The following is a 288,358-nucleotide window of genomic DNA, read 5'->3' on the forward strand; positions in this document are numbered from 1 at the left end:
TTAAAAACACTTTCTGATCCCTGTAACCCTGATGAAAATGCCACACGCTATGAGGCTTCAGCATGATCACCATGCTTCTTTGATGTGTTTTGGGCCTGCAGTAAGGTTGAAATATATTAAGAGAAAAACCCCAACAAACATTCCTTTTTCTTGTAGGGATGGTATATAAGTGCACTTCTTTAAATTTTCAAAGGAGTTTTGGAAATTACTTTTAAATCCTGCATATGGAAGACAATGTCTATACTGAGAAAGATACAGAAACTCCCTGACACAACACAAGTAATATAATTTTGTGAGTTCCTTTAGGCAGTTTATGTCCTAAACCTGCAAAGGCATGCACAAGTTCAAGTAATCTACATACCTGTTTGGAGCTTGCAACAGAATGACAAGAAAAAAGCTCCATCTAATACAAGTATGAGATTTATATTATATTAATTGATTTTTCTCACATACCTATATTTACTTTTATCAACCATAAACCCAAAACTATTATAAGAATACATCCCAATGTGCAGAACGTATCACAGGGGAAAACAGAAATGTAGTAAACTAGTAAAAAACTCCACTCCTCAACCTCAAACGAAAAATTTTTGAGGGGAGACAAAAAATTATGTGATTTTTATTTATCTCAGTCAACAATGAGAAACTCCACACTCTAAAAGTACTGCAGTATGGAGTAAGAGTATTGTTATAGCTACATCTCTGAATTTCCTGGCATTATGGGTTTAAGAGAGGTGCTTTATCTTAGCTTTACTTGCCTGCCAATTTAATGATTCATGGAGTTTTTTTATCTAATTTAGAAAAGAGGAATAGATCAGAGGAAAAGGGAAAAAAGCCAAACAAATCTTATCTGTACAACACTATTTTTTTCTGGCTACAGAGGTCTTAATTAACTCTTGCTGATTTCATTTCTTATGCTTAACTTCCATGGTTTACCATAAGAATTCTGGTTCCTTTTTTAAAACAAAAAAGTAAACCAATAAGCAAAAATAAACAAACAAACCTCCTCAACATTTTGTATGGTTCCCATCTAAAACCATCAGATCTCCTAACTTTTTTTCTAAAATGGTTATTTTTGCTTGTCTTCACAGCAAAACTCAAATGGATAGGGATATATGCATAGGGAAAGAAACAGTAATAAGGAAAGGAACAATTTTGGCTTAGGTAGCAAGGTGGATTTTCTAATATTGACAGAATTTATGGTCATTTTACTGTTGTCTTACAATTATTAAATTTTTGTTTTGCTAATTGTAATACTGTCCTAGAGTTTTAGCTGGACACCCTTTTAAATTAGAGTTTCCTTCTAAAGGAAGATCTCTATTTGTATATGTATGCTTTTATAGTTATTTATACACACCACATCTTTGAGAGGGATTCTTGAGCCTTTTCCAAGTGCTTGTATTTCCCTGTAATTTGACAGAGCATCATGAACTTCATCAGAACCACATAAAGGTGGGAGGCAGATAAACATGTAGTACCTACAAAGATCAAAGTTTTTGACATTTTCAAAGCAGGTTGAGATAGTTCTGGTACTTTGACCCTGCAACTTGAACCTTATTCTCAAGAAACTCCATGAACCACATCTGTTAATGGATCCACAGTTGTTTTCTTCCTAGGACCAGCTGGTCTTGCAACATTTTTAAAGGCCACTACTTATGCTGTCAAGGACATCTCATACAATTACTCCTAACTAGTTTCACAGAGAGCTGTGGGCCCTTTCTGCTGTCCTGGTGGACCATTCTGAGGGTATGGCTTCATAAAAAAGGCACTGCCAGGGCTTGGGGGCTTGAACATGAAAGGCGCTGAGAAGTGGTTGAACAGTGAATTAACATCAAGCTGAGTGAAGCACAATAAATAAACAAATTTAGGTTTTACTGTAGATCTAATATTGCATAGATCTAAAAGCCTTTTACATGTATTTATTTTAAAATACCTTCTAGTAATCCAAGATATTTTTACTAAAACAGACATCAGCTTTAGGAATTACTAAGCATGTGCAGCTCTCACTGAATCCAGTCAGAACTGAAGGTAACAAAATTGTCAATGATTGGACTGCTGTCACAAACAAAATATTTTTCTATCTTTTAATCCACTTCTCTTGTAAAACAAACTGCCTTTACTTCTGCCTAACATGTTGTAGCCTGAAGATAACCCACAGCAGTATTGTTACTAGAAGTACCTGTGACATGATATAGTCAAGCTCTGCTAGCTCAAGACAAGGCTGCCATGTTGTCCAGTTGGCAAGAGGGAACTTAGAGGAAAACCCTATTGATCTTTTCTACTGGTACATAATAGAAATATAGTTTGTGTTACAAAAACTTAGTTAATTTTCCTAATTTTTATGAGTTGACAAGCAACATTTTTAATTATTTTTAAAACTTTGTTTCTACTTACCTAAATATATGTCATTCTATTATTACCTAACAATAGAAACAACACTCAAGGCAAGACTTTCTTCTTTTGACTGCCCATAGTCTACATTTAAACATAGTAAATATACTTGATTTTATATATACACAAATATAAACATTTTTTAAAATACTATTGCTATAATTTATACTACTGTGGAGCGTGATTTCTTTTGAAGCTTTCATACTGGATATTTTATAGCCATACCTTTTCAAAGATATCCAAATTTTGACCTTGACAATCTTCAGATCTGTATTTGTAATCTGCAAAAGATTACTCCTGAATAAGTCTTGCAAGGCTGAGCCCAGAGGTTTAAACTATTTAAAAATGCATGTGAAGTAGGTCATTAGTAATATTCTTCAAAAGCAATTTTAGGTAGGTGGGATAATTTCCTTAGCGTCTTGAAACCAGACAAGATGATTTAGAGCTGTATGTGATCAACAAAGTAAACAAATAATGTATTCGGCTATGTCCTGGTAGTCACTTATTACTTGAATGATAAATTCTTGACTAAGGTAGTATAAATAAGGTAGTGCATCTCTTCTGAAAGAAATGCAGAATGGGAACTGTTACCTCTAATGACTCTTAAATGCTTCAAACCCATCTTGAAAAATTGCCAGGGGGCAGAATTGCTAATGTTTGCTGAAGGAGCCTAAAACTTAACGGAACCATTTTCTTATCCAAAGGACTTAGAACTAGCATTGCTAAGAGACCATTTTTTTTTTTTCTTAAGAAAATTACCCAGCACTGATGAGATCAAGGAGGGTCTACTCTTATTCTTTGTAAGACAAATTTTAGTGAGTCAGGAGTGTGACTCAGGTCAGTAATGTTGATCAGAGAGCGATAGTTTGGTTACTCCTATTGCTTCTTATCTTGAGGAGACAAAGAAAAAAATAAGTCCATTGTCACTTGATCACAGAGGAGAGGAACATAAGATTACAATTTACAAACAAGATAGTCAGTCAGGATGAACTGGAATAGGTCACAAAAAGGAGTGATATCAATGAAGCTTTACAAAGTATCATCAGCTGAAAAGAGGCTCTCAAAGACAAGGCCACAGCTTCATCAGACGAGTTAGTAGGTTTAAAAAGCATCATATCTACAAACACCCACAGCATCATCAACCTAATGAACTAACATTTTTATTTCAATCCAGAATTGTACATACCACAAACCCCCAAAAGGACTTTTGTAGTTTGGTAAGTATAATGGGCAATCCTATCATTTTGAGTCTTGGGGTGATAGGTGAGCTGCAAGAGCAATGTGTGTCCATAACAAGGACAGGTACTGTGAGTTGATGCCTAAAAGCAGTTCCTGGGAAATTAAGACAGTAGCTTATTTTTAAAAAACCCTTCTAGTCAACTGGACAAAACTGCTTCCAGTTTCTGCAAGGACAGCCTTGCTTGAAACTTTGGCCATCCTTTAGGAATTCAAGAATGAATTTGCCATGGGGGAGAAAGTATTAACTTCAAACTGGGGAAGTATTACATAGGAAAAGACACTTTTGTGGAGGTAGCTGGATGCTCACTGGATGCATTTTTAGTAGTTATTTTCTGAGTGATAGCATACATCCATTCACCTGTCATTTCTCACTTTCACATGGAGGCAGCCGTGGTCATACTATGTCATCACCATCCATACTTGGTTCTAATGATTTATGTCTTATCAAGAAAGTCTTCACCAATATTTCTTTTTTTTTTCCTCCTCTTTATAGAGGTGTCAATTATTGCTATCCCACCCAGCTCTATTTCCCCCTTCTCTCTCATGTCTGTTTGAATTCCTTTAACTGATCAAATTCTCCATCAGTTCCATGATTTATGCTTTGTTGTTTTGTTTGGCTGGTTTTTGGAGTTTTGTTGTGAGTTTTTTGGGTTTTTTTTTTTTGTTGTTGTTGTTTTTTTGGTTGTTGTTGTTTTTCTTAATTGGCATGTAGACATCCTGCCCTTGCTCAGGAAATATCTTTCCAGTCTTTCATCTGCTTTGGGACTGTAATGTTGCTGAGCTGCAGAGGTGCTTGAAAAGAACAGGTATTAACATATTAGGTCCAGTGTATCTTTTTCTGATATATTTAATATACAATATACATGAAAAACGATTTGTGTAATAACTATTACTCCTCACATTTCTTTGTTTATTCTTTGAATCTTTCAGCCTCCTGATCCTGCAGTATCACAGTAAAACATAAAACTGAATGAAAAAAAAAACAAAAAACCAAAAGCAAAATGATCCAACATTGTTGAGAGGAAAATTGAATAGAGAAAATAAAATCAACTATTTGAAATTATCATATGCATTCTGGAAGGGAAGCACATTATGCACAAATCCTGAGTTCCCGTGCAGTCAAGAGGAAGAATTTTGAGCTGATAAAAATGCAAATGTTTACAGATAGGCCTCTTTCCTAAGGGTGGGGTGGAGGATTTCAAGATGAAATGGAAATACTGTTTTGACACAAGGTCATTGTTAGGCTGCATGGGTGAATGACAGAGCGGTTTGGTCATTGTGCCACCTAAAGATGAGTGAGTGGTCTATTGTTTGCCTATCAAGGTGGCTTTTTAGTGTTTTAGGCAACAGATTGATCTTTTAGCCTGCAGAATACTAGAACAATCACGAGATATAGCCTCCAGGGCCTGACAGGAACGAGCTCAGCCCATCAGCCAGGAGCATGGAAAACAGGAATCTTCTCCGTGGTGGACTGAAGAGATTGGTCAAACAGTAGTACTGAACTAAGAATGTCAACTTGGAGACCTGTACCTGGTACAGAACATTTGGTTCTGCAAAACCCCTGGAAGCTTAAGACACTCATATCTTCTTGCTCGCACAAATATTCCCCTAATTTCTCACGCTTTGTCTGTGCTCTCCACTTCCATCCAATCTAATAAACTGAGTTTGAACAGGATCTAGCACTAGCAAAACAGTCAAGAAAACAGTTTCAATAAAGTTAAGATCTATACACAAACTATGAAAAGCCTGTTTTTTCTCTTCTCAGATCAAGCCCATAATGGGATTTTACCAAAAGCCCCCCAGTTAATACAGGATGGTGAGGTGAGCATTTAGATCTTGGTCATCTTAATAATTTTTGACCAAATACTGTAATGATCCAAATACTCTAATTCTTACTCTTATGTTAAAAGTCTCATAGTAAGTAGATTAGATACAGGCAATCTACTTATATTTGCTGTGACACATTTTCTGTGTCTATTAAAATGTTGGATGCTTGTGTTGTTAGTATGTTGGTCATAGAATGGGCTGAAGTACTGACACTGATTCATCAAATCTGGCCTTTCCAAATGGTCTGCAAACCACTCTGAATTTTTCTGAAATGGTACTGCTTCTTCAAAAGTTAAATGAAAGATCTCCAGAAATATTCCTTCCTGCATCTTGGTTTTGCTCGCTTTATACTGTTGGTGACCTACATTATAGGGAATGTTTTCTGTTCGTCAATTATATGTCCTAGTCTTTAGAAACAGAAGGAGAACCTCTTTTTCACAAAAAGAAAATAAAAATTAAAAAAATCATGAAGCATGCTGGCTACTGAGGATTAATTTGGAAATTTTTTAAATCCTCAGGGAGAAGATTCTGTGGAGACATAAGAAAATACTCCTTATTTTCAGTCAATGTGTTGCATGTTTTTATGCTATCCCTGTGTATCAATGAAGAGGAACATTAAATGACTATTGTGTGCCTTGAAAAATGCATCCACTTAGAGAATTCTATCATAAAAGATAATGATGAAATGTACCCCTCCCACCTTTGCTTCCTTCCTGTGAAGAAAATAGGACATTATTCCCATTTCATAGAAGAAGCACTGAAGCACAACCTACCCACCTTCCCTCAAGACAAACGGAAGCAGGTACAGACATGTACCCAAACTGCAGTGCTTTAAACACATCATCTCCTTCTTAGCTGTACCAAAGCTAATTTTATCTGCCCGAGAGCCAGGAGATATGACAGAACTGTGCAGAACACATCTGCCAGTCTTATAAAGCTGTATTGAGAAATGTAATTTCCAAGTGCCTGGGGAAGGAAGCCTCACTGAGCTACAGCCATAAGTGCAGAGGAGGGTGCTGAACTGGAAACAGAATGCAAGAGAATTTGTTTTATGTATGTTCAGATAGTTTTATATTCTCCTTCTGGGAAGAAATGCAAGAAATCTCCTCAAGAGAACAGTCTGCAGGATTGCTTACCTCATTATTTTGATTTTTCAATTGACCTCTAGATATGGAGAGGTAAGGTAGTATTTTTAGCAACATTCAAAATGGGCAGGAGCCATTTACTGCTCACAGTCCCTTTTGATTGCTTCTCTTGAGCAAGGAGAAAAATGTAACAGACATTCAGGTGAAAAAGAAAGAGACAATGAACCTCAGGCAAGCCATAATAATAGTGTAGTTAGGATGATTTATTTATTTGCCAGTCCTTGTGGGCTGCTTTGTGCTGACTTCATCCTGTTGCTTTAACCCTCTAGGCTCTGCATCATCTCCGGTCTGCGACTGTAGAGCTGCATAAGCTTCTCCATTCATTTCCTTTGCAGCACTAGGATTTGAACGATAATGAAGGTGAAGCAAGGTATTTATGGCAGGCTCAAAGAACCTGACAGCCTGTGATGCAGCTGGCCAGTCACTCGGGCGAGATGTCCAACAGAGGAGAGTGGAGGATGTCAAAACACAGCTCAAACCCTCACACAAATGGCTTATAGAATGACATAGTTTATGGATGGGTATTTTTCGTTGGGGGGAGGGGGCGGTGGGAGGTCTACTGCATTGGAAGAGAACTGAAATCGGGGTTTTCATTTCCAGTGTAATTCCCAATCCTGTTATTCACTTCCAGCGTCTCCCCGGAGAGCTCACTCGGGCTCAAACCTTGATAACCCCATTTGTTTTCCTTTCTCCAATCAAAGAGCCTTCGGCTGGAGACTGGGAAGCGCTGAACACCTGCGGCCCCCACACGTTCCCCGTTCTCCCGAGGGAGCTGCCAGGGTTCCCCGAGAGGCGGACACGCCTGACGGGAGGCTGGATCCAGAGCTCTCTAATCCCCACCGTCGGCAGCGAGCGGCACGCTGGTTCCTGCCCCTCCGGACCCGCCGGCGGCCCCGCGCAACAGGGACCTCCTGCTGCAGCGCGCCCCGGCAGACACAGCGGAGCCTCGCCCAGACTCCGCCGTGCTCCCCGCGCCCGCCGCTCAGGAGCCGCCAACGCGGCTCCCACCGGCTGCTCTCGGGAGGGGGAGGCCGTGGGGCGACACCGCCCCTGGCCCCGCGGGCACGGCACCCCCGCGCCCCCTGGGGCAGGGGAGGACCGCGCCCCGGGCGCCCGGCGGTCCCTTAGGGCGCCTCCCCCGACGGCACCGGCACCGCCCCCGGGACGGCTCCGGCACCGGGCACGGCCCCCGCCCACCGGGGCAATAGACGCGCCCCAGTCCGGACGGTGACCGCCCCTCCCTCGTGGGACCGCGGCCTCTCCCGCCGGCGGGGCATCCCCGCCCCATCGAGGCGGCCCGCGTCCCCGCTGGCTGGCGGCGGCCCGCGACCCACGGGCGGAGGGACGCGACGCGACACCCGCCTCGCCCCGCCCCCGCCCCGCCCCGCCCCGCGGGAGCCGCTCGTGGCAAAGTCATCGACCCCCGAAGCCCGCCGGGCTCCATCAAACGCCGCGGCCCCGCCCGCCGACGTCATGGAAACAAGCGCGTCAGCCTCCCGCCCGCCAGTGGCGGCGGCGGCGGCGGCGGGCGGGCAGCGGCGCGGGGCTCCGCCTCCGCGGGCGCCGTGCCTACCGGGGCCCCGCCTCCACCTCCCCCATTGAAGGCTCCGCACGTCGAGACCCCCCTTCCTGGGCCGAGAGAGGGGCCCCGTCACGTGGCCCGCACTCCGCAGGCGGCGAGGGAGGCGGCGGGGACCGGCGGCCGTGGCGCCGGGAGAGGACGGGGCGCGGGCAAGTGAGTGACCGCGGCGGGCGGGCGGGCGGGCGGAGGCGGGAGGCGGGAGGCGGGCGGATCGCTGCGCTCCGCCCCGCCCCGCCCCGCCCTGCCCGGTGGCGCCCGGCTCCTGTAGCGGTTGCTCTGCGGCGCAGGGGCTCGGCGGCGCGCTCGGCGCTGCCCGGTGTGTGCGGGGGAAAGGAGGCGGGCGGGCCCCGGGGAGCGGCGGCGGCCACGGTGGGAGCGTCCGAGAGGAGGGCGAATCGCTGATTCCTGCCGGTGAGGCGACGGGGGCGGGGCGGGCGGTCCGCGCCCCCCTCCCTCCTTCCCTCCCTCCCTCCTTCCTTCTCCTCCCCCGGCTCTCCCCGCGCCGGTGCCCCCTCCCTCCCTCCTTCCCTCCCCAATTCGGTCGCCGCTTCACCCCCCCGCCCCCTCTCCCGCCCTCCTCGCGCGGCCGCAGGGCGGGGGCGGCGCGGCGGGGCCGGCCGGCCGTGGGCAGGGCGGGGAGCGCGGGGACCTTGTGCGCTCGGCGAGCGAACGAGCGGGCGGCGTCAGGTTTACGGGCGCCTCGTCCTGGCCCCCGACCGGCGGCTGTGTCGGCCCCACGGCGCAGAGGTAAGCGCGGCGGCGGCTCGGGGCGGCTCTGCTCCCGGCTGGCCGACCGGGGCGGGCAACAGCGTGGCGGCAGGTGCAGCGTCGCTCCGCTCCCGCCGCGGGGCTGTGAGCCGTGGCTGGACTCGCTCGGCGGGCCGGAGGGCCGGGTGCCGCGCTCCTGGGCTTTCGCCGGTTCTCCCCGCAGGTAACCGGAGCGTGCACCTGGCCGCCACCGTGCAGTCGGGGCACGGCGTGACCTTGAGGGCAGCGGATGCGGGGCTGAGCCGCCGCGGGAGCGCACCGCCGCACCGTCGGGGACCGCGGCTGGACACGGCCGGCACGCCACGGCCCTGCAAGCTCCTGGCGGGCGGGCGCGCTCACGCCGTGGATTAAGGTGGTGCTCAGCCCCTGCCGCCCGCCGGGTTAAGTAGCCGGGATTAGCCCGCTGCGGCAGCACGACACCGACATCCCGGGCACTTCGCCGCCCCGCGGGGGCTGGGAGCCCGGCACCCGCGCAGCCTCGCCCGCCCGCCGCGCCCCCAGGGCTGTGTTTTTGGCCGCGGCTGAGTCGTACGCAGCTTTCCGTCGGAGCGGACGGGCTGGTTTGATTTATCGATGCCTAGCCGGGCTGCTCATCGACCGGCGCGCACGAGGAAGGGATGCGGCACTACTTCGGGTGCCGGGAGAGCGAAGCCCTCGCGGGCGTTTCGCCGCGGGTGAGCCCGACCCCGCGCGGGGCCGCTCCGCGGTGGGAAGCGCCTCTAACGGCGGTGTCATCCTCGACCCGGCGGTGCGTGTAACCTTTGGCTGTTGCACCACGTGAGTTTGGGAGCGGGCTGGAGCCTCCGCCGGGGATGGCTGGCCGGTGCCGAGCGCGGGAGGCAGCGCTCGCAGTGGGGAGAGTGGGGTGGGTGTCCGCGCCGCCGTCTGCCCTGGCTTCCTGCCGAGCCCTTCGGTCAGTCGGTAAAGGCTGAAGTCGGAAGGACTTAGGATTTCGAGAGGAAGATCTCATGAAAAGCGGTTTGTTGTCCCCGGGAGCGTTTCCTTTAGAGCGGCCGTGCGAGTGTTGCTCGCCAGGGGCAGGAAGGGGTTCAGCCTGAGCCCGGGGAAGCGTTTAGGAGCGGAGAGCTGTGGTTGAGTCTGTCCCAGGGTTCGCAGCCTGTGGGGCAGTGTATTAGTTCAGCTGTAATAGGCGGTTATGTAGTGCTGTGCGGGATCCACAAAAATCTTTTTTACCTTTGACTGTTTAAACTGTAAGGGCTGGTGACGAGAACAGTAACAAAATTTCGGGGGCTTTTTTTCGTGTCATTTTAAGATCCGCATTACAGAAATCCTTCAATACTTGTTACGCATGGCATTTGTGCATTTATAACTTTAGTTGCTGAGGCTTTCTTCTCAAGGTCTGTTCAGAAGGAGCTGGTGACACCTATGCTGTGTCTGAAGCTGTCATTCTGAGAATGTTTGCTGGTATCTCACCTCACAGTGCTTGAGAGGTGACTGGTTAGGTGATTATTCAAATCATGTCCCTTCTTAAAAGTCAAGTTCCAAGCCCACAGTCCTGGTGAAATGTCTTCATCATTAGTGGCTGGCAATCCTTCCTGGAGAATGAAGTGAGCTTGCCTTTGGAAAACTACCGCCGTAGGAAAGCTGCTGCATCCCTTAAACATTCCTGGGTCCTAATGAATTTGGGTTAAAATAATGTGTTTTGGTACTTGGAAGAGTGTTGGTTAGATAACTTGCCAATTCCTTGGTTCATGATTCTGTGTGTTCAGAAGGTGGTAGCTGTAGCTATAGCCAGGGCCATTTTTTTTTCAGCTGTTTGTTGGTGATTTTCAAGGATTTCTTCCAAACACCACAAACTGTGAATTCCAATAGAAGTAAACTTGTGTATCTTTAAACTGTTGGCTCTTCTGGCAGGAACAGCTTCCAATGTACTAGGGCTTTAATACTTATGGCATAATGAATGGAAACTCTTGGTGTCAGTGGAAAAAGTGGTCACTGAATTCAGTGAGGAAAAAAAACTCATACACTTCAGTGTGAAATTTTCAGTCTGGAAGAGCATCATTGTGTGGTTCGGTTTATTGCTGCTCCTACTGATGATTATGGTGACCGACCCAGGCTGAGTTAGCTGAAGGAAATGTGAATCCTGTGTTGTGTACAGATACTTGCAGGTTTTCCTAATCCATGTTCCTATGTCAGTGCTGAATTGCAAAATTATTACTTCTATCCGCTCATAGAAAAACGCATGGAAAGCCATGTGGATCACTCAAATAATATAAGCCAAAACTGATTTTAAAGGGAATTGTGAGTGTACTATTTGTAAGCATACATACTGTTACTTATGTATATGAAGCAAATGTTTTTGGGAATTTAAAGCAGAAAACAAGACTTCTGTCACATTAGCATTGGGTAAACTGTATCGGTTTCTTACACAAAGTTGCATTACGTACAGATTATGATGCAAGGAAAGGATCCCCATTCCCCAGAGTATGTATGTAATACATATTCTGCTAATAATCTGGGGTTAATCCTGCAAATTGAAATCCACTGTAGTCTAAAGGAAGAGTCTCATTCAGAAAGTCACTCTTTTGTGGACCACAAATATAGAGAACTTATGTCACCTGTTAAAATTGCAAACATCTGAACTGTTTTGTAGAAAGCTTCAAAGGAAATTCAGGCTTGAAAGTGTCCTGTAGCAAAAGCACAAAGGTCTAGCAATTGCTTCTATTAGCTTTATTTTTAGCTGTTTGAATTTATTTGTAAAGAAGGATGTGATAAATGGGAGGTAATCATGAGATGATACTAAGAAGGAAGAGACATAGGCTGGATCTGCTAAAGCCACCTCAAAAACAGATGCTTTGGAAGAATTGACTTCACCAACATTTAAGATTTTAAAGCTGGAAACTTACTATTAACTGGCAAGTTCAAAATAAATGTGGCAAAACAATCAATAACATGCCATAGCAAGAAAGTCTCCCTTGACATGAGGGTGGACACGATAACCTAAAGTATCTTCTAACTCGAATTTCTTCCATTAAGGTAGACTAAATATTAATGGCATTCTTTACCACTGAAATGTGACCTCACTAATGTCTTTCAGTGTTTGAAGTCTTTATTTTTATATATGTTTTCTTATGTTTTTAAAGAGAAGATAGTACAAGTGCCAAAAGGGATTCACATTTTATTTAAAGGTGAAGTCAGATTTCAGTTAGCCAAATTTAATGCAGAATGGCGAACAGCTATGATTTTAGTCCTGGGCATCTAAAAGTAAATATCTTCTGAGAAATAAGAAAGACTGCTTGAATCTACAAGAGATCTCTATTATAGAAATACATGCTTACCTTATTACAAAAGGATCAATAAAATTGCAGTAATAGTCTTAAATTTGTATTCTCTAGTATTCTCTACTTGTCTTAAGTAATAATAATAATAAGACTTGTTAAAAGTTGCAGTTCAGCAGATAAGGATCTTTCTCTATACAGTATTTTAATTAAAAACTAGATAAAATCTAGGAGTTGCAGAATTGTGTCTAAAAAGCTAGGATTAGCTCTGCCTACTGGCTTTCTGGAGTGTGTGCAACGGTCTCAAGCAGGGTTTTTTTGGCTTTTTTATTCAAACCTGTTAAATTTTCTCAGAAGACAGTTTTATTTCTTGCAAAGTGTAACAGGTCGAAGAACAAGGAAGGCAGGAAAGATAAGGTGATACTGTTGCTGGTTTGAAAAAAAAATGAACCTACGATACTTTGTGTAGACGATGGATATTTCTCACGAATATTAAGATTTATTAATTTATTCAAAATAGCTTGCCTTTATAAAGACTGGATTCCTCCTCTTTTCAATACCTAATGTTAGTGTTCTCCTAACTTAAGTTCAGTTAGCTGAAAAGACTATGTTCATTAATTGAACAGCAGAGGGATAAAAAAGTAAGATTTTTTTTTTTGTTCATGAAGCCCTCCAAACATATCTTAATGCATGTGAAAAATAAAAATGTGTTCAGTAGTTTCACACAGAAGATGTAAGCAGTGATAATGAGCAGTATAGAAGGAGGATTTCCAGGAGGTGACACGTACAATGAAATCAACAGGCAAAACATTAGACTAACCTGTCTTGAAACAGTTGCACCTACTCAGACAGAATGTCATTTCTACACAGACACATGGTATTGTCCAGTTTGTCTTTTATTTTTAAATTATTAGGCTTTCAAATACTCTTAATTAAAATGAATTTCTAGTTTTCATGACAGATTTCACTTGATATGAGCAGTATCTTTGAAGGAGCTGTCTGTTCAAGCTATTGGTATTCAAGTAAACATTATGAAAATTATTTCTGCTGCCATTTATAAATCTTACTCTAACTGACAGATGACAGCAGGAGGTGTTATTAGTTTAATTTTGGTGAATTGCAAAGTAGGTATGAGGCTTTCTCCATTGGTATTTCAAAGGTCTTGTGGGAGAAGAAATCTAAGGAAAATGTAGGAGACATTTAAAAAAGAAATCAGAAGTAGCTTTGAAAATAAATATAACTTATTTTTTCGTCCAGTAAGAGATAATATGTAATTGCTGTTACAAAGCAGACAAATAACATCTGCCCTCCCTTTGAAGGGGAATGGAATGAGAAAGAGAATATATTCCTCCTTTCTGGTGTTGGCAAGTGCACTGTGCATTTAAAGAGTGCATAGATCCATATTGAGGATGACATTTGATGATCATCCTCCATAGTGCTGGCCATTAAGTCTGGCTGGTTTTGCCACTTACAGCATGACCAGCCTCAGCACTAGGGGTAGGTAGCCCTGGCTTCTTGCTGGCTATAACCTGATGCTGCTTTGTAGATGAGAGTTAGGTAATTTTCTGCATGGCTTCCTATTTGCAGTGGACTTCAGTGGTTTGCATGTCTTTTTTTCTTAATATTGTGTTTGAGCTGGATGTTGCCTTCATTCCCAGTGAGCACAGGAAACACCATGTTCTTAAAACACACTTCTTGGAGCCTATCGCTTGTAATCTGCTACCCTTACTTGTGCCCTTATATTCACAGAAAGATAAGGTAGCAGCAGGGAAAACAACACTATTGGTTTCTCACCACTTGGTGTACAGTGTCTGGTCCTGTAGAGAGGAGGCCCAGGATGTACCATGCTCTGCACAGTTGATAGCAGCAAACCCCAGCTCAAGGCAGGAAAGATGATTCAGCCCGCTCTGCTTTAAGCAGCTATCTAACTTCTGGGACATACCCCTAGGGTTATAGTGGTGTTCTCTTCCTGCTTACATGGTCATTAAAACTTAAACTTTCATATTAATTTTAAGATTTTGAATCAAAGATGAACTTAGAAACCCAAGTGCTCTTCAGTGGAGTGTTACAGATGTGCCCTTACGTGGATATCGCATAACTTTTTCTGCACTTGTTATTTGACCAGTGACTGGTGGCTTGTCTGCACGGCTCTTTCAGGATTGCCCCTGTGTCTCTGCAAATACAAGGATGTGTTCTTGTGGTGTGTATTTTGGCTTCTGTCTAGATTTTAAATAAAACAACTGGTGACTCCATATGGGGATGGGAGGAAGAGTCACTAGCTGTGTTTGGTGGAGTTTTCCACTGTAGAAAGAAAAAACCATAGTGCTATGGTCTTTATTGAAATAAGGAACTTGGGCCACTAGCAATAAAGAAGTCTTGTAGCTGCAGCACACTTCTTAAAAGAATATTGTAGAGTGTTCTAAAAAGTTTAAGGTGATCACTCTGACTCTCCAAAAGCTTGGAAAACATTTGGTTTTGTATGGTAGGTGTTTCAAGAGAGGAGTCTTTTAAGTCCCCATTGAAAGATTTGTTAGTCACTTCTGTTAATACGTTTGATACTTTTATGATGGCCTTCTGAAGGTCCTGGTTGATCAGCATAATCCAAGAAGCTGGGGACAGAGAGAGCATAATTTGTAATTGCCTATTTGTCTTGTCACTGTGAGTGCAAAGTTTCACTGGCTGGCTGAGGTGACCTTATGGCTACTTTCATTTCCATCTTAGCCTAACTGCAATAATTCCCCCCTCTTTTGTGCCATCTCTGCCACTTTGAATCTACTCAAAGTGCACCACTAGATGGTTTGTTACACAATCTTTGTGCACAAACTGGTCTCTCCAAGGTGAGAAGTGAGGCTCACATGAGGAAAGCGACACAAATCTTTGGATTGATGGTTGGGAATGTTCCTCCTTGTGCAGTAGTCATGTGAAACCATTCCCTGGAGAGTACTAACCTTTTCACATGGGAGAACTTGAACTTATTGTTTTGATGGGAGAGTTGTTTGAGTACCAGTTTTCAACTAATGGTGTTCCATAAAAGTATATTTGGGTTTAAACACAAGAACTATATGCCTAGGTGGTTTCTGATACTGCAGTGGAGTAAAAGAAATTTTGCTTGTGTTGAGCATCCAGACTTGCTTTCTGATGTTTTTACATAGAGAAGACTGAGTAGATAGTAACAATAAATGGCTAGAAAAGGTGGCAGGTATGGTTAGCCCTTAAACTGTTTAAGAAAGGGTGGTATTTTTGAATCTCTTCTGGTTGTTTAGATCCAATAGATGGTAGATCAGGATCTCAATATGCATATTGAACAGGAATTTTTTCGCTTCCATCCAGGTGCTACTGCTATCAGTATTGATATTGCACTTCAAATGGCTTTATATTGCTTGGATCTGCCAATTTTTCTTTACTTGGGAATGAAGCTGGTGCAGAACTTCATGAAGCCTATGGAACATAGTGCAAATCAATACTTAAATTAGAGCAGTGTCTACCAGCCTCACTCAGTTGAGGTTGTATGAAACATGGAATGATTTAAACTGGCTGTCAGGGTCTGTGCCAGATGGCTTTCAAATATGCATAGTTGAGACTGACAGCTGGAGAGAGTAGGGAAGGTGCTTTACCACTGCTAGCACAACTGCTTTACTTCTGCTTTATTAATAATACAAATCATTACAGTTTGTGTTCGCCTACTTCTGCTCTGCAATCCAAATAGTTAACATTGACAGTGATTTTTCTTATTCTGCAAAGAGCTTGCTTTGCATAGTGAAACATCTTGACATCTTCATAAAGTCTGCTTTCAGATGCATTTTGATAATAGGTAGATCTTGTTGTAGTGACTGCAGATCTAAGGATTTGTTCCTAAACTAGAGCTGTATTTCTCAAGTGAGTTAAAAGAGATTTGGAAATAAAGGACTAAATTCTCTGGGATTTGAGAAAGGCATGGTCTCTTTCTCTGGATTTGTGTGTATGTGTGTTGTTTACTGGTAGTGGAGGCACTTACAGTGGAGTTATCCTTCATGTAGAGTTATTCCTTCTGCAATGCATACCAGGTTATGGGAACCTTTTGAAAGAACTTTGGTGCAAACACACACATGCGAAATTAGATGCCAGCATATAAAGCAGTGGTCCATGCTAAGTCTTGCTTGTGAGTTAGTAATTCGTGTATGGCTTTCTGTTTTTCTTATTGATCCTGGTGTTGCCGGGCACTGGACAGTAGCTCCTCAAACCATATTAGCAAAATGGATTAGAAAAGTTGTCTTGGTTGTGAGAAGTCTGATACCCTAAAGCTGTGTTGTGCTACCTTCTAACACTGGAAATTGGTTTACCAGATGGAAAAATACAAGGGGTGTATGCTTGAGGGGAGTACTTCATATTTTTTGGGAAGATAGTTGAACATTCTTGACAGATTAACCTCTCATTCCAAAACTGCAGAGTTGAATTTGCATAAGCTCAAAGCTTTATATTTACCGTCTACTGATAGTCAAATCTAAGGCTACAGAAATTGTTACAGAGAATAAGGTTGTATATATAACCCTGGGCAAAATGCTTTGAACTGGACAAAGTTAATACATGTTACTTTAGGGCAGCCATTGTAAAACAGGCCAATTTCAAGCTCCTGATGGGGAGCTGCCCAAGGCCACTCCTGAGCATTACTGAGCTGACACAGTACAAACACTTCTGACAGGCTTTCCTCTGCACTGTCACAGCTGGCAGTAGCTGAAAATGGTGACGTGGTTGTAGGGCTACTGCATGGCCTAGATTCCTGGAGTGAGGGTGAGCAGGAGAGCCGAGGCTGGCTGGCACCTGTACCCGACCGTGGGGACGAGGATGCCTGTAGGAAAGGTCTTGGCCACCCTGCAGGACAGGGAGCCTGAGCCAGCTGCTGGGCTCTCCTGGGCTGGCAAGGACTGGCCCATGCTGGGCAGCACGAGCAAGAGCGTGACCAGTGGGTTTTGCCTTCAGTCGTTCTTGTGAGGCCACATCCAAAAATGGTGCTTTGTTTGGCAGTCGATGAGGGGCTGTCCTGTGGTGTGTGGAGAGAATTAGAGTGAGGTGGCTTTGCTTGACCTGGAAGGGGGAAGGCTAAAGAGGGGCCCTGGTGATGGTCTGTAGTGGCGCCTTGCAGGAAAGGTGCAGCCAGGCCCGTCTTTTTCCCAGGATGACTGTGGGGGTGTGGAGAAGAGCTTCCATGATTGACTTGAGCTGGTGAGGCCTGTGCTGGCTGGAAGGGGCAGTCCCTGTCACCGTGTGACCTTCAGGAGGAACCGCTGGTGTTGCTGCTGTCTTGCTTGTCACCGGTTCTCATCTCGGGCTGTCCCCTGCCCTTGAGGTCAGGTGAGCGGCAGTGCTGGCGCAGGGCTGTACCTTCTGGCAGTAGCACAGCCTTGGGTATTCCTAAACTAACTGTGAAGCCACATCCTTCCTCTTGCTCTGACATGGTAGTGCAGCTGCTTGATATGCGAGTTCAGCCCAGCCGACTGTGCTTAACTTTGGCAGAGCAATCCTGGCCACTTACATAAGCGTCTTAAAAAACTGAAACCAGTCACTCTGGGCCGCTTCTGTTGCTGAAGCGACGCAAGCGCATCTACGATGAGATGCATGTGACTATTTTAGATCATGTCCTAGGTGGCTAAATATAATATTTTGATAGATATGTTTTAATTTTTCCATTGCCTATTTACAAAAAGCGCCTGAAGTTCCTACCTTAGAGGCAGGTGTTCCCATTTGGGCAGGTGAATCTTGCATATGATGGAAGGAATGTAAAGTTTTAACCCACAAAATGCACACAGGCTTCAGAACTTGAGACAGACCCTTCAGGTGGTGAAAACAGGTCATGGGAAAGAGCACAATTTCAAGACTGGCTTTTAAAAAAGCTCTTGCATCTGTTGCATGCTGTCTATTACCAGTTATTGAAGTACTAAATCATGGGGAGTGATTAATGCTAGAATCAGTAGTTGTTCAGCTGTGTACTAAATGGGAAGGTTTCAGGTTAAAAACTGAGATAACAACAAGCCTCTGTAGATCCTTAAAGGCAGCAGAAGTAATTCTAAAGTATAAAATTCTGTGGAATTTGCTGTAGAAACTTCACCAAGAGGAAGGATGCTCATGTTTCAAGGGGCTTTTCAGCCCTTTCCCTCGCACCCTACCTACTTTATATAAACGGATCATGTGTCTTAACTTGCTCATTAGAACCCTAATGTCAGCCTCTCAAATGTGAAGTGTGTTATAAACATAGTTAGTTGGGAGCTTAGCAAGGCTCTAGTTGCTGGATGAATTAGAATTTGTCGTCTATTTCCTGTGAGTATGGTTTCATATTTGCTTCACTCAAGCAGGTTCAGTGTAGTTCTGTGCCATGTTTTGAGTTGGCACTGGCATTGGATTATCTGTGTGGTGAGTCTGGTTAATATAATATAACCATTCTGCCTGAAAAAAAAAAAGCATTTTTACTATCTGTATATGACTCTGTGTACCTGCAGGAACATCACTGTTGTCACAAGAGACTGCAATAACTTGGGGAAGTAAGGGATGATCAGAGTGGTTGGTATGCATCCTGACACTTGATCATCACCATGTTTGTGATGGAAGAAGCATGGCTTTCCTTGCTGTGGTTGCTCTGCATAAAACATATTGAGCAGCCTAGCTGGAGTCCTGGGAACCACCCAGGCACAGCACACAAATAGAGAACACTGCAGGAGCTCTGAGTTTCAACAGCAAAACTCTGAGGTGGCTTGGTTTGCATGATAGGGGTAAAACTTTTTAGTCAGCTATAAAATATCGTGTAAGCTCTGTAAGATGGGAACCAGCTCAGCCCACACTGAATTACTAATTTTGTGAATCTGCCATGTGAAAACGAATCTGAGAAGTGAATCCCACTTTCTTGTAGATGGGGAGAAGAAACAGCCATCTAATTTGCTGAAGGGTAGTTATTCTATTTTTACAACCTGAAACAAGTGAAGGCTAAATTATGTAGCTACAGGCACATTCTTCTTCGGTAGGTAGTAATCAAAATCTAATGATTAAAGCTGTCAAAGCTTTTTAAAGTTCATGTGAAGTTTAAGATGATGGAAATTTATCTTTTCTTTGGGAGGAGGTGTGTTTTGCTGCTCTTCTAAAGGAAACTTTAAGACAAAGGCATTCATTGCACTTGTATGACTTTCTCATATACAGATTTCTAAATAGTGAAACTTAGAAATAGTCCGCAAAAAAAATTATTTGATGAATGCTTAAGATTGGAAAGAATTTTATATGAGCTTAGCCTTGTACCAACAAGTTAAGAAATGTGAACTTTATTCAAGAAAAAAAAATCCAGTCAATTTTGTAGACTAAAAAATGTGGGTGTCTGTTTGTGGAGTTTTTGCCAGGAAGGTATGTTGTCTCATGTTGGCCTATAGTTTTGGGTTCACCTCCATGAGGTGATGGCAACAAGCTATCAATCTGTCTGCTCAAAGCCTATTTCTCTTTCCAAAACTGTTTCCACCGCCGCCACTGTGTCAACACCGTTCAGTCATAATTGTCAACTCCAAAGCAGGCTGATCAATGGAAATGCTAAATAAAGCAGCAGGGCTCTTGCCTCAGAGGCTGTGTGAAACCAGATTTGCCAGGAGGTGTGTGCCTCTGAATATCAGCAGAAAGGCTCACTGTTTGTTACCCTCTAGTCCAACACTGTTGTGTGCCTTCAGGGCTCCTTTGCTTGAGGTTGTCTTGAACTCTGAGTTTTTCACCTTGTCTTCCAAGTGAAGTTGTTTTCTAAGAAATGGACAACCAAAAGGGTTTAGTTTTTCAGAAACTGAGAGACAGTGGAATCCATAGGAATAAAAACTTGAATTGCAGCTATGTGATTGTTTTGGTTGTTGAGTTTTTGGTTTGGTTTTTTTTTTATTTGATTTTTTTAAAATGTATTTGAAGCATCAGACCTTATGGTACTTGTTAGTACTGTTAGAATTGCTCCTGCTATTCATCAGATATGAGACTTTTAAGATGTGACAGCTGGTTGAGGATCAGAAACGAAATACCAACTCTACTGCCCATTGACATACATGTCTATGAAAGACCAAGGAAGTTCTTGGCATGCTTTAAACTAAGTGCATTAGATTTGCAGGCACAGCTCTTTTAGTGCTTTCTTACAAGGTATCTTTTTCACAGCTGATAAGTAAAATGATGTCTGTACTCCCTCTGCTGGCTCTGCAAAAGTAGCTTTCATGAGCTTAAATAGCTGAGTAGCGCCTCTTAGAAATATGCCTGCGTGTAATTCTGAGTTAAGAACAGTTTAATGAATAGAAGTGGGATTTTCCTGAAAAATGGGTCAACAAATAGTTCCTGAAAGCCAATCAGGTGTCTCAGATGCTATCTCCTCCTAAAATGGTAAACACTGGTGTTGTATATACCTTTGTAATTGTAGTCTGATCTGTTTTTGTGTATCAACAATTGGATGGGGTTATCAATTAAAATACTTGTACATCTAGTTATACATCTAAGCTCCGCTCTTATAGGTATTGTGTTCCATATGTATATGAAAAGCTATGATTAGAAGCCTCACATGGGGAAAGAAAACTTATCTACTTCCATAAATTCGAGTGCCATATACCTTTATTTGCTTATTCTGAGACTACTTGTTTTTTTCTATGTGAAGAGATGTTCAATATAAAAATTCTCAGCCAGAATGGAAAAAGTTTGGGCTTGAATGAAGTCTTGGTGTATATATAGGTTTTATGAACATAATCAAAACAATTGCACTTGGAATTCAGTAGGCATCTTTACATGCCAATGTAGTTAATTCCGTTATCTTGTTTTCTGGTATGATTATTCTATTATACTACTGCTCTGGTTATTTTTAGTTTGTGGAATTCAGTGACAGTTTTATAGTTTCAGAGAACTAAAAGGGTAACGCACCCTAATATACTGGTCAGTAACCAGATAGGTGGAATAATAACCCAAACTGCCTTTTTACCATTTGCCAGTTCAAAACATCTCTGAACAAGAATCTTTGAGCCTTGTGATGTGGAGTCTGCTTTCTGGTTGTGAAGTCCGAGGAGATTTTCTGGATTTTTGACCCTACAAGATGCATTTCCGGTCTTTGTCCTGGCACTTTACTTTACTGTCATATTCCAGAACAGTAAAAAATTGAGCAAATTCAATTAAGAATTCGGTGCGGCCACTGTAGTTCCTCCTGTTGAATTTCTCTTTGGGTGTTCCTGTGGCTGTCTGCAGGTGTCTTCAGGCATTGCTGTACTGAGAAGGGGCTTTTTGGCTGCAAAAAACCAGACAGTTGCCCAGGCCTTCACAATGAGGTTAGAACAAGTAATCTTCTCAAAACAAGTGAATTCCTCCTACCAGATACGCTCTTCCTCCCCCTGCTATGGTGGATTAAGTTTCTGAAGTTTATCCCTGTGACTTGACTTATGATCAGAATTCAGAGTTTTACTACCATGCTCAATATTATTTTTAATGTCCAAAGTTTCATTTTAAAAATCATGTAAATTGACAAGTAAACCAAAAATTGTGGACCTCCATAATGTAGGCCATTAAATTTAGCTCAGCAATGTCTGCCTTCAACCCTGGTCTTGTCAAACAAGAACAATGGAGGATTCTCCATGCACAGGAAAATGCATAAATTTTTTAGGAACCTAATAGTACATTTCAGAATCTCCAAATTAAAGAGTCAGAGAATCCTGATCTTAAAATATCTTAAAATAATAAAATAGCGTGGTTTAGGCTTCCAGTGGGCAATTTTGCCATGATGCAATTGTTTAAATACTTGAAAATATTTGCTCTGTGAAAAATATACTTGTGACAGCTGATGGCTTATTTTAATAATAATTGCTCAACAACAAGGTAAAGTTTTAGTAACTACCTACTTTTTCAGTTTTAAGAAAGAAAGCTGTCTTGAAAACTGTTTAGCTTAATTATGTGCCTGAAGCATCACACATCAAACTAGATTGTGACTTTGACAGACAGCCCTGTAACTGCCTAAAATTGTTCTTTTACACTTAGTTTGATTCTGGATTCTGACTGTATACTCTTTGATCACATTGCTGGCTTCCTTTATTGGATAACTGTTTAAACACCAACAAAATTAGCTATTCCATCAGCCCCCTAAACAAAACCCCAAACAAACCAACCTTTACCCTAATTTCGTGCTGTATTGGTTAGAGCAGAAGATTTCAAAGGCAATGGATACCTGTGCAAAAATCTGACTCCTGTGGCAGGGTTATGATGCACTAAGTAGTAACTTGCTACTAGTAACCTAGAGCAAGCTACTAGATACTGGTAACAAGTCTGAGTGCAACATACAAAGCTACTTATAAAGGTTCAGTATAATGCATGGCTTTCGTCTGAAGGTGAACTGGGAACATTTTTCACAAGCTGTGCTGCTATGTCTGAATAAACACGAAGGAGATTTAGGAGTCCATTGGTATAAATTTTTGTCTCTCTTAAAGCATCTCCCTTTCCTTGAGAAAAGGAGGAGAAATGGAAAACAAAAATTTAGTTTGATTTTACAACAAGAAGTTGTAAAATCAAACTAAAAAGTTAATAGGTTAGAGACCATGGTAGAACTGGGCTGTCAATCTGCTTGTCATGGTGTACAGATTTGAATTCGTGTATAACTTAAATGACACAAATTCATAACGACTTTGAAATGAGGCGTATGGTTGGTTTTCACTGTGTAGGACTTATTCATTAGCTTTCTCTTCATCTTCCTTACCAGTGTTTTCCTTACCTCAGGTCTGAAAGTGTGAATAACAAGTCTGCTACTTGTTACTAGCGGATTACATACTTGGCCCAGTTTTTTCTAAGTCTTGTCTACATCAGGTAGGATTTTTTTTGAAAGGCTACTGAAATAATGCTTAATTATAGAGGTTTTCAGATGGCTTATTTCTATATTTCCCTTGATAAACTAATTGAAATAAATCATCCTTAATGGAACTGAAAGGAGGTTTTTGGAGAACAGTCCTAGCACAGCTGCTTCCTAGTAGGCTGCTTTCTCTTCTGCAAATGCTATGTGTCCTTCAAGCTTAAGGGTCTATTGAAAGTGCTGAGAAACCAGCTGATGGCATCCTTTGAGGAAAACAGGGATGCAGGATTTTGCTTAGGAAAGTGGAGCAATAGGACCAGAGAAGAAATCTCCTAAAATTGCCTTCAGAAAAACTGAGTCCCTAACTGTGAGAGTTTGGGTAATTGGTGCTATATTTTACTTCATGGTGCCATGTCAGTTTTTGTTTTTGTTTTTTTTTTTCATGATACTTTATCTTCTCAGTCACTTCCTTCCACTGGGGAAACAGACATTTCACAGAGTATTACTAGCCTCAGGCTAGAGGAGGCTCTTGTGTTCCTTACTCTGCTTTACCTGCATGCTGCATAAGATAAATTTGTGAGTTGCAGGGTTTAGATTAAAAATATAGTTGGTTTCTGACTTAACAAGGTCTGTGAGCCCCTACTCAGCTGTATAGTGAAAGAATCTCCTGCTGAGCCAAGGTGTGATACAGTCAGACGTGCAATCGTGCTGGTCCTTTTGAGGGAGTCTGTTGGAAGCCATGAGCTGAACATACAGATCTTGGTTTTTAAAAGAGTTTGTGCCATCAGCAGTTATAACATGCTGAATTTCAGCAGGATGCTTGAAGCTTGCCACTTGAGAAGCTGATACTGCCTTTCCCAATCCCCTTTCTTCAGAGATACTGTATGATTTTGGTATCATTAGAAACAACATGATTGTAGCAGTGTGCAACTTGAGCAATGTGCCACTGCAAAATAAACACTTGTGGGAAGTAGCTTTCTGTAGAAGGAACAAAATAGGTCTGACTTTGATGAGACAGAATGATGATCTGTAGTCTTCATGGGTGGGTTATCTCTTGGTCCTGAGGGTCAGCTGTGGCTGAGCTATGAGCATTTAGCTGTGCTAAATGCATTAGGCTTTCAATCCAGATACCATCCTTTGGAAGGACAGATATTAAGCTTGTTAAACTAGCAATTGCTACTGAGGATTCAGAGCTACCTTATCAGAAGACTGACACCTCACTGTATTCCTAAGGTGGTTATGCTGCAGGCATCTTGAGTGCCTGCTGGTTTACCACTTTAGTTCTGCTGGCCTTGTGCTTTGGTAGGGCAGGGGAGTGATGGAGTCTGGTAGCTGATCCTCAGCACAGAGTAGGTTCAGCTGGTTGTGATGAAGTTCTTCAAAGCATAGCCTTTCTCCACCTAGGGGAGGTGTGCCAGAGCTAAATTAGACACCTAGCACACCTCAGAATTTGAATGATTATTAGCCTGGAAGCAGAGCTGTGTACAAAAAGTGCATTAGGATCCACTGATGCTAGTGAAGACTTAAGGCCTTTGGCTTATGGGATTTCCTTTATTGTGTGGCATAGGACTTATAAATATTATCATGGAGCATGGTTTTATTTGCACTTTTCCTGAATTGCTTTCTTTTTTATAATTAATTAATCAAGCACTAATGTCTTTGTAATCTCAGAAACCTAAAGAGTTATACACAATGAAGTACTTCACAACTGAAGACTTCAGAAATGAAGCTGTGATTATTAATTGCATGTGGCCAATTTGTATAGCAATTTTATATAGCCTACCATGAGAAATAAATTAAATTTAGTAAATCTGCTTGAGCCATTGTCTGACAGCCATGTCAATTTGCTGTGCAGTCCAAACAGTGTCTGCCCTTCACTGAAAAGTTATGTACCATGCTATTTTTTTAGTGGCAAGCCAGTTGACTTGTGTCCTGGGTTTGCTCAACCCACTTTAACTTGAAATAGCAGAGGGAAGAGAAACCTTCCCTTGAAGGGAGATTCAATGTTATCTTTAAGGTGGCAGCCATATAGTTCTGTGATAAAGATGCTTCTAGCATTAGCTGAATGTGTCTTTGTCCCTTAAGCTGGCATATCCACATTGCTTGTGTGACTTCTACAAATAAATCAGCCCCTTCTGGTGTCCTGTGGGAAAACTTGTTTAGACAGTAGAAATGCTGCAATTTAAATTTTTCCACTGAGTTGGGGGAGATCTTTTTTGGATGACAGCTTTCTGAACCACCCAGCTACAAGTAGCCCACTCACAGGTGTGGAACCATGAAATGCATGGCTACCATCACAGCTAGTGGGAGGGAAGGTGGAGGCTTGGAAAAAAGCACCGTGGCATGGTGCTTTCTTGCTCCTTGGATCCTGGAGGGGGGCAGATTTCATGGCTAGGAAAAAAAAAAATTATTTGTTTTTAAAAGTCATAGAAATACATGGAGAAAGAAAGAGAAAAAAAAACCATTAGTAAAGGAAGAAAAACCGTTTGGAGTGCTGTATATCCCATGAGAGATGGACTTAGAGCAGGACCCGAAATGAAATACCTTCTCTCAGAGGCTGAGGTGCTGTAAAGAAGAGTAGGGAAGCACACAAGAAGTGTGTTGCAGGCCCGAGGTTGCCTGTGTGCCTGTTGCAACAGCAGAGCTCCCATACTCTGTTACTTCATTAATGCAGCTGGCAGAGTCCATGGCTTTTCCCAATGCAAAAGGATAAGGGTGGCAGGTGTAAGTTGCAGTGTTGTTAGTGTCAAATAATGAGAGCTGCTTCAGGACCTCTGTGAGTGGGAGTGTTACACCATGTCACTGTAGCACAGCCATACCTTTGGTCACCTGAGGATGTGGCAGTCTTGCTGCTTTGTTAGAGTTACAAAGTGCTGCGATGGGAATCTCAGCTTTGTGCATTCTGTCTACTAACACTGCTTATATATTCCCTGTCTGTGTTAAAGAAACAAACTCGTGAGAGAAGTATTTATTATCTTATATTGGACGGTGGAGATGGGATTGTCATGTGTGTACTGATCACAGAGCAGTTAATTTACCATCATTCTACACACAGTTGCCAATATTGCAGTAATGCTTCAATGTGTGTAAAACATTGCAGTAAAGCTATATTGCAGTAATGCTTCAATGTGTGTAAAACTATTCCAGACCAGCAACCAACCCTGCATAAATGAGAAACTTTGGAGTAGCTAGAAGTGTGTGACAATGCAGGGAGCATGACAACTTAACCTTTAAGTGGGTGTCAGACATCAGAGAGATGGAAAAGTATTATCATGAGGAAAGACTAGTTTTGAAACTGGATAGTCCCTGAAGGATAAAGAATATGTAGGCTTAAAAAATCGTAAAATATGTCAGATAATACCATGAGTTGAAGCCTACTGAACATGCTTCTTACACTGTACCAGAAAGAGAAGGCCCAGTGGAATGGATCAGTGAGCTAAGCTCTCAAAACTATCAAAGAGAGCTAAAGGGATGACCAGTATAATCATAATAAAGAATTTTGTGAGAGATTTCACTCTTGTGTTTCTGCGAAGCCATACACTGGATTCTCAAATTCAAATATTGAGGTAAAAAAGCCCTTACAAACAAAAGAAAACACAAACCAAAAGGACCCCTGAACCTCTTTACATAACCAGCAGGAGCAGCAAAGTTGTGAAGTATTTCTCAAAGTGCTGCTCAAGTGTGGACTAGTTATGATATTTGAATTTTAAAACCCTCTGTCTCCTTAGGAAGAGAAAATAGCAAGCATAATTGCAGTTTTTGAAAGGGATTTTCTCAGAATGACTCTTTTAGCCAGTTTATTTGGTGTATTTCTGGCAGGCAGGAATTAATGACCTTCAGGGGAAGCTAGCATAGCTTTCAAACTATAGGTTTCTGAAGAAATAAGGCTCTTTAAATGTTTGAGGATAAGGATATACTGTAGTATGGTATTTCCAAAAGGCTTGTGAAAAATCTGAAGCTGAAGGTTCTCAGACTGGCTTTTTACAGGCCAAAAGGGAAGCTTCTTAAACTTTAAACACAAGAGGACAAAACAGACATCCAATTTAGCATCATAGTGTGGGCTCACTGAGATGGGTGACCATACCTGAGATTTTTGTTTTATTTTTCTTACATTCCAGACACTTGCTTGGTTGGAATGGTGATTTTGAGGATCATAAATGGATCCTGTACCACATTAATATCACGATTTGTATATTACCTGTTTACGGTTCAATGAGCATATAGAGTATTTTGTGGTATTGTTTGTACTTAGCATAAGCTAGTCCAAAGTAGCCAGAAAAGCCTTAAAATTTTGTCTAAGTTACTTTTATTGCTCTAATTGAAAGGAATTGGTTATGTGCAGAGTGTCTTTATGGAAGTAATTTGGCTCAATCTCATAGGCATAAATATTTCCTAGTAGTTTTAAGACTAATTTTAAATCTCTTTAGAAGTTTTCTGAATACAAGAAGAATCAGGTAAGAATGGAATTTTTGCCTTTTGCCTGAAGGCTCATAAATCTAAAGAGCATTTTGCATCTCTATGATGTCATGAAACATGATCATAGTCAAAAGCCTACTGCTCTGCCTAAGTGGATACTAGCATAAAAGAATACTTTCTGAAAGAAAAAAATGGGGAGTGTTCAAATCAGGATGAAATGGTAAACATAAGTTCTGTGAAAAAGAGGTGAAAAAATTTCTCAAGACAAGTCATACCTGTAGGAATAACTGATGAAGTTCAGCTGCTGGTTTGCTGACATTATCAGAAGTGACCAGCTGGATGCATTGCACTGAGCTCTAAATACAACAAGTCGCTGAAATCCTGGAATCCAACTCCATCTCTGTTGGATGAAATTTGGTACCATCTCACTTTACCTTTCCTTGAAACTTAGTTGCATATAGTGATGTCACATGCCTCATTTAACACACACCTGTCAGGTTTGTGACCTGAACACATTTTCCACTTAAAGGATGCCAGTAAACTCTGTTGTAGTCTTATGATGCATAATTTTAGTGAGCTGGTTGCCATGCTACCACCCTATCTCTTTTTGGAAAAGCTCAGCTTTGTCTTGTCATTTTTGTCAATATGGTTTTGACAAATGTTGGTGGGAAAAATGTGGTAAGTTGTTCATGAACCTAGTAATGTGAATATTTGTTAATGGATGACTTTACTACTTTTTTTTTTTTTAAACCCACTTTTAGGTTTATATATTTAGCTATTAATATGTCAGATCTGTTTAAAGAACTTAGTTTACAGCATAATTATCCTATACTGTGCAGGATTAAGAGACTTGAAATCCTCAGTCATCTTATTTTGAACTCAGTGGGTCTGAAGGAAAGGAAAATATTGATGGACTTTGGGCAAACTTCTTTTCTTGCATTTTAAACACCAGCAGGTTGGCCTTCAGTCATCAGTTGCCTTCATCCAAATTTTGGCAGCTTCACTCACCTCAAGTTAGATGAGGAAGCTGACACACACAGTAAATACATTTTAGGTGCTTGAACACACTCAAAATGATTCTGGATGGGACAGAGTCCCATCTAGAGGTTAAAACTTTTTTTTTCACTAGGATTATAGTCTTAAACTGGAGTAACCTTTCATTGCAAAGAGTCCTCTTGAATGTAGCCTTTAGTTTATATTGTCATCACAGAGCAGAAAGCAGATGAGCCTAGGAAAAAGAAGTACAGAGAAGGAAGCTTCAGAGCCTGTGGGTGGAGAAGAGAGAAGCTGCCTGAGTGTTGATCAGAGCTGTGGGCTGCAGAAAAGTCTTTTAAGTGGTTACAAACTTGACACTTTTGCATGGTTTTGTCTTAAGTGTTTGTCATCTTGTGGACAGGCCAGCAATGTGATATGAAATAGGTGACTATGAAACCTTAGTACTTCAGACACACAGAACACTTGTTGCTTTCTTTAATGATGATCACATTGGTTTTGTCCTCTGGGATTTTCCAGTATGTCTGAAAGTCTGATGTTCCTTGAAAGTGGTCATAGATTTTCTGAAACCCTTCTTGTTGCATCAGTCTGTCTATTTTTGGATCAGTAATATCTATTTGGTTACTTCAGAAAGGTAATGATTAGTTTAAACTCTTGATAGAATAGTTTCCTACAGCACTTTCTGATCTTGTTTCTTAATCCAGATGTCACTGCAGCTGGAGCTGAGTTGTTTAGTGAGTGGGGAGAAGCCCTGGCTTGGACAAGGCAGGGCAATACAGGCCTGTGCAGATGGTTCATGGCATAACAAAATGTCTGCCTGCTTACTGGGCTCCTGGCAGAGGCTGTGGACCAAGCTGCTTTGTAAGAGAAGCTTATGTCCTTTGTGCCATAATAACTCACCTTCAAGACTTGTACAATTTTTCCTTGCTACTACCAAAACAAGAGGAAAATTATGCAGAACCTATGTGTGAACACTGCTGATTTGTATTACTACTAAACAGACTTCAGACTACTGAAATACTAATTTGTTTGCTATAATTTCAATAAGAAATAAATTCGGGGTCTTAAAGGAAAGAAACTACCAATGGATGAAATGGTTTCTACAGGTGTCAATCTCAGTAGGCAGCAGAAATCCCTTAGATTAAGTGCCATAAATCACAGAATCACAGAATAATTTGAGTTGAAAAAGACCTTTAAATGTTTTCTTGTCTAACCTCCCTGCAATGAGCAGGGACAATACCGGTGTTTAGATCCAATGCAGAATCTAGGCCAGTTTTTATTTCAGATAGGTAAGTACATCTGCTTCCCAGGAGATTAGGCTTCAGAATTAAATCAGATTTCTCTTTGAAAACTAAGCAAAAGTCATGACCTTTGATGAGTTTACTGTTTATAGCACATAAGCTGTAATAACTGAAACGTGTCATTGCAACATTGTTTGACATAGGCTGAAGATGGTATGCTAAAAAATTTGTTTGTGCCCTTTGTCTCTTAGTTCTTCAGTCTACTTGTACATGTCTCTTCATAAACCAGGCTAAGATGTTTGCTCTGAAACAATAGCACGGCACTGAAGTTATTTAACTCCTGTTTGTTCAGTTAGGCACATTTTAGCTTACAGAATAATGACTTGTAAAAGGATACTGTTCTGTATTTATGTTTTGCCTCATTAGAATTCATTCATATTCCTTGTGAAACAGCTGGTGAGTTTCTGTAGCCTGTCAAGTAGGAGGATCTGTCTCTTACAGCAAGAAGTTTGACCCTTCAGAGCACAAAACCTCAGTCAATTTCAGTTTGATTTGCAGGTTACTTTCTCAGTTACAGTTACTTTACATTGTAATAATATTCCATTATAATAATATTGCAGACAGCTTCCCTTCTTTCTTTCCCCCACCCCTGCAATGTTATGTGATGGCTTAAAGCTGTGGATCACACCCAAACTGAAGTATGAAAAAGCATATGATATGTTTTCAATATCTTTTAACATGCCTTTGTAGACAGGTTAAAAGGCATGACAACTGAAACATATGGGGATGGTTTTATCACAACAGCTTCTTGATATGCAGATCTGTCTGCTATTCATTGTACTAATTAGATTAAACAAAGGCTTTCCTGAGATAATCACTTTGCAAGCCCTTTCCTATATTACAGGGCCCAGTTTTAGTGTGTTGCTGAAGGTCAAATGCTACCAGCTAATGCTCAATATCTGAATGCATACTGTTCAAGCAGATGTATAAATTAAATTAAATGACACAAGATTTATAATTGCTGGAGCTTTGACTCTTGAGGTATGAGTGTGCTTAAGTGTTTTAATATTAATTAAGAAAATTGTTTTTCCTTGTAGGTTAGTGAAGCAAGTATTAAATGTAATCATAGGAAAAGCTTGGATAGGAGTCGAAGGCATGCTAGGTCCTGTGCGTCTGGGCAATAGTAATTGTGCCACTACAGTAACACTTCAAAAAACATGTTGCAGCTTCCAATTTGGTCAGTGCAGAATGTTCTGGTAGCACTAAATAGATAAGTAATCTATAGTCTCTTCATGCTTTGGTAAGCATCTCTTCATGTAGACTTCTGTTTAGAGCTTTTCCTTTCTCCAGTCCAACTACAGAAGCTTATCATGATGAACTTCCAACACTGGCAAAGTTGTCTAACCTTTATTTAATGGGTTATGGGTTTGAATTAGTGTCTTTGTCTGGTAACAATACACAGTCCCTTAGCAATAAATAATGATTTGATTTGGGTAAGGAAGTTATTCCTCATAAGCAGCTACAATGATATGATGTGTCAGTGAAGTTACTACAACCAAAGAGCAGCAAGGCCTTCTCAGAGGGATTTACATAAGTTCCTGAATCCTACCTATGAGAGTATGTGCTGCTACTGAAATATGCCTCTGCAGTTCGAGTTTTTTAGTCACTTTTGTGTGACAGAGAATAGCTTTTAAAGTTATTCCTAGTCTCAGTGATATAAAGGGATAAATCAAGTGTCGGTGATAAAGTATTATTCAAAAGTTGATGTGTCAAATGAAATGTAGACATCTTAATAATTTTGTATGCAGCTTGTTTAAGCTGGAAACCAACACAAAACTTTACTGAATTAAACTTTAAATAGGCTGGAATGTCAGCATTGGTCTATAAATGAGTTTTAGCTTGGTAACTGTTTCCTGAATTTGAAATTTGAGATATTAACAGATTGGAAGTTTGAGGTGAGTTGCTTTAAACTATAGTGCTTCAGAGCTCATGTCATTCAGTTATCTCAAATGACTGATGCAATAACTGAGAACTGAAACACTGGTCAAAACAAATAAAATATTTCATTAGTCGAGAAGCTAAATACCATTAGATGATCTTTGTAGCTTTAAAATGTGCTTCCTTTTATGCCGCTAAATTTCAGTCATAATAGTTTCATTATGCATCACCACTAATGTTACAAAAGTGGACTCTTGGAACTTGCTGTAACAGGAACTGATTGAATGTTGCAAGATTTTACATCAAAACTGCATTAAGGATATTTCTTAAAGAAAGTTTCTTTGCTGATTCTTACAGAAAAATCTCTGTTGGACTAAGTCCGTCCTGTACCTGAATGACAAGAAGCTATTGTGCTCTCTGTTGAAATGGCTGGTAAAAATGGATTACTGAAGCAGATCCTGGTCTGATTTTGTGTAAAAATTGATAATGTTTAATCAAATTTTTATAATCTGGAACAATACTGCATTTGTTCAGTATTCAGAATTTGACATCTTCGCACTGTTCCTTTCAATTTTCCACATAAAAGAAACATCCCTTCTTGCTATCAGGGATGTACCAAATAATTTGTATCACTACTAGAGCTGATCTGTAGAACTGCACTGTTTTTGTAGTTAATGAATGCTTATTGAATTTGCCTGTGAACCCTAGGAGTCCATTGATATGTTAGGATGTCATTTACAGCATAGGAGGACCCTCTCCAGTATAAACTTATTGACTAATATGGATTATTACTTATTAGTAAAAATTTATATAATGCATAGAGAGGTTTGAACTGGAATGCAAGCACACTGAGTTATGACTAAGTAGAGTTACTGCTCTTCAGTTTAGTTGCATGTGAAAGCAAGTTTGGCCCACTCTATGCATATATATGGAGAGAGAAAGTCCTAGAACTTTGATGACAAGTGAACAGTGACTAGAGCTGTAGCTTTTTCTATCCTTTTCTCTTGGATTTGGGTGTATTTGGGCATCAAGTACAGGGCTCCTGCTAGAGGCTTGAACAGAGCTTTTCTTAATTAAAATTGAATCAAGTTTGATGTAATTGGTTGTGGGGCCTTCTGCTTGGTCTATTTTTGCTTAATTAGCAGCTGCAGCATCTTCTCCATAGCTATACAAACTCATTTGCCTGATCTGCTTCTTGTTATACTGTCATAGCTTATGATCAGATGCCAGCTGATAAATCCTCCTAGGCTACCAGCTGGACAGCAACATCCAGCTTTTTGGCATTGGATAACAATGTGGCATGTCTTTAAAGAAAACTCTTTCATACATGGTTTGCATGAAATTCTTCACTTGCAGGATCACTTGTTCTCTAATAGAACTCATTAGAGTCTTAATCAAAACTATATCCTAGCATGCAGGTTAACACTATCATCGTGGACTCTTCAACTGTTGCAACATTTTCTTGCGAGTAACAGAGAAAACAATGAAGATTTAAAATTATTTTAAAATTAAGAACTTTTTTGATGTTATAGAATGTTGGAAGTTTTATGCATGTGAATATTGATTGCTTTATGCTTTTTGTCACTCTCTGGAAAACAGCCATGGACAGTGGTTTTCGCAGAACCTCCTGTGACAGGAAGAGAGGAGCAGTTGCAGTTGTAGAAGTTGTAGTTCTGCCAGAGATGGGTCTGTCACTTGTGGTCAGGTGGTATCAGCTCAGGGGTTTACAGTGTCAGTGGTTGCTCTCAGGGCATACCAAGTACTGTGCCATGGTGCTTTAAATGGTAGATAGATTTAGTATAGCTGCAACTGATTATTTCCAAAACAGAAATCTGAGTCTTTCCTGGAACCAAGACCTTAAATTTCTGGTAATTGGGTGCTCATACCTTTACTTCAGCATAGACTCAGCAGTTCAGCCAAACAGTCTTCTAACCTGGCAGGGAAGTAGCTAGAGATCTTTTGTTTGCTGATACTTTGCCTTTATATTTTTGCCTTTGCTAGGCATATGACACCTGAGGGTCTTGTTGACCTGGAAGTGTCCAAGTTGTTGTTCATCTGAGCCTGACAGTCATGTTTTGTGGGGGAATATGTTGTTACACATGCTCATTGCACTTCATTATGCCAATAAAGCCGATTTATGTGATCAGAAGTCTGGTTTTGGCACACAGCAAATCTTCACGCACAAACTCCTCACAGGCGTGAAGAGTTTGTGTGTGCACTGCACTGTTGTGTAGCTACATGTGTACGTGCAAGATATGTCTGCTGAGCAGGGATTAGATATAGAACGCCTGTGCAAGTTCAGATCCTGTGTCTAGATGATAATTTCTCAGCTACAATAAATACACTGATCATCAGACAGAAGAACTGCTCTCAGTCTGCTCATCCCTTCTGCAGAAAGGTGGTGTTGTGCAATTTTTCCCTCTCTTCAAAGAATTAAATGGAGATACTGTGCAAGGCTTGAGTTGTGATGAAGTGGGCTGGAGCAGGGCTAAAACTGTATGGACATGAAAAATTTATTAAGAGCTAGGTCTGCCTGAAGATATAATCCTACTTAGAATACAAAAGTACTTCACGTGTGGGCTAGCTTAGTGTGGAAGTTTTTTATTGAGGTTTGCATAAACCAATTAATGGGAACAAAAAATCTTGCTCTTCCCAAACTCTGAGGTGAGGGCATCATTGGAAAGTGGGAATTTTTAACTTGAGCATATTCTTTCCCCATGTGGCATCACTTGTGGATGCTGCAAGCTCCAGTTCCCTGGAAACAGATTTAATTTTAGGTATTTTTAAAGGTTGCTGCTTGATGATGAACCATATGGACATTTGAAGGAAAATGCCAGTGTTAAAGGCAACAGTTGTTACAAAGTTAATGATTTAAGGAAATCCAATAATGCAAGGTTGTTTTGGGGGGGGGGAATATCCATTTTCTTCCTTGTCGCTCTTGTCCGCGGAATGCAAACTAAAAATATTATAGGAAATTAAAAAAGAAATTTGTTCTGTAACCTTAGTACAAAGAGTAGGGACTGTCTTACAATGCATTTCAGTATAGCTGTTATGTAACTGAATGTGTATCTATTCTCTCCCTAGACTGTACATGCCTTTTGGCTTTGGGGAACAGAACGCACCATGGGACAACCTCAAAGATATCTCTCCAGACGGGCTCTCTTGCTTGGGTGATGTGTCTGCTCTCCTGACTGTCTTCATACCCAAAGGATTTATTTTCCTTTTGGAAATACTTTGAGTTGAAATTTTGTTCCTTGCTGGAAACTGTCTACGCTAAAGACTGCATGCATCATGGGTGACATGGCAAACAACTCGGTTGCATATAGCAGCGTAAAAAACGCTGTAAAAGAATCTAATCATGGAGATTTTGGAGTTACTCTTGCAGAGCTCCGTTCTCTTATGGAACTTCGAGCTGCAGATGCACTGCATAAAATACAGGAATGCTATGGTGATGTACATGGCATCTGTACAAAGTTGAAAACTTCACCAAATGAAGGTAAGTAAATTCTAACACTTCCTGAGGAAACTCCATTTAGGAAAAGGCTTAGTAAGCAAACTGCTTTCTTTAATAGAACAAAGTTTGTAAAAGGATTTTAGTTACCATAACAAAATATTGCTTCTTGTTCATTTAAGACAGAAGTATTCCATGGTAATAAGTAAGCAAGAATTTTTTTTTCAGTTGGTCTAGCTGCATGTGAGATGTTATATTAATGAAGTTGCACTTGGAACAAAGTTCATTGATGTAGACATCCACATATGAAACAGCAATGCAACATAGCAGTGTTCAACTCACTGTGAAAGCACCAGTTTTCTGAATAGTTCATATGACCTATAGTTCCCAATTCAGATCATGCTGTTGTAGAGCCCGGGGTTTTAATATTCTAATGCAGGGCTTATTAATGCTTCTGTGTGGCTACCTAGTTATTTGATTTGCTAATGCAGCAATTTTTAAAACTGATTATGTGTTTGTGTTCTATTGGATTCTTAATAGCAGGATCTAGTTTTTAAATCTGCAGTATTTCTGTAGTATCAGAATTCTGTAGATTTCATTTGAACTGTTCAAAATAACTATTAATACAACTTGAAGCATTGATGTTTACTCTTAGTGGAAGGTTTGCAAAGTGATTACACAATCTTATTCCCTAGAAATAAACATCTCTGATGGAGTCTCTACCATGTTTGACTTAGTGGCATTCTGTAAAATGTGGCTACACCATGCTTTTGCTATCTAAAGTTATTACTCCAAGATAGACTGTACAAATGTGAAGAGATAAGTAAATAAATTTATTAAGTCTCCTTCTTGAGAACCTTCCAGAAGGCTTTCTTCCAATATTAATAAAAAATAAATAATATTAATGTATTTGTGAAAGATGGAAATCATACTGCATAAGATACTGTAGTATCTACATACTGTAGTAGTTGCAGTAAACTGCACTTAAATTAAAATATGTATAAACATTAACTGAAACTTACTGTGAAGTCCTGCTGTTGAGAGCAATTGAGAATTACCAAAATCAAGATTTTGGCAAATTGTAGTGTCTCTGCATTTAAGGACTCACATAGATTTTAACCAATGTGGTGTCATGTTGGTAGCAGCAAAATACCTGCTGTCTTAATCCTGGCGAGCCGTTGCTTACTGTTCTTCAGAAATGCTATGGAAAGATTTACCTTCTTGGACCAAGAGCAGCCTACTAATGCCGTAAGGTACCTCTGGGTACATCTGCATTTAGCATGTTTTGGCTTGATCCACTTTTGAAGCCAGACTTCAGACTCCTGAAATCATCAGTAGATGAGTTGGGTTCCTCTTACCAAACTGTAACTGTTCAGCCAGCTGACATGGCTGAACTACCAGTGAATGGGAGTAGACCAATTTCAGGATGAAGAAGTTTGTAAAACACAAGGAGTACAAACTTCTGTTCCTTGGCAGTTGTAAAGTACAGTGCATGTGTGTGAAGCACTGTAGTGTATAAGCAGTGTAACACATCTCAGGAGTAACAGGCTCTGGTTACACTGAGAGATACATTTTATACCTGCTGCATAGTATTGGAAGGCAGTTTCCTTTCTCTGAAAAGGGATATGGTTGTTTTCTACAACTGGGAATTGAATTGAGAGTTGAATTCTGTTGCACAGTGATCTGCAAGGCTAAAGGGTCCATTATTGCTGCAAGCTAGGTGGAAATACAATTTTACATAGCCACGAGGCACTAAGCACCAAATAAATACCTTGTGTACTGCAGTATTCACTTTGTCTCTTAATGTAACAAACGTGCAGGTTATTAAACATGTCACATGTCAGGGAACTAAAACTCAAGGGTTGGATGCCCTTTCCTGCAGATTGATTGTACTGTACTGAGGGCTGTGTGATCAAGGCCTTTCAGTTTCAAAAGGATTTGACATTTAGATGTACACTGCAATCAGTGTACAGTCACTGACTTAATAAAAGGGTGCCATCCTTTTTAAAGTGTGAGAGAAGCTCATAAATGCACCAAAGACTCAACAGCTGAACATGTTCACAGGCTCAGAAAAGGTTAATTGAGTTAGAACAGCGTCCAACAGAGGTGTCATTTTGACTCAAAACCACAACATGAAATTTTAGAGAATCAGCCACCCTGACAAGTAACCTGCTGTAAACTTTCTGGAGGTAGTACTGGAGAGCTCTTGTAAAGGTAGAACTAGGTCTCTGCTTTTGTCAAATTCTAACTGTAAGTGTAGAAAGGGAGACAATACTAACAGAAAAAAGTCTAGGGAAGATCTTGCAGAAAACTGTTACACGTTACAGTAATACCGGCTCTCTGAAACCTCCTGTGTATACCTGCAAAGCCCTAGGACACTTTTTCCTAATCAGATGCTTTCTCTATGACATGACACTCTTACCACTATGTAATTGCCAGGGGCTTCACAGGAAAAGTACAGGTAGTTCTGACGTGGTACACAGTGGATGAGTTCAGCTTGTTCTGTTTCTTGCTGTGAAGTTGTTGACAGTGTAAGACAACATCTATTTTCAGGCAAAATTTGGATCAAACTTATCTGATTTGAAATGAGAAATTGGAACAATCCTTTACCAGTATTACTTAAAAAAAGGACACTGAGCAGACTTTACTGCTTACATATACGCAAGTGTGCAAAATGAATGTTTGACATATCTTTAGTAGCAAAAGTCTGTCTAATATTCTGGACAGATATAGATATTTCTAATAAAATTTGAATATGAAGCATTAACTAGTCCCTTGGCTAATATTTTTCAAACTTAACGCCAATAACATAAATTTCCCTTGTTAAGACACATAGTTAAGAATACAATGGCAGTAGTTTTGATCTCAGGATTGTAGGTTGTGAACTGTGAAATTACCAGCTGTCTGGTAAATGTAGCAAGTTCAGTAATGATGCATGGTGTATTATAGTGTATACTAAAAATACAAATGCTTTTTATCTTTGCTAGGCTCATTTCCTAATCTTCACTAAGTGGTTCTGATAGTAGCTTGACTTTATATAGCCTCATTTGGAAGCACTTTTCATTTTTCAAGGACCTTTGCTGTATACTTCTGATGTTCTGCACTGTGGTACCCTGGAAAGGGAGGAAGAGGTTGATGTTGCCAATATTATGTAAATAAATTTTCAAACTCTGCCATGTTAAAGGAATAGAGAAGTAGTACCTTTTGCAAAATAGCAATATGGCCCAGCTTTTTGGAATGACCACACTGTCCTGAGTTTCTGTAGATTCTGTAATGTATAGCTTGATTTTGAAAATTGTCTTGCAGTGCTCTTTGAGTTGAGAGTGAAAGTAAGCACCTTAAAGCTTGAGCTGCAAGAAGTGTAAGGTTATGGCTAATGAGTACAATTGTAATGAGTACAATTTCTCTTTTCTATTAAACCTTCAAAGACATGAATTCAGGGTGAATTGAAGACTGTTAGAATAAATGTAATATATACACAGAGTATGTTTAATTAATTTCTCTTCTGAAGAGATCTGCATATAGTTTGCTTTTCAGTTAAGTGATTCCATAGCAGTTGTTAGCATTCAAAATTGAGCTTTGCAGTTCAGTAACCTTTTCAAAGTGTCTTGAAATACGTGATGATTCGCGGAAATGTCTGTTAGAGGTGTTAAAACCCTCCCTTACCATGAAAGCCAGCTGCAGTGGCTACTGTTCTTATTTATTACCTAGCATGTTTGCAATGCATTTATCACTAAGCAGCTGGATTAGCTACTAAAAAAATTGCTACTAAGAAAATAATTGTCTTTGAGCTGGTGCTAATCATAACCTTAGGGTCAATATGATTGAAGTACCCAGACCTTTGCTCTGAAGTTTGGCAATTTTGATTTGGAAAATGAGCTTAATTCTGAATGGTGGGTTAGTCAGCTGAAAATTTTTAGAGGAGTAACCAGGAGATGTGCTCACAGAAGACCTTGAGTGCATGACCTTGCACTGAAAATACTTGGTATTCCTTTATTTTTAAGATCTTGGCAAGTTCTTGAAACATGCTGTAGCTTTCATGTAGGCCCCTCACTCTTGTCTGCTAGTGTCCCTTAAGGATGGTACCAGAATTGAGACAGAAGGACTCAAATATGAAAGAAGATAGGTACAAAACTGAGGTGACAGACCCGGCATAGTGCTAAACGTGGGCTCTCTGTGTGAGAGGAGATAGAAAGTGAAGCTTCAGAAGAACAAATAACTACCACCATTCCAGGTGGAAGCAGCATCATAAAAGTGGTTGCATCTTTCCACATGGTGCCTGCAGAGAGCTTCAACCATTTTAAATAGTATTTTATATAACAAACATTATGGAAATATAATAATTATAATAGTTACCTTTTTAATTATAATAAACATCTCATTATAAATGTTACATTACTTTTAGGATCCTAGGATGTTGTGTCTGAATACAGAATCCCTACACTGGGAACCAGAGCTGCCTTCACGGGCTGTGGTCTTGCTAAAGCTTTATGGTGCTACTCAGTCTCAATAGTAGTAACTCTACTAATGATCTTGTCTTGCAAACTTGTTTACTTTGAACAAAGGTATGTCTGTTATTATTACTCTGTTCCTATGTCATATTAAGTGACATATTAAGCAGGTAGACCATCAACTTTATTTTGGCAAGGTGAGAATTGTAAAATATAGCTGGCTTTCTATAGTGACTCTGATTTAATGGTATTACTTCCATAATTATGTTTGAGATGTGGCTTTTTTGGTTTTGTTATTGAAATATGGAGTGGGACTTGATTCCATGAGTGGGAAACTTCAGTCACTTCTAATGTGAGGGTGAAATGTGTGTAAGTGTCACTAACTTTGTCTTATTGTTAAATAGGTTTAAGTGGAAATCCAGCAGATATAGAAAGGAGAGAAGCAGTTTTTGGGAAGAACTTTATACCTCCTAAAAAGCCAAAAACATTTCTTCAGTTAGTATGGGAAGCACTACAGGACGTTACACTAATTATATTAGAAATTGCAGCCGTAGTATCCTTGGGCCTTTCTTTTTACCAGCCTCCAGGAGGAAATGAATCATGTAAGTAAACTTCTTGAAAAGTAGATATCTACTATTATTATACTACTGACTTTCCTGGTTCAACATGCCTATACTGTAAATCTGATGGGAGACAGTAAGTCAGTGGAAAAGCAGCTTATTGTTCCTTATTGAGAGCACATTGCTAAAACTCTAGCTTGCCTTAAAAGGGCAACATGAGATTTCCTTGGTCATGATCTGGTATTATTCTGACCAAAGGTAAATTGCAAGCAGCAGGAACAAGAACTTGTTTGAAATCCAGTCTCTGTGCAAGTGGGGTTTTTTTTAGCTTTGCCTCAAATATTTAAGCAATTTATAATTTGCAGTCATGGGCTTTCTTTGGGGAGTCAGCAAGTCTAAAATTTTCCTTTATTTGTGATATGACACTGGTAACTTTATAATTAAGAAATGAAGCTATATTTATACTTCTAAACAGAAAATAAAGGGATTGTGACTTCATTTAACTGAATTTTTGCAGTGATATCTGGTTTGTTAAGACAAATGTAAAGTTGGATATGTTGACAAAGCAGAATGTTGTTTACCAGTCTGGCATTCTTATGCCATCATTTAACAAAATAAGGACAGGAAACTTTCTCTATATCAACTTCTCTTGTGTTCAGATAAGCCATGTGGTTTAACTTCCTCAAGTTGCTCTAGCTTTCAGGTTCTTTATCTTTTTTGTGTGTTACCCTTATGGAGATAAATGTGAAATTGCAAAGAAGGCTAGCATGGAAAATGTTTAGCAGCTATAAGTTTTTTGTGTGCCAAAACTTTCATTGTTGAAATATCTTTGTGAACTTTCTTAAATCTAAAACCTGTTTTCTGCAGTATGTGGATCAGTAAATGTTGGTGAAGAAGAGGAGGAATCTGAAGCAGGTTGGATTGAAGGAGCAGCAATCCTCCTATCTGTAGTTTGTGTGGTATTAGTAACAGCTTTCAATGACTGGAGTAAAGAGAAACAATTTCGGGGATTGCAGAGCCGTATTGAACAAGAACAGAAATTCACAGTCATCAGAGGTGGCCAAGTCATCCAAATACCAGTAGCTGACATAATTGTTGGAGATATTGCACAAGTGAAATATGGTAAACATATTTTTAAATTTGAACTTTCTTTTATTTTTAAAAAAGGAACTGCTGTCAACAAACCCAGTGATCTCTCGTAGGTGACCTTTTACCGGCTGATGGTGTGCTCATTCAAGGAAATGACCTCAAAATTGACGAAAGCTCGCTGACTGGGGAATCTGATCATGTTAAGAAATCTCTGGATAGAGATCCTATGCTGCTGTCAGGTGTGTAATTTGGCAATTTTTGAATAAAGTAGCTTGTTTCTGCGGTATGGTGGTTATTTCAAATTTTGTGGTTAAAACTAGCAAATTGTTTTTTTATCCAGGTTGTCTCCTAGAACTATCCCAAACCAGTCCACAAAGTACAGAACTTTGTTGGAATGATCAGACCTATAAAACTGACAAACATTTTGTGTAGTTCTTATAGGTTTACTTTCCAGATAGCTTTGGCAACTAAAGGTTTAGGGGAGCATAGTGGTGCATATACACAGCTCAGAGTTTCATCAAAGTCAAGTTTGAAAGCTCATTTCCTCAAAGTACTTGTGTGCCCTGTGCCCTGCCATATAACTGCTCATGTCTCAGTGGAAATCCTGATTCAATCTTTCAGGTACACATGTGATGGAAGGCTCTGGAAGAATGGTGGTTACTGCTGTAGGTGTGAACTCTCAGACTGGAATCATCTTTACCTTACTTGGAGCTGGAGGAGATGAAGAGGAAAAGGAGAAGGAAAAAGAAAAGAAGGAAAAGAAAAGTAGGCATATTAATCTTAAATACCTTGGCAGGGGAGTGGGACTGGAGATGATGGTGAACTTTTGAATATTACTGGATAAAAACATGTTCCAGTCATCCAAAGCTGGAAAGCTTTTTAAAAAACTCATACCTTCTGTAGGTTTCACAGGAAAAACACCTTGGGTCCAGTGACCTGAGAGTACTAACTCTTGTCACATGGAATGTAGTTAAACTTCAGATCCCATTGATGAGTCAGAGTTTGGAAAGTTTACAGTTGCTAACCGGCCATACATACCATGTATAAATAGTTAAACTCTCATCTTGTGTAACTTCAAGGTGCATTGATGTCTAATTGCAAATACTTGTTTATGGAAAACAAGTTATTATGAAGTTCAACCTAATAAGTATCTAGTCATACTTATAAGTGATCTTTTTATCAGAGGGATACAAGACAATAATGGAAAATTCACGCAGAAATGTGTTTAAGATTCTCAGAGACTTTCAAACTCAATAGGCAATTGCTAAAATGTGTGCTCTGTGCAAGAATTGAGATTGAAGGTTTTTTGTCTTGTCCTAACCCACAAATACTTTACAATTCTGACCCTTCTTGAAACTTGAAAAAAACCTAGTGAGTTCCTTTACAAGTTAGAAAAATTATTACAAGAAGAATTGAAAGTTCTAAGTTAGTTTCAAGCTCAAGCATGACAGCAAAAAGTAAAAGCTGACCTGCAACACTTGCAGGCATTAGTGTCTAGCAGTTGCCATCCTGTGCCTTCCCCTTACAGAGGAAGGAGAAGGAAACAAATAACAGTACCAGCTGCTACAGGAGATATGGAGTGGATTATAGCTTTTATTAATATTCTGCCAGTGTTTATTATTCTAAAAGCAGAAGTCTCTTGACAAGCAGTGTTTTGGTGTATCCTGGGACCCAAACACTAGTGGGGTTTTTTTGTCTCCCAAGATAGATAGGTTCCTCTTTCCCTTAAGTTAGGTGCCTAATAAGATTCTCCTTGATAAAACTCAGGTTAAACTAAATTAACTTCTCTGTGAATGTTAAGGAGATTAAAGGGACTATATTTAGCTGGCTGTGAATGGCACAGTTCAGACTGAAAGCAAATGTATGTACAAGCAGTTGCAAGTAATTCAAATGTAGAACTTTGCTCCTGAAAGAGGAAGAGAGGAACCAGGGAAGAAGTGCAAAGTCAGGAAACAATGACGAGTTCTTAAGAAGTCTAAAGTGGCATCTTCCAGAGAAAGTGAACATGCTTTTTTTTTTTTCCTGTTAAGCTGTTGTGAGAACGCTGGGAGAAATCTTATGTATAGAAATCAGAGTGTGTCTACAGTAATGGTGTGGTGGAGATGTTAAATGTCATGCCAGACAGGCTGGTTGATAATTTGATTTTCTTCTACTTGAGTACTCTTGTAAATTTTGGTCTACATAAGCTAAGGCCAAAGACTTGGTGAATTACCAGTAATCCTGAAAATGTTTGGCTTTTGTTCTAAATTGCTCAATTTTGTGCTTTCATTTCAGTTTATCACAAACAGTAATTATAACCCTTGCTTTCTCTACTTAGAAATAAAGTTTGTCACTTTCTAAGCCCCCAAAAACAACACATGATGTGTTAGTCTTCCAACCTTTAATATTTCACTTGTTAAATTCTTTCATTATTTCACTCTCCTTCTTTACGATCTCTTGTTATGCCCCATTTCTGAACACAGGTAGGAGTGATTTTTATTATGAACTTGAGCTATTCTCACTGTGATGTATGATATATTACCTAAAGATTTATGCTTATGTTTGTGTAAATAGTAATCCAGTGCTGTACCTCCACTAAGCTTCGCTATGGATTTATGAATATTTTATACCACATTAGCTTCTGCAATATTGTACAAAAGCACTGATTCTCAAGGGGAGACCTTGCAGTTTATTTACAGAGGTAGTCAGATTCTGGTGGCAAGTATTGGAAGAATACAGTAAGATGGAGGCCACCAAAATCACTGAATTGTCACAAGTATCTTTTCTAGAAAAACGTGTCAGGATGTCTTTTGTGAAGCTTTCCTCACAAGCCATAAGTGTCAGTATCAGTAATTTGTGCAAACTTAACCATGGTAGATTAACACTGCAGCAGTCTTGTATGTGAAAAGTTAAGTCCAAAAAGTGCCATGAGCTGTTTCTGTGAACTGACTTACATGTTTTACATTTTTTTTTAATGCGGTTTGCTGTTTTAGCAGAGTAATGTAGTTATTATATAAAAACATAAATAAAATAATGAATTCTGCACAGCCAGCTTAAAACACTTGTTTCTCTCTCTGACAGGTAAAAAGCAAGACGGGGCTGTTGAAAACCGTAACAAAGGTAAATGCAGGTTCTCTGATTCTTTCTTGCAAGTCTCTGTTTTCTAAGAGTGTAGATGAATACAGACTTCCCTATAAAAATGCATATTGAATGCTTATATCCAAAGTGCTTATGGTAAAGATGGCATAAGTGAATCTGCCCAAAACAAATGCTTCACTGAACCTGGTATTCACAATACACTAAACATTATACACAATACACTTATTAATAAGCTATACACAATACACTTATTTAAACATTCATGTATGGCCTCTCTGGATACAGGATAATTCTCAGTGCTATTATATTTAGTGGAGCTGGGCATTAAGCTTTTTAGGTATCCTTGATTTGAGAGACTTACCAATGGCTAAACTTTTTTGTGATCCTAACTTCTAGCTAAAGCTCAGGATGGTGCAGCCATGGAAATGCAGCCACTGAAGAGTGAGGATGGTGGAGATGGAGACGAGAAAGACAAGAAGAAAGCAAACTTGCCAAAGAAGGAAAAGTCAGTTCTCCAAGGCAAACTCACAAAGCTTGCAGTTCAGATTGGCAAAGCAGGTACAATGTCTCAGTACTCTCCTCATGTGGATGTCATGTTAAAAAAAGTTGGAACATGCATAGTTTGTGAGGAGATAAAATAATCAAACTACTCAAGGCTGGCTACTTAAGTGCAAAATTCTAATGCAAGTATGCTGCTGTGCCTGAGTATGCTGATGGCCTCTCAGGCTCTGTCATGTGGATGGCTTTTATTTTTCCTTAGTTTAAATAGTCAGGCTTTCAAGTGCCAGCTTCATAACATTGGACAACTGTTACGAAAAATCTTTTTAGGTTAGATATAGCATTTAGCAATGTACCAAGAGAACTGTGAGTTGAGTTTTGTTCAACTGGAGACTGTAAGTTGAGTTTTGTACAGCTGCAGCCTGGAAAATGTGGTACAGTCAACAAGATTCTCTAGTACTTTCAGAGGCTTAGAATTTTCCACTTAACATATGCCTTGTTGATACATAACATTTTTATTGACTTCCTACTTTTCTATCAGCTAGTATTCAGATGCCTTGTCAAAATCTTTGATTGATTGTTGCTGCTTGAAAGTAGGCTAAAACAGCAGTGAAGTTCAGTATAAAATTTAGGCTATGTTATCTAGTGTATAGTGGTTTAATTCAAATATTTTAGGATTTATTTTGGTCCATGTAGAATTGTTGAAAGGTTCAAGAAGAAATTAAAGGAATTTCAAGAAGGAGTTTCAAGAAGAGTTCTAGACCAGCTCATGGCTCAAGAAGGGCTGACTTTAGCATCTGGGTCATTAGACACTTACAGCTTGAAATGGAGCAATGAAACTTTTAGCTGTAGCACTCTGCAGTTGTGTATGGTGATATTAATTTTTTAGTGAGATAAACAAATTCCATTATGTGTACTGTAAACTACTGCCCTCATCAAAGATTTTTTTTCATATCTTCCAAGAGGTGTTGTGTTCCTTTATGTACCTTTTGACCCATTGTAGTTCCCCACACAGCCTTAATACTCATCTACTTCATGCATGGATTTGCCTGTCCTCCTGCTTTGAGACTGCACTGAAGCACTCTACTGAATCAGTCAGCATAAAATTGGTGAAGGCCTCCTGAATTTTTTCACTTCTTGTTCTGCTTAGTCGATTGACTTTACATATTGGTCTGTCCTGTTACTAATTAGCTCCATGCTTTCAATTAAATTGGAGAAAAAAAGATTTCTAGGCACTTCTGGTGAAATGCATGAGGAAATACTTGCATTGGAAGCGGGAACACCTCTGAGAACTGCCTCCATGTTTTGACTTGCCTCTTTGAAACCTTAGTTCTAATCTAGCTTGTATAAGGGCAGAAGTATTTGCATATATCTACAGTCTGTATTGCCAAATATTTGAGACAATTTCTTAAAACTGTTTATTCTCTTTTTAACAAGGTTTGTTGATGTCTGCAATCACAGTCATTATCCTTGTGTTGTATTTTGTAATTGATACCTTCTGGGTTCAGAAGAGACCTTGGCTTGCTGAATGTACCCCAATTTATATTCAGTATTTTGTGAAGTTCTTCATTATTGGAGTTACAGTCTTGGTGGTGGCAGTACCAGAAGGTCTTCCACTTGCAGTCACTATATCTCTGGCTTACTCTGTTAAGGTAAGTAGGTGGAGGGCAAATAGATTTTTTTAAGGTAGGTGGGCATATTCATCAGCTGTTAAATATATGTGTCTATATATATATATATATGTTAGACTGGGAAGAACTTTTTCTTATTTTCTGAACTGCATAAGAATTCTCCTGCAGTACTCTTCATCTTTGAATGAATACACACTGACAAGAACAGTGAGCATTGCCAGCCTGTTGTCACCAGCTAAAGATAAATGGGTTCAGTATGTAGCATTGTAGCATTTGCTTACAAGAAACAGATGTCTTAGAGTTTGTAAATAACAAACTTTTCTGTAAATGTGAATTTCTACCTAGCTGTTGTGTTAAACAATTGCTATGAAAGCTTCTGGATTGATTTTTTTTTGAAGACTGAATAGTGTAATGCATTTTGTTTTCTGCTTACTATACAGCATGTTTTTTAACTTAAGCTCTTTGTGTTCTTAATTTTCTTACTGCATCAGCATGCTGAGACTCATTATTTATCTATAATCTAATTGTAAAGATGCTGGGTGCTTAGGCTGTGTTCTAAATTCATAACTTACAGCACTTAGTAGTAGTGGTCTTATTGTATAATTTGTAATTCATCTTCCGCTTAGAGATAAAATCACTTAAAGCCTGTTAAGGAAAGAATTTAAAGTGATATTTAATCTATGAAACTCATGTAACCCTCACTATTTTAGTTGAAACATGAAGTTCCCACTTTGATTATAAGTCTGAATCTAGGATCTTTGAAATCTATATTATCTGATCTTCAGATAGATCAAATAAGCTGCATTAGACTTTTCTTGTGAGCAGAAACGTTTTTTAATCATTGTATCTGGTAAAGTTCAAACTTTACCTCTTCTCAATTTCTAAATATTGTTATAAACTGTTTTCTCCTAACAATCTGAATAGTATCAATAGTCAGTGTGACATGCAGGTAGAGGAGATTAAGATTGTATTTATGTACCTCGTTCAAAATGACGTTTACTGTGACATAATGGACTTTAGGGAGATCTATACAGAAAGAGGCAGCTGCAAGTTCTTCCTCTGAAATGTGCCTGATGATTTAATGACTGAGTGTTTTCTGAAAGTGCTGTGTAAGGCTGGATCCCATAAATGAGAATTTCTGAAGTCAAGTAATGGTCATGGATTGCTGTTAACTGCTTTTATTTCCTTAGAAAATGATGAAAGATAATAACTTGGTGAGACATCTGGATGCATGTGAAACTATGGGCAATGCCACAGCTATTTGCTCAGATAAAACGGGAACATTGACTATGAACAGAATGACAGTGGTCCAAGCCTACATCAATGAAAAACATTATAAAAAAATTCCAGAACCAGAAGCTATTCCAGAGAAAACTATGGCTTATCTTGTGACAGGAATTTCTGTTAATTGTGCTTATACTTCCAAAATACTGGTAAGTGGATTTCTTAATTCCAATCAAGATAACTGAGTAACTTCCTCAAAAGATGCAAATTGTCTGATGGCCACAGGCAGTTTTGGTGTAAATGTGTGGCACAATGCAGGGTAATGTATTTTGTACCTGCTGTAAACTGCTCAACCATTCATTTGAAACTTAATGGAAAAAATAGCTTATTTCAGTTAGAACTCATAATTCAAAGATAACATCTCAAAGATAATTTCCTTTCAAGTTCACAGTTGTTTGTTTTTATAAGTGGGGCTGTTTATGCCACTTAAAGAGTCTCTTGCCTGGATTTGAGCACTACTTGAAAATAAATATTAAAGTATTAATATTTAAGAGTAGTACATTAAATAAAATATAATAAAAAAATGTAACTACAGGTAAGGATTTTGATGGATTTTTATTCCAGATACTGCTGTATAAGTTTGTAAGCTTTAGAGTTTAACATATTTGCTAAAATCTTGTTTGAAACTTGCAAAATGTTTAGAAAATAATGCACATAAAATGTGAAATAATCCACTATATAACATGTGTAACAGTCCATTAGTCTTTAATTTCAAAAACTCTTAAGCATAGCTTCCTTGCTGTAGTTATTCCAACATGTTGTATAACTTACATTCCTCAGGCAGTAAAAATAATAAGTAAGATTTAGTAAATGAATTAGCATTTCAAGATTTTGCAGAAGCCTCCACTATGGATACTTTGTACACAAATAGCAGTGAAAACTGAGTTCAAAAGCTACTTATCAGCCAATAAAAACGGTATGTCTGCAAGAATTTCCACAATAGCAGTACTTGAGGTAGCACATAAAGTTTCACAGCCCTGATTTCTCTGAAACAAATGGAAATTCTGTAATGAGTTACAGCACATGAGGAGTTTCACAGTCTGTTTTCTAAAGCTCTTTCTATACCAAGAACAAGGTAGCTGTATGTAAGCTGACCTAGTCCCTTATTACTACAATTTTAACTGAATTACATCCACTGCAGTAGAGTTAGGCTGCTTTGCAGAATCATAGAGGGCTGAAAGGGACCTCTTGAGAGAACCTCTGATCCACTCCTCCCAATAAAGTGAAGTCAACTAGAGTACATTGCTCTCAGGGCACTCTCTCAGGGTTTAACAATCTCAAAGAATGGAGACTTTGCAACCTTTTGGGCAGCCTGATCAAGTATTTTAACACCTCTAGAGTAAAAGGGTGTTTCCTTACCTTGAAATGGAGTTAAAAAATCTTCAGTTTGTATCCATTGCCTGTTCTTTCACTGGGCACCACTAGGAAGGTCTGGCTAGACAGTCCTTAGCATTGTTCCAGCCATGTGCCTTATTCAGGCATTCAATACACACCAAAAAGTTTCTCTCCCAGAGTGTTGTCTTCTCCTGACTGAACACCCTTTCAGCTCATCCTCATATGTGAGGTGCTTGAGTGTCTGTGTTATCTTTGTGTGCCATGGATGCACATACTCTTGGATGTTGATATCTCTCATACTGGGGCACCCAGAACTGGATGTCTTAAACTGCGCATTAAAGTGAATGTTTTCAAAGTGTGAGTATTCAGTACAGCCAAATCCAAAATCTTGCAGCTCTGAACAATGAAAATGGACCACTGACTTATGATTAATGTAGTTCAGCTCTAGCCACCTGAGACATGTCAGATGAAATAAGTGCTTCTCCATATTTTGCTTCAAAAATACTGTGGTGTTATGCATATACAAACTCAAATATTTTGAGATAAATACTTCTTTACTTATAGGACTAGCATGTGGAGAACCCACATTGTTGAGATAAGAAACTTTTTCTGGTATTAAAGGATTGGAAACCTGTTTCTCAACTCTTTCCAGTTAAATAGGCCATGGCCTGGAAAGCAGAACTTGTAGTGAGACTTAAGAAGCTTAAAGATTTAGTTTGTTCAGAAGAAGGCTAACAGGTGATGTGGTCATAGTCTAAGTCATTGAAGAATTATTACAGGAGAGAACACTTTAATTTAGCAGAAATAATGCCATTTAGCTTGCTGAAGTCAGTATATGTGAACTTATCTGTACTTTTAAAATCCGAAACAATTGTTCAGGGTCTCCACTCAATTGATCAGATAAATATTTAAAGTAATGGAAAATGTCCTTTAGAAAGGTCATGTTGGGATTGATACAAACTTAATGGGTGATTTCTGAAGGATTGAAAGATCCTAAATAGGTACAGAAGTTACTTTTAAAAAGCAGCATATGACTTTAGATTATGACTCATAGGAATTTATTAAGTAATTACTGAAAAAGAAAACCTCCCCATCCCAGAACTAAGCTTGTCCTTCCTTGTGTTCTAAGTGCTGTGTTTCAGTGGTTTGTAAGTTAACCTAATCAGTGATGGTTCTTGTTTTCTTGCAGCCTCCTGAAAAGGAAGGTGGCTTACCACGTCATGTTGGAAATAAAACTGAATGTGCCTTGCTGGGATTGCTCTTGGATTTAAAACGTGATTATCAGGATGTAAGAAATGAGATACCAGAAGAGGATTTGTACAAAGTGTACACCTTCAACTCTGTTAGAAAATCGATGAGTACCGTGTTGAAAAACTCTGATGGCAGTTTCCGGATATTCAGTAAAGGTGCCTCTGAGATAGTTCTTAAAAAGTAAGAACGACTATTACTGTGATTCAGCACTTAACTTTTGCTTTTGCTTTATGTTGTGATACATGGAGAGACTGACATACTAAACAACACAGTCTGTGGAATCCTTGTGTCTCTAGTCACAGATAAGGGCAGCAGTCCTATACCCTTATGAGTGCAGCATCAGGGCTTGTCTCTTCACGTTGTTTGACTTTCTACAGTAAAATTGGCCATTAGCACTTAAATTACTTTACTTCAAACACCCCAGCCCTACTCCTCAAAACAAAAGAAAAGAGAAAGAGATGGTCATCATGCTTTAGTTAAACTATTTTACTTTTAGGTGTGGTTGATCAAAATGCTCACCTGCCTTATAGTAAAGTCCCATCAATTGATATGCCTAAATTCCAGGAAGGGCTTGTACCTTTGAAAAGTGATTACTTTTAGCATATTACTGCTTAGACTGTGCAACTTTCTGTTGAAGTTGATCATTTTAACAGGAGCTTGAACTTGAATGTTTCGAGCAACTTGAGGGGTTTTAATGTGATAAAGCAATTGCTTCCTTATCCATCTGCCCACCTAGAAAGGATTTATTAGGATGAGTTTAGACCTAGTGAGCGATTAGGTACCACTGGGACAAACCTTTATAGGTGTGAAGTCAGCTGTGGTAACTCCTAACTAGGTGAGGAGAGATGTCACACGTGCATGCATCATGTTCTTTAGGAACAGCAGTTGGTAGCCAGGCCTGTTTTGGTTCTGATGTCAAAGTGTTTCTAGTCTGAGTAGCACATAGATTAGATTCATCAGTTAAATTTACTTTTTTGCTTGTTAATTGCTCCCTCAAATCATTACCTAGGAAGGTACTAATATATTAAAGAAAAAATATGAGCTCTTCCTTCTCCTCAGCTTTTTGCTGAGAACAAAATGTCAATCTTTAAAGGACTCTTGTTCTTGATATGAAACTTAAAATCTTTTTTTTGCGAAGCTACATTTTAAGCCAAATCTTATCAATTAATAGATGTGCCTATATTCACATTACTTACACCTTCTGAAGTATTTTGTAACTTATAATATTGGACAACTGAACTGTAGAAGTTGCTAGAACTCAGTCATCCCAGACTCATGTGGTCCACTTGACTTAGTAACTGAAATAAGAAAATAGATAATAAGAGCATTTGGCAAAGAACAAGAAAACCTAGACTGATTTGGATATTATAGGAATAGTGTTCAAATAGCAAACTACTTCAGGGTATGCATTGAATTGGACAAAGATTTAGCCATCATAATCTGCTTCCTATGCAGTACCTGTAATCTCGTTTGTCAGTTGTGCTGCTCCTTCTCTATTTCAACATGTATAACTACACTAAAATACTGAAACTTAAACGTGAACATTTATAAGGCACAAATGAATCACTAGGAAGTGTAGAAGAAATGCAGAAACTTTTGCAGGTAAAGCACTTTATTTTTTCTTTCCTTATCACTAAGTCAAATATTTGAAGTGAGTTCCAGTGCGGTTTTGCATAGAATTTATTTATGTGTATTTAGTCATATTGGAATGTTTGAATTTGTCACCAGCCTTATGATTACAGCTAACACTAGATATCCTTAATGATTGCTGACATTTGAACTGATAAGTAAAATCAGAAATTTCACATAGACTTCGAATTTCAGTTATGATATGAATTTTGAAGCTCTAAGGGACTGCTTCATTTTAATTTTCTGTATGAGTACAAGGTGGAAACTTTTAGGGGAATTCCCTAAATCTTTGGACCATACAATTAACTGTAACACTGGTCATCTTTGCAGATCTGCAAGGTCTGAACTTGATATTTAATGAAAGTATTGAATTCTTTTTTTTGTTTGTTTGTTTTCTTTTGTAAAACTAATGGATAATAGCGTTACTTTATGGCAAAACTTTGCAAAGTGCCCATGACCAAGATTTAATTTCTTGTTCAAATCATTGGTAGTGTTATATTCATGGCATCAATATTCATAAAGTATATATGCTTTCCGTGAAAGCAGTGGCATCTTTGGCATGAAGAAACATATTTAGGAGAGCAAGTATTGAAATGCTAGAGTGCATAGTAGTGAATCCAGTCTCCTATACAAACATTTAAATCAGTTTCAATATTTGTTTTTAATATTTCACATTGCCTCACATACCAGATGTTCTCTGAATTCTCTGCACTTAGATTGGGGGGGAAGGGGAAAGGCTGCACACTTTTTTGTTCTTAAGGGTAGCAGTACCTCAGTTTGCTTATAGTGCTGTAAATTTAATGCTTGCAACTGTTCAAGCAGCTCATGAGTGTTCTGAAAGTGTGTTTACTTCTGAGACTGTATTGCTGTTAACAAGGTGGGATTATTTTGCTGAGCATGAAACTGGATTGCCTCAACCAGTGCAGACACCAGTCAGTTCACATACAATGGAGAAATGGATACTTCTGGGAGGTAACTGATGTTTGTATGTGAAATTTGTCGGGCATTACTGTCATCCTAGGATGATTGGCTCCGTTTAACTGTACAGAAAGTATGTTTTGCAACTGAAGAAAGTGCATTTGGAGAAGATTACCTTAGAGAGATACCACTACTGGATTTTTGTGCCTGTGTGTTAGGGTCTAGCAAAAACACAGCTTATAGAAACTTATTGAACTTGACTGATAAGCTAAAGAGTGAGTTGAACTTCTGGTTAAAATTTGATAACTCTTTAAACCTTTCTTTCCAGGTGCTTCAAAATACTGAGTGCTAATGGAGAACCAAAGGTATTTAGACCTAGGGACCGCGATGATATTGTGAAAACTGTAATTGAGCCAATGGCCTCTGAAGGTCTCAGAACCATCTGCCTGGCATTCAGAGACTTCCCAGCAGGGGAGCCTGAGCCAGAGTGGGACAATGAAAATGATATCGTTACTGGTCTGACATGCATTGCTGTTGTTGGGATTGAAGATCCTGTGAGACCTGAGGTAGGGTCACCAGCTAAACTGCAGTAATTCTGTTACACGGGATTCATGTTTTTCATCATGCAGAGTGCAAGGAACTGAACTGCTATTGTATGCCTTAAGCATAGTTAATAAATGAAAATCTAATTTCTTAAAGGGAAAGTTAATGGAGCTATAAAAGCAGATTAAAACTACTTAATGTCACTTATGCTGTGTTACTGAAGCTCTGTACAAACTAATAACTTAAGGTACTTACTGTGCAGGATCTCAGTAAATGAAACAACTTGTTATTTTTTTACCACTTGGAGTATTAGGGTTTTTGATTTGGATAAGATTAGCCATTGTGCTTGTTACCAACTTCTCATGGGGAATGGTGGAGAGCGGTGAGCTTGTCCCCTGAGAACTGAGGGCAAGGAGCATGCCTTGTGGTTGAGGTGTAAGGTTTTTCAATAGTGAAAGCTTTTATGCCACATGCATGTGGAAATTGGGGCTGATCTGCACTATTGTCATTTCACAGTAAAAGTTACTGATGAAGTAGTGGCATATAAGCTGTAGTTTATTCCACATAATCATAAATAAAATGCCAGTACTCAGTACAGCCTAATATGTCATGAGGATTTTTGTGGTATTTTGAATACTGTAGTATTTGAAAAATTGCAGGAGGGAGGGGAAAGGGGAACAGATATATAGCAGTGGCACAAAGCCCCTTGCCAGAATTGCAACTTGTGTGGTTTTTAGGAAAAGAATTGTGGTATGCTACTTAATTTTTTTTTTTAATGTTCCATAACTACAGTCTTCATTTTAAAATAACAGTTATCCTGTACTGAGCCATAAACATTCCTTTTACTCTCATGTCTAGATTTATTTAACTAATGCACAGTCTCTGAGCCTGTGGGTTTTTTTTTCTTGCTTACAGGTACCTGATGCAATAAAAAAGTGCCAACGTGCAGGCATAACTGTACGTATGGTCACTGGTGATAACATTAACACTGCTCGTGCTATTGCACTGAAATGTGGTATTCTGAATCCTGGTGAAGACTTCCTGTGTTTAGAGGGCAAAGACTTTAACAGGAGAATACGCAATGAAAAAGGAGAGGTAAGCATACTGACTCTCTCAGCAAGTAGATAAACAGATATTCTGAGTCTCCTACGTGTGGAAAATGTAACCAATGCTCTTTCTGCAGATTGAGCAAGAGCGAATAGATAAAATTTGGCCAAAGCTTCGTGTTCTTGCAAGATCTTCTCCCACTGACAAACACACTCTAGTGAAAGGTAGGTAAAAATTCTCTGAACTTCTAAGTAAAGTTGGATTTTTCGCCCCCCCGTGCTTCTAAGAAAAAAAAATAGGACTGAACAATGGGAAATGTTTGTGAAGTTGTTTCCAACTGATTTTTTTTATTTTCTGCTTGAGAGGTGGAGTGAATGAGAACTTTTTTTGTTGACTGTTTTTTTGGTTTTTTGGGGGGTTTTTTGGGGTTTTTTTGTTTGGTTGGTTTTTGGGTTTTTTTTTGGGTTTTTTTTGTTTGTTTGTTTGTTTTATGACTGATAAAGACAAAAAAAAAAAACCTTGAGTTTCTCTTTTAGGCTAAGTCTTTCCTGTGTTGTCAATTTAGAACTGTAACACTTGTATGTCATTTTATTTTAGGTATAATTGACAGCACTGTCTTTGACCAGAGGCAAGTTGTAGCAGTAACTGGTGATGGTACCAATGATGGTCCAGCTTTGAAGAAGGCAGATGTTGGATTTGCTATGGTAGGATTTTATTTTTTACATCTTCAGTATTTTATCAATGACTTATCAATCACTTCAGATTAAAGAACCTTGTTTCGTGAGCAGGAAAACCATAATGAAAGAGACTGCCAGTTGATGTTCAAAATGGCTTTGGAGGCCATATCTTGTACATCTGAAGTACAATTGAAGCACCAGCATTTTATGATGGTGTAGGATCTGCACTTATCTGGATGATTTGTTAGATTACATGGCTTTCTCAACTACCCTTTCATGTGGCTGCCAAACAGTGTCTTGGCTTTTAAGTGCCTATACTGCATAGACTCATGCTTTAAGTATGCAGGTTTCAGCTTTCTTTCAAGACACAGTAAGACAGATTCCTCAAGCTTCCTTTTGCCACAGGATTCCTCCTCAATCTTAAATGTAAGAGGTATACTTTGGTCATGGCAGCTCACTGTAGTCTTAAAGCAATTGAAAGGAAAGAAAAAATGAAGACCACACTCTCCTATACCACATGCAGAAAAAGAAGGACAGACTCAGAATCTACTCCTGAGAAAAAATGGAAAGAGATTTCACATCATTCTCAAGGAACTTTTTTCAAAAACATAACTTAAAAATTTGACAGCTACATATGAAATGTTCTCTAGACTGTAACAGTCTTGTTGTAACAAGTATCTTTGTATAGCTGCTGTAGTTGCCACTGTCAGGGGCAGATTTGTTTATCTGTTTTGAATGTTTCCTGCAGTTGCTGTCTGTGTTCATCAGTGTGAGGAACTATCTTCTCTAACTGCTTACCTAAATAGCACTTAAAATATACCATATGATATCTAAAGGTACCTTTTAAGGTGAACACATAGCTGTGCAGGTGACTCATTTCCTTGACCAAATAATATATCAAGAGTAGGGATCTTTAAATTTGCTATTGACTTAGTGGATTTGGAATGCCAAAAGAAAAATTAAGATTTTCTGAAGTAGGTGTCTCCAGGCATCATTACACAGAACACAGCTGTTTGGGTACTGTAGGAGACTAGAGGTGCTTAAAATTTAACAATGTCATGTTGCTTTGCAATGCATATGCAATGACATTGCATAGTCTAGTGTTCAATGCTAATCCCCTTCTGCAAAAGGCTTTTGGTAATGTTTATGATCCTACTGTGTTGCAAGCACGTGTGTTGCCTGCTGCTGGAATCCATACAACAAAATAATTAGGGCAGAGCTTGAACTGTAGCACTGCACCATCTGGTGGCCTTCAGCTTGAACAGGGTTCAGTAACATTTCTTTGGGAGAACTTAATGTGTCTTTACTGTCAACTCTCAAATTTATATTAAGGTCTTTATTTTAAAGAGAGCATTACTTTGTTTTTATTTTTCCAAGACTTTCAAGTAGAACTTGTTTCAATAGGCCGTTATGTGCTTACGTTAAAGGAGTCCTTCAGAAGTTGTGCATCCAAGTGAAGGCAGACCAAGGACATAAGAGCTTTTGTCATAAAATGTCAGTGCATCCTGTTATATTTCATGTTTTTCTTTTTCTATCAGGGTATTGCTGGAACAGACGTAGCTAAAGAAGCTTCTGATATTATCCTTACAGACGACAACTTCACCAGTATTGTTAAAGCAGTTATGTGGGGACGAAATGTCTATGACAGCATCTCCAAATTTCTTCAGTTCCAACTTACTGTCAATGTAGTAGCAGTAATTGTTGCTTTTACTGGAGCATGCATAACACAAGTACGTACCAGTGGGGAATTGTTTCAGCTAATAAAGGTCATGATTTATTAATTCTTGGGTTCAAACTTTCACTTAAAACAGTAGTCCAAAGACCATAATGCTATTCAGAGCATGCCAATATTGTGTGATAGATGCCTTTAATAGCTGCAATTTCTGCACTTCTATTGGAGGGTTTATGTATCTATTTTTATAGGATTCTCCACTTAAAGCCGTGCAGATGCTGTGGGTAAATCTCATCATGGACACGTTAGCTTCTCTTGCCCTGGCAACAGAGCCACCCACTGAAGCTCTTCTGCTGCGGAAGCCTTATGGTAGAAACAAACCTTTGATTTCTCGTACAATGATGAAGAACATTTTGGGTCATGCATTCTACCAGCTTGTAGTGGTCTTCACACTCCTGTTTGCTGGTAAGAATACTGAGGCTTTACAGACTTATTCTGAATGTTGTAGAGAGGTGTTTCTTTAAAACTATATTTTTGCTGTAGTGTGTATGTAAAGACACTAATCAAACTGTTCATAAATACCTTTTATATACAGGTGAGAAAATTTTTGACATTGATAGTGGAAGAAATGCACCTCTGCATGCTCCTCCTTCAGAGCATTATACTATAGTATTTAATACATTTGTGATGATGCAGCTTTTTAATGAAATTAATGCCCGAAAGATTCATGGTGAAAGAAATGTTTTTGAAGGAATCTTTAACAACGCTATCTTCTGTTCTATTGTGCTGGGGACATTTGTTGTGCAGGTAAGCAGATTCTTGGAGGGTGGGGGGAAAATGCATTTAGTGCACTGATGTACTTGCTTACCTTGGAAATGCCTATCAACTAGTGCCAGAGATCTAATTTCTGCAATATGGAAAACCTCCAGGGTCAAGCACACAATAATTAAGTTGTAAGTGCAGCTTGATGGAGTTTTCAAACCTCTTTGAAGTTAGCAATACTGGAATGTTGTATTGTAGTTAGCTTTTGAATTTTCAGCTTCTTCAATTTTATCTTAGTATTCTAATCTTTTGGCAAAATATGAAGAAGTTGTGTGTCATCTGTTCATTCACCCCTTGTCCCTAAATCTTTCTTATAATATCTACCTGTGTATCTGAATGAGAGTCCATTTAAACAATTATAGAAAAAGAACAACTTCTTTTATTTTGTTAGTGAGATTAGGACATGAATAAGCTTTAGAAATTTGAGTACCAGTTTTTACCTTTCTGGTGCAGGAACCAGTGATGCCTACTGGTATATATTGTAGAGGTACTGTTTTAAGTGAAAAAACCCTGATGTCTAGGGATCTTCTGTTCCAGCACATAGGGGAACTCATAAAAGCTAGTTAGTTAACTCAGTACATGTTAACAAAGGAAATTAAATGATCTTCAGTTGATTGGGTTCATATGCTGGTGTTGAGAAACACCAATTTAAAACAATCTACAGTAAATAGTTTACAAGAACTATTTTCACCCTCTAAATAGCTTTCACTTTAGTTAGTCAGAAGAAATAACAAACAAATCAGTATACCACTTAATTTCAGAACCCATTTTCATTTTGGATTAAGTTATTTGGGAAATATAACCCACATATAACCTAAGCTTCTCCTTAGACTTGATAATAAGTGAAGCTGATGGAAATTACATCAGTTCAAGCATTGGAAATGTATGCACTGCTGCTTCACATTAAGTCAGGGAACTTACTCTCTCAGGTTTAGATTTTTATAGATGACACTTCTTCAGAAACTGCTCTTATTTTTGGGGTTACGAATGAGCAGATTGACTGTTGTTGTGCAACCAAGCCAAACATTTAGAAATTACTCCTGACTGCCACTGTGTTTCTTCCCTTTATAAATTTGGCAGACTGAATACCTTCCCAGCTCCTGATTTGTTGTCTCAGTGTTTAATTTGGACTTAAAACAGAAGATACTCTTTGCTTTTTCAGCTGTCAGGTGTCCTACTTAATGGTCAATACTGTCTCCTTTTCATGCCTGCCCTGCTGCTTTGAATTGTTGATTCTCCAGGGCAGACTTTCATGCATATAATTCCTATGCAGAGGGATACCTTGCTCATTAGGGCCCATACAGCTTGTTGTAATAGCTAAGGCAGTCAGAGTTCATTTAATTTAGCTTTTGAGCTCTCTGCCCTCTTCCCCCAAGATTTACTACATGTGGTGATTTAAAGTGTGATATTTAACACTGATGTGATACATAGTAATATCCTGTAGAATTACTTCTGAGATATTTCATGTCATATGGATCTATGAATTCTATTAATACAAATTTGTGGATCTTGGACTTAGTTCCAAGAGGGGTGTTCACAGCATAAGTAATCACTGTACATTTGTAGCATCAAATGCACACTGTAATCATGAAATGAAGGGAAAAAAACTTCAAGCAAAATTGAGGAGTCAGCAAGTTTTCATGAGTGTGACATTTGAAGAATGAATGGGTAGGTCTTGAAATACTGCAAAGTGGAAGAATATGGCATAGGTTTGGAAACTTGTGCAAACTGCTAAGACAATAGGATGGGAAATCCCATGTTCTCTTGCAGAGCTGTCTCTTGTGATCTTAAAGCGTTAGGGAATTTTCTAGCAACAGGTCACTGATATATGTTTAATTATGTTTTTATTCACAGATAATTATTGTGCAGTTTGGTGGAAAGCCTTTCAGTTGCTCAGAACTCTCAATTGAACAGTGGCTGTGGTCCATTTTCCTGGGCATGGGCACACTACTTTGGGGCCAGGTAAACTAAGATTTTTCAAAATGCCAAATATCTACTTGCAACAGTATACTTTAAATGGAAAAAAAAAACCCAACTGTATTTAGCATTCATATGTTTCAAGTGGACTATATGAATATATGAAGACTAACAGTTAATATTAATTACAATTGACTTGTTCAATAGATATAAAAAGTCTTTAGTTGAATATTCCTCAGAATGGGTCAATTGTTAACATTTCATAACTAGATCCTGTGGCTGGTTTGTTTAGCAATTTTTAACTAGAAGCAACTGTAGTTACCTTTTAAATATGAAATTATATCAGCCAGATATGAGTACCAGAAAATATGGTAAGAATACAAGATGCAATGAACATGCTAATGTTAAAATAATTAACTTGGTGCTTAGAAGTTTTCTTGAAAAATGAGAATTGCTAAATTTGTCAGTATTTTCTTGATTTAAAAACCTCCTGGAGTAGCAAGAAATGCAGCAAAACTTAAACCAACTTTCTTTTAATCATTATTTGCATAATTGTGGCATAATTGAAGAGTCTTCCCACTTAGTAAGCCATTACATTTGGACTTTTATTTCCTTTCCCCCCCGCCAGAGTGTCATTACTATTGCATGCAGAACAGTGCTTGTAAGCAGCAAGCTTCTTTACGTGAAACTTTAGAGCTACAGAGTTTTCTATTATTTAATGACATAGTTGTCTAAACTTTTCATACCACATGAAGAGTTTTCCATTACAGTTTCTTTCCTTCCACTAAGTAAAAGACACTTCATGTTTCACCATAAAATTGGTAGTATGAATTTTAGTTGTAAATACATACGTAGACATGTTCTAAAAGTGACTAAGCTTTTTAACAAGGTTCTCTGGAAAATTAATTATTTAAAAAAAAAATCAAATAGAGTCACTCTGAGGTGACTCCTAGGAGAGAATCGAGATGGCTTGAAATACCTTTGACCCAAAGTATCTTGCAAGGTCAAAGCTTCCCTACTGCCATTCATGCTGTTCTAGCATCTCATTAAATTCAAAGAGCTTGAATTTTCTGAGAATAATAGAAACTGAAGTGTGAGCTGGGAGCATTCATAGTAGCAGTTTCAGCATAAAGGGCTGTTTATCTTGCTTTTGGTGCAGACTTTTTTCCTCTGCAGCTGCAAAAATGGTCTTCTAGGTTTGTAATGATCAAAGAAAGCAGTCTTGGAATGTATCTGAATCTGCCAGATATAATGTACCAAAAAATGACTCCCCTTAACCACTGTAGTTTTTGTTTAAAATATATAAATTGCTATACACCAAGTAGCAAAGTAACAGTTTGAGATACATAAAATTTCAGAAACATCACTCGCCTTGCAAATGGATTGATATCTCCCAGGTCACAAATGAATGAATGTCTCTTCTGTATTTCTGAATTAATTGTGGTTACTTTAGGTGATGGAGGTTTCACTTGAGGTGACAAGTCATGCTCATCAAACTGATGAAACTGTAAAAGCTCTAGATAAAAGTACAATTTACAGGATTAATGGCTTTTGTAGCTTTCGTACTGCTCCTTCCTGGCATTGTCAAGTAATGTTAATGTGGAATTCTTTGTCCCTGGCAAGGCTGTTTTGTAGTCCAAGCTTAATTTCACACCTTGGTTGAGGTAGTAAGTATATTCACATCTTTGCAGCTATTCAGCTGGAGTGATTGTTCTATGTTGATGCACTCATCCTGTCTATGTAACTTAGTTTTTTCAACTTTGCTAATTGTATGCAGGATATCTGTTAAGCCTTAAGATTGGTATTACTCTTTTTTTGTTGTTGTTGTTAAACAAAGAATAATCCTGGTTTATGTATTTCATCCACTGTTAGTTGATTTCAACAATTCCAACCAGCCGACTGAAATTCCTTAAAGAAGCTGGTCATGGAACACAAAAGGAAGAGATTCCTGAAGAAGAACTAGCAGAAGATGTAGAGGAGATTGATCATGCTGAGAGAGAATTGCGTCGTGGTCAGATCTTGTGGTTTAGGGGCCTAAACAGGATACAAACTCAGGTATGGTCTTGAAAAAGGTAGGATGCCATGGGTGTTATGAGGGAAATTTCTCCATTTTTGATTAAGGTGGCTGTTCTAACTGGTGTGACTGAGACTGTCAAAAGGGGGTATGGATGGATGTGTAATCCCTCAGGGTCCTCTGTTTTCTTCAGCTTTAAATGCAACTCTTGCCTGTTTATCTGCTCTGTTTTTAAAAAGTGCCTTTTTTTCTTTACTTTTTGTGTGTTATAGATGGGATGGTCCTTTCTCTTGTTCTCTCTCTCTCTTGCTGAGCAAGCTGTCACAATCTCTGATTCCTTGCAGATGGATGTAGTGAATGCTTTCCAGAGTGGAAGTACCATTCAGGGGGCTCTAAGGCGGCAACCCTCCATCGCCAGCCAGCACCATGATGTAACAAATATTTCTACCCCTACACATGTAGTGTTTTCCTCTACTACTGCTTCTACTACTGTGGGGTGTGAGTGTGTGTTCCTAAAGTGCATGAAATTAACATTTCCTAATTCACGTACCTAACGTTTCTCATTTTCTCCTTAGTACTTAAAATCATCGTTCAGGCTTTTATAGAGCTATTCCACAAAGTGGAGTCCTCAAGACTTTTTTTTCTTAGAGGGCTGAGAACAGGTGGAACAGTTTCAACAAAAGACTTTATTGCGAAAGCTGTGAGCCTGCACATCCTGTGCCTTCATCCATTCGTGTACAGAGGGAGTTTAAAGATAAAAAGGGAAAACTGTTGTAAATTTTCGAGTATATGCCTCTTAGGGTGACTTGCATTGAATAAGTGAATTAACTGTATAATCATGGACCCAGGTCAACAAAAACAGATCTCTTGCACTGTAGCACAAGCAATACTCAAGTAAGCAAGCTGATTTGGAAGCAAACGGTATGTTGAAGATATGAATGAATGTAGTTAGAACATGGAGCACTAAATGCCTTTTCTTTGTAGCCTGTAAGGAACTTTATGAATCTCTGCTTTCATTGGACCTTATTTACTGAATAACAACTTTTTCAACATCAGGATTCAGGTGGCGAAACAAGGCTTCTAAAATGCATACAAGTCAGAAGAAATGCGAGTTAGCTAATATAAAAAGGAAAAAGAAATTAAGCATTAAATGGCAAAACTTTCATTCGAATCTGAAGGGTTCTTTTTCCTCTCTAGGTTCTTCTGGGAGCAGTTCATAAGCCATCAGTGACAGCGAAGTTTGTCTCACCTCAATTCTACCATCTCTATCTTGTGCTCTAAGTGGCATTTCAGTTTCAGCCTTCCTCTCTGTAGAGGCTGGAGATTTATTTACTCTTGGATGTAGGCCTAAACTCTGGAGCCAGAAGATGCATAGTAGTTGTAGTTGAATACTGATAGCCAATATCTTTGTTCAGAATTTTCCATCTTAATACATGTTTAACTTTCTTCTCTAACTTCCTAGAGACGGGTTAAATAATTGGTTTTTTAAAATAACTCTGAGAGGGCTTCTTCTCCCCCTTCCCCTCCCTGCTTAAACTTTCAGATTACCAGATGGATGAAGACCCTTAATTTCAGGAGCTGTCTTAAGTGAAATGGTGAAATCTTCAGACTTTATTTATTTATTTGCTTTTATTATTATTTTTGGGCTCAGCCAGAATTCGTTTGTGAGCTTGCACAAGCATTTACCTCTGTATTTGTTCTCTGGTGGCGAGACAGGTATTTCCCTACCTTGCAGTAGTACTGAGAAGCTCAGCTCACAAATTTGCATGCCTCAAGAACACAAAATGAAAAGTAGATTTAACACTTAAGGATGCACAGGATTGCATCTCCTAGTTAAAATGCTAATTAGTAACCTGTATCCCTAACTACACTCCAGAACATTAATTAGACATTCAGAATTCTCTAGAGAGCAATGTCATTCCATGCTGCTATTTGAGCAGAATCTACTGGGCACTGCAGCATCTCATTGCATCAAATGACCAATGCAGTTACAGAGCTACCATAGCAGAGAACTAGTTTTTTATCCTCACTATTACAGTCTTCTGCTACACCCTCCAGAAGAGCAGCTTTTGAGAACTAATATAGATTAATGGGAAGCAGATGTGTTATTGTCTCTTTTTTGGAGCTGCTTGTTGGAAAATAGTTCCTATAAAGTAAGGTTGCAACTCTTAAGCAGCCATCTGGTTAGGAGGATTTGGAGTGCCAACTGCATTCCTTGCTATTCTGGTACTAATATGAGGAAGGCCTGATGACAGTATGAATTACACTTAACAAATTGTCTTGTTTGCACCTCACTTACATGATTTATTTATAGTTATCCCTCTAGTTTAATTATCTTGAGTGGTTGAAAATAGAGCCTTCAAAACACTAGATTTTCCCTTTCAAAGTGCTGAAAATTTGATTTCTGCCTTTGTGGCTGGACTCTTAGGGTCCTGGGCTTGCTGTAGTGTCTGGTCCACTTGTGTAGTATGCATTCTGCATGGGCACCAAGCTTTATTGTGGGTATGCATATATTCTATGATAATTACAGCTGTCCTCTTAAGCCAGAATTGTTTTTCATTGCTGCTGATGTTTTAAATTCTCATCTGTAAGCAATGAACAAACAGTCCCATGAGACATTCATATTTCATTTTGCCACATAAATGGCACAGTGGGATGCAACATGCCAAATAAAGTCATTGCAAGCTTTCAGTCTGGTATTGTCACTGCTAATTTTCTTGGTAAGTGCCAATCCAGTTTAGGCAGCTGGCTGGACTTACTTAAACCTTGTATAATGCGTCAACTCCTTGACAGTGTGCTCAATTCTTTTCATGCAATGAACAGTAAAGTATTAGCTGCTGTTATAATCTTTTTTCCAGCACATTCTCTCTCTTTCTGTCTTCCCCTTACTGGTAGTTATGTCCTCCCCCTTGATCGTGTGCCCCATCCCTGTTTCCCCTTATTCCCTGTGCCTTCTTCCCTTGCCTCCATGGTTAATTGGGCTCAGCATGTACCTGTATTATAAAAATGGGGACATGATCACTTTGGAGTAAAATTCTTTGTGCAAGTCGTCTGAGGGAGCATCTGGGGAAATGATGCTACTTCTAGAACACAGTTGAGATGTGAGACTCATGTGCAGTGGTTATTTATCATGTGCAGTGGTTCCATTTAACCAATTTGATTTAATACATTGCTTTTGGGGAGCCTTTCTCTGTTTACAGGGAACTTCCCAGGTGTATCTTAGCTGTTTTGAAGTCTCTGCTCTTGATCTGCTTGACCTTCCAGCTTCATTCCCTCATCTGGAAGTCACTTTATTTTTCCTGTTGAGGAACTCTGGAAGCACTAGTCATGATATGTTTCTCAGCTTGAAACATCTTGGATGCTCTAAGAAAAGCTTTAAATTTGACTTGCTGTTTGTAACAGCAAGTTCTTGTTTACTACAGAGTTGCTCTGCTGCTTACTATTTAACACCATTTCACACTGCTTTGCTGGAGACTTGCTCAGGGTAGGGATGTTGAGAATTGAATAAGGAGTCAACAGGAGGGGGAAACTGTCTTTGGGAAAAGTGTTGGATAAACGAGAGAATGTCTTCTGCCTCAGCTTACTTGTTTTATCAGTTCAAGAATGGATCCTCAGTTTCTCCAGTTGATCAGGGAAACACGAGGCATGGGAGAAGGGGGGGTGTGGGCAGCTGGTTTCATCATTCAAATAATAGTTAGAAAAGCTTAAATTCAAGTCAGCCTGGACATGCACAATTTGCAGAATAAAGGTGTGCTTTCTTTTGTATCTAATCTAACTATGAAAGGTTTATGTATGAAATCTGCTAGCTTGGCTTTCTGATTCAAGAAATATTAAACAACTAAAAGACACAAAACAGTCCTCAGCCTGGAAAGTATGTCCATGAATTCAATGTAAATCGAAGACTCAGCAAAGGCTGATCATCCTGCTTTTCTCATACCTGGCACTACTTAAGTAGTCCCTTCAAAGTTACAACCTGTCCTGGCTACTAAACAGTACAACACAGTATTCAGTTTCCTACTTCTGGTCTTAAGTTTCCAAAGCACTGTTCACTAAGGAGCTTTCTCTAGAGTGGTAAATGGCTATATACTCGAATATTTACAGCTGTTACAGCGGTATCCTTTTTTGCATGACTTTGTAAATGTTCGTTCATTGTGACATTGGCTTACACTTGCTTGGCTTTTTCATAGTCAGTTGACATCCTAATTCCTAGCATGAGAATTAGTGACCCTTTTATCCCCTAACTTATTTTCAGCCTCTCCCCTCCTTCCCTCCCTCCAGCCTCACCCAAATATTCAATAGAACACTCATTGAGATTTAATTTTTGAATAAGTAAATATTTGTTGGCCTCACTTCTGAAAAATGCTTAGCCCATGTTAAATAATTAAACAACTCTAGTGCCATGTCTGAATTTTAGGGCCCTTCAGCTTTTTGCAGTGCTTTCACAATTTTTATTCCTACTGTGTAGACTGGCAGTGCTGTACTGAAATGCTCTTCATTTTTTACAGTTTATTGCAAGTTCCACTGCATCATACAAATTTGATTCACTCATGTCTAGCTGTTTGTGGATTCAAACTCATAAGAACCATGCCATTATCAGTAAATATGCAGCATTTTAACAATACTCTTTCTTTGTTTACAGATCCGAGTGGTGAATGCATTTCGTAGCTCCTTGTACGAGGGGCTAGAGAAACCTGAGACACGAAGTTCAATTCACAATTTTATGACGCATCCTGAGTTTAGAATAGAAGACTCCGAGCCTCATATTCCCCTTATTGATGATACTGATGCTGAAGATGATGCTCCAACAAAACGCAACTCTAGTCCCCCTCCCTCTCCCAATAGAAATAACAATGCGGTTGACAGTGGAATTCACCTTACAACAGACAAGAACAAGTCTGCTACCTCTTCATCCCCAGGGAGCCCACTACATAGTTTGGAAACATCACTCTGATTGTAAGCTGAATGTTAACACACTAGCTGCATTGTAAAGAAATTGAAACTGGGTCTCTTCACACATTATGATGGACAAGATGATATTCTTGTCTTGGACTTCAACAGAAGAAACACTTGTACGAATGTAGATTTATTTTTTTAAAAAAAAGCTTTCTGCCAGACTGGAGGGTGCTTTTCTGTGGGTGGGAGTAATAATGAACTCTGACAGATAAACAGTAACTCAGCATAAGTGACCTGTGGATCATCTGTTGTACTAAGAATGGTCCTGAAGAGTGTGTTAGCAGAGCTTTAGTTTATCATGATCCTTTTCTGAGGGGAAAGCTGGGAAGGGCAAGGAGGCCCTGGATCATTGAATTGATACTTTAATTTCTGCTGTTGGCTGTTAATAATTTGGATTATTTATGTTTATAAATGATACAGATCTGTTTACAAGGTTTGTAGATACTTTTTTGTTCCTGTTCATAGATGGGAAGCTTCCTTATAAATGATGCAGAGAAGATGAAAAACAAAACAAAAAACCAAAAAAACTAGTCCTTCAAATACTGCTGTATTTTCAGGAAAAGGGTGTTTCTATTGAAACTGTACTAAATTTTGCCTGCAATTTACCTTGTTAAATATTGTAGATAAATTGCTACTACTAATAGCCAAATAGATAACACTAATGCTTTGTAAAAACATGAGCAGTGGTGTTCTAATGAAGTTATGGCCTCTGTCCTAATTAGTTTCTTAAATACATTTACTACTTAATGGTTTTGAAACAACTGTTTAATTTTTAAAAATTTTGAGAAACTTAATGAATAACTTTTGTTCAGAACTTAGTAGGATTGTTTAATGCAGGACATCAATACGTGATGGAACTTGCTTGAAATATTTCTGTTATCTCGGGCAAAATGGATTAAATCAAAATACATCAGAATCTTAGTCCTTTGTTTTTGTCTAATCATGTTAGTTTAGTGCTGTCTTGGTGAACTGTGAGTGGAACTGTGATTTTTTTCTAATCTATAGAATCCTTCATGCAGCATGAGGGCTGTTGGCATTTTGAAAGGTTGTTAGTGGGTAGCATACATGTTCTCCTTTTTGTTTTTGAAACTTGTTTGTAAACATGAATAAATCTGCCCTTTTGTTAAAATAAAATTGCAGCAATGGTTTCTTACAGATTTTTTTTTCTCAGCTCCTTCACTGGAAATAACAGAAGGTACTCTTTTGTGTTACTGGTTACCTTTAAACTGCAATTTCAAGATGGTAACAGCCCCACTCCAAATAGCTCTCTGGGTAAATGGAATCATGATGGCTGCCTCCAGAATGAATGTAAGTTAAGGTACTCAAAAGTCTTCACTGAGCCAAAAGGATACTCCTGGGGAATTAATAGGTCTGCCTGAAATTCCAAGACTTACATTTATTACATGGTACTCACAGTATCTCTGACTGCTTAAGTGAGGAAGACTGAGAACTGACATAAAGCACAGGTGAAATGCACCAGAACTGATCGGCTAGAGATTGACTGAAGAAATTATGGTCTGCCTCTGCTGTATTGTTCAGACAGCGAAGGATGATGAAACAGTACTTGGTCTGGCACTTCCTCATGTTTTCTTGGTCCAATACTGCTTAATAGCGCAACAGAAGACATGAGTTGTAAGATTTTCTTTTTCCAGCTCTGTATTCTTAAAAATACCAAATGAATTTTTTTGTTAAATAATCCAGAATTATGGACATTTTTTAAGGTGGTCCCTTCAAAGGACTGCAAGAATTAAGTTGGCAATGAGGAAGGAGATAATAGTGGAGCTAACTGCAGAAATGAGCAGGTTGGGAAGCTCAAGCACATCTTTCCCTTGTGGTGGGGTACATGCATGCTTGGGGCTGTCCTTTAGTGGATATTGTTCAACCTGTGGCACTGTATCCCACTGTCAACCACTCCTGAATTCCATCTTTTCTATTGTACTTCAGTAAATACACTGAATTCTAGGCAAGGGGGTCGAGGGTGGGGGGTTGCACTTGACACTTTGTATAGTGATTTCTCCCACATGTTTCTAGCACTTTTCTTACATCATAGTTCTTATCTAGAGCGCTTGGTTGGGGGGTCAGTTTTTATGTAAGCTATTTTCTCTTTACTACAAAAGTCAGATAAGCACTGGCTTAAAATAAAGGGAGTTTTCTTTACCTGTGAAGTACACTGCCATGTGGAAAACTATCTTCGTTTAACTTCGTTAATGAGTAATGATTTGACTTCATTTCAAAACAAACTTTAATTTTCCCCTCTTCTCTAGGTGTGATCATGACTGCATGTTAATCTTTTTTGGAATAATATCTACACTTAAACCTTTTGTGGGGGGTGGGATGGTGAATGTAGGCTTTGTACATCGCTGGTCCCTCTTGATTCTGTTAACATCAATGTGCTGTTCTTGCAGGAAACATCCTTACAGAAATAAGGAAAAGTTGTTTAAGAGGGGGGTATGCTTTCTTTGTGATCTCAAGAAATCATAACATTGCCTAGATTATGAAATGGTTTTCACTAAGCTCATGAGGCCTTCATTGCCTTTCTGGTTGTAAGGTTTACTTGTCTTTCTTCTTGTAATTGAAATAAATAAAAGTGCTGTTCATCTCAGTCTGTATGGGGACTGAAATTCTTGAATATCAGTACAGTACTGATTTAATCTGGAAATGCATGCCAGTTATATAAAACAGCTCTTGCTACAATTTTGCACTCATTTGCTTTGAAGAGGTCATGGTATATAGTGTACATTGTTGAGTGATAGTGACTTGGAACATAAACTCAGTTCTACACTGAGCGGCTTAAAATGTGGTTTGGAGTGGCTTAAAATGGGGTTTCCTGGGTGGGATGTCTGCTATAGGTGTGTACATCTTAGGACACCTCATCTTGGCTCTGAAGGAGGGCTGAAAACAGTAACTAATATAAGAGGACTCTTTTTTTTTTTCCATATTGGCCTTAATAGGAAGAGGAAAATGCTGCATCACGGAGTAGTCTGGAACCAAATGCCTTAATGCTAAATAAGTGGGTAAATGCAGAGGTCTATAGCAAGTACAAGCAGCCAAAATATATGAAGTAACATACTCAAAGGCTTTCTTAGAATAACAGCAAATTTTCCAATGTGCTTTAAGTAAGCAAGCAAATGTAATATTCATGGACGTGTAACTTGTGTATATTGAGTATTGGAAAGTGATTCCAAAGGCCTGATAAGTTCAATTTCTACTGCCAGTAGTTCTACCCTCTGCAGAGCTCTAGAATAATCCAGATCATAGTTAGCATTACATAGATTAAAGTAGAATATCTTAATGTCTGTACTACTCTTCTAATGCAAATACTTGGTTTTAAAGAGTTGCTGCTTTTTTCCACCTGCACCCTCTCCCCCAGCAGTGCATTTCTTCTGATCTTACAGATTTCAAGCCCTCACTGAAGTACCTTAACTTTGATGGATGAGCCTGGCCAGCATAAAGGGTCCAGCTCCAATTTATCTCCTCACTGATTAGGCCTGCTTATTCAGGACCATGTCATGAGAAATTCTGGGCCAGAATAAAGAGCCTTATAGTTGTTCCTGCCAATCTTCTCCTCTGAACTGTGTCCAGAAATACCTAGCCACCTTCCTCAGGAGGTTGCAGCATCCATCAAGGAGATATGACTTAGTTTCTTAAACAGAAGCCTCCTACAGGTAGTACTTGTCCTTTGTGCTCAAAGATGAGGGCTTGCTAAGAAAATGATGGGATGGGTTTAGACAACTGAGAAAAGACAGCATGTAAAAGGTAGCACACTAGATAGTGACCCTTTACTACTGTTATGAACACCTAATGTAGAGTTTTTTTACAAAATTTATACAATTAGCAGTTTGAGAAGGGTACCTTGGCTTGCCCCAAAGAGAAGACAGTGGGAATTTAAACTTGGAAAAATAACTAACAGGAGTATTTCAGGGAATTAACAGCTTTTGGAGGAAGTGAACATTCTGGAATACTGGAACATCATCTCACATTCTGGTGTAATGACAAGTGTCAATCCAAACCTGAAGCAGCAGTTGCTCACTAAAATGGAAGTGTGCATTCTGGATCCCTTTGAGCCCTTGCACATGTAGCAGTATCTAACTATTCTGAGCATCTTCACTAACTTTCCTAGGCTGCCTCTCTTGCAGGGCACAAAGCTCAATTATGCTGAAAGACTCTAAGTATGATCATACAGAAAACTTTTCAATGTCTTCCTCCTTGGCAAAGGAGGCCTCCTTGGCCTTGGTTTCACTCCATGGCAACTGCTCAGGCACAGAATGAATACTGGCTTTTCCTGTTTTAAAGCTCGCAGTCTCTTGTAGAGAATTAGGGTGTACTGTTCAAATGCCTTGTGTGAAAAGCCTCCCAAAGCTTTTGATTTAAGATATAATAAAAACCACAAACCCAGTCTACAAATAAACCCTGGAAGATCTGTTTGTTATCTTTGACAATTTCAGTATTACAAATACAGGATTTAACTTGACTTCCTCAGTTTTCCACAAGCTGGTTGCTCTGATGGCTGCTAGGTACAAAGCCTCTTCAATTATGACCTAAGGTTGTTGCAAGATCTGAAGGTAAGTCTGTATTTGGCAGATATTTGTGGGGAAATACATAGCTTATTTTGAATACTGTGCTGGCAGCTTCTGCATAGTGTTTTGTGCTATGTATTTTAGGAGAGAATCTGCAAAATGAACAATTTACAAAATTCAGAGCCATGCAATGGGACCTGTAAAAGGATAGATAAGTGGCACCGAATGCTTGAAATAGGAAATTCTTCAAACTGATATTTTGGTATAAAGCAGGATTTTGCTTTGGACAACACTGCATTAGAGATGAGAAGATTTCTCTTTAATCACTTGCCATGTATTGGCCATTAATGTTCTGATCAGTGCATCAATTTAATTCATTGAGGACCATCATTCAAAAAGCATTCTAATAAACAAGTGTTTTTAAATAAAAAGAAAACTCTGGAGAAGGTACTTTTTTGTCATATTTTAATTTCCCTAAAAGATGAGTCATTCTTAGCTTCTTTCCTTTTGCCAAATCAACTAGGCTCTGCTCTAATAAATCTAGCAGTATATAGACATAAATTACGACTTGGTAACTCCTTCCTGTCTTCCCCCTTCCAGTCTGCCAAGGATGATTATAGGGAATCAGTGAAGGACAGATGGGGTAGGATGTGCAGGTGTGGATTTGTCTCTTTTATCATATTTCTATCTTGCCTTTTGATCCTCTCTTCTGCTTTCTTCAAGTTCTCACCCATTCTCAGTAAATTTGGGGAGTACTTTTTATATGGTAGCATCCTTTGGTGCTGTAGCCCAGAGCAACTCATAGGAGAGCTCTTTCAACATCATCTATGAAAAGAACTGGCTTTGGAAAAATAAAGAATGAAAGAGAGACAGACAGCTTTTTTTTCCTAATTAGTAAAAAAGACATTATGAGTTTCATTATGAAATTTTTAAGCCCAAAGATATTTGCAGGCCAAATATCACCAGAATGGCTTGGCTGGTTACTTAGCCCATAAAGATTCAGAACACAGCTAAATTGATGCCATTATAAGAAATTAGTTTCTGATTTTCCCAGCCAGTTAAAAGTGACAGCACATGAATCTGCGTGAACACAAGAAAACACACAGAGAGGTTAGGGAGTCTTCATCCTTGGAGACATTCAGAACTCAGCTAGACACAGCCCTGAGCAGCCTGCTGTAGCTGATGCTGTTTTTAGCAGAGGTTTGGAAAAGATAACCTGCAGAGGCCCTTGCCAACCTCAGTAATTCTCTGATCCTGAAATTCTTGAGCTGGAGGTGTAATTCTGTTGGGTTTCTTCATTATCCTCATGGATATTATTTCCATACATAGATGGAATTCAACAAAGACGCCGGTCACTGGAACAATCAAACCTAAAGCAAAGCAAGGAAACAACTGATTATTTTCTTTCTCTTATCTTAAACTGACCTGACCAAAAAGCTTGCTGATATTTGCCTGCTGTAATGCTTACTGTGGTAGGAGAGCTTGGATCACTTCTGCTCTAGTAAACCTTCTTGAATCATGACTGGCAGTCTGTAGTTCATAGGAAAGCCCACAGATTTTAACATGACCTATGGAAAGCTGCAGACCTGTGGAAACCAGCTTCTCTTTAAGGAGAGGATTTCTTAATTTGTTATTTGCCTCTTTCAGGCGTAGAAAGAAAAAAAAATTAGCTGTTTCTAAGGGAAATTAAACTCCAGCTTATTTGAAGATTTGTGTGGTTTCATTGCCTTGCTCACTGCTTGGGACTTTCTTGAAAGAACCTGGTCCTTTTTTTCAAAGTTACTATTTTTTTTTTCTGCTTTCAAGTGTTTAAGATCAGCTTTTAAAAAAGATTCTCTTGCAGGCATATAAAGTTAGTGAAATTTATATTATTCTAATGGATCAACACAAAGAGCACTGAAAAGTATGTTTTTAGTCATAGAAGGCTATAATTTACCTGGAATTGAGAAGCTAACTTTTCTCCTTATCTTAGTTCATGGAGTGGTGGTGTTACAGGCTTTTATCTAATTGAGCTAAGTATAGGTGAAATTAAATGAAATGCCATATCAGTTCTGATCTTGCATACAAATGCTGCCTTCTTCTGCCTGCAGTTGCAGAAATGTTTTGCTGCACTTAAAAAATTTAGTGTTGTATCAGAGTTGGATTCTCTTTTTATTGCCTCTCACATGATTGTCTATAAAACTTTAATGCTGATGTAAGAAGACATTATGAAACTGCCATTCTGATCTTAAAAATGTTGCAATATGAAAAGTTTCAAAGAGTCCATGCATAACCTGCATAGTAAAACTGGCTGGCTGGATGATCAAATGTCATAGTAATGAGACGATTCAACCCAAAGTTTGACATTCTAACTTTTGAAAAAATAGCTGAGTTTCTGCAAAACAGAAACATGGTCTTTTTTTGTTAGAAATAACACATTCCTTTTGAAACTAAAACACATTTAAAACAAGTATGTTTAGAGGATGTGGGGGAGTGCCTACAACATTAACTTCCAATATGCTATATAATGGCTCTCTACCTTAAAGGTGCAGAAATCTTTATAATTTTCATCTGTGGAGTCAATATATTGAAGCACATTTCATTTCAAAAGTCTTAATGATTCAATAAAAGATAACTCTACAGCAGGAGGTTAAAAGTATTCTGAACTGCCATTTTCAAGGAGCTTGGGATGATGCCCAGCCAATTCTGTAGGCATGTCAGTACTTAATAACAATAGTTATTATGGCTTTAAATCTTACTGACTTCAGTCTTTTTCAAAAGGGCCATAAACAGTCCAAGTCTGAATATCAACTAAATGATCAAGTGTCAGCTTGATACTAATCAACACAATCAGCATTTTACATATTTGAATGAAGAAGTGCTACAGGCTTTTTGATCACTGGACAAGGAGTGTGAGCTGATAAAATAGCACTTGAGTAAATTATTTCCCATTGGTTTTCTTTATTACTGTTCCCAAAGGCAATCAGCACAACCAATAGACCCCTCAGTGTTTGTTTTCCAAGGTCATGCTTCATCTCTGACAATCATTGTCAAAAAGACTGAAATACTGGGACACACTTGTATATGCTATCATATGCCCAGTCTGGAACATTGCACTTGGAATCAATCCAAGTCCAACAGTTAAGCCATAGATAGCTATTTCCAAACTGACTACATCTGAAATATTGCCAAAAAAACCAGAAGTGCTCCCATGGCTTTCTTGCTTTGTTTTAGTCTAGCAAATCTTGATGATTTTGCTGTAACTCAGAAATCAGGCTTCAGTGGAAACTTCATGGAAGAATTTATTTATGTACTAAGCACCCTAATAAAATTATACAGCTTGAGTGGTTTGCTTTGGTGTTATGAAATGAAAGGGCTTAGCCACTTCTAAGAAGGAAATTTGTTATTTTTCTGTTCACGCCTGTTGGTCTACCATCTCCAAGCTTTTGAACAAGCTTTGCCACCTGCCAAGGAGGATCTGGTGTTGGGGATTTCTTTTGCTCTCCCAGCAGGGAGTGTCGACAAGTTCAACTTATCTGTATCTGTACAGTCAGCCTTGTCAGCTTTCCAGCAAAACTGTAGCTTTTATAAGCAAACTGCTCCACCTCATTGCAGGGATGTGATTGGGTTAAACTGATCCTTTCACAGAGTGGAGATGCAGTATGTGATGCTGGCCCAGGTTACCACTCCTCTCTTCCTGCAGCATTCCCTCTGTTTCATTTCAACAGCGCCTGTGACAGTGTGGTCAACCACACCGGAACCATTTCTGGGCAAACTGCTGCTGCAGGCTGCTGGGGTGGGGTGGGGCTCTCTGCACAGCAGCAACTCCAGCACAGACCTGCTCCCCCCGTGACTCCTGCTGCCCAGCTCAGGAAATAACAACCAAGGCACTGTAGATGAAGGAAGTAGGAACTGAAAGGGGTGAGTGGAAGAAAACATATGAGCAACATGTGTTTGAAAACTTTTGGGGAAGAAAAGCAGGGTAACAGGATAGGAGTAAGAAGAGCAGAAAACATGAATATACAAGTTGAAAAGCTTGTGTTTTAAAGCAGATTTATCCAGCTAAAGGCAGTAATGTCAGGAGCATTACAAATTATGCCCTCTACTTATGCTAGAGTATTTCAGTCACTTTTTGATAAAAACAGTTAATGTTCTGTGATACAATAGAAAGCTGTTAACTCCTCAGGAAGCTGAGGGGTTTTTCTGAAAACTTGTTCTAATGAGAAAATTGTGGGCATTCTTCCTTGCTTCATTTTGTACTACTAAGCAGATGCCTCCTTCTGCTTCACCTCGCTCTGATACTACCACCACTCCCTTCATTTTTCTCTCTGCATCAGGCACACAAGTAATAGTCAAGAGAAAATCTATATGATAGCAGCAGGAAGCATCTGTGGCAGTCCGTCATGTTGTGGGTTTGCCAACTGTCACGCTGGGAAGTTCTTCCTGCCCAAGCACCCAGTGCTGCAACAGAAAAAAAAAAAGGAAGCAAACAAAAGAAGAGTACAGATGAATGTTCTTCTTGTCCAGAACAAGTCCCTGCCCTACTCTGGTAAAGTAGTGATGAACGCAGATGTGATTGGTAATGTTGTCTTCTCATATCTCCTCTACAACTATCCTGAAATGAAGCAGCTGCCACTGCTGCCTGAGTCCTGTCCCACTGGATGGGTAGCTAACCTAAGAGAATCAAAGTTTCCTAGTTCTTCTGAACATACTAACAGAAGTCTGGTTCAGCCCTGGTAAAATAAACTGGCTCCTTAGACAGATGCCACAAAGCAGCAGCAGAGGAGAGAGCAGTGACATTTCTAAATCAGCACCCAAGTGGTCATTTCAAAGTGGTCACTTCTGGAGCACTCATGAGATACAGAGTCAAGGATCCAATCCTTTTAGAGGATGCATGGGGGGTGTGGAGCTGGGAGCCTTGCACTATGACATTACAAAAGAAATGCATAGAGAACAGCCCCTGCTAAGCACCTGGAGTCTCTGGTGGGTCAGACCTCACCCTTCAGAAAGCAATTAGCAGAAGAAATTAACATCAAGGATGTTGTAGCTGCGGTTGTTCAAGAACCATTAGGTTCCTTATTTTTCAGTAATTTCTGTTTTTGTAATTACAATTGTTATCATTTGTCTTACTTTTTACCTGGCAGTTGCAGATATTGGTTTCAAGCACTTATTTTAGCTTTACTGCTATTGGAAGACTGCTGTTGAAAACATGCACTCTAAAGAAACTAATTTTATGGAGGATTATAGAAAAATCAGAAACAGGATTAATGTCTAGTTCACAATGCTTATTTCAGCACTCCAAGAAATTGCTAGTGTGCTTCCAGGGAATACTTACCCCTGAAAATTATATATAAATAAAATTCTGAGTTATAAGAGTTGGTTTTTTTTAAAAGGCCACTTGCTAAAATTACCTATAAACATGCTTAATATAGTTCCACTTGGACAATTACATTTTTTTCCTGAAAATTTAGGCGAGTTCTGATATCAAGAGCTCATTTTTCTAGTTAGATTTCTTATTCTGGATTCCTTGTTCATGTTTGTTCTATTCCCTAGATCATCCTCCTTTAGGTGAAATGCTCCCTTCTAGTACATACCTAAAGAGATACTTTACCAAACTAGGCATCTCTATACAATTCCCCAGTTTTCATTGATTCACCTTTGCAGCTAGCATCCATGTTATAGCAGATGAATGATCCTGTTAGATGACGTACTAAGTGAAGATGCCCTAAATCATTCTGTATAGTATCTTCTGAAGCATTAATAAATTTGTACTAACCTTTGCTATGTTGTATTAAATTCTTCTAAAATTGATCTAGCTCTCACAGATTCAGTAAGACACAAGAATAGTAATTGATTTTTAAGTGAACATTACCAAACAATTTGCTAAAGTAACTTTATTCCAATACATTGAATTTTGCAACACGACAATTTCAGGTATTGTATGGCAAAGAGACAGCAAACTACATATCTATTTAGGAAAAAAACTGCTTTACTTATTTTTAGAAAAGCTGGATGAAAGTGCATTGAAATAAAAATGTTTTTACCGACACACCCATGTTAATGGCAACACAGGAAACCTTACTGGTATTGATCATCCATTAAAACATGCGGGGGAAAAAAAGGAAGATGTTCTTTAAATTTAGAATTGCATATGGATATTCATCCACATAGCAATGCTACTGATATAAAACACCGTAATAAGATTATCCCAGAAAATTTCATAGTAAAACCTGTTCAATTATCCAAAACCAATTAGTGTCTGCAAATTTTCTGAGATTCAAATAATGCACATACATTATAGAGGGCAAGAGTTATAGTCTGGCATTTAAGGTAACACTAAGAGATTTAAATGCAGCTCAACACATGCTGCATATTAGTCTGTCAATGTTTTTATTGTGCTGTTTGGGTACTAAGGGAGGAACATTAAAGGATTTAATCCCTATAGTCATTATGAAGATATGTATCTTATACACAAAAGTATCTAAGGAAAAAACAAAAAAGGACTTCTGGATAACACACTCACTTTTATACAAATTCTAATGACTTTAGGGTCTTTGGCAGAGTAATTGTCACTCTCAACTTCTAATCCAGATGGTTATTTGTTCTAAAGTGCTGGTCTTAAATTATGCAGTTTTCTTTCACACGTGTTTCCCTTCAGGCATCAGTAATAAGAGATAAATTCTCTTTTTCATCCTTCCGTTCAAATACAATCCCTACACTGAAAAAAGAAAAATCTCAAACATCTATCTGCATCAATAGACTACTCAGCATTTTTGTGGCTCTCCTCTGGACCTGCTACAACAGGTCCATGTCCTAGAGTTGGAGACAGAACTCCAGGAGGGATCTCATGAGAGCAGAGCAGAGGGGGAGAGTCACCCCTCTCAATCCAGTAGTCACGTTACCTTTGATGCAGCCCAGGATGCATTTGGCTTTCTGGGCTGGAAGTGCACATTGCTGGGTGATGTCCAGCTTCTCATCCATTGGTATTCCCAGTACCTTTTCCACTGCTTTCAGTCCATTCATCCCTCAGTGTATATTGACACTGTGCATTGCCTCAAGCCAGGTGCAGAACAATTTTAAACTTCATGATGTTTGTACATGCCAATTCCTCACGCCTGTCAAGGTCCTCTGGATGGCATCCCTTCCCCTGTGTCAACTGAACCACTCAGCTTGGTGTCACCCATTAACTTCCTGAAGGTGCACTCAATCCCACTATCTATGTCATTAATATATTAAATACTATAGGCCCCAAAACAGACCCCTGGGGGGATACTACTCAGCACTGGTAGCTCTTTGGTTGCAGTCATACAATTCCTTGCCATCTAATAGTCCATCCATCAAATCCACATCAATTTAGAAGCAAAAGCATTGGAAGGGACAGTATTAAAGGCTTTACAGAAGTGACATCACTTTCCTTTGTCCCCTGATGCAGTCTCTCTGTCATAGGCAGCCATGAGATGAGTTGGGCATGATTTGCTCTTGGCAAAGCCACGTCGGCTGTCTCTAATCACCTTCATACAATCACCCCTCATATGCTTTGACATAACTTCCAGCAGGACTTGCTCCATGATCTTGTTGGGCATAAAGGTGAGGCTGCTTGGTCAGCAGTTCCCAGAGTCTGGGTGTGATAATCCCTTCCCTGAGATAGTTGCAGGTAGTCACTGTCACTCCAGTCACTGAATGGCAGTGACTTTTCAAACATGATGGAGACATGGCTCTGCCATTACAACTGCCAATTCCCTCAGAACCCCAGGATGTTTCTTAGACTAAAAGTAACATTATATGTATTCCAAATCATCCTTGTATTTCAAATCGTTATGTACCTACTTGATATTCTTTTCTTTTCCATTCTCTTACTGCCATTGGCAAAAAGACTTTAATGGGATTTTGATAAGAAAATTTCAACAGAAGCAAAAACCCAACACTACTCCACAAGTTATTTCATAGATTTAATATTTATTTTCATAACTATTTTGCTGGAGGAGAAAAAATGTAGGATCAGAGGATGGAAAGAAAGATCATAAGGTATAATGGTTCTACGACAGCAAGACAGCCTGCAATTAAATCTTCGTGCCCTTGAACTACATTCTCTTCCTGCATGTAGGTGGATGAACACCCACGTGGTGGAATAACACCACGCTGGCAAAGCAGATCTCACACTCCCCTCTAGTGACAGAGCATGACCTCCTGAGGCCTCTCGGCAGCCTGGACTGCTCTGCTGCTAACACAGCTGCTCCCAATAGGAGCACACATAATTACAGCTGGGGCTCTTAGTTTTATTTTAAAGTAGGATTAACACTAAGTTAAAATACCTCATTTTACATGAAAGAATTTTTGGTGGGCTACTATATTGCTAGCATATTTGCCCCTTATGCTCATGTATTGTTTTACATCAATTATTACTATGAAACCATATGTAATTAGTGTAATTAATGTGTGCATTGCAGCATTCATGCACCGAGGTTATCATGTCTGTCCACGTGTCCTTGAATTCTACACATCCTTTTACTAATTCTTTTCCTGCAGTGACCATGCAGTCAGCACAAGCTGGAATTACCATCCTAAAGTGTTCTTCTCTAGATACAATTCTTGTTTGGACATATACTACCTTAACACAGCACCTGAGAAAAAACCAACTCCATAGCTGCTGAAACAGCAGCCTGCTGACACATGATGCTTGGAACACATTTTCTGAGGCACCATTTATCATTGTCATCACAGTGCACAACAACTTATTACAGTAAGTTGCTCCTGCATATCACAACCTTCAAAAGACAATGCCAACTCATAATTGTGTTATTAGGAGATTACAATAATCTTTAAATAATTTTAAAAATAAAATCTATACATACTAATGAGGGAACATAATCATCATAAAAACTATTACCTGCCAGCTTTGTAACTACAGTCACTCTAGCTAATGACATGTGTGCAGTAAAGGAATACTTTGCTTCCTACGTGCATTTGGGAATCCTCAAAGCACTCTCAGGTGAGGAGAAACAGCAAGAAATAGATTAACTTTGTAAGCCCCATAATTTGAGAAACACTCAACTGTCAATTTGTAGAAAGAGAGATGCCACCCTCCTTCTCTCCAAAATCACAGCCATTCCTTTGCTTTATGCCTATCACCTGGCAATTTATAGTCCAGGAGTTTTGTGGGCAGGTAGAGATTCCAGTTTATTGTGAGCATACCAAAATCAGTAAAATATACTGACCTGCTGAAAACATAGCAGCTCTAAAGAAGGCAAATGGAAAAGGATTCAGCAGGACTGGAAATTGTCATTTAGCTCAGTTTCTAACAAAAGTAACATGTTTCTGACCACTGGGTTTTAAGCAGCTTCCAGAACAGATCCAAACCTGAAAACACAAAGTACAAGAAATACTGAAAGCACGCAGCACACAATTAAAGCAGCAGAGATGGTACTTTCTCCCATTCAGGAGATGAGAAGACACAGAATAAATTAAGATAACACAAAGTTTAGTAGTAGCCCAGAGGGATAGAATCTAAATGCTGTCTCCCTGATGAGATACATCACTCACAGCTGAAAAAAAACCTGGCAGAAAAAAGATAGTTGGAAAAAAAGTTGAGAAAGGCTGGAAGACTTTAATAATGGTGAAGAGATCAATTTAAGTTTAACTAGTTAACTTACTATTCCTGCAGTGGGGTAGAGTGCAGAGCATTTAAGTCTTATCATGACTAACTTTTTTAAATGCTACATTTACTTTGTGATCTAAAAAATAGGGACTAAAACAAAAGGATGGGAGGGTGAGCTGTGTAGAAGGAAAAAAAATCCAAAACAAAACAAAACTCCACCAATAAGCCAAACCAAAACCAAATAATGGCAAAAGAGCTGTAGCTTTTGCTAGGTCCAAGTTAAAGTCAATGTGTCTTGTCCCACCACTTATATTTATGAAAAGTGTTCATATTGTGAAGTCAAAATGGCAAATAATCAGCCTACATGACCTCAATGTAAGGACTGCTAGTAGATTTTCATGGAAACTTCCTTATATACTTGTGATAATCCTACTTTTTTCACCACTTCCAAAGTTATTATTTTAAATGTGCATTTCATGGTTAAACACAATTAATTTGGAACTGTCCTATAAGTAACAATTCTTATACGTTGGCCTAATTACTGACCTGATTCTGTAAAAGTTTAATGTCAGAACAACCAGTAACAGAGTGGATTTAAAACAGAAAGGAAGGGTAATTGCAGTATGAGTTACTCCTTCAGGAACACTGGCCACGGGCGTATCGAATGACAGCTTTGACATCACAGCCATTCTTTTGCTAATTGCTGTCAACCATGGTTTTACTAGAGGAGCTATGGGAGCGGTACTTTTCCGGCGAGGTTGGTTTCCTCGCCTAGGTAATAAACATTCACAGCACTACTATCACCAACGCTGTAGCATTGCGGTTTTCTTAATTTTTGTTTAAGGTCGGTGTAGTTTGTTAGAGCATTAAAGGTCTGTTAAAACACCACTCTGTATGATACAGATGCGAGTGCCAATTTGGAAATCTAGAAAGTCCGACCAAAATAACAAACAACGGAAGAAAAAGAAGACAAGAGGCCAAACTACCTAAGGCAGCTTAATACAAAATCAGTCCGAGGTTTTAAACACAACTGTCCTGCATGAATTTGTAAGTCACAAAGTCGAGGTAACATGGGCCAGACCTTCCGCCAGCCAAGCGTTCCACCTATGTCTGTGGCTCCGCTGAACCGTGCCCCACACTGAGAGCTCCGAGAGCCCCCACAACCCCTACGCCGCCGTGTCCCGACCACGGACCGACTCGGAAGGTTTAACTTTGCCCATTCCCTCCCCGCGGAGCCGGGGCAAGCGGGGGCGCTGCGGCTTTAAGGGCGCCCCGCGCCCGCGGTGCGGCCCCGCCCCGCGCAGCGCGCCCGCGCATGGGCGGATGGGGCTCCGCGCTCTTGGCGCGGCGCATGAATCCGGGGCTCGGCAGGCCGCGCCCGGAGCGCGGGGCTCTCACGGGCCGCTCCCCCCGCTCCGCCCATGGCCTCCCCGCTGGTAAGGGCTCGGCCCCAGCCCCGGCAGCCAGGACGGCGGGCAGGCGAGCCGCGGCCGGCAGGTATCACCCGGCGCCGAGAGCTGCCCGGCCGCGGCTGCCGCCCCCGCTGGTGGAAACGCTCCGGACGCCGGGACTGCGGCTCCTGCCGCGCGCGGGGCGTTAGCGGCCCCTGAGGGGCGGGGGAGGGCGAGCGCGGCCGCCCCCGCCCGCAGGCTGACGCTGCGCACCCTCTCCCCAGGAGGACCCCGTCCTGATCCGGCCTTTCCGCGGCCACACGGCGGCGGTGACGGGCGTCGCCTTCGACGCGAACGCGGCGGAGCTGGGTGAGTGCGGGGCCGGGCGCCGTTTGCTTTCCGGGCGGGGCAGCCCGCTCCCTCCTCCCTCTTTCCCTCCCCGGAGCCGCCGGGCGGTTCCGAGCGCAGGTCCGGGCGCGGAGGCGGGGCGGGCTCCCGCGCCTTCGGGCGGGCTAAGGAGTCTCTTCCCCTTCCTTAAGCGACAACTTTTTGAGCAAACCACAAGGCTGGAGGAGGGGTTTGTCCCGCGGAGAGAGAGGAGGAGGAGGAGGAAGTAAGTGAGGGGAGCGCCGAGGCCGGAGGGGCAGGGGCTGCTCCGTGCCTCCGCTGCCGCCCCTCTCCCCCGCGCTCCCCCTGGAATCTACCGGGCCCACCACGGAGGGCTGGCTGCAAACTCTGCCGGCGTCCCGAGCCCGAGGCTGGGAGTGCCTGCAGCCCCATCCTCCCTGGGGGCGTGGGGAGAGCCGGCAGGAGTTCACGGACCCCTCTCTGCCAAGGAGCTGCTTTTAACTATTTAAGATGAGGATTCGTCTGGCGAGAAGATGGACGTGGATCCGCAAAAGCTGCGTGTTCCTCGGCTTCTTGATGATCGCTTACTTTGTGGTCGAGCTGTCCGTTTCTTCCTTCGGTGCCTCCCTCGCCGGCAAGAGCATCACTAAAGGGAAATGGGAGAGGCGCTTTTCTGACGGAGCAGAAAAAGCTGTCGATTTGGCTCGTCCAGTTTATGACAAACCCCCACCCGATCCTTATGCTCCAGGAGAATGGGGTAAACCCTTTCGCCCCCAGCTGAGTCCTGAGGAGCAGAAACAGGAAGAAGAGCTGATTGAGAAGTATGCAATAAATATTTATTTAAGTGATAAAATTTCTCTCCACCGGCACATTGAAGATAATCGACTGAGTGGTTGTAAAACTAAATCTTACAACTACAGAAGACTGCCCACAACATCTGTTATAATTGCTTTCTACAATGAAGCCTGGTCAACACTGCTGCGGACGATACATAGTGTTCTTGAAACATCACCTTCAGTGCTTCTGAAAGAAATTATACTGGTGGATGACCTGAGTGATAAAATGTATTTGAAGGCTGAACTCGAAAAATACATAAGCAGTCTGAAAAGAGTTCGCCTGATAAGAACCAACAAACGAGAAGGATTGGTTCGTGCACGCTTGATTGGCGCTACCTTTGCTACAGGTGATGTTCTCACATTCCTAGATTGTCACTGTGAATGTGTTTCCGGCTGGCTGGAACCACTGCTCGAGAGGATTGCTGAGAATGAGACTGTTATTGTTTGTCCTGTCATTGACACCATTGACTGGAAAACATTTGAATACTACATGCAAACGGCAGAGCCCATGATTGGGGGCTTTGACTGGCGGCTGACATTCCAGTGGCACTCGGTGCCTAAACACGAACGTCTCAGGCGCAAGTCGGAAACCGACCCTATCAGATCCCCAACTATGGCTGGTGGCTTGTTTGCTGTCAGCAAGAAGTATTTTGAGTACCTGGGAACCTATGATACAGGAATGGATGTTTGGGGAGGGGAGAACTTAGAATTATCATTTAGGGTTTGGCAGTGTGGAGGCATGTTGGAAATTCATCCGTGCTCCCATGTGGGCCACGTGTTTCCAAAGCGTGCACCCTATGCTAGACCAAATTTCCTTCAGAACACGGCACGTGCTGCTGAGGTGTGGATGGATGAGTTCAAAGATCACTTTTACAACAGAAATCCTTCAGCAAGGAAAGAAAACTATGGAGACATTTCTGAAAGAAAGATTCTTAGGGAGCGTTTGAAATGCAAGAGTTTTCACTGGTATTTAAGAAATATATTTGCTGAGTTGCATGTACCAGAAGATCGTCCTGGCTGGCATGGCGCTATCCGCAGCACAGGAATACCTTCAGAGTGCCTTGACTATGTCTTACAGGAGCATAATCCTACAGGGTCTCACCTGTCTCTCTTTGGCTGCCATGGTCAGGGAGGCAACCAATTTTTTGAATATACATCAAATCAGGAGATTAGATTTAACTCTGTAACTGAGCTATGTGCTGAAGTCCCTGAGCATGAAGACTTCATAGGTATGAGGAGCTGCCCAAAAGATGGATCTCCTGTCCCAGAAATTATTATCTGGCACTTCAAAGAAGATGGGACTATTTATCATCCTCATTCGGGGAAGTGCCTTACTGCTTATCGCACGACTGAGGGGCACGCTGATGTGCAAATGAGAACTTGTAGTGCTGGAGATAAAAATCAGATTTGGAAATTTGAGAAATAATCACTACTGGTAGTTTGAATTTGATGGACTGTGATCTTCAAGCTTTTTACACATGTGAGCAGAGAGCAGTGTTTGATTGAATACCTTGAAATGTTTTCACATCTGTCTGTAGTGGTGTAGAAACTGTCTACTATGATGAACTGTATGGAAAGCAAAAGTAAATAGTGGGGTTCGGTGGATTAGAACATCTAATGCCTTTTATTTTTGTAAAATTTTGGTCCATTATTACTTTCCTCAGTCTTGATTATAAAACAAAGGCTTCTGAGGGGATTGAAGCAGCATTTTTTTAATCTTAAAATTATGCAATAATCCTGCAAGATAATGTTCCATGTAAACAAAAAATTTTTACTTACAGAAGTAAAAGTTAAGGTTCTTGCAGTGGTATTAGCTGACTGTGTTACAGATACATTATAAAATATGTATCTAACACCGTAAGTAATGCTACAGTAGCATGTGATTGAATGGACATTAATGTGGAAAGTTGAATCCAAGCCTTGTAATGGTCTGCATTTTTCTGGGAATGTACATGCTGTTAAAGGTACTATATTATACAGAAGAATAGGAAGTTTATTTACTAGAAGGGCTTTGGCACTGCTTTGCAGTCTTGTACCTATTGTAAAAATCTTACCCCATGGGGCTTAGTCAGGAGCTCTCATGCATTTACAGGAGAGCTTGGTAGCAGTGGAACCAAGGACATGCTGGTGATACCAGAAATGGAAGAAATAGGAATGGCTGCAAGTAAGAATTTTGTTTAAAGGCAGTGGAGAAGGAAAGGAATCACAAAATTGCCTTAGCTACTGCTGTTTCTCAGCTATATATTTAATGTATACATTGCTTCTGTGTAAGCTTTTCCATGTTCAACTCCACATCTTAGGGACACAAAAGTTATGTGATCTAGACCATATTTGGGTTTTTTGTTGTTGTTGGTTTTTTTTTCATTTGGTCTGTCAGCAGGGTAGAGAAAGGTAACAGAGGAACATTTGGGCTGTTTCGTTTTGCTTTTTGTGTTTTGGCAACAGCTGGCATGGGTCAGCCCTAGGAAGAGTTTTGAAATAATACAGCATAAGTTGCCTGTTTCTAGTCAAAATAATACCACTGGAGACCCTGGGTAAGACTGGGAAGCTGAAGCTTCTGACATGAAGGGAGTTGAGAAGACAAAGGAGAACACTAAGATTTGTTGGTGATACAAATAATTACTTGTTTAGAATGTTTTATCTTTTCTGTTATGCTGAGTTTTTGAAGAATACTCATTCTTGAATAGTGTCTCTTAGTGTCCCTAATCTGTTTTGATAGTGATTATAGATGGTAGATGTGATAGATATATTGTGTACTTGAAAAAAAATCTTGCGTTAGTATCTGTATTTTAGTTTTGTAAGATTTAAGTTGAACACTTTTCTTAGTGTGTTGGGCATTCCAGCTGTTTTTATTACTCTCACTGAAGTGATAAATGTTCTTCAGTAGCCATAGTGTAGTAAGTCTTTACATGGGGCTGGTAGGTAGAAACTTAAGCTAGTGAGCATTAGTTATCTGGATACTTGAGGAATGTAGTGGATGTACATTTGCTACAGGTGTTAGTAGGTGGAAGGGTTGAAAAGGGACAAGTGAGACTTGATATAGTTGAAGTTTTGCCAAAAATAAAGTAAGTTATAACATATTCTTAAATTGTAGTGACTTGAAAGCTTGGAGAGGTTTGGGTGGAAGCAGGTTAACATAGAAGATGAACTGAAGAAAATTTGGAGCTTGGAATGCAGCATTGAGTCATGCTAAAAATGCTTGCCACTGTGTGGCGTGGATTCTTTTAAGACTTTAATTTATTTTTAGGCAGTTACTTGCAATTTGATTTTTTTCCCTTTTTTATCTTCCTTTTTCCCCTAAGTTGAATTTTTGTTGTTGGTGTTTTTTTTGTTAAAAAAAAAGAAAGGGAAGTTTTTACTACATAAAGGAAGCATTCCTGAAAAATTGCATTCTACTTTGCAGCAGGAATTCTTTTGTGTACCTGCAAGTTATGAACCATTTATCAAATTTTAAAAGGCAGCCAGTCATTACGTACTGGGGCAATAAATTATATAAAGTATGTGCTTTTGTGAAAACTGTAGGCTGCTTTTCTGTAGGCTGTTACATTCAATAGAAATGACAGGGAAAACGCCTAGGTTCTCTTATGTGGCAGGTCATAAATAGTGTGTGCAATGCATGTTTCTTCAGGTGAAAGTAATTAAATGATATGAATACAGACTATGCAAATTTTATACAGTTATTTTTTTAACACTTGGCAAAAACTACTTTTTGTATAAAGAGGTACCTTCAAGTTAAACCTGACATTCAAAGTGTTCCTTATCTATTTAAGCAATAATTGTAAGTGAATCTGCCTCTGAGTTTGAAAAGTTATTCTCCCTATGTATCTGAACCCTTCCTCCTCCCCATGGCTTCCCTTTCTATTTTTGGAGTTATTTAGAAACAAACTGGGGAGAACAAAAAAAATACCGAATTAAATTAGCTGTTGCTAAAAAAAAGAAAAAAAAATTAAAACCTTCCCAATGGGAATAAAAAATGTGAATAAAAGGAGGAGGGACTAGAGTGAGAGAAAGAAAGAAGGAAAAAACAAACAACACCTTACCATTTCAATACTCCTATCCAATTATTTTTCAGTATGTACAGATTTCTGGAAAATCTGAATAGTTTTCTATTCTGATAGACTTTGAAAATTTGGTGAATGCTTGTACATATTTTAAACTACTGATTCTAAGTGACTTAAAAAAAATTGAATGTAAACTTTACACTGAATAAATGTGGAGGGCTTTGGGATTTCTTTTGAAAAAATAAAATCCAGAAAATTAAATGTTGGCTAGTGTGCTGATTCCTCTCAGTTCTTTTCCTCTTTTGTACATGCATACAGAATGCAACAAAAACTGCCAATAACGTGAATTTATGGGAGTTATTAAAAGTTCTTCATATTTTATCCAATGTGCTTAGAATTCCAGATTGGCTTTTTTGACAGAGATTAAATTAATAATATTTTTTCTCCAAGTAGGAAATGTTGCAATTCATTGCAAAATGTGTTTGCATTGTGAGGTTGTACTGTATCATTGAGAGCTGCAGGGTTCCTGTAAAGTGTGAGGGTTTGTTGGCAGTGGTAGGGTTAGAATATTCACACACCCATTGTTTGCACTGTATTCCATCTGCCCTGTAATTCTTGCACTGAGTGATTAATTATATTGGAGATGTTTCAGTATTTTGGGAGATGTACATCGAGCTGTTAAGGCCTGAGTTTGTCTCTTTTGATCTTTGCTCAACTTTCTTAGTCACCACTTTGCTATTGTGGGAAATGAGAGTGAAATGGTAATTCTGTATTACAGCAACTTGTGTTCATATATTTGTGTGCGTATATATAAAAATGTATGCTATCAATAGTCACAGTTCATAAATTGAACTTTGTTTCTTTGCAAATACCATAAAATCTGTTTTATGGCATATGTGAAGCTTAGGTATCTGCTTACACACCACTTTGCTGTAGATCTCTCAACTTGGCCTTTGCATAAGGCCAAGTCTCTATTTTTTGGTGTTCAGTTCTGTAATGACTCATCAACAGAAAAGCAAATTATCCAGTGATGTGTCTGCTGTATGTGGGTGTGTACAGAAGCATTGATGTTTAAAGAAGAAAAGGCACTCAGGTTATAAACTGGAGTAAGTTGTATGTTGAAGTCAGCTCATTGTGAATTTTCAGTTTTCTAAATTTTAGTTATATTTTTCAGTTTATCATAGCAAGGGCAAATTGTCTTTCACCTCTAAACATGGTTCTAGTTATGTTATGTATTCTCTGAGGAGTAACAGGCCTATTTGTGCTATGGCACATCCTGAAAAATTTCTTCTGGACTTTCTGTGCTTTTTTTGTTGTTTCTGATCCAATATTTAAGTATTGCATATGTGGCAGGGAGTCCAGAGGAAAAATAAGGACGATGGTCACGGATGTCCCACAGGAAGGAGATCTTCAGATCACTGCTTGTGCCTCATTTACCTTGGGACAGCCCATCTATGAGACAGCAAGCTACAAGAAACCATGCTCTGAATGAATGGTGCTGTCATCTTTCTAAGAATATTTCCCTCAGTTTTTAGAACTGAAAGCTGATACTGCACAGCCTTCATGCAGTTCATAAGATGCTACAGGTATTTGGTAGTTCATCAGTGATTTGTTTTAGAAGCCATCAGTCTTGTCTGTTTCACATTTCCAGCCCTATGCCTTCAAATTCTATTTTAGCTTATGTTTCATTTTTTCCTTTTAGTTTTACTCCACTGTAGATCACTTTTCAGAATCAAAGGGAAAAAGAAATTCTTTCAAGTATAATTAGAAAAACCCTGCTGTAAAACAGGGTTTTGAAAAGTTGAAGTGGGGGGAAAATAACCTGTATTTCTTTGTCAAATATAGGTTGTTGGGGAAGATGAAACAGGAAAGCCTTATAAATATGATTGTCTGGCAAAAGATTTTGAGAATATGGAAACTATAAGTGAGATTGAAATGAAAGCAAGCTTTGAGATCCCTTAGTTACTGAACAATGGGAAAGCAATGGTGTGGCTGGCTAAAGGTAATCCCCTTTTGATGAAACAAGATCCTCTGCTTGCAGGCAGGTCCAAGGGTCCGAGCAAACCCTGCCAGCTTGGCAGAAGGGGTCCAAAGAGTAGTTTTTAGGGTTTAAAATTGTGGTGGTTTGACGGGAAATGTGTTTTTTGGGATGCTGTGTTTTGGATATTCAGGCTTTAATATTGGCATTTAAGCTGGCCATTAGGACATTGGACACGCCTCTGAGAACACGGGGTTAAAAGCAGAGCTCTCCCCTGGGAGGGTCCTCTTAAAGTTTCCGGCAAAAAAGAGTTCAAGTCTCTCCCCCGGCCCAGCTGCTAGCTAGGCAAGGGGAGGGGAAAAGCCACATGGCCGGGAGAGACAGGCCTGACCCCAAGAGTAGAAAGGTAGAAGAAAGAAAGAAAAACACCCGAAGCCATCAGGCAGCCCCCCCCTGAGAAACACAGAAAAAGAGAGAAAGAGAGCTGCTGCCTAAAACTGTAACCTTAAAACTGGATAAACAAGCCTGTGCTGGCAGCACAGCTGAGAAAGAGAAGAAAGTGCAGCCAGCCGCTTGTAAAAGCTTTTAACCCCTTTTCAAAGAATGAAAACTTTACAGAATATAGACCTTTCCTAGAAAATAAAGTAGAAGATGAAGAAAGAATGTGCAAGTGTGAGAGAAGTCTAAACAAGTGAGAAATAGTAGAAGAGTAAAGAAGAATCCTAGTAAGAAAAGATGATAGAGTAGCTTTTGCTAAACTCTTTTTGTACAGCCATAGACAGAACCATGTTCCTTGGGATACAGAGACTGCATTCTAGGGGGAGGCAATGGCCACAGAACCAAGAAAGTTCAGTGTTAGTCCCCCTCAGCCCCAGGAGGTGAAAAAATATAAGAAAGACAAGTGTCCCAAGAGATTGTGAAGACAAGTGCCCCAAAAAAGAGACGGTGCCTTTTTTAGATCGAGACAGAGCATCCTTAAAAAAAGACAACCCTAAAAGCAGTTCTAGTCTGTGTTCAGTAGTAAAAGCACTAAACATGAAAAGAAGTCACAACAGCAGATGTACTCCAAGCAGTGCCACGAGTGACACAGAAGCACACGAAGCTTCAGCTGTGTTTCCAAGAGAAGCCCATAGTACAAGAAAGACTTCTCTCCTCTTGATGAACTAAAAATTGATTGTTTAAAAAGCAGTTCTAGACTAAAAGTTAGTAATTTAAAAAATAGATGTATTGTGTTAGAAATTTAGTAAAGAGAAGAAATGTATTTGTAAAGTTTTAATTTTCCCTGTGTGTGTTCCTTTTTATCCATAGTTGTAATATAGTTAATAAAGTTTTGTTTTCTTTCTTCCCTAAGTAAGAGCCTAGTTTACTTATTCCTAGTCACATCTCACAGCAAAAACCAGAAAAAAAGTATCTTCATAGAAGCACTAGCATTGTGCCAGTGTCAAACCATGACAAAAATGTAGCACAGTATGGTAATGTAGTGATTCTTATAGGATGTATGGAAATGCTATAGGATTTATATATTGTACTAGATTGGTTAGTGAGAATTAGAATATTCAACACAGAAGATGATTCATTGTATTGTAACGGGAACTTCACTTACTTTCTTTCTATGCTCTTACCTCTTGTCTCTTAGCTCTCCCCTTTTACTCTCTTACCCCCTTTTATTACTCTCATCCTCTCTACCCCTCTCTTCTCTCGGGCCTGCTCCGAGCTGCAGCTGGCAGCTCCCAGCAGGGCCCTGCACCCAGGCCCTTTGCAATAAACCGCAAGTTCCACGACCTGGCTGCAGAGATCTCTCGTCTCCGTCCATCTTGAGCGTGCTACCCCCGTCAATCCTACAACAGGCCTGTTGATATGGGCATAGGGGTAGTCTGGTCACGCATCTTTTAGCAGCAGCTAGTCATTTAGGAATAAAAATAGCATCTTTGTAGCAAATTTATAAAGGGAATTTATTAGTTAATATTTACTAGTCTAATATGCTAATATTTTGTTTGAGGCTTGCCTTGACATGTGTTAATAAGGAAACTCAATTTCTTTGTGCTATGTTGGTGCTTGAAAGAAACTGGGATGAGAAAAGCCATCTTCATATACTCTTCCAGCTTCCAGGAGGCCCCTGTTCTTCCTCTCCTTTTCTCTACTAGGGAATTTGACAACTGAGGGATGGGAGTGTGAATACCTTGTTTTTATTTATGTCTATATACTGACATTTAGCAGAGATGAAGATGATAGGGATGTAAGAAAATCACATGTACCAGTTTAATTCAACTGCTCATTATCTTTGTTTCTTATAGTTTCCTGAAAATGATCAAGCTCAGGTGAAAGATTTGCCTTTTTGACTGCAGATAGTATAGTTCACCTGTAAAGTGACTGCAAAAAAGCCCACCCTCAAGCATGCTCTATTTTCAGACTGACAACTTTATGTTCTCTTTTGAACTAGACAAACGTTAGTATTATAAAATTGATACTTAAATAGGATTATAGAATTATCATACATCAATATCATCACTCAAGTGTTAGAAGTCATGTCTTCAGTTTAAGTTGGCATTTTTTTTTGGAGGTGAACACTTGATACTTGAAACAAATTCTATCTCAGAGATCAAAATGAGATTACTGAAGAATTTGCCTGTTTTTCTTAGGATTTGGTAAAACCAAATCTGGATTCATACTCATGTGCATGATGTTTGGCTTTGAACGTTTTGCTCTGTGTCATCAAAGTACTTGTAAGCCAGTTGGCTTAGTATGTGAGAGAGCTACCTGTTAAGAATTATCCTTTACTTCTCCCAGTCTTGTGACATCTTTCTGAAAGCCTGGTGTTGCCATTACTTGCTACCAGGCTTCTGCTTAGGCTAAGTATCCCTTCAAGCCTAATAACTCCTCCCTCTCCCTCCTGTAATATCCATTAAGTTCTCTGGTAAATCCAAATCCATAGTCGTTAGCTCTGACTTTCATAAAAACAGTGAGCAGGCTCCTAATGTCTTTCACTTCTTGCAGTTACCTGCTCTGTGGACAGGCTACTCATATTGTGGAAGCTGAGGACACAGTGCAGCGCCTACAGATTTTCAGGGCATGCGGAAGCGGTGACAAGTGTAGAGTTCTCACCAGATGGGCGGGTGCTGGCTTCAGCTTCTCAGGATCACACTGTCAGGCTATGGATTCCTTGCATGTGAGTATGACTGAGCAATGCTGGATATGTGTTTCATTATTGTGCAGTGTGAATATGCGAGGCTTTACTCAAAAAAGTTTCTTTTTCCTTCCCACATGCCTGGGCTTTGACAGAAACAGAGACTGGGGACCACAAGCAACACAGTTCTTTACTGTATTACTTTGTTCTTTTCTGAATATTCTGTAGTTTCAAAAGAAAAATATAACAACTGAGAGGTCACAATTTCATGTGTGTAGAACTATGCTTTGTAATATTTCTCTGGCTTAAAGATGATATTTTAATAAGGATTGCATGGCTGCACTTCATTTTGGGGAGACAAGTGATGAAGAGAACAATAGTTTTTTTTGAGAAAAAAAATAATTGACTTGCTTTATCAGACTGTTCTTGAGTAGTAGTAATTATGAGTAATTCAGTATGATCTTAGACTGATGTTACTTGAACTTTCAAGCGTTTTATAAATTACTATATAAAAAAATTCTCTTTCCAATACTAATGCTAATGAGACTAAAGGCCAATGATGCTATTTAATTTCACTGTTCTGTAAAATTGGTCATGTTAAACGCAACTTAAGGAATGTTATTCTAATAATATTTAAATAAGTAAAATATAATGGTGCCATTAAGATTTGGCCTCTGCTTTTTCATTTGAGTAAGATTATAAAAATGCCAACACTGAGTTTTATGGGGATTTAAGCTCTTTAATATAACTGTGATTTGTGACTTGGTATTTGGGGTTTTGTTTCCTTTTCTTTGCTCCCCCCCTTAGTCATGGAGAATCATCAATACTGAAAGGTCATACAGCATCTGTTCGGAGTGTGAGCTTCTCCCACGATGGCTACTCTGTAGTTTCAGCATCCAATGATAAATTAATAAAAATATGGAGTGTTTGCTATCAGCGCCTTTTGTTTACCCTATTCCAACACACTGGTTGGGTTTGCTGTGCCAAGTAAGTGTTGTTTTTATTCTCTTGGTAAAGTAGAATTCCTAACAAAGGGGATTTTATATCCCAGGGTAGAAATAAGAGAAGAAACATCTGTGAATGACAAGCAATGATCTCTCACCAGTAATTAAATTTTAATAAATGAATCTTATGTGCACAAGTTTTGTGTAGACCTAGCTGAAGTATGAAAGTTTGCTCTGTGTTAATATGTGTACATACTAAATCAGTTGCTGTCTTCATTCTACTACATTAAAGGACAAATGGGGTCTTCTGTATTTATTTTTAGTCAGTGTGCTGTCTTTCTCCAGTTTTGTTTGGTTTTTTGTTGTATTAACTTATTTCCTGGCACTCATGTCTAGATTTATCTATGCGTTGTAGGGGTTTTCTCAACTATTCTTGGAATCATAGTGGCATTAAAGAATGGTCATGAATCCAGATGAGTTAAGCTTACATAATTGAAAAAGGTAAAAGAAATGGCCTTGGACTGCAAGTTAGGATTCATACTCTTTAAAAGACAGGACAGCTTCTCAAAGGCAAGAAAATATTGTTTGCTTTCTTTTTAAAAAATTTTTCCTTTGCTCCATATTAATGGAAAATCTGCATCTAAGAGAGGCCTGATATAAGAAAAAGGAAAGTTCTAGGAAACCACATGTGAAAGTTCTTGAACAGTTTTTCAGTGTCATTGTGCAGTTGCTCAATAAGTGAAATAATAATGCTTGAGGAAGTTATGGACAAGTCAGTTTTCCTCTTTAAAAACCTGGTCTGCTAGTCTAGGAATAATTGTGAATGCTTTGCCCACTATTTGTAAGTTTAGAAAGAACTCAGAGAACAAAAATATAGGTTAACATTGAACACAAGATTCTACTGTGTCCTCTGTGTCTTTTTACCTACAGTTTTCTTTACTAATCTCTTTGTCATCTGTAGTGACATCCTTAGGTTGCTGATACCTTCCCCTCAACCCCCTCTCTTCCTCTTGCTTATGGCTCTGTTTTTAATTGTAGTTTTTTATGAAGTGGGCCAGAGTGGAATAGGGAAGAAGCTTTTCTTTTCAGTTTTATTAGTCCATGAGAAATACTGGAAATTCAAATGTCCTTTAAATGCTATGCATCCTTATTTCAAGCAGGCTTCCTTGGTTCTCATGTTTCGTTACTTATGTCTCTAATGCTAATATAGGCAGAATCAATTCTTAAGTAATGTGTACACTTGTGTATTCCAGATTTTCGCCTGATGGAAGAATAATAGCATCTTGTGGTGAGGACAAATCTATTAAAATCTGGGATACAAGAAATAAAATTTGCATTAATACCTTCTCAGATTATGAAGGGTAAGTTTTACTAGAAAAAAAGGAGAAATGTAATAGTGTAATTTTACTGGCATTAATTTAATGTTCTGTATTAACATTAATGTTAATACATTAACATTAATGTATTAATATCTATATATGTTAAATCTGAAAACAGACCAGACTTCTACAACCCATGTCAACTAAAATAATTCATATAATGTTTTTCTAAAGAGGTTGACTGGCTGCACTTATACAGCTGTTTTCCAGCAATCAAGAGATAATGCAAACAGAAGTAAGATTATTCTTGGATTTTGGAATGTTTCCAGGTTTTCCCTCAATTTTGGAAATGCTATTTGATATTGGATGCTTCAACAAGAAGAAAGCTTGCAGACTTTTCCACCTGTTGATGAAAACAGTATTTTGTTACTTTCAGTAACACTTTCAGTGATCTGCCTAATTTAAGTTTAAAAATACTTGCTTTTACTTATATGCAGTTTTCTTAAACATCTTGGATCCAGAGTTTTAGTTAACAACTCAGTGGAATATTTATCTTGTATATATGCTTTGCTGATTTCATGGCTGCCTTCATCCTTTTTGAAGTCCAAAGTGTTGTCAGTTCTTAGACAAAATTATTTTATTTGTTATAAACTCTTTGCAGCACTATCTTCCAGGAACTTTGTATTCTAGCACAAATTATGAAGGTTTGACTTGGATCAATTATACTGTGTTTTCAACAAAAGTGAGATTATGATTTATCATGTACATCTTGTTTTCTTATGCTTATTTCAGTTCCTTGAAATGCCTTATTTGAGTTTCCATACATGTAGATACCACACAAGTTTGTAGCAGCTTAGTGTTAATATAGTGGGCTTTATATATATACACGCACCTAAATATTTCTGTGGGAACACATTATAAATGTGTTTTCATTAATTGTATTTAGATTTCCAACTTTTGTTGATTTCAACCCAAGTGGAACATGTATAGCTTCTGCAGGTTCCAATAACACAGTGAAACTATGGGATATTCGAACGAACAAGCTACTGCAGCATTTCAAAGGTAAAAACAATGTAGTTTGTTTTATTTTCTTTACAATGGGACTCTTTGCAATTAAATGTGGTTTATTAAGAGTAGTATTGGGGAAAGTTGGCAAACAAGTCATATTGACATGTTGTAAGTATTTTTTTGTAGTCTAGCAACACCAAGAATCTAGTCTGAATACTTTTTATTTCTTTGCTTCCCTTAATTTTTAGACCTGAGCTAAGCAAATGCTCTGACAAGTCTTCTGTGCCTCAGCACTTCTGTTGTTTTTTCCTTAAATGAAGTAGTTCTTTGGGAAGTAGAAAAGAGCAAAGAAATAAAGTGTACATATCTTCTTAGTAGATATCTACAGCTTTTGAATATTGTCTTCTGTAAATCAGTTCACAGAGCAGGGGTTAATTGTATATCATTCCATCCTTCTGGTAACTACCTCATCACTGCTTCTTCTGACGGTACCCTTAAGATTCTGGACCTCTTAGGAGAAAGACTTATTTACACTCTTCATGGACACAAGGTATACACAATAACCCTCTTTAAATGGAGATCTTAATAGGCTGTTCAGTAACTTTACAGAGGGAAAGTAACATTTATGCCATTGTGTCTTTTATCTTGCAACTTGCAGATGAAATTTAGTGGACAGCAAGGTGTTGTGTTAATGCACCTTGTCACAAGTGGTTAAGGAAATGCATCAGTTTTTACCTGTTACCATGCTTTTTATCTGTCAATATGACACATTTGATGTTAAGTAAAAGCTCATGTTCTAAATTCATTAATAATTCACTTGATTTTCAAAATCATGTTATTTGGCACTTCAGTCCTATTGTTTATTGAAAAACTGTTTTCTAAGGAGGGGGAAGCTTACAGAAGATAACTTTTGTGAAGAATGGCAGGCATTTCCTCCTTTTCCTGTTAATGCCAAACAAACCCTATTTTTGATAATAAATCATTCAAACATATTGCCTTGAGTAATGTAACATGTATTTTGTGATTTTTCATTGCAAAGATGAAGAATAAAATCTAAGGATAATGCCACTATTTTCCTAGTATAGATTGTTGTAGTTGTAATGTAGCATCTTATGAAAATGTGCAATATTAACTTTTCAATCAAGTTTTGCAGAAATTTCAATACAGTAAAAATTGTTCCTTATTTTATTAAAATTGAAAAATCTATTACATTAGGTAATGGCATTGGTGTTTTTCTCGGGACTAAAATATGATGATTACAGTAATAGCCTAATTTTACTGTATGCTATTTTTTTTTCCAGGGACCTGTACTTTGTGTGGCTTTTTCAAAAGGTGGTGAAAATTTTGCCTCAGGTGGAGTGGATGCTCAGGTTTGTGGTATTGTCTCCTTAAATGAAATGTCTTAGTTTGTTACAGTGGATGGGAGTTAAATATAGTATGTCACAATAACTTGCTAATTACTCACATGCATTCTGGCTACTTGTGTGTTATATAGACTTTACGTTGGATGTTACGATGAGGAGAAGACTAACCATGTCTATTTTACATATTTTAATAATATGGCTAAAAATATTTAGTGGTTTTTGACTAAGAATATTTAAAGTGTTGCAATTCGGTGTCAATGAAGTAGTTATGTTGCAATTACTATTAAGTGGCACCTGCTTTGTTAGGTTTTCACTGCTTTTAAAGTCCTGACTCTGTAATTGTAGGTATTAAGTAGTATTACTGGGAAAACTTTGGCTAGAATTGGGGAAAAAAACCTCTTGTGTTACCTTTACTAATTTACTTTGGTGAAACAGTAAAGTACTGGATTTTATAAAGGGAAGAAGAGTCATTTGAGCATTTAAAAAAAAAAAGTTAAACAGTAAGTCTTATAATTAATCTCTATGTTCTGTAATAAATTTCATAATTAAGAACACATACTATCAACCTTGGAATCATCTCTATCAGGTCTATAAAGTTTCCAAAAAGAAAGAAATTTTGTAGCACAATATTTAAATTTTCAGTCTGAAATGTTTCTTAGTTGTCTTTTTCATGTTTTCCTGTTGCAAAAAGCTAAAAGCTCAATGTAGATAAAAAAAGCTATGCTGTTGAAATTAAGATTTTTTGAGTTTACCATAATTCATGGCTATATTCTGTTTTGTGGGGTTTGAAATAAATTTCAGCTAGTAGCAGAGATGGTCTTGGGAGATAAAAAAAATTGCTTTCTATCAGAAAATATTAAGTAAAATGTACTGCCAAGACTTGAAGTTATTGGAAAAGTGAAAATGTTATCAAACATCCAATATTAATTTTACAAGCAGGGAAAAAAACCCACAAACCAACTGAGAATGGGGGAAAAATATTTATTTCTTGACTCACTAGTATGATCTTTGATTTTCCATACTGAAGTTCTAAATAAGATTTTAAGTCCCAAAATGCAGCTTAGTCCTATGTAATTCTGAATTGTTGAGCTTACCTTCCATGAGTATTCTGAGTTTTATGACTGTTGGTACATTATACTTGAGAGGAGCAAAAGTGCCTGTGTTCACATGACAGAAGATTAATCTGAGAAGCTCTGATGAAGGCAAAGACTTAGAGTATTAAGCCTAACACAGCCTCCCACACCCTGGTAATGCTTGTCTTACTTCAAAGTTCTTTGAACTTGGGGCCCCCTGAATGGCATGTGTGTTCAGTCCAGTCATATCATTGCCTTTTTCCTGCCCTGATTTTCTGTTGTAAAGCTGGGGCATGAGAGCATGGAAAAAGTAGGTAAAAATCCATGTCTTCTAGTCCTCAGCAGTTTGATATAGTGGGTTCATGGTGAATATATGAGAGGGAAGATCCAGTTTCATCAGGAACCACTGATGAAATGTTGAATTAAATGTTGAATTAAAAAGTAGTCATAGCAGATCTAATAACTTTCAATACCTTAAAAACGGGCCTTCCTGTGTTTGTTGAAGTTTTTCCCTTTGTTTTATGAAAATTTCGGTGGGAGAGGAGTACTTACTTTGCTGCAGCTTTCACTTTTCTAAGTTTTAAAATGTGCTAACCACTGTTGGGTAACTACCAAGGTGTATATCTTTATCTATAGTAAACATAAGAACTTTATTCTGTGTCTATTTTCTTTTGGTGTATACACACATACTTCTTAAACATCCCATTTTGCTGACCTGTCCACAGCCTTCTTCCAGGTGTGCCAGGAGGAGTTCTCAATTCACTGTGATTATTGGTTTACTGTAATTGTAGGGTGCATTTGTTGGGAAAGTTCTGCTGGCAATGTCATGCTTATGAGCAGAGGTTAGCCATAGAAGCATCATCTTCATGCACCCCTCATGCAGTACCCAAAGTATATGGTCTGTTCACAGCATGCACTGGAGGCAGCTGATACACTCTTAAGTTTATGGAAGACTGCTTCCTTCGTACATATATTATTTCAAGATGTTTTCAATCAACAAATCCTTCCATACCTTTCCATCAAAGAAGGAAAACCAGTATCTCTGCTTCTTGTATCAAGTTTCTGGTTGGTGCAGAACTAGCTGACAGGGTTGTTCAGATGCAGGTTAAATATTTGAAACAAACACTGGATACTTTTGTTTCTTTCTATTTGCTTCTTTACTCAAACAAAGAAGATCTCAAAGTGTAGTGTTCTGTCATGTTCCTCACATTTTTGGCTGTATGTGCATATTGCAATTTATTTCATTAACCTGTTGCCATGGAAAACATAAGACCTTTTATGTGAGAGAGCAAAGTTATACCTATTTGTTTGAAAAGTAGTAGCCTATGTGGAATATTCATAAGACTGGATAGAATACCTTTGGACTACCTCTGTGTCCCATGACCTTCTGCATTTGGTCATATATGTGTGACTTCATATATGGTTTCTAACTAGAACATAATGAGACAAAGTTCAGAAAATATATTCCTGTTGCTAAAACACTGGAAACCAGGTGTTTTAGAGTTCTGTGGAGTTTCCCTCATTTCTCTTCCTTCAAACTTCCTTCTCTATTCCTTCAAACTTTCTTGTTAGACCTGCAAGCCTTTATAGGGGGCAGAATTCAACAGTATATGATCCCTTAATCTGGCAGAAAAGTAACTTGGGACAGTTCAGTGGGACAGTTTGTGATTATAGATGTGTTTTAGAGGTTACTTTTTGAATAGATTGAACCACATCTTTTAGATTTGAAGTAAAGATACTCTGGGGAAGTGTCTGTGTTGCAATAGAGATCAGACTAAGACATCACTGCAGTATTGTTATGATGCAGTTATCTACTAGTAATAGCAGACTTTACTGAATAGTTAGGTTTTGAGCACTGAATAGCCTTCAAGTAGTTACTGATATGAAGATTTCCTATAGGTGTTATTATGGAAAACCAACTTTGACACTTTGGATTATGAAGAATTTCTTGAACACAATTTTAGAAGAACACATATTGATGATCCTCCTCATCTTCTTGATGTTTACCCAAGGTCATGTCATTTCCATGATGAAAAAATTACATCAATTGAGGTGAGTGCAATAAATTGTCTAATATAGGAAACAAGAAGCTTCTGTTAACACTGACATTTATAGTTATATATGTTTTATGTGTATCAGGGAGCTTTTTATTGTTATGTGTAATACTTTTGAAGCAACCATAATTTATGAATCCTCATTAGGGCTATTAGGCAAGCTAATGCTGGCAGGTTTAAGCTGAAATTACTTTCATGCTGCTTCTGTGTCTATACTCTACATCTCATTCAAGCAAAACATACCTGATAATCTGGTTTCTGAAATAACTCTGTAAGTGTTGCAGTAGGTATCTTGAGCTTTACAATACTTATCAAAATACATCATTTTAAGGAGGACAATGTGCTGATATTACTGAAAGTCAAGTACTTGCTTGTCACAAGCTGTCCCTCTTTCCAAGACTTTTAGGTGTTGTGAGAAGATATCTTGATATCTACCTAAAAGACTTTCTAGGCTAGCAGTGTGTTTTACAGCACTATGAAGTCCGATTTCCTGATATTTCATTCTTGAACAGTAGTTACTGTCAAACTATCTACTGGCATCCACTGAAAGTGTTGGAAATCAGGGAATAAAAGTGCAATGCCAAATGTTCTGTGTCAGTATTAGGAAAAATCTTGTGTTTGTCAAATCGTCTGAAAGTTATGCCCAATAGGTAAACAGTGCTATGCCTTCAATGAGGCCATTGTTTACACTTTATTTGTCACAGTCCCTCATAGAGCTGGCTGGCTTCTGCATGGTGATTACCTATATTTTCTTCTCTTTTTTGATAGTCTCCAGGTTCCTCTAGTGTTGAAAAACTTACCTGAGATAAATCTAGAACAGCAATCAGAACTTTCTGGATATGCTATCAGAGTACTATAGAAATTCACCATTGCCTGGTTGCCTACATAGAAAATGTAGATACTGCTGCCATGGCATTTGTTTCCTGCTCAGAGTTTTAAAACATTGACATTTGGGGATATTGAGCTTTTTTTTGGGTGGGTGGGTGTGTTTGCAGTATGAATACATGCAAATGAGTGGTGTAAAGATTGAGAACATTTCCTGGAGGAAGAGAATTCTGACAAAATAAGATTTCTTCTGTGCCTGGTTCTATTGCCAAGTTGGATGTGTAGCTTTCTAATGCTTAGCATTTTGGTCAGAACAGGATGACGGCATCCTGTTCTGACCAAAAGCTTCATTAATGAACAAACTTCATAAACAAACTTCCGTGCTGGACTTTCATATTTGTTGTAAGGTAAATGAATGAAGTTCATTCAGTTTACTGGTACCAGCCTTCAGTATAGCTGGTCAGTGCCAGAACAAACTCAATCACAGCATTAGCCAGCAGATTCAAGCCAGTCTTGCTGGAGCAACATTTTGCTTTGAGACCATTCAAATTGCACTCAGTTATAACATGTACTAAACAAACACAATGGCTTATAGCTGCAGGGGTCCATTGTCTTCTTTTCAGGTCAACATTTCCAGACCTCTCTGATGTTTACATGCCTGGTAAAGATGTGAATATACTATAAATGAATTTTTCAATTTTTTTTTCTTGTTCTGGGTCCTGGGTAATTAAGAAGCTCTGGAAAAGCATTAATGAGTTCAGGCTGAAGTTAAACTAAGGCTAGGAAGCCTCATTATCAGTACTGAAAAGGCTCATCAAGGAAATTCAGTAGCTGAATGTCAAGAAATTAATTATTAGTTAGCTTTGACAGAGTTAACTTAGCTTTATGTTTGCATTTATTAATGGCTGCAGCATTTGTAACAGCTGATAGGCTCCTGGGCTGCTCCATAGTAGTGAAAGAGCTCTGTGGCTTTGTCATAGCAAAGTTTTGGACTCTGTGTTATATTTTCTGGCCTGATTTCAGGATTTTAATGAGAGTCGCTGTATTTAGTTTTCTATTAACATTATATTGTCACTAGAATATCTTTCTCTCAGGTAAATATCAAGTATGTTATATTCTTTGAGACAGTGTCGGGCAGTTTCAACAAAACTCATTATTATAATAGAATATATTTTCATATTGTAAATTAAATAATAGAGTGATAGTGATTAGAATCGCTTTTCAGCTAATTTTTGAAATTAATGTAATGGTATAATAATTGAGATGGTGTTAAGGTGAAATTACCACATTTTCTCACTCCATTTGTCTTTTCTTGTTTTTATGGTTCCTCCTATCTGTCTCAACAAAAATTGTGGGATTTTTGTTGTGATCAGGAAGAATAGACTTCACCAACTGGACAAAACCATGATTTATACAGACAAAACTGATATCAGGTTACTACCAGCAGTAACATGCTTTCATTAGCATGCACTAATTCTTAGGTAGCACTGTGCTTGAAATTTTCCAGTGCTCCATCTTCTTAACTATTTCCTCTTCTAACTGAGAAAAAGCGAAATGTCTAGGCCCACTGCACTGTAATCTGGAAAAAAAAGAAAAAGAAAAAAAGTACAAAAAAAAAAGGACAAAAAAGTATTTTTGTCCTTCTTCAGTTAAAATATTTTTTTTTACACGCCAACCTCTTTCTAAGCCAGAGGCAATACAGAGAATTCTAGCATTAGGCTGTTCCACTGCAATCCTACCCTCATCTTTCAATGGTTCATCATGTTTCTAATATATAAGGGAAAGGAATCACAGGCATGTCAGAGGGAGCTTCTGGAGAAGATCTGTTCTTCCTACCAGTGGTACATCAGTTCAGCTGTGTCTGGTTAGGGGGTCTTGAAGAGGTTTGGAGATTCCTCTATCTCTCTGTGTGATCTATTCCACTAGAGCATAGCAGTCGTAATGACAATTTTTTCCTATTATCTCATCTACACCTCAGATCATATGCAGAACTGCTTTCTTTCTTCCTTTCTTGCTTATTTTCTTCCTTTCTCATCCTATTTCTATGTGAACAGAGTAAGATAATTCATCTTAACTACACAGAAGTAACAAGTAAGAGATCTGGTAACATAAACAAGAGTTACAGGCAGGCAGAGGAGGCAGTTTGGAGATGGGATTTTTCAAACTATCAATGACTGCTTAAGGTTTGCTACAAGCCACTACAATGTCATCTAAATGCTTGAGATGTGGTGTAATACATTGCCTTGAGTTATGCTCAGCTGGTTTAGTCACCTCTACAACAGGACTGAAGAGGGATTGCCGTAGGATAAAATTAAAGGTGTTGGAACACAAAAAGTTAAACAGATGTGCAGGCAGAACTCAAGAGGAAAGTAATTTGCCCCCTATTTTTAAAAATTCCTAATGTTTCACACCTTTCCTTTTTTCTTTTTTCTTTTTTCTTTTTTTTTTTTTTTTACTGCTTTTGGTTAGCTATTGCTTCTTTATCCCTGCTTGTCTTAGTGTTACAAAGTCCCTGTAATTCCAGAACTATATTCTGGGGGAATAGTATACACAAAAATGGAGCTGGTTTAGAATTTATTCAGCTGGGATCAGAGGCACACTTGCAATATTTTCACACATCACCTGTTGGAAATGCTGTTTTGAATAAAGCAGCTGGCACAAGGGCATTAGGAATTGCAGGTATCATCTGGTGTTTTGCCTTCAGTAAAACTTCAGGATAGTAACAGAAAGATGAAGCTTGAGTGTATTTTGCCTTTTCTGATTACTTTTTCTTATTCACTCTTCAAAGCTAAACATTGAACCAGTAAAATTTCAGATACCTTCCCTATTTTATTTTCTCTCTACCTACCTATTTTTGAGGCATAATTAACTTTTACAAGAAAATCATTAGTTGTGTCTTCTCAGCCCAGCAGTAGCCTGAATTTCAAAGCAGTGTTGAATTTCATGTTCTTGAGTTGTAAAACTTTATAATTGTCCCCCAACTGCACTCATCAATGTGATTCTTGAATATTCAAGTAAGTAGAGTTTTAATGCTTATGATAATTTCAGTTTTTCAGACAACTTGGAAATGTAAATAAATTATTTGTTCTTTAAAGGCACCTATTTTTTTCTGTTGGTCACAGAGATAATCTTAGGTGATTACCAGCTCAAATTCAGGTATCTAGCAGTATGTCTAAATTTAGCTGAGATAAATCCCTGTTGTTCTCTCTGTTTAACATAAGGACCTTGTGGAGTTATTTGAAAATAATAGTTTAATCAGTTATGCAATTTTAGTGAAGTATACTAAAAACTACATTCCACTTGGTGAGAATTGTATTTCTGAATTTGCCTTGTTTGTATGTAATTGACTTTTCATGTGCTAAAGACTTCTTTAAAATAAATTAATTTCTTTCAAAACAGCTTTGAGGTTTGAACACATTAAGGTGCATAGAGTTTATCTCTTGTGCACAAAGAGCTTTTATTGATTTAATTTAATCCTAAAATTTTCAGTGTATTTTCAGTTGTAAATATTTTCTCAGATGAAGGAAATTCAAATATACACTAGATGGCAGTAGAAAAAAGATTATATGGCTTGCTTGAGGGCCCCAGTCTAGAACGAAGAACAGTGTTTAGTCAAATTGAAAGCTAATTTTCTCTTAATGTGTTTGGAGAGACTATTTCACAAATCACTTTCCTAAGAAATACTTTGTGAGTAATTTAAAACTTCCTCTTTGAATTTTTCTAATTCATGAGAGATTCTGTAGAAACCTTCCTTTCAAATATATTTTATTTTATTATGGATAAAAATGTGATAACTGCATCATGTTAAAAGATTATATTGAAAATATGTATATATCAGTTTATTATATATCAGGTAATTAAAGCAAGGCTTTGAAAAGAGTGTTTTTGAAAACCTGTAACATGTGACAGTACTCCCTACCTTGCATTTTAGTGCTCTGGTTTTTCTGTCTTGTTTCTTAAAGTTAAGTCTTTTCAAAGACTTACCTTGAAGATTTCCCTAGGTAAGATTATTTTACAGCTAACCACCTTTTCAGGAAATGTCAAGTAATTTGAAACTATTACTTTTAGCTTCATTCCATTACCTCATTCATTTTTAGTGCAATATTAAACACTAGTATTTGTATGAAGGACTTTGATACAGCCTTTATATTTTTGTGCATTTTTAAACACCTTTTAGATGCTATTTCAAACTAGTTGCTTAATAATTTTATATTGATTATTTTAGTATGGCTTATGACAGTTCCTCCACCTCCAGTCAGTGTTTACAGTGGTCTTCATCCTCCCCTTATCACTGGTAAAGCAATAAGCAGAAGCATAATCAGAGGAACTTTGATTCTAGCTTCAGGATGTAACACTTCTACAAAAAGAGCATTTTTTAAAACTTAATAATACCATATATTTATTTACCAACCAGTATCAAGAATTTAACTCATTCTGCAATATCTCCATGTATGCAACAAAGAGATACTATCTCAAAGAAGATGTTTCAAGAGCTATTAGTGATAATACTGCAGTAGTTCCTCCACATTAGAGTACTGATAGGTAGTAGGCATCTACTGTCCCCCTTCTGCAGAATCCTGCAGATGCATTGTCCTCTCTTCAGTGCCCAAATTATGCATGTCAGAAAATTACTTTTGTCTTACCTGTCCCTAGTATGATTGGCACTTGAATAATGCATTAATTATATCTATTGTAGGGCTGACAATGTCAGAAGCAACTGACCCTGATTATCCTGGGCATTGAACAAATGGAAACTCTGTGGACAGTTGGCTGTGTAATCTCAATAGATATGATATGTACAGAGGCAAAACAGTAAAATTTGCACTTCCTCTCCTGCTCACCTTAACACTGAAAAAGTGATAAGCAATACTGTATGCAGAGGAGGTTTTGATTAATCATGTTTCTGCAGAGAAGATTCTAAAGGAGAAGTCCAGTTAAAATGGTAGAATTTTCAGCTAAATAGAGGTTATTACATAGACCATGTTACCTGGCTTTGGTTCTCCTCTTTCCCTTTCTTTCCTCCAATTCTGTTTGACAAAACTGAAAGAAAACAAGGCTTGATCCTAATATCTACAAATGAGAGAGAATTTTAAGTGTTCAGCTGTGATGACCATGTAGCTGAATGGGTTTTCTTGATTGTCCCTGAGTCCCTGCTCATTCTTGACTGATGCACCTGTAATCAGAAGACAGAAAAAAAAGATCACAGATGATGAATGGCTTGTTGAAACTGAATAAAAGAAGGAGCTAAGCACTGCTACTCAGAGAAGTGAACAAGCTTAAAAACAGTGTTAAGATCTCACCTTAAGAATGGTTCGTCATCTCTGATTTGTAAGTGCTGCAAAGTGTAAGAATCATTTTCACTTTGAATAATCAGGTAATATCTGTTTTTGAATGTTTCTTTACCTTCTAACTTGCTAGTAAACTTTGTCCATCTTCTTTAACTTGTATTTACTGAGGGAGATCTTACTTCTATTAATTTTAACCTAAATTTCTGCATTTAAGTTATGTAAATCTAAATAAACTGAATGAAAAGTCTTCAGGCAGTACAAGGTGTTGCTACCCTCCTTCCCTGACTATTAATTCCAGATTGTATTCTAGCTACTTAACAAACATGTCTCTGACCTAAAGGTCTTTATATCAATGTATGGACATCAGGGATTTTTCCTTTTGGAAATAACACTGAAGCAGTTACTGAGAGAGCAGCTCTGGCTGAGCCAGAGTTTTGACAGTCTTCAGGTGAAATAGTAGGATCTTCCTCTTGAGAAGTCAAAGTAAAATGACCCTGGTAGCTAAGAAACTTCCAGTGACCAAACTTAATCTTGTCACTAGGCAAGTGTGAGCTTTGGGGGTTCTGGAATTTTTTTTCTGCTTTCAATAAGGTGGTTGGGATTAATACTGTCTCTGGATTACTGATGATATTACATCAGACTTCTTGGTGATTTGAAAGTCTTCTAGTCTTTCTGTAAATTTTGCCAGTTCATAAAATATTAAGAATAGTACTTCCATGCATCATTCTGAGAAGGCAAACATCTTAGGCTGTGATACACCTGGGTAATATAGTGATAGGGATAATATGCACACAGATTTCTTATAGGGATGTTATTCTGATCCCTTAGGTGAAACCATAAGATAAAAGCAGCTTTCTCAAATTTCGTATTCTCTGATTTCCTAATGCTTCACTCTCAGGAAAGGACATTAGCAAAATATTGCTAAAGTTATAGATTAACTCCTATGGCCAAAAAAAGCAAGTAGTAACTGTGATATTAAGAGCAAAATTGCAGGTACTGTGATGACATTTCTGTCATCTATCATTCTTTCTGATCAATCAGCCTCTGAATTTGTGCCAGTATAAAGCACTTTTTCCTGTGGTTTCAGGAGCAACATCTTTTGTCTTTGATCTGTTACTTTATCACAGATTTCAGTGTTACCTACTACCTGTTTTCCACAGAAGTGCTTTCAAAGTTATTTTGGCAATCAGAGTTGGTACAGAAGAAGTAAGCATATTAACAGTCTGTTAGTAATGGATGACTTAAGGAACTTGAATAGGGATTGGGAACCAATTGATCTAGTCTGCTGAGTGTGTTCTCACTTTTTATTTCAGTCTTATTTCCTTTTCTCTGTTGGTGCTGAAATAATGATATAATTTATTTTCAACAGGTTGACCCTGCCTTTGATGTGCCTGATATACAAACACCTGACCCAGTTATCATCGATATTAGAAAATCTTCATATATCACTACTCCTGTAAGTTACTTTAAAAAAAAAAAAAAAAGAAAGAGGGTAAGGTATAGCTAACATGTTCTGGAAATGTGCTTTTACTGTCCATATGAATGAAATTGATTTTTTAGCAATTGTCGAGTGCTCAGAGCTCAATATCCTAAATTCTCAACTTAAACTTTGTCACAGTTCCCAAGTCTAACCAGAAGATGGTGTAATAGCAAAGCTTTCATTTTATACCTACAGTTTTACCACTATACTAAGCACAAATTCTATTTATAAGCCAATGCTAAGTACATCTAAATATTCCTGTTAAAATTCGTGGCTTATTCTCAAACACTTTTTGTTATCTTCAAATAATGGTAGCACTAAAGAATCATTGTCTCACCAATACTATGCTAAAACTGATGTTTTATTATTTCTCCTTTTAAGGCATTTAATAGTTCCCTAGAAGGAAAAAAAAAAAAGGTAATACATTTTAAGACAGAGTGATGGGATTAGAGTCTTCTAGTGTTAGCTTTACATATGACATTGGTATGGCGTGTGGGAGGAGAGGAAGGCAATGTTTTAGCGGCAGTTTCGTGGGAGGAGAAATATGCTCTCCTGGTATGAAATCTAAAAGACATGCTGTTCTAGAATTAGGTTAAAATGAGAATTTTTCTTTTAGCTCTGAATCTGTTCCTGTGAATGCAAAATTGTATCTTGAGCAATTTTAGTTACCATAAAAAGTTTGTGTGGTTGAAGGGTTAATACTTATGAAAAGGCAGCAGGTGTGGTTTCTGCTGTTCTATTTTGTCCTGAATGCTTTATGAAAGCTATGTTGTGAAGGTACTATGTAAAATTCCTTAAGATCATTTTTGAAGATCATGATGCACAGGTTGATGAGAAACCTTTACTTCAAAACAAATAATCATAGAAGAACTTATATTTGAGAGGTGATAATGTTATCTATTTTAAGGTTTATCAGTTGTCATGTTTTCATAATGGAAATATGGTTCTTTGTAGACTTACAGGCATCTGTTTAGTAGGCTTCACAGACAGTGCATTGTGGTGGATATAATTTATTGACTACCTATCACTTTTAAGTACTCTCTGTTCATTACTTACTCTGCTCATCACAGAGTTCAAGTGTGTGCTTGCACTGTAATTCTTTATTCCATACCTAAAAATCACTTAGTCTCCCTTAATTCTTTTCCTATGAAAGCACCTTATAAAACTTTATGCCCAGAACTCAAAGGCATACATTGACCCAAGAAGTACAGCATTTTTTTGACTGCTGTCTTTCTGGCTTTACAATCTTAAATATAAAAATGTTGCTTCAGAATTTATGCTTTTTGACTGTGTCAGTAATCACAAATTTTTTTTTCCCCCAGCATCTCAATCTACCAGTTATCATTGGTTCTCTCCACTGTTGTATTTCAGCATTTCCCATCTGCCTCTTTTTCCATCTAGAAACATTTCTATAACCTTGTTACTCAGATTGTAGCATTAAGGGCAACTGTCCTTTTCAACACAGGTTAACCCTAACCCTGCCACTGTTCACACAAATTCAGGAATCATTTGCATGTTTTCTTTGCCACTAATATCCTTCCTCTGCCACAGTCAATAACATTCTTCAACTTTGCTAACCAATCTGGTCCTCTGTGCTTTCTGATGTCAGCTCATCCTTTAGTATCATCTTCTTGTCCATTGTCTGTCTGCCACATTACCAGCTTCTGTCATTTGTGGAATTATCATCTGTTTCTTAATCAGGCCAGCCACCTAGACTCTTTGTGTCTTGTTTCTAGAGGGTTCTGGATCTCAGTGACTTGGACCTTTTTATCTGAAGCTTTCTCAGTTTCCTTAATGTATGGAAACTGTCTAATAGAGGCTTGATGTGTTCTTCATAAGAAACAAGGAGAAAAGAGCAGACACTGCCTTTATTTCTATCACACCTTCACGGACAGATTTCCTTTTGATACAGTTTGTCCTCAATTGAATGATACTACTATTGTGTATTATTTGTATTTTTTTTTAGTCCTTTTTCAAGTTGAGGTCGCCATCCTCTAGTCCTAGTCTAATTCATCATCTTATCTCATACATATCCCCGATTCCAGCCCCAATGAGTTGCTCTTTTTCTACTGGTTGTCAAAGACATTATCACTGTGCAATTTTTTCCCCTGAAAACATTTCAAGACCCATTTTAAATCTGCTTATGGCTTTTTGGCACTGCTTCTACTGAAAGAATGCTGTTTAAATAACAAAAATCTTGGATCAGATTGCCAGGTTAATTTATGCGTGTCCTATCTATACCTACTTATTATTTTAAGGCTCTGCCTTGAGGAGTTCTTCTGCCCTTCTGACATGTGCAGAGAGAAAAATGCAGTCTGCATTTAGGTATCTTTATGCATTCTTGTTCAATACATTTATCACACATGTAACACAGCAGGATCTTAAGGGTTATTTACAAAACATATTGGCAAGTCCCTAGACCACTGGAAGTAGTTAATTATCATATTTACTTCAATTTTTCTGCTGAAGGGGAGAGATACTTGAGACAGTGATCCACAAAAATGCGAGTCTTTAAATACAGCCTTTCTCTGGGGTGAGTAACAACACTGAAACTTCTGTAGGATTTCTGGTGAGTTTCTTAAAGCTCCCTGAAACCCCTTCAGGAAGATTGAAAGTCTATGCAAAACCTTGTAATGTTTTGTTGAATAGCTACCAAAATTCCTGACAGTAAGTGGTCAAAAACTTCTATAGGTCTCAGTCTAGTCCAGGAGAAAGGACAATAGAAGAAAGTGCTCTTCTTATTGAGAATCTTTTCTTCAACTTGAATTGTCCATTCTTCTACTCCTTTATGGGAAATGCGTTATTACTGCCCCTAAGATGATTTGTGACAAAGCAAAAGGGTTTTTCCTTTTCCTTCCTTCTTTGAAGATTTGTTAATGAAAGTGATATAGTATAAGTTGAGAGGGATGTCTGGAGTAATTTAATCTAACCTTCCCCTTAAAGCAAGGCCAGCTTGGATCAGGTTCTTATAAGCCTTGTCCAGTTCATTTGTTCATAATGTGTAAGGATAGAGATTCCACCACCTTTCTGGGCAGCTTGCTCTAATGTTTGGTTGATGAAAATATTTTTTTTAATAATATGTAACTAGAATATCCTATGTTCCAACATGTTTATTACCTTGAATTCGCAGTGGTCTTCTAATATGTGTGTGTCTGTCTTCTTACCCGTTAGGTATCTGAGATGGCAGCAAGATCTCCCTGTACCTTTTCTTCCAGAGAGCAAACCTGGTTCTCTGCCTTTCCTCGATATCATGTTCCAGCCCCTTTGTTATCTTGTTCACTCTCAACTTGATTTGCTTCAGGATGTCAGTGTCTATCTGGGACCAAGAAGCCCAAAAGAGGACACTACTCTAGAGAATTTGGGTGCAGCAAAGTGTCACCATCATCTATTCTTTACAACAGTCTGCCTAGAGAAGATTTTAAAAACAAATATTTAAAAATATAACACTCTTGATTCTTTATTGTGAATTTAAAATATATATTTAGATATTTTCTTAGCAGTTCATTTATTTTGAGCTGTAGCTGTCTAAGAAAATACTAGTATTATCTCTTCCTCCTACTTCTCCTCTTTTCAAGGAATTTTAATTTCTTGCTTCATCAAAAGGACCAATCCATTACAGCTTCCACACTTAAAATGCCTGCTTTTGTGTTTTGTTGTTTTTTAATTTAGTTCTATTTTCTTGCTTCAGAGGTTAAACTAAGGTAGGCAAATATGAATGTTCTTACAGGGATTTTACTAAAAACACTTACATTATTAAACTGCCCGAATTGTAAACACCTTATCTTTTCAGCTTCTTTTCTAGCTTAGTACTAAAGCCAGTTGTTTTGAACATGGTGAATGAAAAATCTTTTTTCTTCTGAGGTTCATACTAATGCAACTTTTTTTGTAAACTCAGTGAAGGGAGTATGATCCTTGTGTCAGTGGAAAAATTTCAGTAAAATCTTCAGTATGGAGTTGCTTTCTTTTGGACTACAATTACAAAGCCATTAAGAATTCCTGTGTATTATTATGGTTAGGAAATAGCTTTGGATTTGATGATTCATTTATTCAGTTCTCATGTGTATTATTGAAAGCACTGTAAAAATTAGCTGTGAATGCCTAACAAACTGGTACTTGTGTAATGTCCTGACTTTTTCAATGATAAGAGTCCTCATATGTTGCAGTTACCAGAAATTAGGTGTGTTCTAGCCTTTTGCACTCTGAAAATATTCACTAAATTGGGGTCAAATATGGGGACTGGGGGTGGTGCTTCTTTCTCCTTTCTATTTCATTGAAGACTCTTTGGAAAGCTTTAATGCCTCTCTACCACTCCTCCATGTGTCAAGCAACTTAACATTGCCTTTGTTTTCTGAACTATTGAAAAGGAAAAATTGGAAGTTTTGTTTCTCTTTGGGACTACTTCCTTCTGTTTCATCCTTCAATTTTAGTTTTAATCATGAGAGAGGTTGGGTCTTTTCAATTCTGCAAGGCACTACACTGGTAACCTCTGGTCCCTGATAAGCTGTTGGAAACAAGGGAAAGTTGATGGTGTCTCTGTAGTTTTTACTGACAGAAGCAGGAAATCACTGTAGAGGCTCTCTAATGTTTCATCCCCTGACCTTGCTCATGTAAACAGGATTTGGAGGAAGCAAAGCAATGTACTGTAATCTGGAAATCAGAATGTCTGCACTAGCTGGGAGATGTTTGCTGTTCTTTCTCTCCCAGTGCCATTTAACACTAAAAACAAGACATTCTTATTGTTCATTTACAGTACAACTCCTGCAAAGTTAAGACTGGGTTAATTACTGAGTAAGGAAAGATAAGGATTGTTTCTGTTTGGAGCAAAAAGAACATACTAAGTTTTAAAATAGAAAGTTTATCTGTACTGCATTTGTAGTATGTGTCTTGAGGCAAAAAGTAGAAGTATCTGTGCTCTCAATTTGTTCTGTACACATCGCTTTCGCAGTTTGTGTTTCAGGGTTTAGGTATTTTTGATACACTTTTCTCTGCCTTTGTTTTGAATTTTAAAAAAGCCCCAAAAAACCAACCAAGCTCCACAAGCAAAAAACACCCCATGTATTTGGAAAGGCAGCAATTATGAATGAAAAATTTGCATGTATTTTTCTATTTCTGCATACATTAAGGCTTAGTCAGCTCTTCTTCCTCATAGAAATTTGCTTTGAAAAATTCTTGCAGTAATGTCTCTTCCTTGTTCCTTAACATAACTCCAGAATACAGTAGGAGAGGATGACAATAGAAGTTGTATGTTAAAAACTAATTTTTAAAAGACTTCATATTTTCCTTACCATGCAACTTCAGATTTACTCTGATTTGCATCCTTTCCTAGCTTCAGCCTTACAAGGAAATAAAGACAAACTGTCTTCAGTGAGGTTAAGGGGAGGGTAAAAGGAAGAAAGGAAGTAATGGCAATTTTGTACATAGATCATCTCCTCTGGGGCCTAAGTCCAATTCAGAAGGGAACAGCTGGTAGAACAAAACTTACATGTCACTTCATTGTGCAGAGTAGTTACCTTTGCTGGTTTTTATAGATCATTTGAAAGCACAATAGCTTTCTGTAATTCAATGATATCAACTTTCCTAAATGTCCTCAGACAAAAACTCTGGTCATTACATGGTATGTATACATTTTTCTTTACCAAAGAAAAGTTCCAGCAGTATTCCCTTTGAAAGAAAGACTGAAATCACTGCCCCACTTGTGTTCCTTGTCCAAAACTCAGTTTCCAATTAGACTGAGCTCTGCAGTGGGGAGTGATCCCATGGGTAAAAGGGCTTTGATAAGAATTGACAGTTCCCAGCCTCTTCCATCACCTTACCTTCTTTGTTCTCAGACAGGGAAATAAGAAAGGCCACTCCCTGAATAGCTATGAACTTTTTTTCATTTACTGCCATTCTTCTGATTACCAGTAAATGCTTATTTGAATTGAACTCCCTGAACTCCCAATGACAAGCAGAATTAAATTAGAAAATAGTGTGAAGAGATACTGTGTCCCCAAAGTCTTGAGGTAAAGCCATCTGCACCTTTTTCATAGATAAGCATACCAAAAAACTGTCAAACAGGCTCTGAATGGCTCATGCTAAGTCTTATGCAAACACAGAATAAATACTGTAAATAGAGGAAGTTTGAAGAGTTCAGTGCAGCAGAATAAAAATAAGAATTGTGCTTTTCTGTCTTTGCAAATGAATCCCTCTCTCTGTCCAATCTTGCTTTTAGACAGGCAATTTTTAGTGTCATCTTGGCTTTAAAGTACACTTTAGACAGACCTTTCTACTCTTTGCATGCTAGGCAGGTAGAATGTTTGGGGCTGGTGCAAGAGGATAGGCTGCCTTCTCCCCAAAACTCTGCAGTTAAACACGTTCAGCTGCTCTCAGAGAAGGAATGTCTCCCATTCCCCCAAAGGCTACTCCTAATCCATCTGGAATAGGCATGAAACAGTACAGACAGCTTTTTCTGTTGCCCGCTAAGAGCCTTCTAGGGAGGGTATGGTGTATATGAACAAAATGACTCATCACAAGTGCAGCAAAGATGAAGTGTTTCGCATATTGAACAGGGAATTTCTAAACTTGCATTTTGAGCTGCTGTAGATGTCTAGGCATGTTTAGAAAGATTTGTGTACATAATCTTAAAATTAGTATGCTTTGATACCACTAAGATCAACTAGAACTTAAGGATCAAATACTTGAATGTGAACCCAATGCTTGCAATAAAAGAGGAATATGATCCAAATGCTCCTTGCATTTTGTGGTGATGCTATCCTAACACAGCATGTAACTTCTGGTTTACAAGGAGAGAATAGGAAGTATGTTGTGCCTCTACATAATTAAGTAATAATACATGTCCTGATTTTCCTTAATGGTCTTGATTATATTCTCTGAGTGAACTGGAGCTGGAGAGAAAGTCAGGTTTTTATCGGAGACTGACTTCTGAATTTGGGCACTAGAGAGTGCAAGAATATAATATTTCTTATGCTATTTTTAGCCTGCTTTCCAGAGGAAATGTACTTTATGAGATTGTGCTGTTTTGTCTGTCACTGTTCTGTCTCCCTAATAATTTCATAATCAGATAATTGGTGGGGTTTTTTTTTAATGAAATTTGGAAATAAGCAGTTAGAATAAGGAAACATATTAGTGCTATCACTTAAGAAAAAGTCAGTGGATGTGATACTGGAATAGGCATGGAGTAGCTACCGGTGACCCACCCTGTAACAGTGTCTCAACACATATGGAGGGAGCTTGAGTTCCTATAGAACAGGAAGCCTAGGAGAGGGACCTAACAGGAAAAAATTGTACACGTGCACACATACACAAATATTTTCTAAGAAGACAGGCCTTCTAAAACTGGCAAAATTTTACTTTGTGTAGGGCCTTACTCAGGGCAGCTGTGTTTCAGGAATGTTTTTCAAGTTGATCCATGTGTGTATATTGTTCCTTTAGCACATTAGCACATTTCTGGGCACTGGAGGGATGGAAGTTCCAGGTATTATTTCTCACTCAGTTTCCTGAGATACTGTACATGTACACTCTGACCTTGTCTGCTCAAGCAGTGTTTTCCTCTGCTTTGACTGGAAATCTAAGCTGTATTCACAGTTCTCACAGCTGATTCTGCGGCATGCAGAAAATGCCCGACAGCTATCAGCCCACACATCCAATAACAACTGGTTCCTTCCTCTTCCTGGGGAAGAGTAACATCCTCTGAGAAGAAGTGTCCCCTGAGGAATGCAGCAACAGCAGCAAGCCTTTCACACAGGAAATTACTACTATAGCACTTGTAGAAAAGCGTTTCTGTCACTTGGATTGTCAGTCTGTAATGAGCTTCCTGCTGACCTAGATGATGATTTACTACTGATCTAAATGCCATTTGTGAGTCATTTAGCTTAATGGAAGTTAATGAAGTTATCATTCAGTGGTTCTGTTACCCTATAAGCACCTAGTTTAACTTTTTTAATGCAGTAGTACAAATAAAGTTTTCAACTTCTTAGTATTCACAGGACTTTAATAATTCTGAGATTGCACATTTTGTGGGACTAAAAAGCAAGGGAATGCAAAGTTTAGCTAATAATGTGTGTTTCTTAGAGGAGGCTGCAAGATTTTCTTTTTGTGTAAGTTGCACAGTAAAGCTGAGCTACAGATCAGGTATGTCAGAAAGCAAGATTGTAAAGCTAAATACTGCCCTTGAATTACTCTTAGTTCTTAAATATAACTGGAGTATAAGTTTAGCACAGCATGCTTGCAACTGTGGGGTAGAAACTTGACTGAAATTTATATATATTATATTATGACTGAACTTAACTGAAATTTATATATAATATAAATTTATGTATATACTTGAATGAAACTTGTTTATATATAAAACTCATATGTTATTCAAAGTTGTTAAAGCAAGTTTGTTATAAAAGCAAACACTTTAATACTGCTTAAAAATTTTATTTTTTTCCTAAATGACAGTGCTTAAACAAGTGCTAGCAAATTCTATTTATCACTTAGATTAGGGTGATATCTAACCCCAGAGGATGCTTTCTGACTAAAAGCTTGTTTGAGTGTTTTCCAAATATGTTAGTTGTTGCAATACAGTACATCTCTCCTTGAAACCATGCTGCATTACTGTCGAGTTTGCAGTAAGAGATGTAGTTACTTGCTTAATGTGAGATAATGGAGACACTGAGTCACATGAAAAGATTACCTAGGTTACTTAAAACAAGACTGAAAAAACGAGACTTTTCAAATAAAATTCAGCAACTAAGGAAGAAAGATTTTCTTCAGCAGATAGGTGTTTGATGTAGAAAAACATCTTGGCTTGCATCTTCCACCAAAACAGTGTGGGGGTTAGAAATTAGGTAGAACAATGCTAAAGGATGATTTCACAATCATTTCAACTTAATGGCTGTTTTTATCTGGTTAATTTCATCCACGTCAATTCCCCGATCTGTTCAGCTGTCCAAACACTAATAGGAGCACAAAGGAGTAATGAGAAAAAATGATTTAGAGATGAAGGAGTAGATCAGAGCTGGCTGTAACCTAACTGTATTGACTGATGTCTGTGGAGCCATGTATCCAGTGTGATTCTGCTGTAATACAAACAGGTGTGTTACATGCATGCAACAGCTGAGTATCTTTCTTAAGTTGTAATGGAAAAAATAGGAGGAAAGGAGGTGGTAGTAATGGTTTCCTTTTGTTCAGGAAGTACATACGTTGGATTCTTTTTTTTTTTTTTCAGCCTGAGAGGATTCAGATTTTTTCTGTCTGCATGGCTGTAATGTAAACAGCAGGTAACTGAGCCTGAATGGAGACAGCTCCATCCTTTTTGCTTGAATTTGGAGCATTGTAAAGCAAAAGCTCTGAGAGTATATGAAGTCAGAGGAAAGCAACTGAGAAACAGTCTATGGTTAGTGATTCTGGAAGAGGAACACTGGATTCTGTTGCATTTTGCAATAAAAATATTTGGGGGAAAAAATTAGTAGCTGTGTGTGACAGCTGTGTGCTGATGGGTGACACCATCAGCATTACTGCTCTGAAGAGCTGGTTGGTTGGGTTTGGGCTTATTCTTTTTTTCTCTGTATCCCCTGACATATGATACTCTGGTTGTAGCAGTTTGGGTTGTTTGAAGGAGGGAGGTGGGGAGGGGAGAGGTGGTGTCCTCTGGCATGTTCTTACTGCATAGATATTTCCTGTACACCAAAGTGTGAGTTCCACTCTGCATGTTAGATCCTGAAGTGAAGACATTGCAATGCAACTCTGAGTTAAATACTGCAGTATTTTTATTGTAAAGGAAGACTCCTTACTTGTAACAGGGATTTAAAAGAATTGCTTTATCCTTAAGCTGTTCTTAGATTAACCAGTATCAAATATTCCTCACTGAAAAGGTTGCTTTTCCAAGATGTTTCTTCCTTCCTTATGTCTCTTGGGAAAGGAATTCAGCGTCCATACTTCCAATTTTTGCTAGTGTAGTGAAATAGTACAATGCTAGTTGCTTAGCAGTTTCAGTTAGTTGCATGTAAGATAGAGTAATTCTTCACTCACTAACCTTATCATAAAGGTTTATCATTTTGTCCAGTTATGTGTCATAGTAGATATTTTCAACACCTCTGCTTTCTGTAGTTTATTACTCCGTAGTGTATTCTTCTCTGATGCCTTGCATGTGTACATCAAGTTGCATTTTGACAGTTGAAGGAAGTCAGAATGCCAAGTCACCCTGACTGTTTTAGTAGTTTACAGGATGCCTTTTTGTCACCTGTACGTTTGATTTTGCAGATAGCTGGTTATGTTTTGTGTGGGACTAAAACAAGAGCAGATTTCAATGGAGTCACTAAAACCAGTATAATTCTGCAGTGTCTTTCTGATTTAACAGTTTTTGAGGAAACACTAGCAAGATAATTGAGTTCATGATGCATTACAGCCTAAAATGCATCAGTAAAATTGTAGCATGCATATTACAGATATAAAAAAAAAAGGATGATTCTATCAGTAATAGTTTGATTAAATATTTCTTTAGATAGTTTAGATAGGTCTTCAGTTTGAAAAACCATTTCTTTTCTGTCCCCTCAAACTGTATTGATGTTAAGCCTTAAATATTTGCTCTATATGCCCTAGGTCAACTTTTTAGTTGATTTTTTGGCTTTTTCCTGACACAGTTCTCATGCTGACTGTGACCCGTGACAATGCAATTCTCCTGTTTATCCTTTATGATTACTGATGGAATTTCAGCTTCCCCACACCCCTGCTATTTTCTCCATAATATTGCAGGATATATTAAAAATCAGTATCATTATTTGACTTGTGAAGTTATTTCCAAACCAATAGTCTTTTTTGCTGTGGTTGGAATAGAAAGTATTTTGCCAGAAATACAATTACAACATTTATTATCTTCTGAAATGGAAGATAAAAAGATGCCATTAAACACATTAAAAATATGCATAATGCTTTAACATCTCTAGCTAATAGGAATGCTGTTGCTGGGGCTTCTTTTGTTTCTGATACTTTTAAAGTACAAATAATCTTTGAGTTACAGGAATTATTTTTCAAGAGTGAAACAGGCCGGTCAGACCACTCCAAAGTTACATTTCTTGGATATTTGTATGTAATTTTCAAATTTCTCAGTTTCTGTTGTTCCCTAATTTGATTCTATCACAGTAAATTGTAAAACTCAACTGACTTAAGTGCAAAGTTGTTGTGGTGCTACCAAAGCATTTTTTTACAATCCCACCTCTGAACAAAGCAGGACTGAGTATTATTTTTACCTTAACAAATGGGACAGCTTATCCAAACCTTCTGAATATTTACTAATGCTGATCACTGAAATAGCTCAGGATGGACTTTTGCTACTTTCTCCAGGTATTTTGTGAAATCTAATAAAAGCATATAAATTTGACTTTTCAATCAAAATTTTGAAGCTTCATTTTATCCTCATTGGGAGTATTTTTGTGGCACTCTTGTTAAAATGTTTGAAGTTCTTATGAAACCTTCACCATCTACTATAGGTGTAGCATTTCATTAACAAAAACCTTGGTAAAATGCTGAAGAACCATGTTTCTTCTATTACATAGTAAAATATATTTTTATGGCTATAGTCAGAGGATTTCAGTTCTAAGCTATGAAATATTGGACTTCTTTTTTTCTTTTGCAGATAGTAGTATCTGTCTCTTTGGCAAAATGTTCAAGCAGTTGTGCTGGCCCTGTTGGATTTAACTTTGGACTCTGCTATGTTGCATTGCTAACTTAATTTCAAATGCTTTTAACTCTTTGTTATTTTCCTGTAAGTAATTTGTATTAGAGGAGATTTGACACTTGCTTCTGTGGAGTAAACAAACTCCATGTATTGTCAATAGCCACCTGGTCAAGTGGTATAACCACCTGTGGTTACTGCTGCTCTGAAAGGAAATCAAAGCTGCCAGATCTCATCTAGGAAGAGATTTCTCTGTGAAATTATTGTGTGGACATCCTTCCCCCATAGCATCCCCTAACAGGAGGCAATTTAGGTTCGTCTGTGCAACAAAGTTTTGTTATTACACAAGTTATGGTGATACGAGGTAGCAAAATAAGAAAATTTGTACCATAGCACATACACTTATTCTGACAAAAACCATTGATACAGATGCAGCTCTGCTGGCAGAAAGGAGTTTCTTTTAGCTTTGCATATAACTTTGAAGGAAGTTGTGTGTAGATATGCATATAAGTCTGTATTTATGTAGGGGCTGGCAAACAGCCCCCAAGTGCTCCTGCAGCAGGGGCCCTGCTACAGTGCCAGGGCATGGAGGGAGGCTCTGCAGCACAGGCAGCTCTGCCCTGTGCCAGCCTCCTGCTCTTGAGGAGCACCAGACCCCTGGCGGGAGCCTAGGGACTGCAGCCCTTCTCAGCTTTCTGCAGGGCTGAGGAGAACATTTTTCACAGCCTTCAGTTCTTGTTCTGGCAGAGCCTGTCTATTCTGGATTTTTTGTCTATTCCGTAATTTTTTGTTCATTCTTATTGAGAAGTGGGGTTTAAGACAGAAGTGTGTTCCTTTAGTTCTTCTCCTTTACATACAGTGTAAGTTGTTCAAGATTGGTTTTGCTCCAACAGGTCAAGTATGAAAGCCTTATTTAGGAGAAATCAATTGCATGTTGTAAAGTATATTCTTTTGTTTTATTTTTTTCTCAGGAGTAAACATGCCTTTGATTACTAGAAATGCCTCTGGGTTTGTTGATCAACCTCGTTTCATTGTAAATTCATGTTGAATATGGATATACTAGGTGACTTTGAATGAGATAGAGGAAGTGCTGTCCTTTATATATAATTTAAGACTCTGTACAACAAAGTCACTGCTACCGGGTATCGTTTCTTTGTAAAGTTCAGTTAGACTTTACTAGCTAGGTATTGGTCTAAAGGCTTTCATTCAGTTTTTTTAGGTAGGGGAAAGAGGACAGAAAGGAGTCATGAGCAGGCAAGCCAGAAGAATGGCTGTCATTTCTCTGATTAGGTATGTTCCTGGTGAGGATGCTCTACTCTCACTCATACCCTGCCTCCTTCCTCCCATGTGCTTGATGCCCTCTGTCAACCCTCACAATCTGCTCTTTGAAGTACAGGGAGTTTGCCCACATGCTAGGAAAGTCCTAGGGTTTTTATACCTTTGTTTTTATTCATTAACATTTGTAATATCAAAAATAGCAGAATATTCTATTTATAGTGGTAGAAAGGAGACCTTGTCCACATAGAGTTATTTACTATCGTTACTTCCTTCTAGTTAGCGTTTCATTATATTTCCAGTTTCTGTTGCAAGTATTCCTCCTGCCCTCCTTTAGCTTTTCTCTGCCCTGGAATGGATAAGAAGTTCAAGCAGAGTTTGTAATACAGTTTTTATAGAGCTCTATGCAGGTAAAAAGAAACCATCATGGCAACTTTTTTTCAATTACAGCCATAAGATGTCCCCTTGGGTATGCACGCAAGCAGTCCAAAGTAATTTGCCTAAATTAAACTTGACTACTTTATTTCATAATTGTAAATAGTAGGAAATGCTTCTATAGTGTCATGTTATTTCTCCTTAGTTTTGCAAAGCTTCTTGCTGAAGCTGAAGATATACTGGAGGTAATTGATTACCTTTCTTTGCCTTTCTTCTATAGGGTACATTTTTATATTTTGGTGCCTGTGGTGCAAGTGTTTTTATAACTTATGAAAGTGTTTGAGTATAGTCTTCCTGACCTGTTACATTAGAATTGACGTCCTGACAGGGGATTCTCACCTTTGGAAATTGAACCTCCAATGATTTTTGCCTGGTTTGTTTTGGATGTTTATGATACGCTTTGAGGTTTTTTATTTGGTTGTTTTGTTGGGGGCTTTTTTTGTTTGTTTGTTGTTTTGTGAGGTTTTTTGTTCAGTTGGTTTTTAATTATCAATTCCTAACTTTTCATCAGTATTGCTTGTTTTTAGGGGGAAATACTTAGCTTTTTCTAAAAGTTTAAACTCATACAGACTGTGCAGAGTACTATTAATATTAGAAATTAACATCAATGAGCAAATTAGAAAAAATCACCTGGTTTTAAGTAAAGTTTATTACTGATGATCTGAGAGTTTAGAAATAAGTATTTCAGGAATATTATTAATTTCTAACTGGATGCACTCAAACATTCACGGACTTCTAAGAAGTTTTTATTAGAGAAATAGAAAAAATTTTTAAATTTTTTTTGGAGAAAACAAGGGTTATTATGTGCTCATTTTCAGTGCTTTCTTGAATGGATGGAATACGGAGAAAATATTTTTGGTCTTTACTAGAATCTGTATATATGGAATTATAAAATAGTGAGTGCATTGGATGTACTGTTTTACAGGGTTTTCTCAAACCAGAAGCAGCACTCTGGGAAAAAGATGACATAAGAAAACTGTGTAGTCAGTTTCTCAATATGTGTGTGAAAGGTTGCTTGTAAAATGTGATGTAATTTCTTTGCCTAGAACTTTCAGGATATCTTGAGATGTGCCTATGGTCAGGGTAGTTTATTATTTCATGCCATCACAGGAATACTAAATTCAGTATAGCTGTCATCCTGATAGAAATAAATAAATAAATCTGATTAATCAGACCATAGCTGTAAGTGCATCAGGATTTCAGTTAATTTTCTACAGATAATTAGATAAAAAACTCCACCAAAGTAAGCTAAGAGTTTTCATTGCTTTGTACTGGCCTTCTGGCCTCTATAAACTCAGTTAGCTTCAGGCTGAATTTGCTGTTTTCAAGACTTAAAGTGTTATGCTCTTCCATCTAAGGTGGAAGTGCCTGTTGTGCTAAAGAATACAGTCTGATAGTTTGGCCTGTTTTATTGGCCATGAGTTTGTAACCTGATACTACTGCTTATGATCAGCCTCTAAACTGAAGGGTGTGCTACCTTCAGGAGTCCTTCCAGGTGTTTCCATGTCAGACTGGATGTGATGCACTTCTGTTAAGTGCACTTTAAATTTTTTATTTCAGCTTGGGCATTTTTTTAAAAGCTGGAGAAGACTCTGATGTGTAAGATGACATGAAAGACTTTGATTGAAGTGTGAGAGTCTGTATTACAAGTTCTGAAAGTGGACTGCTCAAGCTAGAAGTGCTTAGTAGAACTTAGCTCTGGATGCACCACATAGTTTATCTGTATTTTACTGCTTGAATGTAAAACTTCATTAAAATTTGCAAATAAACGATTCCAGAGATACCTTATCAGAATACATGGGGCAGCAAGCCACAGTTGGCACATGGCAAGTTGTTGCTGTGCATGCAAGAGGAGAGGAAATGAAGAGTGCTGTCATCAGCTGAAACTACAGGGAAGTTTTCTTCAGTAGGAGCTGATAAAACAGATTGTGATTCAACATACTCAGTCTTCGACTAATAGATCAGAGAGCTGTTTTATGTGGATCACTCATGAACCAAAAAAAATAATTTCAAAGCAGAAGAAGTGATCTGTGAGTAATTATATCCTACAAAAACCCAGCCCCCCCCAAAAAACAAAAACAACAACAACAAAAAAAACAAAACAAAAAAAACCACCAAAAAAACCAACCAAACAAACAAAAAAAACCCAACTCTTGAATGGTTAAATTTAGCATTTCCACAGTGAACCATTTTTATATGAGAGTAGGTTCACAAGAGGAAGAAAAAAGTAGTGATAATGATAGTACTGTTTCTCCCAAAAATTTCCCATGATTTCAAATAACCAAAAGACTCAGGAATTCAATATCTGGTAAGGTGGGACACTACTCTGTTATGCCTTTGCTCTTTGATTTGTTTGAGCCTAATGCTCTACTTATGACTAATTATTTGTAGTTGTTTTAATCACAGTATCAGAAATATTTTACTGTTAGTAGGCAAATGTACCATGTGTTCAAAATTTAAAGGTTTAATTTTAAAAAGCAGACCATGCCAATTTTTGTGATTCATTAGGAAGCTTACCAATGTCACTTTTTTATAAGCCCATCTTAATTATAAGATTCTAAGACATGCTTTTAGAAACTCTGGTCTGTAGTTTCCAAATTTGGAGCTCATAGAGGATGGAAGCCTGTTGATAGGCAATTGTGTGAGAGAGACTTGTATTTTTTCTTTTTTTCTTATTTCCCTTGAGGGATTTTTTTTTATTTCTATAAATAAAACTGCTCAGGCATCCTTATATATGGATGCATTTTACTCAGATTCTATTCTTAACAGTTATGAAGCAAAGGGAGGCTGGGATGCAGTGTTTGTGTCTATGTGCTGTGTGAATGTTTCATGGGAAAACGTTTGGGAACAGGCAGAGGTGATAAGGTTATGTGTAAGGATTTTTCACAAATTGATCAAGTACCACCCACAGAGTTTTGGCTATTTTGCTTGACAGAAAACAAAGATGTGCAATTATGGTTTGCTGTTTGTGACATCATTTTATAAGCTAAATTTAATTTTCTGCTGAACATCCGCTGGTAATGTCATGGTAATAACTTCCTATTGATTAATTAAATCTGTTCCTTCTCCTCCTTATTTGTAACTTGCATGAAGTTGCCCAAATGTGAGTTTATGTTATTACTAATGGTGTTTGAATGGAAACACTGTACACATTTTCATTTTCTTCTTTGCTCTGCTCAGAAGTAACAATTTAAAATTGATTGCCTTATTAAAATTTATTCTCTCAAAATAAGCTATAGCTTTGATGACTCTCAGAATAGTTTGGGTTTTTTTAATATGAGACATTTTTACTACATTGCTGGTGACATACAGAATTGTTGTTTATGACTTGGTAGCATTTCAAGTACTTTAGGAAGGGGCTAATTTGAAGGAAAGACAACATATAATTCTTGAAACTTTTAATTTGAAATAGACTTTGAGTAGAAAGACTTTCTTTAAAAGGAACTTCATTTAAAGTGAAATGTGCTGAATAAAAGTGTTGGACATGAACTAACTGGTATCCAAAAGTAAAGGAAATCTTTGAGACCTGTGTCACTCCTTTACAGCAAGGTTTTGGCATTTCAGTGTTGTGTTAGATTTCAGCCATTTCGGACCCTTTGCTGAGCTGGAGGAGATTGTAAAGTTAGATATTAGGAAAGGTTAAGATATAAAACAGATAACCTTAAAATTATAGCAGCATACTTGATGTCTGATAGTATTTAAAAAAGTCTCTACGAATTTCCAGACTATGATAAAAATAACCATTTTGGGCACAGGTTAGATAAGTTGAAAATTTGAAACAGTCTTTTTTCATTTCTCTTACAAATTTTGAAAGCTCAGTTATTTGCTTATCTTGTTTGAGTTTTGACAAACATCAAGGTCTTTGTCTTATTTCTGTAAATGCTTTTATGTTGTTTTGTACTTCCAAATCTTTGAATATGTAGCAGAAAAATCTCAATTTGCTGCTTAACCCAGTAAATTATAAGAGGACTTTTCCATTACTCTGACTTGCAGTGCTGGTGGCAGTTTACTGAGATACAAAACATTCTTTCAGATCTATTTGTCTGATATATTGAAGTTTGGATCAATTTTGCTGTAGGAAGGAAGTGGTGAGACTTTTAGTAGCTTAGCATTTGCTGTGTTTACTGAATTGATAGCTTTCCTCCTTGGGTTGAAATAATCTCTCTTGCTTCAGACTTTACCTGACAATGCTAGGATAACAGAAATCAGTGGAAGTGATGTCAGTAAATGCCTTGGTGCTATCAAACCTTGAGATGGCTTCACTCTGGCTTTGTTACCATTGCCTGGGTATGTGCCCCTGTCTCTCCTAACCATGCTCTGCACTTCTTGGGTTCTTGCCTGGGGGCTTGAGACCTGTCCTGCAGAATGTAACTGCATAATGGAACTTTTAACCCAGAGAGGATTGTAAGACTTTCTTTTTTTGCTCTCTTACCTTACCACAGTCTCTCCTTTCAGCTGTTTCCCACCACACAGGACTGTGCAGAATCACACTGAAGACACAGGAATGTTATTGTGGATAATGCAGCAGTATAAGTTCACAATAATATTGATATGATTTAGTATTATTTAAATTTAAAATAGTTGATGTCTGATCGTATTTAAAAAAGTCTGTCATTGTTGCAGTATTTAATCCATCAGTCTCTGATCGTACGTGATTCAAAGGCAAGGTCAACTACATGGAAATCATTCTTGACAGAAACTCATCAACATACCTAGGTGATCTTGTAAAAGTCTGCTAATAATTCTGCCTAGCAATTTACATTCTACAAGATTATTTTAGAGACTTAGGAGATTTTTTTAAAAATGTTTGACAATGATTTTTAATACCCTCTATTTTGAAAATCTGTTCAGCCTTGCAACATAAATATATTTTGGGCACATTGTAAATATTGTGTATTTTAAATACATCAGGTGAGACTAAAATTTCCCCTTTGCAAAGCTAATAGATATTTTCGTGGGCTGTCAAATTCCAGAGAAATAGTTTAATTGGAACTATTTTAAAGGTTTATTTTGTAAATGTAGATATATCAAATGTAATCAGAAATAGTAAAACCTGACTACTGCAATTTATTTTAGTGTGTAAGTAAACTAAAGTTGTCTGAAGATATAAGAAGTTTTTAAAGAAATCTCAATAAGTCATTAATTATTCAGGTAAACTTGTGAAGGACTTTCTAATGAATTAGTGATGATTTAACCTTTCATGACTCAAAAATACCATTAAGAACTTCAAGGCACAGACAAAACCAAATTGGTGGGGAAGATCATGCTCTCTCACTTACCCTGAAGCAAAGTTTACATGTCAAAGTTTTTTCTCTCAACATTGCATTGTGTGGATCTTCTCTGTTGTTTCCTTCTCCCATTTTCTGAAAGAATCAATTTTTCAAAAAGTACCATCACTGAACAAACAACTGAAAACTACTTTTTTAAAAAGCTGAAATAAGAGGTTAGTTCATACTAAACAAAGGTTTCATACCATGAAGTTGGAAGAAGCGCTTGTGGTTGTCTAGTAACATACGGTTTTTTCATCTGTATGACTACTCTGAGTGAATTTCTTTGTCAACCAGGGCTGTCTTTTTGAAGAAAATGCCCCTCATTAATTGTATTTATTCAAGCCCTAGTGGTACATCACATAGCTCTTCAATCATATGTACCTGAAACATGTACCTAAAGACTGCTAAGATTTTCCTTATTGCCTCATCCATCACAGCTGGAATTCTCTCTTAGGTCAGAACAAATTGAAGTGTTATGAATTGAACCTGGTACAAAAAGCAAATCTGAGGGTCCTTGTGTGTATGCATATATATATATATATATATATATATATATATATATATATATATATATATATATATGTGTGTGTGTGTGTGTGTGTGTATGTAGATTTTTTTTTTAATTAAAAGCCTAACTTTTGGCTATCCTGTCTATCTTATGATGTGGTTCCACTTAAATGAAGACAAAGGCAGCTGAATCTTCAAATTATGTTTCTGTATTCAAGGGTGTTGGCAAAAGTGAAGAACTGCCGAGTCCCTCTGCTTCTCCCTCAGCAAGAAGTTCAAAAAGGAAGGCAGAGAGTGAGAGTGGGTCAGCTGTGCTTAGTGCGGAACAGCACAGAGGCATCTCTTCCTCCGTGGACTGGGCTTTGGACCACATTGTGGGCCAGCTAGAGATGCTAACTCTAGTAAGTATGCAATAACAGGTGATGCTTGCAGTGCAAAATGACAGTGCTATCAAAGGGCAGCAGTAGCCTGGAGTCATGTTCATAAATCAGAACATTAAAGACTATGGGGTTATTTTGAATAGCTGTATAGTCAAGTGAATGTTTGGGTGTTTTCCTTTCAAAGATATTGATTGCATGTATTGTGTTTGCCAAAGTGAAAGCTTCCTGGTACATAACCATAAAGATTGTTGCTGTATTTTTAACTCTGGCTGAAGAGAATCACTGTTTTTCAGTAGTAAAATCTGGGTAGTTTTGTCAGAAGCCAGTTGTTTAGCAGACATTCCAGCTGGAACAATCACACGCTAGCAGGGGATGAACAAAGTAAATTGGCAATGTACCATTAAATCCCTTTCCCAACTTAGTGTGTGAGGTGTCCGCTTAGGTAGGAATCCAAGCAGTGCAGTAAGTCCTTGTGCCAATGAAACTGCACAAATACTCAGTCTCAGTCAGTGACTCTGAGTCACTTGTTTGCAAATGCTCAATACATCTTTTTAATCCAGATTTAGCTTATAGTTTGAGATACTTCTTTGTAGTCTGTAATATATTGACATTAAATCACTTCAAAATGGAGCAGCTAAGGGGTTTTTTTCTGTGTTCTTTTGCAATATATATGTTAAGTAGGAAGAAACAGTTTTTGAGAAGTATGGAGTCAAGTCATGAGTTAGAAATTATTTGTGTAGTAAGTTGTAAAGAAACTGCCAGCCTGGGTCCAAAAACCTACTTCTTCCGCTGAAAATAATATCATGGAGAATTAATGCCTTTTAATAGTATATTTTTTTGTCACTTCCTTTTCTTGGGGATGCCTTAAAAGTTTCTTTTCGTTTTTTGAAAGATATCGTTTGTGGTCACAGGGATGGCTGTTTTTCTATTGGAATATGGATGCAACTTTCACATAGTATTTCAGAGTACTTTACATTATACATGTATGAATTTCTCTTTCTCAGTGAAAATGTTTTGTGAAAACAAAAGCCTTTAGACAATCTCCATGGAGGTAAAGCTGTAATTTTTAAATACAGTTGTAAATAGTGGATTAGCTAAGGAGAAGCCATCTTACAGTATTTTTTCCTGTTGAGTTAAAATTATTTTTCTTATGTTGCGTGCTTTTATAATACTGTGTGAATAATATAAAGCCAATTGAAATTATTCTCTTCTTCATGCAGACCATTTCAGTCCTGGAAGAACGTCTTACTTGTACAGAAGATAAATTGAAAGAATGCATAAAAGATCAGCAAAAAATGTTGCTTAAGGGAAAACAGAACTAATAAAATAGGAAAATGAACTATGTTGATGAGTATGTTTCATAAAATCACAAGGAATGTTTCTTCACTGGATTTTGCTATAAGCAGAAACATCAAATCAAAGTAATAAAAATGGAAGAAATTTGAAAAAAAAAATTCAAACATTGGTAGCAAGCAGATATTCTGGTTATCTATTTAATGAAATGTAACCCAATCAAAACTACAACTTTCTAAATAATTTCCATTGAACATTCTCGAACTCTTACTTCAACCTAACAAGATATTTGCATATAACTAAGCCACTAACTACATACATTTAGATGAATAGCAGTTATTATGCAGGTTACCACTGTGCAGATTTTTAAACTCAGTCAACGATGTTTTTAAAAATAATGTTCTTTGTGCTAAGACAACATTACTGAAACACCTAAATTAAGTAAGACATAATAGAGGTGCCAGAGGTGTTCTTTGTCCCTTACATATTCTCAAGTGTTTTACCAAAAAGTAGTGTGTTATTCTTTATCTTCTCAGCATTTTAGTAATGATTGCAAGAAGGTGTAGTTTGAAAACTTTTAGTTACAAATGCAGGAATTAAGTCACTGTAACTTAGAAGATATAATTGCATCTATGTGAATCCAGCTGCAAAACATGAGTTTTGATGCACTTGAACGCTTCTGCTTATCATATCCCCATCAAAATTCACTTTTCATATTTATGAAAACAAAAGTGAGCTTTATACTTCTGAAGAATATATTTGAACCAAACACAAAAATTTGCAAAATCTAGATCATAAATACAAAAGATTCTTATCCCATAAGAATGTCCACGTGTGCTCAAGCTTTGCATGCTGTGAATGTACCTGATCAAGTAATGCATTGTGAATGCAGACATAAGTCAGGAAAAACTTTGCAGTGTATGATGATTTGAGTTTTATTTTTAATAAAAATGCAATTCTTAGAAATATGATTTTGGGTCTTATTTAATGGAAAAATATATATTTTCTTTATGTCAGTCTATTTTTTAAAATGTCAATTGCAGAACACCTGTTGTAAATCCACAGTAAAAACTAGGTAATCATGCATTTCTGTAACTTTACATGTCTGTTGAAAAATAGGACACTTGGAATGGGGAAGCACTTTAATCCAATTCTCACCCGACTGTATATATAGATAAAGCCCATTTCCCAGGCTGAACCTCATTAACATCAGCAGAGTTCAACTTTAGTACACAAGCTCACTGTGTAAATATGACTGCAGCTCAGGCCACAGAAATGTGCAGTCAATTTTTCTTGTATAACTTATTTTCTCTTTCAGCAACCATCTTTGATAGCCAGACATCATCTCACTTCCTTTGTTAACTCTGATTTTTACCAATATGTACTCAATATTTGCAGTTCAGTCTTGAGTTCTACTGGTTATGGCAAAGAAGCAATCTCTTATAAAATTTTTGGATGCAACTGTTTCTAGGCAGCATCCTAACCACAGATTTTTTTGTCAGAGAATGGTCATATGTATTCCAGCCTGACCTTTGATTATGCAATTGTTTATACTACTACATAACACAAAGTTATATAAATGCTGTCTTTTGGATCAAATGTACTTCACTTTATGAATTTGCAAATACTCTTATGGTTTTTGTCTTTTCTTGTCTCCATTAGAAGACACAAAACCATGTAGCTATTAAAATTTTTGCTTATTTCGTGTTTTCTCTTGGTGGACTATATATATATATATGTCTTAAATCTGCAGATTTTTCTTTTAAGTTTTTTTCAGGATTATTTAATCAATAAGATTTGGATATTTCTTTTACTTCCATATTTTTAAATAAAATCTCTGCTGAATTTTTCCCTTCTGCCTTAGCTCCTGTCACTAATCCCTCTACCTTTTCAGTACCTATTATCTGGAGCGTTTACTACTTAATCCAGTTTATTGCTCCGTTGTTTGTGCATCTGGTGAGTCAACATAACATTCCCAAATTAAGACATGTTATTCTGTTGGGTGGTCTGTTGATACTGAAACTCAACATGATGACACTTGGGAGAATGTCTGGTCATGGTTGGTTGAAAACAGGATGGATGTATTTTCCTCAAGCTGTGATGGCTTTTCTAAAACACAGCCACAACCATCTAACATGATGTTTCTTTTCAAAAAGCATTGATGTGGGCTAGTTATCTTATTCTCTTCATCCATATAACTTCTAATAAAGTTTTGGAGCAGAAATACTTCTTTTAAAAGCACCTGCCAAGGCTGTTAAACTCTTAGAAGCATTTACTCTAGGGTTTGTACTCTGTCAAGTAACTGGTGATTTGACTAATTTGAATTATAAAACTAGAGGAAAATGACTGCTGTTTAGTCTTAGTTGTGCTTTTGCACTATGTGAAAAAAATAATTGCATGGATCTTATAATTATGAGAATTATATTTGTATTGGAGACTGCATTGAAGTACTGATAGTCCAAACTTGTTCTAAACAAGCTGAACAATGTACCTGATGCAGTACAGTCTCCCTCAGGCTAAATTATCCCTCTGATACTAAATATAAATAGACCCCCCTGCTGGAGAAAGACTGCTTCCAGCTTTCAGGCCTGCTACTGCAAAAATGGCTCAATTACTTCTTAAAATAATGACATGTAGTAGATCCCCAAGGTTTGTGTGTTGAGGGAGAGAAGGTGGTGGCAGCAATAGTTGTTGCTGGGAGACTGTCTCTGGAGAAACCCCATTTCAAATTCCTCAAGTGTCAAAGCACTGTGCAGCAGCTCAGCAGCTCATTGTAACGTATTTCAGCAGACATTTCAAACTAAAAATGCTCTTCCAAATGGAAAGAAATGCTACCAATTGTTACTTCAGCATTCACTTTTTGATATTGATATATTTTTTTAAATTTAGGGTTTTGGAAAATCAGTTTCCGGAGGTGAATGCATCTGAACAATTCCCTTGTCTTTGGGGGATTGTTGTTTCTTGCTTTTATGTAAGATACTAATTAGTTTTTTCATTATCATCTTCATGGTGAGAAATCTAAATCTGTAGTTTTAAATTTTGATCATATTAATCTTATAGCTGGAAAAATGTTGGTAGAATAGGTTCTCATTGCCATTTTAGGATGTCCTGAACACATCCATATAGAATGAGAGATTTGAAAAATACAACTTACCATCTTTATTTATGTCTCTTTGAATAAATAAATAAATATGCAGTACTATTTTAGGGTAGTGTTCTTTTTTCTTCCTAGAAGTTTTTTTACAGTATTGCTGAATTATTTTAATTGCCATATCACAGCACAAAATCACTCTTGGTTTTCCTACTGAGTGACAGTGGCCAGGATGTGGCTATTTCCAGGGACATAGCTTTATGTAACCTGTTTACCTTGTAGGACTTGTAAAAATCAGAAGTTCTGTACTCATTGCCCCAAACAATTAATGAATATGTATGTTCACATTGGATCCAGGAACAGTATGTTTTTGTCAGAGTACCCCCTCAGGGACTTTTGCACGCTTCAGATGCATAATACAATTGAAGCTGTTTCTTTGTGAGAAAATAGGTTAATGACTTGCCAAAAGGCAGATGTTAATTGGAAAAAGTGCATACAAGTCCTTTTCTTTACAATGTATATGGGTTGCATTTGTGAGGACTTGCATCCAAGAACAGGTGCAATTTCAATTGACTCAGCTAACAGGATGTGCTGAGTGCACTCCTCACCAATTTCACCAGAAATTTTAAATCCAGCAGAAAAAAAGAGTTTCTAAACTACTCAGTGAGTGATAAGCTGCTTTTATTTTCTGTCATAGAGCATATTTATAACTTAATATTGAACCTACAATTAAACATCTTAATAATATAAAAATAAAATCTTTGATTTTTTAATGATGTTGTCACATTTTACTGGTGAGCACTGGTACCTTACATGAGACAAAATGTGTCATCCTTTCTAAATTGTTTCTTTTTAAGACAAGAGTTCTAGACAAGGTACCACCAGTGTAATTGTAAATAAAACTTAAAGCAGGAAGATTGTCTTTTTCACTAACACGTTTCCTGCCATGAAGCTACACAATCAGGTCAAGGTCTTTGTCTTGCCTTGCTTCATTTTCCCACAGTTCAGAAGGAAAAGTTAATGAAGCAGGTGGGAAAAAAAAAACTATCTGGGTGTGTCAGGGTTAAAAGAGCTGCTGTTGGATAGTTTAATAGTTCTGTTCAGAGGTCTCTGGGAATTTCTAGGCTACTCATACAAGTCCACTACAACAGGAACTTTGGTTTGGATCCACATGCCTGGCCTAACCTCATCCTTCAAAGTCTGAGGAGGCCTGGATGTGAAATTCCTCTGCCTGGGGTGTATCAACAGTCTAAACCAGTGCAGGAAAATCTAGTTCAAGATGGCCTATTGGCATTAATGAGGGTGCTGGTGGTTGGGGTTTTATGATTTTCCCATGCCTGTAGCAAGGACCTGCTCAGTGCACTTGGAGAAGCAGGAATGAACTGAGAAGAAATACTGAGAGTCTCAATGCCATATAAATATAGAATTCTGCAGCTCTCAGTAGCAGTTATGTTTGTAAGTCCATCTATGGCCTGTGTTCCTAGAGACCTGCATAAAAAAGAGGGACCTTATTTCTCTTCAGAGCCACTAAAGAGGAATCAATTGCCAAAAGAGAAAAAGGAAAGACAATCACTGACTCTTTTTCATCCACTTGTGCTTTGTAATGTAATGAGATAGTAGCTCTGTCTTGGGTTTTTATCTCCTCCTAATCCCCAGAGGAAATCCCTGCTCCTTTTATAGAGATAAAACCTTAGCTCACAGAAGGCAGCAAGAGCTGGGAGTGTCTATGCTAAAGGGTGTCACTAAACCCTCTTCTGGCCACAGTAGTGAAAGCCAAAGGCCTGCAGTGCTTACTCCAACACCTGCATTGAATGTCAATTCTCCCTTAAAATTCAGGAAAAGATTTATAATATTCATAAGCAAAGCATGTTTGTGTAAATCTGCTGTTTACTGGGACATCATGAATAAGTGTCAGAGAGACACAAGTCTGGGAAGGTCAAAGCAGTAAAATTCTTTCTCTGATTTTTTCTAAGGAAGATTCAGGTGAGCCATATGCACAAAGTTCTGCTGCTTTGTGCTACCTTCATCTTGCACATCTCAGAAACGTTTACAATGAAATGGGCTTGGGCGATAAAAAGAACAGCAGCAGTGCTTTCTCATGAGTGCATTGGTTGAACAGTTTTTGATTAATATTTTCATTTCATAATACATGCTGGGACTGCAAGACCCAGGATATTTGCTAAAGCCTAAAGGAGTAATTTGAAAGAGAAAGATGAGATGGTTGGTGATGGTTTCTGACAATGTCCAATTTCTGCTCTGACTACTTGGGGATATTCTATTAAACTTCCCTGATGCCACACCTAAAATTTGATGTTGTGAGCAAGAGCAGGGTTTAGCCCTTAATCTTAAGACTTGAAAATTCTTGTACTTCCCAAAACCAGCTCTCGTTTCTAAGAAAATTACCTAAATGTGTTAAAATGTGATTAATTTTTCAGTTAAGCAGTGAGTCTAATCAAGCAAAACATAGATTATATTTGATTGCATGTAACTATACTGAGTGATTTCAGTCTGCTCTGATGTTTCTCTGCAGCTTCATTGCTGAAACACTGTGAGCTTTTGTGCAGCTTCTGCAATCTATTCAGTATAGACCTTGCCTATAAATAGCTGCATTATCGAAAGACTGTGAGAGGTTCATTAGAGAAGTTGTGAAAGTCTCCTTCGAGCCAGGGCTGATATAGTACCACTCCAAATTACCGAAGAGTTTCAGCATGTGGGTAAGACTAAGCACGAAGCTGGGCTTTTGGCCGTGCAGCAGCAGCGATGCCCCCTGGAGCATGCCCCTGTCAGCCCGGCTGCGGGCTCTCACAAAGCACAGCGCGCTTCTTGCTGGCTCTGGGCACAGGGGCGAGAGCGCAGCGTGTAGGAACTCGTGGTCACACGGATCTTGTCCCGGACCAGAGGCAGGACACAGCCAGGGCGTCTGCTGGGGGCCAGGGCTGCAGGACATCCTGCCGATGCACCTCCCCGCCAGCGGGCGCAGCCAGCGAGATTCGTCACCTTAAAATCACACACAGGCAGAAGGGCTTTGCTGACTCAATAGGAAGTCACTGCCTGAAATCGGTGGGACTTCTCACGTGATTGAATTTACATGCTGGAAATGTCTTAATCTTGTGCACTGTGTTCACATAATTGTGGGGCAAAGAAAGAAAGTTTGAATTGCAGCTGATGTCTGTTTCCTTTAACAGTACAAGAAAAACAAATATGGTCTCTAACTTGAGCTTCTGGTTAGTTTAAAAGGGTACTGTGCTATTTATTTCACAGCTTTCTGAATTAGAGCCTCCCAGGTCTGGCTCTGGTTCTCAGGTGAATGAAGAGGATGTAGGACTAGGTCCCCAGTTTGTATGCAGACCTTCTCCTACACCTTTTGGGTTCTCCTTTGGAAGAGATGCCAGACCAAGAGAGGCTTCCAGTATCACTCAAAACCATAAAAGAGGAAATATGCCTCATCTTGTCTTTTTTTATTTGAAGAAGAAAAATGCTGTCAACCATCCAGGTAACCCAAGTTGTGTATTTATTTTCTACATTTCTCTCTTTTCTCTAAATGCTCTAGTTAGTAATTTCAAAGTGAGAGAGTTATGTCCTTGTTACAGAATATGTGTTAGCGGGAGAAGTTATCAGTATTTTCTTATCTAAGGGACTTGGTAGGAACAAGGAGGAATTAATAACTAACTACCTGTAATATCTGAAAAATCCTATTCAGAAAGGAAAGATGATGGATACAATAAAATTGCTCCATCTTCACCCAAAACTCACCGTTACTTCTGTGTTTGTGTACATTGTTGGGTAACAAAGCTGAACCTTCAGCACTTGTGGAAGATCTGACTGAAATGCTCAAGAGCTCATTTTTAAGATTTGCTCCATATAAGGAGTCGCTTACAAAACTATATATAATGTAGCCTGTTAACATTAGCTATGACACACCCAGTTTCTTTCCTCTTCCTTCTTTTTTTTTTTTTTTCTTTTTTATTATGTAAGGAAGGATTATGCCATCAGGAGCAAGGGCTGGGAGGTTTCTGTCAGCCCAGGTTTTTGTCAGAGAATGCCGATTTGTCGTAAGCAAAATGTTTTGCAGAAGCGTCTCTGTTTGAATGCACTTCCGATGAAACACAGGGCAGGTTTCCATCACAAGCCCGCCTGACTTCCTGCCAGCTTGCCTGGCAGCTCTCCAGGCTCCACGGCTCCAGGATGGCTCTGGACTGAACCTGCCATTCTTCCTGACTTCTTTTACTTATTTTTTGACTTTCTTATTTTTTAATTAGAGGGAAAAGGTCTTGACAGAAATACATGTTGGCTCTGCTTGGCTTTTTCTGATTGTCTTGAATTAGACATTTTGCTAAGTAAGGACCTTGCATAGCCCAGTCCCATGTTTTATTATGTGGGAGATCCAGGGCACATTTTCCTCCCTTCCTGAGAAGCTGCTCCAGTTAAAATGCCTTGGAAGAGAAATATTTTTCATATCACACTGAGCTTAATTTCTGAGCATTTTCAGGAGACCTCCCAGTGCCAATATTGTCTCTTCTATTTTCTAAAATGCCCACTTGCTGCACTTGGCTGAAGTCTTGTTGGGCATATCAGGAAATTTTCTACATTGCTCATGGGTGAATTTTCCCAAAAGCATCAATTTGGTATTAATGCTGTATAAACAACGGGCCTGTCAAACCCTGAATATCATGAGGCAACCTCAAAATGTTGTACCTTCTTGCAGATTTCTCTCATGGTTACCTAACATGACAGAGCCAGCATGATCTTCACAGTCACAAAGCAAAAAGCGACCATGGGCATTACCTCAGCATATGCCAGGAGAAACCTACCTCATCTTCAGGTGTTTCTTTCCATTGGCCTGAAGCATCAGTACCAATCCTGTTCAGTAGAAGCCTGTCCAAGCAGCCATTAAGAAGTTCTGGTGGGTGACAGAAGTGAGGCCACATTTTCAAAGTTGAATGTGAATTACCAAGCTCACTTCTGCCAGCTGTCATGGTATAACAAGCTGTATAATAATGACCTTGTTTGCAACAGCTATGGAATCCAGTTTGAATCAGGACATTGTCTGTAAGAGGATTTAAAGTAAATATTACAGTTCATACACCACTAATATGGCTTGACATAGAGAATCACTTAACTCATTTGGGAGCTCCTATTCCTGGTTAAGAAAGCAGTGGACAAGAGCTCATATAATTCAATCACAGACTCGGTGTGCCACAAATAGCCATCCTTTCCTGCATTTCTTCTTGCAAGAAGAAATGTTTGCATACATTTTGCAAAATTTGAATGAAATTTTCCATGCTAGGCATCCTTTTCAGGATGAACTTTTCTAGAAATTCTCTGCCTTTTGAAGGAATAAGATAATACATGACCTCCCCCTTTAGACCTTTTCTGGAGCCTTTCTGGCATCAGAAAGCATAAAAATGGGGAATAACTGGTGCAGGAGACTTTTCTTCTGAGCACAAAGGCAGGCAGCTCACTGAAAGCTGTCACAGTGAATGACCCAGGCAAGACCAAATGCAGCTACAGTGGGACCCAGACTAGCTCAGCACAGAGATGAGGCTGGGGTAAGGAGATGAAAGAGTAGATCTGAGAAACACAGAGGGGCTTGGGACTGCACAAGACACTGAGAAGTCTGGAGAAGGACTGAGGAGATCTTAGTGTTGGGAGAAGCCAGGCTTGGGGCAAAGGGAAGAAATAGCTCTGGACCATTAGGTCCTGTTTCTTTGCACTTTACAGAGCAGCCTCTTGTTTGACTAAACAGCTGTTGAGCCACTTGCTTAGTGTTTTCCCCAACTGCTCATTTTCCCTGTGGCATGAACAAGCATGGAGGTTAACACCCTGCTTGTGTTCTTGATTTCTTTACCTGTTCAAGAGGCAAAGATCAATGCCATGAATCTAAAAGCATAAAGAAAATACATACAGAGAAAACTATCTGGAACTGTATGCTTAAGTCGTTTTACTAAGTCAACTTTTGAGAACAGAATTTTATCTCTGCCTGGCAGCTGTACTCTGTGTAGGAAGCAGTGGGATGGTGCTCTGAAAAGGCTGGCAAGGAGGGGGATGTAAAACCCAAAACCTGGAGACTGCAAAGTTATAAGGAAGTGTTTTGAATTCTCATTGAGATCTGAGATACCCTACAAGGAAGAAAGCAACAGAGTTTAAATCAAGAGACAAAGAAAAGCAATGCTGTGATTATAGATCCAGTCAATAGCTTTTATGTCAATGGGAAGATGAAGAGGACAAGGAAGGACCTTGTGAAAAGTAGAAATGAGAAAAAGCTGAAGTTACCTGTTCTCCTGCCTGAGAAAAGGATTCTGCTATCTATTTAACAATGGTTTTATGAATCATAGACCATGTTTATTTGTTGCTCTTCCTATTTGATTTTATAATGGCAAGTGCATCCTTTTCCATTTTTCAAAATAATTTTGGTGCTTGCAGATTGATCTGCCACATTAACATTCTCTCCCCATCTCTATCCATTCAGCCTCTAATAAGTAGCTCATGCTGCCTTCCTCTCGTGTGCTCACATACCCACTGACTCCAAGGTCTTTTCCAGTCTTCTAAGCACCCTGCAGCATTTTCCCCCTGCCCCCTTCTTCAGCAGTGGTACTGAGAAGGACTCTCCTTGGCTGCTGTGCCTGCTTCTCCATGCCTGTTGAAGGCAGAAGGTCCTGCTCACCTTCTCAATGCTTCTCCTGCTGTATTGCTCAAGCACAGGAGCCCCCACATCTGGGAGAAGTGCTGAGCTAAGCACAGCATAGCATCTTCAGGGAGCCTAAAATATTTGATTTCCTACAAAGCCCAGCTTTGCCACTGAGAATGTTTAACCTCAAGCTGGGTCTGTTGCTTCTCGATTTGCTCCCTTGGAGTCCCTGGCAATGTGTGCATGCCTGGCTGTGTGGTGAGGGGAGACTGTTTTGCTTTAAAGCACATGGTGGGGGTTTGGAGCTGCAGCCTCAGGTAGATGCAGGAGCAAAGAGAAAGGAAACCTGCTCAGTGAACCAGAAATTCCCACACTCTGTTGTCAAACATGCTTGTTCACTGGTGTGGAAAAGGTAAGCTGAGGAGAAGAGAAATGAGTTTGAATGCGTTTTAATTGGGATTAGGGGCATATGGCGTGGTGTCATTTGTTTTCCTCTTCCTGCTCTGCAGTGGGGCTCTAATACCTTCACACATTTGCCTTGATTTGCCATGTCAAAAGAGAAGACAGCAGCTGGCTTTTTTCTCCCCTCTTTTGGGGCCACACTAAAAGCTCTCACTTTGCACTGAACTTTGCCAAAAGAACAATCATGATTTTCAGAAAAAGTGCAGCCAGATCACAAAAACAGATTAAGCATCTCTGACTTATTTTTATTAAACTTTTCAGCTGCTCCTTGGAGGACCTTTGCTATTTTCCAGTAGCAGGAAGGGATGGATTAAAGGAGGGAGAGGAGACATGATGGACACAGTACCACATGTACATAATTCACCAGCAGCTGGATAGTTAGGTTTTATGGTTATGATAGTATATTTAGTGTTTTGTTAAAAGCTACTTAGGGAGCTGTTTTTCTTGTTGTACAGCAGTTTGATAGATGTAAGCTTCAGACACAAGCCTTTAATTGTGCCCAGCATCACCGCAAAAGCAATTTCAGCTCTCTCCCCTGTCTCATGAAGCATCTTGGGATGCTCTGCATTTGAATGTGAACAAGCTATTGTTTAGCATGGCTTTAAATCATTACAGAAATATTCTGTAGCATCCACTGGGGAAGGCTGCTACCATCTGTCTTGCTCATTTCTCACAGTCACTTTGGGAACCAGGGCCAGCGATCTCAGAAATTTTATTTAAAGGTTAAGCACAGAGTAGCATGATCTTCATACACTCTGAAAGCTAATCATGGGTGAAAGTGTTGCTCAGAAACATTTAAAGAGGAATGCAAACTTAAGGCTAAGCATCTTTCTCAACCTTCACATAAGTGAAGTTTCCACTCTTTTTCCAAAACTGTCTATGGCACAGTATAGGATTTGCAAGGGACTTACAAGCAATGCCCACTTCCAATAAAATGTCTTTAACAGTGTTGTAGGCAATCAGTCTCCTCCTGGCACCCCCAACACAAGGGCTCTGCAGTAGACTGTGGCTGCCTCAGTGCCATGGCATCACAGCCTGACTCAAACTCTAAGTCTGTAGCTTCTGGAAAAATGTCAAGCCTAATAGTTTTCTTTTGAGAAATATGTATTTTTTATTATGGCTTAGACTTGCAGAAAAAGTATAACACAGTGCCTAATGTTTTTCTATATATCCAGTATTTGATGCTGCTATTGTCCCAGAGTTTCTGTTCCAAATAATGACAGGGGGGAAAAAAAAGAAAAAAAAGTTGTATTAAATTTACATCAAAGGAAAGCTGGGGGAGCAGAAACATGAATAACAAACACATGCATAATATGACTCTGAACAAAGAAACCTGCCCTGACAGTGCAGGGATGGGCTGTGTGGGAACACATGTGTGTCATTGCAGTGTATGGCTAACACATGTGGGGTCATCCAGACATGCCTGGGGGCAGCTGACATTACTGTTTGAAGGTAAATTTGATAGAATATAATTTGTAGGTACTGTGGCAATGTCTGCAATTTCATCTTTATGGCATGGTTACCTCAGCCCTTTATGTATTATCCAGTACAAACTTCCTTATATAGGGTGTGCCAAGGGGACAGTGTATAGAATATGAAAAAAAAGATTAAAAACCAGATGATAATGACATTCTGAAGTAGTTCATGCACATCTTTAAAATGAATGGAAAAAAAATCATTAAATTATAATGAATTTCACTCACTAAGAGCTCCAAAGCAGTTCTGCATTTTTTCTTCTTCATCAGCTTGCAAAGTTCCCAGCAACGTTCCTGGTGAAATGCAGAGCATGGCCAAGGAACACAGCTCCACATGGAAGTGTTTGTCTAGAGCAATTGGAAGGTTCTTGGTTCAAAGCTCTTCCACAGAAACTGAGGACATGCTAGTCTTAAAAGAACCTCAGAAGGAGGTTCCATTATTGTGGAAGTGATTTGGTACTTTATACTTGTTATACAAAAATAGGTATGCTTGACATTTTTCAGTAATATTCCTGTTTTGGCTTGGTTTCACCAGATATTTGAAATCTTGAACAAAGAGTGCCTCTTACTCTGAACACATTTTTGCTTTCCTTTACAAGCAGCTCTGGCCCCCGTCCTGCTGTCCTTCATGTCACCCTCAAACCAAGGCAGCACTGTACTGACTGGCTGGCCTTTACTTTGGGATTGTCCAAATGTTCAGCACCCGTAACACTGCAGCAGATTTTCAGCAGCCGGCAGCCATCAGTCATGGTAATTACAGTTTAGGCCAAATTCACAAAAGAGCTTGGCATACTGCCCCAGATCTGGTCCCAGACATGGATACATAATGCTTTCCTGCAGGAATCACAGCTCTGATTTTGGGACCCCCCTAATTCCATGCTCCAAGAGCTGGAGTGGACAGTCAGGATGAAGGTGGCAGCTAAGTGCTGGTCACTCATAGTGATGCTGGTTAGTGATACCTGTGGTGCAAGAGAAGGCCAAAAAAATGAGAATCCAGCTATTAGAAAATGATAGTTATGAACACTCATTTTCTGTTGCTAAAATCAGGTGGCTGGCTCACTGCATGCAGGGATTGAGGTGAAAATAGCCACTTAAGTTTTGGCACACTGTAGCTAAACATACTAGAGCAGGTCTTCAAACCTTGGTGCCCTAAATTTCTTTTACTGCATCTCCAAATAGTACATAAGGAAACCTAGATTTATATTTCATTTATATTCATTATGCTGGTATCTTAAATTTCCATCTATATTATCACTGAAATATGCTTAGAGCTGCACAAATCCAAAACAGTTGAAGAAAATTCACTGGAACAGAATTATAATCAACCTTAAAATAGTAGTTTTCAAGACAGTAACCACTAAAGTCAGTTGTAGGTTGTAAGTTTCTTGAATTTCTGCCTCCCCAAAGGCAGACTCAAGGGTAAAATAAGCTAGACGAAATCAGTGAATCTAGTGTCAGGATTATCCAAAAGTTTGTTGGCCTTTCTTCTAATTGACCCTCAGAAACTGTTCTACCTATTTTGGGAACAGACTAAATGAAGGCCCTTCACCAACTTTTAGCTTGATCCAAACACATGTTAAAAGACAGACTACAAGGGAAAAAAAAAACCCAAAGAGAGAGTCCCCAAGCCAAAACCAAGCAGGCAACCAAAGACCCCCACCAGTCCCTTGAGGTGGGCAGGGTCACTTCCTGGCAGAGCTCCCGTGACCTGTGGGCAGGCAAAGCTGCCCCAGCCCAGATGTGAGGCAGGCAGCTGTGCCAGAGTGGCCAGGCAGGGCGTGCAGAGTGGCCTTGCCTTGAGGACAGGCCCTCAGTGTGCTTCAGAGCCCTGCCAGCATGGCCCAGGTGCCATCCCCAGTTCTGCAGGGAGTGACTAAGGTGCTCAGTGTGCCTGCCTGAGCGCTGGCACAGGGGCCCACCACATGCACAGAGAGCTGCTGAAGCTTTGCTCTGCCAGGGGCAATGGGAATGAAGCTTTGCTCTGCCAGGGGCAGTGGGAATTTGTTCACTGAGTGGTGCAGGCAGGATTTCCCCCCACGGACACACACGTCCTCCCGGATGCATGTGCATGGGAGTATTTTTGTGTATACATACACTTTACAGTACAAAGTACTTACAGGAAGGCATCTTCTCTATTTAAATATTTTTCTTCAACTTCATATTGCATGAAGTCAGGTCCTCACTGTCATGGTTTCTCACAGCTTATTGGTGTTAAAGAGCCCTTCTTGCTCTCGACTGCTGCAATAACAATCAGGGTGGGAGGAAGGGGAAATGAGCATGCAGCACACACTGTACCTTCCAGCCACCAGCTATTGTTAAGAGCACGTTGCTCCAGACAGAGTGGCAGCAAGGCATGGGGTGGGAAGCAGGTGTAACCTGCCAGGAACACCAGTATAGTAAAAGTTGATTTTTAATTCAGATGAGTACTCCTACTTTCTCTGATGCCTCTTGTCTCCACACTGAAAGAGGTCTTGCATTCCTGTTGCTCAACACATGAAAGCTTAACAAATACCTCTATGGCAAACCCAGAGCTCATTTTCTCATGCTGGCACTTTGGTCATTCACCTGCAAAGTCAATAATCATCGACTCCCTATCATAGCACAGCATTTCACGTGCAACAGTTTGCTCTCAGGAAGCTTGTTTCCAGGCACTTTGCCATAGTTGGGTTCTGTACAGAATAGTCTTCAATGTCTCCTCCTTGCTTGCTCTGCTTGTCCAGCTCAGTATTTTTCCACTCTCTCCAGAAAGTCCCACCAGCAAAGGCTGCCCAGGCTGTGGTAGCCCCAGTGCAGTACTTTGCTCAAGCTAAGTCTGCTCAGGTGTGTAGCCTGGCACAATTGACAAGGTTTGAACTGCTGCTAGTTGGTCCAAGCCCAATTTAGGTCCCTCACTCCCTAAATTCAAATGCAATGTGTTGGAGAGCTAACCAGCCCTTGCTGCACCAGGGCTTCACCAGCCCTGCACCAGGGCTATTCACAGACACTCTTTAGGATGTTTTATAAAACATTGGTGTGTAGGTCCTTGCCACAGTGCATGAAGCCAGCAGCCCACATGTTCAAACTCCTTCTTTGCTTCAGTGTGGGAGTTACTGTCCTGCAGTGCAATACTAAATCTTGTGATCACGTTTAGGTCGTTCTGCTCCTGATCTCCATTAATACCTTGATTTCAGGTACCTATGTCTACTAAGCATTCACACACCATGCAGTGCAATACAAACGAATGATGTTCAGCCCAGGTCCCACACCACAAAAAAGTATGATGAAAGAACATCCCATCTATGCCTGCTTCTACCCATCAAGACACTCTCTCTGCTTCTTTTCCTCCACCAAGGCCTGGAGATGAAGTACTGGCATCATATAAACCCTGCTCTTGAAATGCCTTCTCTGGCTGGCTGTTCTCTGTCCAGGACTATCCTTCTGCAGCAGGACAAAGTTGTTTGGCAAGGGAGTCAGTGGACCATAAAAAGGCTTAGCATTTTCTGTCCCTTACTAACAATTTTCTTCACTTGTCCTTATATTTCTTTTCTCCTCAGTTATTGGTCCTCTTTTACCAGAGGATCATTTTTGGGAAGGAGAATCTACCCCAGTTTCCTGTCCCTCATACAGCAGCTCTCAACTCCAGTTGAACATTGCCTGGTTGTTTTCAGGAGCTAGCTCAATAGCCTCCCAAAATGCCACAGCAACTAATCCCTAATTGTCTTCTTCTCCAGCTGCTTTTGCATCACTCACAGGTGATATTGCCCTGTTTCTGGTAGCTTGGCTTCCTTGGCTGGCTGAAATGATGCTGAAAAACAATGGGAAAAAACTCTCAGAAATGGTCTTTCCCCCAAGGAAAATTCTCCTCTTTAAATAGTCCACTTGTATTTGGGAGGAAGAATACAATTTTTATCTCATTAACATAGGATTCCCCAGTTATCTGCACTTCTGAGCTCTGTAGCTAATTTGTGTTCATTCCTAACAGATATGATTTAACCTGGAGCTACAATGTACAGATTCAGACTATGAGAAAAGGACTAGACACTCAGTAATCAGTTCAGCTTTATCTCACTCAGTGGTGACTCTTACCAGCAATTTTGGACTGAACAAACTACATCTGTCCTGTGCTGCCATGGAGTGTCTCTGTCTGGACCCTGAGAGCTGTTGTTGCCTCCTCATCTGTTGCTTCCCACTTGTGGCAGCATCACTTCATCTAGTCCACAGTAACTTGCCATTTGCACTAGCAACAAACCTTGAAAATGTTCTGAATTTCATACCTGGAAAGGCCATCAGACGCACTTTCTATGTCAAATCCCTAAGAAACTGTTTCTGTGCTACCATAAAATCTTATCCAAAATACATGGGGATAAAATTCTATGCTATTTGTAGTTTTTGCTGCATTGTTTTTAAACACTGGTATAATATACCCTATTAAATAATTTTATATTTTGCTTTGCATCTTTGCTTCTGTCTGATTAAGAAATGAAGATGGGAAGAGTGAGAATCCATCCCCATGTGGGAGTTGGCTGCCACAGTACCAGCCACAGCATGTCAATGCAGTGATGCAAAGTCCAATCTCCCCTGTACTCTAAGTGGCCCCCTAAGAATAACAAATTTGTCTAATTCATACAGGGGTATAATGATGACAGCTGGTCTCAAATCTGATTCCACCCCAGTGTCCAGGCTGCTGAGCTGTCTGGGGGACAAACAGTGCCATCAGGATGATGGTGTAAAGCAGCCAGGATTCCTGGCTTGTAGGAAGCACAACACAGCCGTGCCTGTACTGCTGCCAGAGATGAAGCCAGAAGTAGGGTGGCTGTGTCCCCATGGGGACAAGCCCAAACCCATCAGCTCACACAGAGCTGGCTGGGACATGAGAGTATCACCTCCTGAGACAGAAAAGAGAGACTCAGGCTGTCTCCAGTGTGACTCCAGTGGAGTATGAACCATACACCTAGGCCAGCTTTTCTTCAAGCCACTGAAGTGCCAGCTCACTAGGTTGTGCTGCTAGCCTGGTTCCCAAAGGATTTCTTAGCTGGAGCAGAGAACCAGCCTGGGGACCACTGGCTCACTGCCACCACAGCCACCCAATTTCTTCAGAAACCAGAGTACTGGGAAGGTAGGACAGGATACCTAAGCCCTCTGTGGGAATTAGGTATAACCTGCATTATTCCCATTCCCAGGAGTAGCAAAGGAAATCCACGTGCCATTTTATAATGTTAGGCAAACAGACAGCATAGTAACCCTTGCACTGGCTCCTCCATCACCGTGCCTCACAGCTCAGGTGCAGCTGATCGTAGAATCACTGGAAGCTGGAAAAGACCTCCAAGATTATTGAGCCCAACCATTAAACCAAAACCAGTGTTCACCACTAAACCAGAGCATGGATGATAGGTGTCACTGGAGAGATGCTTACCTGCAGCTCCCATCTGCACAGTGTTTCTTTTTTAACTCCTTGTGCTAAATAGCATCCTTCAGTGTTGGATTTGCTAAAAGCACTCATATTCTTGTCATGTTCTGTTCCCAGAAGTCCAGGAGGACTTCAGAGGGGGCGGTAATGCTGCCTCTGAGAATCTTTCTTCACTGAATATTTTCAGCATCTAGACGGCCAAAAAAATCAAATTTGACTTTTATAAATTGAAATATCTGAAATAATAAAAGGAAATTACCAGTTAATGTCTTAATTTGAAGCAGTTTTTATAAAGACTAATAAAACATATACAAATCCATTTCTGATGAGACTTCTAACTTTTAGGAAAACTTGACTGTACTATAGCTTGCTAGATTAAAAGGAAAATAAAATTCAACATGTTGAAAATCCCCTTTAAGTCGGAATTCCCAGTTTTAATCTACCCTGAAGATCACACATTTCATATTTTTATGAAACATTTCATATTTTTATGGCAGCAGATCAGAACAGCACCATTCCTTTCTTCCATATGGCAAGGATGATGCAAAACAATATCTGGAGCAAGAAGAAAAAAATAATATGTGGCTGATTGGAATACAAAGAAAAAGAACTTCATTGAAACGATCTTTTTAGAGCATCATCCCACATAGCTCAGAACCTCTCAGCACGAGTCTGGCATAAGCTGTGCTATGCCAAACTTCCCCTTCAAGGGTTCCAACTTCAGACTCAGAGCTAAAGGCGCAGAATCTGGCTCTGGGCATCCTGCTCTGGCTGGCCCTGCTCTGAGCAGGGGACTTGGACTGGATGGTCTCCAGAGCTCCCTGCCAGCCTTGTCCTATTGCTCAAATGCCCCTTTTCCTCCACACCTTAATCACAGACTGCCTCCCCGCTGCTCTCTTCCTTGCTGTCTTCTCCCCAGGATGTCCCTTGCCACAGAGAGCTCAGGTGACACCGTGGGAGTCACCACTGTCCCCTGCCCCGAGCCTGCCTTGGGCTGCTCCTCTCTGTGACCAGCACCACCTTCCTGCTGCCTGGCTGGCTCTTGCAATGGCCTTGTCCCCCTGGGGAGAGGTGGTATTGCAACAAGGCTGTGTTTTCACTACCCAAAGCAGTGAGCTTTCTCTATAGAAAAATGGCTGGTTTGAATGGCTTTTTTTGTCAGTGAAGAAAGTCTGTTCTTCCAAGCATTTGTGGTGGGGTGCAGGCATGGCAGCCATTGAGGGAGCAGCACTGGGCCAAGCCAGAAACCCTGCTGGGCAGCACCAAAATAGCCAATTACTTCATAGCCCATTAAAGAGTGAATAGCCTAAAAATAATCCTGCACTAATGGCATCAGTCTTCGAAGACTCCCTTCCAAGAGGCTGAGATGAGCCACTCATTTGCAAGACTTAAAATGTCCTCAGATACAAACACTAGAAAAAAGAGCTCATAACATCCACTTTTCAAATAAAAATTGACAAACAGGAGTCAGTAGGTCTGACTTAGGACAGAGCTATGGAAAAAAAATGCAGAGAGATAAGCAGCTGCCCTGAACTCACAATTTTTTAACAGAAATGAGAGATCTTTTGCTATGTTAGATCTTCAGAAATGCTGCTTCTGCTGTGCTCTTTTGGCAACTTGTGAGTTGAATTTGGAACATGGGACATCATACTAAGTTTGGATTAATTGTAGGGCAAAGTTTAAGTATCTCTTGCTTGTGGAGAAGGAATTACCTTTTTTTCCCCCCCTAATGATGTAATTCAGTATCTTGCACACTCATTTTACAAACATTTGTGAATCAAACTGTCATCATGTTGGCATGTCTACTTAGAATTATTTTTTCTTTGGCTAATACAAATGATATCATGTCTTTTTGCTTGTCTGAGGAGGACAAGAACATCTTGTAAAAATAAGATTCTCAAAATCCTTACACAGACATGCTTATCTACACCCTGCCAGTAGGTTTTTGTACTCTGTATTCATTGTGAATTTGGAAGTTAGAGAGGCAAACTGAAGCATGCTGCTATAGCTGTGCTCTTGTGAGCATGCATATGAGTATCAAATAATGAGGTAATCAGTGGACTAAGCAGCTGGTATTTCTATTCATTTTGAGGAGATAAAAATTTGTTTGGCTTTAATTTCTTTTCTTGGAAATTGGAAATTTCTCTGATCATAGTTTCCACTATGTAACTCAGTCTTGAGCAGTGCAGTGCTGGAGGGTGCAGGTTACAGGTAAGTGTTTGATCTATGGGCAGCCGCATACATTAAGAGTAGCAAATCACCCTTCATTTACACTAAAGCAAAGAAAAAAAACCCAAGTCCATTATATAATAAAAAAGTGAGTGGATAAAAACCCCTGCCCAAGGTACTGGGCTCCCTGAGAAAGCCAGTGCAAAACCAAATGCTGCTGGTGAACCGACTGCAGATTGAAACCAAACAACTCCAGAGTAGGAGGTGTTTGGCATCAGGGATGAGGAAGTGCAGGGATAGCTGTCACCCCTGTGACCAGCTGCAGAGTGGCCCCCAATTTGAGATGCCCAGCTTCAGGGCAGCCCCTGTGCTGAGCTCTTCCAGCACCTGTTCTCCTCCAGGGCAAGGAGAAGCTGTTCTTTGTCTGCCTCTAAGCAATACCCAGAAAAGGGTGGAGACTAATGTATTTTCCATTATCAGAAAAGCTCACAAACAAGTGTTGCTTCCCTGCTCCCTGCCACTCTCTGGAAAACAGCCTTGTAACAGAGGAACACGGAGGCACTCCCAGGCCAGGGCTGGTAAGCACCCACAGGGAGACAAAGGAGCGCCTGAGGACCTGATATTCACCCCCAGGGATTTAGGGCTGCATCCACGGGAGATGATCCAAAGGCTTCTCTGTGGCTCCCATCAGTGCCTGTAAGGTCACAGGCATTTGTCTGAACTGGTGCATTTTCCACAGGACCCAATGAAAGAGAATAGCTGTGCTCTTTCAGTCACGGTAGGAGCACGGCTGCTGTGGCAGAGCTGACCATGTCAACTCTCTGGTGCTCAGAGAGGAGTGATTTCCATCCTAACAGCCTCAGCTGGGATGTGCCAAACCATGGGCACCAGCCCAAACCCCTCACCTGCATTTTGGTAGGTACTAGGGCCTACATTTGAGGGGATGAATCTTTTACTGTCAGTGCATTTTATGTCCCCCTGAATCCCTCTTTGGCCACTAAGGTGTTATTTCAGTTCTGAGGAAGTGTTTGACTTTGGAGCAGCAGAAATTTGTTGCAAAGAATTTTGGTATTCATTGTGGCCATCCAGTACTTACTGGATGGGGATTATAAAAAAGAGAGAGAGAGTGAATATATGGACAGATAGTAAGAGGACCAGGGGAAACAGCTTTAAACTAAAAGAGGAGAGATTTAAATGAGATATGAGGAAGAAATTCCTTACTCAATGGGTGGTGATGCCCTGGAACATGTTGCCCAGAGAAATTGTGGATGCCCCATTCCTGCAAGTTGGCCAAGTTGGATGGCACCCTGGGCAACCTAATCTAGTGGGTGGCATCTCTGCCCATGGCAAGGATATTTGAACTAGATTATATTTAAGGTTGATTCCAACCCAACCCATCCTATGGTTCTGGTGTACCTGGGCCAGTACCTGCTGCTGCATACCTATCCCATCCCCTTTATCTCTAGAGGTGTCCCACTAACAGTATGCCTGTTCCAATGGAAAACCTGCTGAGCACTTGAGTCTGAAAATTCTGCCAAAAAGCAGAAGAGGTAATGTGATCAAGCCCAGATATCAATATACTAATTTCTCAAAGTAGTTGTTGATTTTAAAAATCACCATCCAAAACATAGCAATAATAGGATTTTTTCTTAACGCATTATGCTATGGTCCCTTTGATTTCAGGATTTTTCTTTCTTAGGCATGAAGGCTAGAAAGACTGGATTCAGATTCATGGAAAGTGAGACTGTCATGAAACTGCAAAACTTGAGGAGCTGGGGCTTAGCAGAAAACAACATATGTCATGAGATTCACACTAAAATTAGAAAAGTGAGTTGTACTGCAGCATAACTGCACAGGTGTGCAGAACTGCAGTCACTTCATTCTCAGGAAACACAGTTATGCAGTAGAATGGTCTCTTAAGCCTGCATTTCAGGCAATTCAGAACTGACACTTCTTTACAGCCACAGAATCCAGCCAACAAAACCTGTGGGGCATGTGCTACCCTCCCACACCCTCTGTAGTACCAGAACAAAGGCACACAGGAACCAGTGGGCAGCTGCCACTAAAGCTGCATCAAGGCTTTTTCAAGGAATTTGTCCTGAGGAATAGTAAGAAATCTTTCCCTTTAGTTTCCATATCAGGTTTTCAGATCAGTGCTCTTCCCAGCCTCTCCTCCTCTGGGCTGCTTGCAGTGTGGAGTGCTCTTTTCCTGTTTACCCTCACATCCCTTTTTATTACTAGGCAGGATTTTTTTTTTTTAAAGCACACTCAGGCGCCTGCTTGTTTTTTCTAAAGCTCTACAGGGATTTGTCGGCGTCTTTTGGAGCAGGTCATCCTGTTTTCAGACAAAGTTCCTGTCTTGTTAAAAACAATAATTTCTGGATGTCTCTGTAGGTCTCCTGCTTTTAATCATCCTGAGTCCTTGAGCCATGAGATCCACACTCAAAATATTTAGTGTTTGTTTGTAGCTAAAAACAAAAAGGAAAATAAAGGAAAAGCCCAGAGAACATTTCCTTCTGCAAGACAGGAGATCCCTGAGCACTGCAGTGGCACAGGACAGCTGCTCATAGGCTGTGGCACGCTCAGGACAAAGGCTGTGACTATCAGACAAAACAGTGGCAGCAGCAGCTTTACCATCACACAAAAACTTCTCCATCACTCAAAATGCCTTGCTGCTCAGGAGCAAGCTGCCTGCAGGTGCCTGGATCACGGGTAAGTGCCAGCCAGCAGGGCTCTGACAGCCACGCCTAGCCTTGGAGCAGACCTGCAGGGCACAGCAGAGGATGTGCTGGGCCATGGCAGGGCTGGCCCATCTTTCAGGCCCAATCTGCAGTCTGAGCACCTAGAGAAAAAAAGGAGTAACACTGTCTTGTGCATCAGCAATAATTTTCAGACTGATCAAAGCTCTGCATAGCTTTGAGTCCCACAGATAGACAGCAATAAGGACAGTATAATGCTACATTATTTATAGGGCTTTAATTTTATGTTGAGAGAAAAACTCAAGCAGCCATCTGTCATATTTCATCTATTTTAATTCTGTATATGCCCTCTACTACTGTATTAAGCACAACTATTCAAAGAGTACATCCATGCTGACAACACCTCTTGTGGTGAGGGGACTACTGTTGTTTCATGTTCATTTAGGCTGGGACAGATATTTAGCATGGCTTCATGTGAGACAGAGGTGGGACATCACTGTTCATGCGTCCCTTTACAGCCAGCAGCAGGAGGTATTGTCTGTTAGGGGGCAGCTAGCACCCCTAAGTTAGAGTCCCCTGCTGAGCTCCTCTCTCTGCAGTTTCTCCTCATTACCCTAGTGAAGGGGGACAGTGTCCTGCCTTTAAAAGTGAGAGTATGTTAAAAAAAAACCCTCAGTAACTGGTGATATAAGATGTCAAAGTGTTTAACAAGTGTATTTAGTACCACTCAGATAGAAAAATTTGGGGGAAAGTTGGTTCTCAGAAGGTGATAAGTGCCACCTTAAACTGGGACAAAAAGTCAAGTCTCTTTCATGTAGCCTCAAGGAGGGGCTGGATCTATCTGCCAGTGCTGCAAGGAGGACTCATGGGAGCACAGGACTGAAGCTCTGAGCTCCTGAGGGAGCACTTTCCAACCTCTTTCCTAGTGGAAAATGTTGCTATTACAATGGCAAGGGGCAAGAAAATAAACAAAAAAAGCCAAGACAAATAACTTACTCTCCTTACTGGCTCCAGGTTTGCTCTATACAAAGCTGCATCCTCAAGGATCTTGGGTCACCTCCTTGGAGCTGAGGGATAGCTCACCTTCAAGTGCACCTCCAGGGTTTTGTGTACTGTTATGTTCAAGGAGGTGATGAAATGTGTTTCAAAATATGTATGTTTAAAGAGGCCATAGCCTGTATCTCCATTAAGAGAAAGGGTTTATTGTGTGCTTCCTGACGCTGAACACTCATGCAAAACCATCATCAATCAAAGTTTCAGGCTTTGGTAAATTTACCCCTGACAGTTCTTATAGGAAGATGTTACACAATCCCTAACCAAAATGCTTTGATCTCCTAAGTCAAAGTCAATATGTCCAGCTGGATAAAATAGCATTAAGCCCAGCACTGCTTCCTGTGTAAGCGATAAAAAATTGATAAAATCCTGACTTTCAGAAGCACAGGTGCTTTAAATCAATGGAGCACAGTTCACCAAAGCTAGTAATACTACCCCTGGAAGTCTCCACTGGAAGCAAAAAGCTTTGAAATTTTCATGCTCCTTAGTTCAGAAACGGAGTTTAAATTAGGTGGTTTTTGGGCAGCCACAAACACTGGGCCACAACCAGAGGCTGTCATACTCTGTGCCAGTATCAGTCAGAACTGTGTCATTTGCTTAACTGCACCAGAGGCCCTGAGCTGAGATTCAGCCTCTGGCACTGCCAGCATCCCTGCAGGGCAGCTGGATTAGCTTTCAAGGATGTGCTTACAGAAACTGTTTTACAGATTTGTCCCTATTCCCTGTCTTAACCAGTCCTCTCTTCAGACATACTAAATGTGTTACCCCTCCCTTTCAGGATTCTACCATTTTTTAGACCCCACTTGAACTCTTAGTCTCCTTGAACTCTTTACTGACCACTGTGGGAAAATTTCCTCCTTCTCCTTCCCCTGGTATTATCATGGGCCTACAGCCCCTCTTTCTGGGCAAAAGCAGGGCTGGTGAATGATGGGGTTCAGGCAGGTTTCCTTCCCTCCAGCTTATTCACTTCCCAACATTGATAATCTATTACAGATCCTGTCTTACTGCCCATTCCCCTCCTCCCCCAATAATAATGACATTCCTGAAAGCTTGAGATAAATATCCTGTTACAAACCAGATGATCGGGCTGAATATTACTTTCATCCTCTAAGTGACTACTTGTGGGGGAGTGCAGATAGTCTGTTTAGCCATATGGATGGTTTTCCATCATTCACAAATGTCACTGACAGCAGGGCAAAATTCCTTTTTTTTTGACATGGTCTTTGAGTTGCTTCAGCTGAAGTTGATTTTTGGAAGGTAAAATTCACCCTGGTCCAAGGGACACTTCATAGCAAGTATAGCCCACATGTTCTTATGAAGGTCCTGACAACATATGTGAAATTTCAGGAAAATATGCACCTTGTGCTAAGGAAATCCTTGGAGGAAATCTTTGACATACCAATATTAGAAATTCATTTTGAATGAATGAAATATATCCATCTTCTGAAACACCTATCTGACACACCCATCTTCTCTCTTCCAAGTATACAGTGACTGTAAGCTCCTAGAAGTGCTGTGTCTTCTAAAAAACCCCAAAATTGACAACAATACATTGCTTCCTAGAAACTCTTATTTTGACCTGAGAGGAGGAAAGGAGTCAGAAAAAAGTCCCCTCTGCCACTTCTCAAGAAGCATTTCTTACTTCCTCCAAATGACCATGCCCACGAAGAAGCGTGGGGTGCCCTCTCACCCAGCAGCAGAAATAAAACCAGACACCTTGAGTTCCAACAAATGGCCTGGCTGGGCAAATTACAGAGCTAGAGAAAACAGTCTCTATCTAAGAATATGTCAGCTAAGGCACTTTCTCCCCAAGAGAGAAAGAGCTCAGACCTGATGAGCAACCTGTTCTCAGAGAGAGCAGAGTCAGCACTTTTCATGGGCAGCTGTTCTCTCAAGTTTGGCAGCCACATTTTGTCTCAACCTTGCTCCTTCCTCCTTATCCTCAGCCACACCACCCAAGTGAGCTGAAAGTCTCCTGTTTGCTCCCAAACATATTCCTGCTCTAAGGGGTGGCCTTAGGCAAGAGCAGTCTCAGCAAGTGCTGCTCCCTGCTTGCCAGGACACGTAGCCCTCCCATCACTGTGCCTCACAACAGGCCATGTAGGACACACCTCAGATGCCTGGGAATTGCTCACAGGCAAACTTTTCAATCCATACTGAATAGTGGCAGTCTCACATTTTTGGAGACCTGATTATGAAGGTCAGGTGGGAATTTGGGAGGCAAGAGACAAGGGACATGGGGCTGAACCTGTACAAGTCTACAGGGCAGCTGTTGGCATAGGGGTGGTTTTGGGGTCATCTTTGCCTTACTTGCAATGCCTGGTTGGACCTCAACCTGCCAATCAGCTGGACCTGACACTTCTGGCTTGTTTTTCCTGTCTCATCTGTACTGTCTCTGTGGTCAGAAGTTAATCTTCCCCTTCTTTCCAAAGGCAATGTGCTGAACCCGGCTTAATGGACGATCAGAACGACTGATCAATTCCAAACCCTGAGAATAAAAAGTCTATGGTTAATTTCTCTGCCATTTTGGCCTCATTTACCTTCTAAAGTAATAGGCAATATATTTTTTTCAGGGACTCAGTTGCAAAATCAATATAGGCTTTGCTTTTAAGAGCAAAAAGACAATCAACACACACCATAGGTCCTACTCCAGGCATTACTTTTTGTCTTGCTATGTCAGCTAAACCTAGCTTGAAAATCAGCAGTAACACCACTGACAGTCTTACTCAGATGAGATAAATAGCTTCAAAATGATGTGGTGGTATGTCCTCAATAGAGAGGGACAATTAACAGGTAGTAATCAGTATTTTCCCATAACAATGTATCTCTTAGCTTTACCAACCAATAATGAAGTACTGTACATTTACCTCTGTATGTTTTCAGTAAATAAAAAAGTCCAGCTAACAAAATGGTTCAAAGAAAATCCCTGTGGTACATTTCTGAGTTGCTCTAAGCTAAGTGATGTGGGTAGGTGACCTCTCCCTACCTGTTTCTAACAGTTCTTGTCCACATGTAATAGCAGAAGCATCAGGAGTTGTTGATATACTTAAAGGCATGCAAGAAATTGTTTTAAAATAATTCGTCTGTTTCTGAATCCAAAAGAGATTAATTTTACGACTAAGTGTAGAAAGCCTTTGAATGCAAGAACTCATGCTTATTTGCCTCCAGTTTTCTCTGAGTAACTACATGAATCAACAGGGGTGGCACTTGAAGACACTGAACTAAAGTGAAGAGCACTCTCATCTCAAAATCTCAATGCAGAAGACTTGGTTCCTCTTTGCATAAATCCTGGGGAAGAAAAATGAGGCTCTGAGAGTTCCTTTGTTTTTGCTCATTGGATTCAAGCAATTCCTCCTGCACACATCAGAACAATGAATCCCTTCAGTCTACCAGACTACAAGCAATATAAGGGAATCAGTTCAGGCTGCAGACCTCTAGAATTTTCTGTTTTGGGGAAGCAAATGGGGTTGCAGCAACTTCAGATTCAAACTTTGATTCTGCTATTTCAAAGAGAAGGAATAAACAACACACCCTCTGAACACACATGCTCCCCTGTATCCAATTATTACCCTCACATAATGTATCCATCATTAAGACAGAATGTCCAGGCTGAAGTTGTCCTCACTAATTAGAAAAATTCCCGGCCCAAATGTATTAATTTGAGCCCAAAGAACCCAGGTTCTTTGGTGACTCCTCACCACATACTATCACTGGTGGAATTCTCACCTTACATACCTCTAGCCTCAGTAAGGACTTGCTAACACAGCCAATACACTGAGTGGACAAGCACTAACACAGCTGGTAGGTTGGTCTCACTCTGAACCATGCTGTACACAGCATGTAACAGAGCCCCTCTCTCTGCTGACTTCAGGAAATACACTTTTTAAAATTAAAAACATCCTGCAGACATTAGTTGGCTCTCCAAAATCCACTGACAAATGCTGTTTTGTTAGATGTTCAGGCATGTCAGCAGGATGCTCGGCACCATTCAGAGCTGTGATCTGGCTCATTAATTGTTCCATGTAGAAGAAGAGACAGTATATCAAGGTTATGATAATTTGAAATATTTCATATTTACCCAGATTAAAAAAAATAAAATCCCATTGACTAGTTGGACTACATGTTTTGGTACCAAAGGCACAGTTTGGATTAAACGAGAAAGAAAACATTTACCAGTTTTTGTTTATTTCATATTTAATCTCCAGAGAGAAATCCTTTCTGCAAGTGTCATTTGGATGCTGACCTGGTCTGACTGACTTTGCTACATTGATCTTGGCAGACAAACCAGTTCTTCATTCCCTCTGCAATACATGTAGAAAAGCAGTTGCCTTTGCAGTGCAATACACCATTCTTCAGTGGGGTACTGAACCTACTCACCTTGAATATAGCACATTTTTCAAGGGTCAGTTTGGAGGCTGCATTATCATTCTCCATTGGAAAAATGATATAGCAAAAACCTTGGCAAACTAAAACTCAAACAATTTAAAAAAAAAAGAAAAGACAAGGCGTTGAGAGTGGGTGTAATGAAAATGCTGATGGGCTCTTGCATTCAGTGGCAGCAATTAGCTTTACCATAGTAAATTCCAGGCATATGGCATATCAACTTTCGCACCCTCTTACATGATTTAAATTGTTCTCATAAATGTTTGTCTCACTCTAACAGTGAAAAATCTCCTCTTTTCTCAAGGATAAAACTGCTCCAGTGCCTTGCCCTGACAACTGATTCTTAAAAAAAAAAGCCTCCCAAATCCAGTTAAGGCAATGATGTGTGTTTAATGCAAGAGAACAACAATTAGTGTATTTTTGACTGAAAAGAACTCAGTTAAGCTGCCAGAAATGTCAAAAGTTCCTCGTTACCCTGACACTTACGTAATTGTTCTGCAAACACCCACACACCGGAATAGACCTACTCTACCAAAAATTGCAGGGCTGACTCACTGAGTGTTCATCTACGTATTGAAGACCTAACCATCTAGGATACATCATCCATAGCATAATCCTACTGTGATTTCCCTGATTAAATAAAGTTACACTTCACTCAGGGAAGAAAACCCAAACCCCTCCATATCTTCAGGATCCTGCCCGCCAATCACAGAGGAAGCAGCCAAAAATGGCAGCACTGCAGGCAGTGTCTACTCTCCAAAGACTTGCCTGAGCCCCATACAAGGGCAAGGCTGGGATTAGATGCATCTGGCCATGGTCTGCAGGATTCTCCTTGTTGAAACATGATACAGAAGCAATTGTACCTACAACACACTTCGTTTCAACCTCCTTGCCGCGTAACATTCACCTTTATGAACCCAGTTTTCACAGCTAGCCATAAACCTTCTTATCTGAAGAAAAGTGCATGCATGCATGGCTCCATGCAGCTCATCATAACCCTGTGATAAAGCACTAATCTGGTGCAGACTAAAAATGGAGCAGGTAACCACTGAATGCTGCTTCCTGCACTTTTCTTATTCCCATTCAAATTCTATTGTGATCCAGAAGTGCTTAACTTCTCTGATCTGATGGGACTGCCACATGAAATGAAGCAGATTGCTGCAAACTTGGACTAGGAGCAAAAGGACAATTACCAACCAATATATACAATGATTACCAGAAAAAAAAAAAAAACTATAAGAAAGAACAGGGAGGTTCCAGTGTGCCACTGGGGAGCACAGGGCTGTAGGTGTCCCTACAACAGTGTCTTGCAAGCCCTTGAACAGAGATCTGTGCACACAATTTAGCCAGAATCAGAAACTTCACAAAAAATTGTTCATACGTTACAGTTCTGCTACAAAATTACTCAGAGAAAGCAGTATTTTAATATAATTTACCTTTGTGGTATGTTGGTGACACCAATGTACCAAATAAATGACAAAAACTGTGACCATGAACAGTACTGTAATCATCCTGTCATTGTGCTCTGACATACCCAGTGATGACCTGGTATTTGGATGTGACACTTCTGCTATTAAGTCCTCATAAATACCTAAGCATACTAAAGCCAGAATAAACTTGACAACAGTAACTGTCTTGCCAACATTTGCAGAGATTGCTCTTGTACACACCCAGCCTTTGAGGTATATTTTATACTGCAAAGCTCTTAAATACTGAACCAAAGAACTACCACACCCATTTATGGCTTCCCTTGAGATGTATGCCTTTCAAAAGGACTCTGTTCCCTCAATATATACTTTTCTAGTAATGTAAACAACCCAACATTGCCCCAAACATTTCTAATACTCCTCCACATTTAGGGCATTACCCTTTCCCCACTTGTTCTATTTACATAAAGTTCCTTCTACTTGTTTCCCTCTCCTGTCAACTAAAGTCTCTCAAGCTTCCAGATGAAATAACCTATCTGATCTGTGGGATGTAGGAGTTGTAGTGACTGACTGACACTGGAGTTTGGCAACTTTATATTCTGGTTTGTCTGTTTGTTTGGTTGTTTGTTTGTTTGTTTTGGGGGAATGGATGTGCAAATTGTAGCAAACTAAACCAGAAATGTTTGTGTGACTTATATCACATTCCACCTCCTGGAAGACAGCACTATGGGCACTTCAAATTCAGCCTGTGACTTGAGCCCTTTGTTTTTTTTAAACAGAGTAGGACATTTTAATGCCTGGGTCTAGCCATCAGTTTGGTACTTCCCCATCAACAAGCTTTTACCAGCCTTTTTTGACAGCAGCAGGTCACAAGGGAAAGCTCCAGGCTCAGTAATAAGGAAACTCCTACTTCTGACAGTGTATGTATCTGCCCTGGTGCAGGTCCTGCCTGGCCCAGGAGAAGTCCCCATGAGGGACTTTTCATCTGTGAAGAGTAAAGCAGAAGTACTAAATGGAAGTTTGCAGGTGTCAGGATGCATAATTGTCCATGTGTCTCCCCCTGTGACATCCTGGAGCCAAACTGTGTGCTCAGCTCCACAGGGTCCCCGGGACACATTTCAGTGGCCGTATAGAAAACAGACAGCGGAAATTGAATGTTCATACCTTGGTTGAACTCCCAATTGCCTCTCTTTGGAAACAAAATATAAGATAGCTGAATAGCATTTCTTTTCCTGAATATGCCTGTCCCAGGATAAAAATCTTTTTCTTACGTAATTTGCTGTCCCTGCTCTGCTCTCTGCACAGCTGATTTACCCTGCACTGTGCAAACGCAGCCCTTGTTTACTCTTTTCATGGTCTAGAACAAGCCTTCAGTCATCCCAGGGGCAGGGTTTATTCCCATGGTCAGAACAGAGAGATTTGGTAGCAGGGGATTTTGCAAACACAGAAAAGAAATCTTTAGCATTGGGAAGAGAGAGCTGCTTTCCACGCTTCCTTGATGCTGTCAGGTTTGCTTCCTTGTAGGATGAGTGAACAGGATGAAAATGGGACAGTGCTATTGAAGGAACATACTTTGGTGACAGCACTATGCCTCCCCAGGTAAGCCCACATGTTAGTCCCTAGCTAGCCCTTCAATCTAAATGGGCAGCATTTTAAAGAGATTATAGCATTTCCTCAGCAGCCTCATCTGGTGTGATGTATGTGCCCAGTACAGTGTGATACAGGCTGCCACTGAGCAGCAGACAACAGCAGAGAGAAACACCAGCCTGAACAACATGAAAACACTGTCTGGACACTACTGAACTCTTTGGTATTGGCAAAGAAATAATATAAGCACATTGCTGTCTGTATACAAATAGGATGATATTTCTGTACCATGGATCAGGAGTTTTAGATAGGAATTGCTCTATTCCTTAGCTAAGGTAGCAGAACCATATAAATCTACATTCCAACCAGCAAGCAAATTTATTAATCACTGCCACCAAATATAATGGCGTATCTGTATTTTCATGCAATCACACACACAGTACAACTTTTATAATTTAGTCTGCTAAATTATAATTTAGTCTGCTTTTATAATTTAGTCTTCTGGTTTTTGCCACTATTATACAGTCCATTTTTAATTTGAAAGCTATCAAATTAGCATGTAATTATAAAAAAGTGTGCAGACACTTAGCCTTCTGTTCTCTTCATGTTTATTAGACAGCTGCCCACCTGTGCTATGTTTCTGTTGCCAGAAGACTGTAAATCACTGTGAAGTGATACACAGGTCAGTGCCACCAAAAGTGTCACTAGCAATGGCAGCATGTGGTGGGAAGGGAAAAAAGAATAAAAAAATATTACAGCACTTGCCTCTGTGCTTGGCCAATACACTTCAAGTCTTGCTAAATGTGTGCCTTGCACTGCCCTCTACAAGCTTAGTTTTATCTTCTAAGAAGAGAATCCAACAGCCAGCAGTGATCTGCTGTCAAACAGAACTGCTCACCTTTGCACACCCTAAGGAACAATTTGGAGAACTCACGAGCTGCATTCAGAAGGGAGCCTTGTTTATACCACAAAGAGTCCTCCTAAAAAAATGCATGTCTGTGGTAGCTGTTAAGTATTTTAAAGCATCATTCCCAAGCAATTGCTAATTACATTACTTTATTACAAGGCACAATTAAATATGTGCTTGAAGTCATCCACCTATTTGCTGTTTCAAGGAAAGCACTTGAGTCAAAAGGATTTCCTAAATGGAGTCATTCAAGTGTTTTATTTCTCTAACTTCAGGGATTATTTTAGATGTGAATAATTGGACATTGAATAACCAGTTAAATGTCATTTCCATAAATTGTTTGTGCTTTACATAAATAAAATGTTTTATAGGACACTTTTGTTCTCTCTTTGAGACACCTTGCACTAACCACTCTTACACCAATGGTACTCCACTTTATAGACAATTTGGTCTGGGATGATTTGTGTATTTCTATTTTCAAACAGATCATTCACAGAAACCAACACAGACATACATTGATTTTTCACTTTTACTGAAACTAAAGGAGCTGTATAAAGGACTTAGAGATAAACCTGAAGGTGAAAATCAGATTGCAAGGTAAGCATGTAAAAGTACAGGCCTTTATGTTCCACCTAAAACAATTACAAGTTCCACCAGGCACAATTTAGAGACAGCAAAGGGAACTGAGCAGTTCGAGAGCGCAGTTTGCCCTCTCTGAAGACCTTCTGAAAGTGGTAAATGAGAGAAAAAGTAGGTTAAAATGTGAACCTCTAACTTCCAGTATCTAAGGCTGAATGACTTTTTAGCTGAATCACAGTCATTTGCTGGTTCAGTCAAAGCTGATAGTCATGATCCTCAAAATCCATACCTAAGTATGACCTGCCAGTGGAGAAACCTGTCTTGACTACATTTTCCAAGCTCTTGCACTTCCAGAGTTGAGTTGAATTGGCATCTCACCAAAATCCTGATGCCAGCATGTGTTATGCTCCTTGGCCTTCTCCAGCAGGCAGTCCCAGAATGTTCTTTGCTTGCCTGAAGTTAAACACTGCAGATACAGAAGGTGTCTCTGCTATTTGGATTCAGATCATCAGTGGGACGTGGACAATGAAGGCTGGAGTCCCTGCTCTCGTAAATATTGATTAATGCAACATGGGAAAGGAGTGAACAAAGAAGCAGAAAACCCTTTCCTATATATGTTATGCCCCATCTTGTCATAGAAAGACAGACTCCATAAAATTCTGCTTCAATTAAGTAGAAGAGAAGCATGAAGCTAAATCTTTAGAGGAAGAAGGCACCTATTAAAAAAAAAATTCTCATCCCTGATGTCTAATGCAATAAGAAACTTCATCAATTCCTTGTCTTCTGAGGATGCCTCTACATTCCTGCCTTAGTATTCCAGACTGTGAAGTGTCTCAGAGTGACCCAGTTGGCCTGGTTTCAAAATGTCATAGATACCTGCCTTTTTGGTACTTCTCTCTCCCATTACACTATGTAGATAGCCTGTCTGTCTAATTCAGGGCCAGGGCTTCTATTACAGGGAGAGATATGACAGAATTGAGCAAAACAAAATTTTAATCATTGTCATCCATGCAATGCTCTTGTCTGACATGTCTGGCCAAGAGAAGCTCAGGTCATAGGCATTCATGGAGATGCTACAAATGAGGAAAGTGCTACAAATGAGGAAAGTGGTCTAAACACACATGCTACAAATGAGGAAAGTGGCCTAAAAGCCAGCAAAATAGGCTATTTGTTACTAATAAGCTTTGAGCTGGACTGAAGAAGTCTTATTTACAGACAAGGAAGTGAAAAAACAAAAACAAAAATAAAAAAATAAATAAACACATGTCCCTCCCCATCCAAAAATAAACATTTCAGAGTTGAAAACCTAACTGCTAGAGGCTGGGTGAATGAAGGGATCATGGCTGACAGGAATAGGCTCTTCTCACTCTCAGGTACTACAAAAACTTCTGGAAATTGAAGGATAATTGGTCTCCTGGTGAAGCTTGGGTTGTACATCTGGTCTCTGACAAAGCATCAGATGGTAGCATGGTTAACTGAATCTGCTCCAGCATCCCTCAGTGACTGACAGGACAGGGTGGTTCAGACAGAAAGAGAAAAGGGAGTGCATACATGCATGCAAACAGAAAAAGAACAAGGTGGCACATAGCTCTCATTCTCCTTTAGAGGTCTTCAGCTGGTGTGTGCTGAGGGAGGTGTTTCTATTTCATTGATTTATCTCTGCTGCAGTGCAAAATCTCCTGCCTGGGTCCCAGATGACCAAATGCAACCCTCAGACTGATGCCATGCAATGAGCAGGCTATGGCTACCACCACTATAAGTTTGTCTCCAGCTCCACTTCGGAAATACAACTCTCTGAGTATGCTTCATCTAACATCTTAATGCCTTCATACACTTACCCTTGAGCATTCATAGTATTTTCATCAAAACTGAGAGTACTAATGGTAAAAAATATCTTTAAATGCTATCATTACTTATTGTAAGAGTGTTTTTATACTACTAGGCAGGTATCTCACACAAAAAATGCTTAAATAAATAAAACCAAAGGCTTCTGCTTTCTAGTTTGCTCTGCCACTGCTCTGGACATTTAAACATTATACTCTGAACATATCAGAGCAGCAAATGAAGCACCTGGTAAGAACAGGGTGGAAAGTCTTTAACGGGAGAGGACAGGTCCATAGTGGGCAAGGTGAGGTAGACAAGTTGCCCTTGCTGAGCCTTGGGACATGGTGTGTGATGTGCCCAGTGAGGTGAATATCAGTTCAAGGAAATCTCATTACTAAGGGGTGAGGCAAGGTTTGTGTAATATTTCAGTCCCACTTTCAAGCCTCTGAAAAAGGCAGCAAGAAGGGATCCTCTCAAAATCCCTGCTGGGGAGGACGTCGTTAATGCCATCTGGGTGTCAGCCTTGCTGGAAACTGCAGCGACTGATGTGCCAACCTTAATTAACATCACGGGTATTTTCTTTGTGGAACACACAGGACTGCCCATGCAACTATCTGTTCCCAGGGTCACACTCTCCAGCCACTCACTACCTAAAGAACCTCCTTCAGCTGGGGTTAAAAACAGTGAGCCCTGAAGGGCAGTAGTAGTGGAAGAGAGATTAGCTTCTCCCGAACAATTTTATTTCAAAGCAGATGTTGGTGGCAGGATTAGCATTTAGGCCAGGCTTCTCCTGATTTATTGTCGCCTCTCGCTTTTCTCTTACCCATATGCTAACCCGCACCTTGGAACCACCACTCCCGGCTCAGCCTCCGGCCCCGCGGCGCCCCCACCCCACGGCCCCAGGTCGCCTCCGTCCCCTGCTCCCCGGCGCCGCTCCGACGGGCACCGCGGCCCTTCCCCCCTCGGCCTCCCGGTGCGGCGGGGCCGCGTCGCCCTTCCGCCCGGCCGGCCCGGGGGAAGCGCAGGACGGTGCCGGCGGGGCCCCACCCGCAGGAGGAGCCGGTGCGGCGGCCGGAGCGGCCAGCGCGGGCGCTGCCAGGTGCGAGGGGCCGCACCGCACCCCGCCGTGCTGGCGGCGGCCCCGGCGCCCTCCGAGCCCCGCGGGTGGCTGCGGGCTCCTTGCTGGCGGCGGACTCAGCCGCGGCCGGGCGAGAGCGGTCCAGTCACAGGCTGCCTGGAGGAGCCGGCCGGGCCACTTTCCCTGCTCACGTTTGCGGGGTGGCCCGCCCGGGCTGCAGCAGGAGCGCCTGCGGGCTTGTCCCTGCGGAGGGGCCGGCTCCCCGGCTGCGCTGCGTGCAGCGAATAAAGCCGGGCCGCGTAGGAAGAGATTAACTCGGGGTTTACTCTTCACCCCCGTAGGGATCAACCGAGGACAGAGCCTACCCGCCTCCCTAAAAATGGGAGTCGCAGAACGCCCTAATGAAAAGCCGGGCCACGATCAGCTCGGGGGAACTGGGGGGAACACGGCCGGCCCCCGCGGGGTATGACTTAGGGAGCGAAAATATGGAGAAGGGAGGGAGAGAAAAGAAAAAGTGCCATTTGTTCCGCCGGCAGCGACGGCCGCCCCGCGGCTGGTGCCGGCGGAGAGAAGGGGGGAGCGCCGGGGAGCGCCGGGCCGCGCCCCCTCACCTGCCCCCGCCGCCCCCGCCCGCCGCGCCGCGGCTGCCGCTTGTTTGCACTCGGCTTATCCGGAGCGGAAATTCCTTTCCGTTTTTGTGAATGACAAACTCATTAACGATTCATCAACACAACCTGTTCCAGCCGGCCCGTCGCCGCGGCAACAGCCCCTTCCGCGCGCCCCCATTGGCTGCGGCGGAGAATGTATCCATTGAGCGGAGCCGCGCTGGTGCCCATTGAGGAGACGCCGGCTGCGCGGGGCCGCGGCCCAGGGGCGCTGCGGGCGGCCCAGGGGCAGCGCCGCACGGCACAGCCAAGGAGGGAACCGCGAGGCAAGGGGCACCGCCGCCACCGCCGCAGCGCTTCCATGCTGAGCCGGGGAGCCCCGCTCGGCGGCGCGTTAATTGGATTTCATTCACTCGCAGCGGAGGAAAAGCCCAAGGGCTCGGGCTGCAGCGGCGATTAGGCAGGTTCATTCAGGGATTCATTGACAGAAAAAAGAGGAGACAGGGCAGGCTGGCTGCGCGCACGCAGGCACACACACACACACACACACACACACGCTCTCACGCTCACACACACGCCGGGGCCAGGGCTGCTTCTCCCTCCCCGTGATTCCACCGCCGCCCGGCGCGGGGGAAGCGGCGCGGGGGGAGCTGCGTGATTCATTTTCCTGGGGCGGAGGGAGATAAGTTGTGCGGAGTTAGAGGGGTGCAGCCCGCCCGCCCAGCCAGCCGCATGCCTCTGTGAGAGAGAGGGGCGCTTCCAGAGTACGCTCCGCTCCCCCCGTCCTTCCTCATGCTAGATACGTTCAGACCCGTCCCTTTCGCGTCGGAAATGGCGATTAGTAAATCCGTGGCGTGGCTGAACGAGCAGCTGGAGATGGGCAACGACCGGCTACTGCTGATGGACTGTCGGCCGCAGGAGTTGTACGAGTCGTCCCACATCGAGTCGGCCATCAATGTGGCCATCCCCGGCATCATGCTGCGGCGGCTGCAGAAGGGCAACCTGCCCCTGCGGTCCCTCGTCGCCAGCAGCGAGGAGGACCGGGAGCGCTTCGCCCGCCGGTGCGGCACCGACACCGTAGTGCTGTACGACGAGCACAGCCGCGACTGGAACGAGAACACGGGCGGCGAGTCCGTGCTAGGGCTGCTCCTCAAGCGCCTCAAAGATGAAGGCTGCAAGGCATTTTATCTGGAAGGTGAGAAGGGCCGCCAAGGGTTGGGGGAGAGATCTCTGCCCGGGTAAGAGGGAGGGGGCGACGCGGTCTGCAGCGTTCCCGGGCAGTGGATTGATGCTCCAGGAGAGCACCGACCTGGGAAGGGGGCTTTCCCCCTACTCCACACCTCTCCCCCCCTCCGTCCCCCTATCCTTATCCTCGCATTGTTTAAAGAAAGCTTGATGTCTGAAATCACTATGGCAGCGTGGGGAGGACAGGGCTAACGGGTATTCCGGCATGAGCCTGGCAGAAGGAATTGCCGCTGAGATACCTCTCCAGCGATCCCCGCAGGGCAAAGCGGTACAGAGCTTTAATCTTGAGTGTGCTGAGCCCTCCACCGCAGCGGACGATTTTCTTAACCCTTCCTTTAAGTTAGTCTGTCTGCGTTGAGAGTGTGACATGTTTTTTCTTCTTTTTGCCGGAGCTCGAGAGGGTGCAAAGTAGACGCTCCTTTGCAGGCAGGGCTGTACCAGGGAAGTAAGTCGACATGCCATCTTATATCAGGTTGCATTTTCTCCTCTTTGCTTTTCTCTCCAGGTGGTTTTAGCAAGTTCCAGGCCGAGTTCGCCTTGCACTGTGAAACTAACCTAGACAGTTCGTGTAGCAGCAGCTCTCCTCCTTTGCCAGTCCTGGGCTTGGGAGGCCTCCGAATCAGCTCCGATTCATCATCCGACATTGAATCTGACATTGACAGAGACCCCAATAGTGCCACCGACTCCGATGGCAGCCCTCTTTCCAACAACCAGCCTTCCTTTCCGGTGGAGATTTTACCCTACCTCTACTTAGGCTGTGCCAAGGACTCCACTAATTTGGATGTTTTAGAAGAGTTCGGCATTAAATACATCTTGAATGTTACTCCTAACCTGCCTAATCTCTTCGAAAACGCCGGTGAATTCAAGTACAAACAGATCCCGATCTCTGACCACTGGAGCCAAAATCTGTCTCAGTTCTTTCCTGAGGCCATCTCATTTATAGGTAAGACCCGGTTACTTGCTAACATCTACATGTCAAGAGGCAGAATTCGTTATATCTTGCAGAATTCGTGAATTTCGGGCGAGAAGCGGTAGCAGCATTTATGGCCGTCTCTGGGGCATGCCCCGTTCTCTGATTTTAAAGCTGGCTTAAGTTGAGCGGCTGTCGGGGACTGCTTGGGGGGGTTATTGAGAAGTCCCGGTGAATTGTAAGCGACCTTTGCAGGGCTGCACAGGCATACCTGATTTGTCTGGCTGTGGAATTCCTCCTTAAGTCATTTGTGTTGGAGCTGGGGACTGAGCTCTGCGCATGTTGGGGGATCTTCTTAAACCATTTCCTGGTGGGTGGGGGGCAAATGAACCTGGGGTCGATAGCTTATTCGATCGTTTTCTTTGTTGATGTTGGTTTTGGGGTTGTTTGCTTTTGGGTATTTGGGGTTTTTTTTCCTTTTTCCTTGAGGTTACTGAAGAGCAGTATAATGAAAAGAAACGATCTGGGAATCTAACTTTAGCTTTTTAATGCAAGTTATGAATAAGCGGTGTCCCTGGCAAATATATTGCCAGAGTTTAATTTAAATCTCGTGGTAATAATGATACACCTCTCGGGCTCGGTGCCTCGGTCAGCCGGCCCTCAGACGGAAATCTGTACCCTTGGGCCCAAGGAGTTCTGGTGAAAATCTGCACTCTCCTTCGTTTTGGGGAGGACTCATATTGCCCCGTCGGGGTGCGGTGGGGTGGGCATTGCATTATCTGTTGAGAAGCTGTGCTGTAATCCGGTTGAATGATACCGGTAATAGGGGAGAATGTAGGTAATCTGAGCCTAGCAGGAAGAAATGTGGGCTAGAAGCCACAAAGAAACTAATCTCCAGGCATTGTAATGCATTTCCTATTACAAAGGAACCCATTTTCAACCAATGTTGACATCCTGTTCCTCCTAATGGGCTGTCCCCTGTGACTTCCCTCATTCTTTTAAAATGCCTGAATACCTCCATTGTTAGCTGCACAACAGTTGGAGAATAATTTAATAGACCTTTGCAGTCTGCTGATCTGTATAAAGCCTTTCAGTGACATATTGCAGGATTTCCATGCTGGGGCAAGGGGACTGTAAGAATTTAAAGGCAAATCTCCAGGCAAAAAGCCTGTCTTTTAAACCTGGCTTTTAAAACAGTATCATGCAGCGTGTCCTGCTCCCTTTGTCTCATTCTTAGTTTTCTCAGCTCTTGGACTTGGGTAGTAGGGGGAGTGGATTCCTCTCTTGTCCTGGTTTTAAGCCGCTAAAGTTAACTCTTGAGTTGCACTGCTGGCCACTGGGACCAGAACTCTACTTTCTTCCTACTTGATACTAACCTCATTTGTGTTGAGAGATCAGTTACCAACCCTCTGTCTTACATGTCTTTCTCTGCCTCTTTGTACAGATGAAGCACGGGGGAAGAACTGCGGCGTCCTGGTGCATTGCCTAGCAGGGATCAGCCGCTCGGTCACAGTGACGGTGGCCTACCTCATGCAGAAGCTGAACTTGTCCATGAATGATGCCTATGATATTGTCAAGATGAAAAAGTCCAACATTTCACCCAACTTCAACTTCATGGGTCAGCTGCTGGACTTTGAGCGGACTCTGGGACTGAGCAGCCCCTGTGACAACCGAGTGCCGAACCAGCAGCTGTACTTCACCACCCCTTCCAACCAGAACGTCTTCCAGGTGGATTCCTTGCAGTCCACGTGAGCTCCCACCACCTCCCTTCTCCTGTCCATTTCATGGGATCACTCCTCAATGGTTTCTCTTTGGCAGTGATAAAGAAATGCAGCTTTCTCTTTTTCTGGCCTCTGCTGTTAACAGGCAGCTGCCAGTGCAGGCAACGAAAGGTTACACAGTGTGGAATCGGCTCTTGCAAAGGGAGGGGACGTGGGGCAGCACCGTGGTGCCCCCCGGGCAGCAGGTGGGCAGTGTGTCCATCCCTGCTTGGGCAGTAGCCGGGTCCGAGGACTTGCCGTGTGCAGGGGTGAGGCTGGACAGGCTGGGCACGTGTTCTCTAGAGGCTGGAACTGTCCCTTCTGCCCTCTGCTCTCAGATCTGTGACACACATCTTTGTCTTCAATGAAGACTGGTTATCTTTGATTGTTTGTTTGTTTTAATTTAGAGGAGCCAAAGAAAGAGATTTCAGCTTAGTGTATTTGGAGTACTTGTTTGCTAGGAGCTTGGTAGTATTTTACTTGATCAATGTAAATATTTAACCTTAAATTTATTTGCTTTTTTTTCTTAATTCACATGTACTCAAGAAATCAATCCAAGGGACACCTGTGTTTTTGTTCTTTTCATAAATTTGCTTTGTTTCTTTGTTTGTTTTAATTGCAAAGAATATATTTGTAGCATGCTGAATTTCATTGAAGCAAGCTTTCCATGAGGGAGAAATGGCAATGGTGAGAAGTTTGCAGATCAGGTTTTGTGAGGGAGTCTCTTCTTTCATATATCTTTCTTTTCCTTGTGGTGATTTTTTTTTTCCACATGCTTTTGATGTAGGTTCCATATGATATATATATATATATACACATATATATATATATATATTTAAATTAAATTAATTTTTTTGCCTTACCTTTTGTAAATAGATCATCTGGGAGGAGGTTTGTCTTTGAATGCGAAAGATTTTTGATGACTTTTTAAAACTTTCAGATGTGCTAAACAGTGCATTACCTCTGTACAAATTCTTCAGGGAGCTTCACCTCAAATGCAATATTTTGCGTCTTTTTTTTTTTTTGTATAAAACTGGAAGTATGTGCGAGCATTTGTACCTGTGTGTACGCACAGTGAACCTGCACATGGTTGCCAATAAGGGAGAGTCTAATCTACAGTGTAAAAGTTTTAAGATGGAATTTATTATAAGAATGTAAAACCTTAAATTATTAATAAATAACTATTTTTGGCTATGGAGAAGCTGGCTGGTTTATTCCCCCTTTCCCCTCAGTGTAGTTGTGGTTAATTGCACATACCCATATGGTTATGTTTAAAGGCAATAATTGCTCTCAATAGCTTTTGTGCATCCCCCTAAGACAATAAAACCTTCATTTTCCCTTTGGTCCACTGGTGCCTAAATGAATAAACAGTGAATGTGCTAGATTCTCATTTTGCTTTGGTGAAGGGAATGCTTTTGAAGGCCTGTAGGTTACTTGCAAAATACTTGCTATACTAGGGACGCACCTGACTTTGGGCCATAATTTTTTTTTCCTCGTTATTACTAAGAGTAAGGAGGTGTTGTTTTCTGGCTTTGTTTATGAATTCTGGTCACTCTATTACAGATGCCAGGAGATGGGTTCATGCTCTGCTTAGCTGTCTGGCAGGAACTCATTTCACAGAGATTCATCAACAGTCTGCAGCCTGTAAATGATTTTTCTGCTGCCATTCAGCCACCTTGCAACTTAATGAAGGCAAGGAGGAAAAGTCTATATATACCCTTAGTCACCTCATTTCCTCTTTGGACCCTTTGAGCAGTTCTGTCTCTGCAGAAGGAAAAAGGGGGATTACAGCAATTGCAAAACTTCCTGCTGCAACTTATATTCATTAACATCCTTCCTGATGATAACTGGCCCAAGGCAGGGTGGTGCAAAAATCTGTGTGCGGTACCACAGCGAGGGGCTGGGGCTGTCGGCTGAGGTACTGCAGAACTCCTGGCAGCCAAAGCACATTTGAAGTAATTTTAGAAACTGCAAGTGTGTGAAATGAAATGCAAACAAAACATGGGAAAAAAGTGAGTCAGTGTCTCATGCAGTGGCCTAGATTGAGTGCATAAACTGTGAAAGTAGAAGTGGGTTGCAGTTAAACTTGGCTTGTGCTAATCCAGTTTTGAACGGTTTCCGCTCTTGGCATTCCCTATGCTGTTCTGTTCAAAGTGGAGATTTGCAAGCAGCTCTAGCAATTTCCTGTCCAGCTGCAGCTCAAGTGACTCCCTTGTTTGGTTTTTTTGGTTTGGTTTTTTTTTTTTTTTTTTTTTTTTTAATATGGTCTGTGGATAATTTTAGCCAGTTTCCTCTTTGTGGATTATTAATCTGCTTTCCTTGTAGAACCTACATGGCTGTGTCCCTACTGTTCTGCTGAAGTTAACAGATGGCCTCCCCGCCACTTCCTCTCGTTTCGCTATGGGTTTGTTGTCAGGCCACTTCTGAAATTAATAGTGTTTTCTGGCCGGCTGCCACAGGCCATTACCACAAAGGGGAAGTAACACATCTGAATAGCAGGAAGCCGGGCAGGGTCACAGCGTGAACTGAACCTGTTGAGTGCAATCAGACCTCTCCCGTTTGGCAAGTGTAAGGCTCCTCTTCCCTCCCCCCTTTGAACACGCCTTGCACAGGGAAAGGGCTGGCACCAAATGCCTCAGCTGTTTGCACCGGGCAAATACTTCCGCTGAAGGAGCTGCGAATGTTAGCTGTGACTAGGTGCCCCTGGAGGTGAGGAGGTAAAGATCAGTATGTGGCTGTGTAGCCCAGGGGAGGAGAGCTTTGGCTTTTTCTGCAAACTGCTTTGAAAAGTTAATGCTCACAAGGGCTTCCTGCTTCCTTCCTGCTGCACCAAATGACTAACACCAAATGGGTGCTTCTGCAATTCATCATTTTTTGCGACAAGCAAGCACAGAGGAGCTTTGCTCACACACACACACACACACACACACACACACACACACAGAGCAGTCAGGCTGAAAACCTGTTCCAGATTTTTCCTTGAGTGAGGCCCAAAGCAGGGCTGTTTCAGACCCTTGGCTGAACTCGAACCAGACTGTGTGACAGCAACTTTGGTCACAGGCAACCCCAAATTACAAGTGGAGCCAACCCAAAACCTGGTTCAATGTCTGATTTTGCTGGGAGTGTTGGCAGCCATAGGGTGACTCCAAATTACAGGAGTTAGGAAGAAAAGTGATGAGACCTCTAACCTGCAATGTTCACCCTTGCAACAGAAGGTTCCTAAAAAACTCTGTCCGAGCATGGTGCAGGGAATGGCGTATCCTACATCAGCCCTTGCCAGCTTTTCTCAGCCTGGGTTCTGCTTGCTTCTTCAGTGCGTGTCCTGGTTAGTCCATCTATCCCCTCCCCAGCACTTGTTTCAAAATAATTCACTTCCTCTGTCCCCTGCTTCATTTCAGTCCTTGCTGGGATGGGGCAGAGGTCTCAGACTTCTGAGGGGTTTGGCAGCTATTACAGTTCCTCAGCTGGTAAAGTAATTTGTGAAGGGAAGAATAAATCCTTTGTGCCTGTAGGGACAGGCCTGGTGTGTAGAGGAGGAAAGAGGAGAAATGTCCGCCCTTTGCAGCTAACAAAATCACAGCCTGCCTCTTCATATTATAACGTAGTAATGTGAGGTAAGGAAATGCTTCAAAGCTGTAGAGATTCTAGGAAGGAAAACTGTTCTCTTAGGAATGATCAGAGCTTTCTCACATGACCCATCTACCTTTAATACAAAGGATGAAATTGTGTCCTGTGGCACCCTGTCCTATTTGCTCTGGTAAGGTCAAGGTTTCCATTTGTGTTTGTGTACACACTTTTCATTTTCTGTGCAACAGCAACACGTAAATTTGTATTGGTTCCCTTTCTTGCATTTCCTCTTTCCCATTCGCACCCTTTCAAACTGCTCTATGCCTTCTTTCAAAATGTCTTAACTCTCTCTGTTTTTTGCTGTAGTAGCCATAATTTTCCCCATATTCTTTCTTGTGTTTTTTTAATGCTGCTCTTCCTCCTATGCCTTCTAATTTTCCACAGGTCTTTTTCTAAGCTCCATAGTTCCAACTTTTCCTCTATATTCTTACCCTCTCTTTCTCTGTTATTCTCTCACTGTTTTCCTCATATTTCCTAAATCAACTCATCTTTCTGCCAGCTTTAAGCCTGCCTGCTCCTCTTTGTTTTCACAGTGAAAAACAGAATGAGTCTTATGGACTCAGTCAGTTATAGTGAGCTATAGAAAAGGTATATTTTAGAGGAAAAAGTAAGAAAACACTACTGCTGTCCTCTTGCCACTTCCTAGCAGATGACATTATTTCTCATCTCTGTGCCCTGTCTCTGTGTAGATTTGGCCCCACATGGCTTCCCTGGGTTCTCTCTGTAGCTGCTGTTAACAGAGAAGGCAGGCATGAGGAAGCAGCATTTCCTTTGGGCCTATCCAATGTCAGAGGGCACCGACTCCCCATTTGAAGAGAGGAGAGTGGTGAGGAAAGTGGGAAAGACAGAAAATGTGTCCAACAAAGGCAGCTCTGCTATCAAAACTGAAGCCAGGTTTAATAATTGTGTCTGGATAACGTTTCTTCAGCTTCTCTGAAAAGCTTATCCAAAAATTTTTCCCTGTTGAGAAGCATGGTGACACTTTATTCAGAGCTCCAGGAAAAACAATTGTATGTGAATGTTTAAACAAAGCTACAGCTTAAGCCCTCTCTCCACACTCCTATAAATCACTGAAAGCTTTGCCTGAGTGAAAATGGTGGAACAAATTGCTGAGCTCAATTCTGTGCCCCCCTAGACCTTGGGTGTGTGTGCTCAGCATTACTCAATTACCCCAGGAGCACAAGTATGGGGCCAGCCCCCTCCATTGTGCAATAGCACATATGGGACACTGGGACTTCAGTGAGATGCTGCAGTCAAGAAAGGTCTCTGAGTTTGCTCCAAACACCTCATAGTCAAAAGGAAATAAGGGCTACCCATTAGTGTTTCTTCATGGTGTGTGATGACTTGGGTTATACAAACTCTGCCCTTTCCTGCCCCTGCAACAGCCAGAAATGAAGAGTGCAGCATCATATGTCTCCTTTCTTCATTGCCAAATTTGAGAGATAAGCATGTGCTGGAACTTAGCAGATAGTACGGACAGAAGGCTGGTATGGGAGCTGCCTTCTTTTGAGCGAAGTGCTTGTCTCTGTAAGGAAAGGAAAAAACCCTGTTAGATCCTTTCTGTTGTTTGTTATCGTAGGGATCTGCAAGCGCTGAGGGAATTTTGCGGTGCTTGCAGCCATAGCTTTTCCTCATAAGGCAAAGATGAAGGATGTTGACTTACCACAAACACAAGGAGATGATTATCAGATGGAAAAGGGGGGTATGGAGTCTGCCTAAGAAATATTTCTTAATGACAGATGTTGCATTCAGGACTATATTTGAGAGATGCAACAGAAAGTGCTCCCTGCTCTCCTTCACAGCTGCGATCCCCAGGACACAGGATGCGCAGGAAAATGCTGGCGCTCTCCTGTCCCTAAGCTGTTCTAGCACTGTAGATACCAGCACACAAAATGATGCTACATGGGAGGTCTGTTTACCATAATGTGGAGACCATTGTGAAGCACTTTGCTCATTTTGCCAGAGACACAAGTGTTTTGCAGAGTTGTCCCAAGATCTTCCATCTTCCCAAAAGTCCTTGCTTAACTTCCAGACTTTTATTTTAATAAATTTTCTGTTTAATTTTCTGTTTTTCTGTTAAAACCGTGTTTTGGGGCATTATGTGTTGCAGTGTGTCCCCAAGGATTATGGAAATCTGTTTTTTCATCTTTTTTTTCTTGCTGATCTCAACTCTGTAGGAAATGAATTCTCATCTGCAAATGAAGTCATCTCAAAAACGTTGCTGGCTGACAGTTCAAACAAGGCGAAAGTTCTTTAGAGTTTGAAGGTGGCAGTTTTTGGGAAATGACATCCAACCAAAACCAGACTGGAAGCACTAGTATTCAGTATTTGTGAAATCATGTTAGTTGTTTAGTAAGTACATTGGACAACCAAATGATAGGAGTCAGTGTAACAGTGGAGACTACTGGTTAGGCTTTGCCACAGACTGGTGTTCGTAACACTTTTGAACCCCTTGAAGACATTATCTGTCTCTGTTTGGTGACCATTAAGGTTGTAAGTGGGATTTTTAGTTCCTTTTTTCCCTGCATACAGTAATGTTATAGAGCTAGAAAGTCAAGATATCTCAATGTGATGAGAGAGAGAACTTTTTTCCTTATTTATAAAAAAGAGAATTTTAGTGTCTGGGGGACCTACTCACATAAAAAAAAAAAATCATGACCCCTGAGATTTCAACTATTGCTTGATTGATTAGGATTTCCTGTGTTATCAGTGGTCTGAATTGCATTTTCTGTGTCAGTATTTCTACCAAATGAATTTATTTGAGAGGTTTCTAGGCAAGCCTGGCTCTTTGTGAAGAAACATAGCACAGCACCTCTCATCTAGTCTGAAATTGAGCCCAGCACTGAGCTGATATTCTATTTAAGCATTAGGAGCTGAGTAACACTTGGGTTCTGTACAGGACGTTTTTGTTATAAATAAAGACTAAATGTATCTGATTTCTTAAATACAAATCAGGTACAACAAATTAGGCTTTCACACACCTTTACAGTCCTTCACTTAAGTTTTCTTGATTCAGTGAAATTTTGCAGGCTTCTTTATGTGAAGAAAATGTTTTTTATATTTGCAAATTGCTCTCAGAGCAGAGAGTAGAAAATGCCTATTATTAATGTGCACCAATTCTTCTTGAAAGAAACTTCTCAGAGGTTTACAGCTTTGCTAGACTTTGTTTGGACTTGAATATAAATGCCTCAGGCTAGTCTAAAAAGATGAAAAGAAATTAATATCCCTCTGAATATGTCATCCTAAAAGACTTGGCCCTTTTTTTCTGAAGAAAATCCCTTGTTTTTTGTCTATGTAACAAAATCTGTTACTGTTTCCTTGAACATCCTCAGCTTTCTGTGCCTGAAGGAAGGAACTCGAAATCTGTTAGGGTGTGTTGAGATGTGCCTGGTGCTGCTCCCCTGAATAGCTCCTCTTGCCCAAGATTTGAGCTGTTGGAAGACTGTGGTTTGAACATGCCAAGAAACTGAATCTTCGTGAGCAACTTTCTTTATAAGTTAGCAGTGCTAAAATTTAGCTGAATTGGTGCTGAGTTGCCAGGCCTGCCAAGCAGGACAGCATAGCACACTCTGAGGAGGGATGGGATTTGTGATGCTGTGTCTGTGAGGTGGAAGATTGTGCAGTAAGTCTGCCCCAAAATTGGTAGGTTTGATTGGAGACATGTACTGTACTTCTGTACCTGAGCAGTACCAATCACATCTGTCTCCAGCATCCCTGCACTGTGCAGTATAAATACTCCTTGTATCCCTGTTTTCCCTGAACCAAATATTAATGGGGCCAGTCAACTAAGAACAATTCTGGTGTTAGGCAGAGAAGAAAACACATATCAACTGACAGAAAGCAGAGCACCTTGGTGATGTTGCTGGAAAGGCAAGAGATGAGAAAATGTAGTTGTTTCTACAACTACATTGTCAGTTCATTGTCAGTTAAATTTTGTATGTGTTGAAGTGTCTCAAGTGGCAGCTAGGTCTATACATTCTTCTGTAAAATTCAAATTGCTTGACATTACAACCTTAATAATATTCTTTTAATAGTGTTTTTGTTTTTTGCCAGCAATAATATTTCAACTTCTCTGTTGAGATATAAATGAATGACATTCCTATGGCTTTACACAAGAGTAGCAGAGATCACACTCAAGAGGTGTTTGTTATTACAGTATTAAGGTTTTAAAAGACTCTGCCAATTATGGTGAAATAAAATTAACAGGTTTCCTTGTTTTTTTTTTTTTTTGGTAGGTCCGTGTAAGCTTCATTTGGCAGGGATTTAATCAATCTGTTATCTTTATACAGTGCCTTGGCTAATATGAACTGGTTACAACTATGGGATATTATTGTGATGTTAATAATAAACATCATAGTTATCTGAGGTCAAAAGAAAATTTCCTTTTTCCCTGAGTCCTGCACAGCCAGGTGCAGTGTGCAAGTTGACTTATACAAAGGGCATGTTGCTATATTCCATAATTACTGGTCTACATACTTGGATTGCTGGGTCTTACAGCAGACTTTAGTGAGCTAATCCTGGTTAACAAAGTTACTCAAGTGTTTAACCATTGGCAACATCAAATGCTGGGGCATGTGAAAACACACTGCACACCATTGGCTGCATAATAATTGATAATATCCACTAATGATTGAAGAAGCTGGGGATTCTTGGGCAGGTGAATTTCTCACATTATTAGAGATTTCTGAATTAACTGAGGAGCTAAATGCTCTTTTGTTCTGGCTCAGTATAAGGGAAGAAGCAGCAGGTTTTTTTGGGAGGTGCAGAGCCCTCACAACCTTGTGAGTTGGTTCCACAGAGGAGAATCAAACAGGGAACTGAGGCAATGGAATCCTATATCATGAGCCACTTAAAAGACCATCCTACACTTTTGCTTTTGAGAGCGTCACAGACAGGACTAGTTATAGTGCAACAACTACATGGTTCATGTAGTTGTTGCACTATAAATGTAGTTCCTGAAATAAAGCTGAAGTAATGCAGCAATGAATCAGGCCCAGGAGCTGTGCATGTGAGTGCCATTACTTTAGGGAAAAAAAGAAAAATTGACTTTCTAATGTATTCCTGTAAATGTGAATTACTGTTAGTCAAGAAACATAGAAATGAACCTGTATTATTTCAAAGTGAATGTCAGATAATTCTGTTCCTTGCACCTTCTGCCTACAGTGAGGCTGAAGATTGATTCATTCTCTGGAGAAGCTTCTGGTTGGTTTCGTGTCTTGTGTGTCTACCTAGAAGTCTCAGTTTTTGTCAGGCAAATCTTTAAACTGTTGATAATCACAGACCTGGATAAAGACAATGGGTTTGTTTCTTTCAGGCTCAGTACCAGAGAATTTAATAAATGCACTTTCATACAGTGATGGTAGGAAGCAGATGTGGGTTATGGCCCAAGGCAAGGAGTGCATGACACAACGCTTGAGCGGTACTAAAATACTTGGTCTGTGCATGCAAAAACAAGAGTATGATGGGCAAGCTGTTGTTTGGACAGAAAAGGAAAAAGTCACCAGCCTAGAAGGGAAAGAAAGTCATGGTCATCACACTGAGATGGAGCAGACAGTCAGGGTGGAGTGCGCAGTCTAAGGCTAGGCCAAGCAATCAGATGACCAGCTGCCTCTGAAAAGACAGTCTATTTGCTTTCTCCTTCTTTGTTTTCATTGTTTTCATTTATGTACTCTAGTTTCTTCCTTTCCTTTCTTTCCTTTCCTTAAGTTTCTTCCTTTCCTTTCCTTGCTTGTCTGCAAAGCTCTGTGAAATATATCAATATTTCTTCTGGTGATCTAGCCCTGGCACAGCAAACCATGAGGTCAGAAAAGCATCAGACACAGTGCAATGTCGGGAAGAGGAGGATGCAGTTAATGGCAATAATGGATAGAACTGAATTGTTTGGCATTTGTTTGAACTGTGATTGGCATAGCTACAAAACCCAACCATGGCCCCAATGTCTGGGCATAGAATTGGAAAGAGACTGGGGGGTGTGTGGGGAAGGAAAGTGCTTCCTGATGTCTGCTTCTGTTGGGTTCATGGAAAAAATCTTTTAGAATTAAGAAGGAATGGTACCAGAGTGCGCAGTGCGCACCTGACTCACACACTTGATTTCTTTCCTAAAGGAAAGAAGCCAGAAAGATTCCCAAACCAGCTTTCCAGCTGTCCAACAGGGTAACACCTATGTGCAAATCTACAAGTTCCTCACAGAAGATGGATAGGTTTTTATTCTGCAGCATCATTTTCTGTCTACTATTTCTTCCCATTTTGAACAGAATTTTGTGAAAGAGCCACAATGTTCCTATATATCTTATCCTAAACCAAAAAGCTGTCCTAATTGAAGCACTATTATGTGGTATTTTGATGGGCAGCTTTCAATAGTGGCCACAAAATTTCATTTCACAGAGTTGAAACAGAAAAGAGTGTGGATGGAGGTATTTGCATTAGGAAACACACTTGCACTTTAGTCTGAGAAATAGCTGACTAAAGACCAATTTTTTATATTTGCACAAGTACAGGATTGCTTCATGGTACAGCTACACTGGTTAGTTTAATCTGTGAAGCATTTAAACCAGGCAACATTTAACTAGTTTTGGTACTGTTGCTAGTGCAGCAGAGAATTATTTCTAATCTGAAACATGAAGAGATATATTCCAATGCCTCTTGTACTGCTCCTGTGCTATGTTTTAGAAAAAAAGTCAGGCTTCACTTTGGTGCATTTTAGCACTGATGTTGTGTCATCTGGGGTAATTCACATGGCCATAATTAACATAAAAATGCACTTGTCATTTTCTGTCTCCAGAAAGTAGAAGAACGCTTCAAATAAAAAAAGCTTTGTGCCATGATTAGTCATTACCACTAATTTATTTTGTTCTGATATAAGTAAAGGAAAATACATGCAAAACCTACACATTGTGAAAGAAAGCTAATGTTGATGAGCCTGTGTCTTATAGCTCATGTATGGAGAAAGTTTGTATTTTCATGAAGGTAATGGCAACCTGGTGTTTCTAAGACCCCTGGGAAACGCTAATAAAATGGGCACTGAGCAACACTGGCTATTGTTTTTTTCCCTGGAGAGGCTGGAAACTCTCCTTCTGCCCACCACTCAGGGGAGAGCTCTAGGATGCTACCTCTTTGGGAGCAAAATGGGGGGCTGGAGATGTCTCTCCCCATGTATTGAAGTGTCCCACCTCAGAGATGAGGATTATTTTTGCTACTGCTCGTCTTCTGCAAAACACTTTTTCTTCCCATGATGGCAGCTGTACCAGCTGCTCTGGGAGCCTTCAGGTTTGAAGTAGTCCCACAAGAGAATTCTTCTGATAGCTCTGCTTGGAAGCAAAAAGCTGTGTCCACTTTCCTGTGCTTGGCTTAATCCAGCTGGCAATTGCAACACCATTAAATACATCTTGCCCTCAGAATTGACCAGTAAGGTAATTCCACTGCTGTGGTAATTGCCATCACATTTCCAAAGATGCCCCTTGCCTGTGTCAGCTGAAGTATTTCCATCCATTTCCCAAAAGTTAGGGAGCTAGCAGTGGTGCTGTGACAGAGCCCAGTAGAACCTGGCATGGGAAATAGCTGGCTTCAACATTTCTGCCCTTCCACTCCCACATATGGACTGAAAATCCACTGGCAGCAGCAGGGAAGAGCCTCCCCACAGCACTGGGGGAGAGCAAAGTGCTTCTGGTCCTGTTGGAGCTGTCAGCTTTGATACTGGTAAGCCATGTATTTGTTACCCTTGACAGCAGTGTGTGGATTTAATTTTGGAATGACTCCATGTGGTGGAATGAAGACTGTCCTGCTCTGTGATGAAATTCCAGACCAAATCTGTGATTTTATTTTGAACGTTTGAAGATTTTAAGTGGTTGGGCTTTAATCCCTTGAAAAACTGGAGTCTCTCCCTGACCTATGTTATATACAAGTACCAGAGACACAAAATCCACCCTTGTACCCTATCTAGGGCACTTCATGGACACCACTCTCTTCTGGAGCATGTTTTCTTCTCATATGTGTGTGTCTGTGCTTGTTTATCCTTCCTATTGCCCAGCAAGTTCCATTTGTTCCCAGGACTCTTTAAGTCAAGAGCAGAAACCTTTCAATTTCTAATGAATTTTTGCATAGGGGCTTTTAGAGGGGAGAGAGAAGATATATAAAAAATATTCAATGTAATAATAAGTACTTATTCAATTTAGTAAATCAAACAGATTTAGGAAACAGGGTGGCTCAAGCGCAATGCAACATAAAATAATAAAAGATATTTTACTTTGTCTTACTGAATAAAGAGACTACAAATAAATTCCCAAATGAAAAAAGTCAATAAATCCTTTATTTGCTATGTTTTCACCTTTTGAAAGAACTGCTCTAGCCTTCCCTTCACGTTGTTCATTCAGCTAATTTTCAGAGCAAAAGCAGTCAATTCTGCATTATCTCAGTAGGGCAGTTTTAATTTTAACACTATCTGCCTGATCTCCCTTTGTCCAGTTAACATTTCCTTGACCTAGAGTTCAACCCCTTTCACAAAGTAACCTCAGGCTTTGATGGCAGTAATTCTACCTTCAACGGGTTTTGAATACACAACCTCCAGGCCCAAAGGAGAAGATTAGCAGACTTTACCCTAATTACTTGTTATTGTGTAGTTGTTAAAAAAGATTTTGGCTCCAGAAAATGAGGCTGTAGCCAGACAGAAGTTAGCCCGGGGTTCAAAAGTCTAGCAATCTTTGGCTCCACAGGCCTATAAAAGCCAAGTGTTGACTGAATGCAAACAGGCTTCAGGGCAGAGGCCCCTCGGCGCGGGTGACAGCAGGCCATTCGTCACCAGAGGCACTGGGCCTCGGAGCAGCCTCTCCAAGGCTTCCTCGCCAGCCTGCTACGGATGGCAGCTCCATCTGATCCTTCTGCTGCTGGGAATGCCAGCCTGTGCATGGCTGCAGCGAGCAGAGCTTCCAGTATGCTCTCTGTTCTTGAGGCTTTTTGAAAGGATGAGTCGTGTTTGACGCATAGCCGGGAAAAGTACCCCTGGTGCTGCAGTTGGGTGCCTGCACTTCCTGATCTGCTGCTTCTCTGGTTCTGGCTTAGGTCAGTGTAATGAGCGCCTATCAACAATTAATGATGGTTGTGGCATGGGGGGAAGGATCCCGAGTGCCTTTAGTGAAGTGATTAGCAGTCAGTCAACTCCTCGCATTTGAGCATTAAATGTCGTGGGAGGTCAAAAGGTTTTGCCAGGAATGCAAAGTTTGGAATATTTTTAATTAAGCTACGTCCTTTGAAATTCTTTCAAGTCAATCTTCAAACAATTCTGGTCTTAAATTAACACCCTTTAAAAGCACATTCACCTCTGGTAAGTGCCTTCATGCAAGCTCTACTGGGTATCACAGAAAACGGTTAACTTCATTTTGAGTCATTAAACCTCTCCATTTATTATTGAGTTAATTCACTGTAGGATATATTAATATTCCTTTTCCCTGAATAGCCAAATTCCTTATCCTATGTAAAGTTGGTGTGTTTGTGTCTGAACGGGTTTACTATCTGAATTTACCAATGTCTTAAATATATGGGTGATGAGGAGAGTTTGGAATATGAGTGTTTTGATTAACCTAAAACATGCCTTCATCTTTGTTTGTATTCTATAATCTATTTTTATGAAATGCCTGTCTCTTAGAGAGTTACTGATTGGGGGATATTTTCATCATCCTATAAATAGAAGCTGCAGTTGACATACAAATAACTGTATTCAGTCACTAGAGTTTAAGGCCCTTTTGGAAAGTTTTACTCGCATGAAAAGCTACAACAGCTGGCTAAATCTCACAACAGACTACATAAACCAGCAAAATCACACTTGACCCAAACATTTAAAAGACACTAAGTGCCATGAGAAGGTTGTGGCAGATTTGGTTTTCATCCTGGCTGTCATTTCCAGGTCTGTACACTTTCACTGTTATTTCTGTGACCAGCACACATGGGATTCAAAAGTCTCTCTGCTAACAAAGACCTTTGATCCCTGGATTAACTCTTCTAACACTCGCCTTAAGCAACTAGGAAAATAAAATTATTACCTCATTATCTATTTTCAGAGAATATTTTAACTAGCCTCTGAGGAAAAAGGTTGGAGGGGCCACGCTAGTCTGCCGGGTAAGAGCTGATGGTGAGGGGTGGCACCTATCAGTGTGAATAGTTCAAATTCCAGCTGTAAGCCTGGAAGCAAAGTCCTTGTGTTGAGAGCTCTGGCCTCTGCCCTGGCCTTCTCATGGGCCGTGACTGTGCTACCAGAGCAGCTGCCCCAAGGCTAATCTCTGACCCAGACCAGGTGGTGCAGGACAGCTCCTGTCCACATGGCTCAGGAGTAACTACTCTCTTTAGGTCAGCATGGCCAGATTTGGGGTAGTATTTGGCCCAGGTCTCTGCTGGCCCCGTATTACTATGCAAGCTAATTATTAAGCAGTTGTGATTTACTAATTCAAAGCATGTATTGCCTGCTTATGCTATCCCAGGACAGCGTGTAGGGAATTTGAGGACACAAGGCCTATTGGACTAAGATCAGACAACTGTCATGGACTGAGGGAGTTAAACTTGCTGCAGTTCAAGTCCATTTTGTCTGTCTGGAGTGGAGCCTGGAGCAAGCTATTCTGTTAACTGTGTCCAGACTTCCTCTCCAAGAAACTAGTCATTTTGCTTCAGAAGGGAGCCTGGGAGGGAGTGGGCATATATGCAGCATGAATGATTAGTGGATCAGATGCTGGCAGCAAACAGGGAGCTGAAGTATGTGACTCTTGAGACATCTGTTGATCTTTGACAGGAGTCTGTTTCAACCATGGCAAGGGTATAATTTATGCTTGAAAGTAACCCACATTCAGTACTTGATGCAGCCAACATTTCCTTAGTTTAAGCTCAGATACTCAGTTTTCAGCAGTGGAGCTACTTAGCAAGGCCTTTTATTGGAAGCTTAGCTGCATGTCCCTTTCATTTCGAGTATGGTTACTCCACAGGGGCAGCTACATCTGTTGTCAAATTTGGCCTAATCTGGAATGAAGATAGTAATGAAAGTATAGCTTGGCCATACTTTGAAAGTCTGCATTTTTGTTACTGTACTTTGAGTGAGTTCAGTCCTAAATATGCCCCATATCCTGTTTCATGAAAAGCAGAACAAGGAAGCCCAACTTCCTATGGAGTTTCATCTGACCTTCCCATGGTAATCACAGTTTCTGTCAAAAGTCTGTAAGACTTCCCCAGTTCCCTCATGTCTGCTACACATCCTCACATTAATCCATTTCCTCCATCTCCCTATTTTTTCTTCACCTCATTTCAGGCCCCTGTCCCTTAACTATGGGCTGAGGTAGCACAGTGCTGCAGATGCTGTGACCCATCTGCACACTGAGCAGAAAGCAGGCACGTGCAAGGCGATTGTCCAGGCAGAAGGTCTTGGGGCTCTCATACTGAAACTTTTCTCTGGATCTCCATTCTCCAATTTGTATTAGTTGCTTTCCTCTACCCACCTGCTGGCTTTCACGAGACTTGTAGGAACTCGTATTCCATTGGAAATTCTCCCTTTTTGCCCAACGTGATTGTGAGCAGTTGTCAGATTTAAAAGCTGCTAGGGTAGGAGGCAAATGACAAGCAAACTGAAATATAAATGGGAAGACAGGATGATAGAGAAGCTCAAGTTCCTCAGGAAATGAGGCTATAAAGAAGGTGATGGTGAAATCACCTTGGATCTCTACTGGCAGCTGGCAGATAACACAGGTGCCAAGAATGGCAAAGATGCTTCTCAAAGCTGGTTTCTGCCAGTTTTTCTCAAAAGTGTAGTGTGACCAAGGTGAAATGGAAGTTCCTCTAAGTGTGATTTCTTTATGCCTTCTTATCAGGTTTGTGTATTCACAATGAATGTCACCACAGTGTCCAGGAGAAACCCATACTGTGACATCCCCAGTACCCATGGGCCCAGTTCAAATAGTTAAGCCAAGAGGCTTTTTGGGTAGCCAAAAGTTATCCAGCACTTTAGCTCCACTTACGCCTTCAATACTTAAGTCACCTGAGGTGAGTTAACTGATGATAATGCATATAAAGCAAAGCCATTTACATGCATGTGGTGAAGATTTGGTATCAGTTACGTGCGTCTGTCTGAAGTCAGCAGGGTCCAAAATCTAACACAGTGCATATCCAGAGAAACACCCTCCAGAGACCTTTTGCGTTTGCACTTTTTCTTTGGACAAAGCTGACAATTTATGTTTATTTTTTGGTATTGGACATTACAGCTAATGCAATACCTGGACCAAAATCTTTGTTCCTTCTTTAGGATTAAAACTTCTCTGGCACAAAGTTCCTCTGAGGAGGTTAACTTAAAATCTTGATAGAAAGTCCTGTTGGTAGAAAAAATGCTGTTGGTATGTCCTTATCTCTTTAACCTGAAATTTTCCTGGTGGTTAGAGTTATATGCTTGTGCTTTTTCACAGATATCTCATTGGAGAAAATGGCTCAGAAGTCTCATCTGAGACCAGCAGTAGCTGTTCTATGATCTAAGTTCCTCGTAAGACTCTCATGCTCATAAATATACTCTGGTAGCATAAAGGCTTTCAGAAAACAGTGTTGGCCCCTTTTTCTGAAAATCTAGAGATATAGGTGTCCAGCCTTTCTGTAATGGCTTACGTTTCCTCTCTAGAAGATCTGGAGCATGTCTCAGCATTAGAGATTTTAAATCCCATCCACAAGAAGATCCTTCAGTTCTGTCAGTGATGCCACTGTTCGGCAAGGGACCAGGACTGCAATGGCTTCATGATGGTCACTTTGCAAAGCTCTCCTATAAGGGACAGGCTGGCTACTACAATAATTTCATTGTTTCTTAATAATTAACTTTAAATGACTGGCTCAGTAAGTGGGCTGTTTATATTCCCTGTCAGAGGTGTGTAACTCTAGCAGCTGGTCCTGCACATTCAGACATCTTACAGACTCATGTCCCTAAAAGGAGCTTGAGTGCAACCTTATCCCATATTTCTAATAGGTGCTTAAGCCTGAACAAAGGACTTAAGCCAAAGCTTGGGAGATGGCAGAGAGTATCTCAATGGAAATACTTATTGGTGATTTCTACAGGGCAAGTAGCAAAGCAGATAACTCAAAAACATAGGTGGACCATTCACTCTATAAATCAACACAGCCCAAATTCATCATCAGAAAGGAACATGAGGTCTATAAACAACAGCTCCTTGCCACAAAGAAGTTAAATTGTTGATAAAGATCTGAAACACATAGTGCCTAAGAGGTTTCCTTTTTTAAGCTCTCTTGTGTATTTGCCTGGGTCCTTTTTTATATGGTTCCTTTTACAACAGAAACAGAATACTTTTTTTTGTACAACAGCCCAAGCCTTTATTCAGAAAACCAAAATTAACAGGCTTCAGTGCCAAGAGTCCTTCTGTAGCTACATCTCTTCTATGGTGTAGGAAGTACTGATGGCTTTTTGTTTGTCATTTCAGCTGCACAGGTGAGAAATTATATGGTGTACTTTCTACTCCAGGCATGAATCTCATTGGTATTTACATGCAGGAACCCCTGGTAGCCTTAGCTGAAGTTTTCTAGGATGAAAGTGAAGGTTTATTCAATGGCTGAAATGCTATTCAGGACTTGGGAGATCTTGCTTGTGATCTCTTCACAGTATTTATGTCTTTTTTTTTTCAGTAACTCATATAGTCCTTGGGTAAAACAAAGGCAATAATACTTCACACAACACCATGAATGGCACATGACATAAAGGTCAGCAAAAGAGAAGTCTGCTAATGAATGCAAAATGTACAAAAATTACTGCTGGTATCTGAATCCTTCCAACGACCTGTGAGATGTTTTGCTTTTACAGGTAAACCACACAGAACCCCAACAAAACTGTAGATCTGAAGTATTGGTGATACCAAGAAGAGTTTATTGAAAAAACACCATTATCACTACAATTTCTACCTTTGTAAGCATTTTTTCATATTCACAGAAGATAATTGAGGTTCATCTGTTAGCAGGAATAAATTGAGAGTATGAATTACCCTGTTTCTCTCCTTTGAAAATACTTATGCATCAGTCCATGTAATGGGCTATGCTTATGAAGGTAAATAAGAAAAAAGTATTTGTTCCATCTGTTCAATGCAGTTCATTCTCTATGGTGTTGGCAGCAAACAAAAATATTCCAGCAAAAGTTACATTCATCCCACCTCTGGCTCACAGTCTGATTGCTAATCTCTTCTTGAACTTGCTATAACAAGTCATCAGCCTCAAGGGCTGGTGGTAAAACTACAGCTGGGCCCATGAATGACCCAGATTCCCCTAACTACTCATCAAAATCACTCCAGGAGATTTTAAGTGAAGGGAAGAGCGAAATCAATGTATATAAAACTTTAGCAAGGAAGTGCAAATCTCTGCTACCTCAGGTGGCCACATTATATTCTCTTCTTTATAGACTCTTGAAGATCCACTGCAAAAGCATGGCTCCACACTTCTATGAAAAAGCTGTTCCAGGTCATAACATTCTCACGGTTACAAATTTTTTCCTAATTTCTAGGCTATGTTCACCCATGGCTGGTTTGCACTTGATCTTAATCATCCCGACATTGTCTAGCTCTAATACTTTTCTCTCTTTCCTCTGTTTAACCCCTGAGGTTCAGCAAACATGTCACAGTTCTTGTTTTGTTAGAAAAGTTAAATGCTTTCAGTTGCTCATCACTACTTTGTTCGCTATATTTCTTTCAGCTTGCATTCAACTTTCTTGAACACGAAGCAGTCAGAACTACATACAGAGGAGGTTTCACAAGTACAAAGACATTAATGGTTTCTTATCTGTCTTGGAGAAAAAGATTTATGGGGATTGCCTTCTTCAGAGTCAGATCACACTGATGGATCATAATCATCCTGTGAGCAACTGGTGCTCTCAGTTATTTCTTGGTCTCATTTATTTCCAAGTAGTGTGTTTAAGAAAAAGAAAATCTCATTAGTAATTGAAATGCTTTGCAATAATAATATTGCATTTTATGCCATTTCTAATACTCTCACCCTCAAAGTTGTCCAGCTCTTCTTTTAAAAAGCCTGTTCCCTCACTGTAATGACAAATACGTTCAAATAAGTATTGTCACTAGCTTTCAATAGCTCATTTCTATTTCTGTGCCAAATTCTCTGATGACAGTATTGAAGAAGATAGGCCCTTTTAGAAGGGCCTGACTGATCTTTTAGAAACTCCTTTGTTAGTCGCCCTCTAGCCACAAGTTCCCCTTTTAACACTACCCATTTTCTCTTTGTTGAATTAATAGTTTCCCAGTGACACTCCTCTAATAATTTACCCACCCTTCATTCATCCTGAAAGACCGTTATCAAGTAAAGATATCTGAGTAGACTGGCATGGTGAACATATGGTGTGCCTTACTTGACTTCTTTGTTTTTCCCACATAGCTAACAATATTTCTTCAAAATACTATTTAGATACTATTGCTGATTGAATGTTGGTAGTTGGTTCTAGACAAAGGTGGATTATCCAGCTGCTGGAATGTGTTTAACTTCCTGTGCTGGGAGGCAGTACAAAAAAATGAGACAACCTTTTCCCTGCACTGTCTTTCCTATATCTACTCTATTTGGGTGACTTTATGTTATGATCTATGTAAATATCACCTTTAAAGGAAAGAACTCTATTCAGGTATAATAATGAAACACTGCTCTAAAGATCTCAGAATACAATACTGTGCTTGCTTTCTGCTCTGATCCAGTGTGTCTCAGTGACTCTTATTTTAGGTACTTATCATTAGGAATTTATGGGGTGTTATTTTCAAGAGCCCTGATGGCATTGAATAAACAAGATATTTGTCTAGATATTAGTGCTCACATTAGCACTCATAATGCATTCTATTTCATTGCCCAATGGGGCCATGAATTACAGGAAACAAATCTCCACTTTCTGGGTGGCTTCAACAAAATAGTTGTAAAATCCATCCCAGAAGAACTTCACACATAACTAAACAATGATTTTCTAACTGATCTTTAGGGATCACTTTAGTTCCCACTGAAATTAATGTAAAGGTCCTCATCTGTTTTGGTGAGTGTTGGATCACACCCCAGATGAGAAAGGAGATTAGGTCAGAAATATTCATAAAATTGAATAGCAACTAAAACTAATTTAAAAATACTATTAGAAATGCTCATGCTAAAAACCACTGTGTATCCCACCTTGCTTTAGCAGACTGTGTTTTATCAAAATGATCTCATCATCTGGAGAGAAATTAGTTTAACTAAAGAAAAGTCTTGCTATGAAACTTCTAGTTTCCTTGTTTAGTAATTGCAAAGTACATGTTTTGAGAATCATATGAGCAACAATTAAACAGAGCAAATATTATCCACTGGCTGAATGTTGTGTGTAAGAAAGGATGATGATTCTTTCTTCACCATCACACCAGGACCTTGGGCTGCTACAGTACAAATTAAGGTGCCAAATCTCTATGGCAGGAGTCTGCAATATGTTTAACTTCTGGGTTTTGTCACAAAGAGAGATTTGTACCGCTCACTCACCAGAAAGTTAAACAATCTAATCAGAAGTTTGTAGAGCTGTCCAGTTTGCATAAGCCCACAGAAATTTAAAATAAACATTACGTATGTAGAAAGGAGCAGGAAGTATAATATCCTTTAAAAGCCAGCTGTCTGTTTACTGCTCAGTTTGTAATGAAGCTTTGTTTTTAACTTGGATGCTACTTGTATTCTCAACTACTCAGTAATGTAGATATGTGAAATAGTCATTAACATAAAGGTGGTGCTTTATGTCTTCAGTGTTTCTGTTTAGACACATCTGTATTTGTGGACATTCTTTCCTTGAAATAATTGAGATAAAATACCATAATAGGTCAGCTACTATAAAGTTTGGAAAGGTACAAAAGTCAAGAACCAGTTGGTCTGAGTAGGTGAATTGGCAAAGGCAAGTGTGTGATAATCAACAGAAAGTGTAAATATTTGATTTCAGAGGAATCAAATTATGAAGACAAAAATAAAGATTGTTATACCTTTTTTATACTCCTTATAGATTATAAAAGTATCCCACATTGGAGATCTCACCTGGATTTGGCACTTACACAAGAGCATGCATGCCAATGAAGTCCCACACCAGATATCCTTGTAGGATGTATTGCTTTGGGTGTATTTACCCTCAGTGTGTAACTCCTGAGTCAGAGAGCTTGTTTTACAACTTTGCTGAGAACATACAGGGAGTGCCTGGGTGTGGGATTAACCTTCTGTCAAGAAAACAACCAAAACAAATTTATAGCAAGGAGTGTTCAATACAGGTATCCTGTGTGAATGAATACCCTGTGTGGGCTGGAGCCCAGTTACATCCTTGTCTTGTAATTTCCTAAAGTGATAGGGCTCAGTGTGTGCATTTGTTTATTTTGCATTTCTACAAACAGAAAGTGGAAGTCCAGCCTAGTTGACCTAGTTTTATAGGTACTTCACTAGTTCAATAACTCTGGCCAATGAAGTTTTTCCACAGAGGTATGCATATCTGCCTGGCCAAATTCCTCCTGACCACCTGCTGCTGGTTTTGGCTGGCAGGCTTTGAAGCAATGCTGCTGTTTCTGAGGCTACATGGAGCTATGATGGACCAAACAAGAAAGAAACAACATAAAGGGCTATAATGGCCTCAATGGCATATGCCACAAGATTTCTGTGCATCCTAGCAATACTGATGAAGGCTGTGGCATCAATATCCACACATTGCAAGAGGAGAGTGGCTGGGTTAATGAGGATTCAGTGAACACTTGCTCATTTAGCTTACCACAAAGCTGTATCCAGTTTCTTGGGTCAGAATGTATGCTACAGTGGCTATCCATAGGGAGCTGCATGCTGTGTGGTTACACAGCTTCCTGGGGAAATGCCTGATAACCAAATGGATGTCAGGCTTTCCAGGTTAGGCTCTGCCAGGGGAGACACTTGGTCTTTACAGCAGGCCAGTGGTGTTTGAACAGGGGTGAAGTGGCACAGTGGTGCAAAAACAGAGCCACACAGCTCAGGGTTTTTCTTTCTACCATGTTAAGGAAGAATTGAAGGTGTGACAGCAAGAAAGATGTGAGAGTTAGGCTGCAGCCACTGCTTCTCTATTTTGCTTCAGAAAGAGGACAGTGCAGCACATACCAAGTAACTGCGCCATCTGATCCTTGGACACAGCAGGGACATGGACTTCAGCCCATAAGACCCCTGATGTGGCAGGGACTTGTGCAGAATGTTCCCCTTGAGGTCAGACAGAATTTGCAGGCTGACATTTTACATAAACTATTCTCAATAGTGGGTGGAAACCCAGGCTGAAATCTGTGGTAGTTGACCTGTCTGAGGCTCAGGGCTGTGGTGTCCATTGAGAGAGTGGTACATGTACACAACAGGGGAGTAGCCATGTCAGCCACCTGTGTTTTATCTCTTGGGACAAATGTGTCATGGCCCTAATTTTCATCTTTTAATTAAAAAGCCTTTTAAGGTTTCAGATTTTTGACTAGCATTTTGATGGGTTTTAAAACTTGTCATAAACTCTTGGCATTATCGTGTCAATTGTATCATTTGGCTAAGAAGCTTAACCCAGTGTCAAAAACTGAATACATTTGTTGAGTCTATTTTTAATCTTAAACATGAAATCTAAATATGTTTCTAGACAGTTAGAAAGGTGATTATCTCTGTTCTCTCCTTCTAAGGCAATGTGCTTTCCTAATAATGTTATTTATAGCTAGAGGCTGTTAAAGCGTAGCACAGACAGTCTGCCTACATATCATGTAAAACTGCTTGCTGGAGTAATTGCACGTTTTTCTTTAGCAATGTGGCAGTAGAGGATGGCTGAGTACTATGTAAGTGTTTGCTTGGCTGCTTACTCTCCAATGATGTCCTGTATCTGAAGGACCTTGCCTTGTGCTGCATTAAATTTTTGCTAAAGGTTCTGATTTACAGCTTAAAGCTGCAAGTCTCCTCTGACAGGGTAAGCTGAAAAGCAACCCCACTCTTTTGAGCTGGTAAGAAGTCTAAAAGTGAGCCGTACAGGTGGCCAGAGAGTGATGCAGGGCACCACTATGTGTCTTACAGCTGAGGTAGTCTTTGGAACCTGAGCATTGGTCCCCAGATCAAAGTCTCTGTAGGTTCACTTGAGGTGTTCCTGGATGCCTTTTGGAAATGGCTATTCAACTCCTCCCAGATAAAGGAAGATTAAATGGATGAAGGTTTGAGTTTAAAAAGGAGCTGGAGCTTATGGACAAAGTTCAAATATCATACATGGCAAAGGGAAGAAAAACTTGGGACTGTAATTCAAAATGTGTAGCAATTTGGAAACGAGAGCATACCCAGTTAAGTGACTGGGTTTAAAACACAGACAAAAAGGATTTTTTCCCACACCATGTTGTTTCTAGACAACACATGCATGCATAGTGGAACTCATTGCCACAGGATACTCTGAAAGGCAAACGCTTGCAAGAGTTCTAAAAAGAATCAGACAAATCCTTGCAGAAGAGTCTTGTCTACTAGATGGAACCTCTGGCTCAGGAAACCCATAAGCTGACTGTCAGAAGCAGGCTGGATACCTTGGGAAAGATCACTGAATTAATTGCATATGCTTCTGCTATTCTTAAACAACTTTTGCTATGCATTATGATGATTGGTAAATTGGGCTTGGTTAACTTTTGAATAACCAAAGTACATCACTTCTTACACTGTAATGTTCTATTCTTTGTCTGCCAAAGAAACAGCTTCATCCAGACAATGTTTTTATAAGTGGCAAAGAAAATGTGGAAAAACAGCAGACTGAACACTGAAAGACAGAGTCCCACCATAAAAAAACTTATGAAACTAGGAAATAAGTGTCATTCAAGCTGATAACATAATGACTTGTTGCTAAACAGTTAGATAGATAATTGGATATTAGTGAAGTCATCAGGAAAGCTAAAATATGGACTTTGATCAAGAGTAGCCCAATAAACCAAGACTACAGCAGATAATCACGGCTAAGAAAATCTCTAACTTAATACTGTTAGCCTCTAACTTAACACTGTTAATTTTGTTCAAGGGTGGGGAAATATAAATGAAAGAGAACTTTAAAAGCAGCAAAATTGTCCAGGACAAGAAAAGAAGTTAGAGAAGACCCATTTCAGGCAACTGGGGCAGAAAAGGATTAATAATTTGTGATGAATTTTAAAAAGCTAACAAGATTTTAAAAAAGAAAAAAGGCAAAAATTAAGCCAAAGAAGACTTGTCTTTCTTGTTTTTACTCCACATTCTATGTTCTTGGTACCTTTGCTGAAAATTATGAACAATGCTAAATTTGAAAATTGATTTTCAGATTGTTGTAATCACAACTTAGGAACCAAATGTTAAAGGATAAAGGAAGGCACTGAAATTTTTCTGGAATGACCTTAAAGATAGAAAAATGAAAAAGAGCAATGGTACAAGGAAAGCATGATCTGTGGATTAAGGTAGTGGATGTGCTGTGAGTGGACTTTCCTGAGTAGTCACAGTTAAGTTTGCAGTGTGTTTAGCCTTTGGTACTCTGTGTGTGTGGTCTGTTTGTACTTCAGCCCTACCAGTCAGCCCAAGCAGACTGTCACTTCAGGAATGACATGGTGGTGTAGCTGTAAACCAGGTGGTGCTAACAGAAAACAAGACTGCACAGGAATCAAAAACACATCAAGTCATTTTTATTATAGGAAAACAGGAAACATCTGAAAGAGACTATCAAGGTTCCAAAAGGTGGCAATGTCTTTGTTTGTAAAGACATTGCTAAAACATTACAGCAATTTTCACCATATAAGGGAAAATAATGGGGTAGATATAGGATTTTTTTTCCTCCATAGGAAGAAGGAAAGAAAATTAAAAAATTGAGATGTTACCAGAAGCAAGCTGAAAAAAATAATTAACTAGGAGAAATAAAGCTCTTTTACCAGAAAGACTTCTTCTTGTCCTCAGGCAAAGAAACAAGTTTAAATACTTTGCCAACTCTTTCAAAAGAAAGATGTTTCAATGCTGTACAGAAGTTACTCTTTATTTTACCATGTGAGTTGCTTTTATGGAATAATGAGGAAAGTATTAACTGGAGAAACCATACTATCCAGGAAAAGCTAAACTGGCCCTATTGATCATAGTTAAGGAACAGGATAAATTATGAATTAATTGTAGTTATTAAATATGGAGACACATGACTAAATGGAGGAATTGTGAGAAAGAATTTTAAAGGAAAGCCAAGGACTTCACAATCCTAGACTTCTAAAAAGTTTTCTTTGGAGTGTGAGTGAAAAATTATGCTACAGATTTGTCTAGAGAGCACAGGTTCATAACCCGCTCTGTATGCCTTACTTGGGCACCCCATCAGCAGCACAGCTATTAGCACACTGTTGTGCTCCTGAATCAGGGTTAATTAGCCCAAGGGGAGCCTTGCAGTACCCTAACATACAGTGCTGCTTCCAGTTAGGGAGGTGTGCTGTTTAGCCCCCTCCAAATATCACTGACACTGCAATTCAGGTAATGACCTTCTAAGGATAGAAATTAAATATGTTCAAATAGTGTGAAGAAGTGTTTGGGTAATTTCTATTAAAGGACTTCATGTAGAAGATATCCCAAAGACATCTAAAAGGTAAACTCTTTAAGAATGGAAAATGTATGATTATGGGCCATTTTTAGCAAAGTATGTTCTTGCTACAAGACAAGTATTTGTCTCTTTTTTTGGGGAGTGGGGGGGATGACAAATGTTGAAGTCTATGCAAAGGAAATTAATCACTGACATAGCATGTACAGAGATTTTTTTTCTGTGTTCTTAGAAGATATTTCTGTTGTCTTGTCAGTTCTAGATTCAGCTTTAGGGATTTTTTTTAGACTAAGATGAAGTACAGGCATTTTTCCAAGATAGCTCAAGCTAAAAAATTGATTTTTAAACCAGAGAAGACATTATTGCTGTTCTTGTGCTGACCATTTGCTGGACTTCTACTTCATCATCAAGTTGTTCCAGTTATTCTGAGGTATAGTCAGTCAGACTTCAAAAAATTGCTGGAGTGGCATTCATAGAGTAGAGCTAGATAAATGGGCTCTGTATTTGAAACAGGCAGAGTTGCTTTTATAGGAGGTACCAAGACAGCTGATGGAAGGAAAGAGGGAATGAATGGGTGGACTGGGTGGACTAGCTGAAAAAAATAGAGAGAAAACCAGTAGCTGTGTCGTTGTCTTGTGGAGTCCGAGTTACTGATCAAAATCATGTTTGGGCTGTTTGTTTCTGCCATCCCAGCTCGGAAGAACTGAAAGTTTGGAGAGCAAAGCCATACCTGCAGTAGGTGATGAGGCTTAATTTTTAGTAACTGCTCTGTTCATGACCAGTGTGCATGGGTATATGTGGGGGAGGTGGGGGCTGTATTTTACCTCTGTGTGACTCATCTTTTATAGCTGTGACTTCATCTCTTAAACCATTCCTCCAACTTTACCAAATAGATATAAACCTTCATGGGTTTAAAGATGAGGAGGCTGACTTCTATCTGTGGCAACAGAGACAGGAGACTCCTCCAAAAGCAATACAGAAAAACCAACCTATTAAAAAAAGAGTAGGGAAAGAAAGTCTGTGTTCTCTAGGGAAAAGTAGAAGGATGAGAGGCTGGTGTTTCCAAATAAAGAGTAAGAAATGCTACAAGGCTTTTGAGAGTCATGTTGGAGGGAAGTGAGCGAGAGGAGTTATCCTATTAAGAGATGATGTTTCTTTAAACAATTTTTAAAAAAATATGTACTATAAATATAATGTTCTTTGGACACCGGAAACTAGTATGTGCCCATAGTTTTCAATAGAAAATGAAAGAATCTGTGAACATAAAAGCATAGCTGGTGAAAAAAGCCACCCTAGTTCAGGCTTGCTGATGTATCATCACAAAATGTGCTGGCACCTTCTAGATCTCAATAAGTAACATGTAAGTAGCTGTGTGAGGGAGATGAAGTCCCAAACCTAGCTTGGGACAATAGCAACACTAACAAGTTGTGGTAATGCATTAACTTGTGGCCTAAAGAGTTATCATGACGTATTTCCATGAGCCAGTACCGAAACCAATTTTGGGTTTTGTGCTGAAGCAATAGTTACAAACCTACAGATAGATGGCTTAGGGCTACTTGCTGGAAGGCTGCACTCCAAGACACATAAGTTGGGGAAGTGGCAGGTGTTACTTTTCAGTGTGTGTCATCTTTTGGGGCTTGTCTGATGCTCGTTTCCTGGCACCTCATGTCTTGGAATTGCTACAACAAAATATTTGTCCTCAGATATCACTAAACTGATTATTTCTCATCACATCATAGAGCAGAGAAGAAAACCAGAATCTCAGGTTTTACTTCTCTTTTTGTTTCCATAGTCACAGCTTTCTAATTTTGTAAGGAATCAAGATCTGCTGCCTTCATTAACTTCAGTCTTGGAATGAACTTCTGTATCAGCTTTTACAAGTAATTGAAACAATTTGGAAAAAAAAGAAATAGAAAAGAAAACAAACCCAAGACTTGAAATAAATCACACACTACAATTCCAAGTAAACAGGAAGTTGTAGGCTGAGACTGAATAGAAAATATAATTTAATAAATTGTCCTAGAGGGAATTTTGTAAAGATGCAACATGTTTTTTAAAGATAGATTTTGGATGGTTTTTTTACTTGCTATCACAATTTGTTGCATACTCTTGTGTGCCTTGCTTGTCAGCATCTGTGGCAATAAGGTTAATTAAAAAATTAGTGCAATTAAAAAATTAGTGCTAATTAAAAAATGAACAATTAGTGTTAATTAAAAAACCAAAACAAACAAAAAAAAGATGTTCAGGCATCTTCATCTGAAATGCTTTCCTACCTAACTTGTTAAAGTAAATCTTAGCAATTTCACATTATTTTACTGTTTCTATGGGTGACTTCTTCGCACATGCAGAAGTTATTTTTTCTCATGGCATACTAAACCTGTGGAGAGCCTTACATTTAAGAAAGCAAATTTTAGTGTTCAGCTGTGCAATGAGATGTTGACTAGCCTTGGGTCTGCAGCAACCACAGAAAGAGCTGCTCAGGACTAAGGGAAGGATTTTTTCATTGAATGGCAGGGCCATGTGAACACAATAAGGTCAGGCTCCATCTGCACCATTTGCTACAGAATTTCCTTCCTTCCCTGCACTGTGCATCTGCTGGGAGCTGCTATTTGCCAGCTGTCTGTTCCCACTGTCCCTCTTCTGCCAAAAACCAGCTGAGGTAGGTGAGATGTATTGGAAAAACCGAGCTCTGGGAAAGAGCAGGCTCTGGGCAGTGAGCCAGACATAACAGGGATCAGGGAGAGGTGAACAAAAAGGTGTGTGATTTGGTGTGCACCAGAGAGGCCAAGCTTCACTTTTGCAAGGGATGTCTTGGCTGAGAGTAGAGCACAGGAAACAGAAGGATTTGTGAGGAAGGAATTAGAGATGGGAACAAATAGTATTTAGAACAATGGAAGTAAATTCTGAATTTTACAAATATATTTACAATATATTTCTGTCTAGTGTTACAGTTTAGTTACAAGAATAAATGCTAGAAATTGTTTGAAAAAATTTATGCTGCATTGCACTTCTGTTCACTTGGCAGCTGGAAGAGTTCTGCATAAGAAAAGTCCAAAACTTGTCCTTAAATAGACACAGTGGCCATAAATATGGTGGCTAGTGAGTGTGCTAAATGTTATTGTTTCATTTACTGTAAATTTTATAAAAAGTATCTTTTGAGACTTGTAAATATTTCTGAAAGTGGAAATTCTGAAAGCAGAATTCTGTCTGTTCCTTGTGCTTCCTAAAGTAGACTTTATCAAACTTTCAGCAGTATTTGATTTTGACTAAAGAACAAGTGGTTCAAAGGTTAATTTATCTGCAAGTGGCATTGCAGCACCTGAAAACTTTCAGCAAAACCAACTCTTCATTTAAAATGTTGATTTCTTCCCATCAAAATGTGCTCTACAAATTGGCATCAACCCAGCTCAGCAAAATTCACTTAATGGAAGATTTGTCTTGTTCCACAGAGGCTTACTCCCCTTCTCATGGCATTCCAGATACCCAAAGATTTATTGGTGCTGCTTAAATGAGCTTCTCCTTTTTGGGCATTCATTACTACTCACAATCTAGTCTTGTTGTCAAAACCATCCTACCCTCATGGAGGGAGGCTTGGAATCCAGTGCTAATACATATATCCAATGCATCTAACATTAAAACTTAAAGGTCTTGCATTTCAAGAGACAGATAGCATCAGTACCTCTCAAAACCCTAGAAAATGTGTCACACTTTTATCTTATCTTAACTTTGTGCCATCGCCTGAGCCAGCAGATGTTTAGTTCCTTCTGGGCAGGAGAGGAAGGACCAGCTAAAATGTGTGCAGCAGCTGGTTATGCTCATGCCTCCACCCTGGAGGACCTGAGCTGCTGCTGACAGCTGCACTCTGTGTTTTGCAATCCTCCCTTCCCTGAGTCATCTCGCAAACCCCAGAGGAGGCCACAACCACAATTTGAGCAAAATTAATACACACACATACGTCAAGCGGATATTTAGAAGTCCTGTTTTGGGACCTACATGTCTGCAGAGGTTTGAATGAAAATGCATGCATAGCCAGTGTTCTTAAAAGTACAGGTTGTATTTCTACAGGCAATTTTAATATGTATACACATACTTATGTGCATGGATACAGGCATATGTGAGAGTACTGGAATATTAAACTTACAGCATCCAATGCATACCATAGACCATCTTAAGTTTGAAAACCAAAAAGCCATTAACATGTTGCTTAGAAGAGGATTTGATGGTCCATGTGTATTCCTTCCCATTGTGGTTGTGTGTTGCAACCACCAGACCAGGTCAGCCATGACTGTTTAGCTAACTCCTGAAAACCACCAGGGATGAAGAGCCCACATTCCTGCAGGCAGCCTTTCTCTAGTACTTCACCGCCCTTCTTGCAAAGAAGATTTTCCTTGGAGTCAGCCTCAATTTGTATCCATTACTGTGATATTTCCAGGGAAAATAATTAGATGTGATGTAGAACTTATAAAACCTTTTGTGCTCCAGGTTGACAGGAATCTGTACTTTAACACAATTAACACTACCAAGCTGGATACTGAATCTTGCCTGAGCATGCATTTGTGGGTACAAATCAGCCATCAGCCCTCCTACCAGCTGCTCCATAAATGACTGAAATAATTGTGGATGCCCTAACTGTGTATGTGCTACTCTAACCACCTGGGACTTTGAAAAAACAGGTTCAAAAGTGTGAACATGGAATATCTGTTTCCTTTAAAATCATAATTGTTCCTGACTTCAGTTTATTGTGCCAAATGCAGCAGGAAGCAAATGTCAGTAAAGGGGTTTTAACTGGATGTAGACACTGGTGAGGTATACAAACGTTTATTAGATGTAGTCATGGTAACTAGAACAATGTATTAAACAGACTTACTATGCAAGTTTTATAAGTTGAGCAAGTCAAACTCCAAAAGCCACCACTCCAAAACAGAAACTTTTGACTGTTCCAGGTTCTGAACTTGCTGGCTAAAACTGGTGTCAAATACATTACTGTAGTAAACCTGTAAAATTCAAAGAAGACTTAAAACTAGTTGCAGGATTACTTAAATTCAAGAATTAATTTGAAGCTCACACTTGAGAGAGTGGGAACTATCTATTCTTCATCAGAAAATGATAACCTAAGTTACAACATCCCAGGCAAGTTATAAAAATAATTCCAGGATCAGATAACCTAGAATTTATAATTTTTCTCTTCCTTCAAGCCAGAAATTTCTCTCTGTTGGCAACAAGACTTTGCTAGTTTATTGGTTGGTGCATTCATATTTCAATTGACATCAACACTTGCTGTGAAAATTGCCTGCAGATGCACAGTTGAGTTTTTGTCCCTGAACACAGACAAATGGACTGTACAAATCTTTCTGTGTTGAAGAATCTCTCCTGTGTGACAAATAGCAGCACCATTATAGTGATAAGGCTTTAATTATATCTCTCTTCTGTGATCAGTAGAACCTGCTCTGTCTGACATGAGAATCTTCTGTCATCTGCTTTTGCCTCTGGTCATCATTAGGAGAACGAAAGTCACAAAATCAGTTAGAGCAAGTGAAAAGGAAAAGGTGAAAGTATTTTCCAGAATGCTTAAAATAATTCCCCACTTAGGAACATGAAAACTCTTCTGGTTTCTTACTGAATTTTATTTTGCCCAGTATCACATATGAATGCTGACCTGTTGTTATTAGGTACTTAAGAAGTCAAATTGACAAGTTTGTCACTAATCACTGAAGAACAATAACAAGAGCATTATGTCTAAGAGGAAGGTTTCCTCCATCCAGGTCATAGAATCATAGAATGTTAAGGATTGGAAGGGACCTTAAAGATAATCTAGTCAGAGTCTCCTTGCCATGGGCAGAGATACCTTCCACTAGACCAAGTTGCTCAAGGCCTTATCCAACCAGGCCTTAAACCTTGCCAGGGTTGAGTTATCAACAACCTCCCTGAGCAAGCTGTTCCAGTACCTTAGCATGCTCTCAGTAAAGATTTTTTTCCAGATATGTAGCTTAAATTTTCCCTTTTTCAGTTTGTACCCATTAATCCTTGTCCCATCACTGCAGTTCCTGATGCGAGTCCCTCTCAGGCTTCCCTGCAGGCTCCTTCAGACACTGGAATGTTGCCATGAGGTCTCCACTCAAGCTTCTCCTCTCCAGGCTGAACAGCCCTGACTTCCTTAGCCTGTCATCACAGGGGAGGTGCTCCAGCCCTCTTGATCACCTTTGTCTCTGGACTCCAACAGTTTCATGCCCTTCGTGCATTGCAGAGAAACACATGAAGCTACAGAACCGCACACGGAGCTGCAGGTGGGAACGTACCTCCCCTTGTGAGGAGGGATGCACAAAAGCCTCTCAGGTAATAACAAAAGCCTTTTCTGATCAATTCAGGAAATAATCTAGTCTTTCAAATCATGGTAAAATATTACCACAGGTTAGGGTATAGCACCTACCACGCCTGCTATGCTTCACTAATCTGCAATGCAGGGACTAAGTGGGTCTAAGGGAACTCTTCTGGGATGAGCATTGCTCAGTATATTGGTCAGTATGATACTCAGTAACTCACCCCTGTGCTACTTCAGACAATACTGCTTTCTATAAAATTACTTTTTTTTCCTCAGGTCCCTATTTAACTCCAGTATGGCAACCTAGCCTACACTGGGACTCTTCTAGACCTAAGAAAAAGAGGTGTAAGATTTTAAGAGCAAACCTTAAAGCAAATTTATCACTGTTCTCAATTGCCTGGAAGAAAAATGAGGACCAGTATTAAATGCTCATGAAAGTGCAAAATTGGAAAACAAGATTTAGACCAAAGAAAAAGATTGCAGAAAGTTTACTAATTATTACAAATAGAGCTGAAACATTGCATTTTTGATATCAACCACCGTGAATGGAGGTTTGAATAGCTTGGTTCAGCAGCCCTTAGAATGATGCCATCAGCCAGCATTACTGGTCTCCTATAACACTGACAAATATAAAATTGTTTAACAGCTTTCTTAGGCATTACTGGTCTCCTATAACACTGACAAATATAGAATTGTTTAACAGCTTCCTTAGGTAAGAAATGCCCAGTCCCCTGCAAAAATGAGGGTAAGATATAAGCAGGCCAATCTGGTTTTAGTGTCACTGTTTGTATTTGCACTAGATAGTGTGAACAATTTTTAATAACAATAAAACCAACCTGTTACACCTATTGTTAAAAAGTGCTGAATATTTTTGATAAATCATTTCAAATGAAAAGTAAAGTAAAAAATTGTAAGTCAAAGCTTTGGTGATCTGGTGTCACCATGCGTTCTTATAAGCTTGAAATACTGAATGTTCCCATAGATTCCAGACTACAAGTTTTCTGATGTTTAATCTGAATGTTTGAGAAAATGTGTATGGTTCAGCCTGCCTCAAGATAGACATGTTTGCATGCCATCCTGTAGATGCTGTGGCTATCTATCTGCGCACAGAGAAACACTTCTAGATAGAAAGATATATTTTTATATCTGGGCAGATACATAGATAAATGTACATATTTATAAAATTAATAAATTACAGTGGCTGTATAGCTCAAATATAATGCAGATATAAATGGGAAATCATCATTGAAACAAGAGAAATGTAGTGTGTAAGTCACCCCTTGAAATGTGTTACAGGAGTATACCTTCTCCTATTCCATACTTAGAAAACACCCAGACCCTTAAATGTGACATTTCTTGCAGCTCTAGATGATGCAAAATGACATCCTTATTGTTCATTTCAGCTCTTGTTGAATCACCAGATGCAATTGTGGAGATAGTATATATTTCTCAATATCATAATGGGCCTAAAAAACAAAGTCCTTGCCAAGTTCTTGATTCTGCCAAAAGCCAAATGTCTTTGACTTTCCACTTTGAACAATCATTTTCCACAAGCCAAGCGTAAAGAACTTGAGTTATGATTTCTATCACCTTCATTTGATAACATTTGTGGTGTACACTGGAGAACAAGATTGATTGGCTCTATGCAGTTTGTTAAATCATTCAGGATTTCACTCCATGTCATTCTGATTACGTACAGAAAATTTGCATTTTCAAATGCAAAACAAAATTTTGTTTGGGGACAGTAAATAGTAGTCCCAAAGGGAATATATATTTATGACTGGAAAAAAGTAGTTGCTTGTGCATGTGTGATTCATGCTGTATATTTATTAGTATATCCTGTTGGGCCATACATGCATTAAAATATATTATAAATCACATACAAAGAATCTGCTCCATCTTATCTAATGGTAAAGTATAAAACATTGCACATAGGAAATTTTAAACTGAATCTCCTCTTATATTAATCTAGAAAGAAATTAAAACCCTGTAATAATATTTTATGAACAGGAACAATTTTGTGTATTTTTAGCCTTATTAGGAAACAATAAAGATATATTCCTAGTTTCTTGACTTCAAACTTTTTGAGAACCTATTTAAATTTTTTCAAATCCTCCCAAGACCCCAGCAGTACTAATTAGATACAAAACAAAGATCCACATCCAGTGGTTACCCTGTGACTGGTTAGAATGTAGATAAAAGTTTATGAAACCCCAAATTGCCATCTTGCTGTCAGGAGGTCAAGTGACTTGGATTAGCATTTAAAATTACAGGGCAAACCCTTGGGGTTTGTACTCTGAAGGTATTTTGGTACCCACAGGTCTGCCTCCAGCAACCTTGGCAGAGGCAGCCCTACATCCACTGAATTCCCTAGGTACGTGGGCCATCCAGCATTGGAGATATCTCCCCAGCAGTGCCTTGACTGGAGCTCCTGTAAACCACATGTGCACAGCTGTTTTTGTGTTTTCAGCAAAACTTTTGGGGATCTAGAGGAGAAGAATATATATTTAGCCAAGGTTCTTAGCAAAATTTGTATAAATACAAAAATATTTGGCTTCAGCCCCCCCCGCCCCATTTCTTTTGTATACTGTAACAAAATAAATGGGCATTTATTCTCATGTACATCCTCACTAGAGGGATGTTTAAAAATAATAATGATACAATTCTTTTCACCTGAATTAGAATAATCTTTGTTACTGTAATGTAATTCTTGCAGTTGCACTGCTATTTCTGTGGAACAAAAGTGATACACTTGACTTCTGTTCCCTGTTACAAGGACATGATGGAATCCACATTTCAGTATTTTCAAGAAACTGTTCCGAGATGGCCTTGGTCTGATCATTTTGCTGATATCTCTTTGCAAATTAAGTGGTGAAATGTCTGCTGAAATCAGTTTGCCTTTGTGAAAACCTTTGAAAGCCATGTGAACAAGGGGCAGGAACAACATAATTCAGAAGCAACAGAAGTAGGATAGCCCTCCAAATGCTGGGTTTACCCCTTTACCTGCTCTTTTCCAGCTGAATTTGCTCTTTGCCAGCTGAAATTTGAAATTTGTCAAGTAAACCATACATTATCCTTGTTTCTACCAAGCATGTGACAGATATACCAGAGCTTCAAGCACAAGGGGAGAGCAATGCAAAAACTATTAGATAATAATTCTTATTGTTACAAGAATAATATAGTTGTTACGAGCACTAGAAGCCATTAGTCTTAGTAGCAAAGCACTAAAAGCTGAAATCCATCCTTGTTTTCCTTTCCTAAGGCACTAAAAGAAATGAACTCAGATCTCTACAGCCCCCACAGAGACATGCTACATTTTCATTTCCTCTTTCTCCTTTAGAGATAACAATGGGTCCCTGAAGGCTGTTCTTCTTGTCTAGTTAAGGCTAATGGCTTGTGCTTGATGATATTAAAACCTGCTTCTAGCACTGTTTCATCAGCTTAGATGGGTGACTGACAGGTCACCAGAGCACAGTGGAAAAAGAGCATCCCTCTGCTGCCTGCCTCACCTGTAAATCTGAAAGCTAAACTGTCAGCTGGATACCAGGGAGTACAAATGCAGCCATGCCACCTGACCTCTGACCTTGGTGCTTTCTTCTTCCCCATGGTCAAAGGAGAGGAGGAACTTCAGAAACTGCTGTGGGCAAGAGGGACAAGGCCGTTGAGACTGGAAAAAAGCTGGAACAACAGGGGACCATGAGCCCAGGGCTTACTACAGAGAGACAAATGGGATGGTCATTTGCCTTTGTGCTGCTTTCAGTTACTTTGAAGGAATATGAGAAAAGAATTTGATTCTTCCAATGACTTCCACTGATGTTAAAACTTTAGTAGAGGGGACCAGGAAGAATTGTTCATAGCCTTGACAGCATTCTTCTAAGAACAGTTAAAAGTTCCAGCTCCGCTTTTTCTTAGAGTGGGGCTGAGAAAAAGGCAATCATTCACACATACTTTGTTGGATAAATTTTTTTCCATCTTGATCCCTAAAGATTATCATGTCACAGGCATCTCTGTTACCTAGCAACTATGATAAAGCCAAGAAAAAGACCTAAATATCAATTCCTTAGGAGTAATATAAACACTAATACATTAAGCTTTAAACTCTAAGGGAGTCTTTCTTTTATTACAAATGAAACTACCATGCTTTTCCTAACATAATAAAGGAATTGTGTTCTTAATGAAATCTGGCACTATTGATGCATGTCTATTTTTGAAACAGACTGTGTTCACTTCAAATGTTTTGTTGGCACACTGTACATCTTTCAAGCTAATCACTAAACATTAAAATTACTTTGTTGACATTGGGGGTGTTGAAAGTAAACAAAATAATTCCTTAGCCAGAGGTGCCTGAAAGAAAACTTCGTCTTTGAACAATCCCAGATATTGTGGCAACTTGCAAACCTGATCTGTAACTTGCATTTTGCCTCTGATCTTCCTCCTTCCTCCTTTGTAAAGGACAATGCTGTTCTGAGAAACTGTGGAACAGAAGTGGTATTGCAGATCCTTTTCCCTGTCTTCATTCATGAAGCCATTCAATGCAGTTAACATCATTTCTGTTCTAGCTGCTCCAAGAGTAACCACATATGGGAAAAGATTACTCATAAAAATGGTGATGGGAGCCAAGCCTCTATCAGACTCCATGAGAAAAATGCAGTCCCTTGGAGACTTCAAAGGCACCAGCAGAACTTGTAGCAGGCTTCACAGCAATAAATAATAAATTCCCACAAGCCAATCATGACCTGATTCAGTTAGCTTGCAGGCAGAGATTGTGAATAAGAGATTTACATAGATGCAATTAAAACCAGAATTTGAAAAAATTCTCTGTACTTGTATTCATGGAATCATATAGGCTGGAAAATCATGGAGTCCAACCATTTAGATCATGAGATCCAACCATTAACCTGACACTGGCAAGTTGAGATGTCCACTATGAAACCATATCCTTAAGCACCATGTCTACACAATGCTTTCAGTGAAGAAATTTTTCTTACTATCCAGTCTGAAGGATTTTTGAGGCATCCTGAGGCCTTTCTCTCTTGTCCTGCCATTTATAACATGAAGTAAGTCGCTAGGGCACCCCTGATCTTGACAGGTGCTTTTTCTCTGTTAGGTGGGTAACTCCTCTAACAGTCTTGTTTAATTTGATGGTATTAGTTCATTGGTCTCATGGAACACAACTTCTGGGTCAGGCCAAAATGATAAAGATCTGGCACCACTCAGAGTCTTAAGTGTCAGGGCTTAGTTTCTTGCACTTGCAAAATAGTTTGTGGGAGCACTTGCAGAAAGGGGATTTCCACAGGTATTTAATGATATAGATGTATGAAAACTAATTGTCCTATCCTCACATTCCCTTTTCCAACAGATCTCACTCTGGGGGAGGTAGCAGAAATGTCCCAAGGACTAGGTTCATTGCATTTGGTTGTTGCTCAGTGCAGTGCTAGGACAGCCACTTGTAACATTCTCCCTGCAATTTGTCCAGGCCCTGCCTAGGCAACATGGACTCCTCACCCCAGTCTTGCTCTAAGCCATCTAATGGGTAGAGTCAATAACATTTGAATAGCATTTTCTTGGAGGCTGAGGAAATTTGCGAGACCTAGGTCTAAATCTTCTGCCTCTGTCACCAAATAGATGCTCTTTTTGCCCTCTCGCATCACAGTTGGTACAACCATTGATTGATTCCCCAGGTTATTTGTATTTCTCACAGAGCATCTGTATTAAAATAATGAACTTTAGTGGTATTCTATCTCTCTGGTTCATTTCCAAATATGCCATCAGTAATGATTTCTTGTTTAATCAGGTTTGGCACGGAGTCACTGACTTTACTGGCTTCCTTATTAGCACATCTAGCCAAATATCTCCATCTCAGTTGGTATCATACATATCTGTGCAGATTTTTAAGAGGTCTAGATTGCTACCTTCAGTAATTCAGTTTGTCAGTGTTTTCTTGGTTTCTTTATATCCTGTGTATCCTGTGGCACTAATTTTATTTGGTGGAGTTTTTTGTTTTGTTTTTTTTTTTTTTTTTTTAAATATACTCTTTTCCCAGACTTGCTGCCAGCCTTTAATTTACTTTTAGTTCTCAATCATTTGTTGAAAATTTACTCTTTCCTTTTTGAATTTCTTCTTTTAACCTTTCAGCCCCTTAGTTCTCAATTTTCCACATTGCAGCTAACAGGCAGCACATCCCTTCCTCTCTTTTGTTTTTATTTTACACATATCATTCTAATTATTTAATTCATTCACTAAGGCTTCCAGATTGTGGCTTATTGCTCTTAGTCACTCCTTATCTCACTTAGGATCTTGCCAAGCATTTTCCATAAAATCCTTTTGCAATAGATACCATTTAGCAGGGGAATCAGTCAACATTCTAAGCCCAAGACCCTGCTCACTAAGCCAATTAATTCTATCATCCAATTCTATGGAGACAGGCAGATTCTTTTGGGCTCCTTGGTAGAACAATGACATAAAAAGTTGTTACAATCAAAACTTTAACCTGGACTCTCTGTGAATTGGGTCTTTTTACAAAACACAAGTAATCAATAAACTGTTTGGATATAAGTAGAGTTTTAAGTCACTTTGAAATGAAACTCTATTTGCAACAACTTATTTAATTGCTATCTTCTTATTATTCTTGCTTTTGTTTATATTCTTATATTATTTAATTCTTGGGACATATTGATCTAGTAGCATTTGCATGGAAAAGGAAAAGTATTTCTCCACAAACCCTTTAATGGGTTTGTGGAGAAATGGGTTTAACCCTTAAACCCTAAGGAAAAGGGTTTAACCCTTAAACCCTAAGGAAGGCTCCTTATGCAACTCTCTTCTGCTCTATTTGTTTGATTGGTACATTTGGTTTACCTGATATTTTAATGGGAAAATTTGAGCTTTAACTAGTTTTGAATTTCTCAGTGAAAGCAGAGAAAATTGGTCTTGGTGGTTGGAGATAATGTTTTCAGTTCTTTACTCTAAACATTTTTCAAGGGAACATCTTCTGGGAGTTGAAGTTAAGTCCTACAGTTTTGAAACTATTTTCTCACTTAGTGAAGGGAAGGCGGGTTTCCTGCAGAATATAGCTCAGGGCAAAATCCACACTTTTTTCCCCACATGTATGTAGGAAGTTATGAATCAGCAAGCATAAATCCAGAATGCCTTCTTAAGGCTGGCTGTTTCTCATCCTTATGAGTCAGTAACACCTTTTCCATCCAGCTTGACTGTCTCTCCACTTACTCTTCTGGAAAATAAAAATAATGTGAAAAGAAAAAAAAAGGAATTCATATGATTTAATTCAAAACCCCCACAATACTCCCACACAAAGATTATCCTTGCCAGTTTTGACATACAATCACACAAGATAAAACTCTGAATAAGGCAAAGACTTGCATACTGTTTTTAGAATTGAGTTGTTGGCTATTTTTGAGATGTCTGATATTGCTACAACAGTGTGCTTGTGTCATTCCTTTAGCTCAACAATAAGAATTTGCCTATTCTCAGATTTGGAAACCGTGACAGAGGGGACAGGCTTGAGAATGATACAGAGAAGAAGGTTTGAATAAACTGGTAAATGGTAAAGACACTTCCACATGTACTGTAATTGCAGGGGCGAGTCACATCTACATACACAGAAGTGTTTGCTGCACAAGTCAATGATGTGGAAGTCTACTGGGCCATGATGAGAGATAACATCTATAATGCCCATTGCAAACCTGCTCAGCTTCCCTTCAGATGCCATTATCCCATGGAACTTGATGCAAATGGATATGGAACCAGAGCCTCTGGAATGAATAGAATAAACGGTACCAGGCTGTCAGGGTATGAAATATGTAATTTTCTCTGAAAATTTGCTTTGATAGGGATGAAATTTTTGCTTAAGAACTATGTTTCTGTGACAACAGGGGAAAGATGCCCTTTTAGGCTTTGGAGCAGAAGACAAACCTGTTGACAAAGGCCTTTTTGTCCACTGATTTTCAGTCTAAATCCCACTTCTGCTGCCCTTTTCTCCTCTTTCTCTCTCCATGCTGCATATAACTCTATCTCCTTACTTTTAGGTCCCCTTTTTAACTTCCTCCTCATTCAGTCTCAGACTTCAGTCTTGTTCTTCTGTCCTGGGTTCAAACAGTTCAAATTTCCCTTTCTCTCTCTGTCCTGATGTCATGGCTGCTATCCTCTTGCCACTTCTTTCAGTGAGTGGTATTTGGTGTTTTGAAAACTGTCTACTAAAATAAAAACTGCTCATCGTTCTTCAAATTTGGAGATGTGGCAAGTTCCACCTGAGTCACATTTGTGTTAGATACACAGTGGCAACAGGAGAGTTTTGAAACTTCACCTTTGGGCTATTTCAGCCCAGCTGCTTGAAGTCATGTCTGACTGTGTGCCTCTCAGCTCTATTCAAGAGATCTGGAGAGGAACAATCTAAAACTGAGTAATTTCAAATTGACAGGTGCTCCTGAAACATCAGGGCCAGACTCTACAGCTCTGATCCTACAAATAGTTATGGAAACATTTGTGGTGTATAGAGCATATAGTGATGCATGTGTTTGCATGGAAAGAACCTCTCAAGTATAATCTTTTTAGGCTGCAGAATCTTTTTTCCCCCCTCTGTTCAGCCTTAGCACATGTTGGCACATGCATAAGGAAGAGTATAAGGAGAGTAGTGGGACAAATCAGGATCTGTCAGCATCTGTGCTACTAGCTTTACATTTTAGGGGCATGGATGACTCCTCTGAGAGCCATGTCTTGGCACAGAAAATGTCAGAATGGAAATCTGCTCCATAAAAAATGTAAACCTAAACCCTTCTCCAAATGTTTAGCCTCTGAGAAAAGATATTGATACTGAAGACCCTGTAGAGAAGTTTCAGTCCAAGACAACTCATGTCATTCACTCCACAATTGTTCACAGTAAGGATTTGCTTATATCCCCTTAGAAGGAAAAGACCTGTTGTATATACAAGGTAATCAAGACAGAGTTAATGGAGTATGGGTATTACTCTTTCTTTTGTGAACTGGTAAATTCACTTTGGTACAAATATGCTTTACCTGCCTAGTAAGAGATCACAATGTCCTGCTAGTTGTCATGGCAAATAAAATAAGATCCTGTGATATTAGTATGGGTGTCATAGTTCTCTTCTAGAGAATATTAAATGTTAATAATACTCATAGATAAGCTAGCCTGTACCATAAACCAAAAAAACTAAACATTGTCTTCCTCTCTTAGAAAAATAGTATTCAAAAATGGCTGCAGCCATATTCAAGAATAATTGCTCAGTGAGTCATTCATCACTGTAAAAAATGAATTTAGCTTACCAAGAAAATGTTTGTTTCCTGCTATAACAAGAATTCAGTATATCAGCAAGGAAATTGAATCATCTCACTTGACTGTAATAAAAAGCTGATTTATACTGAAATCATAACAAGTACCTTGAGAAACTAGAAGTGTTGTTTAAGGTGAACAACTGAAACTATTAACTCCTGAATGAAAAATGGATTTGATTTAACCAAAATCAAACACAAGTAACCACAACAAAAATTTGAAAGGTAACAGCATGGGTCATGCATGGGATGATGATCTAAAAAAACAGACTAGAAGAAAAAGATCCATGAGGAACTTTCAGTAGCTGAACATAAGCTCTGTATTATAACCAGTTCCTCTTTAATTGGATGATACTTAAATGAACAGGTTTTATCCAAGTCATGTTAAGGTCATAGGGATCAAAGCTGACCAAAGAGAAAAAAAGCAATCCTCACAGAGAATGCAAGAGGATAAAAACATATAAGAACACAGAAAACTCGTGATTCTATTACTGCTCTTTAAAGCACTTGTTCTTCACATTTGTAACCTAAGCACTGAATGAAAAAGTTAAAGACAACAACAAAAAAAACCAAAGCAACCAAACACAAAACCAACCAACCAATGAAAACACCAAACCAAACCCAAAAATAAAAGGCTAAAGAAAAAGCCAAAAGGGAAAATGTGGGGGACTGGACTTCCAGTGACTGATATTAATTTCTTTTCTTGTAAGCTTTGTAAGCTTGTCAGTCAGCAGTAAAAGCAGAAAAAGGACTACATATATAAACACTGGTGACAGGTAGAGAGAACAATTACAGAAATCAAATAAAATCAGGATGCTGCATCAGGTGAAAGTACCTGAAATGAAAGAGACAGAGATTACTTTTTCAACAATATTTGTGAAGTTCTTGGGTCACAGAAATAATCTGAAGGGTATTATTAGAACAGACAATAATGGTTGACTTAAAAATCCTCCAGTTGCCTCCTCTTTTACCAGAAGGGAGATGGTGCTCAGATGTGGTAGAGATGAATTACACAATGAATGTCTGCTTAAGGATGGCACAAAAAAGCAAGCCAGCATGAGGGTAACTGAGGAATTTGGCAGTAATGGTGTGTCTGTGGGATGCTCAATGATCTTCTCTTGGTAGAGACTCATACTACACAGTTTTGTGCTTCCGGACTTTTAACTAGCTGAGCCCCACATAGCACATCAAAGCATGTAATACTGTCCTAACCTGAATAATGCAACTGCATGTTCAGGGAAAAAGAGGGAGTAAGATGCCAAATGAGTGGTGAGGACTTCCTCTGACATGGAAGAAATGGAGATCAGGGCTCTGCTTTTCAATCTGTATCTGTGAAACTGGATAATTAAAAGCCTTGTTTTTCTGAACTGACCAGAAAAAATACCTTTAGCACCCCTACCTGCCCATCACTTCAGACCTTTTTGAGGTGTGTGGGTGGGGACTTGATGGCTTGGGGGACCCCTTTCTTCTTCCCTTAATGTTTCAGGCTTGGTCCAGATAGTCCTTGTACTTTGCCCTACCTAGTGTTGCAGCTCTGTGGGTTGTGAGCAGTCTGACAGCCTACCCAGGGAGCATCCCTGCTGGAAGTCAAAATTTGGAGGGACTGGAAAGAAAAATACAGAAGCAGAATTTGAAATATAGAGATAAGAAAAGATCATCACAGGTAAGACTTTTTAGTAGAGGGAGTAATTTTGGACTTGTAGAGGAATTAATGGAATGGAGAAAAGTTGGGCAACGTGCAAATGAGTAAGAGGAAAGGGCCAAGTCTTGGTGTTTGCATGAAAGCTATCTCAAACGTCATTGCTCTCCTGCTACATCACCTCTTGAGAGACCAAGAAATTTCCATGCTCTGTGGAGCAAGATCTGTAAAATCTCAGTTAACAGAAGTGTTCCAGACAACAGAGTGACTAATTTCCCCACACCACCTCAAATCTGTCTCCTACCAAGTTCCTCTCTTTGAAGAGAGTTCTCATCCCACTGCGCAGCAAAGCTCTCCCACGTCTGTGATGCTTTTCCCGGAACAACAAAAACAGTAACAAAGGATGACAAACTGAACAGAGCCTAATCTAACTGTGTAGTCAGTTGTTCTGTAAGCACAGGGGTAAGTCTGAATCACTCACATAAAAAATTAACCCCCTGTTTTTCAGTATTAGCCAGTGACTATGAGCACAACACTGAGACTCTAAATGATCTTCTTGATGAGAGATAGCTGTTAATTAAATTGAAGTTGCATCACGGCCCAATCAGTGTTAGGAAATCTTATTCCGTCACAAAACATCATGGTTGGTTTATTTTTACCTTAATTGTTCCTTTCTGATCAATCTCATTTCAACAGTGGTCCATCTCCAGCAGCACCCAGGCTATCCCACAGTTGTGTCTCTGGCTTCTCCCAAAGAACTGTCAGGGCAGCATAAGACATCACAAATTGGATGACAATGTCCTTTGGAGAAGGCATGGAGAAGTGTTCTTTGTGGAACAGATACACACGCATGGAACATTTTGTTAAAAAATAAAAGTAGCACCACTTGGCTTGCCACATGGAAGACATGCTGTTCTCCACAAGAAAGATTTTTCCTTCTTGAACATTACATGTGGCAGTGGAGGACAGCGTATGAAGACATTGGTCATTGCAGAAGACACTGAAATCTGTACTTTATCACATCTATCCCTGGCCACCAGTGTGTTAGGACTCGTGAAATAGGGGCATAAGAAGCAATTTCAGCTGGAGATTCTGGGGAAAATAGATTGGGAGATATGAAGGTTTTTGAAATATTGAACAACAAATGCTGCTAGTTAATCATCTGCTTGTGTGGGCCAAATCGTTTGCTTTGTTTTTTTTGAACAGATTAGAAGGTTTTTTTTAAAAAAAGAGCTGTGGATTTGTTGCCACCACTGTTCTATTACATATAGAGTAATGTACCTATCCCTATGACAGTACCTAATAGCAGATCCTGAACTGACTTTGAACACCAGAGGGAGAACATGGAGGATGGCAGAGTTTACCTGTCCAATGAAGGCATTTTGGATCCACAGGCTGTTTCACCCTAAGAAAGTGTTCACATCAACCTGCTCATGTGTGTTCATCGGCTTTGCCACAACTACCTCAAGGGTCTGTGTCTGACATGAACTACACAGTCCATCTATGCTGAGGATCTCCCAGCTACAAGACAAATGAAGCTGAAACGGTGGTGAAGCATAAGAAGGCTAAGAGTCAGTGTTGGATGCTTACACAGGCTATTCAGTGCCAAAATCCCTGTTCTGAAATGTAGACCATTGAGAAATCCTATAAATTATGACTATTTGCAGCAGTAATGTGTTCTCCAGGAATGATATTTCTGGGTGTACTTTCCTACAACCAAAATATACAGTTATGTTATAAAAAATAGTGACATTTCAGACAGTACTGAAAATAAATTAGGAACAAGAAATGCTGTGCCCTGCTTTTAAGGAGTCATTCATACATTTTAGTATTGTGTGCATAACCTGAAAATGTAAACCACTGCCAGGTAATTGGATTTGGCAGACTGTCAGCACAGGTATGAGTAAAAATGGCCTTTGTTACTGGCTTGTAGTCAAATTTTCCTTGTGTTATGGACACAGAGCCTTGTGCTTTTAGTTCTGAAGTGTCCTACCAGGGTATGTTTTACAGCAACATTCGAGAAAACCAGTTCTAATGTGACCTGAAAATAGGTGACACTCTGGTTGACTTAATACAACCTGGAAAAATGCCCTTAATTCTTGGGATTATTAAGTAATGGTGGAACTTGAAAGATACACTTCACAGTTTAATTCCAATTTAATAGCTGTGTTGTTTGGTGGTGACAAGCTCCTTTGGTGTGCAATGTCAACCCAGTCCAAAATGCTTTACAATCATGTTGGAGATAAAACTGGAACCCTAAGTCTGTCTCCATGTCCCATTTTAGCAATATACATATATACTTCCAGAAAACCTTACTTTTACTGAAAGAAGGACAAATTTAAGGTTCTGTCTTCCTTCACTGGGCTTATGCCAACAAAATCTACAGAAATTAAAGTGGCAATTATATCTAGATGCTGTCAGTTTTTTCCCTTTGAAGAACTGGAAGGGACCTCATGACTTGTCTCTTCCCATCTCCTTCCTATTTTTAGTTTCCCTCCTGCCTCATACACTGGAAGGCTTTGTTGCTCTGGATGATTACGGCAAGTAAATCCTAAATGGCCCTGTGCTGTACAAAGATGCACAACACTTGAGCTGCTGGAGAAGGTTGCTTCATTCTCTGTGAACCATCATCAAAACAGGAGGAGGCACAGATTTTACCAGCAGCTTCTGTGAATATTTACTAGGACAGGAACACTCAAGTTGAAAACTCATGTTTCTTTTACACCCTGTTGAGGAGACTTCCTGATGTGTGCTTCCTCTGTGCCAAAAATGAGGGTCAATGGGAGCAGCAGCTGTTTACTCTCAGCTCCTCCTTCCTTCTTGGGAGCAGTGACTACAGAAACGATATCTTTGTCTTTATTGACTTTACAGGGGATGGATTACACATAGCTTGGGTATGCAAACCTGGAGTTTGTTCATAATTTTGCTACATTTTTTTTCCTAAACTACTAAGCAAATCAAGTGGCAATATCTAAAATGGATTTGGTCAGTCTTAAAATGCAGCCAAATTTGGGAAAAGGAGCTGCCACAAGGGTGGATTTGCCAGAGTTTTGCCACATTATTTAAAATTCAAGCCACTTGGAGCTTAGACTCACTGTTAAAAGAGTAATGGAAAGGAGCAGAGACAAGAAAAGGTGCCTCAAAAGTAGATGTATCAGTTTCAGATCAGGAAAGATGTTTCCTCTCAGACCCCTTTGTCTAGTTGACAGGATTGAATAACATTTTCAGAATCATAGAATAATAGAATGATGTTGGTAGCAAGGGGTCTCAAAGATAATGTAATTCCAACTACCCTGCCATGGACAGGAACACCTTTCAACTAGACTAAGTTGCTCAGACATCCATCCAGCTGATCTTGAATACTTCCAAGGACTGGGCATCCACAACTTCTCTGGATGACCTGTTGCAGTGCCTCACCACCCTCACAATAAAAAATTTCTTTCTTATAGTTAGTCTAAAATTACTCTGCCAGTTTGAAGCCATTCCCCCATGTCCTGTCACTAAACACCCTTGAAAATAGCCCCTCTTTAACTTTCTTCTAGGCTCCCTTCAGGCTCTGAAGGGGTCTTAGGTCAATCTAAAGCCTTCTCTTTTTCAGGCTGAACAATCCTAATTCTCTCAGCCTTTTCTCATAAGAGAGGTTTTCCATCCCTCTGATCAATTCAGTGTCCCCCGTCAGGACTCTCTCCAACAGGTCCCTGTCCTTCCCTGGGGACCCCAGAGCTGGATGCAGCCCTGCAGGTGGGGTCTCACAGGAGCAGAGGGGCAGAATCCCCTCCCTCCTCTGCTGCCCACGCTGCTTTGGATGCAGCCCAGGACACCTTTGGCTTTCTGGGCTGGGAGTGCCATTGCTGGGTCATGTCCAGCCTCTCATCCACCTGCACCCACAAGTCCTTCTCAGCAGGGCTGCTGTCCATCTGTCCATCCCTCAGCCTGGATTGATACCGGGGGCTGCTCCAGGTGCAGCACCTTGCACTCAGTCCTATTACACCTCGTGAGATTCCCATGGACCCATTTCTCAAGCTTGTTCAGGTCCCTCTGAATGGCAACCCATCCTTCAGGTATGTCAAACACCACTCAGCTTGGTGTTGTCACAGACTTGCTGAGGGTGCACTCTGTCTCTTAGTCTATGTCATTAATGAAGATATTGAATGACACTGGTCCCAGTACAGACCCCTGAGGAACACCACTTGTCACTGATGTCCATTGGGACTGTGAACCACTGACCACTACTCTCTGGATGCAACCACCCAATCTTCCATTAGACAATTTTTAAGACAGACATGCTACAAAGAAAAGCAAGGTTCCTGCCTGACCTGGAAAAATGACATTCTGGTTCCAGATAGGTTTACAGCTCAGATCCTGAACATGATAGTCTTACAAGGAGAACAGGAACTGAATGCTACAATGTGTTTCATCACTCCTTTCCTAAATCCTATCTGCAGTTACTGCAAACCTAGAATGCTCAGAGGAACGCTGTCTTCTCCTTCACCCTGCCAGCATGGGTACAAAATATGTGCAAGACTGCAATTTCTTCACTCTCTTCCAAGTTACCAGAAGATCCCTGAAATGTGGCATTAAATGCAACAGAGGTCTAGTGTAAACAAGTAGCACAAACATCCTTCAAAACAGAAGTACATTGTCTGCTCAGAGAATCAGGATGCAAGCACTAAATTTCCAGGGGTCATGAGGCTGTTATTTCTTTACACTATTTCTTGTGTATTTTTTAGTTTGATTGCTCTCTAAATTTAGAAATGCTTAATAAAATTCTGGAGCCTGACAATGCCTTAATAGAAACTTAATGAAGAAAAAGACAAGCTATCTCAACCTCAGAATGTGCCAGGAGGACAGCACTGCCCGATGATCTTCTGGCTGTCTATAAAGATCTCATATTTCTTTTCATTGATCTACATGGTCTTTTCTTTGGCTTGACTTTTCCCCTGGATTTTTTTTAGCTTCAGATACATTTTAAAAAATTCTCTCTTGTTTTAAGCTTCCCAATTCTCTCTTTGAAATTGAGTCTAGTTTTGATATTCTATTTCTTTTTTGCTTTACTCAGGGATCCCTTGTAAGGGAACAGATGACAAATTCAAGCTTGTAGAGATACTGTTCCAACTGTAATCTTCCATAATATGATAATGGTTGTGAATAGCCATCTTCAAGCTTCTGCTATAGCTCAGAGGAAAGTTCTAACTGGCTTCTGGCCATTCAGAAAGTTAAATTAGTGCAGTGGATGCAGATGCCAGTGTTTTGACCATAGCAGATTAGTAAGAATCTTTAACCCTGTGGCACTGCAGTGACTAACTCACCTTTACGTTAAATTCCAATCACCTTCAAGTCATAAATCTCCCAAGTCTCTTCAATGGCTGCTTGTGTTTCATCCCCAGTGTTTCATGCACTGGCATTGATTTATCTGTTTTCCTAAAAGTGAAGGTCAGGAGAGCCAGGGACAAGCCATGCCTTAGCTGTGAATCTCAGAACTGTAAAGGCAATTAAGCTTGCACACATTTATAACTTGTATGAGGCCCCTTCCATTTTGTGGGCTTCTCTAAAACTGCAAGCTCTGAAAATTTTCACCACTTACCCTAAAGCATAGGTTTTTCCCTCTCTCTATTTTTTAATAAGGCCTTAAAAAAGAGAAAAGAATACAGCTGCTGTCAGTATTTCTGTAATGAAAACCAGCTTCCAAACCCCTTATCTCCAACAGAAAATATAAATATCCCATGCAATATATCCACAATTATATATGTTCATGACAGTTAATGGCTTCCTGTTTTGTAGGAGTTGCTTATAGGCTTCAGGACAACCACCTCACCTATTCTGCAGATTCTTATATTTTTAATAAATTTGGGTAGTAATTCTATTTCTATAAAATCCTCAAAGGAAATGAGAGTCCACAAACCTACATTAAAATAACATGGGATAAACTTAAGCCCACAGGAGCTAGGAAGCTGTGTGGTAAGTCATCCAAAAACCTAGGCTGACAATGTATGGTTAAAGTGCTGAGATATTGCACCATAATGGGACTAAATAATGGGACACACAACCTTTATAATTCTAGAGGAATTAATCTGATCTCTTCATCATTATATTCTGGTTGTCAGATAGTATATATACTGATCATTAATCTTAACATTAAAAATCACTGACCAACACTTTATCATCTTTGTGAAACAGAGGACTCTGGAGCAAGGATTAATTAAAAATGGAAAATATAATTATTTTCCTTCTAGAGATTAGAACTATGTATTTCTGGAGTCATAAGAAGCGAAATATTAAATAGATAATTAAAACATTTTATTTCTTATGTACTACATTCTTTTGGATTCGTATAATTTAATTAACTTTTTAAATAATACATTTTACAGCTTATGGCAGTCTGATACTTTGAGTCGTATTAGATAAGTCTCCATAGCCCTCTGATGATAGATTCTGCTGGGTCCAGATTGTGCCCCACGCCAGACCCATCTCATGCCTGTCCTGTGTTTATGTAGATCTCCACTCTCGGTGATTTCCTACTCTATGCTGGAAGTCCCAAACTTTCACCACTGACTGGATGAGAAGCCAATGGCAAATAAACTCCTAATTTAGCACTCCTCTAAGAGCTCGTAGGTTAGCAGTCTGTACCAACTTCACATGATCATTTCTTGATTTGAAGAACTGTGGATTAAGGTGTAATTTATTTTCATATAAATTTTTAGACTTTGCTTAGCCTGGAGGTTTTATATTTACTAGCCATCAGACAATGTACAGAATTGGACTGAGAATGAACTAAGAGTCCAGGGTTCACCTGCAGAGTGCTCATATCAGAGTTAGAGTCACATCCCAGCTGGCTTCTTTCACATGTTGACCCAATACACTTCAGATTCTGTGCTGCACACAGTGCTCTCAGCCAGTGACCCTCTAGTTCTGTGTTCAAGGACTATGCTGGGAATTATGTATATTAAACAGAAAACTTGAGTGTTGGAATATCTGAATTTCAGGTGCATAGCCTTAAACTATACGAATGATGGTGATACATGGAGATAGTGTGGTGTCCCAGAGGATGACTCAGAACATCTATCCACTGGGCTGCCTAGAGTTCAGGACATAAGCTCAGGGACCTTGGTACCTCATATAAGGCTGCAGGAGCCTTTCTAGGTACCAGCTACATCACTGTTAATGACGTTAAAAATGAGAGTTTTTTCCTTTCCAAATAAATAATAAGATTTGAGCTCATCTCATTGATGATTTATTCAAAAAAGATAATTTCCTTTATTAACTATGTCTGGTTTTGTGCATTACATCTACCCTTAGTGCAAACATATACTGCCTAATTACGCACTACCCTCAGGGACAGACAATTTATTGTTAGCCTGCAAATGGAGTTCATGTGGTCTTCAGGAATTCATGAGATGACAACTTCCTGGAAATGATAGCTACACAAAACCCAAAAATTCAAAGCAACAAAACTTAGAGATAAGATTGCAAGACTGTCCAAGGAGAAGTTCTAACTAGGAATCAAAATCCCTCTAGCTCAGTGCTGGGAAAGAGCTTCTCAGTACTTGAAGTACTCTATCTGGAAGTGAAACCAAACATATTTACCCTACTATTTCATGAACTCCTTACAGCTCCCCAGATGCTCCCCACATCTATGGGACACACAGAGCTAAGAAGTCATAATTGCTCTTTAAAGCCTGAAACCAGGGCAGATTAACTTGATTAGACAGTCATTAAGGACAGACAAGAACTGTGAGTTACTTCTGTCTCATGAATCCACCCACAGAGAGTAGACCAGAGAGAATTTGCAGCTAATATTCAATCATTCAAGCCCTACCATTTAGGGAGAAAGAAGGACTGAGCTAGTTTGATTTTAATTTTCGTGGAGTAGAAAAACAAATTTAAAAAATCAAAGAAAAAGCACATGGTTTAATATAGAATAATCAAAAACATCTGGAAGTAGTTCTGTTTTACTAGTCCTTTCAAGGGCATGTATCTGTATCTGGTTAATTTAGTATGGCAGTCTCAATTAAACAGCCCCTAGTAGCATGTTGTGGCTAATTGCTTACTGTTTACCAGAGCTTTTTTTCCTTTGAAAAAGGATCCTTCCTTTCTCCAAAAGATGCCTGTTTTAGATTGAAGTTAGTACTTTGAGTCTGATTATTTAAATTTAAGATGCCCAAAGCAATAAAAAAAAAGAAAGTCAAATAAATGAATTTACACTCCATGCCATCTGTTTGGCAGGTGAGGAAAGAACATATGCTATTTTCTTAGTTTATTAGAGAATTATAGCATGTTATAGATTTAAAGTGTGCTATAACAAAGTTAGCACTTGTTATCAGTAGCTCTTAGAGTTTGTGTACAGGATAGCAAAAAGAAATTTGTCCATCTGGAACATTTACAATAGAATTTGGGGTTTGTATAGTTTATAACTTAAGGAAAAAAATCTCTATTTTTTGCCATTTCCTTCTGCTCCCCTGAAAAAACGAGTTTTTGTTTCATTCTTAATGTGTTCAACAAGAATGAATGTCTTATATTCATTTTAATTAAAAAAGAAAACATCCAGATGATTTATGGAAAATGAAAAATAATTTAAAAAAAGAGTTTATATAAAGAATCTTCTATAGCCCTCTGCATTCAGTGGAATAATTTTAAGCCCTCAGTGTAAATCCCAGAGTCTGACACCGGAGTCTAGCACACCCAAATTGCTTCAACATTTCCAAGAGCTATTCCACATCTGTAGGGAAAGCCTCATTTTTCAACCCCGCCAACCCATTGAGATCACTGCAAACAGGAGGAGTTCCTTCACTTTAGGCATTCTTGGATATTTAACTACTTCACTGAAATACCTGAAGAAAGCTTAAAGAAAACTTGTGCAAAAATCTCAAAAGCATAATTTTTCCCAGGCTTGGTTATAAGAAAGTCTCAATCTCACCTCTCAACCCTTCCCACTGCCCCCCTGCTCTCTGCACTGCTTGTCTCCTGTCTCAGTGTCCAGATTACATCTGCCTTTAACACTCATGGCTGGCATTTCTGAAAACCTGTTTTCCACTGTTTTCCACAGCCATGGTTGGGCCCAGGCAGGAGGTATGCTGTTCCTGAATTGAGTTGTCATAGCTACTCTGAGCACACCAAATTTCTAGAAAATCCTGATCTTTGGAGAATGGAAGCCTTGCTTCTAGATGTGACAGAGAGCTGGTTCTCTGGGTCACAGCCCAAGGGCAACGCCTCTACATATTCCATAAAACAAAAAGTTCTGTGTGCAGGGTTTTCAGTTCTTCTAATTAAAAATTTATTTATATTTAAAGAAATTTCAAGAGCACAGTTTGAAAAAAATGCCAATGTTTCATTCTGAAAAAAAAACAAACCCAAGAGGTAGAGTTGTTAGACATTTCCCCTGTGTTCCTCTGCTTAAAATGATTTGAAGAACATCATGTGGACTTACAGACTGTCTCTTTCATCTTGAAAATGCATTTTTCAAGAAGAAAAATTTTGCCTGTGAAATTTTGTTAATCTCTTACATGTACAGAGAATGCAAATGGCCTGAAAGATCCCTCCAGCACAGTTTTAAGTATTTTTTTGCCTCTTAATGAAGAACTTTACTGGTGTCAGGCACTGGTTGCCACTAGTTTTCCTCTGGACATAGACAATTGCTTAGAGTAGCGCCTCGGAACAAAAAATTGCCTGTAGTGCTTGTGACTAATCCATGTTCTGTGGATGCCAGAACATTGGAAAGCCATTAGTACTGCTGGGGCATGGCAATTTCCAGGGGCAGCAGTTACTGCTCCTATTCTTGCAAAACAATAAACAAACCTGATTTTCCAGGGTTTTCCCCAGCTCTACTTTGTTGGCAACCAATTTCCTCAATGGGATGTGATCCATTTTGATTGGACAGCAAAAATTATTTTTCTTACACTGCCTTGTCCTTTTCTTATGTGCATTCCTCACATTACAAGGAGTGTGAAGATGTGATGCCTAAAACAGATGAGGGCTTGGATATCTTGACTAGGATTTAGGTGGAAACCAAGTGTCTATACTAATCTTCAGTACCTGAAAAACCATGAGTTCTGAGAGGGCTATATGGTGGATCACCCTTTTCAAAACAGAAAAGCTATGACAGATTCCTTCCAAGTACAAAGACAGTTTCTTTCAAAGTACAAAGAAGTACTTCCAAGTACAAACCTTCATTTCCTTGCCTCATGGAGGCAGCTGAAGGCTGTGTGTGTTCAAGGGGCCACTGCAAGAATGCTGGTGACGTTTGTGTTTGAGCATTAAGGCATCACACAGTGCACTACAGAAATTGTCTGTGAGGATGGTAGAGGGGCCTGACTCACGTGGACACAGTGAAAGCATGTGAATGCCCCTACAATTTGCTGCAGATTCAAGTTCCCTCCTGTACAGAAAGAACCACATTTCCAGCACAGGAAAATACAGCACCTGGGGCAGATGGACTGCATTGAGCTGCAGTCTTGCTGTTCGGTTACTTGAAGATATCAATCCATGCATGGCTATTCCAACACCTTTAGGCAGCCTGAGATGGGGCAGCCAAAAACAGTCACCGCCTTCTCCAAGATTGTCACGCATCATTCTACAAATATAAGTCCTGCTAACTCTTGAGCAAGATACATTCGTCACTTTTAACCTATCCATAACCTCACTTTGGTGATGAAAAGAATTCAGAATGAAACACAAATAGTGTTTAAGAAAGCCATACAGCACCGGAAGGGAGATGTTGACAAAGAACATTGAGATCTGCTTACAAAAGCTTTCTTCACTACCTGATTGTGACTATGGAAACTCACTGATGCAAAGCCTATGATGCTGCAGTCTGCTCTTTCAAGCCATTCTATTTGATCTACTTTGTGGATATTCTGAAAGACTCTTCAGTTTATTGGAAAAACAATGTGGGGGTGGGGAATGCAGGGAACAGCAGAGTAACAACGCATGAAGTACTTACTGTATTTTTTGCCTCAGTCTTTAATAGTAACACTGGTTGTTCTTCAGGTACCCAGCTCTCTGATCTGGAAGAGAATGAAGTTCCGTAATGCACGGGGCCAATTAGCTCAGTTGGTTAGAGCATGGTGTTAATAAGGCTCAGGTTGTGCATTCAATCCTCATATGGGCCCCTCACTTCAGAGCTGGACTTGGTGATCCTTGTGGGTCCCTTCCAACTCAGAATATTCTGTGGTTCTGTGATCTTCTATACTTATACACGCACATGTGTCTGTGGGGCTGGATGGGACCCTCCTCAAGGGCACTGGGTGAGCTGAGGGAAGTGTTCACTGAGCCAGTCAGCATCATTTCTCAGCAAACCTGGCTGACTGGGGATGTGCCAGTTTACTGGAAGCTAAAAAATGTGTTACACATCTTCAAGAAGGCCTGGAAGTAGGATTCAGGGAACTACAGGCTTTTAAGTCTGACTTCAGTGCTGGGGAAGCTCATGGAGCAGAATATTCCTGAGTGCCATCAGGCAGCATGTGCTGGACAACCAGAGGATCGGGACCAGACAGCATGGACATATGAGAGGCAGATCCTGCCTGACAAACCTGATGTCCTTCTATAACAAGGTGGATGAGGGCTGTGGATGTCAGCGGTTTGGACTTCAGTAAAGCCTTTGACATAGTTTCCCAAAGCATTCTCCATGTAGGAGAGACTGCTCGTGTCTTGGACAAATGCCCTCTCTGCTGGGTGAAAACCAGGCTGGATGGCTGAGCCTGGAGAGTGATGGTGAATGGAGGGAAATCTAGTTGGCGACCAGTAACCAATGGTGCTCCCTAGGGCTCACTGTTGGGGTCAGCCTTGTTTAATACCTTTATCTCTGATCTGGAGGAGGAGATTGAGGGCATCCTTGGTAAGCAGATGACATAAAGTTGGGTGGGAGTGTTGATCTGCTGGAGGAGAGGAGGGCTCTGCAAAAGGATATGGAACAGCTGGACTGATAGGCTGAGGCCAATCGTGTGACTTTCAATAAAATAAAGTGACAGGTCCTGAACTTGAGTCACAGCAATCCCAGTAGAGCAACAGGCTGGAGGAAGAGTGGCTGGAAGGTTGCGTGGACAAGAAGGACCTCAGTATGCTGGCTGAACACGAGCCAGTGTGTGCCCAGGTGACCAAAAAGGACAACGTCATCCTGGCCTGTGTCAGGACAAAGGAAGGGATCTCTCCTCTGTATTCGGTTGAGGCTGCATCTCAAATACTGTGTTCAGTTTTGTGCCCCTCCCAATAGAGGTGTTAGAGCATGGAGCTGGTAGGAAATGGAGTTTGTGAAGGGTCTGGAGCACAAGTCTGATAAGAACAGCTGAGGGAGCTGAGGTTTTTTAACCTGGAGAAAAGAAAGTTCAGGGGGTGGGTGCCTTATCACTCTCTGCAACCACCTGAAAGGAGGGTATATCCAGGTGGGGGGGTCAGTCTCTTCTCGCAGGTAACAAGCAGTAGGGTGAGAGAAAATTACCTCAGGCTGCACAAAGAGAGGTTTAAATTGGGTATTAGGAAAAATATCTTCCTAATAGTCACAGGCTTCCCAGGGAAGTGGTTGAGTCACCATCCCTGGAGGTATTTAAAGATATGCAGACACCTCACTTAGCAACACGGTATAGTGATGGACTTGGCAGTGTTGGGGTAATAGTTGAACTTAAGATATTACAGGTCTTTTCCACGCTAAATAATCTATGATTTAAAACTCAAGCCCCCTGTCTAATCAAAGTTAGCAATGTCATAGAAACTGAGCCAATACTGCCATTATTCTAGAGAGAAGAGAAGACTCAAAGCCCAAATATTCTTCCTAATGAAATCTGGATAATAAAACCCTCCCTACCATAGTGTTTGTCATCTGTGTTGATCTAATGGATCAGCACCTTTTCTTTGTGCCCTCTAATTCTTGCCAAAGAATCAAGGTGCGCTGTGTCATATGTTCCAAGCTTTGAAGCTGCATTCCATTAAGGATTTTGAGAGTAGACATTGAGCCTGTTCCTGACAGTGGCATATTCCAAAAATACTCCAACCTTCTATTTCCCTTGCAAAGAATTGGAGATGGTACAGAATGACATTCATCACATGGCCACAATGAAAAGAATCTGTAAGAAATGTCAACTTTATTAGCTCACCAGCTGTGCTTGCTGCCGAGCCAACCTCAGGTACCATTTCATTGCTCTATCACTCATGACTTCCCTTTTCTCAGGAGAGAGCTTTCATTATCCTTCAAAGAATTGCAACATACTTTAGAGATACAATAGAGGAAAAGGGCAGCAAATGCTAAGCAATGCTGAGCTATAAGCATTTCTACTAAAACAGAGTATTCAGCATATTTGATGAATTAAGAGATCAGTGATCCTTTACTTCATGAGCTATAATAATAACAATTCAGAAAAAAAAAAAAAAAAGAAAAAAGACCCCACAGGCACTTCTCAGATCCCAGCCTTCCCATTTCCTGATGAATTTGTTCTCTTTCAAAATTGTATGATTGAACAAGCTAACCTGGCTTCCTGCCTTGCCATGGGTGCCCAGGTTTCTGGTGACTCTTAGCCCTATTTAATTTACACTGGTGCCAAATTGCCAGACAGTTGTGAAGACAGACTACTGCCAAAGCAGACAGAGCTTTTAACAATAGGAGTGGACCAGCCTCCTGGGTTCACTGGCATAAAGAAATCATACAAATAGAGTGATGCTCTCTTCATCCTAAATGCTGGTCACTCTTGTGTCATCTGCCATAAAAAAAAAATTAGGTTTATCAATACTTTTTTTTCTTGTTATTTTTCCAAAGACTGGAGGATGCCATTTTTTCCCACTGATTATTTAGGGAGTCACAGGCCAGCTAATTGGTTATATTTAATTTCTGTAGCTGATGATACGTGAGTTCCTTCTAGTAAGACCCTACTGTCTGGGAGGAGAAGCAATGGTTTTTCCATTGTATTATTTAAAAAGCTGTGAAACCACTTCCTATTTTGCAAAGACAATATACTGAAAACTTGCTGTACTATTTCACTCTGAATCTCATTGTGTTCCCTGGGAAGGATTCATATTTCACAATGAGTGTTGTCAGACTGAATTAACCTCAGAATGAAAAGAAAACAGAACAGAATGGAACCATAGAAAAATTATTCAAAGTGTACCTTGTTTTGAGTGAGAAAAAAAACAGATTCAGGCACTGTAAAAGGACTGAGTTTGTCTTGATCAAGATTTTATGGTGAATGTGAGCTAGAATTGGAGCCCAGCATCGCCAGTTCTCAGTCCTGTGACCTTTAGGACAAAAGATGTTTCAATCTGTCATATAAAGAATATATTTATGTATCAATCTTCAGGGACCATGGGCATGTTTTAAATTAAAAATATTGATTCTCTTACCCTCATTAAAAGCTCTTATACCAAAATACTATTGCTGCTTCTGGGGAAGAAGGTGGAAACTGAAATCTGCCTTACAATACATATCCATAAACTATTTATCCTTCTATATGAATACCCACTAAAAATATAACTTCTAATGGGAAACTGAGACAATTTTTTCAGATGTACTTAACTTTGGAAGTCCTGATTGCGTGTTCATTCAAAATATGACAGGTGTACCCTATTTTATATATTAGTAAGAAGCTTGGGCATGTACAACTTGTGCCAAAAAAGAGTAATTATATATGTAATGTTTCCTGCCTGTGGGGTAGTCCCTCTTTTTATTTCAAATGTGCTACATTTAGACCGAAGTAAGAAGTATTTCTGAGCCATCAGTTAATGTTCTGTAACTAGTTTTTATGTGATATCATATACCTTCAAAGACAAGCTTTCTGCCAGAGTGCTCATTCTGTTTGCTGCGTTATCTCTCTGGTTCAACTGAGACAGAGTCCTTAGATAAATATTATTTGTACTCCTGGTACTCTGCCTGTTGCTTGTGACTCTTCTTAGAGAGGAAAGGTATTGGTCTGACATTCAGGTAACAACAGAAGACTGAGAGTTTTCTAACATAGATCAGATATTGATATTAAACCAAGAAGAATTAGAAATGAGTTGGTTGATTTCTGAAAAACAAGGGGAAAACCTCAGGAAAAGTTATCACTAAGTCGTAGTGACACTGATTACAGAGCCAGATGTGTGCATAGCCCATGCTCAGATCTGACCTTTGAAGTTTTAAATTGGTTGCTAACAAAGCAAGAGAGTGCAATTAAAATCATCAAAATAAATGTGAAAGGGAGAAGGGTTTGTTTCTACTGACTATCAATAATTAGTGGAAGATAGCAATGAGAACACTAAGCATTTTAATAGTAAGTTTTGAAATGTATTTCAAGCTTCACTTGAAAGTACACACCAAATTGGCAACATTGTGGCAGATTTCTTTATACTGATTTATTTGGGGTGCAGCAATGCCATGGTCTCTTCACAAAACCAAAGAAAGTGTCCACATCTCTACTGAAGACAGAGAGGAAAGAGATTCCTGTACACCTCTAAGAGCTTCACAGCCATCTTCTCTTGGTGTCATTCATGCTGGCCATTTCTGTGATTTCTGGCAATGAGGTGAGAGTGCACAAGAAAGGCAGAAGGTAGGTGAGAGAAGAAAAGATACAAGCCAAGGAGGAGATCATTCTCCAAGCATCATTGCCAGGCAATGAGGAAGTTCTGTTGATAAGCCTGTCTGTGCTGATTTTATAGGTGACTTTCTAGCCTTCTGAATCTTCCCAAGGGACTACAGGACCTGAGGAGTCTCTGTTCCCTTCATCAGGAAGGAAGGGAGTAGAGTGTACTGAAGATAATAGAGATGCCTCAAGTTACGCAGGATTTCCATCACATCTACGTGCATCCTCTTGTGTTATTTCAGCCTGAAAAGTCCCTTCTCTCTTGCCAGAGCCATATCTAAGTGCTTCTAGATACTATTTCACCTTCTGGGTCTTCAAAGCCTCAGGCAGCTGAGAGACAGCAGCTGAGGGGAAGCGACAAAAGAACTTGCTTTACTATAGCCCTTTCAGAAGCATTTCAGAATGGTGGATTCTGTGCCTGTGGGAAGGGAAAGGGCTCTCTAAGACAGCAAGACTTGCCTGTCACTCTCAGAAGGATAATATTCTGTCTCAGAAGAATAACTGGTAGTAGGTCCTTCAAAATTCAGAAAAAAGTTCTGCAAAAGTGATATGTTACAATAGTCCTGAGCAGAGACATGCAATGTGTTAGGAATGTTTTTGGTGCAGGCATATCTGATTCCTGGACAATTTTCCCCCCCAGTTTTCAGCAATATATGCGTATGTCCAAAAAACAAAACATGAATCAGAATTCTTGCTTTGTGAGGGGAAAAAAAAAAGTAAAAACAATTTTAAGTTGATAGAAACGTTTCTTTTACTGTATGCATTTTCTCCTAAGAATGCAAGTATTATTGCTTTTTCTAATCACTATACAAGAACCAACACGTTCCAAAATTCCACTGTAACAAAGGGCAGAGTGAAAGACAGAAGGAGACAGAAGAGCACAAGGAAACACTGAAGTAATACATCTTTGCATTGGGACCAGTGGCCTGGTACCATGACATTACAAGCAGTTTAAGCCAGCAGAAACTAGTACCACTGCCAAAAAAGACAGTCCTGCCCTGTCTTTTTCTCTGGTTGATTATTCTGGCTTCTGCATCCCCTGTACATCCTCCCTTCACCAGCTACTTTAGCCCAGCACAAGCACTGATGCAGAAAAGAGCTAACAGAGCAAAATATAGTTATTTTTACCCGTGTTAACTTCCTGACTCTTCATTGTGCTGCCAACAACTGTTTCTGCTGGCACATATCAGGGGACCAGAAAACTAGTGATCTGTATGGGTGGGAAGGAAGTGCCTTTCTTAGTGGTGGTGTTCTCTATTGCAAACTCAAGTTGGCATTGGTATGAAGGGTACAGTAAGTGTAGCATTTTTATAGGTAGAAAAAGGAAGTCCAGGTTGGATAATGAATTTGCTTGTAGAATGTTTTATAGGACCTCCACTTGTGGAACACAGTGGACAGAGGAAAAAACCCAAGAGTATTGATTAGAAAATGTAAGAAGCTGCTGATATTCTCTGGTACCTGGGTTTGACTAAGTCAGGAGTCTTTAAAATGGATGAGATGTATTGGGAAAGCAGGGCTGAAAGAAAAAAAAAAGAAACATAGAGAGTTGAGATGGTACAGAAAGAGGAACAAGTGAAGGGATGGACAAAAGTTGTGATACAGATGAAACAACAGCTTTGGAAGAAAACTTTCACTATACTTAAAATTGGGCACTGAATTCCACCTTTCCTTAAACCTGGAAGTGCTCCTCTTTTACTCAGTACAGAGGAAAGCCAGGCTAAAATAATTTGCAGACATCCTACAACAGAGTGATGGAAGCACACTCTGTGACTATTATCACTGGTTGATGGAGATATAGAAGTGTAAAAGGACCTTTAGGTTGTGATGAACTGATCTCCAGTAATCCTTGTTCATATTGCTTGTTTGGCAACAGGACCATAATACAATCTGTTCCCAAATGTTAGCTTTGAAGATTTGACTAAAAGTGTTTGCTCATTTGGCTTTGTATTTTCCTCTAGGTGAATGTATGTAATTATCCTATCCCTCTCTGAGCTCCCCATACCTTGAACACTGGTATTCACTGCTTCTGCAGGAGATCTTATAGGCACTGCAGAAAGAGGGTGTTTTTCTGAAACAAGGAACAGGTTACTGACAGACAAGGAAATGTTGCATCGCTGAAAGAGAGCAGAAGAGGCTAATTATATCTCTTGGTATCTCAGTGGCTTAGTCATTCATGCACAGGGGAGCAGTAAAGAGGCACTTGCACTTAATGCTAATCACGCCAGAAACAAAGACATCCCATTGCCATCCTCTGACTTGCAAAGGCAGGTACACCCTAAGCATTTTGCAAGTTGCAACACTGAGATTTGGTTTGTATTAAAGAGTATAATTCAGGCAAAATTGTTCTCTTGCATTACCAATTGAGTGTCTGAGGCACAGATGAGAGAGCTAGACATTGGAGTTAGCCAGGAGCAGAATCCAGTTCTGTTGGATCCTGGTCCTGTGCTTTATCTGGTAAATCATACTCCTTTTCAGAGTTTAATCAAATATTCAATGTATGTTTAGCCATGGCTTAGGATAAACTAAGTAATGTAAATAAAGACCATCTTCCTTATATGCAACAGTGAGCTAATAATTCATAGAAGGTTAACTGAAACACTGGATGTGTGGACCATGTCTCTTTAACACTGTTTGGCCTTATTGGAAATATTAAGACTGTAAATTGTGTAAAATATTCCTAGTTTCATTTGGTTTATTATTTTATAATGACAGCTCTGGTATTAAAAACTCTGAGTTTGTTTGCCTCTAGGAGGCTTTTGGGTTTTTTCCCACTGGAAATCCTCCTTTCATCTCCTCTGCATGAAGCTCTTTGAGCAAGAATCATGCATGAAGAGAAAGGAACACAGGGGCTTTAGGTTAACATTGTTATTTAGGCATGGGCCAATGATCAAACATCAGCTTGTGTGGCAAGGAGAGTGCTGTATAAGTTATAAATCCAGTACCTTGTTCAAATGACCAAAATATCCCAAGTAAATTTCAATCAAAAGTACTTGCATATAAAAAAAAAATCTGTAAAATTCTGTCTTGTGTTAGTATTGTACAGGGAGTTGCTACTGCAGTAGTTTGGTCTGCAACTCATTGCAAGCCATTGACTCAAGGGTGATTTTCAAAGGGACATAGTGAGCTTTTGTCAGCATGGTGCTCATCCAATTTAAGATGAGTCTGGATGACTGGAAAGGTGTTCTTCTGAAAATGCCATGGGTTATTTATCCAGTCCCTGCAATAATGTCACCTTATTGGAGCATAGCTGTTCAATTCCCAAACAGAATATTTTACTTATTGCTATCTTCCCTCATGCTTTAGCACAGGTATTTCTTATAGAACACTGTAAGAAATATTCAAGTGCTGATTACAAGGTAAAATGCATTTGTAGGCCAGAAGTCCATTGTCCTGTTTGGCTTGAAAATCCTCATTGCAGTACATCTATGAGTACACTAACTTAGTATAAATATTTTTACCTGTAGCACAATTGTCCTTGTTCCAGCATTCCCATGTGTTTTGCTGTTGCTGGCAGACTATTCCTTTTTCTCCCTTCTGAAAATGCAGGCCAGACAGCAGGATGCTGTGCTGCAGAGGTACACCTGTAGCAGAGGAGGGTACACCAAGGCTTCAGTTGTGAAAAAAGCCTATTTTTACATTTATGATAGAACATAACTAAGAGACACAGAAAACAACTTCTGGAGATAAGAACCAGGCTGCTAATTTGTTTGTGAGACTGTGATGCAATTTCTTTTAGCAGCAGTCAGAGTAACCCTGGCATAGGAATGAATCAGGAGAAAGCATTCTAGAATTGTGGCATTGAAATTACAACTATTTCCTAATATTTTTTTCCAAAAGACGTGAAAATAAACTAAGAGCCTGAACGTGCTAGTGCCTCTGTTTTTGTCTACATAAAACAATGTTTGGTTTCTGTCTTCACAAATACTCAAAGCCTCAAACATTGTCATTCATGAAAACAGAAACTTGTATTACTGTGGGACTGTTAGCAGTGGATCTGTGGTTGGTTTATTTCAGGGCAGGGAAGTATGATGTTTTGTTTCCACACAGATGATGCTGTAAGATAGCTCAGCACATCCTACCATGTGGGAGCCACCTACAAGCATGGACTTTCTTAGCTCTGAGGGCGAAGAGTGAGGTTTGGCACCCCTACCTGAAACCAGGTCAAGCTGTTTGAGTCCTGAGAGGAGATGTGAACAGCTGTCACTACCACAGTGTGTGTTGGTGCTGTCAAAAACACAACTGCTCAGCTGTCCATTCCCTCCCAGCATGTGTGCAGGCTGTCCTTTTGCTCTTCAAAAGCTGCTCAGGCAACACAGGGCTGCCTTGAAGAAGTGTCTCTCAATCTTTGTACGTGTGGCCTCATTGCCTCCTTCCACCCTGAGCTTCTCAGGTAGGATGCTGCCTGCTGGGTGGTTTGTCTGTAGTGGTGAGGTTTCTCACACAGACTGGACAGGGGCCGAACAGGGAGACAAGTCAGCACGGAGGTGATGCAGCTCTGGGTACATATTTTCACCCTCTCTCCAACAGAAAATCCTGAATAGGAACAGGCTTCAGTAACAAGGCTATTCCTCAGGAAATCCACCTGGAGTTTCTTCCACGTCTCTCCATGGGAGAAATTCAGAAATCTTGCCCCTATCCTTGCCCAATTCCTTATAATTTGGGCAAGCAAGCTGGATTTTGTGCATGGGCGATGTTATTGTGGCTTCATTTATTCAGCAGAGCCTTCTTTGATACCCAAAAAAAGCTGTGCTATAAAGATATATTAGCATGGTATCCCTGGGGAAAGACTTTCCAAAAGTCTGTGTCCCAGTTTTTGGGCTGCTATTAGGAATCATTCTTCCCACTGCTGCCATGTGGATTGACAACTTGTTGCCTTAGGCTTTTATGCTGAGGGTAGATCTGGGTGTTGGTCTTGAAAAGTATTCAAAGCCTTAAAGCACTTTATATCAGGTATTCTTATGCCTTTTAGTAGGTCAATGACTCCCTGTAGTTTTCGTGCTTTTAGCATATGCAGACACAGTGGCACTGATACCATAACCCCTCAGAAACACCTGTAATATAAAATACTTTGAGTTTGAGCCTTACATTGAAGAAATAAAAATAAACTAATGGGGTTTGACTGCTTGTAGATTACTATACAAAGATTTTCATGGTTCCTATTCATAAGGCTTTTGGAACATAATGTAGGCAATTTCTCATGTTGGGAAAATCTCTCTGTTAAGAATTATGGCTCTCCAGCTCTGTTAGGACTGTTAAAGCTGTTAATACTAGTATTTGCATATTGATGGGGAACAGAAAAAAAAAAAAAAAGCTTTTAAAATAGCTAGTTAGCTTTCCACTGAGCATGAGTTACTGCCACTGTAACATTTGTCATTTTGACCTTTTATTTTATTTTTCATAAATTCTGACTGCTGCTCCAGAGCATGAGCCAATAGAGGAATTTCAAACACAATTCTGGCTGTTAACCTCAAATGTTGTTTTCATCCACAGATGTCCATATCTTGGGTTTTCTGAGTGTCTAATGTTATTTGAATTGATATGTTTTATTGTCTTCTTACTTGAACTTTGGTTGTTTTGAGCAATAATGTTAAGATAAATAGTGTGCTCACAGAAGAACAATTTGTCTTTGGTACAGATCATAGGAAGATAGTGGTCTAGGTGCAAAATAAACAGATGTGACTTAAACCACTTGCTGTCTAAGGTTCAAATCCACCCTCACTCTTTTTCAGATGCAGGCAAACACCACCTCCCAGTGAAGTTAGTGAAATAGGCTGTCTCCGAAATGTTTTTCCCCTTGATTGCTGGGATATTCTGAAAAGTGAGATCTTTGTTCACTTGTTAATGAAAATGGCCTTGTGTGCAAGCCCAACATGTACTTTGCCTGAGAGGATATACTTCCTTTGCTATGGACTTTTCTCCTGGTGAATTGTATTGATCCTGTGAGAAAGAGGAACAAATTTTGACCTGCATAATGAAAAAATTAAAGCAAAGAAAGAAGCATTTTTGTTTTGTACGGTAACTTATATTTGTAGAACATCTTATAGAAGGATCCAAGGAATTTCACTTGTCATAACTGGGAAGCAGAATGAAGAGAGGCAATGTGGCCAGTATTTGCTAGGTCAGGTGTTCCATGAGTTACAATATGCACATTACCCAAAAAATCAGTTTTACAAGACTGGCATTGTGATAGTGCCTCCTCTTTAGTGCCACTTTGCCCAGCCTGGCCCCAAGGAGCACCAGTAGCCCCACTGCATCCCTGCTCCTGTACAGTGCCTGTTTCAAGTAGTGGGGAGATAGCATCCAGCCATCCACAATGCCTCCTCACCCAACCAGGTTTCACTTCTTGTCTAGCAAGGTGCCTGAGCAGAACAAAGTTGCTGCATGTCTGATATGCATGGGAATCTGTGGAGCTTGGGAGAGTCAAAGATGAAACAACACAGGGACCATGAGGAACATGAAAGGGATCCCACTTCTGGAGTCCTCTTGGGGCAGTCTTCCTTGGAGGAATGGAGCAGCCCTCCTGGCACATGGGAGAAAGATCTGAAATGCAGAAGAATCATGTATGCTAAGCCACAGATGACCAGAAGCTAGAGATCCTTGTCTCCTCCCTTTGTAACCCAAGCACTGCTGGCTCCTGTTTGAGGTGTAGTTTCACTACAAGAGTCAGGGTTATGTGTATGCTGCTTACCCAGGTTCTTAGTTTCTCAAAAGAAAAGTCCTAAACTGAGGACACTTACTGATTTTGTATCAGAATTTGTAAACTTTTATGTGTCCTTTAATTCTTTATTAAAAAGGTAATAGCAGAATATACAAGAATATTGCAAAGAATGTGCAAAGACATTTGCTGTAGAATTGATTAATTGGTCTAAAAGTCTCTTTTGTTTTCCTCCTCTCCCAAGGCAAGTTTAAATTTTTTTCAAGTCTGTCACACTTCACAACAAACCAAATAAAAATATCGGGTCAAAATATTGAAGGAGGGAAGTTCACATACTCTCAAACCCACTAATGTGATCTGCTTTTTATCTTTTGCCATGTGTTTCTTCCACACTGTCTGGGATAAATTTATAGCAAGTGTTTAAACTCCAGAAAAGGAGTCCCCAGACAGATAGTTAGAAGTATTTTTCCATCATTGGTACTATATACTAAGATTAATACTGATCTACCAAAACCGAAATCTCTACTGAGAAATGGAAACCTCAACCCACTAATGGCTGTATCACTAAAACTGGCAGGACATACATATTTAAGTGAAGGCATCAGAGATCCAACACTATAACCAACAATTGAGATAAAGTTGGTCTTTTTTGGGGAAAAAAAAATATTTTAGGCATTTTGAATACTGTAAAAGTTGGTTTAAAACCAGCTGTAAAATTTCACACACTTTTTTTTTCCAAACTAGCTAACCCTTCAGGTCATCAGGTGCATGGGACCAGTTGTTGTCACTCTGAATAAATTTAGATTTAAAGAAGGAGTGATTCCTCCCACCCATCCATCCATCTGTAGTATGCAGGATAGCAGAGAAGTGATCAAATCCATTCTAAACTTAAAACCCACAAATCTATCTTCAAAATATCACATTTGAAACTATGTATATGCTTACATACCTGACTACCTAGTTTTTTGAATATAATTTTCAGTTTCTTATATTTTGAGAGTCTTGTAAAGCTATGTTTTAAAAACAACACTTATAATGGATGTGCTTTCCCTTCTGTCTCCATTTTAAGTCTCCTAGGAGTCACTAAGTCCAGATTTTTCTTTTTGTTTTCCATATGGTTGGCAGGAAATAAAGCACATTGATGAATAATCTCGCTATATAACCTGTCACCCTGAGGAAAGGGCACATCCTGGTAAATTAATATTTCCTCCAAGTGATTCAAGAGAATTCCATCAGAATCTGCATGTGACAAAAAAAAAAAGAGTGGGGAGTGGTCCAATTGTATTATCCTGCCATGAGAATGTGAAAAACAACAAATACAGTATGTGTGTACAATCCTTAGAAGGATTGTAGCTTTTCCTTCACTATTCTGCTTTGCAAAGAAAACACACAATTCTTTACTTATTAAAAAAGAATGGAATGTAAGGAATTTTGATGGCAGAAAATTTTTCTCCTTGATTTGGAGAGTGATTTAAGATGACAATTAATAGTGACATGGAGAGGTTTCTCAAATTTTAAATTCAAAAACCTGCTAAAGATTATCTAATCAAATATCTAATTATTAAATTAAATGATCTTTGCTCCAGTAGAAACTGCCAGATTTCCTTGCCACTTGGGGATATGTTGGAGATGTTAAAGAAGTGGTTGGATACATCTAATTAATTAACTGAAAATCCAGTGATCTTGGGCTGCTACTAAACATGAAAAGAGTGTTTCTGGATCAGAAACCCCTGTATGGTAGAATTCTGCAGGCTGGGAAAGTGTTGTGGGTTAATATCTCTACACATTCTTATGCTGTTCTTATTTTCCCCCCGGTGCATCCGTGATAGGCCATTGCAGGAAACTGGCTATTGGGATTTCCTTCAGTAGCACTTTCACCTAGTCTAACACAGCACTCTCCATTCCTATGAAAGTATCAGTCAGATCTAATACTTCAAATTCAACTGAACAAAACACCCCACCAGATTTATCACTGTCTGAAGATACAAGTGAACAAAATGTCACTAGTGCTGAAAAAGAAAAGTATCATTTAAAAGATGCCTAGATCAGCACCAGGTGTACCATGATACATAAAAAGGTGAATTAATTTACTCCTCTCAACCTCTCAAATTTCAGAAGAACATGAAATAAGAAGTTCCCTCCTTGACTCAAAATTTGGGGAGCTGTATGTCCCTGGGCCTGTGAGCAATACGTGTAGATGGGGCATCTGAAAAAAATTTATTCTTTCCCCTCCCCTTTCCGTGGTGTGTCTCAAATGCTTGCTGGGAGGAGAGAACCTTTCCCCACCATTGAAGGGACTGTGTCTAAGTAAGGATGGAAATGTGCTCAGAGCCATGAAACCAAAATCCATCCTCTGTTTGCTCAGGCTGAAAAATCAACCCAGAAGGAGCATCTAGTTGATCTTGCTAAATAATATTTTCAAAAAACAGCAAAATTTCCCATAACAACTGGGAAATAGACTGGAAAATATAGAAGAACAAATATTTATCTACTACTTTTATATCTATCTTCACACAAAAGCAAAGTCAAGAGTTATGGGGTTAAATCAGGAAGCATAAAACACTTCTGAGTTTACCTCTTATTCTTTAAAATGCATCTAGGAAGACATCCGTTAATATTTCTTTAAAATTGAGTGGAATTATTTGTCTACAGAGAGCAGGGAGATGTATTTTGAGTTTTTTGCTTGTGTTTTCTCATATTCAGAAGTATGACATCTTCAGCAACGATGCAGTGAGTCACTGATTCCGTTCCATCTCAGTTCTCATCTGTAGCATGCACTGAGTTATCAGACAATGCCCTTACAGACAGACTTTGTAGGTCTATTAGGTTGATTTTTATAAATATATAGATTGCAGGGAAAGCATACAGTGACTAAACTCATTGTTCTGGAGGTAATCAGTGTTTGGGAAGGGATTTTTCTATTGATGTAGGGGTAAGTTAGAGAGGGAACTAGAGCAAATCCTTCTGATGTGCACCTGATTGAGCCAGCAGGTTTGGAACAGTGGAATAAAGGTCTTCATTAACTGTGCAGGGACACTCCAACACATAGCTCTTATTCTGTCTGAGTCACCTTTCAGAAACAAGCAAACAGCTGCAAGAAAAGGTTGGGTACCAGCAACCTGATAAATAATGGAAGGGAATCCTGATTCATATTCAGGACTTTAACAGAAAATTCTAAAACCAGAGCTGAAACAAGGGTTGCACCTAATAAGAACATAAACATTTGCATCCAGTAAGGTTTCAGTATGTAATGCTTTTTCTTAATTAGCAGGTGAAAGATTGTTGTTTGCTCTTTGAAACTTTCTCAGTCATTCAAAATATTTCTTCTGTTCCCTTTTACTGCTTTCAGAAACTAACCCTGTTCATATTGCTCAGAAACACTCAATGGAACAAGTATCACATTAATAAAAGAAAAGCACTTTGCCCAGAATGGCTTTCAGTGCTTTTTTGCTGTCTGCATTTCTCTAATTCACTGACCCACTTATAAAAATCTTAGTCAGAAATGTAGAGATTTAAAACCATACATTTAGATTCATCTATATTGAGCAAGGTGGCCCTTAGGATTCTGATTCATGCATGAATTCAAATGGGTAATGATATTGTAAACAATAAATAACCATTGACCTGTCTGAATTTGCCAAGGGGAATCTTGTTTTTATTTAGTCAGAGGATGTTTTGCAATTACAAACAATTATTCTAGGACAGGGAAAGGACTTCTCCCTTGAGAACGATAAGGCTGCAGGCCAATATATCCCCCTTTTGAGAGACTCTTCCTCATTGCTGTTGTTGAGTATACTTAGGTGTAGGCAGAGAGACAAAAAGAGGGACAGGAACCTGGTGTGTGACTCACCTCTGTCTCCCAAGAAATTGGTTTTATGTGTCATGGCAACAGTAGTTTTGCTGTTAATTTGGTTCTTTCTATAGCTTTTGAGTAGAGTTGTGTGGAGAGAGGTAAAGCCTTTCCACAAAGAATTTTGTCACTGTAACATTTGGTTCTGATCTGACATAGAATGGGAAATAAAAGGGCTAAAATGATTTTTTGAAGACAAGGGAATTTTGAACCTAGGACAGACTGGTGGACTTTGGAGCTTTTTGATGCCGAGGAGCTGCAAGCCTGGGAGGAGTGTGAAGAGGTGAGTTTGACAGGAAATCATAAACATGTTTTTGACAGAAACATACAGGCTTTGAACCCCATCCCATGTCTATTCCAGACTGACGAAACTGAAGGGCTTCTGCAGAACGTTTCAAATTACAGAGGTTGTTAATGCTAAGTGGGGCATCTTTAGAATCAGCAGAAGTTAGGAGCTAACTGAAATACAAATAAAGATTTTGAATCTACTTTTTATAGCTATGTAATCAAATTACTTTGCTTATAGGTCACTGTGCAACAAAAAATTGATTCTTTTTTTGAACAATCTGATTAAATATTAGTAACTGCTTAGCTAAACTTTTGGTCTCTGATTTTTCATTAGATATGGATCTAGTTGTATTTCCCTTCCCACCCCTCTCCCTGAGCCCACAGGCTGTATCCCACTATGTCACATCATGCTGGGTTACCTCCTACTTTAGCAACACATGCTATGATGTGACACCCTATAATTCACAGAGACAGGAACAAAGTACTCTAAACAGTAGAGTGATTGTGCTGCTAATATATCTGGGACATCTGCAGAGTGCTGGATGATGGCACAGGTTTTTAGCTTTCTGAATAAAAGTTGGATAGCTCAGCAGATATGCAATGCTTAATGGGCTAAAATGTGAGGGCAATCAGTGCCATAAAGAACCTGGTGCCTGGAGTCTCAGCAGACCATGAAGCAGAAAGTAATCAGCTCAGCCTCCTCCAGTGAGTGTCACTGCAACTTCTACATGTGGCTTCAAGGTGCCTAAACGAATTTAAAGAGAAAGGGAAAAGTAGAGCAGAAATGCTATTCAACCCATAACATCCTGGTTCTTACAGGAGTTATTTGGAAATGCCTTGATAAACAGCATGTTGATGACTGGGCTGTTTGTGCTTCTGTGGAGGTTAACACATGAAACATGCTCATTGTGTAGACTCAGAATGGTGATTATTCATTCTCTTTCTTCTGGTCAGGCTTCTGGAGAGGATGTGATGCCCTCTGCACTGTCCTGAGGAATAATCCTAAACCAAAGTCTGTTCCAAGACTTGCAACCTGAGATTTAGATTGTAGGCAGTGAATTAATAAAGGGACGCTTGCTGAAGTACAAAGACAAACGAATAAGTTAGAGCAGTTTTAATAGCCAGTAGTTCTTGCCAGCTCAATCCTGTTAAAGAGTGGCGTCTTGTAGACTTTGTTGTTTCCAACACTCACCTTTATGCAGTATATGGAAACCAGAGATTCTATTTTACATAAGAGGTTAGTGTAGACAGTCTAATTTGCCCATAAAGAACAGGAGGAGGTCCTTTGTGAGGAAAGAATTATTGTCTGTTGTTATGTTTCAGCCATGTCTGACTTCTTCCCTCTTGTCTAAAAAACAGTGGATTTGCATTCAGCTAACTTGGAGACAACTTCTCAGACATCCATACTACAAAGAGCACAAGGTCAGAACAGAGGGAAGGGGTCACTGATGAGGTTACAGGAAAGTGAACAAAAGAAATAAAAATGAAGCAGAAAAGACTGCACTGGCCTACAGTGAGACTGTCTGGCAGACCATTACCTGCCAAACTGATTTAGTGAAATCACGTGCTCTGGATTCACTTCTTGATGCTGATGCACACTTTAGGCTCTTTTGCCTTGTGCCCTATTCTGAAAAATGAATACGACTTAAAAACTCCTGCTTCTTTGTAACTTAAGGTTCTGAGGTTTGTTATGAGGACTGAAATAATGCCCAGTTGTTCCCATGCTGGGAAGATCCAGCCTCACACTTACCCACAGAGCTGATTATCACTGCTTTGCTCTAGCAGTTAATAATTGTGTCAAGTAACATAAGGAAAGACACTGAGAGCTGATTGTGGTTCCACTGTTCTGCCTCAGGCAAAGAGAGAAAATTAGTCTCTTTGATCAGGTAGATATGTAAAACCAGTGTATCAACCCCTCAGGTAAATATTTTTCTTCACAAATGTTGTTTAATCAGGAAGAAGTTACATTCCATGCTCTAACTGTAGGTCAGTACCCAGCTACATAGAAAAGTAGCCAGGCTGGGTGAAAAACACAGGCCAGGAAAGGACCTACTGCATTTACTGTGGCATTTTCCACTTTATATGCGATAATACTGAATTAAACATATAAATTATGTGGGGCAAGCTTTTGCACTGTGTCCTGGACAAGTGGTAAAGTATAATGGATTTTAATGCTTAGAATGTGCAATCAGCATCCAGAGAAGTTTATAGAAAGTATGTAGGGTTGTAAATCTTGAGTCCAAGTGAGACTAGTCAAATCCCACAGTCATGGCTGCACTACAAGGTATATCTTCCTCCTAACCCATCCACATCTGCATCTGTTTTACCACGTCCCTCGATTTGCTTCATTGTGTATGAGGGTGAGATCTCTTTCAGAGAGATGGGTCCATTTATTGACTGCAATGGAAGGCTGCTTTTCCAACACAATGTCAGGATGAAATTCTCCAAATTCTTTCTTAAAAAGGAAACATTCACAGTTTTAGCATGCATCTTTCCTTTAATTACTTGGATAAAATCTGACTCAAAATTCTTAAGTACAGAGAAACCAAGTACCATTACCAAAGTATTTCAGATTTTAGGGTGTTTGATTCTTTTGAGAAGCAATCAATACTTTCTGCACTATAGCTAACCACTCTATAGAAATTGTAACTTAGTGAAAAATTCACTTTTCCTTTAAAAATAATTCTCAGTCAGACACTTCAGTAAATCCATATCATGGCAATGCCTATATTGTCTGCAAATGCAATTTCCTTTCTTATAAACTGTTAAGGTCAGAAGTAGACTTCTACCTGGAATAATAGCCACAGAGTGTCCTAAATTGTGAAAATTCTTATAATTAAAATGCTTCAGAACTTAAAAGACAGCAGAAAAATGTCATCCAATTCTACTGCTTTTTTGTTAGTGCAATATGTTACATACATTGTAAAGTGAAGAAGCAAAAATTCAAAGAAAACAATTCAGACTTCCTTGAAAATCCACTTAAAAAGAAGAAAGGAAAATAATTTAAATAGGTATTTTTAAAGTCCTGCTGTTTCCAGGTATTTCAAAATACAGCAGAGAATTTCAAAACATTATTCTTTAATGTGAACATGTACCTTTTCATACGGTTGTACTTTGATGAGCTAGAAAAGAGAACAATAATGGAAGATAAACTGAAGTTCCTCTTTTAAGAAACAAAATTAAAAAAGGAAAACAGACAAAATAATCTGCTAACTTCAAAAGAATTTCAAAGCATGAAATTCCTTTAGCTTGAGACATAATTTAATGACTAATGTTAAAGGGTACAGTGTGGAGCTTTGAAATCTTGAGAAAATGGGAAAAAACGAGTTGTCTTTTTCTGTGACTAATGAAAATATGTCCACAAAGGGTTTCTAATTGTGATACCCCAGATGTTAGGGAGGTATGATCATGTAACATCTAGAAAACTTCTTCTCTTTCATTTACTTTTTTTCCTCTGGATGTACATGAAAAAAACACCAACATTTTCAAAGGCTAGCTTTCTCAACAGCTCAGAGGTCTATTTAGAAATGAGGAAAAAGAAGTCCCTTGTTCTCCCCAAAAGGGGAGGAGGCACCCATGCTGCATAACCCTTCTGTTTCACCCAGTGTGTCTGCACTCTGAATTTTGGTAGTTGTGAGGGCTGCCCTGAGCTGTGTATTTGTTGATATTTACTTGCATTGACCTTGTAATTTCACTATAAAGAGAAATTAGCTAGTGCCAGAAGATTAAGGAATCATGCAGGCAGTGTGACATAGTGCTTTCATTCCATGTAAGCTTACTCTCACTCCCCTCTTGAAGTGGGGAGAATATTAAAATGGTTAGCATACACTATCACCTCTCTTCTATTTGCATAAAGTTGAATGGGATCAATCCCCTTTGCTACGAATTTACGAGACTCAAACACACATTACTGCCCATCTTCAGCCCTTGCCAGATCTTCATTCTTTATAGCTCCTTAAAAATTGTCCAAGTCAAAGGCTTTTCCTTGGTCTGTGATATTCTATGTCTTCATTTCCTGATAGTCTAAGTTTTTATTTCCTTTCAAGTGCTGAAATTAGCAAAAAAATATTGATAACAGAAAATCTGCTGTAGAAAATCTCAGGTTTCTTTGCATGAGGCTAGGATATTGTTGGCCCGCTTCCAGGAGTCCTGGTGAAGGTTTAAAAGGCCCTATTTTATAGGCCTACTTGTGGCAAGGCAAGATTATAAAAAGAGCTGAAATCTTACTTGTAAGAGCCTCTTACTTGTACAAGCCGCTTCTCATGGATGCCAAGAAAAGACAGAATATTTTGTGACGGATCCTATGGATTGCAACCGTTTCTTGCAGACATATGTGCTCACTTCCATGTACAGCCCCCTGTACACAAGCATTTAGGTAGCCCTGTTTCTTTAAAATAAGAACAAAGCATGAAAAAGGAACTCTCTAGCTTAGTGTGTTTGCTGAACAAACACTGAAAGGCAGCAGGGAGGTAAATCATTCTTGCATGCTGAAGGGAAGCGTGGCATTACTTATGAATGACTGCATGCATGGCTGCCTGACTCAATGAATGAATCACCCAGAATAAGACTGTGCAGCTCGAATGAGCAAAGAAACTGCTCTGATTTTCATTTACAAAGCTTAATCATAAATATTGTATATTCTGCAAGGCAAGGAAGGAAGCACAGTCAGACCTGGTTAATGTGTTTTATTTCCAGGGGTGGGTACGTTGGGTCACGGTGCTAATCAGCCCTCTGAGATCACCTGTGGGCGTATAGTCCCTGAAGTTCCAGCAGTGCAAACATTTCAAGCCAGGCTGGGATTCAGCAACCTGATGGGTTACATCACATACACATTCATTAAAAACAGCAGTGCCACCAGGAAAAAATTATACCATGAACTATCTCTTATGCTACAGACTTTAAAAACCCAGGCATATTTTCTGAAAATTTAAATATTTCTATGCCAGTTTCCATTATTAGATAAAAATAAACAGAGCCTTACAGGCAAACATTAATAAAGTTTGCAACAGTGTTGCAAATGCCTCATGTCAGACTATCTGAAATGTCACCTATGTACCACATTTTTGAGCTTTGAAAGATTTTGTAGGAAACAGATTTGAAATTATGAAATATTGTCTACACTGAAGGGCAGTGTCTGTGCTATGACTGTTTTAACTGTAAGTTACATATTGTGGAATCAAAAATCCCACTTTTTTTTTATTTAGAAAAAGAAATGAAAAACCAGCACATTTTGCCGTCTTTAGCCACTGCTTCAAAAATAGTCAGCTGGTTAACAAAGCTCGCTATACTATCAGAAATCACTTGTATTTCTACAATAAAAATAAACTTCCATTAATAAAAAAATAATTCTAGAATTCCACTCAAATGCTTTTAATATTTTAGAAGCACCAAAATATTTTAGGTCTTTGAGTCCCTTTGCAAACTGTCTGACTAGAAATTGATTTGTAGTGATAGTGAGGTGCAGAACAGGGCAACTGTGCCTGCCCTGCTTACTGAGCTGGGGGGCTGAAGCAAGAGAGACAAGGTAGGAAATTGAGATTAAGTATCCTGAAAAGCCTCAGGAAAATGGTTATGATAAGTTAACCTGCAGTGTTATCCGTGTCTAAAAACCACTTTAGGTATTTTCTTCCCTGGAATTAGAAACCTGTACAAACTGCAAATAATGTAGATACCCAGATTTGAAGTCTGTACACAGACAGGTTTCTGCTTGCCTCTTAGGCTCTGGGATTTAGGTTTCATAGAGGTAAAAATTGGGGGAATTACTAGGAAATGCAGGTCTGCAGCAGGAGGTAAACTTTCCCTTCTTTCCCCTCTGAGCCAGTGTGGTAGAATAAACAGCAGCTTCTTCACAGATGCTTCCAATTTTAATTTTAGAGATGTTTCTGACTTTGGCTATTTTAGAAACTGAGTTTCCAGGCCAGGTCTTGAATGGATTTTGAATTAAAATTTTGTATTTGCTGTCTTTCCCTTGACTTTCTCTGGCAGATCATAGAGTGCAATACCAATGCCTACAAGTAATCATACAGGAATCAGTGTTATATTTTCCTTTTTTGTTTCATTCTCTCAGTTCAAAACCTTGTGTCTGTTCAGCAGTGACTGTACCTCAGCAAAGAGTCCTTTCAGTAAAGGAGCCAGTCCTTTTAAAAAATGTTCACTTCTAAATAACTGAATGGGGTGAGTCATGTAGCAGGAAAAAGTTAAGAATCACAAACACTGACTCCAGCAATACATTGCTCCTATTAGTAGCCATTTCTTTATGACCTTAAGACTTCCACAGCAGCATAAATATTTTAAATGGTTGAAGCAATTCTAATAATCTTAGTTAGCTCAGGCATTAAAAATGCAGCAGTGAAGGAAGGGAAGCTTGCTGACAGCATTGAGGTTTAGATTTATAGTCACATTCATGACTGTGTCACTGCATGGTCATAAATTTCCAGGTGGATTTACAGCACAGCAGCCACCTGGTAGACAAAATGCAGAGGACCAAAGCTGGGACCTCCAGAACTAAAAAAATCATTAACTACAGTTTGAATTGTGGTGCTGTAAATATTTGGAACGAATCTTGCCAGGAGTTACAGCAGCATCCAGATATTCCTCAAAGAGAGAGTTGCTAAGTTATTATAAATAATGCAGATTTAGTGTTTAGGAGTGTGCTAGTCACTCTTTGGTAAGCACTCAATTTCCAAATAGAGGGTAGAGAAATTTGGACTGTATCTGTAATCCTGACTAAAATAGGATTGTTCTGTGGTGGGGGTCCTGAGAGTGGGGAGGGGCAAATAACTGCAAAATACTATCAAAGAAAAATAATTGCTTTATTTGGGGGCTTTTTCAGTTGAAAAAGTAAAATAACATAGAGACTGGCCTGGAGGCTATCAGAGGGGTGTTTTTGTAAGATGCAATTGGAGCTACATGTTGCACACATGCATAGGAATCAGAAAGAGTTGAAACTTTCATGTAATGAATTTTAAAATACAAAAATAAACACAGCCCTACTGAAGATCATGCAAGCTTTTCTTCCCGATTGCTTTGCTTTCCTTTCTATTTTGATATATTTATTTTCTGTCTTATTAGACTTTGATGCTTTGAGGGTAAGAGCACATATGAGATGTCATTATTATCAATAATTGAGTAACAAACAGTGCTAAAAGTGAGTTTGTTTGCAGGCTATGTATGGAAAAAACACTTCAGATCCAGATCAAATGTGGATTTGCTACATGAGCTAGACTTTGCTGGTCTGGCTAGTCTTATGTCTGGGCTTAAACACAGGCTTGGGCATGGCCTCCCAGAGGAAGGTGGAAAGACATGTTTTGACTATCATGTGTTCCAGGCCTTTGTGATTTTCATGCCAGACTTAGTGAGAAATGCCATTTCGCAACTGTTGTTGTGATGGTCATTGCCCTCGGACTACGTCACGATCAATATTTGTTGAATGAAAGTCATTCATTGAAGTATTATGGGTACAGTATTCCACAAAGATCTTGCACAAGCAGTATTGGAAGATTATAATACATTTTTGTGAAGAAAAGCACATTTTACTCTGTACATGCTAGTCTGTTTCATTTTGATCTTTTCCCATACAGAAAAGACATTTGAGCAATGAAGAAGGGGCTGTAACTCACTCTCAGTGCAGGCTGACACCAAAGTTGCTACTCTTTGTTTACTCCAGTTTTCTAAATATTTAGAAGACTATTTCAATAATCCATCCATCCTTTTCTTCAAGCTATTTCTATATAGATTTTTGCTAAGGTCACTTTGAAACATTTTATTTTCAAAGGGAAGAACTGCCATTGTCTCTAATCTTTCTCAAATACTAGCTTAATTAAATCAAATTGTTTTTTATTTTGGCTTATAATACCTTATTTCCAATGTAAGAATGTTACTGTCTACATTATTTCAGTTATACTCCCAGTCAATGTCATTGCTAGACTCCGGGCTGCCCAGAATAGACCCTGAGACATGGCTGTTCCTTCTTTTCTTTCACACACAGTATGACCTGAACTTTATGTAGGCCTGTTCACATAAAAATATAGTTGACAAGGTGAATCAGAGTGGAAAAATCTGGCCTAAATCTTAACTGAGAGACATATCAGATTAATTCTCCGAAGATAAATGAACAATGTTATCATTTTATTAAGACAAATACTACTTTGGTCTGTAGAATAAACAAACTTCCTCTCAGTCATGTCATATGATATTCATGCTGGAATTCACTTGAAGAAGAGAGCATTCATTTCATAATAAATAACTGGTGGTTATACAACACCTTTGACAACAAAGCCTTCCAAAGGCTATGCTGTGTTCCTTTCACAGATACAAAAATACTCCCCCTGAAATCCCGAAAAGAGTGAGGCATAAGTTTAATAGTGTGAGCAAACTGAAAACAGATGATAGGCTTTTCACAAATGAAAGACCAGCTTTATCAGAGATGCTATTTTTTACCCATTAATTGCTTGAAACAAGCAAACACTCTTGGTATGTCATGTCACATAATTGACCAACAGTCACAGAAAAATTTGTTATTGTAGCTGGTTTTAAAATTCAGGAGCTTCTGGCTTTCAGTTCTTTGTTCACAAACTTCCTTTACTGTGAAACTTCATTAAAAAAACCCAACAGTTTTACTTAATATTTTTAGTTGCTTTTTTCCACAGGGACAATAAAGAACATCCACTCCAAAAAAAAAACAAACCCCAAAAAAACCAAAAAAAAACCCCCAAAAACCAACAAACCAGGGAGAAATATAGCACTTATCTGCTTTGTCATTGTTGAAATTCATTTCTGCCTATTGAAAAGGGCTTGAAGCTTAGGGAACTCTTGACCTGAATCGGTTTCTCAGAATCTGCAGTACAAGTTTGTTCTTCTGGTTATTGAATTTATTGTTTGGACAAAGAGAAGCATAATCATGGGAAACATAAGTAAATAATGAAATTCTTTTGGTAGCTACCATGAATAGTCATTAATCTGAAACTTCGTCTGGGAAGTACATTCATCATTCATTATTCCAGCATTGCCATTGCACAACCAGATAGTACAAAGTAAACCATATAGCCTAAATGACATGTTGCTTACAACTAACAGCACAGCACACAGTGATTAATGCTGAAGTGCTCTTCTGGCAGATTATCTGCAGAATGGGATGTGTCCATTGAAATCGTGCAGTGAACCTCCAGAATTACAGGCAGAGAAGGAGGGTACCTGAATGACTGGCAAACAGGAAAAAACCTAATAATCACAGGGGGAATGATGCATGATACATTATGTGATATCATTTGCTCTTTCATCTGCATGTTTTTATCTAGATGTGAGCAAACAGCTCACATTCCTCATAAAATAGTTATATTTTTGAAGCATGAAAGTCATTAGGCTAATACAGGTCGAACAGCTCCCTAACAGTCTATGGGTAGAGTTGGATCAAACAGAATTTTTGAAGAGTTTGGATGTAGCATGGTTGAAGCTGAATCTTTCAAGGTGTGTTTAGAAAGCTGTAAATGCCATTAAAATCTGTGTATTTGTATACTGTTGGAGGTTAGAGCTTGGACAATACTGCATTCTGCTCACTAACACTAAGCTCAGTATGAATTTCCTGTACAAAGTGGCTTTTTCATGTATCTGTTCAGGCTTATCATACCTCAGCCATGCTTGTTACCACTTTAGTCCTCTTACAATCATTTACACTTTGGCAATATATGATTGAAATATCTGCTCATCACATCCTCTTCGTTCCATACAGTTCCATATGTACATACTCTCTGCTCACAAAAATGAAAATTTAAAGGCCTAATCTCAGAGATGTGTTCCATATGTAGAGCATGGGTTTTTAGGAACTTGAAGTGCAGATGCATTTACAATCCTGACAGATTCAGCCTGTGCCTTAACATATGTAATCCAAAATTCTACCCTCTAATTGAAGAGATTTCTAAAAATGTGTGTTCCTTTTTATGGAGCCAATATTCTACAAACGTCTATTTTCTTACCTTTTCCAACAGTATCCTTTGCACTTTGGTTTGCAAATCTATAGTAGCAGTATTTATGGAGGAAAAAAATAAACTGCTTCATTTTGCACTATTTAAATTTGAGGGGAGCTGTAATGGCATTAGTGTTGGTGCTTATTTCAGGCATATCTGCAGAGGCAAACCTTCCAACTGGACCGTATATTCCTTTCCACAAAAGATTTGTGCTGTAATGCTCTGAGATTAGTTCCTTCCTCTTTTTACCTCCTCATCTGCAGCTTTTGCATTTCCTTGTCCCTTAAACAATTATCAGGAAGAGGTTTGTCCTTTTAGGGTCCCTATCGCTGATACTTTCCTATAAGAAGATCTTAGAAATGGACCTTTCTTAGAACACAGTGACTGATACCACTTGAATTCATTATATTTTTGGGGTAGTTTTAACATAGCGACTGCAGAAGTCACAGACACCTGAGTAAATGGTACTCCTCACAGGTGAACTTGTCTCCTGAAATAACCCCGTTGTGTTGGACTGCCACTGTTCTTGTGTCCATCTCAGGAAAAAAAGAAAAATTAGTTTGTCTTCTCTTTTAGGTCTTGAGATTTTTTATATCTAAAGTATCATTAAATTAGCCTTAGTTTTTCTTTCTAAAAATGGAGCTTGTTCTGGACTCTGAAGGCTTGACTGTCTTTTAATTGATGGAAAACTTGCACTTTACTTCAATGGCCTTTGATTTATTCTGCATTTCCCTTCAACTCCTGTGCTATTGGAGATGGCAAATTTTAGACAATGTTTTGTGATTTTTTTTTTAATGCAAATCATCTCAACCATAATGGATCTCCATCCCTCCCACTGGAAAAAGAAAGGTAGCCTAGATCTGTGACCAGCTATTCAAAAACAATACCAGGTTTTACCTTACATAGAACATGTGGACTTTGGGACATTGAGTTTGGGGGAGGAGGTGTGACAAACAGTGTTTAAAAACAGGTGGGTTTGTGTTTCAGTGAGACATATGTTGTTATTCACCCAAGGAGTAAGGGAAGGCAGCAAAGGAGGGGAAGTTTGGCCCATATGAGAGGGTAAAGGGAAATGGGAGAACTGAAATAAATTTAGTCAGTAGCATTGTAGGGCAGTTTATAACCTGAATCCAAAGAACAGAGCAAGCATTCAGTTACTTGATTTGGCTGAGAGTCAGTAAAAGGGATGTTACTTAGAGTTTTGAAGAGTTTGGCAACAGAACAACTAACATGTGAATGATGTTGCAAGGGAAGATAAAGTACTAGGACAAAGATTTCATACAGATAATATTTGGCTCAAGACTTGCAAGATTTGGATATCTTCAATAGAAACATGAAGACACTAACAGGAAAGATCAAACACACTCAATGAATTTTTATTACCTTATAAACATTGAGAAAAGCTGTCTAACCAGCTGTGCTGCTCATGTCCTTCTTGGTACGTGAGAAATAAAAAAAGCAAAATCTGATTTTTTTTATCTTGAAAAATTCCACCTTAAAGAACTTCTCTGAAATCTAGTTTTTTTTCAGTTCCCAGCTGCTGCAGATAATTTACCACATCCTTGAGCACTGCTGCAGACTCATTGCTGCCTGAGCCTGATTTCCCATTGAGCTGTGACTAAGCTGCTCCCCTTGAGCCCTGTCTCCAGCAGCTCAAGTGGACACATGCACTCACTGGGGCTCTATAATTTTAGTGAAATCAGTTTGCTGTAGTATTAACCTCCAGAAGTTAGGATTTTGGTGTTAGAGTTCCCCAAGGGACCTTCATGTCTTCTACCTCCTCAATACAACAAGGAGTACCTGCACAAACTGATGAAGTCTGGATTTGGCACTTGGTGCCATGGCTTAGTTGATAAGGTGGTGTTAGATCATAGGTTGGACTTGATGATCTCAAAGGTCTCTTCCAATTGAGTTAATTCTGTGATTCTGTGATTCCATGAATCTGTAATGAAACCACTGCTTTTTTCTTACTGTTTAAGGAAAATATGATCAGGCTTCAACTGCACTTTGGCTAAATCAATTTTCTCACAGTTCTACTCCCCCATCAGGAAAATGAGGCATACTTCCTTCCTCTTACACACTGGCAACCCTGTCAATTTGTGTACTAATTGCTTCATTTTTACATGCTGTCCATGAACAACGTGGTGATGCCTTGCTTCACACAAAGGAAGGCAGTGAGAACTTCCTCAAAGGAAAAGAGTAATAGTCAACAATAATAATACACATCTCATTTGCTAAGCAAAACACCATACTAACAACAGAAAAGACCTAAACACACTTGCAGAGTCTACCAAAAACAAGTATTATGTATCTGCTTTTTTGCAAGCTGCTGGAGGTAGGGGATAAGAAAAAACACTGTTTTTTTGGTAAGAATTCTTGAAATTTAGGTAAATTTCAGCATTTTCAGCATCTATCTGTAATGATCCTGGTGTGTTCAGTTATGGTAAATGTGCTGGAGGTGTTGCATGTGCCAGATTGTCAGTCATATGGAGAGGTATGATACAGTGGCTGCCACTATTGCCTCAGATTCTTCTTGTCTGAGCTTGACTTTGCAACAAACCCTACTCATTTTTCTCCCACAGGTGGAGCAAGAGGGGAGTAACTTCTTAAACATAATGTTCTGTGAACAATAATTGCCTTCTTTCTAGAATTGTGAGACTTTAAAAAGAGGCCTAGGACATCATGTTGCCCATGTTCTGAAAGGTAAAATAGAACTAAAATGTCTTAATAGTCTAAAGAACAGTTTGAAAACCAGAAAAATATGATCCAGAAAAATCCTTTCAAGTATTGGCACCCCATTCCTCTACACTTGCATGTCAGGTACACTTTTTTGCTTGTACCTGAGCAGAGACCCCAGAGCAGTGCCATACTTTCATGAGTAATTTATTGAAGGTTTTCTAAGCTACACACTGGCATTTTTGGAGATGTTTTGTTCATGATTCCCTGTGTTTTGCATGAGGTGAAAGCAGGCGTAGCACAGAGAGGTTGGCCACATGGGGTGGATGCTCTTAAGTCTGCTTTCATTCAGGAACAAAAGACAGGCTGAAGTTAGGAGGGAGGAAATGTATATTACATCTGTGCCAAATATCTGATGCATAACATTAACACTGGCAAAAGAGGAAAGGCAATTTAAATGTGGGGAGGCATCTCTAGGGAGAAGGCACATTAAAAAGAATAAGAGGAACCCCAGATGAGTCTTTTTTTTTGATTTGAAGGTCCACAGCATAGCAGCCTGCTGAGAGGAACTGAAAGAGTCTCTTTTGTAACAACAGGGGCTTTGAGTGTTGCACAACCAACCAAGAAGCATCCTGGGACATCCACGAGACTTCTGTGGATAAATATAGAGGAGGTGGAGGCAGCTGTTGAACTGCTCACAGCTTATGGACAGGACAAAAGGTTTTGGTGCTTAGCTATTAGCCTGATGAAAATAACTATTTTCTGGGGTCTGGGAACTCATGATGGGGCTGGGGACAGGGGACTACATATTTCTCTGCTGCTGGGTTTTATCCTAACAACAACTGCTCTTCATCTCATTGCCTCACAGGCCCAGGGAACAGAAGGGACTTGAGGCTGGATGTGCAGGAACAAGTCCTGTGTAGGGGTATTGCATGTTCTGAGAACCCCTGTCTGTTATGAAGGTAGAAGTGAAACTTTCCTCAAAGTTATTCCATTTTATTTCTGTAAGTTATTTGCATTACCAAAAATGAAATAAGAAAGAAGAAAACAAAGCCAATCTGAAAGGAAAAATCCATGTACTCACATACACATGCATCATGGAGTTGGAAATATTTGCTTTGGCAAATAGTTGTACAAAATTATCTACATTGCCTTAATGATGAATAGTAATCCTTTTGCCCCTTAGTGGCTGGATGTCTTGAATAAGAGTGACAAAATTAATATTTCTGGTCATAATTGGGCTTTATTCAGTTTAGGGAGTAGAATTACAAGGCCAAATTCTGCCCTCATTCAATTTCATAAAGCCTTACTGAAGATGTTGAGAGGTACTGCAGTCTAACAGAGAAATTAGTGTCACTGATGTCTTGCAGTACTGATTCCATATATCATCATCTAAGATGGGCTTATTCTGCTGTACCTCACTGACAACAAACACCTTGCAAGGATTCCTGCTGGGGATTACATCCTGCATTCCCAAGGGTTTTCCAAGGTTCACAGCCCAGAGAGAATTTTGAGATGACTTTACTGAACGGTTTTTCTGACTGTTCCCATGGAGATTTGTAGGTTGGTGTCTATGCAGAGAGTGCAGTGAGCTGGCATTACAGCCCCTTACAATTAGGACTGTCTTGGCAGTGAAATTTTCTATCCTAAGGCTTGAGAAGTCATGCAAACGATTATTTTACTGTAAATTTCCTGGAATACTATAATTTGAGGCTTGTGAGAGGTGGCAGCAAGCCATTTATGCTCATTTGTGACAATGAGGGATTGTTGATGTCAGTGGGAGCAGAGCAAAATTCAGAAATCCTGGAAGTTGTTGGACAGCACAACCTTGGAGCATTCAGCCTACAAAGCTCATTGATTAGATTTGGTTCATATAGAAACAGAACAGATTACTGCATATTTTCTATTTTGAGAAGAAAAGATGGCTCTATAACCTTTCAGGCTATGTCTAATTGGCCTCAGGGCTGATTACTGGTCCTGGGACAGTCACAAGGACTGGCTCATGTCTTGCCCCTTCTATAGCAGCATTGTCTTGAGGAAAACTGGCAGAAGAGGGCAAATAATAAAACAGTCTGGACAATCAGAGCTCCAGTGTTCAAGCATGCTCCCAGGCTTTTTATTACTTAGCACTGAAGACATATCCTCAAAGTTCATTGCAGAACTCTTTTCTGCAATTTTATGAAAGTGATCATTTATTATAAAGAGTTGCTAAAAGAAATGGACAGGCTTATTAGAGTAAACTTCTTTCAATGAATATGTGGTAAGAGGGGTGAGAGAGGCCAAGCGTTTTCTTATTTAGGCACTGAGAGAAAAATAGTTTCAAAGTTTTTGTTAACAAGACTTTAAGGTATTCCAGCTCCCTATTCTATTGACTCAGACCAAGTGCATGCCACATATGAAAGTTTCAACAGTCTACATAAAATAGCTCGTGCTGTTATGGACTGGTACCCATCCCATAGGACCCAGAGGCACAATCAAAACAGCTATAGCTTTGCTCACATGGAAAGATTCCCAAACCCAAATGGGTTTGCAATCCAAGGACCCTATAAAGTGTTTATTGAGGAATGATAATTCAGCAGCTTGTAATGCTGATGTCTATGTATATCCCTAGTGCCTGTCTCAAGAGCTCTGCTCTATAATCTGACTGAGCATATGAAGACAGGTAAATTGGAAATTGTCACTCACAGGCTTTGTAATATTGGCATAGGAGCAGAGTGAAGAAGAAAAACAGACATATGAACACTGTGCACATTTCCTTTTCACAGAGAGACTTTTGTATATGAATTACAAGCAGAGTGTAGTGAGTAAACCATAGAGATAAGAAACATGGTCTAGTTGCATAAACATCAGAGGCTTCCATTGCTTAAGCACTGTGGAACACTGGGGTCATTTAAAGGAAATTAAGAACATGAAAGAGCTATCCTATACTTATATCAGCTCTATTCTGGTGAAAAGACTATTCATTAAAATAAATTATTTTCTATAGCCTTTTTCTCCTGCTCCAGAGGAAAAAGTCAAGCAAGTTGCTGCTTGACTTTTAGAAGGCTTGTTGTCAAGCATATTACTTATTGTAAGTATAGATATTTTTCATTTCTGCACAAAGTTATAGATAAACTTTTATGAAATGGAATGTTCAATCCTTCTTCATGGTAAAACCCCTTGACTTTGATATAAATGATCTTCTTGCTTATATAATGTACTAAAACCATAATACCAGGCAGCTTTCTGAAGTAATTAGCTAGTACTTCATCACTTTGTCAACTCTATTCTTACCCCAGACAACCACAGAATTTAAATTCATGATCTAAAGGGGGCATACTGCTACTGAGATCTTTCTATCTTTACTTTCAGAGCAGTTTTATTATCCTCTTCAGAATCATTCCTCACCTAACCTGGAAAAAACAACTGCATTGATTATGGGCTATTATTACTCATTGACTACTAATTAATGAGTATACTCATGCCAAAACTGATTTGACTTAATCACGTCTTATAATTTGATGAACTGAATACACAAACTTGTGGTTTCCAAGAGGAGCAGCAGAACTGGGTAACATTTGCAGCACAATGTCTGGACCACCACAAACTCTTCACGTGCAGCACCAAGTCAAGCCCCTTGCTTTGGAATTCCAGTGGCAGAAGATTAATTTTGTGGCTATGACAAAATCAGTCCTTGAATTCTTTGCTGGGAAGTCTTTCTCCTCATTTCTCTTAGACAAAAGACAAAAAAGTGGTGAAAAAGATAGTAAAGTTTTTTCAGCTCCATACACACATAAAGGCATGATTTGAAAAGTTAAATTTGCCAATTATTTTGAGGGTTTATGGCTCTTAGTCAGTAAATTATTTGACAGATTTGGAAGCCATATAAAAAAATAAAATGAAGACTCTGTACATGAAGATCACTGAATCACAGAATACGTTGAGTTGGACAAGACACTCAAGGATCCTTGAGTCCAGCTCCTGGCCCTGCACAGGACAGCTCCAAGTGTCACACCATGTGCTTGGGAGCACTGTGCAAACACTTCTTGAACTCTGTCAGGCTGGTGCTATGACTGCTTCCCTGGGGAGCCTGTTCAGTGTCCAGCCAGTCTCTGTGGGTGAAGAGCCTTTGCCTAATTTCCTAACTAAACCTCCCCTAAACTTCAGGCCATTCCCTTCAGGTCCTATCACTGATCACCACAGAGAACAGAGCAGTGCCTGCCCCTCCTTGGCCCCTCAAAAGAAAATTGTATGAGGGGTCTCCCGTCAGTCTCCTCTTCTCGAGGCTGAACAGACCAAGTGACTTCAGCTGCTTCTCATACAGCTTCCCCTCAAGGCCCTTCACTGGCTTCCTTGCCCTCCTTTGGATGCTCTCTAATAGTTTAATACCTTTCTGATGCCATGGCACCCAAAACTACACACAAGATTCAAGGTGAGTCTGCACCAGGACAGAGCAGAGAGGGACAAGATCTTTTAAAATATGTGGTGTTATTCATTTTGCCTCTGCATATTTTTTATCTCCTTTGAGACCAAAATATTTGGTATGCCTTTGACAATTGAAGAGATGGGGCTGTGAAATAGCACTGGTAATGTACTTTGAGAAAGTCAGTAGAATAACTTTTCAGGAGCAAAGGAGAAAAGAAAGAGAAGGCAGATCTGATAAGATTGCAGCACATACCAGTGACAACCAGAGCTGCTCTACATCAAGATGAGAGGGAAATAGCTTCACTGATAAAAAGGAAATATTTGGTCACTGTCAGCTTCCCCAGAACATCTACTAGCACAACAGACCTAATGAGTAAATCCACATTGGCACTGTGAGTCATTTCTCTCAGCTGCCTGAACAGAGCTTAAAGACTATGCACTAGGTACCCCAGCCTCTCCTATTTCAAAGCAGCAGAGAATATTTTAAAGAAACTGAATGGAATAATTATCTGACTGTGAAATAATACTCAAGGGGCTGGTATCTAGTGCAGTAAATTATAAATCAACTCCAGATAACCCATGCAGAGAGGATGTTTGAATAAGAGCCATGCAGCCTTTGGAAAAGAAGCCAGGAGATCAGTTGGCCTCTGTTCAGGCTGTGGCTCAGCTACTGAGATGTCTTATGCAGTTGCAACTGTGATTGTGAGACTTTGGCTGGAACAGAAATTAAAGAAGAAACCTGAATTGTAATAGCAAAGGATGGTTAGTCTGGTCATGGAAAACATGGCAGACCTCCAACTAAATACAGAACTTACATAAAAAGAGAACTAGCCATATAAAATTAAGATACCTTTTATATGTTTTACAAGGATAGCATTAACAAGGTAAAGAACATATTTTTCTTTTTTCTGCTCTCCCATTTTATTTGTTTCTGAGAAAGTGTTTCACAGCTTATTTGAATCTACTACCAAAACCACCTACCCAACCAACACTTGGAGCGATTGCAGGACCATATTTTGACTTCTTTCAGAAAGATAGAAATGCTGAAAAAACGCTGGAGTAGGAATTGGCTCAGTCTGATTTCATGGTATCTGGGGCCTGGCCTGGCCTGGCCAAGTTTGAAAATGACACTAAAGCTACTATTTTTTTTTGTTTATGTGTTTGCTTGTTTAAGTAAATGCAGTGTTTGGAATAGTTTTCAAGGAAACTGGGAAGCTCTAGTATTAATCCACACAGGAGATGACTCAGAAAAATGTCTGTTATTAGAGAAGGCTGCATGCAGGTGAAAGCAAAGAATTTGAGATTGTTCATGTTTTTTCAGTCATATGTTGGACCGCTTTATACCTGATTCAGGACACCTAAAGTAAATGGATCTTGCTCATAATGTCTGAGACACTGTTTTCATGGCTTACATAGTACTATAGCAAAACTGGTCCATGTACCAGGTTCAACCGGCACAAACAGTTTTTCCCTAATGGAGGCTCATCTTTTTGAGCTTTGCAAACATCTTTATGTTTTCACATATTTTCACAAATATTTTCACAGACCTGCTCCTTATTAGTGTGAAACTGTTAAAAAATTGAAGGGTCCTGGATTTAAGATGCTTGATTCTGCCTACTAATAGGAAATCTTATGATATGAGACACAGAAAAACAGTCTTGGAGTCAGACTTAAAAAATGAAAGGTGTTTTTTGCAAGCTTAGTTCATGGTCTGAACATGTCCTTTTCTCCTAAAATATGCAATTGGATCTATCCAGGCCAGACTCTTATGAATCTGGTGAGCTCCATTAATTTCACCAAAGCTTAAGTTCAGCATGGGTTGAACTTCAGCAAAATATTTTAAAGGAGATTTTTATGGAAAGTACTTGCTTCACTTTAGTAACCCATAAGACAAGAACCATAGCCTTTTCTCCAACAGATCCTTTACTACACTATAATCTCATTCAGAAACTTAAATTATTTTGAGCAACAATGATTAAAGAACATTTTACATAAGCCCCATGTGGCACACGTTAGTGTGCTGTAAAATAATGCAAAAATAATTAGCAGGAAGCAACTAAATACTTAAGAGAATTGTAGGAAATAGATCAGAAAAAGTTATGAGGCTAAATTCATCCCCAGTGTAATTTCACTGACTTAATTCTGTACAAAGATTTGAAATAAGCACCTCAACATACTGAGCACATACTGGGAAGTGTCACTTTTAAGATGACCTGTTATGCCATGACCCACTCCTGGGCTCTGTGCTGAGCTAGATCCTGCTGTCTTCTGTCAGGTTTATTCAGATTAGTGACATTGTGGTATGTGTGGCCTTCCCCATGAACAAAAAGATGTTACTTTCTTATTATCAGGAAATGGAGGAAATTTTAACAGGGTGTTATGCAGCCTCTTTGGATTTCTGGGAGCCTTTAGTAAGCAATAGCAATATGTGTGTGTATCTGTATGTGCATATCAAGGTATATTTAGACATTAACTCTGAGAGCATTTCCTCTCATTGATTAATTTATTGACTCAAGTGGTCTGCTTAATAGTATTTATCTGGTTTATCTAGGGAAATGCACTTAATGAAAACATTTTCCTGGAAAAAAAAAACACTTAAAGCATGTATCTAGTGTATCTAGTATATCTAGTATTTAGTTAATGTTAGTTAATAATTTGTTTAAGCTGCCTCAAAGAATCACCAAGAATCTGCTTTTTTTCCATCATTCTGTTAGGGCACATTAGGACTGGGTCCTAATGTGCCCTAACTATCAGCACATCATGGAGTCTATGATCAAGTTCTGAAATACTCCATTGAAAAACAGACACAGGAAATATGTCTGTTGAGAGCCTGGGACGGGGGGTGTGAGGAAAATGCTGGACTTTGGGAAAAGCATAGATTTATAGAAAAGCAGTAAATCATCTTTTTTTTAATATATGTTTCAGCCAAAATGTTTTTTTTTCTCATTCACTGAAATGAGCTTTTCTCTTATTTTCCAATTAATGGCAGAGAGCAGTAGTGATCAGTAAACCTGGATCAGAGGGGCTCATGCAGAAGAGGTGATTTGTCAGTGTCTCTACCCTCTTTTCTACTTGACCTTCTACTACTCAATCCAAGCCAATTTTCCAGATTTCTAATGAGGTTATTAATATCAGATCCTAATTGCTGCTGACAATAGAATAAAGAAAAAAACCCAAAACATTGGTTATGATGATGTTTTAACTTTCCACTTTGAGACTCCCTTCCCTGGCTTGTGCCCCCATTTTCCCTCCACAAGCTGCTGAGCTCCTGCTCTTCCAGCCACCTCAGCCACTGTCCCTGCTGGCCTTGCATGAACCACGGCCCAGCCCCAGTCTGGGGCAGGCCACAGTGAATCATAAAGATGTCTCACTTTGGTAAGAGCACACAAATATAGTGAACATGTGTCTTGTGTCCTAAAATGGATACCTAATTGGCATATTCATTATGCATATCAACATCACCAAAACATTTCCACGTTAGTTTAGGGATTTATTTGCAAATCATTATGTTTATACTTTACTCTTTCTTTTTTCTCACATATTTGAACATGGTACATTCTGTGGATGTGAGATTACATTCCTGCAACTGGGTAGCTGTGCTCCAAGATTACAAGCACCTTCATATGACACACAAACCCTTATTTTGCTTTGCCCTGTATGATTTTTTCTTGTCTCCCCACAGAAAACCAATCCAAAACTTTCCATCCTGCTGCTTACATATAAAACCAATTTATTTAGTTGCTAAAGACTTGAAAATAAAAGGGCATATGTCCTGTCTGAAGATCTCTGTATTATGTGTGAGCAGGAAAAAAGATATCTTTCACAAGCAGCCATAGCTGTGTCTCTGACATTTGAGAAGGGAGAGAGAGATCTGTTTGTGTGCACAATTCTAAAGCCATTTAATGATCAAAGAGCAATCCTGATTTTATCTGCCAGTGCTTCCTCAGTGGTGATAAGATTAATTCTTTGAATGTTGCATTAGATGGCTCTACCCATAAATAGATGTGTAAAATTACAAACATGCAAGACTTGAAAAGGAATGAGGAGAATTACTTCGGCAGACAAAAGCAGAACACATTCAAAGTATGTATATATTTTTTCCTCTAATTTTGAATCCTCATTATATTTTTAAAATAAAAACATGTAAAATGACAAAATTATTGTTTGCATACAAGCCAAGAGCTGCTTGATTTTTTTCTTTCCATATCTTCCTTCTCTTTCATCATGGAATGCCATGATGATTTCAAGGTTTTCTGACATATATTCTCTATCCTGTTGCTAATTCTGTCTGTCTTCTGCATGATAGATGGGATGTTGGATGTGAGCCCTTCCCTGCAGGAACTCACTTGGCACTTAAAAGGCGGCTGTCCCCAGCAGACACTGATTCTGGAATGTTGCAGGGGATCCCCTTCCAGAAGTCAAGTGTGATGCTGGAAATGCTAGTAGCTATTAATACTGTCTGTATCTTTATGATGAAAAGTTGAGAGCTGCAAAACTTTAGGACCTGTTCTGACCCAAAGTGTGATTGTGGATGTTGGCATGAGACCAAGTTGGTGACTTGAATCAAGCAAAACTAACCCTATTAGTTTTAGTAGACATAGTGAGACATGAAACTGATGTTTTACTTAGACATAGTAGGACATGAAACTCAAGTCTGATATATTAAACCCTTGAGGAAATTTAACTTTGTTCATAGTGCGATGTGTAAAACACAAAATGTTTATTCTGTCTCATATAGGCAAAAGTTTAAATCAGTAACCTTTATGATCTCAGTAATCTTCCTGTAGGTTTACATGATTGAATTATTTACAAGGTAGGTTTAGGTGTCTTTTCTTGAAATAAATTCAGATTTTGCACATATAATAATACAGCTGTAGAGGTGAAATGTTATTTACAAATCATTGGTATGCACAGTGTAAGATCTGAAAATCTGAAAATTGGTATGCTGGTCTGCTTTTCAGCAGAGTTATTTTGGCAGCTGCATGAAGTGTCTGTTCTAGAAAGCACAACATTTAACTTGCACTCTAATGATTCTTTCATTCCTGCCATTTTTGTCCCCACAGTATCATATCAAAGATGCTGGTGGCATTTTGAGTGTCAGGGTGAATACGGATTCAGGGATCTTTATTGAAAGATATGATAACTTTAAGTCCTGGTTTTACAGAGGTGGGAGGGAAAGATATTGAGGAAACTGAAATGCATTATGATTAAGTTACTTTTGGAAGCAGAAGAGTCAGAGCTGGGATTCTAGTCAAAATCTTCAGATGCCTGAGTGAACAACAATTTCATTAGCCTGTTCTGCCACTTCATCAAGCACATCCAATGCACTTCATCAGCTCTAGCAGCCATAGCATGGGGGGTGATTGTGGCAGTTCCACTCTGTAATGCTACTCATTCTTTAGCTTAAAACCAGAGGAATAATGAGGCAGACCTGTATCAGAAACCATTCAGTTCCACCAGCTTTAAAAATTATAAGCAGCTCTAAAACAAAGCTATTCTCTTGGTTTTGATGCAAGTTCTTCTGGACTCCAGCCCCTCAGCATCCACCACTACCAGCCCTTGTTGCTCCTTTCCTTAAGAGCCATGTGGATCACCCTCCAATTTTGGAGGGCTTCTCTTCCTTTTTTTTCTCCTCTCTTCTGTCTTAGGCACAGGCTCAGAAGTCTTGACTCCTGGGAAAGGACAAGGCTATCAGAGAGGCAAAGGAAAGCAACAAGTTATTCCAGATGAACAGCCTCTGCAACCCTTTGGCCAATGTTTGATGCATCAAAGACCTGTCACAGTCTAACCTTTCATAAACCCTTGGTCAAAACAGATGCAAGTAAGTTGATGGCAGTTTAAAAATGAGCCAGCCATATTGGAAGAGGGTGCACAAACCACTCAGAGCTAGAAAAGTTGAGTTGCAGTGGGGATGAGGAAGGACAAAACAAAGTTTACTAGGAAAGGAGATTAAGATATGTCTCAGTTACTGACTACTAGAACCAGCATGGAAGAATTGTTTGGAATACTATTGTTGAACTTACTAGATAAGAATGTAACATGAATAGATGTTCAGCTCAAGCTGGAGAAATTCAACTTAGAAAATAGAGCACATTTTTTTAAACCATGAGTACAAAGTTAACCTTCAAAAGAGGTTTCCAGGAGAAGCAATAAGTTAAATAAGTTACATACTCTGAATTTCTTTCTAGAAGATCAAGTTTTAATCAAGCCCAAATCATTGACCTAGGTAGAGGTAAAATATAATGGCCTGTGCTATGTGACCCTGAAGTTCTGCCTAAAACCAGACGAATGATTAAAAACACTGTCTGAGTCTGTGATTATGTGATGGATTCCTGGGCCCAACAAGTTAATCAGTGAGGCAGCATATAACCTGATAGTTGTATAACAGGATAGATGGCTTTGGGAGTTGGCCTTGTTCCTCTCTGTGTCTTTTACATTAGCAGGTTCTGGGGACAGAGAAGTCCAGAAGACAGATCCTACATACATGTAAACTGTGGCTGCTAGATCTCACTGACAAGATCCTCTTTTCTACTATTTCCCCATGTTGCACAGGGAGGGACACGCCATCCTTATGCTCTGGGTTGTACATAGCATAGTAGCCTAGATACACTCTTAATATTCAGAGGCAAGTACAGATGACTGAGTCCTGGGTTTAGGCAAAGCTTCACATCAAGTCCCTGGTTCTCTGAATGACTGTACTGACCAATAAGTAATTATGTACAAATGGATATTGCCATTAGCATTTTTTCTTGTTAATTAAGTGGTGAGTTCCAGATAGAGATTAAAGTATCTGCCTCTGTGGTGTCTTTATGGTCAGGGTACATCTAATCAGCACAGTCTCACTGGAGCTGAGAGTGATATTCAGCTTACCAGCCATTAGGGATGCAATTCAATTGCCCACACAAAGCCATTTAGGATGCTCAGAGCACCTGAATGCTCAGAGCAGAAGGCTGGTAGAAAGGACCTATGACTTATAGGACATGCTCAACTCCTGGGCAGCTGAGTCCATACCAGGGTGTCACTCTCCTGCCTGTCTAGATGTCTGATGCGTGTGGTGGGAGTTTTGGCACATAAGCAGGCACCCACATTTCGGGGTCTTAATCTGAAGCTGAATGTTACTCAGACTAACTATAACCCTGGTGCTCCATGTTGTGATCACACATCATTTAAGTTCATGTAGCATGTACCTCCTCAGAGGTCACAGGTTTTGCCTAGATGCTAGACTGAGTGCCAGGCTGATCATGTATGTGTAACTGCACCCAGGGACCTTGTGGTCCTGAGAGCCCCAGAGGCTGGACTGGAGTTCCCCTATGAGTTGTAGACATGACTGATGTAAACCACTGTCTTCAGGAAGACTTTCCAGAACTGCTGTTTAGGGTCAATATGTCAAAACTATTCTGCCATCCTAGCGTGGATCATCTTAACCTTGTCCTAAACTTCTTATTTATCACTCTGACATTATATAAAAATATAGGTATGGCAAGGCTTAACTGAGAATATACATATAATAGGCATCAAACCAATATTGAGACCATCACCTATGATGGGGAGAAAACCATTTCTACCACTAATGAAGAAGAGAGATTTTTAAAGCCTGTAAGGCAAAGGAAAGTTTTTTTAATCACTGTCCTACTCTTAAGAATACCTAAGAGTATTTTTAATGAGAACTATTTTTGAATGTCTGTAACAATTACGGAGTCCTTTCATCATGATACTAAGGTGAGAGAATAGATTTCACTTTAGTCAAGGAAGGATCACTGAGGCAGAAAAACTGGGTAAGGAATGATTACTGACACTGACTTTCTCACAACAATAAAAACAGAAGAGTGTGTGTCCTCCACTGCAGACAGTTTTATTTGACATAATATCTACTACACAGTGACTGATGAAGTGAACAGAGAAAGCAATTGTCACAAAGCCAACAGGGAAGAGAGCTAGCAGAAAACAAGAAGGAAAAATGGCAATAATTTTAAGCCAGAAAATTCACATTTCTTATCTCCTAAATCCTTTCTTTTCTACCTTCATTGGCACAGTTGATCCTACTCTCCTAAAATTCTTTGTGAAATACATATCCCATCTCTATTTGTTCTACCTACATTGAAAGCCCCAGTGAAGAAAAATATTGTTCAAAAAAATGTAACCAAAGTAGACTTATTTGGCCCATGCTACAATGAGGAAGATGAGTCCTTGGTTTGCTGCCCTACCCCTCTTGCAATTCTTGCTGCAGTGCATGTTGTCCCTGTGTAGGCATGGGCCAGTGGAGCCCAGGCAGAGCCCCGTGTGCCTCCCACATCACTGCAACCTTGTCCTTCAGCAGCAGAGCTGCAGTGCTTGCGTCACACGCAGTAGCACCACATGGCTTCATCCACATTATGCTCCTTCAGGGCAGTATTGCTGAGGTTTTGTCCTGGGTGTGTTAGGGGAGGAACACAGTAGGAACTGACTAAAGGGGTGTGATGTGGTTAGTAGATCCAAGCCCATTTCCTATTTTACTTACCTGCAGTGATTTCTTGTCTCTTGCCAGCAACAAAACCTTGCCAATGAAGCAAGGCCTCAGCCCCAGGCATAAACATGTCTTGTGTCTCAAGGAGATTATCCCCTATTTTTCTGGGCTCTTTAGAGGACAAATACCTCCCAGACAGGATCCATTTTTACTTTCATGATGTGACTGTGAGAAAGGTGTAGCAGAGCACTGCAGTAGGAGAGCTGGACAACATGCTCTTTGTTTCTAGAACAATGCAGCCTTTTTCTGACTTGAGCAAACACTTTACCCAGCAATACTATCCTTGGCAGTACTACAGAGTTCCCAGCTTCCATGGCCTAGGAAGGTAGATTAAGTTTCTCACCTGATTAATCACACCAGTGGCCCTTGTCCAACTCAGGTGTCCCTGCAGAATAAAATATCATCACTTGCTGCAGTCACTGATGTTCTTTCCTGCTGCAAACGTTTTGAGAGTTTTGCTAAAACCCTTTTTTTGTTGAATGCTCATTTCCCAGTCACTGCTAAACCACTTAGTTGAATCTATTTGTTCTCCAGATCAGTCTCACTGCTGCAGATCTCAGTTGTTCCCATCAATCAATCCAATTTTGTCATGCTGAAGAATAGTGTGCTGTAGTTTTGTTTCATTTCTTGTCCTCCTCCCACTGGCCTACCAACAAGTCCAGAATCACCTTGCCTATTCCCATCTTCATTTTGGACTGACAACTGTTGTCTCAAATGATGCTTAAGTTGCTACAAACAAATTTGTTTTGTCCATCAACATTTCATACTTTCTACCTTCCCTGAGTGGAGATGGTCTGTTGGATATTGTCTACAGACATGGCTCAGCTTGGTGGGACCTCTTCCTGTGCCAAGCCACTGGCACAGGCTTCTGCTGAGCTGCATAACAGGGATCTAACTCTGTTTTGGTGGCATAATTGGAGGAGAAAATAATGATAAAGATTCATAAAGCAGTGTGGGAAGGTATAAACCTTAGAATTTGAGGTAGTAAACAGCCCATTGAAAAACAGGACTCACAAAAAGTGAAAGAGGAACACATGTTTGGTAATCTGCAGGGAGAGGCCATACAAAGTTTCCCACAAATTTCTATTCTCATATGTCTCATGAATTATCCCTGGAGAGGCAGCATGTATTGTATGGGTAACTTTAAACCCTGTTTTCAAACTGAGTCATTCACACTTAAAAATCTTAGCCCCAGCTTGGCACACCATGCTTCAAAGCAGTAAAGCGTGAGGGGCACTGGATTCAAACTCTCTAAGCATTTCTTCTTCCTACCATGTCAGAGGAAAGCTTTATGGACTTTTGCTCCCGGCTGCATTTTTTGATGGGTGTGGCCCATCTGTTCTTGTCCTCCCAGTGGAGGCCACAACAGATGTCCTTCCTCTCAGGCATCGAGTTAGTCCTAGGGAAGGTGTGTCCAAGGAGGGCTACAGAGAGAAGCTGCTTTTCTATTTCTTGGTTAGAGCTAACTGGAAAAGGTCAAAGCAGTACCATTAATTACCCTGTCATGTGGTGGAGGGTGACATCTACTCCTTCCAGTGATTTCTGTTGCAACTCCCTCCTTATAGCAAATCAAAAGCAGCCAAAACATAATTTCAGCCAGTAATTTATTGAAAACTGCAAAATAATTTACTCTGTTAATAAAGCACAGTGGTTGACGTGATGAGGATGAGGCCATAATAAACAAATGAAGTCTCCTGACAGTAGAATGGATGAGATTGATTTCACTGGACATCTGTCAGCAGCTCTCTTCCTGAACCTCACTTCCCCTCATCACAGAGTTCCTTCCTCCTTCCCAGGAGTTTCCTTTTTCAGCTTCTGCCTGTTTGCTGCTGGAGCAAATCCTCCATTTGCAGCCTGCTGTTCTGGTGTATCTCACTGCCTTTGGCAGAGTGGGCAGTAGTACTTCTGTCAGTATGTAAAGGCTGTCAGGAGCCTTCCTGAGCTCTTAGGAAACATAGAAATTGTAGGCGCCTGTTCTGCTGCTTCAGCATCTCCTTTTTCTCCCGTGGGATGGGGAAAAAGGGCTGGCTGTGACGTAGAGCTGCAGAGTGAAAGGAACAAGTGTGGGATCCCCCATTTGTTTCACTGCAGATGACATTTAGCCAAAGAGGGGAGCATTACTCCCCTCTTCAGCTAAAGAAGCCTATTGTAGAAGTGAACATTAAGGCTTTGAGAATGCCTACCCCCAGCTGCACCGGGGGGTTTGGTGACACCCTCCTGAAGCACTGCCCTGGGTTTAGGAAGCAATGTCTGCTGTGGGAAGGTTTGTCTGAGGCGCAGCCTTTCTTAGCGTGACTATAAAGAGGAACTTGTGTGGACCGGATGTCTCGGGCTCTCTCCCCACCATCCTGCCACTTGCTGGAGAAGCTCTGTGAAAGATTCTTATCTGCAGCAGCGTGGCTGCTCTGTGTAGGTCTTTGTACAGCCCCACAACCCACCAGCCTCTAGATACTGTCGGAGTCCTTTCCTCTGGGTGATGTATCTGCTGGTCCTGAAAGAATGTCTTCCTTAATGCTACTTTGAATCAATTTTATTGCATAACAACCTAATAATACATTTGTTTAAAAGTGTAGATTTTTAAGATTGGGGTAATACTTCTGAAAGACCATCCTTTAGCACTTCTCTTTCTTTCCAGTGCATATTTCATCTTAAAGTATCATTAAAACTGGCAAGAGAATACGAGAGAGGAGGTCACTGGCAAACAGATGATAGCAAAGTTTGCTACCTTACCTACCTTGAAGTATATCTTGTAGCTACACTAAAATGTTATACAATAAGTTCTTTTTTAGTAGCCAAAGCAAGGATTCTCCCCATCAAATTTCTTTAGCAGAAATACAGAAATAGTTGCAAGCTTCTCTGCCAAAATGCTAATTACTCCCTAGGGAATCATCCAGTTATGAAGAAATATGGGTCTGTTTATGTCCTCTGTATAATATATATAACATAACTAAGGTACCTTTTCTGTTTCTTGCACATTAGATCCGTATATCTGAGTTAATATTATGGAAGTTGCACTTGCAGAAGTTGCAGAAAAAAGAAACAAATGAAAGCTCATTACAGGAATGCAGAGACATCACCATGGATTTCAAATTACAAAAATTTGCTTGCCTTCTCTGTATAGCAGCCACATACATATTTCTGTTTTTACCAGCTGTGAGATTATTAAGGGATTGCTGTGTAAGTCCAACATGGGCTCAATACCAGCTCAGGAACAGGCAGAATGGATGATGGGGTGAAGAGATGCTCCTCTTTCACTCCTCGTTAAAGGTAATTTGAGGGAATGGGAGTTTCTGTGTGGGAGAGTATGTGATATGTGATGCAAGAACAATCTAAAAATATTTCTTTTTGCTTCCATAGCAACTCCCATGCTGGCATGTCTTTGAATTCGTTATTTCATTCTTTCAGCTCTCTTTGTGGGCTTTGTCCAGTTTGCAGAGTTGCAAAATGATCTTTCCACCTGTGTTTACAGATGTGTGCCTGCAGTCTCTTCTGGAAGCAGGGTATATCCTACATCTCCAGGGAGACCTCCCTGCAGCCTGCCAGTACTTCAAGGGGGTTTATGAAAAAGAAGGAGAGAGACTTACAATGATAGATAGTGACAGGACTAGGGGCAATGGCTTTAATCTAAAGTGGGAGAGAATTAGACTAGATGTTAAGAATTTTTTTTTTTAAGCTCAGAGGGCAGTGGGACACTAGAACAGATTGCCCAGGGAAGCTGGAGATGCCCCATCCCTGGCAGTGTTCAAGGCCAGGCTGGACATGCCTTTCACTGGTCTAGTGAAAGGCATCCCTGACCATAGCAGGGGTATTGAACTAGGTGATCTTTAAGGTTGGTTCCAACCCAGACCATTCTATGGTTCTGTGATTCTCTGCTGGAAACAGCACTTGATAGGGGAAAGGCTGATGGCCCTTATCACACACAAGAGTCAAGGAAAGCAATTGTCCTCTGTAAACTGCTCTCTTTGCATTCTGACTCATGCTCTGGCTGACCCAAAAACATCAGAAGGGGCCTGACAACCTCATCTCATGGTACACTGTTGTAAAAGCTGTCTTGCTCACATTTTATCTCTATCTCTTCTGTGATGTAAAGGTGTGATTATGAAATTTATGCTTGCAAATGCTTCTGCCATGTGTCTGATGGCAGCAAGGATATAGTACATTTCCTTCTTTATAAGTTATAAGCAGAGACTTGAGTGAAAATTGATGTAGCAGGAAAGGTTTTATTGCTTTCCATAATTTTGTTTTTCATATTTGCAGAGTAATTTTATTATTTTAGAGGAAGTGTGGGTGTTAGTGGAAATTCATTGAGGATCAATAACAATTTCATCCCTACAAGGACACTTGTAATACTTCTGTGTTGACAGGTGAAGCAATGCTGGGTGAGCAATTGGTCTTGTTAGCACATATTGTGCTTCTCTGGGGTATGGAGGGTTCAAACACCCCCAGCATGTCCACCTTCCCAAAGGCTATGGTGAGCAAATGCCTTAGGCTTGATTTGGACTTGTGTGAGGAGCAGTTATCCTGCACAGGAATAACTGCAAGGTGAAAACCAGTCTCTGGCAGTTCTGCTGGTGGGAAGGTGCTGCCAGTGAAAGGCCCACAGCAGTCCATGCGAGGAGCTCTGAGACAAGGGTCCTCTTGAGCTGGGGAGGCCATGCCCCAGTCAGGCCCTGGAAGCAGGAGGAATCATTCTCTATTTCTTGAAGCCCAGAACCAGCACTCTTCTAATCCCAAACTTCTGACATCAAAGCTCTGAACATTTCTCTCAGAGAATTGTCCAAAATCTTTTAGTTCCACAATTCTATAACTTCTCTCAGACCCCAGGCTTTTATATCCTCCTTTATCAAAGGAACAGAGTTTTAGCTGATGTGGCCAAAGGGCTGATAGACTGTCCTTTCTGTTCCCCTTTCTTAATCTCTTGTCACCCTTAGGCTAGATGATTAAATTTATTTTGATTCTCTTATTCTTTTGACTTCTGTCTTCAACCAAGAAACTCATTAAAATCAAAAGCCAGTGTGGATATCTTAGTTAACACAGTTTCAAACTGCGATGCCATAAAACAAAGTAGCAGCAAAGCTCTCAGGAAGATGCCATTTTAAGAAATTCAAAACAGCTGCTCTGCCATCTAGTGTCATTGAATAATGTCTGCTAAGTCCCAGCTTTCACCCTAACTGCTGAAACACCACTACCATGTACTTCTCCTTCCAGCAAGCCTTTCGGGTCAGGCACATGCACATCTCTGGCAGAGAGAGATGAAAGTGAGGAGCTGTGTCCATTGCAAGCTCTCTGGTGGCATTAAGGTGAATGCAATTTGTCTCTCACATGAAAGGACTGTTCCTTACCTGGAAAGGTAAGCTACAAAGCCAGGCACATCTGAAGAGCTGCTGACCTTCCCCCAGATAAATAGTTAACTCTACTTAGAATGTTGTCCACGTTCTTTATTTTAGGCAGGTAAACAGCAAGCCTGTGAGGGAAATGCAATATTTTCAAGTCTACCAGATGTTCATTTGGCCCCAGGTATTTTCTGCTTCATGAACTAATCTCCAGAAGTGAAAAATTGCCTAAATTAGGCCATAGAAGTCTGAATGCTAGGGGTCCTTGCTGAATGAAAATGAATTTTTTTTTTCTTTCTTTTGGTTTTTTATTTCTTTGGGTTTTTTATTGCCTCTTTGTATCAATGATATCTCCCCCAAATGAACTTCTATTCATCAAGACCAGAGAAGTTTTTTTTTTTAAAAAACAATTTAAAAATGTAAGTGATAGATATTTTTGTCTAGTTTAAGGCTATAGGTATGTACTTAGAAATAATTGAGACATATTTTTCTTTTCCTTCATGGTCAAATACTGTTCTTGTCTGTAAAATCAGATAAGTGGCCATTAGGAATTATTAATGTATTCTCTTTGTTTCTTACCTAGTTAAATGTTGTCTTGATAAATCTTTAGAAACTGACTCAATTTGCCAGAATAACTCCAAATTAAGATCAGTGCTCACTACTTCAATTGATAACAGATGTTTGGCTCCAGTGAAAGGAGTATGACTTTACACATCTTTTGAAATGTCACAGCTCTTTGTATTCACAACTAGAAGCCATGCCAGAACAAACCAATGCTGTCAATAGCAGAGCTGAAAGAAAACACACAAAACACAAGACAGTGCATTCCAGAAACAGTACAAGTGTGGTTTGGAAAAGCTCAAATTTGAAGCCACTAAAACCATGATATAAATCCTGCAGTGCAGTCATGGTCTGCTTAATTTAGGAACTGATGAGAAATACTGCCTTAAATCTTTCTTTCTCAAAAGAAAAGAGAGATTGCCACTTTGTGGGGACAGAAGTGTGATGAGGCTGATCTCAGCTACTTTTATCAAGATATCCTTGAGTTTTTGACTTCCTAACCCAAAAAGATGTTCATTCTAAAATAAGGAGAAAAAAAAAAAAAGAAAAAGGAATTCCTTCAGGACTATAGGGACCGATTTTATCTTACCCTTACATGTCTAAAAGAAACATTCTTACAGACTCCTGTTTTTCTGGTAGGGTCTCTAAATCCACATGTTCCAAAAGTACCCTGGTCTGAAGTGCTTTGCAGAAGACTCTGGAGCTTCATGAGATGGCTCTGAGAACACAGAATTCTATTGTGCTGTAGATGAATGAAGAGATACAGATTTTCCCTTTCTAACCAAAGCTGACCAAAAGACTAGGTTTTCAGGTGTAAAATGACAGCCAGAGATCAGCAAGCTTAGAGCATGGCTGTTGTTTACTCTGATGTGCTCCAGTTCTCAAAACATATAAATTATCCCTCCCCACAAAAATTGAGTCATGTTTTGTTTTCATCACAATAGTCCCAGCTGTTTCAAATAGCTGGCACTAATAATCTGTGCTTTAGACCTGATTAGCATCCTATATCCCTTCATTTCTAAAATGGAATTTTAATCAGATTGTAATTCCTTGAAACCTCCACGTCAGTGAGTACTTCCCTAACCATTAATCAATTGAATTTTGCCCTCAATTAAGCTGCTTAAATCCCCTTCATATTACTGATTGATAACTTTCATTGCCTCCAGCACATCGCTGACACACTGTTAGGGTTTTTTTTAACATCAGGGCCATGACACTATTATAAAACTGAGAAAAAGAACAGACGTTTGCATTGCCGCTGTTGTGGCTTTTCAGCTTTCTTATTTTAAATCCCTGTTTTCTTCAGGGATTTGAAAGTGGGTCATAAATTCATTCCAAAGAGAAATCACTTTCATTGGTCTAATCATGCAAGTACTCAATGTCTCTTCTGGGAGGCCAGTTCTTAGTGTGGAAGTAGCTTAGCTCCTTCTGCTCAACCTCCCTGCATTATTTTTTTATGGCCTTTATGCTTTTTTTTGTTGTTTTTGTTTGGCTGGTTGCTTCTGATGCTACTGTGCTGAAGCATAAATAATTTTTTTATGGGGAAGTTGGTGACTCTACAATACAGAAGGATAATAACTGAAAGAAAATGAAGTTCTTTGGCTTGAGCTGAAATGTTTCCTATAATGCATTTCAAACTGGAAATGTCAAGAAACTAAGTTAATACCTCAGATAATCAATAGCTTTAATGATTCTTTAGGACAGCAACATGCAACCTCAGGGAACAGTTCTGCAATCCTTATTCAAACTAAGGAGATTTAATTCTCTGGGACTGGGTCATGTATCAACTGGTAATAAATAAAGAACCAGAAAACATATTTCTCAGAACAGAAGGGTTTTTGGGTTAACTAAGAACTCATGTTGGAGACACACATGCATATCCTTTTGTAGGTGGCACTTCTTAAACATTTTCTTTCCCTGAGCAAAATGTGTGCTTTATATGTTAATTTAGGGCAGTACATGCCTTGTGTCTCAGTTTTAACCTGGTAGCATGTTCCAGATTTGATACAGCCATGCATTTAAGTAGTTATCTGGAAGGCAGAGTCGGGGACAGTAACACAGTGTGGAATTTAACCACGAGAATACACCAGAGGAAGATAAATCCTCAGAGCCCCAAGGTAGCACAGAAATCACCTTGAAGGAATAAGCTGAGCTCCCTCATGTCTTGCAATTGATGTAAAACAGAAAAAAAACCCAAAAACCCAGAAAAAAACAGACTCCAAAATCCAAGCATTTCTATTATGATTACTACTGCTAAACCTAATTAACTCTCAGTATGTGCCAGACATAGCAGACCTGATTAAAGTCTTCTGTTCTGGTGTTAAAAGATAATCCAAGGCCTTTAAGCTTTTATTCAGATGCCTATGATTTTGCAAGAACACCTGCTGTGTAGCATATGCTAATTAGAATTTTTGAATTAAAATGGTTTACATCAGGAAGGAAGAGGCGGAAGGAAGTGGCGGAAGGAAGGAAGTGGCGGAAGTGGCGGAAGGAAGTGGCGGAAGGAAGTGGCGGAAGTGGCGGAAGTAGCGGAAGTGGCGGAAGGAAGGAAGGAAGGAAGGAAGGAAGGAAGGAAGGAAGGAAGGAAGGAAGGAAGGAAGGAAGGAAGGAAGGAAGGAAGGAAGGAAGGAAGGAAGGAAGGAAGGAAGGAAAGAAGGAAGGAAGGAAGGAAGGAAGGAGCCATTGACAGCTCCTGGAGTGGCATTCCTCTGCTCTCTGCAAGAACTTAGGATATTTCTTTCCTGATCACCTCTGTTGGACATTAACCTCATCTTTGTTTCACTTCTGCCTTACTGAAGTTATGTTTCTTACCTTGCTATGTGTCATTCAGGCTGCTGGGAGATTGAAGTTTGAGGCTAAAGGTGTATTTTGGCAACAGCTGGGACCTGGTTTTGTTGCTGCAGTGGAGTTCTTCCAAGTTCAGTGAAAAAAAATTAAAGTATGTCATTTGTTTTTTTCTGAGACATGCCACATTGCACTAGAGCACATTCAGAGCAACAGTCATGACCTTGGTGTATCATAGTCCATGGTTTTGACAGCAGAATCAGTAGCACAACATGTTGTGTAGTAGGAAGTGATTCTATGCTGAGTTAATCAAAATATGACAAAGCTGGGTTTGATTATAGCTCATGTCTCAAAGACTTTATTGTTGGGAAGAGGCAGAGCAGCTTGATTGCTTTTATTTTGAAGTAGTTCTATAATTTATGGGTAGGTTCCTAGCTCAGTTATTAGAAAAATACATTTAGTACTTTTTTGTATTGTCTTGTTTGCTTGAACTCATCAAGCCTCCCGATGTTTGTCTATAAAGATTTACCTAATGCAATCCTTTAATAAGTGGCACGTGTCTTCATCTGTTTCAGGGAAGTCTTTTCCACTCCTTCTGAAATTAAAGTCTGCTGTGAGCACTAATTTAGGAGGTGGAGAATCAGGGGTCCCATTTATAATTTTCTAAGTCCATAGAAATAATCCCAGGGGAATTTTGAAAGAGATGTTTAACAACGTAAACCTTCTCCTGGAAAGTAATCTCCTGTCAGCCAGCTGTTCAATGGGACAGCTAGTTACGTGGTGCTTTGTTGCACTTTTTAAAGATGCATCAAAGCAACTGTATGTATTTTTTATTGACAAGAGTATTTTTTGAGATATTAATCTGAGTTCTGATTTAGAAGTTTGCTGGGCCTATTCAGATAGTAATTTTTTCATAACAGAAAATTCTTACAGATATGTGTGGGAGGTCCTTCAGAAGTGCAACACGATTTTTTTTCAGACACCATTAATATTTCAGGTTGACACTATGTTAGAAATTTACAGAAACTGTTTTTCCTTGACATTTGTGTTATGTTATCTGAAATTAATTTCAATGGCAACAAGAAATATTGGTGCAAACTGCACCCTTTTGTAAAGGGAAATCCTGATGTACTAAATCTTGACTGTAACCCTGTAATCCTAACCTGAGAGAAGACTTCAAAGGACGGAGTTTTACTTCTGCTCTCACATCAGGCTATCAGTAATGCACGAGTATTTGCATATGGGAAAAGCTGGCACATTTGATATAGTGATAACAAGGCAAGGTTATATAATTTTCACTGTTACCACCACCCAAAGTTCCCTAAAATAAAAAAAAAAGAATCCTTTCCAGGTTTTTTTACTTGCTTGATAGATTTTGATGCTTTGCCATTTGCATTTTCACTTTTTTTTTTCAGCAGTTGTGAAACACATGAATATAAGAAGAGAAGTCTATGATTTACAACTATAAATTTTGTATAGCTGTTAGTCAAAGCAGGTCTTCATTTCTCTTCTGTAAAGATTATTGTTACAACTGCATTCCTTCCTCAGAGAAAAAAAAACCTGCAGAAAGATTTGTGGGATAACTTTTCTTTTAATCACTACTTTTACTTAGGTCTTCACTTTTCTCTCTGTCCATTGCTTGTTCTGTGCCTATTTGCCTTTGTTTCTGGGCTTCTTGTTCTGTTTGTTTCTGTTTGTCATTCTCTGTCCTTACTATTTTCTCAGTATTTGCTTTTCTCATGCATGCTTTTGATGTACCTTTGCTTTTCTTAAATTTTTCTGTGTGCTTGTATTCTCTGAATGTGCAGGGTTATGTTTGGCAATCAGTAACTCAGTGATTGACTGACTGATCACACTGAATTAATGCTGCATCTCCAGTATCCTCCCATCACCTTTCTCAGCCTGCTTCTTTCTGACATTCCAAGGGTTTGTTGCACTACTGTGCCAGGATAAGAAAATAGCATAAGCTTGCCCTGAGACAGTTGCTCTCTCTGCTGTGGTCTAATTTGCTCCTTCCCATCTTTGCATATTTCATTGCCTTGCCAGGAGCTGTAATATCCTCCCTGCTTTGTCTGCAAATGAGCCCATACATTTTTGGTGAAGCACTGTCCTTATTCTCCACAGTGAGCCAAAGGGAATGTGCTGGTCGAGACTCTGCTTGAGGATTCATATTGTGCTAATGCAACCGGCCTGGAGCACACTATTACCCTAATATATGGTGTGTGGCAGCATGCTTCTGCTGGGATGCAACATCTCAGCCTCCTTACTAGAATTTTTCTTCCCATTTTGTGGGGGTTAGAACCTCATGTGGGTATTATTTACAAAGCTAAGATCTTTACCCTTGCTGTTATTGATTTTGTATGAGCTGTTCTAGGAACATTTGGCTTATATTAGTAGGAAAGGCATGCTGTGCTGTTGTGCCTGAGAGGCTGTGGCATACAGTAAAATTTGCTGGACAGCCTTGTTGATTCCCATGGATACCTCAATTCCCATTGATACACTGTTGACCAATACTGCCTCCATCACCTGCAGGAAATGGCTGGACAAGTAACTGAGCTGTCAGTTTGAATCAGAGAATGAAAATAGACATAACTGCACATCTTTGCATCTTTTAAAGGTCAGTGGTGCAATGTTCCCTTGAAAAGAGTAATTGCTTTTTTCCCCTGTTTCTAAAGCAAAACTTCAAGTCTTAAAAAGGAGCAACACAAAATATTTATGACTCTGGAAATCCTTTCATAAAATGAGGATTCCATTTAAAGGTTTTCCATGTAAAACTATAAATATTTTAGAAAGGTAATAGATACATGGTGATGAAATAAAAATTGACAGTCAATGACTGAATGGCCTTAAGTCAATTTCCTGACTCTTTTCCTAGGGTTTAATAGGCTGCTGAATGCTCTAATCAGTTTGCAGTATCAAGTAGAGCTCCAGTTCTCTTTCTTCCTAGGCAGTCTTCCTGGCTCCTGGAAGTCCTGGACAATTGGTCAGTGTTTACATGGAAAATCCAGGTTTCTGCTGCTTGGTCAGGCAATGGTGAAGGTCATATGGAATGGCTACTGGAAAGCTCCAGTGTATCAGACACTGCACAGTCCACACTCATGGTTTCCCTGTACAGCACAAAGAATGCAAAGGATCCTTAGGACAGGACTGAGGACTTTTTATTCTAACAACCAGTCCAGTGAGCAGCTGAAGCACAGCTTCTCCAGAAGCTAAGAAGCACCAGCTGATATCTATCTGCATAGGAGCTACCAGGAATGAATAGGCAAGCAAGAGAGTGGGAAATGCAGTATCCAGCACAGCAGGAAAAAAATACCAGAAGTGTGAGTGGGGGCTGTCTATTCTACAAGGCAGGAAACAGTGGAAATTCCTAAAATTAGAAAGTTTCTAGTTCTAATTCTAATGAAGTTTCTACCTTCTTCTGCAAAGTAGGTAGATAAGTAAGTTTTCCAACAGAGAAATTGACTGGTAAAGTACTTCACTTAGCATAACAAAAATCTTAAAGCATATTTAATTTCAAAATCTGTCCACTTCCGATCCTGATAAACTCCATTTATACTTAGAATGTGTAAGCAATCAAATAGGAAGTAACTTCCAGAAATGAAGTAATTTTATTTGTATTTACAAATGCATGCACACAAACATCCTCACCCATTTATTTCTGTACACACAAGCCCACAACGTATGTATATTTATATTACTGTGCTCTCAAGGATGTAATTCTGGAGTGCTTGGCTGAGCACCATGGTCCTGACCTGTCAGCAAAGAAGGTTTAAAGCAGGCCTGGGGTTTGGAGAGTTTCCATCTGCAGACTGTCTTGCATGGCTGGCTGTGCACAGGAGAGCTGTGGTGAGACTGAAGAGGCTGGGGCAACGATTTTTAAAACCATCCACTTTGTCAAATGCACTATTTTAAGACTCTTCTTCCAAATGCCTTGTTTCCTCCAAAATGTCACCAAGGAAGTTTTCCCTCTAATGAGGCTGACAGTTGTAGGAAGTCTCACTGCTCACAGAAGGGACTGGGTGATTCAGACAGGCAGTGATGATCAATGAGGAATGCTGCATATAGCATGTCACAAATGGAACAAAAAGGTTAGGGACATCTGAATGAGGGAGTTGAGCTGTCACCATCAGCCTTGCCTCCAGGTTTCATTCTGAAAATTGAAGGGAAGTTGTGCTCTTCCTCCCTCGAGATTTGCATAGGACATTTGCTGCATCAAGAATTCCTTCTGACATTTCTAGTGGAAGCAGCTAGAAGAAAGGGAGAAGTCAGACAGCAGAGTGTCTCTGTGCGCTGTGCTGTTGCCAAGCAGATTATGTGCTGTAATCTGTAAGCACTGAACTGTGTTTGAATTACGAGGAACCTCTCCCTCGCTTTTGTTTCAGCCCCCTGGGAGAGGCGATATTTCCGGGCTGCTAATGTCACGGCGTGACCTGTTAATAACCTGCCAGAGAGAGCCTTCCTCCGTTCCGTGCCTCCCGCTCCCCCAGGAGCCGGCAGCTGCCGGCGCACGGATCGAATGCCTGCCTTCTATGCGCTTCATTGAGAAAAATTCAAGCATGTGGCCTGAGGTTCCCCTGATGACTGTCTGGGGATGATGATTTCTACCATCTGTTCTGGCTGCCTGTGGCTCCCGGAAACACCGAGGTGTATGTTGCTTCTGGCCATACGTGGGATTCCTGATGAAACCTCAGCTGCTGTCCAACTGTCTGTGAATATCAGATGGGTTTGAATTATCTTCCGCCAAGAGGGGAGGGAGAAGCACTTTGTTTAACTCTTTAATCTGAACCACTAGACGGCACATGCATAATCACAGGGTACAAAGCCGCTGAATTATTAGCATCTGCATCACGGCGGCAGCTGTAGCACATGCACGTGTGCTGGCTCTGTCTGATTCAAGATGCCCGGGCTGGTTGTTTCCACGCTAAATATAAAGCCTCGAGTGAAATTCATCTTACTTTAGCTCACTTGGAAGCCTTGTAATTATACCAGAGATTTATTTGATCCCTTCACTTCTGATTTGTGTTAAAGGCACATTTCAGACATATAAATTTTATATCAGCGTATGAAAAAGGCTGCTTATCAAATGTTTTATATGCAGCTGAGGAATTACTGCATTTCCAAAGTTATTTATTGAGATAGAGGAAGTCAGGGCAAATTGATATTAATTTTGATATATAAAAGAGACTTTTGAGCAAAAAAAATCCTTGATAATGAATAAATACAAATCACTTCTCTTTCAGGATTTGACATCCTGTCTGTTATTTTCCTTGTAATCTATCATCTAGTAGCCTTTTCTGGATGTTTGCTGAATATCAGATTTTAGTGGATGTCGGGGGTCACTATATCACCCAGAAGACCACATCTAAATAGAAAGGATTTGATTCTCTTTCTTGTTAGAATTGTCTAAACTTCATCCTTTGATATTTACACTGTTTTCTCTATTGATACACATACTATTTTCTTTGAATGAATACATGCTCTCAGTAAAAAATACAATGAGTTTTATGGGCTTGGAAAAATTGTTTACATAGTCAGTCTTGGAGCAGAGAAGTTATTACAGAGATGCTGAATGGATCAGCAGTAAGCGCTTACAGTTCTTGCAGTTACTGTTCAGGAAGAGATATGCAGAATATAAGACTTGTAAGAGACCTCAGAGGGAAAAGAGGAAAGGCAAAAGGAAAAGGAAGGAGATACCTAATAGTAAGCAGTAGTGACAGCCTTGGGTTATTAAACAGTAAGGGAAGAGTATCAGTGCATGGTACTGGATGCTTCACATTTTCAGATTCAAGTAAAATACCTCTGTGGCATGACCTCATGCAGGTATTTTTGGAGGCCTTTCTTCTACTAATATTGTGGATGCTAATCAAAGAATGTGAAAACACCTCTTAACAATGGCTTACCAAAGGGCGTTTGATTGTTTTTCCTTTTGGAGCTTTTTTTGTTATGCCATGAGACATAACAGCAATCTGCAAATGCATTCAGCAATGAGTGCACAGGCATGGGGTGGGAGTCAGGGTTCCCACCACTGCTGGAATTTCTTTCTCTTGTCAACTGACTCATGCAGAGAAGTGCACATGTCTCTTACATATGCATGCTGTCAGAAATCAGTATCAGGATAGAAGGCTTGAAAGTAAGCAGCACCAGAAAATTCATTAAAGCTTGGAAAAATATTTCTATTTCTAATTTTCTAATGTATTGATCCTTTAAAGAAAAAAAAAAAAGCCAGTCAAATGCACAGGAGCTACATACAGAAACATTTAGTGTATTTATTTCCTCCAGCCTGGAATGACCCAGTAGCTACCTCCGCCTTCATCTTTAAAGCAGATTTTATTTTAGCAATGAATGCAAGGCTGCTGGCTTTTAGCAAACATGAGCGAGCTAAGAAGGACACACAAATACAGAAGAGCTGATTTGCCTATAATGTAAAGCTTCTCTGGCAGCATTTCTCTTTTTGTGTCTGGATAGAGGAAAATTTAGCTGTATTACCAGTGTCTGTCCAAAAAAAACCCAACAAAACCCCACCAACAGAAAAAATCCCCAACCCCAAACCAAACCCCTTATAAGGCCCTTAGTTTGAAAAATAGTTAGCTTTCAGCTCAGAGATTTTTAAGGGAAATCTGGTGTTTCTTTCTTCTCCCTGCATAGACCTCTGCATCACTGAAGAGAGATTTGACAGGTGGAGACAGCTTGTAACAATGCACTTGAAGCTCTGAAAGACTAAAATGAGTAATCAAAACCATACTAAAAAGAATTTTTTTCACGAATCTGTCTAAAATTACGTGTCACAGAGAATTTCTTTCCCCCTTTTTCCACTCCTCTTTTTTTGTTTGAAGTAAGGTATTTATACTTAGCTGCATGTCATTATATGTGATTTCCCTTTTCTGTTAGTCACATCAGGTCTTGGCTTGCAGTCACAAATGATGTAAGATATTGCAAAATGTCACTAATAGATATGTTAAGAGACAGTAAACTAGAAATAAAACATGGAGATTCCAATGTGAATCTCATCACCAAGTTCTTCTGCCATAGTCCACTTCTGTTGAAATTCAGATTATGATGAAACATTTGTAGGAATTATTCTGAAATGGAGAAATATACTCTGCAATTTCTAGGTTTCAAATGATGACTGTAAGGGGCAGAACATGAAAGCTTCCCTCCTGTCACTTGAAATATTTCCTTTAGGCTTAGAGGGCTATTAGAGGGATTTGAGTATACATGCCTGTGGGAACACTTGGTCTGAAGGGATTCTTCTTGGGTTTCCATTGAGAGCTGACTGTTGCACTGAATGCCCAGTCATCTGTGCCACAAACCCTAACTGGATTAGAGGGAATGTTGGGGAGAACTTCACAGATGATGAAGGAAGAAATGGCTCTCCAAGTAATTTTGTTGCCAGCACAACGGAAGAAAGTCTGACATTTCCAAACATACCTATACATATTCCCTGTTCCTGTTTATGTGCATACAGCCCGATGTACTGCAAGGGTCTGGCTTCCACAGGTGCTAAGCACTTACCTTTATGCTTGTGGTGTTGGTAGCTTGCAGCTCATAGAAAAAGAAATCTATGATTTCTCAGCACAGGCATCCATTTATGCATGCAGCTAGTAAAAGTTTCTGAATGGCTTAAGCTTTATTATACCTAATCAGGGTTTGTGTGTGATTAGTGTAATTAGTGTGATCAGGGTTTGTGTGTGATTAGTGTGCTTAGTCATTGAGTGTTAACTATCTATAAATGAAGGAAATTTCAGTGCCAAGGGGCTCTTTTCTCAAAAGCCCTAGAAGAATCTGGCCTTCCCATAGAATTCAGACCATAAAGAGAATCCTAAACTTTCAGAGCCCTCCTAGGCAATCTTGTTATATAGAGAGGAGGATTAAATTTTACATGGAGTAAATAAACAGAAGTACCTTCTCTGATAAAGGAACTATACCAGGCAGTGGAGTACTTTCCTCTGGAATATTAGCAGGTGCTGTCATTTAACATGGTTATAAGAAGCTGAAGCTCTAGAAATAAACAGGTAAGAGTAATTCTATGCTAAAATAAGGTTCTAATGTGACTCCCCACCTCTAAAGGAATGGTGACATTCCTTTGCTGTGGCAAACTCAGAGCAAAGAATAGCAAGCACTAAGGGAGTCGTTTGCCAAATAAGTGTCCCATTTTCAGAGTAACCTTTTGGCTGCCCTAGGTTTTCCTGTCTGACTGCTCTTCCAAGGAATTGATACAGTACCTGGCAGCCAGCAAGGTTTCTTATGACAGCAAGTGCACACACAAATAGTCAGAAACTGCTGGGCTTCCTAGAAGGATATTTTAAATTGCCTTACAAGACCTCAGGTAAATCATGTGAACTGGTCATCAAACAGAGAAAGCCCAGACTTTTGCAAGTGTGTAAGTAACTTAATGGGGCTTTGTTTTCTGAAGCACACAGGCAGATATCAAAAGATGCAGTAGATAATTACTATAAATAAAAATTTATATGATAAAGCCATTGTTTTGTCACTTCTTTGAGTTAAATCACATCCCAAATGCTTATAATACACTACATGGATTAGTGAAAATTTCAGCAAAGGACAGACAAATCTGGTTATGGAGAACTGGTGTGGTTGCTTGGTAGCCTTGGTCCCTGATAGGCAACTGATGCAGAGCAGTGTTCCAACATCTTATTTTAATCAGAGTTTAGGCCAAATTCTGTTATGGTCATAAGTTTTAAGTCCTCATTTATCTTTGAGGTTAATGAGACTATTGTAGGAACATGGCATTTAATTAAGGTCATCGAGTGTGTGATTTTATCTCTCTGCTAATATTCTGTTTTCTTACTTTGCTTTCATGTTTTAATTGTCTTTATCTTCTCGTTCTATAGTGTTTCTCAGTAAAACTACTGCATTACAAAAATACTGTCAATAACAAAAAGGATAATAAATTATGTGATATCAGAAATGACTGCAGGAATTATCTTATTATGAAAATTTTTGTGATAGAGACTCTTTTTTGCTAGCAACTAAGAACAGAGAGTATTGTTTTGCATCTTATGTACCTTTCGTGTTTCCAGGAACTAAAACAAAAATTAATTTATTTTCATAGCTGAGGAGAGAGGAAAAACATCCCAAAAGGCTGGATCACTTTCTCTTACAAGGTTCTCCTCAGGGACACTTGCCCATTAAGGGAAAGCACACAGTTTCAATTTCAATGAATGCAGTTCTTATTTATTCTGGGTACAGTTGATAGGGTGACTCACTGTTTTGCTAATGAAAATTTGGTGTTTTGCCTTTAAAAAATTACATTCAAGCAAAACAGATTTTACTTACTGCTTTTGTTCTGCTATTTTAAGGATAGGATTAGAGGACAATGCTAATAGGTAGAATTAAAGAGACAGGTTTGTCCTTGCATGAGCATGAAATGAAAGCACACAATTGAAATCCCAATGAGCTAGAAAGGAAGATGTACAGTGAGCAATTGCAGGTGTACAGGTCTTTATGTCTTGAACCAGGTGTAATGCGATCACAATCTCTGCCTTCCCGTGCACCGTGAATAAGAACACGACACAAAGGAAGAAAATGGGGCCACATCCTCCCTTAGTGTAAAATGTCACAGCTCTGCTGAAGCAAATGGGACTCTGTTTAATCACCTTAGGCAAGGATTTCATCCTTTCAGCTGGAACCTTTCCAGACTTCCACGTAGGTGTCACTCCACCCCACCTGCCTGATCTTCAGCTTTCATTCACATGGGTAGATAGCAGTAATGCTCTTCCCTGTAACCTGGATCCCGAGGCTCTGCCTTCATGGGAGGAAAGCTCTGATTGCACTCCTGCAAACCGTGATGGTTGCCCTGGGTCTCAGGGACACCTTTCCTTGAACCATTGCTCTGTAATCTCACTTCTCAAGGATGCGTGTGCAGGTGTACACATGCGCACATTTTACATGAGATTAAACAATGTATTACTTTTTTTGTTTTACTAACATGGAAAATATGCAGATCTAGGGGGGAAATAATGTGCTGAAACCCAGAAGCATTTTTTCTTCTATTTTCTGTTAACAGAATTTTGCTTGTGTTTTGGATCTCTGTGTGCCTGTTCCTTATCTTTCTGCCAAGTCATGAAGCATCTCTTCCTCTCTGCTGCCTACTGACCTGTTTGTTCATTTCTCATAGCCAAATTGAACACAATCCTCCAGCTGCTGTAAAAATATGCTCCTCTCTCCCCACCCAGATGCCTACTGAATAATTCTGTGACATTTCTTGATCTATACCTCCTCTGTGTTCTTAAATGACACAATTACCTAGGATTTTCTACTTTCACATTAAGCAGTAAAGAAAGCCCAACTTTCTTCCAGCTTTATCTAATTGATTGCTCAGTACAGGTTCACCTGAAAAGATGGACTTTAAGGTTTGGCTACAGTTTGTTTTTGTTTTTGAGTGATATTACTTAGCTTTTGCCAGTAAATACGCCTATAAAATTATATTCTAGAATACTGGTTCTTTTATATTAAAATTTTAGTAAAATCTTTATTTTCATGAGCTTTATCTAGTTTTCATCACAGATAAATTGTCTTACTAAATCCCAAGAGAATTTTAATAGTTTAATAATTTCAAAGACAATTTTTAAATGTGCAGACTATCAGAGAATCACAGAATCTTTGGGGTTGGGAGTGACCCCTGGAGATCATCTAGTCCAATCTTCTCTCCCCCTCAAAGCAGGTTTACCTGGTGCAGGCTACACAGGATCACATCTGGTCAGGTTTTAAATATCTCCAGAAAAGGAGAGTCTACAGGCTCTCTGGGCAGACGCTGTCAGTGTTCTCCACAGTAAAGGAATTCTTCCTTAAGTTCAAGTGGAACTTCCTGTGCATTAATTTCTGCCTGTTTCCCCTTGTCTTGGGAACCACTGAAAAGAGTGTGGCACCATTCTTTTGACACCTGCTGTTAAGGTATTTGTGTGCATTGATAGTATCCCCTATCCCCTCTCACTCATCTCCTCTCTAGACCAAACAGGCTCAGCTCCCTTGGCCTATCCTCATGAGAGAGATGCTCCAGTCCCCTCATCATAGCCTTCCACTGGACCCTCTCCAGTTCCTTATCTTTCTTGTCCTGAGGAGCCCAGAAGTGGACACAGCACCCCAGATGTGCCTCACCAGGGCTGAGCAGAGGGGCAAGATCACCTCCCTGGCCCTGCTGGAATGCTCTTCCTAATGTCCCCCAGGTCTCCATTGGCCTTCTTGGCCACAAGGGCACTGGTGGCTCATGGACTATTGCCCACCAGGATCCCCAGGTCCTTCTCTGCAGAGCTGCTTCCCAGCAGATTGGCCCTCAGCCTGTGCTGGTGCCTGGGGTTATTTCTCTCCAGGTGAAGGACCCTGCATCTGCCTCTGTTGAACTCCATTAAGTTCTTTTCCTTGCAAGTCTCCAATGTGTCCAGATCTGTCTAAATAGCAGCACAGCCTTCTGGTATATCAGCCACTGCTCCCAGTTTTGTATTGTCAGCAAACTTACACTCTGGCCCTGCATCCACTTCATTGATGAATGAGTTAAACAGGACAGAAGCCAGTACTACCCCTGGGGAACATCACCAGACTACATCCAGCTCCCTGTAGAAGTCCTCATTGATTTTTTTCTACCTGTCCAGGTGGCCTCTACTAAACAACTTCATCACCATGACACCCAGCCCCTTATTTCTTACCCACAAGCTCTCAACACATTCTTCATCCAGCCCTAAGTAAGCACCATACATTCCAGCTGCCCTCCCTCACACAAAGAGCAGGTCTACCACCTTGATTTGCTGCCTGTCTTTCCTAAATAGTACAGAGCTATCCATGACAACATTCCAGTCATGTGGGTTATCCCACTGTGTCTCTGTAATCCCAGTGGGATCATGGTCCACACACAGATCTCTAATTCTTCCTGTTTATTCCCTATGCCATATATGTTGTACAGGCAGTTCGGGGGGCACTAAAGCATTCAGGATTTCCAGAAGGGGTGTAAGAGGATCCACCAGGGCCATAGACACCCTTAAGGTAGCTGGCCTTCTGATTTTGCTTCAACCTAGGAACATTTGTCACTTGATATTTTTCTGAAAGTTCTAAAGCAACTAAAACCCAGAGCTTGAATCTACTGACTGCTTTGGAGAACTTATTTCCTAAATACTTTACATCTTAGGCTGCAGCAAAATGAAGGAGACAGTTCTTACTATAATTTGGTTGAAAAGAGGGAAATAATGGATATTTTGTTCCTAATTCCATTATAATAAAATAGAGAAGATTAGATAACTGCCAAAGCCAAACCTTTTAAGAAGAAATCCTGCCCCTCTAAAGACAATGAAATTATTTCCTTGACTTGAATTGTGCTCATTTACAATTTTGCTGTTTCATTGGAGTGGGTGATACCAAACAAGCCCTTTTTCATACACAGTGGTTTTCTGGGTCAGGTGGCAAAACATAAAAGATAAGAAGAGGTGGCTTCAGCACTTGTTGTAAAGCTTGGATATCCCTTATAATTTGAGGTAGGGAAGGCATATCGTGTGTCTATGAGAAGATACAGAGAAATGGTAAGTGATAATCTGAAGTGCAGACTTAAACCCAGCACAACTGGAATAATATTAGAGAGTAATGACCTACCAAGATGTTGTGACATATTACCACTTGCAAAGTAAAATAAATTAATAAATTCTGCTTTCTGCTCTGCTATATATATATATATATATATATATATATATAAACTCCAGAAACATTAAGTTTTAATTTTCTAGAGTGTCTTAAGAGCACTTTTCTCTTCTATACAAGATGAAGAAGGGGAAAAAAGTTTTGCCTTTTTCTAGTTGTTCAATCCACTCTGCAGATTGTACAGCAACATTCCAGCCCTGGAGTTTGAAATTACCTACTAATGACACAGGAAGTACCAGGCAAGAAAGGTCTGTTCCAGCTGCCCAACAGCACCAGCTAATGTGCTCAGATACATTTTCAGGGGTGAGGAAGCAGGTTGTTTGCTCTATTCATTCAGTGCCAGGGTTGCCAGGATGTTGAACAAGGTTGTATTTACACAAGAAACTCTTTGCTGATATGAGAATAGTGCTGTGCTCTGTTGGCAAAAGGTTTTCATGCAATTGCAGACTACAATAGCAGAACTGTGGAAAGGCAACCCTTACCAGTGAGGCAGTGGAAGTAAAACAACTCTTTTTTCTGGCTTAACCCTTTTTGAATTAGAGAGTCCTGAGAGTGCAGCTATGTTGGGGCAGAGGTAAAAGGAACTGAAAACTGCAAAATATTTCAATATTACTGTGTGCAGAGTGTATTGTAACTTGTATTACAAGTTCCTGACTAAATACATGGGTGAGGAAAAGAAATGGAAGGTTGGTAGCAATAAAAGAGCAATAAAAAATGTCCTTTAGGGGTTCTTGGAGATCTGGAATTACCTCATGTAAATTATGGCCAATTTATATTTTTGTATGGGGACAGAATTGTATCATCCCATGGAATAATCTAAGAGGGAAAAATCAGGAAGGAGTCATTGATACCTCAGATATTAACAGAACACAAGAACAACTGAGTAAAAATTGGGTACAAACAAATTTAGTATGAAAAACACAGAAATATTACTAAACACTAGAGGACTAGCATCCTGTATTTGCTTCCCAGTAGAGAAATTGTAGTGGCAAGAGCTGTCAGCTTATGAGAGACTGACAGTAGGGTACTGTTCACCAATGCACTAGATGACCCAGGAGGAGCCTTCCAGCCCTAAGTTCCCAAAATCACTTTAGGAGTTACAATAGAAGACAGCAAATATTTAGGAAGACAGAAGTACTGTTTCCTGGATGTCAAATACAAAGGAGTTTCAGCTCCAAAAGATGTCTAGGTGAAAAATGCTACTTCATATTTTTATTGCTGCTTACAGGTTTTTGAGCCCTTGATGTTGTGTAAGGACAATGTAAGAAATTAGCTTGTAATTACTTGGATAAAGTTACTTTTTAAGGGAAAGCCTGTAGCAGTTTGCAAAAGACTGTAGCAGGAGCAGACCCAGCTGCTCTTTGTCAGCAGCACATCCATCCCTTTGTGGATCACATCCACTGATGCACTTCTCAGGAAAAAGAAATAAGAGCAACTGCAGATATGTAAAGTTTCTTCCTTGTCCCCACTGCTAAGTTGTAGTTCTTGCATCCCAGCAACTGTTCTTCCTAAGCTGCATGTAAATTTATTACTGATGAAGGGGAAGTTATCTTTAGGAGTAGGAATGATCCAGGTTTTATCAGGTAACTCAGGAGAAAAATGCTCCCCTCTACCTGTCATTGCTAGTTCTAAGAGTCAGTTTTCTTTAATTCAAAATTTCTGCCTTCCCAGTGTTGTTAGGTATTGTGGAAATGGTGAATAAATAATTTGAGCCTGCCCTGAAAGACTGTTGTCCTCTGGTTTATAGTTATAGATCCTTTTAAAACGCTGCTGCCCTTGCACAGAAAATTACACACATACTGTGAATCACGTTAATTACATGACAACTCAAGTGTCAACATAATACCTTATACAGTGGAAATGCCACCATCTGGTGGTTGCATCTCTGCTGGCAGACTGTCATGGTGGTATTGGGGATTGAGCTGCCTCTGCTCAGTGAGGAAACCCTGTTTCAGATTTAGAAATTAAGGCTCCCTGGAAGTCATTTCTGCTGGACAACGTTTCACTTTGCAGGCATACCAGACAGACCCAGCAATGTGGAGTAGGAGACACCAGAATAAATGCTGTTTCCATCTGTTTCTGTTCTTTCTTTCTTTCTTTCTTTTTCTTTCTTTCTTTCTTTCTTTCTTTCTTTCTTTCTTTCTTTCTTTCTTTCTTTCTTTCTTTCTTTCTTTCTTTTTCTTTCTTTCTTTCTTTCTTTTGATGTGATTTTATTACTGAGAAGCTTGTGATGTTAAGACACTTCTAACATGAGCTTTGATTGTAATTGCTTTTTTGGGAGGGCTTGCTAGGACAGAATCACAAGATGACTTCTATTAGAAACATACACAGAGTCCATCTGCACACTTCTTGAACATGCAGCTTCTTCCTCTTTCTGTTGAAATGATTCCTATGGTCTTAACACCAGTAGGAGCTTGTTGTCTCCCTACAAAATGCTCTCTAAGAAAATCTTACCTTTCTCTTGTAATTTTTTTCTTGTTATCAATGTCACTTTGTTCTGGAGAGATTTTAGTTAGGGTGTAATTTTATATGCATCCTTCAGAGGTAGCTTAATGAGTTTTGTTATGATTGTCACCATGTTCTAGGTTGAGTAAAAATATTCTTGAAATTTAAAAAGTAAAATCTATTCCTCATTCCACAAAGACATAAGACTTTCTGTTTATGTTTACAAAGTAAGAAATCAGTGATAAACTTTGAGCAAGCCAGAAGCTTTTATGCCTTTTGACTGAGAAATTTTGAGTTTACCTCATTTTCAGAAACCAGATTTGTGATTAGATTTCTGACCTATTCTGTGCTGTAGTTAAGACCTGAAGTTCACAGCAAAATGAATTCATGCTCTCAAGCAAAACTCTCTTCAGTGTGGCACAACAGAGCTGCAGAGTGAGATATTCTGTATAACTTGTGAAAAATTTTAAATTATGTTTTGATGCATTTCAGCGATATACGTGGAGCAGCTCACCTATGTGACCTGCAGAACATCAAGCTTTTTTGTCCTCTTCCAACCACCTTGTATTATTTTGAATTACATTTATATGTCTTGAATACAGGGCCCTCTTCTCCTCACAGACTGTTATGATGTCTACCCCGTGGGACATCAGTCTCTGCTGGGATCCATTGGTAATATACCTATGGAAGACAGGTCCTCTTATCTTGCAAAAATTACTTGGACAGCTACAGCAGCCTATGCTTGGCTCTCACTCTTTGCTGAGTACTTCTTGGATGCAGGCAGGGGAATGTGGGTAGGAAGTACATCACAATAAATCCCATGAGGTAAAACAGCTAACATGCATGGATGGTAGGGTCTGTTGCTTCAGGGAGAACTGGAGACACAGCAGGGTGCATGCAGCACACCCTGCTCCATCATATTACACATCCAGCCAGGAAGGTTTGTTATCCAGGTCTAAAAAATCATTGAAAATTGAGCAAATTGAAAGGGAGAGCAATTAATAGATATTTTTTTCTTGAAGTCCTCCTGTTTATTCTCTGTCATGCGAAACACAGTTGTTAACGGGTGTCGTATTTTTTCAGCTGGCCACTCAGCTGCTTCCTGCACCTCAGATCTGTCTGTTCCTCTGTCTGATGTGTGTGTCATAGCCAGTGAGAAAGGCAGGAGCTATATGACTGAAACACGACAAAGAACTTTGCAATTGATTTTTCCTCTGTGTTGTTAGAAAACATCAGATTGCTTAAAAGATCTCACTGGGAATTGCAACCTTCCTCCCCACTGGCTTTTTGTAACTTGTTGATTAAACATCTTAGCCCGGGTTTTTGTAGTGGCTTGAAACAAGGACTGACATGGAAATATTTTCTCACGGGATAGCCTTCTCATTCCAGGCATTTTTAACCTCACACTGATTTCAGCTGCAGTGGGTTCTTGGAATCCCTGACCTTCCCGCTGGTGATATTCATTGCCAATGATGCCAACAGCAAGCCTGCACCATGTCTGTCCATGTCTGGTTCCTCCTAACAAACCCAGTGTGCAGTGACACATGCTGATGAGCAAATGGAGAAAAAAGGCCCAAAGAGCAGGTATTTCCACTTGTTATGTGTAAGGCCATCTGTCTGCTACCCGGCAGCTAAATGTTTACTGGCTAGCATTGTATGCCTGGCTGAAGACTTAATTGTCTACCACTATTATTAGCTACCAGTTATTGAGTGCCAACAATGTGTTCTCCTGCCCTACTGTTGTGTTGTGTCTGTATAAGTTGGACTGTTCTGTTCCCCCTATCATGTTATGGTTCTGCCCTGGTTCTCCCTTCCCTCTTTTGTGCTGCCAGTTATCCCAACTCCTCCCCAGTTGCCTTGGAGATTAATGTACCCTTTCTCAAATCCCTCCCCTGTCCGTCACTCGGCGCTCCCACCCTTCTCTCTAGAACTCTCTAGAAACTTCCAGCTAGAGCATTGAGTGATTGGCTCAGGGGCAGGGGGGCAGGGCCCCACCCTCAAGTTATCCCCATTGGTGTTCTAAGTCAATCTTTTGTATCCCACTCCCCTCTGAAACCCTATACATCCAAGGACTGACTCCTCCCTTGTTTCTCTCCCTCCTTTAAGCTGTTGCAACTTCCCCCTCTCTCTCTTTGCCTGTCAGTTCCCCTCGGACCCAATAAACCTAGATTCACCAGAGCTGGAGAGCGCTCTCTTATTTCTGCTGACTGTAGCCATAAGCCAAGCCATGTCCTACCACAAGGTCACGCTGCTGTCATAGCACAGAGCGTTTGCCTTAGGTGCTGTCCCGAACCACGGAGATCGGGATAGTGCCCCCGTACTGCTAGCGGTGCTGGATAGATGGCCAGGACGTCCCCAGTGTGGGGCGCCAGGAACTGAAGTGGTCCAGCTGGAGAAAGATTGATTGTCCTTCTCGGACGTCCTGGCTAGCTATACAGGGGGAACAGAACAGTCCAACTTATACAGACACAACACAACACCCTACAGTAGGAGACACAGCTTTCTCATCTTCAAATAGCTCTCAGGAGAGAAGATAATTAACAAACACTCATAAGTTACGTGGCTGGGCTTAATTCTTACAGATAGATTTACTCCCATGCTTTTCCAACAGATGTTTGTCTTTCAGTAGATTCCCTAAAAAATGCACGAAAGCCAGAAAAAAAAAATGGATTTATACAGGTTTTTATAATGTGCCATCCTGTTTTATTTGCTCCTAAGCGGTGT

General features: G+C 39.7%; 4 protein-coding genes across 8 annotated transcripts; all 4 read left to right on the forward strand.

The window, feature by feature from the left end:
- The first annotated feature begins 8,275 nt into the window (after positions 1-8,275).
- ATP2B1 (ATPase plasma membrane Ca2+ transporting 1) lies at positions 8,276-68,987 on the forward strand. 5 transcript variants are annotated; one of them, XM_066549617.1, is made up of 22 exons: positions 8,276-8,337; positions 34,650-35,061; positions 39,872-40,069; positions 40,895-41,149; positions 41,230-41,355; positions 41,738-41,881; positions 44,177-44,215; positions 44,591-44,752; positions 46,130-46,344; positions 47,514-47,756; positions 50,132-50,373; positions 53,069-53,306; positions 54,199-54,378; positions 54,467-54,554; positions 54,928-55,034; positions 56,546-56,737; positions 56,931-57,144; positions 57,275-57,486; positions 59,356-59,463; positions 61,291-61,473; positions 61,777-61,863; positions 66,072-68,987. In XM_066549617.1, exons 2-22 carry the CDS (start codon positions 34,857-34,859, stop codon positions 66,381-66,383), a joined length of 3,750 nt encoding a protein of 1,249 aa, XP_066405714.1. In that variant the 5' UTR covers positions 8,276-8,337; positions 34,650-34,856; the 3' UTR covers positions 66,384-68,987. The 5 variants fall into 5 exon arrangements, with proteins under 5 accessions (XP_066405714.1, XP_066405716.1, XP_066405715.1 ...); XM_066549619.1 differs by lacking the exon at positions 8,276-8,337 and adding an exon at positions 8,473-8,595 and having other exon boundaries at positions 61,777-61,928; positions 66,072-66,196; XM_066549615.1 differs by lacking the exon at positions 8,276-8,337 and adding an exon at positions 8,475-8,595.
- Positions 68,988-82,139: 13,152 nt separating this feature from the next.
- POC1B (POC1 centriolar protein B) lies at positions 82,140-129,293 on the forward strand (the record flags this gene model as incomplete). Its single annotated transcript, XM_066550702.1, has 11 exons — positions 82,140-82,236; positions 92,025-92,196; positions 92,962-93,141; positions 94,352-94,459; positions 95,364-95,479; positions 95,842-95,975; positions 96,727-96,795; positions 99,762-99,914; positions 107,399-107,485; positions 126,871-127,053; positions 128,253-129,293. Coding segments are annotated over 11 exons (1,401 nt in total), but the record flags the coding sequence as incomplete, so codon positions are not given.
- On the forward strand, positions 82,726-84,477 carry GALNT4 (polypeptide N-acetylgalactosaminyltransferase 4). The gene has a single exon (XM_066549918.1). The coding sequence runs from the start codon at positions 82,726-82,728 to the stop codon at positions 84,475-84,477; it is 1,752 nt and encodes a 583-aa protein (XP_066406015.1).
- Positions 129,294-163,923: 34,630 nt separating the features above from the next.
- DUSP6 (dual specificity phosphatase 6) lies at positions 163,924-168,794 on the forward strand. The gene is made up of 3 exons (XM_066549812.1): positions 163,924-164,873; positions 165,429-165,866; positions 167,278-168,794. The coding sequence occupies exons 1-3, from the start codon at positions 164,471-164,473 to the stop codon at positions 167,583-167,585; spliced, it is 1,149 nt and encodes a 382-aa protein (XP_066405909.1). The 5' UTR covers positions 163,924-164,470; the 3' UTR covers positions 167,586-168,794.
- Positions 168,795-288,358: the final 119,564 nt, after the last annotated feature.

The sequence above is a fragment of the Molothrus aeneus genome, chromosome 5 (assembly GCF_037042795.1).
Source record: "Molothrus aeneus isolate 106 chromosome 5, BPBGC_Maene_1.0, whole genome shotgun sequence".
NCBI lineage: Eukaryota > Metazoa > Chordata > Aves > Passeriformes > Icteridae > Molothrus > Molothrus aeneus.

What these genes read in the sequence shown, in the direction of transcription:
- ATP2B1 (XM_066549617.1), top strand. Translation starts at nt 34,857, where the DNA reads ATGGGTGACATGGCAAACAACTCGGTTGCATATAGCAGCGTAAAAAAC. An exon ending in TACGCAATGAAAAAGGAGAG is followed by an intron (nt 54,379 to 54,466) that starts GTAAGCATACTG and finishes CTCTTTCTGCAG; the next exon opens with ATTGAGCAAGAGCGAATAGA. An exon ending in TAAACAGGATACAAACTCAG is followed by an intron (nt 61,474 to 61,776) that starts GTATGGTCTTGA and finishes GATTCCTTGCAG; the next exon opens with ATGGATGTAGTGAATGCTTT.
- GALNT4 (XM_066549918.1), top strand. Translation starts at nt 82,726, where the DNA reads ATGAGGATTCGTCTGGCGAGAAGATGGACGTGGATCCGCAAAAGCTGC.
- DUSP6 (XM_066549812.1), top strand. Translation starts at nt 164,471, where the DNA reads ATGCTAGATACGTTCAGACCCGTCCCTTTCGCGTCGGAAATGGCGATT. An exon ending in CAAGGCATTTTATCTGGAAG is followed by an intron (nt 164,874 to 165,428) that starts GTGAGAAGGGCC and finishes TTTTCTCTCCAG; the next exon opens with GTGGTTTTAGCAAGTTCCAG. An exon ending in TGAGGCCATCTCATTTATAG is followed by an intron (nt 165,867 to 167,277) that starts GTAAGACCCGGT and finishes CTCTTTGTACAG; the next exon opens with ATGAAGCACGGGGGAAGAAC.